The 266741-nt window shown below is 45.8% G+C and overlaps 2 protein-coding genes across 6 annotated transcripts; both read left to right on the plus strand.

Annotated features, from left to right (window-relative positions):
* The first annotated feature begins 1101 nt into the window (after positions 1–1101).
* Positions 1102–52701, plus strand: PRPSAP1 (phosphoribosyl pyrophosphate synthetase associated protein 1). 5 transcript variants are annotated; one of them, XM_030208203.1, is made up of 11 exons: positions 1102–1200; positions 2238–2349; positions 15143–15195; positions 18751–18817; positions 29365–29537; positions 31597–31712; positions 34771–34826; positions 37404–37549; positions 46629–46699; positions 48234–48380; positions 51513–52701. In XM_030208203.1, the coding sequence occupies exons 2-11, from the start codon at positions 2267–2269 to the stop codon at positions 51669–51671; spliced, it is 1071 nt and encodes a 356-aa protein (XP_030064063.1). In that variant the 5' UTR covers positions 1102–1200; positions 2238–2266; the 3' UTR covers positions 51672–52701. The 5 variants fall into 5 exon arrangements, with proteins under 5 accessions (XP_030064063.1, XP_030064060.1, XP_030064059.1 ...); XM_030208200.1 differs by having other exon boundaries at positions 1105–1200; positions 2155–2349; XM_030208199.1 differs by lacking the exon at positions 1102–1200 and adding an exon at positions 1223–1370 and having other exon boundaries at positions 2155–2349.
* An 11192-nt stretch (positions 52702–63893) lies between these two features.
* Positions 63894–211989, plus strand: QRICH2 (glutamine rich 2). The gene is given in 18 exon segments (XM_030208204.1): positions 63894–64597; positions 92315–92419; positions 102596–102676; positions 108376–108483; positions 116401–117967; positions 118236–118321; positions 157621–157743; positions 163654–163728; positions 172213–172377; positions 173460–173537; positions 173539–173582; positions 179247–179312; positions 184210–184311; positions 191938–192162; positions 195623–195785; positions 201442–201526; positions 206077–206202; positions 211562–211989. Coding segments are annotated over 18 exon segments (3771 nt in total). The 5' UTR covers positions 63894–64162; the 3' UTR covers positions 211699–211989.
* The last annotated feature ends 54752 nt before the right edge of the window (positions 211990–266741 follow it).

A 266741-nucleotide genomic window follows, 5' to 3' on the forward strand; every position in this document is an offset into this window, starting at 1 on the left:
TTATAGGGAGGGAGGGGAAGGGTTCTTGGGGTATGTTCTCTGTAAAAGTTTTGTTGTGCCATGTTGGATGGTTTGCTGTTTTTCCTTGTTCCTTATGAAGCTTTTCAACCAACATGTTTTGCTTTTAATAAATATTATTAAAACATAAAAAGTACGTTTTGGATGTTACTGAATTCTATTATTCTGTCTCACTGTATGTCCAGTTTTGACACAGTATAAGCCATCACAAGAACAAAATATAAGAAAACCAATGGACTGCATTAGGGGCTTATAACCCATTTAATTATGTTTCAACAAATGAGAGATCTGTTTTGACAGAAAATATTTTTATTATTTTGACTTATAAACCACTTGTCCCTGAAACATGCTCAAACAACAGAATAATCCATTTGTGTATCTAAAAGGTAAGCTTCTGCAAAACAGATGAAGATGTGATTCCATGTGCCCCAATGAAAGAGGTGAGTTTAATTCTACTTCCATTTAAATTCAGTATGGTCCATCATCTTTATAACACCATGCTTCCTGCTTCCCAAGGCAGATTACAACAACATTTAAGATGAAGCCATGGGGAAACAGGATATCCTCACTTAAATTTGGACACCTGTATTGTATACAGTGTATTTATTTGTGTAGAAAAATGAGCACAAAATATAGAATTTAAAATTGCTGTTTCTACCAGCTATAATAATTTGTTATTTCATGATATATCTACATATGGGAAGCTTTCAAATAAATTAAAAAGCTGTCCAATAAGTAAAACAAAATAAAAAATGATATGATATATATATATATATTTTTTCACCACCTTTTAAGGCACTGCCTATCCAATTGAAACAGTTTAGACTTGTTACAGATGGACCAACAATTAAAAAAAAAAAAAAAAAAAACGACAACGTGGATGCAGCAGCTCATAGGTTTGCTTGCTTTGTTTTGAGTGAATAGGGATGACGGCTGCGCTGGGAAAGGGAAACTTTGACAGTCCTAATTGGCTTCCTTGCTTACAGTGGACTAGATAGGCTCACTTCCACTCCTGATTACTAAACCTCCTTGCTCCCTGTTCATCCCTTCTCTAGCGTCCAGCCCCTCACTCTGTGACGCAACTTCCTCTTTCCTGCAGGGTGAGCGCGTCAGAGGGGGCGGGGCGTCGGAGAAGGGAAACTGTGAGAGCGGTGGCGAGTGACTACAGGCATGAGTTTGATGGTAGGATGGGCAGGGGGAGCTTCAGATTGTGGGAGAGTTGCCGGATTGCGGAGGGGGACGCGCTGGACTGGGGAGGAGGGTGAAGAGAGGAAAAGATAGCAGACTACGTGGGCGATCGCGTGTGATGAGAGCGAGGGCAAGCAGATGCATGTGACTTGGTACCTCTGCCTGTAAATTGAATTGTAACTTAATAGTGCTTGACTTAGCATTCTTTAGTTTTCTTCCTGATTATCGTTACTTTGCCTGGATTGTTCCCCTGTCTCTTGTATGTGTTTATGCTTTTTCTGAAGTTTGTAGTTTCTTTGCTGTAAATGAATGTTACCAATGATTGCCCCTCCCCCAGCAGATTAGTATTTTATTTGAAACATTTGTATTTTAGACAAATACTCCTACGTTTAGTTTGTCATAACTTTTTTTGTTGTTGCTGCTGTTGCATATTCTTCCCTCATTTGTTCCTCAGTTGCTGCCTTTTCTTCCTCACCTTCTTCCTTGTGTGTTAGTGCAGTGGACTTTGATCCTGGGGAACTGAGTTCAATTCCCACTGCAGCTTCTTGTGACTCTGGGCGAAGTCACTTAACCCTCCATTGCCCCTGGTACAAATAAGTACCTGAATACACAATGTAAACCACTTTGAATGTAGTTGTAAAAACCACAGAAAGGCGGTATATCAAGTCCCATTTCCCTTTCTGTAAAGAGGCAGCAACTACCCTTCTTCTCTAGGCTCTGCATCTCCAATTACGGGAGCCTGGAAGAGTTCTAGGAGGTCAGAAAGTGTCTGGCTCTCCTTTCCTCCAGGTGTAGCCTGACAGCAGTAAAACCTTGAAGCTTAGTTTGTGTATTAGTTAGCTTGGGAGGTGCTTGTGGCTGCTTTCTAGTAGCGAATCTCTTCTTTTAATAGTAGGCCCAGGTGATCTTACCTGAAAGGCTTTTATTCCTCATTTTGTATCCCAACAGAGGCGGGAGCACTATTTACACCTGTAAGAGGATGCCAAGAAAGCTGTTAGTGCCTCATAAATCTGTTTTTTCTCACTCTCGAGCTCCAAGGGGGTTGAATGCTTACTCAGCGATGAATGCAGCTAGAAGTGGCTACCGGGTCTTTTCAGCCAACTCCACATCAGCTTGCACAGAATTGGCCAAGAAGATCACAGAGTAAGGCTACCTCTCTATTCTACCTTAATTTACATTTCTGGATGTGTTTTATAGGCTTCATCTGAAAAGGTGGTGTTTCTATTTAAAGTTCCCTAAACTATGAGATCTACAAAATCCTTTTGAGGGTCACAGAGTTGCTGCTCCTCTCTCCGGAAGTCCAGTTTGACCAGCAGTGACAGACTGCATGGAACCTTTGAGCTAGCAAATGTTGGCAAGCCCTGCTACCCCACCCCCTTGTCTTCCTGTTAGACTTGAAACCTGTAGGAATTCCAGGGTCTGTGAATGTGTGCTGACAATGTTGACAGCTGCTGCCTTCATGCATTGGATATGTGGGGGAAGGAGTAAATGGATGAGAGAGGGGAGGGGAGTAGAGGCCTGCTCATTTCTTATCTGAGGTCATTTGAGTTTTCAATGTTAACATGAGGTTATAGTGGGTAAAAGTTTGAGAAACACTGACCCAAACTGTTTCCTTCTGTAATAATTGTTCTTTCATTCATAAGAAGTAGAGATGATACATTGTACTTTATTAACAACAGCCTGGTTTTCTGACTGGAAGATCACCTGCTCTAACCCCTCCTATCTTTTTTTGCAAGATAATGGACTCTCCTTTTTTTTTTTTTTTTTTGTCTTGCAGAGAGTATGTGATACTCTTTGTTATAGTGTAGCGTGTTCCTTTGTTCTAAAGGGAGTCGTGGTAACCAAAGTATTTCTAAAACTGACTGAAGTCTGAGACACACATTTTCAAGGGGGAGGGGAGACGTTGAGTTCCCCAAGGTTCCTCAAATTGCTACTTCATTTAATATAATAAAACAAAATAAAACATGGAAAAGAAAATAAGATAACTTTTTTATTGGACATAACTTAATACATTTCTTGATTAGCTTTCGAAGGTTGCCCTTCTTCGTCAGATCGGAAATAAGCAAATGTTGGTAGATGACAGTATATATAAGTGAAACATCAAAGCATTTCAGTGACAGTCTAACAGGATGGGGGTGGATAGGTGAGAGACAGGAAGAGTCAGGTGGATGAGGGACAGGGAGATATGCATGGAGATAGGAGGGTGACAAAGCAGTACATTTTTATGGTTTATAATGGGCGGGAAAACCCAGATCTTTAAGTCCTGTCTGGTGGGTGTCAAAATATTTAATCATTCTGACTTCAAAGGTCTTACGTTCCTGTATTGTTTTAAAGTTTCCTTTCAGGATTCTTACCATGAAATCACTGGTACAGTGTTCTGGTTTTGTAAAGTGCTGTCCCACAGAGGTGACATCCTGATTGGTACTAGCATTTTCATATGGTGTCTATGTAAATCTCTTCTTTAGCATCTGACTTGCTCCAGCCGTTCAGCTACTCCTCTGCTCCACTCAACACACCCAGTGCTCGAAACTGTTGGGATGCAGGATGCTGAACTACTGGAGCCTTTTGGTTTCATGCAGATTGGTAGTTTTTAATGTCCTGGGTTGCTTTAGGAATACAGCCATCAAAATATTAGTGATTTCCGTGAAGCAGTCCTCTGAGCGGCTTTCTTAACAAGCATGATGACTGAAAAGAAGGATTTGTTCCTACGTTATCATTTTTAAGCTTGCATTTGGAATTGGGTTTTAGTTTTTCCAAGTCCCAACTTCTTGTGTTACACTCTGGTACATGAGTTTACTTTCCTGCCCAGGGGGATTACAATCTAAACTGTACCTGAGGCAGCAGAGAATGAAACTGACCTACTAGAGGGCTAGAACAGGTGTCAGTGGCGGAAGCAGGATTTGAACCTGCTTCTCTAAGCACTAGGCTGCCACTGCTGCAATATTTTGTCTCTGTGCAAGACTAATGAATGAATGGGTTTTCCTGCAGGCACAGAATGATGGAAAGCCTGTGGCAGATCAGGTACTGTGTGTGAGAAAAAGCTCAACTTATTTAGGGAAGGTGATAGTGTAACTAGTGAGTTCTCCACTTAACGTAAGTCTTGACTTTCTCTTTCACAGAGCTTTGTTCAGCCTTGGAATGGTAGAGTAGAAATAATGTAAATATTTTAAGCTGTCAGGCGATACAAAGTTAGGGCGCCTTTTTATTAAGGTGCGCTAATGGATTTAGCGCATGCTAATGATTCCTTTTTTTTTTTTTTATATATCTTTATTTATACATTTCACATATACAGTACCAAGAACACCTCTTGTACAATCAAGGAGAACTGTAAGAACATCTTTACACAGGAAATCTCAACCCCCAACACACTCTCCCGCCTCCCCTGTTAGTCCACAATTGAGGTCAGTGACCAAGCCACTATTCTGGGAAAATTAAAACTAAAACAAACCCACTCACAAAAAGGCACTGCAGGGAGACGTGGAAGGCCATTATAACTGAGGTGGAGATGTAGTCACCGCCCCGGGTGCCAGAGAAGGAGCCCCCCTGTCCCCCCGGGAATCCAGGAACGCTTTCAATTGTACCGGTTCAAAAAACACATACTTTACAGCATTCAACTTCACCACACATTTACAGGGATAATTGAGCCAAAAAAGGCCCCCCAACTGAAACACAGTGGGGCGCAACTTAAGAAAAGCTTGTCGCCTCCTCTGCGTCACCTTGGTCACATCAGGATACATCCGTACTTGTACATTCAAAAATTTTTCTTTCCGATATTTAAAGAATAACTTCAAAATCCTATCTCTATCTATCTGTGAAACAAATGTCACTATAAGAGTAGCTCGCTCCCGTTGCTCCTCTTCACCCTCCAACTCCCGAATAAAGTCCAAGGTGTCAAACCGCCCAGCAGACTCCTCGCTAGCAGCCCGCTCACCTTGGGCCCCTCGCTTAAAAGGTTGCAAATAATAAATCTGCGAGATAGGCGGGCACGCCGGCTCAGACACCTTTAGCCCTTCAAAGAGATATTTTTTAAAAGTCATTATCGGTGCAATCAGCTGCTGTTTAGGAAAATTTATCACTCGCAGAGTAGTAGCCCTCTGCCGATTTTCAAGAGCCTCAATCTTCCTATGCAGCCATTTACTGTCAGTAATCATAGTGGTTTGTACCGCCTGAACCGATTTAATAGCCAACTCATGGGCCTCCGCTCTTTCTCCCACAGTCCTTATTTGCAGACCCAATTGAGTAACAGTCTCATTTGGAAGCTGAGAGGCCTGTGACAATAATAACATTTTCTTGGACAATGAAGTTTCCAAAGTAAGCAATGCATCCCAAATAGTTTCCAAGGTAAAGTTTGGAGGTTTAGGCAAAAGTGAAGACTTACTCAAAACTTCAGCACTCCTCTTGGATCCCAAAGAGAAACCGGCCTCCTCCTACATCTGATGCTCCCCTGGAGCGCCGCCGCCCTGCACGCTGGACATCCCCCCTTCCGGGGTATACTGTACACTCCTGCCCAGAGCAGGTCCTGACTCAGGGCCGCCCGCCCCCTCCTCGGAGGCCAGGAAGCCCCGTCCGCTCTCAGCTCTCACCGTCGCAGGCATGGGAGGCGGTTCCCTCACCTCCTGGCTGAGCTCCGTCTCAGGCAGCAGGGACGCCTCACCTCTCTCCGCCCCTCCCGGCAGCAAGACTCCAGAACTCAGCTGACTGCCTCCCACCACAACGAAGCGATCCATCGTGCCCGAAGCGGGTCCCGCGAGTGCCCCAGGACCAGGCACCCGCTTACCCTTTCGCTTCGGCATTCTACAGGTAAACGGGATTCAGGAAACCAAACACCACCGAGCGACCTCGCCGCACTCCCTTCAGGCCGCCATCTTGGAAGACCTCTTATTTATCCCCATGCTAATGATTCCAATGGGCTTCTTAACATTTACTCCTAATTCTATAAAAGTCCCCAAAAAAACTACATTATCCAATCTCTTGATGTAGTGAGCTGGATGATGGTCTTGAGAAAGACCTTTGATTGAAAAAGAATATCGTGATGGTGCAGGTAAGCTTACCTTCACCGTCACCATATTCTTTTTCAAGAGATTGGATGTTACTCTTTGTGTACTGATCATTCTGTATGTCACCACATCAGGGCACTGGATGCTCTTCTGTTTTTGCAGACTCCTGATGCAGGCCTAGAGACTGAAACACAACGTTTTCTTTTTGCTTTTAAGTCCATTGTTTCCAGTCTTTGGTATCCGTGGTCAACCTCCCACCCTTTTCTTTCTAAACCTTTGTGGTTTCCTGTGGGACGTTCGAGTTCTCTGTTTTTGGCGGATTCTCTTGAAACACTACTTGGAACATTATTTGTAATGTTAATATTTAAAGATAATTTTTGTTGGAATTTACATAAGTACATAAGTACATAAGTAGTGCCATACTGGGAAAGACCAAAGGTCCATCTAGCCCAGCATCCTGTCACCGACAGTGGCCAATCCAGGTCAAGGGCACCTGGCACGCTCCCCAAACGTAAAAACATTCCAGACAAGTTATACCTAAAAATGCGGAATTTTTCCAAGTCCATTTACTAGCGGTCTATGGACTTGTCCTTTAGGAATCTATCTAACCCCTTTTTAAACTCCGTCAAGCTAACCGCCCGTACCACGTTCTCCGGCAACGAATTCCAGAGTCTAATTACACGTTGGGTGAAGAAAAATTTTCTCCGATTCGTTTTAAATTTACCACACTGTAGCTTCAACTCATGCCCTCTAGTCCTATTATTTTTGGATAGCGTGAACAGTCGCTTCACATCCACCCGATCCATTCCACTCATTATTTTATACACTTCTATCATATCTCCCCTCAGCCGTCTCTTCTCCAAGCTGAAAAGCCCTAGCCTTCTCAGCCTCTCTTCATAGGAAAGTCGTCCCATCCCCACTATCATTTTCGTCGCCCTTCGCTGTACCTTTTCCAATTCTACTATATCTTTTTTGAGATACGGAGACCAGTACTGAACACAATACTCCAGGTGCGGTCGCACCATGGAGCGATACAACGGCATTATAACATCCGCACACCTGGACTCCATACCCTTCCTAATAACACCCAACATTCTATTTGCTTTCCTAGCCGCAGCAGCACACTGAGCAGAAGGTTTCAGCGTATCATCGACGACGACACCCAGATCCCTTTCTTGATCCGTAACTCCTAACGCGGAACCTTGCAAGACGTAGCTATAATTCGGGTTCCTCTTACCCACATGCATCACTTGCACTTGTCAACATTGAACTTCATCTGCCACTTGCACGCCCATTCTCCCAGTCTCGCAAGGTCCTCCTGTAATCGTTCACATTCCTCCTGCGACTTGACGACCCTGAATAATTTTGTGTCATCGGCGAATTTAATTACCTCACTAGTTATTCCCATCTCTAGGTCATTTATAAATACATTAAAAAGCAACGGACCCAGCACAGACCCCTGCGGGACCCCACTAACTACCCTCCTCCACTGAGAATACTGGCCACGCAATCCTACTCTCTGCTTCCTATCTTTCAACCAGTTCTTAATCCATAATAATACCCTACCTCCGATTCCATGACTCTGCAATTTCTTCAGGAGTCTTTCGTGCGGCACTTTGTCAAACGCCTTCTGAAAATCCAGATATACAATATCAACCGGCTCCCCATTGTCCACATGTTTGCTTACCCCCTCAAAAAAAATGCATTAGATTGGTGAGGCAAGACTTCCCTTCACTAAATCCGTGCTGACTTTGTCTCATCAGTCCATGTTTTTGTATATGCTCTGCAATTTTATTCTTAATAATAGCCTCCACCATCTTGCCCGGCACCGACGTCAGACTCACCGGTCTATAATTTCCCGGATCTCCTCTGGAACCCTTCTTAAAAATCGGAGTAACATTGGCTACCCTCCAGTCTTCCGGTACTACACTCGATTTTAGGGACAGATTGCATATTTCTAACAGTAGCTCCGCAAGTTCATTTTTTAGTTCTATTAATACTCTGGGATGAATACCATCAGGTCCCGGTGATTTACTACTCTTCAGCTTGCTGAACTGACCCATTACATCCTCCAAGGTATATACTGTATGTATACCTATTATTCTTTTTTTTTTTTTTTCTTCCTTCTATTATACTCAGTTTCGCAGACGTTTTGCCACGTTTTCTTGTCATTGTTGCTACTGTTTTGTTTTTATTTAATGTTTTAAAAAGATACTAGGACTAAAGTACAAAACTAGTTTGACAGTACATAGGAGTGGCCTAGTGGTTAGGGTGGTGGACTTTGGTCCTGGGGAACTGAGGAACTGAGTTCGATTCCCACTTCAGGCACAGGCAGCTCCTTGTGACTCTGGGCAAGTCACTTAACTCTCCATTGCCCCATGTAAGCCGCATTGAGCCTGCCATGAGTGGGAAAGCGCAGGGTACAAATGTAACAAAAATAAAATAGATACTATTGGAGATTCTACATGGAATGTTGCTACTATTGGAGATTCTACATGGAATGTTGCTATTCCACTAGCAACGTTCCATGTAGAAGGCTGCGCAGGCTTCTGTTTCTGTGAGTCTGACGTCCGGCACGTATGTGCAGGATGTCAGACTCACAGAAGCAGAAGCCTGCGCGGCCACATTGGTGATCTGCAAGGGCCAACTTCTACATGGAATGTTGCTATTGGAATAGCAGCATTCCATGTAGAATCTCAAATAGTAGCAACTGTGGAGGAGTGGCCTAGTGGTTAGGGTGGTGGACTTTGGTCCTGGGGAACTGAGGAACTGAGTTCAATTCCCACTTCAGGCACAGGCAGCTCCTTGTGACTCTGGGCAAGTCACTTAACCCTCCATTGCCCCATGTAAGCCGCATTGAGCCTGCCATGAGTGGGAAAGCGCAGGGTACAAATGTAACAAAAATAAAATAGATACTATTGGAGATTCTACATGGAATATTGCTACTATTGGAGATTCTACATGGAATGTTGCTATTCCACTAGCAACGTTCCATGTAGAAGGCTGCGCAGGCTTCTGTTTCTGTGAGTCTGACGTCCTGTACGTACGTGCAGGACGTCAGACTCACAGAAGCAGAAGCCTGCGCGGCCACATTGGTGATCTGCAAGGGCAGGCTTCTACATGGAATGTTGCTAGTGGAATAGCAACATTCCATGTAGAATCTCAAATAGTGGCAACAGTGGAGGAGTGGCCTAGTGGTTAGGGTGGTGGACTTTGGTCCTGAGGAACTGAGGAACTGAGTTCGATTCCCACTTCAGGCACAGGCAGCTCCTTGTGACTCTGGGCAAGTCACTTAACCCTCCATTGCCCCATCCCTGCCATGAGTGGGAAAGTGCGGGGTACAAATGTAATAAAAAATAAAATAGGGCAAGGGGGTTTTCAAGCCTGTGAATTGTAATATTTTTATGCAGTGTATTTCTCTTGTTTGGCCAGCAGGTGGTCTGTGTTTTACTGCTGTTGCAGAGAAGACCATTTCTTTTTAGCTTAAGCCCTGAGGAAAAAGTATCCTTCCCTTCTATTGGCCATATTATTTCAAAAGTTAATACTCCTGGGTTTTGATTGGCCCTGGAGTTCAAAATCCAGCTAGGAGATACTGGATTTTCCCCAGCCTCAGAGAGGCAGTGCAGAGGGTAAACATCTCTGCCTTGAGGCCCTGTTCAAGACCCATGAGCAGTTAATTTCATGAAACTCCCCAGGTGCTACCCATGTAGTAACAAAGTGTTTAGATAGCTTTAATATTGAGCCTTATTCGGTTACTTGTTATTGCTTGTTGTTGTTCCACCTGTTTTATATGGTTCTATTTTTCTGATAATAAACCCATTAGTTTATTAGCTCTGTTGTCCTAGGAACTGTAGTGAGAGTGTGGCCCCAGTGTCCTTAGAAATTACCGTGGAATAAGTTGAGTGGTAGGCTCGCCCAGAGGCAAGTGGGACCTAGTCGGTGGGATGAGAGTGTCAGTATAGTCACGTGCACAGGTGCAGGCTGGCCTGAGCAGTGCTGGGGACAGGCCCTCCTGGTGGCTGCAGGGTGAGTGCTAGACATTCTGTGACGATATGGATGTGCATAGGCAACAAAAACTTGGTTTTTCATATTTTTCCCAACTTTTGATACTTTTTCTGTTCATTTGACACATTGTTTTAGGAGGAAATTTTTAGCACAGGCTAAATTGATTTAACAGACTAGTTCATTTTCTTCAGGGCGTGATATATACCACCTTTTCACAAATAATTGTAGCAGTGCGGTTTACAATCCTGAATTAAGAGTAGAGTCATGGGGTTAATGTCAACAAACAGCTTTAAATATACAGGAGAGGGATGTACAAGGCGGGGGGGAAACAAAGTCAATCAGTACTCGGTCATCATGTGCTCTGGTGATATAAAAGGTCTCTTAAACGTTAAAGTAGTGAGGTTGTCGTGTTATAAACCATAAAATAATACTACTTTGAGGCATATTTTCAAAGCACTTAGCCTTCCAAAGTTCCATAGGCTTCTATGGAACTTTGGAAGGCGAAGTGCTTTGAAAATATGCCTCTTAGTCACCCTCTCATCATCCAGCCATCTTACCCTGTTTCTCACTCATCCACTCCTACCTTTCCCCATGAGACTCTCATTGAAATGCTTTTCACATTTCACATATATTTTCTGATATCGGAAGAAGGTATTGCCTTCAAAAGCTAATCAAAAAATGTATTGTTAGTCTAATAAAACATGTATCATCTTATGTTCTTTGTTTTATCTCTATTCCTAAACTTTAGATAGGAAGTCTGTGCAAGCGATAATCGATTTAATGCTCACTGAAGTTAGCATGTACTAATATATGTGCTAAGGCACAGCAACGAACCAAATGCATCCTGCCCATCTCTTGAGCTAAAGTAACCCGACTTGTGGTAAAATAACTCAACAGTAGCCCATGTTGATAACTTCCCCTCTTAGTGCTTGTGGGGATTTCAATGCTGTCAACTATATCCATTCATTTTTTTTTTTTTTAGTGCTATTATAATTGCCATGGAACAAGGAAAGGATAGGTAGTCTGGCCTGGCATTACACTTCCGCGGGATCTCCGCATGGCCTACATTCATCCCTGCGGGGGAGCAAACCTGTCCCTGCCTATCAAAAATGTGAATTTAACTTGCAATGCAGCCAGCAAACCTGCTCCCTCCCGCCCTAATTGTGTCTCCAGAGAGTGGAATGCCATGGGAATAACGTAGTGGGCTCCATTTTTGGCAATGTAACCTGACCTGGCACGGGCTGCTACACATTCCACTCTCCTAGCAGTGAAATGAAGATTCCCAAAGTGATGCCACACTGGTGAGGGAGACGGGGGATTTTCATCAGAGCTCCAAGAGATCTAAGATATTTGAAAGGGGGGGGGGGGGGGAGAGAACTAGGTGGTTTTGACAGATCATGCATGATGCCTAATGTACCTGAACGTAATCCCACTTTTTCACTTTGAGATTGAAAGACCAGAATTTACACCCTCAAATAAACTTACACATCCCTTTTTGCATAATTATTGAACCTACACCTAGTTTTCTCTTGCTCCTTGGATAAAGTAGTGATAAGTGTTCTCCTTTGCACTAACTACTTAATCAGAGCCAGACCTGGGTGTTCTCCTTTGCACTAACCAGTGGCGTTCCGTGCTTGGCTGACACCCACTGCGCGCACCCCCCTGGTGTCGGCACCCCCCCCGGTGTGGATCCTAACACCCCCCCCCGGCGCAGCGCCTCACTCCCCTTGATAGTCCCCACCTGCCTACCAGCTGAGCTGTGGCCGGCACCTCCAATCTGCAGCGCTGCTGACTTTAAATGAAGAAAACCGTCTCGTCGTTGGCCCTTCACTACTGAGTCCCGCCCTCTGATATAACTTCCTATTTCCTCGAGGGTGGGACTCAGTAGTGAAGGGCCAACGACGAGACGGTTTTCTTCATTTAAAGTCAGCAGCGCTGCAGATTGGAGGTGCCGGACGGAGCTCAGCTGTTAGGCAGGTGGGGACTGTCGGGGGGGGGGAGTGAGAGGCGCTGCGCCGGGGGGGGGGGGGTGGACGGAGCACCCCCCCACCCGTTGACACCCGGGGCGGACCGCCCCCACTGCCCCGCCCTTGCTACGCCACTGGCACTAACTACTTAATCAGAATCAGACCTGGGATCTGGAGCAGCTCCTGGGGATTTTCCACCTGCTTTATATGCCCTCTGCAGACCAAGCTAACCTGTGGATCAACCCCTGGACCTTCCAAATTGTGACTGTACAGCACTCCCCACTGGCGCTGCTTGGTTGGCGCCCCTCCCCTTTTAATTAGGAGGAGGGGAGCACAGGTAGTGGCCGATTAGCCTCTCCTTGAACACAGGAGCACAGAAAAGCAAAAAGGGATGAACAGAAATGAAGAAACAAAATAAAAAGATATCCAACAAGCAATAATACTTTTAATTGAAAAATAATCTGAACATCCCCCATTCTGACTCGGGTTTCCAGACTGATGTGTGTAGACAGAGCTGTGTTGCCACTTTGTCAGATTTAAGTCAATATGCTGTCCCCTAACCTGACACTACTGCTTCGTTTCAAACTGAAATATTCCAGCTTTGCAAATCTCACAAGGGTTTGGACATTCTCAGAGCAAGCACGAGTTCAGTCCGAGGTCCTGCTTGTGTAGATCCAAGATAATGGCTGCAATTGAGATTTTGGCTTATTTGTTTTTGTTAGTGCTCATGAGTCTCTCCACCTACTGGAAGAATGTAATCAAGACCTGAAACTCAGTACCGTTGGCCTAGAAACCTTGCAGTTGACGTACCAATCTAGTAAATGAGTTTTCACCACCCCTCAGAAAGGTGCAGCTTGCTTATTCATATGATAAGTACTATATTCTGGAAGTATTTGCAGCTCAGCTTTCCAGAGTGCTGAGCAGACTGAAGAGGGGGAAAAAGTAAACATAAGAATAGACATACTGGGACAGACCAAAAGTTCATCTAGCTCAGTATCCTGGACTTGCCACTATTAGAAGCAGGCACAAGTACTTTGCAGAATCTCAGATTCCATGCTACCTGTCCCAGGAATTGGTGGCTTTTCTCATGTCTATTTTAATAGCAGATTATGGATTTTTCCTCCAGGAACTTGTCCAAACCTTTTTTTAAACCACATCCTCTGGCAACAAGTTCCAGGTGGTTATTCCTTAATCATTTCTTCTGTTGCCCTGGTATAGCGAGAGGAGAGGGCGGAAAAGTGCATTAAATCCACAAAGCAAGGGAGTTAATCTCTTCCTCGGGCCTTCCATGGTTCAGAAGCCCTCCTTGTATCCCTTGAACTTGCTGCCAGCTGAATTCTTTTCATAGGGTCTGGAAATGTGCCGTTGCTTCCGCTAAGCCTGCAAAGTATGTGCTTCTGAGGGATTGCAGGCAGGTGGTGCATCAGGGGTGTGGAGATTGCTACTTGGAATGATTTTCAGAGGGGAAGGGGTGATGGGAAGTCAGTTTGCTGGCCTGCGGCTAGGTGGGGGGTGTCCCTCTATATCTAACACCACCACCCCTCTCTCCATTCCAGGTTAATAGGAGAATGAGAGTTTGGGGGAGGGGGCACATTGAAAACCAGCAGAATGCCTAACTGGTATTCTGTAGGTTTCTGGAACTTCTGCCATGTGGCATATAAAATCAGAGCTGCTGTTGGTTAGTTGGTTACTGTTTGAACTGATGGTAGTGTCAAATATTATAGTTGCTGATTTTATTCTACATACTTTACTAGCAATAAAAGCAAGTTGTAGGTGCTAACCAATAAAAAGGTCATCGTCTACAACTTGTTGACCCATATTTGGACTGGTAAGAAATTGTCAGCCCTCCAGAATACATGCATGGTTGAGCAAACTGTTACAGGGCTTTGAAGATGTCCTAAAAGTCTGACATGCTATGCTGGGGTCACAGCTGGTTTCTAAAAAGTCAAATCAGAGGAAATGATGGTTCAGACAACTTTTTTAATGACTCTTTAGAGAAAGTATTTTGACTCTTTTTATTTTTTATTTTTTTTTATTTTTTAACAGTTTTCTGACTTTTTATGCTTCTACGCTCCTGGGGGAATTCTGCAAGGGCTCCAGCCTTCATCACGCCCCCCCCCCCCCCACCCCCACACCCCCATTCCAACTGCATTTCTCTCTCCCTCTATTTCCAAGCAAGACCCTTGATTGTATCTGCCACCAAAGTCTTCTCCCAAAAGCCATACCCCCATTTCTTTCTCTCTCCTCCCCTCCCCATCTATCCAACGCTAAGGCCATTTTTACTGCTGGGGTAAAATAACCGAGTTTCTTAATAATGGCCGTGTGCCAATTTTCCCATTAGTACATGGGCACCTACTGCCACCCATTATGTATGCAGTAAGGACTCGCACGCTAAGCACAGGGCAATGTAGCTGTGGTAACCGATTAGCACAAAGCACGCCCCCCGCCAGACCCACCCCCAATGCCAATAAAAATATTTAATTTTTTTGCATGTTTGTAGATTGTGCCGATTCCAAAGTTACTGCAGGACATCTGAGTGCAACTCCGTGGTAAGGCATCTTTTGCTGCAGTAATTGCTGCAGCCTTGTGCCTTAAGTGTCTGTGGCCTGTGTCCAGCTTCTTGCTCTATACCACCGTGGGTGAATTTCTTCAAAAGGCAGAAAATAAGTCCAAATAAATGCGGGAAATGGCAGTTGTGGTGATTGGAGACTTGTGGCAGGCGTGAGATTAAAGTGCTCCAGTTGTGTTAGCTGAAGCCCCAGTACTCCGTTTCCATAATGGTATTCTTCTGACAGTTAGATACCATCGTAAGGACTATGAAAGAAAAGCTGTTATTGCAGAGGATATGCTACTTCCCCAGCCACATTAGTTTTACTAGACTGCAGGTCTGTTAGGCTGACTTAACATGCATCAATATTTTGTTTCCAGCTATTTTAACACTTCTTAAAATTCTTCTGCCTCCTCCAGACGTCTGGGTGCTGAACTGGGCAAGGCGGTGGTGTACCAGGAGACCAATGGAGGTAAAACATGACTATTGTACATAATGGCACAGGTTTACAAGTTAGTGTGCATAAATGTTGAGCAGATGGTATGTGTGTGTGTTTACTTTTGAACATAAAACGAATCTAAGCCTAGAGGCTGGTGTTTATTTGAGACTGCACAGTTTCTGGAGCAATCCAGACTCTTCTTATCCCTTGGTTGTAGTAGGGAATGTTCACAGTAAGAAGGTAGAGAGGCAGTGCGCTGATCCCCAGAGGAGGGGGAGAAGGGGATGTCAGCTCTGGTCCAGTTTTCAGGCAGTGCAGACCTCTGTGTAATTCCTGTCACCAGTTGTAGTATTCAATGTTTAAAGTATTGTTTCAGGATTGATGCATTAAAGGTAGTCTGAAGAAATAATAATTCTATTGAACAAACTGTTTACTTGACTGAAAGAATACAGAAGCACTGGCTGCCATATTGCTTGTTTCTGTGGTCTTTCTAGGATAGTGATATTAATGTGTAAGCAGTGTTGTACAAACCCACATAAGAGCCAGTCCCTACTACAAAGAGCTTACAACGTAGTTAAGACAAACATGCCTGATAAACGAGATTCTAGGCAAATGTTGAAAGCAAGAGGCTTAAAAGCTAAGCAGATTATAGCTCAAACTCTTAGTTATGGGAGACGATGGAAGAAGCGTTTGAGGGGCTTAATGACGGTGTTCAAATTATGTTGATACGTAGATGACATGTTAATTAAGACAGATGTTAATGCTGTGGGAGGCTAGGGAGGTCTATGGAAATTTAAAGAGAAGAAAGAAATTTATCAATATATGGAACCTATATTTGCAAAATATCTCTCATAAAGCAAGAAGTGCAGTACTCAATAAGTTAGGAATGCTCTAGATCAAGGAGAACCAAGAAGACATACGCTCCTTGTGGAAGCTGGGTTAAAGGTAGCTGATAAATCAAGGAAGTACTTGTTACCATGAAGTATGAAGCTCAAAGTTAAGAGGATATAAAGGGGGGGGGGGGGTTAGGTAGGGAGTAAATGTTAAAAAAGTGATACAGATGTGATGTAAGTCAATGTACCAGAAATGTCAGTATGATCACAGAATGTATGCGCATAATAATTCTGTTTAGAATGTCTGATCATCAATAAAAATCGTTTATAAATAATTAAGACAGATGTGTAAATGGTGGAGAGGCATGTCCAAGAAGGCATCGGACTAAAATGCTTAGGGTAACTCTCTTTTTCCTTAACATTGCTGTTTGATGACATGTCGAAGCGAAAAGGGAAGGTGAGGGGACTTCCAGGCCCAAAACAAACAACCCCAGTGCTTAGGCAGATTGTTATTACTGCCTAAGTGGGCATTTCTGAAGTCTGAGTCCAGCTCAGAGGGCAAAGTGTCGCTTGGTCTACAGGAACCTAGTTATTTTCTTGGAGACTGGGGTGTGTTGGGAACAGTGCTGGCTGAGGAAAGAGTTCAATCGAGCGTGGAATCCCCGCCTGGTCCGGATATATTGCTTTCACTTGCCTTCGCTAAGGATCTCTACTCCAGAAATGGGATCTCGCAAGCAATCTTTGTTTATATATTAAAATTTGTTATACTGACCTTTCTAAACATACAGGACAGTTTACAAAAAAAACACAGAGAAAATGGAATTCCATTATGATAGGAAAGAAACAAACGAACCAAGAGCAGTCATCACTTACAATTAAATAAAAACTGTTGAAACCTAATCATGGAAAAATCACCACTGAGATATTCCAAAAAACAGAAAAATAATGGGATTTCAGGGCCCTGTTGCCAAAGCCATCCTATAGGCGCTCTAACGATCTTAGTGCGGGCTAATGCTAGAGAAAATCCCATAGGAATATATGAGTGTCTCTAGCGTTAGCATGCGCTAATTTTTAGCGTGTGCTAAAATTCTATCACACCTTAGTAAACATGGTCCTAAATTTTTTAAAAGAAGGTTCAGAACAGATAGAGGGAAGTAGATCATTCCAGAGCTTTGGATCAAGATAATTAAAAAAAAAAAATGGCTGTTAATGCCCGAGTGATTGTGCAGCAGCTGCTGGAGTTGAGTACAGAAGTTGAAGCAGTGGAGATCATTCTTGAATGGATATGGATTGCCCTTGAAGTTCTATTTAAGGTCTGCTAATTTTGTCTCTGCCACTATGGAAAATTCTCTTCAGCTTTGAAGAGTTGGAAAAGCCATATTTCATCTCAAGAAGAGAAATCCTCTGAATTTCTTCAATCTATTTCCCTGTGAAAAGGAGTACGAGCAACTTAGTTGCAAGATAAATACTTTATAACTTGTAAGAGAGAAAACTTGGCGAGTAATACTAAGTCCTTGAATCTGCATTTATTAAATTTCCCAGCTTTAAAAATAGGATATTCTTGTGAAGCCTTTTTTTAAGGGTGATTTTCAAATATCCAGAATCAGGTCTTCCACCTATTCATCCATTTGAATCTAAGCCATCTCAGGATTAGGCTCAAGAAAACCTGATGGGGGTGGAATTATCCTCGGATAGCTTAAATGTAACTGCTCTTTTGGAAACATCTCAAGAAGAAGGTATCCTCCAGGGCAACTTTCTCCTTTGTATTTCTGCAAGATAGAGGCTTTATTGAGACATTATTTTATATGTGAAATCCTTAGGTGACGAGTAGAAATATTTCCTGATGTATATCATTGGGTGCAGGAGAAAAGGAAGACATTTTTACTTATGAAACAAGCCGCCATGTGTTTCTAGGAACTCTCCAGTTGCGATTTCCATGTAAATGTGTTCTTAAGTTAAATAAAATTACCTATCATTTACCCTTCTCAACTGTTTTTGTAGATCAAAGAGCTCCAGATAATGTCGTAGATTCATGCTAGGAATGGTATATAATTGGTGATGTTTACTCCTTTTCCTATGTATTATTTTCTTTTGCTGTAACAGCTTCTCCTGTTTATTGATGGCCTGTCCTACCCCCTTATTAGTGGGCTAAAATGTCTATAGTTATTTCTTTTGAACTTTTATATGTTACATTTATATATAGGCACATTGTTGTATGACGTTCTTTTGTGTACAGTTTTCGGATTCTAGAAGTAAAAAAAAAAAAGTTTTTTTTACAGGTGTAAATGGCATGTTAACTAAAATTGTACAAAATTCCGTTTTTTGTTTTGTTTTTAAATATACAATCTTGAACAGTAGAGTACTTTATAATCCTTAGGGACTGGCATTGTCTGTCTCTAACACAAAACATTTGACCTGGAAAACGCTTTGAGGTTAAGCAAAAAAGATTGCACTTTCCCCCCCCTTTCATTGCTCCTGGCTCTAGAACTGGAATCCACACATAACTTTAATGTGCTTGTTTCACAATAATTCTAATTGCCCAAGGTAATGTATTCTAACCTCCTCCCCCCCCCCCCCCCCCCCCCCCACACACACACATTTATAAATGCTCAGATGTGGATTTCCTATTCTTAACATTTATAGGGATGTTGTATGCAGCTTGTGTTTCTGTTGAGGATGTGTGATTAATGCATTTCTTCCTTTCTCCCACCCCCATTGGGGTTTTTTTTGTTTTGTTTTTTCCTTTTGCCTTTAGAAACCAGGGTTGAAATTAAAGAATCTGTCCGTGGACAAGATGTCTTCATCATACAGACCATTCCCAGGTAATCTCTGCTTTTGAATTTCTTGGCAACTGGAGTAACTTCTGCGCGTATTTGGGTTCTTCCTGTAAACTGTCCATAAAAGAGCTGCTCCAGGAATTGAACCCATGTCCCTTCACACTGTCAGTGAGCAGCTGGGTTAGCTGTAGTAACATCTAAGCTGGTGGGTCTCAACCCTAGTCCTCAGGAGCCTATTGACCACTCCACTCCGCAGTTTAGGCTGTCCATAGAAAATATGCAGGGATGTTGTAATTGCACGCATCAGCCTGGTTCTTAGATCCAGGATTTGCAAATGTTTCATGAGAGCTCTACAGCTCACCTTTTAGATGATGGTGATATGCAGGCTAGAATTGTTTTTTTTATTTTTTTTATTGAAAATGCACTCTTTACAGCATACAAGATTTAACAAACTGTAAATACATTATCACATCTAAATCCAGACAGCATTAATACCATGTAGTACAGCTCTTCAATATAACGTAGCATCTTTGTGCATCTGTTAGTAACTTCAATATTTATAAGAGTTTTCAAAGTTCTAGAATTGTTTTTTTAAAGAACACAAATGTCAGACTGACCTGGGGTGCATCACATTTGATATGGGGGGAATCTTTCAAATTCATGGTTATTGTCATGGGACAATGCCTTATTGTTTAAATGAGAAGTACTGTGACCCAGTGAATACAACACAAGGATTAAGGAGCTCCAGCTAATATGGGTTGTGCAACCCATCTAAAGCTCCTTTCCCTCTTTTTCCATTTCCTCTGCCCAAAACAAAGAAAATAGTGTCCTTTGTTATCGGGATACAATTTTAGTGATTTATCATACAAGCTTATGTTAAAAGCATTGTAAGGATCAGTTTTAAGACCTTATACTGGAGCCCTTCATCACTTAATGAAAACAGAAGATAAAAATGAAGTGTTTGGGGGGTGGGGGGAGGAGGAAATCAAATGCTGATCTTTGAAAGTGTATTCAAGTCCTGATCCTCGGTCTTCTCCCTTAGATGGGGGAGGTGGTGTGCTGCTCAGAAGGGAATGGGTTCTCTCTCTTCTTTTGCAGCTCGCATGAGTGATTCTGTTCAAAAACTACAAAAATTATGTTCACATCATACAGTGCCTTCCCCTCCCCCCTTTCCTGTTCAGAAATGTATATGATCTTCCTATGAACTTGGACAATTCGCTTTTTTGATCTGGATGCCTGCAGCAGTGTTTATCAACCTTTAGGCCCATTTCATAGATGTAAACAATCCTGCGACTGCAGCCCTGCCTCTTTTTAACCATACTTTGTACAGCATTGACTTCTTGCATCACTTGACAATGTCACTGCAGGAATCGCCTCCTAACTGAGCCCCGCAGGCTGAGTTATAACACCCTGTTGGGCTGCACAGGTTGATCACGCCACATTCCCGTTTTCTTTTTCTTGTTTTTTTTGCCACCGTGTGGTCACAACCCAAATGAAGATTTTGTATCCTCTATTTGGCAGCTGTCACCCTGAGGTGTTGTGGACAAGTAGTTTGTGTTTAAATAAAGTGCTACTGCCATATAGACATTGAAATCACTTTTACATCATAGAAACCTGCATGCAGGCTGCCTTGACTATTAGACAAACTGAGCAGTCACCTGGGGCGGCAGCTTCTAGGATGTGGTAAACAGCAAAACAGTAGGTCCTGACCAGAAGCGTAGCCAGCAGCGGCGTAGCCACGGGTGGGCCCAGGTGGGCCTAGGCCCACCCAAAACTCTTGTGCACTTGTTATTGGCTGGTGAGGATCCCCAAGCCTCACCAGCTGCAAGGGTCCTTCGACGGCAAGAACAGCTCCCTTTCCTACTTGCTCCAGCCAATGGCACTGTCTACATGCTGCCATTGCGCTGGCCTCCCCTGCCGCACACACTCATTTTTACACATGCGTGATGCGGAGCAGCAGCAGCGCAAGGACAGTGTTGCCAGTTGAAGCAAGAAGGAAAGGTAGCTGTTCTTGCCACTGGAGGATCCCCACCAGTACAGGTATTTACGGGGGGGGGGGGGGGAGGGGGCCTGTGGATACTATAGTACATGTGCCCACCCAGTTTGCCTAGTAGCCCGCCCAACATTTAAGGTTTGGCTACGCCTTTGGTAGCCAGATTTTGATGTCAGGAGGAGCAGACCTTTTGTAAAATAGGCGGTGTGAAGCTGTAGAGCTGATCCGCATAGGCGCTATTTTATTCAAAATCTGTTTGGGGGAGCAGCCGCTCCCTTGCACCCCATCTAACTACACCTCTGCTCCTGACTACCATTCATGATTGCTTTTAGCTGCAGGGATCCAGGAATACAAATGCTACAGTGGTTCTGAGCAAAGGTTTATCAAATCCAGCGTTGTCTTCAGATCACAAATCTCTGCAAATCCTGATTAGTGTAGAACGAGCAGAAGTGAATTATTATTATTTTTTTTTTTTACTCTTTCAAAAAGTACAAAAACTAGGGGAAAACTCGATGAAATTACATGGAAATACTTTTTTAATCTTGTTTATTCACACCATCTTTCAAGTAAAGGGAATATATACCTCGACAACATGTGAATCAAACGTACAAAAGATCTTACATGCCACAAAAACAAGTCACAACAATTTTTGTTTTAACTTTTCACCCCCCTCCCCCATCTTCTATCCCCCCCTCCCCTCTACCCACATTTCCCCCCCTTTCAGGAATTAAGTACTCGACTTCGAGCCACTGGAGTTAATGTGTCCCAGAACGGTGCCCAAATTTTACAGAACACTTCTCCTTTCTTAACTGCTAGGTCAGGGGTGCCTCTCCGCTCTAAGGAGCATGCCTGAATCATTGCTGAACGCCAATGCGCCATTGATGGGTGATCTGGACTTAGCCACAGTTGCAGAATCACCTTTTTCCCCATCAAAGTTGCTCTTTGGAGAAATGCTTTCAGTCCCGGCTTCACTTGTCCCTGTATAGTGAAATCGCCGAAAAGTTGCTTCGGAGACGTTAGCCACCTGACTCCCCACATGCTGGATACTCGTATCGACATTTCTTTCCAAAATGTTTGGACCTCCGGACATATCCAAAACATGTGGCCCAAATCATGGAAATACTTTTAAAAACAAATTGGAGGAAATATTTTTTTCACTTAACGAATTCTTAAGCTCTGGAACTCGTAGCCGGAGGATGTGGTAACAGCAGTTAATTTATCTGACAATATGGGGACATTTCTCAAGGAAGAGTTAGTTGGATGGGAACAGCTGAAGGAAGTAGAACAGCAGTGGGAAAAACTGAAAGGAGCTATTTTAAAGGCGACAAACCTTTGTTAACAGTACCTAAAAGTAAGAGGAAAAGAAGGCCACTCTGGTTCTCGAACATAGCTGAAAAGGTAAGGGGGAAAAAAGTTAGCCTTCATACGTTACAAGACATCACAGAAAGAGGAAGACAGGCAAAAATATCTGAAAAGCTAAGACAAGCTGAAAAACTGTCAGGGAAGTAGAGAGGCAAATGGAGGAAAAGATAGCCGATATGGTAAAATTGGGGGACGAGACATTATTTTTTAGATATGTAAGTGACAGGAGGAAGTGCAACAATATCATTGTGAGACTCAAGGCTGAGGGGGAAGGAATGTGTAGAAGCTGATAAGGATACAGCTGAACTGCTAAACAATTATTTCTGTTCTGTGTTCATGGATGAAAGGCCGGAGGCAGGACCTCAGCAAACAAATGCTAATAGGGATGGATGTATGGCAGACTAGGATCGATTCTCAGAAGACTGTGCTCATGAAGAGCTAGCTAAAATAAAAATAGACAAAGCGATGGGGCCTGATGGGATACATCAGAGGGTACTTGAACTTGAAGCGGTCTGGTGGCTCCACTTTCTGACCTCTTCAGTGCTTCCTTAAAGTCGGGAGTGGTCCTGGAGGACTGGATAAGGGCGGATGTGGTCCCTCTGCAGAAGAACGTAAGCAAGGAGGAGGTTGTGAATTACAGACGTTCAGTCTGACCTCAGTGTTGAGTAAACTAATAGAAACGCTTCTAAATCGAATGGACTGCAGGACTTGAGGCAGCATGGTTTTACTAGCCTTTTCAGAGAAAATCCGATTGGCTTCTTTGACTGGGTGACCAAGCAGTTGGATGTAGGAGGGTCGCTAGATGTTGTGTACTTAGATTTTAGTAAAGCCATTGACACGGTTCTGCATAGGTGACTGATAAATTAAGTGAATGCTCTCGGTATGGGACCTAAAGTGACTGACTGGGTTAAAAACTAGTTAAATGGAATGAGACAGAGGGTAGTGGTAAATGGAGTTTCTCCAAGGGAAAGGATGTTATCAAATGGTGGGCCGGCTCCTTTTAACATCTTTGTGAGTGATATTGTGGAAGGGCAGTCTGGTAAGGTTTGTCTCTTTGCTGATGATACCAAACTCTGTAATAGGGTCGACACCCCTGAGGATGTGGATGCTTGAAGAATGGTCCAAAAATTGGCAACTAAGTTTTAATGCTAAGAAATGCAGAGTCATGCACTTGGGTTACAAGATCCTAAGGGAACAGTACAGTTTAGGGGGTGAAGTGCTTCTGTATACAAACTCTACACTTGTCTTTTAGATTGTACACTTGTCTCTAGATTGTACACCTGTCTTTTAGATTGTACACTTGTCTTTAGATTGTACACCTGTCTTTTAGATTGTAAGCTCCTTGAGCAGGGACTGTCCTTCCATGTTAAATTGTACAGCGCTGCGTAACCCTAGTACCGCTTTAGAAATGTTAAGTAGTAGTACTTGGGGGTGATTGTGTCTGATGATCTTAATGGTGGCCAAACGGGTGGAAAAGTCAACGGCCAAAGCCGGAAGGATGTTTGGGTGCATAAGGAGAGGGATGACCAGCAGGAACAAAGAGGTGATAGTGCCCTTGTATAAGTCTCTGGTGAGGCCCCAGTTAGAGTACTACATGCAATTCTGGAGATCGCACCTACAGAAAGATATAAACAGGATGGGGAGTTAGTCCAGAGAGCGGCTACAAAATTGGTTAGCGGTCTCTGCCATTAAACGTATAGGGACAGGCTTATGAACCTCAACTTGTATACACTGGAAGAGAGGCGGGAGAGAGGGGATATGATAGAGACATTTAAATACCTCAGTGGCATTAATGTACAGGAGGTGAGCCTTTTTCAAATGAAGGAAACCTCTAGCATGAGAGGGCATAGGATGATGTGAAGTGAAATAGGTTTACGAGAAATCTAAGAAAATACTCTTTCACAGAAAGGGTGGTGGATGCATAGAATGACCTCCTGGTGGAAGTCTTGGAGACTAGGACTGTGTCAAAATTTAAGAAAGCATGGGACAGGCACGTGGGATCCCTTAGGAAAAGGAGGAGTTAGCTGTTACTGAGGATGGGCAGACTGGATGGGCCATCCATGTTTCTATATTTCTATCTGGGTTTTAAAAAGGTTTGGACAAGTTCCTGGAGGAAAAGTCCGTAGTCTGCTGTTGAAATGGTCATGGAGGAAGCCTTTGTCCCTGTGTTCAGTAGCATGAATTTTGTAACTATTTGCGTTTCTGCCAGGTACTTGTGACCTGGATTGGCCACTGTTGGAAACAGGATACTAGGGTACATGGACCATTGGTCTGACCCAGAATGGCTATTCTTATGTTCTTATCCCAAGGAGTAGCTTCATTCCTTTAATTATACATAGAGATAAGCATGACTAATATGGTGTGTTGAGTGGAAAGCTTTCAAATAGCCAGTTTACCTGGGTACATTTTTTTGAAAATAGTCTGCATATAGACAGAACCATTTTTTTGATATTTAAAAGTATGTTGTCCAGTTAAGAGCTTTTAAAGGATCATTATGGAAAGGTAATGCTTTAAATCTTGGGGAGAGAGGAGGCCGAGGTCCTGAATGATGGAGGGTTTTATTTTACGGGTGAGGGGTGAGGGTGTGATCATAATCCTTGCACCAGCCATTTAGACATCCCTGGGGTGGCATAATTGCTGAAAGCCTTTGCCAGAGCTTGTGTATTTCACAGCTGCCTGAAGTGGAAAGAGGTGGTCTGTTATAAGTAAGCAGTGTTACATAAATAAATGTGTGGCTTGGACCTCACATGTAATTTAAGGGGAAAAACTTTGGGTGTGGCAGTTTGCCTGCAAAACGAAGGTTAAACAGTTACATGAGATTGGGTGGTTGAAGTATTTTCTGATGTCTTCATACACTTCTGGCCCCTCACACACCCACCTTTCTCAGCCAGTCACAGAAACAGACTACGCTTTGAGAGTTTGCTTTTCTCCTGGTTGAAGGTTATGTTCCCTGTAACGTTTGGCAGAAAGCTTCTTAACAAACAAAGCCTGTCTGTGGGGTCATGCAGCCTGACCCAACCAGAGCAGTGCAGCAAAACAGTTTCAAACAGCTGTCTCTCATGAGGAAAAAGAGAGAAGTCCGTGAATGGCTGCTTTAATCCAGGTGCCCAAAAGAATAAGTCCTATCAAATCATTCAAGGTCATGGACACGAGAGAAGAAAAGTTTCATCTAATGAAACAGAGGGTTTTGGTGTGGGGGGGGGGGGGGGGGCAGATTTCAGTTGAGATTTCCCTGCAAATGTGTTGTGAATTTCAATAGTGTTATATATCATTTCTTTGAGCCTTCTCAGTTATGCCATTTTCTGGATGGGAAGATGACTAGGATAATAATTGTTAGGTGCCAGGTTTCTGCTTTATTTCTGTTTGTTCATGCAGCCTCTTCTGGTTTTGAGATGACCATGCTCCCCAGTTGTAGGCTATAGGCCTTATTTTCTATGTATGATTTACATTTTTCATTTTGGAATTCTTTCTTAAATGGCTTTATTTACTGTACAAAGCTATTCTTTGTGTTTAGACTAGAAATTGCATAAATTAAAAAAAAAAACCAGGTCATTCAAGGTCACAAATAGACAAGATTCCATATATATAAGGGCTGCAGGAAGACTGAAATTTTTAATTTCACGATTAATCACGATTAACATATAAGCTGTTTGTGGACAGTTAGCAATCCTTCCTTTCTCCTCCTCTCCCCTTCCCTCCATGGGCACCTTCTCCTCTTCCCCTCCGCTCTCTATGGGCACCATCTCCCTTCTTTGTTCGCCCCATATTTAAGCAAGGCGCAGTGCCCCGTAGGGTGCACGGAGCCAAAAATAACATGGCGCCGTGCCCCGACGGGCATGTGCGCCGAGGCCAGCCGGGAGTGAGCGTGGCAGGGGAAGGGGCAGGACCCCGCTGCTCAAGGCTCCCCGCTGGCAAATAGGAGGGGCTACCGAGGGGGTTAAAAGCCCCCAAAGAGGGCAGGGACGACCTCTTCGGTGGCCAGGGCAGCGGACGGCACCCAGCCCCCCCTCCCCATGATAAACTTAACGTACACATGTGTAAATTGTCGCAGCTTTGGCGGGGTACCCAAGCCGGAGGGGATTAAATAGGCAGCTGGCAGCTGTGATTACGGTACGGCCCCCTTGCTGTGCGGCGGGGAGCTCATGTTCAAGATTAGCCAGTCTTGCTAGGGCGGCGGACTTGGCTTGGGGGTTATTGAGCCAGAGGCTGAAGCGGCTTGGGTATGCCCAGGAGTAAGATATGTTTGTATTTAGAAATAAAGCTGCGGCCCAGTTGTGCCACTTCAAGAAATACTATGTGTGAAATCTTTATTGGGTTATGGGGGGGGGGGGTAAAGAAGTGATTGGTGGGCCCGAGGGGTCTCGGTTGCCTATGTTATGGGTCCAGGCATCTTATTCCCCCCCCTCCCGCCGCATACACTCGGTCTGCATCTTTCTTCATCCTCTTGTAGGTCCCGGGGGTCTGACTCTTCTCCCCTAGCCCTCTGAACTTCCCTGTACATTGAGCACTGTTAAACACACATTGCTTCTCTCTAGGGGGCTCTGGCAAACAATGTGTGTTTAGCAGTGCTCACTCTACATGCAAGTTTGGAGGGCCACCGAGGGGAGGGGAGTCCAGCAGGACAGAAAGATGCCCCCCCCCCTCCTATTCTTCTTATTGGATATAAATGTTGTTCCTTCTGTCTGAAGTGTAACAATCCAATTATTGTTCCGTCACATATTGAGGCATATTTTCAAAGCACTTAGCCTTCCAAAGTTCCATAGAAACCTATGGAACTTTGGAAGGCTAAGTGCTTTGAAAATGTGCCTCAATTGTATAGTAGGGAGAAAGGATTGTTGGGCAATCCTGAAGTTTTAACATGGTCACTGGTATCGCTTGTGTCATGGGTGGTATTTCACCCATCCTTTAGAGCAAGGACAAAGTGAAATCCAGTGATATGTTACACAAGAATTTGCCTAATCAGAGCATTGTGAACTGGGCACGATTAACCTTATGCAGGTACCTTTGTATTAGTCATCGTGCTGTCCTCGGTACAAAAGATTTCACTGTATCAGACAGGGTGACTGAAGCAAGAGAAAAACCTCTACCGTCGCATAGTAGTTAATTTTATTTATGTATTTATTACATTTGTATCCCACATTTTCCCGCATAGCAGTAGGCTCAATGTGGCTTACGGGTTCCGGAGAGGAGAGTGCCATCTCCGGGAATATATACAGAGTTGACTTTTATAGATGGTAGTATACAAAGAGGGGCGTTTTCGAAAGGGATGTCCAAGTTGCGATTTGGACGTCCTTGCAAAACGGCAAAATCCAGGGGCGGGGAAACCCGTATTTTCAAAACAAGATGGATGTCCATCTTTCGTTTCGAAAATACAATCAGGGATGTCCAAATCCTTAAATTTGGTCGTCCTTAGAGATGGGTGTCCCTAGACATGGATATTTCTGACTTTTGGCGATTTTTGAAACCAGAGACGTCCACGTAAAAAACTTCCAAATGCAAGCCATTTGGTCGTGGGAGGAGCCAGCATTTGTAGTGCACTGGTCCCCTGACATGCCAGGACACCAACCGGGCACGCTAGGGGGCACTGCAGTGGATTTCATAAAATGCTCCCAGGAACATGGGTCCCTTACCTTGTATGCTGAGCCCCCCAACCCCCCCTCCAAAACCCACTACCCACAACTGTACACCACTACCATAGCCCTTATGGGTGAAGGGGGGCACCTATATATGGGTACAGTGGGTTTGTGGTGTGTTTTGGAGAGCTCGCTGTTTTCTCCACAAATGTAACAGGAGGGGGGGAGGGTATGGGCTTGGGTCCGCCTGGCTGAAGTGCAGTGCAGTACTCAACTAAAACTGCTCCTGAGACCTTCATGCTCTGTCATGGACCTGAGTATGACATCTGAGGCTGGCACAACATATTTTTAAAGATATTTTTTGAGGGTGGAAGGGGGTTAGTGACCACTAGGGGAGTAACGGGAGGTCATCCCCGATTCTCTCCAGTGGGCATCTGGTCATTTCGGATACCTTTTTGTGCCTTAGTCATAATAAAAACACATCTGGGTGAAAACATCCAAGTATTCGTCAGGGATGTCCTTGTTTTTTTTTGATTATGGGTCAAGGACGTCCAAGTGTTAGGCACGCCCAAGTCCTGCCTTTGCTATGCCTCTGACACGCCCCTTTGAACTTTGGCCGTCCTTGTGGCGCAGTGCAGTTGGGGATGTCCTAAATCAGGTTTCGATTATACCGATTTGGATGTCACTGGGAGAAGGACATCCATCTTCCGATTTATGTCAAAAGATGGACGTCCTCTTTTGAAAATGAGCCCAAAAGTCATCAACCCAGCTGTTTTACCATTAATGGTAGTTTTGCCTCTCTTTAAGTTCAAAAACAACTTAAATTACTCTCCGACCAACTTCTTTAACTTTTCATTAGAAAATCTTCCTATTTATTGTATAATTTTCCACCAATATTTTTGTTCTTCTTTTATTGTATTCAACATATATAAAATTGTTTTAAAATCCTTCAATTTCATTACAATTCTTTCATATCTTTTTTTTATTTTTTATTTTTAATATCATCATTAGCAGTGCACGGACGCCTCTACCTACATGCGGCATGTTTCGCAAATTGCTGCCTCAGGGTGTTATCCGTTTAATTTAAACACAAGACAGCTTACTCGTACTGCATCAGTGCCTGCCATTTCGCATAATATACCATATTGTATAAAACTACCATTAACGGTAAAAGAGCTGGGTTGATGACTTTTTGTATATTTAAAGTTACCTTTGCTGATATTTCAGACCGGTTAATGAGACACCTTTTCAGCAAAGTAAATTATATCACATTTGTTTAATATTCAGTGTAACATTGAAACTTTTCCAATAACTTGTTCGCCACTTTCTGGTGAGTGAAGCAGTGCAAGAACAATCGGTGACGCACTGCAGCATAAAACGATGACGCAATGGAGTGGAGGAGTAACCCAGTGATGAGAGCAGTAGACTAAGAACCAGGGAAACCAGGGTTCATGTTCTGCTCTTGCTTCTTTCATCCTCCGTTGCCTCGGGTACAAAACTTCTGTTTTAAGCCTTCTGGAGACTGTGCGATACCTATTGTACTTGAATGTAACTCATGTTGAGCAACCAATGAAAACATGAACTAAATTAATGATCTTGCGTGTTATGAGGAGAAGCTGGATGATTGTTTTAAAAACCACTTACCTGCATCCTGTGTTGTGTAGGGACGTGAACACGGCAGTAATGGAACTTCTGATCATGGCGTATGCGCTGAAAACATCCTGCGCAAAGAATATTATTGGGGTGATCCCTTACTTTCCCTACAGCAAGCAAAGCAAGATGAGGAAGAGAGGCTCCATCGTATGCAAATTACTGGCTTCCATGCTGGCGAAAGCAGGTGAATGGGCGTGCATGATCTTCGCACCACCCCTGTCAGTCTGGGAGGTGTTCAGCCTGTAGGATCTTGGCCTTTGATATACTTAATAAATGAGTTATTGTCTGCTAGTCCAGAAGGATTACTTACAGCAAAATACACCATAAAATGAGAAATTAAATAATCAAAAGGGCGATTATACAAGATGATGATGATTGTGGTCTGAGTATGGACGTTGGTTTTCTGTACATTTGGCATGTTGAGGTAAATGACGCTGGGCTGAGCTACATGTCCTCTCTGGCATGAGGGAGGGAGGTGGGATGCGAAGATTCCAAAGAAGTAAAGAATAGATGTAGGCCTGCTACCCAAAAGTAGGGACGATGAGGAGGATGGCAACTATAATTCAATTAGTCTAACTTCAGTAGTGGGCAAAACTATGAGCATTCTACCTTTAGAAAAAAGTGTGGCATCTTGAAATAAGTATATTACAAGATGATTTTCAATCGGACAAACTTGGTTGCGTTCTTTAAGGTGGTAAGTGGTTGATTGAGGTGTCTATTTGGATTTCAGTAAGAGCTTTGGATGCTTTTTTAATTAGAAAGCTGGGAACTGAACAAGGGAATGACTGAACAGCTGGATACAAAGAATTGTAGTAAATGTAGTCCACTTGATTAAAGACAGTGACCATTGAGGTATCCTTTTGCTTGATACTGGGTCCAGTTCTGTTTTTATTAGCAGCATTTCAGAGTAGGAGGGAGGAAAATCATACTTGATAACAAAGCCCTAAGACAGTGGAAAGTGTGTAATGGAAAGGAGACTTAGAAAAACTGGAAGAATGTATAAGTTTTACAAATCATTAACCATACAGTTTGAGATTTTGCTTAATCTGGTTCATTTGAAAATTTTAGGGCCTCTTTTATTAAGCCACTTTAACGGCTCCCACGTGACAATGCCTAGTCATGTGGAGTGGCCTAGTGGTTAGAGCACCAGTCTTGAAATCCAGAGGTGGCCGGTTCAAATCCCACTGCTGCGCCTTGTGATCCTGGGCAAGTCACTTAACCCTCCATTGCTTCAGGTACAAACTTAAATTGTGAGCCCTCCTGGGACAGAGAAACATCCAGAGTACCTGAATGTAACTCACCTTGAGCTACTGCTGAAAAAGGTGTGAGCAAAATCCAAATAAATAAATATGTGAGAATCTACATGGAATGTTGTTAGTGGAGGAGTAGCCTAGTGGTTAGTGCAGTGGAACATGGAATGTTGCTACTATTTGAGATTCTACATGGAATGTTAATGTTGCTATTCCACTAGCAACATTCCATGTAGAAGCCTGCCCTTTTGCAGCCGCGCAGGCTTCTGTTTCTGTGAGTCTGACGTCAGACTCACAGAAACAGAAGCCTGCGCGGCCGCATTGCTGATCTGCAAGGGCAGGCTTCTACATGGAATGTTGCTAGTGGAGGAGTGGCCTAGTGGTTAGAGCACCAGTCTTGCAATACAGAGGTGGCCAGTTCAAATCCCACTGCTGCTCCTTGTGATCTTGGGCAAGTCACTTAACCCTCCATTGCTTCATGTACAAACTTAAATTGTGAGCCCTCCTGGGACAGAGAAATATCCAGAGTACCTGAATGTAACTCACCTTGAGCTACTACTGAAAAAGATGTGAGCAAAACCCAAATAAATAAAATAAGTAAATAAAATGCCGACAAAGTGCTTTGTCGGGCATTACCGCATCAGGTGCCACTAGCGTGGCTTGATAAGAGGCCCTTAAATTTTTAAAATTTGGAATATAAAGGAAATGAAACTGGTAAGAGAAGTCCACACCCCCTTTCTCTAAAGACAAAACAGTAGAGGCAGTTGCAGTGTGTTCCCTCACATTGGAAGATACTTGGCTAGATTTCTGAAGTGATTGCTGGTGATCTTCCCTAGGGAGTGCAGTGAGGTCTTCAGATGCATCACTTTTTGATGGTTTCAGGAGAGAGATTCAGGATGAAAATTCCTTTTACTGGGATTTTTCTCACTGTTGGATGTATGTTCCAATATTAAAAATATTTATATATACATCAATGTGTTTTTGCTTTTTAAGGTTTGACTCACATTATCACTATGGATCTGCACCAGAAAGAAATCCAGGGGTTCTTCAGTTTCCCTGTTGATAACCTGAGGGCTTCACCTTTCCTGCTGCAATACATTCAGGAAGAAGTAAGCATACTGAAGTGTTTTGTGTGTGTTTGTTTGACTTTTTGGTTTTCTTTATAGAACCAGAGCTTTCTCTGGCTCGCATAGCTCCTCACTTCATACAACAGCTTTGGGGAAAAATTCCTGTATTTGATCCAACAATACGATCTTAGGGCCGTGGTGGTCTCTAGTTCCCCCTTCTGTGCTGGGGAGCTAGAATAGCCCCTTTAAAAGGGGCAGCATCACCTGCTATTTCTGCCCAAGTGTTCCCCAAGCCCTATCATACCAGTTCTAAATTTGAAAGGTTTTGATGTGTATTTTTCTGCTGTTGTAAAAATACTGCAGTGCCTGAGTCACGATGGAGCTGCAAGAAATGGTGGCAAGATGCATAGTTTAAAATTTGGCTCTTGAAATGTGTATATTTGGAATACCTGGGTCAAGAGGGTATGTTGAGTCTTTAGGAACCAGGGGCGTAGCTAGGTGGGGCCACAGGGGCATGGGCCCCCACAGATTTAGTCCTGGCCCCCTCCACTAATGACCCCCCACCGCCGCAAGGTACCTTTGCTGGCGGGGGGGTGTCCCCCCTCCCGCCACCGCCAGTCTTAGTTGTCTTCAGTGCCAGTGTCCGGCGCGTTTGCTGATCTTTGCTGTGAGTCCTGATGTCCAGCACGTTCCTTTACGTGAAACTGAGCATGCTCAGTTTCTCTTAAAGGAACATGCAGGACGCTAGGACTCACAGCACAGATCAGCGCCGGTGTTCAGCGCGTTCGCTGAAGAAGACTAGGGGGGGGGGTCCAAAAGTGGCGGGGGAGGGGTGGCAGCAGTGGCTGTGGAAGGCGGGCTAAAATGTGCCCCTCCCCCACACCTTGGGCTCTGGACCCCCCTCCCGCAGACGTCTGGCTATGTCCCTGTTAGGAACAAGACATTATTTGAGGTACTTCTCTCTTTAAAGAGCTTAATGGCATCGGAGCAGTGGTGCACAGACTTACAAACCCAGCGCCAGAGATGGTATCCGTTGTGCTGAATCAGTATATACACGCTTGTTAATTTTTGTACTGGTCAAATTTCAGTAGTGGATATATCTGACAGCCTTTAAAAAAAAAATTTTTTTTGAAGGTTTTAACAATTTTATATTGATGACGAAGCAAAAATATACATCCAAAAAAAAAAAAAGGGCACAGACATCAACCTTAATAAGCAAAGAAAAAAAACAGCATGGCAAAAAGGGTCTTGAGGGAGCAGAACCAGTCATCAAGAAAAAATTTTCCCCCTCCCTTTCTAGCAAATCTAACCCAAGCCCCCCCCCCCAATAATTTACACAAAACCCAAGAGAAAGAATTAAAAAAAAAATCAACTCCAGTGCCCAAGGTCTTTGCTCTTAGAACCGCCAACACTTGTAATTAAGACTATAGAACCCCCTCCCCCTAATGCAATATCCTAGACCACACAGTTCCCCCTACATTGTGCACATAGTTGCAAAGAATTCAACAAGAAGCTATGTCCCCTAGAATTCAAGGTATGAAAATAAACATTCCACACCAAAAAAATATTTTTTTCTTCAATCCCTTTTTTTTGTGTATGTGTAATTGATTTTCAAACACAAATTATCCTTACCAGAGTTAAAATACCAAAGATGCTGTGCAGTTAAATGTCCACATATAACTTTACACCGTTTTAGAAGGGGTAAAAATAAAGTTGGATACATCATCAGCTGATCAGTTACATGAAATCAGTTTTTGAAAATGAAATTCTCTATGGAAGGTGATCACACAGACACCCCCCACCCCCCCCCCTCCCTTTTCAGATTGCACTTGGAGGAGCAGTTTAGTGCTTAGGCTGAGAATCCCAGAAACCAGAGTTAAATTCTACTTGTGCTCTTTGTGATCTTGAGCAAATTCCTTCACTTCCATTGCCTCAGGTACAAACTTAGACCTTACCCCTCTGGAGACGTGGGAATATCTACTGTACCTGAATGTAAATCACTACGAATTAAATCCAAAATAAATTTTTTTTTTGTTACATTTGTACCCCGCGCTTTCCCACTCATGGCAGGCTCAATGTGTGGTGGGCAATGGAGGGTTAAGTGACTTGCCCAGAGTCAGAAGGAGCTGCCTGTGCCGGGAATCGAACTCAGTTCCCCAGGACCAAAGTCCACCACCCTAACCACTAGGCCACTCCTCCCCCTGACGTGATGTGGAAGGTACCATTAGCTAAATATGTTTCAAAGGGATAAGAAAGACCTGCCCAATCTAGTCTGTTAAATTTGAAGTATGATAGAACTTCTGCACTGGTGTTCTACAGGCTCCTTTCCTGTCTCATGGTTCTTAGCTCCGGCACAATCCCGGTGAATGTCGATTTCTTGGCATCTCCTCTTCCAGATATTGAACCACGGATTAATAATGTCCCTATTCCTTTTTTTTTTTCAGTTGTATGAAAATTCTGGGTTGTAAATTTGACTCTCTTGTCCTTTGACTTCCAAATTTCTTCAGTAATCAGATTTTATCTGGGTATATGCATTCAGTGAAACCTTTTGTCTCCTTAGAGCATCTGAAAATGGTTGGGTTTTTTTTGTTTGTTTTTTAAATCATTTGACTACTTTTAGCTCCTTTATACTACAACTTGTGTAGCACCCCCTGCATTAAAGAAGCTTTGCGGGCTCCCGATTTCATCAAGGATACCCTCAAGCCTTTTTCACACGTGCTCCTGCCTATTTGGCAGATCTTTTCATTCCCGCGTCCTCGCTCATGATCGATTTATCTTCTACTTGCTTCCTTATACCTTCTCGATTCAGGAAGATACTTCCATTTGTTGGCTTAGTCACCTGGAGTTTACACTTTAAGGCTGCCTTGAAATCCTACTTATCATCTGAAGGTTTGGGGAAAAGGTGCACAGATTAATTAGGACATTTTTCCCGCTCCTCTTTCATTTCTTCTGCTTCTTGGGAAATTGTAACTTATTTTTTTTTATAATTGATTGTAAACCACTTTGTGTTTCCTCTAACAAAGATTATACTAAGAACTCAAACTAAACTAAGCTGTGTTTTAATAGTCTTCTGTTGTGTTTTTCCCCTATTTGGATTCAGGTTCCTGATTATAGAAATGCAATTATTGTTGCTAAGTCCCCTGATGCTGCTAAAAGGTAAATTGAAACTATACCGATTCTGATTTTATATAATCTTTTCAAAGTAATGCTCTCTAAGTGAAGATATATATATAATTATTTTCATTAGCTATATAGTGCCACTTTCAAAAAGACATAGAATGATTCACAAAGATAATACATACATGGTACCATTTCACAGGATGTATATCAGAGCTGGTTTGTGCAAGTTGGTCATAATGTCCATTTTTTAATTTACGATCTATTACTAAATATTTAAATATATCATATGCCCACCTAAAATATAACATCATTCCCCTCCATCACAAACGGTATTCATAATTCCTTGCATAATAACACTGATATGCAATAAACTCCCCCCCCCCCCAACACACACATCTCCACCCCATCCAGCCAAACCTCCCCATCCACAACTCACACATTTCCGCCTCATCCAGCCAAACCTATTGCAAAAGCTTGAACTCTCACAAACATTAGAGAAGGCCTGTGTTCTTATAGCCAGCCCCCTCTGAATAAAACCAGATTCCATCCTCCCCCTCTCCAGAACCCTCCCCTTCTCCATTCCCCCAACCCCTCCCTTTCGTCCATATATAGATGATTTTTTTTTTTTTTTTTAAGTTGGTACAAGATGGAAGAAGAATTTAATCTTTGCCATGTCTGCCTAGTGTATGGAATCTTCACCTTGTCTATCATGGCATAGTTCCAGTTTCTTAGCATATTATGGGGCCCTTTTACTAAGCCACGTAGGCGCCTACGCACACCCAGTGCACGTCAATTTGCAGTTACCACCCAGCTACCGCGTGGCCCTTGCAGTAATTTCATTTTTGACGTGCGTCCACTACGCGCGCCGGAAAATCATTTTTATTTTCCGGCGCACAGCAGAAACCAGGCAGTAATAGTCATTCTACGCGCATAGACAGTTACCACACGGTTAATGTGTGAGACCTTATCGCTAAGTCAATGGCTGACGGTAAGGTCTCGGACCCAAAATGGACGCGCGCCAATTTTTATTTTGCCGCAGGTCCATTTTCAGCAAAAATTTTAAAAAGACCTTTTTTTTTACAGGCGCGCTGAAAAATGGATCTGCGTGCGCCTACACTAGCGTAGCCCAGTAAAAGGGCCCCTATGTTGTGTAATAGTCTTATATCATGCCCTCCAAGTCCCTCACAATTTTGCCAAAATCTTTGGCACCTGAAAGTCTTTCTAATATAGCAGAATCTGTGGAAGATCCCTGGGGTATTTGTAAGATGACTCTGGAAGGTTTTGGAAGGATGTCTGTTACTTTCTCCCTCTGTTTTAGGAGCCTGGGTGCCTATCCCAGCACTTGCTCCTAGGATATAAGCCCTCATGGCATTTTCCTCCAGGAAAAGGGATTGTTGGAGGAAGGTAAGGAGAAGGATCCTCCTGTGTCTGTCCCAGGGTTTCTTGAATTTTGGGGATATCTGGCCCAGTTCTGGAGGGCTGTGGATAGGTTGCTCTGTTCCCTTTAAGCTGAGTGTGAGTCCTACAGCTGCATTGCTGCTAGGGACAGACGGGTTTCCTGGAGTCCTGCAAAGCTTGCCTGTCCCTCACTATTGAAAATGTGATAGTGAAACAGCACCTCCCACTGGCAGGACTCCCACTCAGCTTAGAGGGAACAGTGTGTGGTCAGAGTTTCAGGAAGCCTTCTAATGATGAATAAAGTATATATTTGCATGCATTGTCTCTGTTGTATGATATGGAGGAGTGGTTAGAGCAGCAGGCCAGGAATCATGGAGGCCAGTACTCGAATACTGCTTCTCTCACTGATGCTGCTTTTGACCCACAGGCTAGTCACTTTGCCCTTCCTTGCCCCAGGTACCAAATTTTAGATTGTAAACCCTCTCTGGTAACAGGGACCCACCTGCTGACCTACCTGAATTATAACTTGCTTTGAGCACAGGTTTGTAAGGGTGAGTAAACCATGGCAAGTCTCATTTTTTTGATGCTACCATTAACCATTGGAAAGCTGAATCTTTTACTCTTTGCTCTTGATCGAAAGGCTTCTTTTATGTTAAACCTAAATCTATCTATTTCCAGTCTTATAATGAAGAGAAGCAGCTAGTTAGATGCAGTGTGTCGCGGCTAAGCTAGTAAAAGGGTTGTAGAGCTAAGTACATAAATATTGCCATACTGGGAAAGACCAAAGGTCCATCGAGCTCAGTATCCTGTTTTCAACAGTGGCCAATCCAGGTCACAGATACCTGGTGAGATCCCAAAAATGTACAAAACATTTTATACTGCTTATCCCAGAAATAGTGGATTTTCCCCTAGTCCATTTAATAACGGTCTATGGACTTTTACTTTAGGAAGCCGTCCAAACCTTTTTAAAACTCCGCTAAGCTAACCATAGTCATTTCTTTAATGAGCGCTTCACTCCAAGATGAAAGGCAAAACAGTTGTTCTTTAAAAACCTGCCATATTTTGAGGTGTTTGTAATTTAATCTTTAGGGAAACCGATCGTGCTGCTTTTTCATGCAGAGGGTAGCAGTCTGGTTTCATTCTTCCACATTATTGCCGACACGATTATGCCAATGTACCTCACTAACATTCTGCCTCATGCTGGTTTTCACGCAGGGCGCAGTCCTATGCAGAGAGGCTGCGGTTGGGTTTAGCAGTAATCCATGGAGAGGCCCAGTGTGCGGAAGTGGACATGGCCGATGGACGTCAGTCTCCACCAACATTAAAGAACGCCACCCTGCATCCTGGCTTGGAGCTGCCCTGTAAGATCAGCCCTTTTCAGTCTTTCACCTGTGGTTTGCACTGTTTGGAGAATATTGTGGAGACCTTGCAGGTTGTGGTCTTTAGTAGGTTGAAGGACCTCCATAAGGGCGTAAGCGTTGCCATAGTGGGACAGACCAAAGGTCCATCAAGCCCAGTATCCTGTTTCCAACAGTGGCCAATCCAGGTTACAAGTACTTCAAGATCCCAAAACAGTACAATACATTTTATGCTGCTTATCCTAGAAATAAGCAGTGGATTTTCCCCAAGTCCATCTTAATAATGGCTTATGGACTTTTCTTTTAGGAAACTATCCAAACCTTTTTTAAACTGTCTAAGCTAACTGCTTTTACCACATTCTCTGGCAATGAATTTGAGTTTAATTACACGTTGAGTGAAGAAATATTTTCTCCGATTTGTTTTAAATTTATTACTTTATAGCTTCATTGCTTGCCCCCTAGTCCTAGTATTTTTGGAAAGAGTAAACAAAACAATTCACGTCTACCCATTCCACTCCACCTCCTTTCTTCCATTTCCCTTGGAAAGTAAAAATTCTTGGATTGTAGGGAGGCATCCTAGCTAACGATTTTGAGTGCATTTGCCCTAGAATTTTTTTTCTTTTTTTGTAAAAACCATTAATGATGCTTTTATGGAGGGTTATTTGGTGTCAACCTGTAAAAGATGAAAGATAATGTGAGCCCAGGTTGATTGCACAGTGATTAGAAGCTTGTTTTACCATGCCAGCGAGTTGGGGTGAGGACGGTATGGACTGCTGGGCGGGGGAGGTTTCAAAAGTATGCCTACCCGTTAGGGGAGTAGGAGAAACTTTAAATAGTTTTCCTGTGACACCTAGAAAGAGTCTATAAATGGGTGTCTATTTCTAGGTGCCAGGGAGCACATTTATTTGGAGTTTATTCTGTAAAGAAAAGTAGGTACCAGCCATAGAGCTAGTGTAAAATGCTTGTGCCAGACCTCCATTTTTGGGTGGGCAGGCATGACCCATGCATTTCCTCTCTGCCCCCCTCCCCCGAAGCAGTAAAGATGAATACCTTGTCTGGCGGGAATCCCTGGGTTTTGCCAGCTGGAGGCCCCCAAGATTTGAGCAGTTTCATCCCTGCGGCCGTCAGCAGCGCGTTCGACACCTTCACTGCCCTGGCATGTGCTTAGTTCAACCAGCATCCCCTGTGCACGCATGCGTGGGGATGCCGATTGGTGGTGGTGGTGGTGAGTGCCTGCATCAGCAGCTGGAAATGCGTTGCTGACTGCCGCAGGGATGAGACTGCTCAGGGGATTCCAGAAAAGACTGTTCAGCTGATGGGGCTCCAACGATGTGCGTCATCCATGGCTATGCCACTGGCGCCAAGATTATTACTTTCCTATCTGGCTCGTGAAGTTCTTTCCTTTTAGATGAACCAGCTTCACCTTCTCTGATGCTCAGCTTGTCTAGAAATACTGCTATTAATAGTAATATACATTTTCCACACATAATTTGTGTGCCCTGTCCACATGTTCTGTTGAAGAACTGAATGCCAGGAAGTATTTTTTCACAGAGAGAGTAGTGGATGCTTGGAATGCCCTCCCGTGGGAGGTGGTGGAAATGAAAACAGTAACGGAATTCAAACACGCGTGGGACAAACATAAAGGAATCCTGTTCAGAAGGAATGGATCCTAAGGAGCTTAGCCGAGATTGGGTGGCAGAGCCGGTGGCAGGAGGCGGGGATAGTGCTGGGCAGACTTATACGGTCTGTGCCAGAGCCGGTGGTGGGAGGAGGGGCTGGTGGTTGGGAGGCGGGGATAGTGCTGGGCAGACTTATACGGTCTGTACCAGAGCCGGTGGTGGGAGGAGGGGCTGGTGGTTGGGAAGCGGGGATAGTCCTGGGCAGACTTATACGGTCTGTGCCAGAGGCGGGGATAATGCTGGGCAGACTTATACGGTCTGTGCCAGAGCCGGTGGTGGGAGGCGGGGCTGGTGGTTGGGAGGCGGGGATAGTGCTGGACAGACTTATACGGTCTGTGCCCTGAAGAGGACAGGTACAAATCAAGGTAGGGTATACACAAAAAGTAGCACATATGAGTTTATCTTGTTGGGCAGACTGGATGGACCATGCAGGTCTTTTTTTGCCGTCATTTACTATGTTACCTGTACTTAGAAAATAGCCTGTATCTGAAAAACGTTATTTGCAAATATGTGGCACCAGACACATGCACATAACTTGAATACCGGCATTTAATTGTGTTCTTGCCCCCTGAATCTAGACAGCTTATTGAATTCATCCCCTCGCTCTGGGACTAGCTAGGGTTTGGCATTATGGGTAGCTGAAGGGCGCTTGTTAACTTGCCTGTTGGCGGTTGCAACATTGTTTGGGACTGTACTGGAGGAAACCGGGAGTGATCATGGAGGATCTGCATATTAGTTCCATGAGAGCAGACCGGGAAGATTTTCTACTTGCAGTTTTTTTCCAACAGCTCAGATGGGATCTGGTGCCGTGTGCCTTAGTTTGTAACTGCCTTTTATAGGCCCTGAATCCAGAAACTTAAGTGTCACTTTGTATGACTTTTTCCCTTGCCCTATCAACCATATGCCAGTTGGGGAACTGAATGCAGGTACCACATGACACTGCCACAGAGTCTAACCTAATCCATTTCTTTCTGGTGTGAATAAACAGTGCATAAAAATGTATTTATATTTTGCATATTCTACCAAAATGTTTTTTTGTTTTTTGTTTGTTTTGCTTTGCTTATGTGCTTCTTATGCTTTTGCTGTTAGGCAAGTGGCGAGCTCCATTCCCTGGTTTAGCATTACCAAGTACGAGAAGTGTAAACTTTTTTTTTTTCCTTTTCCTTTTTTGTTTTGCTTTATTCCTTCTGTTTTGCACACCGTAGGATGTTTGCTGTGAAACTTCTTTTAATATTTGTTTGCTTCTGAGTGTTGTGCTTTGCATGTGACTAACCCATGTGCCCAACCAGATCCTGTGTGCTCATTTTCATACGAAAATAAGATAACAGCAAGATATAACAGTTCATCATACCAACAAAGTGATAGATAGCTGTTCTAAGGAGGTTGATTAGTTACTGTGTGGGTGTGACAACGTGAACAGGTGCAAGGGCGAGGCACACAGTGGGTTAAGGTAAACAGAAAATAATATTTTATTAAAAGATGCCAAGTAGGGGAGGTCCTGTTCAGTTCACAGGTAGGGGAGAAAATAACTTAAGCTGGTCCTTATATGTATGAACGTCGTTTCGTGGCCTGCTCTTGCAAGGCCACGGTGTGAAGTACGGTCTCTCAGCAAAGCAGCACACTCTGCTTGACTCTGGTCTGGGGTCCCAGAGTTACCAGTACGTAATGTTGGACAGCAGCTAGCTGGGTCAAAGATGTAGTTCTCCAAAGTCTCAAGTTGAACGTGGCCTACCTGACTGTCGCAGTTGCAGTTCACATATACATGGTGGAAGAAAGTCCCTCTGAGTCTCCTCAACCTAGCTGTTCCCTGCATTTTTATACGCCCTGAACCATGGCCACTTGTTCCGCCCAGGTTCACGTCCCCTCTGAGTGTGAATATGAGGTTTAAGGTGGTTCTGCCATTAGGGAATGTCATTAAGTGGGAGTGGTAGCTTCCTATAGACTCCCTCACATGGTACCACCTACTCACACACATTTGGTCAAGTTTGAGTGGGGCAGCTGACCATGAGCAAGCCATTTCCTTTTTTCTATGAATTAGTAGAGAAGTAGGTTTAAACTGGTTCAAAAAAAAATTCCATTGTAAACAATATCCAGTGCTTATGTTAATGCTTTGCCAGGCCTCATTGTCATGCTGTTTCGTTTTCTGATGCAAAGGGGTCTGGGGATATTGGAGACCCACTGGGATTAGCATCTTTCAACCTTGACTGGGCTGACCAGGAGAAAACAAACCCTCAAATTTTAAATAAAATTAAAAAAACTGAAGTATAATTTAATCATGTTTCGGGTGGAAGAAGTAAAAATGACAGTTTGGAACTTTGCGGTAGGGAGGGGGTGGATGTCTCTTGCTTTATGATAAGTTAATGGGTGAAAGACTGTGCTTGTGGGAGTTTTGTTAGAGGGAAAGGGAAATGGGACTTGATATACCACCTTTCTGTGGTATTTTGCAACTACAGTCAAAGCGGTTTACATATATACAGGTACTTATTTTGTACCTGGGGCAATGGAGGGTTAAGTGACTTGCCCAGTGTCACAAGGAGCTGCAGTGGGAATCAAACTCAGTTCCCCAGGATCAAAGTCCACTGCACTAACCACTAGGCTACTCCTCCACTAGCAACATTCCATGTAGAATCTCAAACAGTAGCCAACATTCCATGTAGAATCTCAATTAGTAGCAACAGAATCTCAATAGTAGCAACATTCCATGTAGAATCTCAAATGGGGAAAGGGAAATGGGGACTTGATATACCGCCTTTCTGAGGTTTTTGCAACTACATTCAAAGCGGTTTACATATATTCAGGTACTTACTTTTTTGTACCAGGGGCAATGGAGGGTTAAGTGACTTGCCCAGAGTCACAAGGAGCTGCAGTGGGAATCGAACCCAGTTCCCCAGGGTCAAAGTCCACTGCACTAACCACTAGGCTACTCCTCCAGCTATAAAGTCGTTGACTTCTTTAGGCTTCTGCTTTCCGAGTGTCTCGGAGTTGGCAGTTATGCAAAGGCCATGCTTATAGCCTCTGGCGAGAATAGCAGAGGGAACAGCTGCTTGGCCAGAGATGTTTACCTGTCTGACTTAACAGCTAAACAGTATGGAACAGAAAAAAAATCCTAAAGTGGAATAATGAACCCTTGATTCTTTCCCACAACCATCCTCTTCTATGTGCCCTGTATGTGATGAGCGTTACCAGACCGACACGGTTCTTCTGTGTTTGTGGGCTTGGTGCTGGCTTGGGTGCCAAATAGGTCTGGTAGATGACGGGAACAAATATGTTGTACGTAGGAATTAGAGATGGAGGTATGAAGCTGAATTGTTCTGTTAATGTATTTTTTATTGAACACAAAAAGGTTCTAGGTGTGGTCTTGGCAGCCTTAACAGTTTTATATCTGCATTTAAGGTTTTCTTTGCTATAATGCTTTACACAGATCTATACAGTTGGATTTATTCAAGTCCTTTCCCATGGTTATAGCATGTATGTGTATATATTTATATATGTCTGTTTTACGGGTACCTATAAATTGGTCGAGAGGGTTAGTCATTTTCAGAGCAGGAAGTTAGTTTACAATAAATAATTAAGCAGCTATTTGGGTTGTGATGCCAGCTGGAGATTGTGATGTATCTAGCTCCTTCTAAGGCCCCTCAGCAGATTGCTAGTGGGGCAACCTACCCACTTAGTATGTTGCCGCATTGACAGCACATGATGGGTTTCTACAAGTCATCTTTCACTCAGTAGCAGAAATCTCGACTTCACCCAAGTGTTTCCTGTTTGCCTGTGGAGTGGGGAGGGATCAGGATATTCGCAGAGAACTGTGTCACATTCTGTGCCTTAGACGTAAGAAAAGCCATGTTGAGTCAGACCAAGGTCCATTGAGCCTGGCAACCTGTCCCCTGACACTGGCTAGTGGATTAATTCTTTCATAGCTCATCTGAAGGGGTAAACAGTGGCCTTAGTCAACCTGGCTAAAAAAAAAACGTTTTATGGAAATTTTCTCTGAACTTGTCTAAACCTCTGGCATAGTGGGATTTGGAAATCACCTTGAACATGTCATCATCCAGCAACAGATGCCTCAGTTTACTTAAGCTCTGCACTAAAAATACATTAGAAACAAGCAGATTAAAAACTTGAGTTTAGGAAGCGTTATCTCCTACCAAAGAGCAAAATACACAAAAAGCTTTCTCATTTCTGTCTCGGGGTGGTGGGAAGGCTTCGGTAATTGCCAGAATCTGTTGAATGCAGGATACATTTTTTTTTTTTTAAAGTAATCACCGGGACCTGATGGTATTCATCCCAGAGTATTAATAGAACTAAAAAATGAACTTGCGGAGCTACTGTTAGAAATATGCAATCTGTCCCTAAAATCGAGTGTAGTACCGGAAGACTGGAGGGTAGCCAATGTTACTCCGATTTTTAAGAAGGGTTCCAGAGGAGATCCGGGAAATTATAGACCGGTGAGTCTGACGTCGGTGCCGGGCAAGATGGTGGAGGCTATTATTAAGAATAAAATTGCAGAGCATATACAAAAACATGGACTGATGAGACAAAGTCAGCACGGATTTAGTGAAGGGAAGTCTTGCCTCACCAATCTAATGCATTTTTTTGAGGGGGTAAGCAAACATGTGGACAATGGGGAGCCGGTTGATATTGTATATCTGGATTTTCAGAAGGCGTTTGACAAAGTGCCGCACGAAAGACTCCTGAAGAAATTGCAGAGTCATGGAATCGGAGGTAGGGTATTATTATGGATTAAGAACTGGTTGAAAGATAGGAAGCAGAGAGTAGGATTGCGTGGCCAGTATTCTCAGTGGAGGAGGGTAGTTAGTGGGGTCCCGCAGGGGTCTGTGCTGGGTCCGTTGCTTTTTAATGTATTTATAAATGACCTAGAGATGGGAATAACTAGTGAGGTAATTAAATTCGCCGATGACACAAAATTATTCAGGGTCGTCAAGTCGCAGGAGGAATGTGAACGATTACAGGAGGACCTTGCGAGACTGGGAGAATGGGCGTGCAAGTGGCAGATGAAGTTCAATGTTGACAAGTGCAAAGTGATGCATGTGGGTAAGAGGAACCCGAATTATAGCTACGTCTTGCAAGGTTCCGCGTTAGGAGTTACGGATCAAGAAAGGGATCTGGGTGTCGTCGTCGATGATACGCTGAAACCTTCTGCTCAGTGTGCTGCTGCGGCTAGGAAAGCGAATAGAATGTTGGGTGTTATTAGGAAGGGTATGGAGTCCAGGTGTGCGGATGTTATAATGCCGTTGTATCGCTCCATGGTGCGACCGCACCTGGAGTATTGTGTTCAGTACTGGTCTCCGTATCTCAAAAAAGATATAGTAGAATTGGAAAAGGTACAGCGAAGGGCGACGAAAATGATAGTGGGGATGGGACGACTTTCCTATGAAGAGAGGCTGAGAAGGCTAGGGCTTTTTAGATTGGAGAAGAGACGGCTGAGGGGAGATATGATAGAAGTGTATAAAATAATGAGTGGAATGGATCGGGTGGATGTGAAGCGACTGTTCACGCTATCCAAAAATACTAGGACTAGAGGGCATGAGTTGAAGCTACAGTGTGGTAAATTTAAAACGAATCGGAGAAAATTTTTCTTCACCCAACGTGTAATTAGACTCTGGAATTCGTTGCCGGAGAACGTGGTACGGGCAGTTAGCTTGACGGAGTTTAAAAAGGGGTTAGATAGATTCCTAAAGGACAAGTCCATAGACCGCTATTAAATGGACTTGGAAAAATTCCGCATTTTTAGGTATAACTTGTCTGGAATGTTTTTACGTTTGGGGAGCGTGCCAGGTGCCCTTGACCTGGATTGGCCACTGTCGGTGACAGGATGCTGGGCTAGATGGACCTTTGGTCTTTCCCAGTATGGCACTACTTATGTACTTATGTACTTATGAACTGGTGATGTGGGTTGGATTACAAACACTACACGCATTTAAAATGGAGAATTTTTATATAATCACCAGTTGAATCGATGATCACAAAACTCACACTGACATTATAAACCAGCAAAGAAGTGAGTCCAAAACCTTTGTTGCTATCCGCAATATCTAATCTGCAATACACTTTTGAAGGAGGAAAAAGACTTCAGTGGCTAGTAAAATTCCAGGTACTAAATTAAGTTGCCCATTGCCCAAACCCTCAAAATTCACTCATCTGAAGATCCATTTTTGTATAAAATATGGAAGTGGGTTCTTGGATTGTGGTTGATATTGTTTAATTTATAACTAAACAAAGAATGCTATCTTCACTTAAATACATTTTTGGTTAGAGCACCTTACAGTGCCTGTAGTAACTGCGTAAAAATGGCACTGTCACGCTTCGCACAAAACACTGGATAGTGAGCCCTTGGGCCACTGCCGAGGGACGGCAGCGGTAGAAGGAACACTCACCCCACACTAGCACAGGCAGAGCTGACGTACCTGGATTTGGCAAGGTCTCTTAGGCAGGCAGCAAGATGAAGCAGAAGTCAGGTCCAGGCAAAAGTTCAAAAGGCAGGTGGCAAGCAAAGTCTAAGTCAGGTCCAGGCAGAAGTCTCTTTGCAGGCGGCAAGCAAAAGCAGTAGTCAGGTCCAGACAAAAGTTCAAAAGGCAGGCAGCGAGCAAAAGCAAAGTCAGATCCAGGCAAAAGTTCCAAAGGCAGGCGGCAAGCAAAGTCTAAGTCCAAGTCCAGGCAAAGTTTCAAAAGCAGAATACTGAGGGTAGCAAAGGGAGCGCAGCAACAAACACTCGCAGAAGAAACACCTCTGAAGACCTCTGTTGCAAGGCAAACTAGGGAAGCTTCCAGGAGGTTAATAAAGGCCAACAGCCAGGGAGTACACCAGGTATGGAAACAGCTCAGTTCCAAAAAGTCTCAAGACCAACTGGCAGGCTAGAAAATCCAGACCGGATCGGCATGACTTCTGAAACCGGGAAAGCCACAAACAGACAGTCCATTGCACCCACCAGGTCTGACCACTAGAGGTTGCGCTGAATGAGAGCATGCCACCGAGGCAGAGACATAACAGGCACAGCGGTGTTTGAATAGTAGGGCTGGGGTGAGAGGCTGAGGGATTTAGGGGTTGGAATAGAAATTTTGCTTTTAATGTGGGATGGATGATAGTTTCCATCTTGAGAGGGCGAGATGGTGAGGCTCTTTCTGTAGAGAAGGAACAAAGCATTGTCTGTCGTTTTATAAATTTTGTTTTGTTTTGCATCAGCTGCACTTTGTGAAAATCCCTTTTTCCTAAAAACAAATATGCACACCCCCACCCCCAATATTCCCATGAACTAGTAGGTAAATGAAAATGAGTCTTTACCCTCTGCTGTTTTCTGAATTTGTCTTGCTTTAACCAGCATGTGTGTGCTTACCGAGGAAGGGCTCCGTTTTGATTCTGACCAGGTTTCTCTTGTTTTTTCAAGTGATGATAGCCAAAGAAAAGCCTCCCATCAGTGTTGTCGGCGATGTTGGGGGAAGAATTGCCATTATCGTGGTAAGAGTCTGACAGTGGAATTTTTTTTTTTTTTTTTTTCTGATGAGGAGGGGCTCTTGATTGTCACAGTAGGGTAGGTACCCACAAAATGTGCCTGCCAATGCCTTAAGAATAACAGCATCTTAGAATACGTACTGGTGATCACTGGAGAAAATGATCACACATAGATTAACTTGCATGCCTCATGGCACCTTTCAGTGGACATGGGAACATTGTATGTGCTACCCATTGGGTACATTTTGGTGTGTGGAGAATAGTGGGTTATCTAGCACAGTGTTTCCCAAGTCCAGTCCTGGAGTACCCCTTTGTCAGTCAGGTTTTCAGGATATCCACAATGAATATGCATAAACTTGATTTGCATATACTGCTTCCATTATATGCAAATCTCTTTCTTGTATATTCATTGTGGATATCCTGAAAACCTAACTTCCCCAGTTGTAAAGGACTAAAATGCAAGCTGATGCATGCCACCACCTTCCCTTACATAAGCACGCAATTATGGAATGCATTGCCCACAGACCTAAGAGCAATCGATGAAACAACTATCTTCCGCAAATCTCTGAAGACATATCTCTTCAACAAGGCCTACAATGAGAACCTTTAGCCACACTAATCCACCTCACCAACCCAATCAGATAAGAAAGCCCACTTCGATAAACTCCCTAATCACTCTCTCCCTTCGTCTTTCTTCCCTTACTTAATCTGCACAAAACTAAATGTATCGGTTATCATGTAATGACAATGTTACAAAACTATGTAAGCCACATTGAGCCTGCAAATAGGTGGGGGAATGTGGGATACAACTGCAATACATAAATAAATAACTGGCAAGGGGTACTCCAGTGTTGATTTACACCTTATATGTGTGTAAACAAAGAAACTGACACCTATTATAAAGAAGAATAATCAAAAATTTTTATTTTTTTCAACTGTCCTCCCTTGGACAGAGGCAGCATGAGAACATCATACAGGAAGCAAAATATATATTTACCATAACAGCATACACAGAAGGAAAGCTAGCTCATTTTGCTTAAGTTACATTCTCAGTCATACCTCTTATATAGTCAACTTTTGCTACCTGCACCTAGTTTCTGCATGTCAGCAACCCATATCCTTGAAGCCTGCCTGTTCTTTCTTTTCTTCCTTATCTACAAATGCCAGCAACATTCTTTCTGCCCTAGCACAGACTGTCTCTGTTTCACACAAGGTTACCCAGCTCCAGGCTGATTCTATGACTCCCTTATTATTTTCACAGGTTTATGACTCGTAGCTCTTTTGCCTTAATGCTTGCATTCCACTGACCATAGGAACTTTTCTATTTTCTCATCATATTTAACACACCAGAAATGGACTTGGGAAGCACTGATATGCAGCACAGCATGCAAGATACTTTCATTAACACTGTCCAAATACCTCAGTGTTCTGCAGTCCATAGCACTGGGATCCCACCCCTATAACCTTCTGAAATTTACTAAAGTTGATGGATACATTTGTATTTTCCCTTTGCTTATTTTGCCTACTGGTTAAATCTCAGGATGACATCATAGATGACGTGGAAAGCTTTGTAGCTGCCGCAGATACACTGAAAGAACGCGGTGCTTATAAGATCCTTGTGATGGCCACCCATGGCATCCTGTCAGCAGAAGCGCCCCGTTTGATTGAGGAGTCTTCCATTGATGAGGTATTGGCTCCTTTGCTGAGCAACCAAGAGGAATGAAGATAAAGGGTTTTTTTTTGGTTTGTTTTTTTAATCTGAAGGTGTAAAATATATAAAACTAGTAAAAATGGCCCGTTTCTGTAGGTAAGGAAACGGGCGCTAGCAAAGTTTTCCTCCCTCCCCCTCGCTCTCTGCCTGTGTCCCACGGCCCCGTTTCCTCCCCTCCGACGCCCCCCTGCAAAATCGCCAACCCCCCTCTCCCCCTCTCTTACCGGTGTCCCGGCGCCAGCATTGAAGAGCGAGCAGGCTCAGCAAGTCTGCTGCCTTCCGTTCTCTTCGCTCTGACTCTGGTCCCGCCCTCATTTCCTGTTTCCGCAAGGGCGGGACCAGAGTCAGAGCGAAGAGAAGGGAAGGCAGCAGACTCGCTGAGCCTGCTCACTCTTCAGTGCTTCCAGGCCAGTGATGTCAGTGCTATCTACTGCACGACGCAGACCACCTCCGGCGGAAGACACAGTTCCAGGCAGCTTCAGAACGTTGGAGGTGAGAATTATTATATAGGATATATTTATTTTTTAACTTTCAATGGCTATCTCATAGTTGCTGAATTATTTGATTTCTGGTGGGGATGTGAATAGATTGACAATATTGAGTAAGGGGGAACGTAATAAAGAGAAAAAATTATTAATTGCCACATAGCCCATAAACAGTGAGAATTCAAATATACAGAGTAAGATGCCTATAACTTCTAAGGTATTTGCACTTATCTGTACCAGTATGACAAATCACTTTGTTTAAATATATATATTATGTGTTTACATTTTTTTTTTTTTTGTTACATTTGTATTCCGCACTTTCCCACTCATGGCAGGCTCAATGCGGCTTACATGGGGCAATGGAGGGTTAAGTGATTTGCCCAGAGTCACAAGGAGCTGCCTGTGCCTGAAGTGGGAATCGAACTCAGTTCCTCAGGACCAAAGTCCACCACCCTAACCACTAGGCCACTCCTCCACTCCATTTGTTTTATTCATGCATTTTAAGAATGCATGTCGAGTACATCCATCTTATTTTATTTTTTTTTTTTTTGAGGGGGGGGGGGGGAATTTAAAACTTTTATTATAGTTTGTACGATGTACAGTTGTGGAACATCACATGTACTACAAAACCAGCTCCGAGGTCAAAATACATCCTTCTTTTTTGTTCAGGAAATATGAACAAACAAAAATACAAAAAAAAAAAAGAGAGAGGGGGGAAATATAGGGAAAAGACCTCAGCAATAGGGTAAGATCTTCCAAACAAATAAAGGTATTTTAAAAAGAAAAGAAAAAAAATCTTCAAGCCAAGCATATGGCAAAAATATAAAGATAAATCCTTATCCTTTTAACCTACCTCCCTTTCCAAAGTCATAGGAATAACAGTAACAGGAAACTTATGATCAAGGAAATCCTTCAACTGAGGAGGGTCATAAATATGCAGGGCCCGATTATTCAAAGGATTTATACTTCTAACTTTGAAAATTATACTCATAAATTGACCTGTTTGAAAATTGGCTACGGCTGAGTACATAAATATTTGCTCAAAATTTCATGAAACTCTTAAATGTAGGAGCATAAAAGTGGGTGGTAACAGGGGCGGATTTAGGGCGGGGAAAAGAAGTTAGAAGCTTAGCATTGATTTTCAGCACTAGGCTCATAAATCCAGGCGAATGAACAGCAGACCTAAATTTCTGAGCATAAGTTTTAACCTCCTAAATTAAGATACATTTTCAGCTGAAAACTTACGCTCTTAGGTTTGGCTGGAGAAAATTCACTTGTCACCAAGTGTATCAACTCTGTCAGATTCTTATGATTATATTTAAGGAGGAAAAGCCTCAGTTATCACTGAAGATGCTCATTTACTGATTCTGGAAGTAACTATTTCCAGTCATAGAGGCATCCAGGTCTCCTGAAGAACCATAGGGCGAAATGGATCCCTGTTGGGACTGTCAACGTTAAGTGTGTCTTTTCTTCCTGTAGTGGTAATAATCCACAGTTCGATGAAGTTCAACATGTGCATAATTTAAGAAGTGTTTGGTAAAATTAAGAAGCGTTTGAGAAGGCATGTCATGGAATCCAAATGTGTATAAGCAATATTTTAGAAAAATCTTAAATTTATAAAAAAAGAAAAGAAAGATATAAGGAGATTGACTAGAATAAATAGTTTAAATAAAAAGGAGGTTTTTGCTGATGATAGAAAGACTTGGATTCTTCTATGACTGGAAATAGTTATTAGGGATAGGAGATCCACCTGGGTGGATGAACAACAAAATCCCACGGAAGGAATACACAAAGAGGAAGTGGACCAATGACTCCAGAGACTGGAGCAACTGCGTTGGACAAAACAAACTTTATTGCAGACTTGACACAGATCTGTGTTTCGGCCACAGGCCTACCTCAGGAGTCTTTGATAGTCTGAGCTCGGATGTGGAGTGCTGGTGTAAGAGGGGGAGGTCTTTAAAAAGACCTCTGTGTTTTGAGATGAAAAACAGCGCTTAACGTCGCTTGTATCCACTTTCAACTTGTAGATACAAGTGACGCCAGTTGTCCCAGTCCCTGGAGTCATTGGTCCACTTCCCACTTCTTCTTTGTGGAAATAAGTTATTTCCAGATTCAGTAAATAAGCATCTTCAGTGATAACAGAGGCTTTTCCTCCTTTAAATATAATCATAAGAATCTGTGAGTTGATAACACTTGGTGAAAGTGAATGTTCTACAGTTGAGAATTAAGTATTGGTACATTTTATATTAGAAAAGTATCTCCAGTTTTGTGGTTATACTTAGCTTTGACTGAAAATAAGGCACTCATTTTGGAGGCTAGCCAAGAAGCATACATTTAGGCTTGGCATTTTCTGATTATCGGGCCTATATATTTTAAATGCATTTGGAGCAGTGAAGTAGGAAGACAAAACCACTGCAGCATTAGGGATGTACATTTCTTTCATTTTATTCACGCAAGTAAACGTCTGTGTATAAAAAGGAATTTACACACAAAAACTGAATTTACTTGCATAAAAAATGAAAATTATTAGCAAAAATGAAATGAACAAAATTTTGCCTATGTGCATCTTTGTTTTCCATTCTTCCATGCAAGATTTTTTTTTTCTCCCTGTGGTCCTTTACAGGTGGTGGTGACAAACACAGTTCCTCATGAGGTGCAGAAGCTTCAGTGCCCCAAGATAAAAACTGTGGATGTGAGTCTGATACTGTCTGAGGCCATCCGGCGGATCCACAATGGCGAGTCTATGGCCTACCTCTTCCGCAACATTGCCGTGGATGACTAGTTAGTTTCCTCCTAGTGCCTCCAGAGTCCTAAGGCCCTCTAGTGGGGAAAAGGAGGAAGTGTGCATGATGAAGCGATGCCGTATGTTCTGTACAGATCACACACTATTTTCATGTTTTTGAGAGATGTTGAGAAGAAAGAAGGAATGCAGAGGGGAAAGGCCATTTTCGCAGTTTCCAAGCACAGGGAAAACAGTAGCACGAGCTATGTCTGAGCTGCTTAGAGCAACGCAAGATGTTGGGAGGTGCCTTTCATTGATTAGGTGTTTCTTGGATATGAAGGATGGCATGTGAGAGGTTACAGGCATCGGTAATAGAGGGGGAGAAGGAACATGTTAACTTGAAAAATGAGTCTCCTTGCTGTGGCCATATGGTAGAGGAGGCTGGAAGCTGCAGTGCACAATGCTGACTGGTATTAGGACAATAGTTCTCAACCCAGTCCTCAGAACACACCCAGCCAATCGGGTTTTCAGGATCTGCATGATGAATAGACAGGAGACAGATCTGCGTATAATGGAGATATATTCAGATCTCTCTCCTGCCTATTCATCATGCAGATCTTGAAAACCCGATTGGCTGGATGTGTCCCAAGGCCCAAGTTGAGAACCTACATTAGAGTCGTCAAGCATAGGTTTTACCCAATATCTCATGTTGGCACAGAAGGGCAGTGGAATGTCTGATGCATGGAGTTATATGCATTGCATAACCTGCAGATCTTCAGGCCCATGAAGTTGATTTTCTTTTTTGCCCTGTTAGACATCTGCTTGTTTTTTGTTTTGTTGTTTTGTTAGAACAGTGCACCCGTTAACCATCAATCAAATGATTAAATCCAACTGGACACTGTTCCTGTTGGACTTTTAGAAGCAGACACAGGCCCTTATGTGCTTAGGAAAGCTTTGCATAGTGTTCTTCAGACTACTGTACTCTTTGAGACAGTAGCTGCATGTTTCTGGTGTGGAAGAATAATGTAAATATCTATGTTATGCTGTCTTTGTTTAAATACAATCCAATTAAAGAAGTAATTGAATTTGCTACCTGAAATTTAGAATGTGGTCCTCCTGCCCACAAGGTAGTGCTGTGGCACTGAAACGGTAAATTTGGTAAAAAGGACAAACTTGCATACAAGCGTCTATATGTGACATCCCGAGATTTCATCAAGCTGTGCGAGAGGTGTGGTAGCCGTGTTAGTCTTCAGGTTATCAATAGAAATCAAACAAAATAAAACATGGAAAAGAAAATAAGGTGATACCTTTTTTATTGGACATAACTTAATACATTTCTTGATTAGCTTTCGAAGGTTGCCCTTCTTTGCTGTGCAAAATCCAGCCCACAGTCTTTTGCAGTGTTGGTCAAAGTACTTAAGTAAAAATAAATATATATTTTAATACTTAAGTTAAAAGTGCAGTGAAAAGCACATTAAAAAATGTACTTAAGCAAAAGTAAAAAAGTTACTGCCTAATATACTTTTTGAGTAAAAAGTAGAAGTACCGTAACTACAGTGAATGAAAGTATTAACATTTTTATCCCAACAATTTTATTGCTCTAGAATTCAATCTACTTAGTAAAACTAAATTTTGAAAATGACTTGTCACCCATGTGAGTGCACTTTTGAGTCTTTAATCCATGATAGTACAGTTGTTGAACGCCTTTTTAGCTATCAGGAAGTTGATTGTTTGGGCTGATTAAAAAGTTCCTTCAAATCAGGCCAACTGCAATATTAACTTTTGCTGCAGATATTGATCAAAGGAATCTGTCTAAAACACTTGACTTCCTTATAACAAAGAATGCTTTATTATCTGCATTAGTAGTAGTGCTAATTCATCACTTGCATCTTCTTCATCTTTATCATTGTCATGCTATCCAATTACAGAGAAGACTTTCACAAAGTTGAAATCATTGTCTGTTGCAGTGGCGTAGCTACGTGGGGCTACGGGGGCCTGGGCCCCCGTAGATTTGGCCCTGGACCCCCTGCCAGTGACCCTCTCGACCCCCCCCCCCTCCTGCCGCCAACCACCGTCACCTAGCTTTGCTGGTGGGGGGACCCCCAACCCCCGCTAGCTGAGGTCGTCTTCCTCCGTTCTGTTTCTGAGTCTGATGTCCTGCACATTGTACGTGCAGGATGTCAGACTCACAGAAACAGAACGAAGCCTTGCAGGTGACCGCGGAGGAGGGCTGGCGGTGGGAGGGGGGGGGGTCGAGAGGGTCGTTGGCAGGGGGAGGGGTTAAAGTTGGTGGTGGTAGTGGCGATGGGGTGGGGGGGGGGATAAAATGTGCCCCCTCACCTCAGGGTCTGGACCCCCCTCCCGCCAAAGTCTGGCATGTCATCTGTGTGGTAACTCTTCAGTCGTAAGGCCAGACAAGCAGACTATCAATCCAGTGGACTGTCACGCCAATGTAAAGATTTTCCATGGGATGTCCAGCAGTCTGTTGTGATAGAGATATATCTGTTCACCAAGAATTGCAACCAGCTTCTGCGTCATCTCCTCTTCAAAGTGACTGAAGTCATCATTGTTCTGTTTGGCTGGAGACTAGTAACCAGTTCAACAAGCACAGGCAACTCTGTTCTCATAGGCTGTATTCCCTGAACACCAAAATTTAAGATGAGATGATTCATTGTTTTGTGATGAGGTTTCCAATTGCAAAATCCTGTTCCAGGTTTTGCTGTTTCGTTTGATTTACTGAGGAATCATCAGGTCTGTCTGCCATTTTTGCTTTTAACTGCAAGCATCAGAAGTAACAAGGTAAAAATAGTAAAAATTGGTAAAATTATTACCTTGGTAAAAGTAACAAATTTTTCTTGTACTTCTTTACAAGTAAAAGTAACAAAACGTTTACTTAAGTACAGTAACTAATTACATTTACTTAGTTACTGTACAACACTGGTCTTTCATGACATTTACAGATGGAGAATTCTGCATAGCTTGTGTCATGAAATGCCTAGCCACCTGCCTGGGGTTATCCCGCGGCCACTTAGAGGGTGTATCCCCAGCACAGCTCAGGTCTGCCTGCACCGACTGCTTGTGCTCTACATTAGCTTCCTCCTCCCACCGACTGGTTAACAACCGCCTCTGGGCAAGACTCCCGCTTTATTATCCTCAGTGATTTCTAGGTTACTGGGGCCACACTCCCAGTGGTCCCACAGTTCCCAGAAAGCACTCACAGACCCAACACACAAACCACCAGGATTCTTTATTAGTCCAGACAGGCAGGGTCAACAAACTGAAAATGTTTATTGTCAGAACTTGAACAGTGGACAAATATGTTCAGTCAGAAAATAATAACAGGTAACTGAACTATGCATCAATTATAAAACTATCTAAACATTTGTTTACTTCCTAAAACGGTCTGGGAAGATCAGGACATATAACTTCACTGAGCCTCAGCCAAGAGATCCGTCTCTCTTTTCTTCCTGGCTAAGACTGGAGGCAAAACCAATACACTGTAAAGGAAATGAGCTCCTGGGCCAATCAGATCCCAGAACAACAAAATTCAAAACTATACTGCTTCTTACTTCCTATCTGTGTGCTAAAACTAAAGAAATAACATTCATGTCTCTGTAACAGCTCTACAGCAAAGCAACACCACCTGCTGGCCAAATAGGAGAAATAACCTTCAGGACATGATTAAGGCAGAAAAATGGCCTGCAGTAGTATAGATTTGTGTTTTGAGCGCACACACAATTATTTTCTAGCGCACCTACAAAAAGTGTCTCTAAAATTTTTGCTGAAAATGGATGGGCAGTAAAATGAAAATTTCCGTGCGTCCATTTTGGGTCTGAGAACTTACCGCAAGCCATTGACCTGTATATACTGTATTAGATTTTCCCTTGCACGTAATGTCTTGTCTGTCTGTTTTACCTAGATTGTAAGCTCTTTGAGCAGGGACTTTCTCTCTATGTCAATTTTTCAGCGCTGCGTGCGTCTGGTAGCTCTATATAAATGCTAATAGTAGTAGTAGTAGTAATGGTCTACGCGCGTCAAATTCCACTTGATGCCCGTAGCTGCCGCACATCGGAAAATAAAAAAATAATTTTCAGAGATGCCAAAATTGAAATTACCGCAAGGGCCACACGGTAACCAGGTGGTAACTCCAATTTGGCGTGCCTATGCGGCTTAGTAAAAGGTCCCCCAAGTGACTTGCCTGAGGAGCAGCAGTGGGATTTGAACTGGCCACCTCTGGATGTCAAGACACAGTGCTCTAACCATCTTGACATCCAGAGGTGGCTGGTTCAAATCCCACTGCTGCTCCTTGAACTCTCAGGCAAGTCAGTTAGGGAGTCTCTTAAGAAAGCTTAGCTCGAGTTATCTGAAGCAGGGCCCATAGGAATAAAATGGGCCCCGCTGCCGATAACTCGAGCTAAGCTTTCATAAGAGACCCCTTTAATCCCTTATTATGGAGTGGAGGAGTAACCTAGTGGTTAGAGCACATGTCTAAATATCCAGAGGTGTCTGGTTCAAATGCCACTGCTGCTTGTTTTCTAAGGAAAATATCCAATACATTTTACAAGCTTAAAACACACTGTTTCTTCACAGACTCGAGGGGAGGTAGAGGTGAGAAAGTGCTGTAAGCCAAGCTGTAAAATGTATTGGATGTTTTCCTTAGAAAACAAGCAGCAGCATTGGGATTTGAAGATTTAATGGTTTGCTCGGCCTGTCACATGATTTTGTATGTGGAGGGATGTTAATGGAGCTTGTGTGTGTTGATATTCAAAATCTAAACCATGATTATAAAGTATGCATCGTTCATAGGGTTCTTTAACTTAGGTGCTATATGAAAGAGCCTTTTCCAGAATTAGTGTTCGGCTTTTAGAAGCTGTGTTTCCCCATCTGACTGCACAGGGGTTTCTTTGTTATACTTAGTGTAAGAACGTGTTCTGGGCAAAGGACTTGCCTCCTTTGACTTCGATAATATTTGCTTTCTTTGGCAAAATATAGCTTCCCCACTGCATAAAACATACCTGCATATAGCACTTGTATATTGGTACAAGTCACCTGAAAGATTTTTTTCCCCAAAGATTTTATGTGAGGAACAAAACGACACATTTTTTAAAATGTTTCCTGCTTCTGTGTCAGAGTACAGAATTCAACATGAGCTGCAGCGTTGGGAGGTGTCCAACGAAGGATCCACTGTTGGAATCATTCCTGTGGTGGATCCCTTTGGCCACTCCCTACGCTGCAGTTCGTGTTGCATTCTGTACTCTGTCTATTTTGGATTCCTATGGAGGTGTTTTTCCTGTTTGTTTCTTCACCTGCTTCTATGTTAATCAGACTTATTTTCCCCTGAGCTAACAGAATGAGGGGATTGTGTACATCTAATGCAGAGAGGTGTGGTATCCGTGTTAGTCCACTTCTAAAGGTAATCAATAGAAATAAAACATGGAAAAGAAAATAAGATTCCTTTTTTTATTGGACATAACTTAATACATTTCTTGATTAGCTTTCAAAGGTTGCCTTTCTTTGTCAGATCAGAAGTAAGCAAATGTTGGTAGATGACAGTATATATAAGTGAAACATCATTTCAGTGACAGTCTAGCAGGATGAGGGACGGAGATATGCATGGAGATAGGAGGGTGACAAAGCAGTACAATTTTATGGTTTATAATGGGCTAGAAAATCCAGATCTTTGTTAAGTCCTGTCTGGTGGGTGTAAAAATATTTAATCATTCTGACTTCAAGGGTCTTACGTTCTTGTATTGTTTTAAAGTTCCCTTTCAGAGTTCTTACCATGAAATCACTGGTACAGTGTTCTGGTTTTGTAACGTGCTGCCCCACAGAGGTGACATCCTGATTGGTACTAGCATTTTTCATATGGTGTCTATGTAAATTAAATCTCTTCTTTAGCATCTGACTTGTTTCTCCAATGTAGCAGCCTTTGTTGCATTTTTTTACACTGAATGATATATACCACATTGGAAGATGAGCATGTGAAAGATTCCTTAATGTTGAATATTTTTCCTTTGTGAGTGACCGTGGGGTCCTGTGAAATGTTTTGGCATAGTTTGTAGCTGGATATATTACAAGGATGTGTGCCATTCTCTTTTTGAGTCTGTGTTGGGAGCTTAGTTCTAATTAGCTTGTGTTTTAAGTTGGGTGGCAGTCGGAAGGCCAGCACTGGTGGGGATGGGAATATCTCTTTCAGTAATTCATCCTCCTGGAGTAGAGGCTGTAGATCTTTTATGATTTTTCTTAATTTTTCCTGCTCTGGGTTGTATGTCACTATAAGGGGGATTCTGTCGATGGATTTTTGTTTTTGTTTATACTGTAGCAGATTTTCCCTGGGTGTTTTGAGGGAGGAGGCATTATTCTTGGAGATTATTTTGGGGTTGTAGCCTTTCTGTTTGAAGGATGCAGTCAGGATTTCAAGGTGTCTGTCTGTCCCCTGGGTCAGAGCAGATACGGTGGTATCTTGTGGCTTGGCTGTAAATAATGGCTCTTTTTGTATGTGAAGGGTGGATGCTGGAGTTGTGGAGGTAGCTGCATTTGTCTGTGGGTTTCTTGTATATGGATGTTTATATATAGCCATCACTGATTGAGACTGTGGTGTCCAAAAAATTGACTTTTTCTGGGGAGTAGTCAATTTTGAATTTGATTGTAGGATGGTATGTATTGAAGAAATTGTAAAATTGTTTCAGAGTTTTGTCCCTCTCAGTCCAAATCATAAAAATGTCATCGATGTACCAGTAGTATTTTATGGGTTTGGTCTGATATGTATTCAGAAATGTCTCTTCCAGCTCCGCCATAAAAAGGTTGGCATATTGGGGTGCTGTCCTGGTGCCCATCGCAGTGCCCATTATTTGTAGATAGATATCATTGTTAAAGTGGAAATAGTTGTGAGTTAAAATAAATTTGATTAATTTTGTAATAGTTTCTGGTGACTATTGATGGTCCAGTGTGGATGTTTTTAGGAGCTTCTCACATGCAGTTATGCCATCCGCATGGGGAATGTTGCTGTATAGTGATTCTACATCCATCGTGACCAGAAGGGTTCTCGGTGGTAATTGCTTGATATTTTTCAATTTATTCAGAAAGTCTGTGGTGTCTTGTATGAAGCTGTTTGTTTTGTGCATGAGAGGTTTCAGAATCCCCTCTATGAGTCCAGATATTTCCTCCGTGAGTGTGCCGATACCTGATATGATTGGTCTGCCAGGGTTTCCAGGTTTGTGGATTTCTTGTACATCTAATGACACTATGGCTATAGAGTCAAGTAACAAAAAAAAAAATATATATATATATATAATATATATCATTGTTCAGTGTTGTTTACTGATTTAAATTAAATGGGAAGGAAAAAGCCTCAGAACCCAGTCTAAAGTATGTTTTTAACAATTTGATATCCTTGGGTGGTGATCTCATTGGTTTGGCAAAAACAAAAAAAACCCAACTTCTTGTTATTTGTATATGACCAAAACGTATCAAAACTTGTGCAAAACAAATTTTCATACTGAATTTCAAAAATGTATCTGTTTCCAGAAAACAATGAACAATAAGGCCCCAGTGTCAGTAGCCAGTGTTTAGCTGAAAAAGCTGCATTATCGTAAACCAGACCAAGCTTTGAAATTGACAGTAGTAAGCATGCTTACAAGCACAAGCTTTGATAGATTTTGGTTGTTGCAAGTCATGGGAAGAGTTGTTTTTTTGTTTTTTAACTGCTGGGATTATCATCCAAGGATGTCTAATTTTTAAAAACATCTTAGGTGGGTCCCCATTAATTTGTTTATTGTATACTTCCCTTTGTGACTGAACAATTTAACACTAATTGTGTATGGTGGAAGTTGGGGATTTAAGTTACAGTTGGCTGTTCCACTTTCCTCTGGTTTCAGGTACTTGATTGGTAATATTTGTGAGTGACTCTTGGATTTGGGTTCCCATATAATCTCCAAAGAAGAAAGTTGTGGACAAGGCAAAAAGAAACCAGGATCAGGAATAAGCAATTGTAAAGTTGAAGGTGACACAAGTGTTCCACTGGGAATCAAAGAAACATAGTAGCATAGTAGATGACGGCAGAAAAAGACCTGCACGGTCCATCCAGTCTGCCCAGCAAGATAAACTCACATGTGCTACTTTTTGTGTATACCTTACCTTGATTTGTACCTGTCCTGTTCAGGGCACAGACCGTATAAGTCTGCCCAGCACTATCCCCGCCTCCCAACCACCAGTCCCGCCTCCCACCACCAGCTCTGGCACAGACCGTATAAGTCTGCCCAGCACCATCCCCTCCTCCCGCCAACGGCTCTGCCACCCAATCTCGGCTAAGCTCCTTAGGATCCATTCCTTCTGAACAGGATTCCTTTATGTTTATCCCACGCATGTTTGAATTCCGTTACTGTTTTCGTTTCCACCACCTCCCGCGGGAGGGCATTCCGAGCATCCACTACTCTCTCCGTGAAAAAATACTTCCTGACATTTTTCTTGAGTCTGCCCCCCTTCAATCTCATTTCATGTCCTCTCGTTCTATTGCTACTTATCATTTCTATAGCGCTACTAGACGTACGCAATGCTGTACACTTGAACATGAAGAGATAGTCCCTGCTCGACAGAGCTAACAATCTAATTAGGACAGACAAACAGGACAAATAAGAGATAAGGGAGTTACTAAGGTGGGGATGATAAAATAAGGGTACTGAACAAGTGAGTAAGAGTTAGGAGTTAAAAGCAGTATCAAAAAGGTGAGCTTTTAGCCTAGATTTGACGATGGCCAGGGATGGAGCTTGACGAACTGGCTCAGGAAGTCTATTCCAGGCATATGGTGCAGCAAGATAAAAGGAACAGAGTCTGGAGTTAGCGGTGGAGGAGAAGGGTGTGGATAAGAGAGATTTACCCAGTGAACAGAGATCCCGGGGAGGAGTGTAGGGAGAGATGAGATTGGAGAGGTACGGAGGAGCTGCAGAATGAATGCACTTATAGGTCAATAAGAGGAGTTTGAACTGTATACGGAAACAGATAGGAAGCCAGTGAAGTGACTTGAGAGGGCTAATTATGAGCGTAGCGACGTTGGTGGAATATAAGTCTTGCAGCAGAATTGATTGAAGAGGAGAGATATGGCTAAGTGGGAGACCTGTGAGAAGCAAGTTGCAATATAAGTGAGAGGTTATAAGAGTGTGGATAAGGGTCCTGGTGGTGTGCTCAGAAAGGAAAGGGTGAATTTTGGTGATATTGTAGAGAAAGAAATGACAGGTTTCAGCAGTCTGCTGATTATGTCCAGAGAAGGAGAGAGAGGAAGAGGAAGATGACCCCAAGGTTACGAGCTGATGAGACAGGGAGGATGAGTGTTATCCACAGAAATAGAGAATGGGGGAAGAGGAGAGGTGGTTTAGGAGGAAAGATAAGAAGCTCAGTCTTTGTCATGTTTAGTTTCAGATGGTGGTGAGACATCCAGGCAGCAATATCGGACATTGGCCTGGATTCCTGATTTTTGGTGTGGAGAGGTAGATGTGGGAATCATCAACATAAAGGTGATACTGAAAACCATAGGATGAGATCAGAGTACCAAGGGAAGAAGTATAGATGGAGAAAAGAAGAGGTCCCTGGATAGATCCCTGAGGTACACCAACTGCCAGTGGGATAGAAGTAGAGGAGGATCCACCAGAATATACACTAAAAGTACAATGAGAGAGATAAGAAGAAAACCAGGAACGAACAGAGCCCTGAAATCCAAGTGAGGACAGTATCAAGGGAGTAGGCTGTGATCAACAGTGTCAAAAGCAGCAGATAGATCAAGAAGGATGAGAAAAGAATAGAGACCTTTGGATCTAGCCAGGAACTGGTCATTGGAGACTTTAGCAAGTACTGTTTCAGTTGAATGAAGAGGGCGAAAGCCAGATTGAAGTGGATCAAGAATAGCTTGAGATGAAAGAAAGTCAAGACAACGGCAGTGAGCAGCATGTTTAAGTATCTTGGATAGGAAAGGGAGGAGGGAGATGGTGGGATAGTTGGAAGGACAGGTAGGATCCACTGTCTCTGCAGCCATTGCTTCTTGATCCATCTCATGGCCCTGCCCCTAGGAGACTGTGCTGCTAACTTAGCCATGGTGCCAAACAGGGTGGAGCAACAACACAAAGAGGCATATGCAAATCCACACAGCCTTTATTATACAGACACGGACACCAACATATGGAGCACAAGTACTCAGAAGCTACCTACTACCCCTGTTAATTCTGGATTCACCACTGCTCTATCCCAGGGAGGTTGAATACTGGGTCTTTTACCCCATTTCAAATAGGAGCTAGTGCAACTAGAAAAAGTTCAAAGCAGGGCTGTAGCTAGAACTCTCATTTGAGGGGGTGGGTCCCAAAGGTGGACTGAGAAACCTAGTATTCTCCCACCCCCCACTAGTGCCACCACACTAAAATATTACCTTTGCTAGCAAGGGGTGTCAAGCCCCACCATCTGAAGATGTCTCATGTGCTGAATGAGCAGTAAGCATGCCATTCAGCAGGCACATTTCACCCACTACTGCGCAGGAGATGAAGTGTGCCTGCGTGAATAAGTGCTTGCTGCTCGTTCAGCACAGCTGCACCTGTGCAGGAGATGTCTTCCACTGGTGGGGCCGAGGCCTCCCCTCATGCCTATGCCCCTGCTTCAGTGATGGACAACTTTGCAAAAGAGGAGGCAGTGTATGCAAATCTCTCTTACGAATATTCATTGCAGATATCCTGAAAATCTGACGCTGGGGTACCTCCAGGACCAGGTTTAGGAACCACTGGGTTAGGGTCAATACAGCCTTTAGGTAAGACTTTAAAATTGCCTTTATTCTTTGTTGGCTGTACTCACACATGATGTTTAAAATTTAAAGCATGATGGTTCGAGGGGGCATGCTTAGGGGCCTGAAAGTTTAATGGGGGGGGGGGGTGAAGACTGAAGGTTTGACAATTTATTTATTTGTTATATTTGTATCCCACATTTCCCCACCTATTTGTAGGCTCAATGTGGCTTACATAGTACCAGAGAGGCGTTTGCAGACTCTGGTGTAAACAAATGTAAAGTGATGATGTGGTAAGATAAAGTTCATGCAGCTCCTTGTGACTCTGGGCAAGTCACTTAACCCTCCATTGCCCCTGGTACAAAATAAGTACCTGACTATATGTAAACCGCTTTGAATGTAGTTGCAAAAACCTCAGAAAGGCGGTATATCAAGTCCCATATCCCTTTCATTCACAGCCACATTTGGGAATCGTACAACGGAAGAGTTGTGTTATGTCCATTAGAGATCAGGCATTTATGATGGATTGGTAGGGTATGCCTTTTTAAACAGGTTAGCTTTTAGTTTTTTTTTTTTTTCCCAGAAGTTTAGGTGGTCGTACCTGGTTTTCAAGGCTTTTGGAATTTGAACTAATTTTTATGACTCTGATCTTAAGACTGCTCTTCTCCCCCTTTGACAGCTAAGAGAGCTCAATACAGCTTTGCACACTGGGTAGAAGACTTGCACCATCTTCAACTTTGTCAAATATGGAAAGGGTAGGATACAAGTTTATAAAATAATGAGTGGAGGAGTGGGATGGTTAAAAGAAATGTTATACTATTATCCTAGCCTGTATGAAATCAATGAGATCAAAGGCATTATTAGGAAAGGTGGTTTTAATTCCGGAAACTATCATCATGCTGCACAAGATCTGGAAAACAAAATCATAAGAAGGTGGCATGCAACAAGTTCAAGTCTGGCTGGGTGATGGGGAACGCACAGTATCTTGCCAGTCCCTAGCGATAAGGACGCTTGCCTCAGCCCGGCAGTGCATTGTCAACCCACGTGTTCCCTGGAGAGCGGTGCGTCGCCCAGTGGCCTATTGTAAGCACACTAGCACAGCCTGCCCGTTGAAACTCTAGATCGACAGCCATTGACCACAACTTCTAAAGTTATAGTGAAACGTTTAGTTATCCTAAGCTCCTGCACGGCAGCCTAATTTTCGAATTTTTTTTTTCAAGCTGCGCCAAGATCTTCAAAGAACTACTTTCCAAAGCGCTGCGCTACCATAGAACGGGAATTGGCACTGTGTCTGTTGCTTAGCAACCACAAACGCTTGAGATCTTGTAATACCTGGTGGGGAGGGGAGATAGGGAAAACAATGGAAGCGTGACAAATTCCGCAGCCAATCAGAAAGAAAGGCGCTCACGTTCAGTCAATTGTATAAAGAATAGAAGGCGGGGCTAAGGAGGAACAAAGCCCTGTAGAATCTAAGGAGCGGCTTAGCGGGCAGCAGCATTTGCGCGCTAGGCATGGGTGATGCAAGGATGGATTAGGAATTTGAGAACTTAATTGTTATTAATCACTGGAAAAAGGGAAATAAGGAAAGATAAAAATATATTTTTTTAAAGAAGCGTGGTGTAAAATGTGAGAATGGAGTTGATAAGATTTGGGAAAGGAGGCTAGAACTTTGAATAAGAATAATTTCAGAATTAAAGAGCTATATTGGTATAAGGTAGGTTGATAAAAGTCTTTATCCTAGACCAATAATTGGAATTTAGATGCAAAGCTGACGTTGTGAGGAAAAAGGGGGGCAATGCCTTGTATGGTTACTCTGAATGAGTTGGCAAACCTTTCCATCGGCACCCCAGAACTCGGGGTTGTGAATTTTAACGCCCTCCATGCCTTGATCCATGCCATCATCCGGCACCTCAAAATACAAGATGTCAAGACGGAGATCTCTGAGGATGAGAAAGACTTCATTAAACCTCTCATATCCGTGCCATCCCAGGTAAAGGAGGAGGACAAAGTGGAGGCTGGAGAGCTTATCAGGGTGCCAATTGGCTATGAGCAGCTGGATAGGAAGATCAGTGACATTGCCAAACAGATTGATGCTTTGAATAAGTGGCCGACCGCGGCAGACTTGTTGGAGAGAAGCAAGGAAGTCCCATCTGGGTCTCCAGTGGGTGAACTGTGGCATATGATGCAGATGAAGAGGAAGATAGAGTTGAATGCAGATGGTATTTCCAAGGTAAGGTTCCCATTTCTTGACGTTTGCAAAGGTCAAATATTTATATATGAATATAATTATTATTTTGATCAGTTGCTCTGGGGCTGGTCCAGTGGTTGGCAGGGTTGTCATTAAAGGGAGACATTTCAGCACCCAAAGCAAGATACCAATTTGATGCCACTCGACTCCCCCCCCCCCCCCCCCCTTGGGACAAAGAAGTTAACTTGAAATTTGAGTATAATCTGTACTAATGTGCACATTTTAAACAGTTTTTATTAGAAATTTGTATATAGTATTTCAACTGTAATTTTAATAAACAAATATAGTGAATAGCGATTGACTCCCCCCCGCAAGTTCCCATCTTTCACTACATCTTATTGCAGACCTGGGTTAAAGCATAAAGTTGTATTCCTACTTATTGTGTGACACTGATTCTTCTTTGTTTATAATACATTTTAAACCAAGGTACAAAAAAGGGCCAGAGATGACATAATGTATGTACGTTTGAGACCACTTAGGTCCCTTCAGCACCTGGGATACTAGATCTTTGTTTTAGATCGTTAATACCTAAATGTTGAGGTGTATTAATGATGCAGATTTCCTGTTCAGACTTTTTTTGGCTGATGATGGTTTTTCATAGATACAGTAACACAGGTCAATGACAGCAGATAAAGACCAGCACAATCCATTCTGCCCAACAGGGTGGCCAGAACTGTACCTGCCACTGTGTGGGCCCTACCCAGTCACCCATGCTTAAATGCTGGCTGTCAAGTCACCACCAGGCCAACCATATAGGCAGCCAAGCATGATGGGGATGATATGTGGTTATAACCAAGACTCCAACTATGGCTGACAGAGCATCCAACTTACTAGTCACGATGTACCTCCCTCCCCTGAGCTGCAAAGCACGTGGCAATAAAGTGAACTTCAACATTGGAGCTGCCGAAGCTTCACCTGTCTTTTGCCATATGCGGGACACAGACCGTAGAAGTCTGTCTGGCATTGGCCTCAGTTCCCACTAATCCTGCCCAAGATAACACCTCAATGACCATGTTGTGTGTCCATCCTCTTTGTATTTAGGTATCTCCTGTGTCTATCTCGTGCATTTTTAAATTCAGTCACCATTTTTAACTCTATCTTATTACTTTATATTATGTATGTTTTTATTTTTATTTTATTAACCATTTATCATTCGAAAACCATGCTACATTCATCACACAAAAAAATGTTTAATATGATGTGGATTTTGAAACGAGTGAAATCATACCTTCCCCTGGACACCTTTCGGGACCTAGTACAATCCACAGTACTCACGCACGCAGATTACTGCAATAGTGTTTTCTTAGGATGTAAGACCCTAATCCTGAAGAAACTTCAGACTACCCAAAATACGGCAGCCGGATTTATCCTTGGCAAGTCAAGATTCAATAGCGCAACACCTCTTCGAGAGAAGCTTCATTGGCTCCCCATCAGAGAAAGAATAAATTTAAAGTCCACACTCTGATTCATAAGATCATATATGGAGAATCCCCTAACTACATGAATAACCTCATTTACCTCCCAACCAGAAATAGATCATCGTCTTCTCGTACTTACCTCAATTTACACCTTCCCAACTGCAAAGGTATTAAATACAAGACCTCTTATGCATCCAGTTTCTCCTTTTTGGGCAGCCAGCTTTGGAACACTCTGCCAAGATCCATCTAAACAATCAACGACCATCTACCATTCAGAAAAATGTTGAAGACCCATCTCTTCAAGAAAGCTTACCCTAATGACCCAACTTAACTTTTTAAGCCCATCCACATGATTCCTGCCCTGATGATTATTATACCTTTAACCATGTCTCACAATCTCCTTATGCTCATTCTTCAATCTCTTCCTCTCCATCCTTCCTACTCCTTACCCCTCTCAATCTCTTCTCCTTTTGCTCATCCTATCTTTGTTTACCTCTCCATGCTCAATTTACATATCCTCAAAACCCCACTACTACTATGTTTACTACAACTTGTGACATTCTCCTTCAAGACTTTGTAATTCTATTTACTATGTAAGCTGCATTGAACCTGCTATGTGTGGGAAAGCGCGGGGTACAAATGTAATTAATAATAATAATCATTGTAAACTGCTCAGTGTTAGGCAGGATATATATTAGAAAAATATAAACAGATTCTAGTTTTCTTCAGAGGTGGTATTGCTGTAAGAGTTTTGTGCTAATTTATAATTTTCAGCAACGTACCTACTGATGTATGTTAGTGATATTGATTTTGAAACAAGCCAAAATTGGTTGAACCCATATCTGCTCATCGCACAATGATGATATGGGATCTGTGAAACAAGTAGAACCTGGCAAGTCAGAAAACCTGCTCTAGTGAGTCCTCCAAGGTGGTCATCCGGCTCCAGATCAGAAGGAACAAAAGAGTCAGCCCTGGTTTTTCAACAGCTGTTTCAAAGTATTCTAGGATTTTATCAATAAAAAATTGGCATTAGCAATTCAAGAGTAGATGCACATGTGAACCAGGGCTTCATCTCCTGTGCTGTCTGAAACTGTGAAAGAAGACTTGAGGTCAGCCCTCCATGATAATATCATATATGTAAACAACTGTTCTGCCTCTTTTGTGATCTGTGGCAATGACCATGAGGCAATTCTAAATTCCAAATTCCATTTTTAGTTAGATTGGAAGCCAAAAGGTTTCATCCAGAAACTAATAAAGCCTGCTTTCAGTGATGTGTACACACGTGTTTGTGCATATAGAAACATGACACTAGAAAATTATATATAGTCTTTTCACAGTGTATTCATTATTAACTTCTTCATATTGTGGTACGCGGGGATCTTCAGAATTCATAACAGCAGAGAGCCATCTAAAGAAACTTTTCAGTTATACTGATGGAGCTGTTCACCTCGTCATTGATCAACCCGTTTTCTCCTAATTTCTTACTTATTTAAACTTAATTTTTAAATCTTTTTCCAGAAAAAATAATAAAGTAATATAACTTAGCTTTTGACGAAACTTAAAGCAGCATTATATCTCCAAAATAAACCTCTACCGACTTGGCCAGGTTTCGGAGGTCTTCTTCAGGGAAGAGGTTTACTGAAAAAAGAAAACGTACATCAGCAAAATGTAAAGAGTCCCGTTCACCACAGATAACTATTTCCAAAGATAAATTCACTGTGATATACCATTTAAAGCTTCATTGAGTCATATAAACAAAATGGCTGCGGCGTCTTCATTAGCCCCAGCGATTTAAATAGACCACAGCTGATTGAAAAACGCCACTTTTTGATAGGCTCACGTCATATTTGTGAGCACCAATCAAACTTCGTGCTTTACACCCCTATGGACTGAATTCCGAAATAGACTGGTGGTCACTTATTTGATTGGTGCTCACAAATATGTATAGAAACATGACGGCAGATAAAGGCCATATGACCCATCCAGTCTGCCCATCCTCTGTAACCCCTAATTCTTCCTGTTCCTAAGCGATCCCACATGCTTATCCCATGCCTTTTTAAACTCTGGAACAGTCCTCGACTCCACCACCTCCACCGGGAGGCCATTCCACGCCTCCACCACCCTTTCTGTGAAATAATACTTCCTTAGGTTATTCCTAAGCCTATTCCCATTATGACATCACAATATGAGCTCTGGTTACCAGAGAGAGAAACTCTTCACACTAAGGGGGGAAAGTAAGCCAAGAATAGGACAATTGAGCCATTGTGACATCACTGATGAGGTTGGCTCTTAGGCATTGGTGGAATAGAAACATAGAAACATGACGGCAGATAAAGGCCATATGACCCATCCAGTCTGCCCATCCTCTGTAACCCCTAATTCTTCCTGTTCCTAAGCGATCCCACATGCTTATCCCATGCCTTTTAAAATTCTGGAACAGTCCTCGACTCCACCACCTCCACCGGGAGGCCATTCCACGCCTCCACCACTTTTTCTGTGAAATAATACTTCCTCAGGTTACTCCTAAGCCTATTCCCTCTTATCTTTGTCATATGTTCCCTCATTCCAGAGCTCTCCTTCATTTGAAAAAGGCTCTCTTCCTGTACATAAATGCCCTTAAGATATTTAAACATCTCTATCATGTCTCCTCTCTTCCAACGTATACATGTTGAGGTTCATAAGCCTGTCACTATAAATTTTGTATTCAAGACCGCTTACTAATTTCGTAGCCGCCCTCTGGACCGACTCCATCCTGTTTATATCTTTCCGTAGGTGCAGTCTCCAGAACTGCATGCAGTACTCCAAACGAAGCCTCACCAGAGACTTATACAACGGCACTATCACCTCCTTTTTCCTGCTGGTCATGCCTCTCTTTATGCGCCCAAGCATCCTTCTGGCTTTGGCCATCGCTTTTTCTACCTGTTTGAAAGCTTTAAGGTCGTCAGACACAATCACCCCTAAGTCCCGCTCTTCCTTCACACACTGAAGCACTACACCCCCTATACTGTACCGTTACCTCGGATTTTTGCGACCCAAGTGCATGACCCTGCATTTTTTGGGATTAAACCTTAGTTGCCAAATATCGGTCCATTCCTCTAGCTTCGCTAGGTTCTTCCTCATGTCATTCACACCCTCCAGGGTGTCCACCCTGTTGCAGAGTTTAGTATCATCCGCAAAGAGACAAACCTTACCAGGCAGCCCTTCCGCAATATCGCTCACAAAGATGATAAAAAAGCCGGCCGAGGACCAATCCCTGCGGTACTCCAGTGACGACCTCCTTTTCTTCAGAGCAAGCTCCATTTACCACCACCCTCTCTCTGTCTCCTACCATTCAACCAATTTTTTACCCAATCAGTTACTCTAGGTCCCGCACCGAGGGCACTCAATTTATTTATCAGTCGCCTGTGCTGAACCGTGTCAAAGGCTTTGCTGAAATCCAAGTATATCACATCAGGCGCCCCTCCCACATCCAACTGTTTGGTCACCCAGTCGAAGAAGACAGATTCATCTGACACAACCTGCCACTAGTGAAGCCATGCTGCCTCAGGTCCCGCATTCCATGTAGTTCAAGAGGGGGAAAACACCTGTGTTGAAATGGTCTTGTCTTCTAACATGTCCTGAAAATTTGGTGTGTGTGTCTCTCTCTCTCTCTCTCACACACACACACACAATTATTATTATTATGTGCGCTAGAAGTGAAAATACCAAATATATATTCTGCACATAAATCCTATTGGTATGATGGTATGATATATAAATGGCTTCAGTTAAATGCATTGCCCATCATTGTACAGCTTTGGCACCTCCCCCTGAACTGCACATTTGGTGATGTGATCACTTCGACAACTCCTACTTCTGCTGAGCTTGGTAAAAGGGGCCCATTCTTTTGAGGGAGTGTCTCCCTTGGTTTTCTTTGGAAGTGCCAATCTACCCTACTCTTTGGGCTTCTTTCTTGTGAATTTTAGGGAGCAGGGGGAGATGCTGTTGTTAGCCATTTAATTAAAACCACAAATAGGTAATGCCTATGCGTTCCGTCTCCTGCATCTTCCTGCTATATCTCAGCTATTTGACTTGGAAGTTGGTTATACTGTGGCATCTCCATCCACATAGATCTATAGGAATGCCTCAACTTATTTAGGGCCCCTTTTACCAAGCTGTGGCAAAAGGGGGCCGGTGCTGGCGTCGGTGCATGTTATATCCACGCACCGAGGCCCCCTTTTACCGCAGCTGATAAAAGGGAAGTCTCGCTTTCCTACAGGAAATAAAGTACTTGCCGTGCGGCCATTTTGGGGGGGGGGGGGAGCCCTTACCACCACCCACTGAGGTCCACAAAGCAGGCACATTATATGGTGATGTCTTCCAATGGATTCAGTGAGCAGAAGCTCTCCTGTAGCCCTTTTGGTTTGCCTTGAGCACGCGTGGGTATTCCTGTGCTCAGTAAGGTTCTACCCCCTCATGTGTCCCTTTTCTATGTATCCAGAACATAGTCACAGCTTCCCCTTCTCTGCAGTTAACAAAAAAGAAATAAAGAAAAAATATTAAGACAAAAATTAGAGGGAGAGAGAAGGCTAAAAAAAAGAAAAGTCAAAGAAACCCAAGACAAATCAGGACCATCACAGGACCACCACATTGAAGTGGGATGATTTCATGCACAGGTCCAGAACTCAAATCTCTGCAGCAGCTGCTTTGGCTGTGTCGTCGTTTCAGGAATTACTCCCGCAACGGACATAGTCCCAGCCTAGAACCCATGCGTGAACTCAGTCAAAGTTTGAATACTTCCAGCCAGTGGCGTAGCAAGGGGGGGGGGCAGGAGGGGCAGTCCGCCCCAGGTGTCAGCTTGGGGGGGTGCTCCCTGCCAGCTCCCCCCCTTGGCGCATCGACACCCCCCCCAGTGCCCACCCTCCTCCGTCCAACCAGCTCCCCCTACCTTTAAAAAAATATCAGAGGACTTCCGGTGACGTCATGACCGCGAGAGGTTGAAAGGGAAATCTCTCCGGCTCCTATCTCCCCCCAAGAGCCGTGAAAAACATATAAATTTGACTACAACTCTCCGGGGTTCGCGGAAGAAAGAGCTACAGTTCGGGCGATTTCCTCTTTGTCTTGCCTGACATTGAAATGGCGGCGAAATCCGCCCCGAAAGACAGACTCCGTGGCAGGGTAGGAGAGGACAAAATGGCGCCGCCCGCAAGCCCGCCCGGATCGTCGGTCTCATCGGCATGGATAGCCGAAATTACAGCAGAAATGAGAACAGTGATGGAGGACCTACTGGATCGCCGGTTAGCCCCGATTGACGCTAAATTAGAGCGCGTACAGACGCAGCTTATGGAGCTGTCAAAAGACTGTGTGGCCTTTCAATCGCGAGTCTCGGAAGTGGAAGACCGCGTTGCAGTGGTCGAAGGGTCACAAAGCCAGATACAAGATCAGTTGCGGGCGCTGGAAAATAAAGTGGAGGACCTGGAAAACAGGTCGAGAAGGAACAATGTACGTCTGGTAGGGCTCCCGGAGAGTATCCCGGAACGGGGCCTGGAGACTTTCTTAGCTACCTGGATATGTAAAGAACTACAACTCCCAGAAACGTTAGGACCGATTCGCATTGAGAGAGCCCATCGGCTGGGTCAGAAGAGTGCAGGAGCTGGCAGGCCAAGAGTAATCATCCTGAGATTTTTGGACTATGCCCAAAAGCAAGAGATCTTACAGCGGTTCAGAACCGGGAACCCTCTGATCTATGAAGGAGTGACAATTAGATGTTTTCAGGACTACTCCGCCGGCGTAGCAGCAAAACGGCGCCAATTTTCGGAATTATGTTCTAAGCTGTTTCAGAGGAAAATAAGATTTGCGCTGCAATACCCTGCAAAGCTGCGGGTCACCTATAAAGGTACCACTAAGATATATGAGACTGCAGCAGCCGCCCAAGAACTTTTAAAGCAGCTAGAAATGGATAGACCAGAGGACGGCTGAAAAAGGAGTGGAGCTGCCAGCAGAGGAAGGCAGACCAGAGCATGAATAGAGGATGATCTGGAGAGTTGGTATATCAACGGGCGCCCACGGGCGTAAGAACTGATCTAATGAGGAATGTTATGGGATATGTTTAAAGGTTAAAGTTATATGAGTTTGTAAGTTAATAGGTTCAGACTTACACAGGAATGTTTAATAGAAGAAATAACAAGTGGGTGGTATTAAGCCTTGGTTTGGAGAATAGTTGGAGCCTGCCCGGAGGTTCTGGGGGGAGGAGGGAGAGACGTAGGAAGTTATGGTCCCAGCAAGTGGGTCCGGTTCTAAGGGTTCGGGGAGTGGGAGGGGGGGAACGGGGATGGGGAGGGGGGGGAGGGAAGGAGCGGGAAGGGAAGGGGTGAGATTGAAGCTAGGCCTTTGGGAGTCGGGAGTAATCGCGGTTAGGCAGGTCCCTTTGTATGCTTGGCTGGATGGGAGTCAGATAGGTAAGCGGGCACTGACGATGGAAAAAGTCTGGCTGGGGATGCATGTTACGGAGGCTGGCCAACGAGTAGCTGGTGGAGAGCGAACGGGGGGGAGACAGAGGCTGGGATGTCCCCTCCCACAATTATCGCAGTTTTCTGCAATATATGCCATTTTGGTTAATTTTGAGGTATGGTGAACATTGTAACTTGGAATGTAGGGGGGATAAATTCACCTATTAAAAGATCCAAGATCTTGCAGCAATTAAATAGACATCACATAGACATAGCATTGATACAAGAGACGCATTTGTCGCAGGCAGAGCATGTCAAACTTAATACGTGGTGGGTAGATAAGTGTGTAGCGGCGCATGCACAGGGGAAAAAAGGTGGAGTGGCCATTCTGATCCGTAAAGGTGTAGCACTGGAGATACGCCCTCTCTTAGTAGATGCCTTGGGAAGATATGTTTTATTAGAGGCCACGGTAGGTATGCAAAAAGTACTTATTGGTAATATCTATGCCCCTAACAACTACGACAAAAAATTTTTCCAAACGATAACTAACTTCCTCCTTAAGCAGCCGCACACTGAACTCATAATAGGGGGCGATTTTAATGCAGTTTGGGATCCCTCACTAGACAAATCAGTCCCAAGCAACTCCGCGACATATCATAATAATAGAGGTCTACTGAAGATGAGCCAGTTATTAGACCTGACGGATGTCTGGAGGGTACTTCATCCGGGTATGAGGGATTACACGCATATGTCACGGGCTCATTCAACACAGTCGCGTATTGACTATATTTTGGTTTCCAGTCAGATGTTTGGGGAAATTGTAAAGGCAGAGATAGGGCCATATGTGATATCTGATCATGCATGGGTTTATATGGAGTGGAAGCCACGTGGCCAGGCTCGAAGAGACAGAAGATGGCAATTCCCCATAGAGTTCTATACGGAACCCCATACTAAAAGGGCGCTTGCAGGCTAGCTGGGTGGAATACACGACACAGAATCATGAACATCAGACAGACCCGGTCTTATTCTGGGAAGCCGCAAAGGCTGTGCTCCGGGGGGAAATTATTAGCCACGTGCACTATGTTCGGGTTACCAGGGATAGGCAGATACTGCGATTAAGTGCACAGCTTTGTCGTGCGAGGATGAGGTTTGGAGACACACATACGGCAGAGGCCAAACAGCAGGTGCTGGATCTACAATCAGCACTGAACGAACTCTTGCATAGGCGAGCACGCAAGTCGCACATATATTATAGATACATGCTTTATAAGCACGGTAACAAAGCAGGCAAACTACTGGCCAAGCTTCTCAAACAAAAAGGGGGTGCCAAACATATTCTAGCCCTTCGAGGGACGGGAGGAGGTCTTAAAACCGCAGACAGGGATATCTGTAATATTTTTCAGACCTTCTATAAAGATCTTTACGCCCCCCCAGAGGACGAGGGTCTGGGGAGCCAGATGTACCTAAATAACCTCAATTTCCCTAAGCTTACCCAACGAGAGCGAGAACAATTGAATCAACCATTTACGGAAGATGAGGTGCATATGGTCATAACGCAGAGCCCCTTGTTAAAGGCCCCAGGCCCGGACGGGTTAAGGGCTGAATTTTACAAAATGATGGGGGAGGTTATTGTTCCGGATCTATCTAAATTTTTAAATCAGATGATAGATCAGAAAGCTATGCCGCTTGACCTGAATAGAGCACAAATTATAGTATTACCCAAACCGGGGAGGGATACATTGGAGCCAACATCATATCGGCCCATATCTCTGTTAAACTATGACACTAAGTTGATGGCAAAAATATTGGCAAATAGATTGGCAAGAATTCTGCCCCGGCTGGTACACGAGAGCCAAGTGGGCTTTGTGGGGGGACGAGCGGTAAGCAAAAATTTGAGGGCGATCTTAGCATCATTAGAGTATGGGGAACGCAAGGGTCTGGCGTCTCTGCTAGTCAGCTTTGATGCTGAAAAGGCCTTTGATAAGGTGCATTGGACATTTCTTTTTGACACGTTGGAAAGCTATGGCTTTTCCGGCAGGTTTATCGAGGCAATTCAAACCTTATATGCCAACCCAAGCGCCTCGATATGGGTCAATGGAATAGCTTCGGCGAGCTTTCCTATTAGAAGAGGAACTAGGCAGGGCTGTCCCCTGTCTCCCCCTCCTTTTTGTGCTGGTGCTGGACCCTCTTATCCGTGACATTATGGAAAATCCCTTGATTAAAGGAGTGAGCATGGGCCGACAGACATTTAAAATTGCAGCTTTCGCGGACGACCTTCTCGTTCACTTGACCTCCCCGAAGGTGTCTTTAGAGACGCTACTGGAAACGTTTAGGGAGTATGGAGATTACTCAGGCTTCAAGATCAACTTGGATAAGTCTGAGGCACTGGCATCCCCAACGATAGGCGCAGAGGAGTGGGGGGAAGAGTTTCCTTTACGTTGGGCAATTCATTCTTTAAATATCTTGGTATTCGTCTTACGATGCAAACAACAGAACTACATCGGTTAAACATTAAGGCCCTCTTGGATTACACTAGAGATAAATTGGACTCTTGGAGGGGTTTACCCTTGTCTTTAATGGGCAGGATTCATTTGATACAGATGGTGGTTTTCCCACGCTGGCTATATGCCTTACAGACCTTGCCCATACGTCTAACAAAGAAAGATCTAAAGCATATAAATCGCTTGTGTGGCCAATTTTGTTGGGCCGGCAAGAAAGCAAAGCTGCAGCAGGGCTTGCTGGTGGGAGGCTGGAAACAAGGGGGCATAGGGTTCCCAGATCTATTCCTATATAATCAAGCATGCCTGCTGCGACACGTGCGAGATTGGCTTGATTTAACACAGTACTATACGCCGGTACACTTAGAACGGGCATGCCTAGCGCCACATGACATGATTGCACTGCTCCACCTACCCCGAAATACTATACCCCCACATCTTAGGAACAGTGTACTGTTCAATCCTCTCCGTTAACATGGCAGTGGTGGGTTGAACAGTTGGGGGGACATCCAAATATTTCAGACCAACTTCCGATTGTGGGAACGTAGCGTTTGAAGCGGGAATGGGTAACCCAATATTCAGAGTTGGGGACAGCGTGGTATTACAAAGATGAAACATCTGCTTTCGGAACGGGGGGGTCTAGTGTCGTTCGCTGTCTTACAACAGAAGATAGGGTCTGATTGGGGAAGTCATTTTGCTTATTTACAAATTCAGCACTATATACAGGCAATGCCCCAAGAAGCTTTGAAAGGGCAATTGGGGGACAAGATACAGGAGTTTTTCAGGGATCTGGCGACGGAAAGACATGCGATATCTGATTTATATGGGGCCCTGGCTCGTAGGAGGCCGATACAACAGTATGAGAAAATTAAAGTTAAATGGGAGCAGGACCTTGGGACTTCATTGGCATCCTGGGATATAGTGGCTTCTTTGAAAGGGATTAGACAATTAGTTACAGACGAAAGATTGAGAGAGTGTGGGTATAGAGTTATATTACGGGGATATATGACCAAAGTGCAGCTGGCCCACATGCAAAGGTCAGGGAGTGATACCTGTTCTAAATGTGAAGTAGCTCCGGGCACGTTTTACCATGCTCTTTGGAAATGTCCTAAGGTTCGGACATTTTGGCAGCGTGTCCGAGGCCTCTTGGCGCGGCTGGGTGTCAAGGTCCAGGGTAATGAGAGGCAATTTTTGATCGACCAGTCCGGGTCTTTTGCTCCCAATAGAGCACCGGTGACCCTTCTAGGGAGGAAGCTGTGTTTGGTGGCTCGTAAATGTATTATGCAATACTGGACTTCCCCGGAGGCCCCTGCCTATTGGCATTGGAGGAACCAGGTTCATCTCCTGGCTTCTTGGGAAGCCCGAGAGTCTAAATCCTCAGTTAAACGCCGACAGCGCTTTCTTCAAAGCTGGTCTCCTTACTTACAGATGTTAAGCCCCCGTGGGAGAAGTCTGCTCGTTAACTCTGGCTAGCTTCCACAAGGTGTGTTGGAACCGAAGGCGGTTACTCCCGATAGAAATATAAATATGCTTATCTGGGAAGGGGAGGGGTGGGAAGGGCGGGAGGTGGGTGAGGGAGGGGAAGGGGGATCTGAGGTATGTTAAGTTTACATTATATAACCTTAGGAGTGCAGTACTACGATGTAAGAGGGGTGCGTGACAATACTTTCTTTACTCTGGAAAGCGCTGTAAACTTGTTTTGGTCAAATCTTAGCAGTATGGACCGGTGAGCCGGGGGTGCTAATAGACACCTAATTTGGTATGACAGTTTTTCTTCAGCAAAGCCTCTGGCGGTTACACAGGTCCGCTTGAGAATGGCAGTAGGGATCAGCAGCAAGAACTGCTCATTGAGTAGCCTTTCTGGCTGCCGGAGGTATAGGTATGGGGCCATCAGAGATAAGGCCCTTTGCCTTTGCACTGTACTGTTTTATTCGCACAGAAGAGTTTGTTATAAAGCATGTTTATTTGTGTTTCTTTTCCCCTGATGTACTGCAAAATATTTTCTACTATGAATATGTTGTAAATTAATAAACAAATTTAAACATAAAAAAATATCAGAATCCGAAGCGAGGCGCAGCGCCTCGCGCCTGCACATAAAAGAAATGCGCAGTGTCTCATCGGGCCTTCTCTCGCTCTGTCTGTCCCGCCCTTGCAGAAATAGGAAGTTGCGTCAGTGGAGGGCGGGACAGACAGAGCGAGGGAAGGCCCGATGAGACAGTGCACATTTCTTTTACGTGCAGGCGCGGGGCGCTGCGCCTCGCTTTGGATTCCGATATTTTTTTTAAAGGTACGGAGCTGGTTGGATGGAAGAGGGTGGGCACTGGGTCGGATGGGCGGGTGTCGATGCGCCGAGGGTATGTCATCGTGCTGCATCCGGGGGGGGGGGGGCAATGGCGAACCGCCCCGCCCCGGGTGGCAGCCCCCCTCGCTACGCCACTGCTTCCAGCAGTCCTCTCACCCAACTGGATGCAGTTCTCATACCAACAGCGGCATCCTCTAAGGTCGATGGACCATTGCTCCACCCCGATGCTGCCTAAGCATGAGGCAGCCCAAGTAGAGCATTTTTAGAAGAAACTGCTATTAGCCTGCAATGATCGGGGCTTTTTCTGTGTCAGGCCTTCATTTGTGGAATTCGCTTCCTGACATATCGATAACACAAACTGATTTGTTAATTTTGCAGGAAGCAGCTGAAGGTGTTGCTGTTTGTTTAAGTTTTTGGCTGAAAGAGATTATTATTTAGATTTTAATTTCTGCTTAGTTAGGAGGAGGTTGTACTCCTGCCTTGTGTGCGATTTGATAAGTCATTTTTTAATGAGGTATGTTTTATTTGTGATCAGTCTAGGACATTATTTTTTATAGAGATGGAATATAAATGAAATGAAATTTTTATTTATTTATTTTTACATCTAACCACGGTTCTTCTCCAGCAGAGGTCAAAGTATATTTTGATTATCCTGTAAACCAGATGAATCTTGGGCCCTAGTGCACTGGGCTTATAATACTCCCATACATGTGGCCATTTTGCTGGCCACTAGGTTCTAACTGGATATTTTTGTGGGTTCTGTTGTGAATGGGACAGTTTTCTGTTGGTTCTAATTTCTGCCACAGTGAAAGGTCTCTCCGAAATAGTGCAAGAAGTATAGCTAAGGATGAAAACCGAGAAGCAAGGGATATAACTAAGGCGTAATTTTGTCTCTGCTTGATTGATTGCAAATGATTAACACAAGAACAGTCAGAGAAGAGATCGGACATATCGATTGTCTCCATGGTGCAAAACATTATGATGACAGATGAACATAACCTCCCCCCCCCCCCCCCTCCTTTGTGTGCTTATTTATTTATTGCATTTGTATCCCACATTTTCCCACCTCTTTGCAGGCTCATATGTGTCTTTGAATTTGTGTGATTTACACATGCCAGAAACTCCCAGATTGAGGGAGGGTAGTTAGCTGATTAACCAGCACAGAAAATTAATGACTTGAGATCTGTAGGATGGTGAAGGGATGTGGGGGGACTTGACCGGAACGCTGGGTCACTGTAAGACCTGATCCATTTAAATGCGGCTGTGTGATGTGTAGCACAAACATTGATCAGTATTCCCTGATCTGTAGGCCTCAACTATATATTCGTTAGACATGGGCACGGGGCAAAAAGTTTCAATTAATTTGGCTTTTTTTTTTTCCCTGATTTTCAGATTTTTTAAAATTTCTGTTCGTTTTACCTTCCTTTTATTAAAAATTGTTTAACATGTTTTAAATTATGCACTAGTTTAACTTCTAGGTTAATGTATTAAATTGATTTAGCATGCACTAAGGGGCCCTTTTACTAAGCTGGGTTAGGTGCTTACACCTGCCTAATACAGTTTAAAATGGCAAACCATGGGACGCGCTCAGGTAAGTACCAAATTTGCACATGCTAAGCACATGCTAAATTTTTTTTTTTGAGGGGGCAGAGAGTGGGCATTCCTGTGCTAATCGGTTAACGCAGCTATATCACCAAACGCTAACTGGTTAACACAGGAATAGCACATGAGCCCTTCCACCTACAAAATGGGTGATGGTAAGTGCCCACCTGCTAATTTTTTAATGGGTGCACACTAATGGCTGATACAGCTTACACCAAGCCCCCTCCCTGCCCATCTTCAAGTCTTTGCTTAAAGCCCACCTCTTCAATGCTGCTTTCAGCACCTAACTCTTACCTTCAGGATATCCAGACTGCCCCAATTTGACTGCCCCTATCGAACTGACTATTCACTTGTCCTTTAGATTGTAAGCTCTTTGAGCAGGGACTGTTCTTTTATGTTAAATTGTACAGCGCTGCATAACCCTAGTAGCGCTTTAGAAATGTTAAGTAGCAGTAGCGTAGCCAGCGATTAATTTTTGGGTGGGCCTGGAGGTGGACTGGGTGGGCACAGACCTCTTTCCTCTCCACCGTCCACCCCCCGCCCGCCGCCGCCAACACCACATTTTGTGTCCACCCGCGACAGCCCCCTGCACTGACCTGAAGCACGTTCTCCCTCCAATCCAGCACCGGCGATCATAGCCAGCCTTCTACTATGTCCAGCGTGCGTCGTCGGAGCTTCTTCTCAGGCGCGTCCCGCCTACTCTGCAACTTCCTGTTGGACATGGTAGAAGGCTGGCTATGATCGCCGGTGCTGGATTGGAGGGAGAATGCACTTCAGGTCAGTGCAGGGGGCTGTCACGGGCAGGGCGGGCCTGTAGCAAAAGTGGGTGGGCCTGGGCCCATCCAGGCCCACCCTTGGCTACGCTCCTGTTAAGTAGTAGTAGTAGTACAGCGACAAGTCAGCGTTTTGGCTGGGCTCGATGGACCCTTGGTCTTTTCCCAGTGTGGCATTACTTATGTACTTATGTGTCCAAGCTTTTTAGAGATCATTGAGTGGAGACTTCTGTTTGATGATCTTTCTGGGAATACATATGACATAACAAATTCCTAGACCCCTGATGCAGACCAGTAGGGCCGAAACACGAGTCGTGACGGGTCTCTTTTATTGTTTTTGAAGACTCTTGGAATAAAAAGTTTCTTGGGCACCATCGGCGAGAGGTTCTTTTTTTCCTCTACTGTTTTATACCTGGTATATTCTCTCCCTGGAGGTTTTTCCCTTCTGTTTGTGACTGACTGCACCAGGGCTTTTTTTGAGGGGGTACTTGGGTGTACCGAGTACTGGCACCTTTTCCACTGTCTCCTAAAATTGACCCACGGTCCCCAAATTTTAATGAAAGAGCTCAGGCTCTCCACACCAATTCTGCCTTGTCATAGATTCTGTGACTGGTTGTAGGGGGCCTGGCTATAGTGGGGTGTGTAACAGGTGGGTCCCTCAGTGGTCACCCCACCCCTGAAGGGTGGCCGGGCATTTGAGTACCGGTACCTCTTTTACTAGAAAAAACGCACTGTACTGCACACTAATGGAAACATTAGCACATGAAGAAAGCCAAAGCAGGAGTAGAGGATGACACAATGACCAATCCACCGGGGAGATGTAGTTCAAAGCCGTGTTTTGGCGGATGCAGCCGCTTGCCTCAGGGGTCAATGTACACAACTGTATAAGAAAAGAAAATACTAAATCAAAATAAATCCACGTTTTGTTTTCACATAATAGATGCATTAAAATAAGCCACTTTGGGTGGGCTCTTCAGCTGTAATGAATCTGTACATCATGTGGTTTTCCACTGTTAATGTTTGCTACTGTATGTCCTGTATTCATTCATTAAAGCTTCCTGTTAAAAATTAAAAAAATATATCAAGAAACATACAAAAAATATAAAATACAAAAGGGAATACAAGAAGAAGTGGACTACAACATAAGAGGATACAGCAGGCAGATGATAAGATATATTACTGAAGACATCATACCAGGAGAAGAGTATTTGTTGTAGTCCACTTTTTCTTCCTTTTATTATTTTTGTATTTTATATTTTATGTATGTTTCTTGATATTTTAATGCGTCTATTATGTGAAAACAAAACATTTTATGCTGCTTATCCCAGAAATAAGCAATGGATTTTCCACAAGTCCACTTTAATAATGGTCTATAGACTTTTCCTTTAGGAAGCTGTCTAAACCTTTTTTAAACCCCGCTAAGCTAATTGCCTTTACCACATTCTCTGGCAACGAATTCCAGAGTTTAATTTCACGTTGAGTGAAGAAAAAGTTTCTCCGGTTCATTTTCAATTTACTCTGTTGAAGATTGGCATGGGTGGGGGGGAGGAGGATGTTACTAGGGAGCTGACCAACACATGCCTGGAATGATTTTTGCAAGTTAATATTTGCTTGAAGATTATCCATTAGAATTCTCCCTCTCCACTGAGCCTATCTGGACCATTTCCATGTAGCCGAGCCTAGTGGAGCCAGCTGCGTTTTCACGGATGGAAAGTCACATCTAGGATTAAGAACTGAGGCCAAAAACAATGAGCACGGAGCATATGAACCGGTCTGAAATGGAGATAATCACAGTAGCTGTGGCCACCACTTCATTAAAAGAAAAATGGAGAAGGACCAAGATGTGTTTTCCCCATTGATTAAATTGTTCATCCCTCACAAAGGCATCTTTACAGATAACTGCTGTGAATTACAGAGAGATGCTTCTTTGTAAAAGAACTACCAGCAGTGCAGGGTCATGAATCAGAATTATTGCAACCCAAGTTGCTCGGGACTTTAAATCGTTAATTACCTTATCACTCCTCGTTATTAAAAATTTTTTTTTCGGATCAGTGCTCACATGTACAAAGCATACGGAACATGTTTCACAAATTTCAGCTACAAAACGGATCCATATTTTTCCATTAACAGTTAACCCCCTTCCCAGGGCCGTGCCTAGGGTTTCTGGCGCCCCCCTGCAGACTATCAGTTGGCGCCCCCCCCCCCCCCCCCCCCCCCCCCCCGGTGAAAATGATCGCTCACCACTTGCCACACTGACAGGAACTGTCAGCAATATTCTTAGAAACAAATTGCTATACATTGCAAAATAAGATAGCAGATGTAAATTCTCAAAGTGGACATATTCCAAACGCTAAAATGAAAATAAAATGATTTTTTTTTACCTTTGTTGTCTTGTGACTTTCTTTTTCCGATCATGCTGGCCCAGTATCTGAGTCTGCTGCTATCTGTCCTCTTAACTCCATTTCCAGGGCTTCCTTTCCATTTATTTCTTTACTTTCCTCCTTTCTTCTTCATTTCTTGCTCTATATCCATTTCCAGCAATTTCTTCTCTCTCCCTGGGTCCTGCCCTCCCATCCATGTCCATTCTTGTCCCTCTCTGCCCTTCCCTCCTCCATCCATAGCCAGCAATCCTCCTCTCTCCCCTCCCTCCATTTCCAGCAAATTGTCCTCTCCCTGGGCCCCCATGTCCATCCTTGTCCCTCTCTGCCCTTCCCTCCTCCATCCATAGCCAGCAATCCTCCTCTCTCCCCTCCCCTCCATTTCCAGCAAATTGTACTCTCCCTGGGCCCCCATGTCCATCCTTGTCCCTCTCTGCCCTTCCCTCCTCCATCCATAGCTAGCAATCCTCCTCTCTCCCCTCCCCTTCCAGCAATTTGTCCTCTCCCTGGGCCCTGCTGCTGCCCTCCCATCCATGCCTCTCTGCACTCTCATCCATGCCCTCCCATCCATGCCTGTCAGCAATTCTCTCCCCTGCTCTGCCCTCTCCCCTCCTGTCCAGTGATTTCTTCTCTCTCCCTGCCCTGCATCCATACATGGCCAACAATTCTCCTCTCCCCTGCCCTCCCCCCTACATGTGGCAGGCTGCAGCGTTTTTGCGAGGCAGCTCTGGCTCTCCCTCCTTCCTTCCTTGGTTCCCGCTCTGGCTCCCCGATCAGCAGCCCCCCCCCCCCCCGTGTGTTTTAACCTTTACTCTCCGACGTGGCAGCGATGTCAATCAATGAAGAACGCACAACAGACTAGTTTCCAGCTTCACACAGTGTCCCGCCCTCGCGGGAACAGGAAATGCATCATCGCTGACGCTGAAGGCGGGACACTGTGTGAAGAGAGAAGCTGGAAACGAGTCTGTTGTGCGTTCTTCATTGATTGACATCGCGTAAAGGTTAAAACACGCGGGGGGGGGGGGGGCTGCTGATCGGGGAGCCAGAGCGGGAACTAAGGAAGGAAGGAGGGAGAGCCCAAGCTGCCTCGCAAAAGCGCTACGCTTGTGAGGGCAGCAGGGACGTCCGACGTCCACGATTGGGCTGGGGCGCCGGGGCGAGGGTAAGCACCGCGGCGGCGCCCTCCAGAGGTGGGCGCCCCCCTGCGGCGCTTACCTCGCTTACCGCATCGGCACGGCCCTGCCCCTTCCCCCAAACTGAAACCTCCTTCTTGGCCCGATACATAGAATCATGATGGCAGATAAGGGTCAAATGGCCCATCCAGTCTGGCCTTCCTCAGTAACCACTAGCTCCTCCTTTCCCTAAGGGATCCTACGTGCCTGTCCAACGCTTTCTTAAATTCCAACACAGTCCTCGTCTCCACGACCTCCACCGGGAGGCCATTCCACGCATCCACCACCCTTTCCGTGAAGAAGTATTTTCTTAGATTCCTCCTAAGCCTATTTCCTGTTAACTTGTTCCTACCCCTTCTCGTTCCAGAGTTTTCCTTCATTTGGAAAAGGCTCACCTCCTGTACATTTAAGCCACTGAGGTATTTAAGGGGTCCTTTTACCAAGCTGTGGGAAAAAGGGCCCTGCGCTGGTGGCGGGGGCTGTTTTCCTCACACACCAGGGCCCTTTTTACCGCAGCAGGTAAAACCACCCCAGGCACAAGTGGTCATGCGGTAGGAGAACTCTTACCACATGGCCAGGCGACGGGGAGCCCTTACCGCCACCCATTCAAGTGGCAGTAAGGGCTCCCACACTAATCTGGTGGTAACCGGGCAGCACGCGGCAATGCCCGATTACTGCCAGCTTATCGCCGTACAAGCCATTTCCGAGGGTTTTCTTTTTCTCCTGGAAACGGCGCGCTTGGAGCAGGACTACCACCCGTGGCCGCGTTGGGCCGGCAGTAGTCCCGAAAGAGTGAGTGGTAAGCCCACGTTGGGCTTACTGCCGCTCTGTAAAAGGGCCCCTCAACATCTCTATCATATCCCCTCTGTCCTGCCTCTCTTCCCACGTATACGTGTTGAGATACAGCACTGTTCTAGAAATGACATGACATGTTAAAGATAGCATTCCTCGGAGGCTTATAATTTTCGTTATCATCCTTTCATCTGCTCAGAATGGGATGAGCATGTTAACCACAAACTACAATCAGGGCCGCAGAGAGACTAGGCCAGGCCCGGGGCAAGGCTGCCCCGCCGCTGCTGCCCCCCCCCCCCCCCGTCACTCCCCCTGCCGCTGCAGTCCGCTGTCTCACCTGCCTGCCTCCACGGCTCTGGGCCCCCTTCATTCAAAGCGGCAGTCACAGATCACGTCGCTTCTGGCCTTCCCGCCCTGTGTTCCGCCCTCGTCTGATGTAACTTCCGGTTTCCGCGAGGGCGGGACACAGGGAGGGAAGGCCAGAAGAGAGGTGATCTGTGACTGCCGCTTTGAATGAAGGGGGCCCGGAGCCTTGGAGGCAGGCAGGTGAGACTGGAGACTGCAGCACCTGCGGCCTGACCCCGGTGCCGGGCCCCCCTTGGAGGCCCAGGCCTGGGGAATTTTGCCCCCCCTGCCCCCCCTCTCGGCGGCCCTGGCCACAATAACAGAAAGATAATGAAAGCTAACTTCTAGCCACATTGCAGCTGTTTGTCGGGCAGCATCCTGCAGGCTACGGGATGTGCTATGAGTTCTAGAGCACAGGATTGCCTTATACTCTTCTCCTGGTATGACGTCTTCAGTAATTTATCTTCTGCCTGCTGTATCCTCTTATGTTCTATACTCACATCCTCATGCCCTTCCCCCTTCCTCCTCCCCACCCCCCCCTCCCCCACACACATACACTTTGCAAGATTGGAATTTACCTGTCATCCAGCATTCTCCGCTCCATGGATAAATCCTTCTTATCTGTTCCCTTCTCCACTACTGCCAACTCCAGACTTCACGCCTTCTGTCTCGCTGCACCCTACGCTTGGAATAAACTTCCTGAGCCCCTAGGTCTTGCCCCATCCTTGGCCACCTTTAAATCTAGACTGAAAGCCCACCTCTTTAACATTGCTTTTGACTCGTAACCACTTGTAACCACTCGCCTCCACCTACCCCCCTCTCTTCCTTCCCGTTCACATTAACTGATTTGATTTGCTTACTTTATTTATTTTTTTGTCTATTAGATTGTAAGCTCTTTGAGCAGGGACTGTCTTTCTTCTATGTTTGTGCAGCGCTGCGTACGCCTTGTAGCGCTATAGAAATGCTAAATAGTAGTAGTAGTAGTAATTCTTCATTTTGGCCCCAGCACTATGAAACTCCCTTACCAATCTGCCTGCACAAGGAATCCTCCTACAATAAATGTAAAACAGCTTTGAAAACCTTGTCCTTCTGAAGGCCTGTGAGGACTGTCTGGCCCAGTAATCATTTGCTGTCTGATGAGTTGGTATTATTTGTAATCCATTGTTGGCTCATGCGAGTTACTGTTGTCTTCCATTGACTTTGTCTTGCCTCTTTGTTACTGTGCCCATTATGCTTCAGTCAGGGCCGCCGAGGGGGGGGGGGGGGGGGGCAGGGGGGCAAAATCCCCCAGGCCTGTCCTCCAAGGTTTCCCGGCGCCGGGGTCTCTCTCTCTCTCTCTGTTGCTCCTGACGGGACCCGGGTGATCGTGTCCCATCAGGAGCAGGAGAGAGAGACCCTGGCGCCGTGCTGTGCTGAGCGGGTGCTTTTCCCATCAGGCGCATGCTCGGTTTTGAAACCGAGCAAGTGCAATGTGAGAAAAAAGCAGCCGCAGTGGCAGGGCAGGCATGGAGTGAAGAGCAGCGCTGGATTCTTCCGCTGGCGGGGCCTCGGGATCCCCACCAGCCCCAAGGTACTTGAGTTGCGGCAGCGATCCTAGGGGGGCGGCAGCGGTGACGATCCGGGGGGGGGGGGGGGGGCGGCGGTGACGGCCCTGCCCTGGGCCCGGCTCGGTCTCTCGGCGGCCCTGGCTTCAGTTTATTGTAAACTGCCTTGCAATGGTTTATTCTTGGAAAGACGATGTAGTAAGTTAACATATAAACTAAATTAAAAACTGCATTAAATCTGTTAAGCAATGAACGTATCATCCACAGATAAAGACTGATCGATAGGAATAGATCAGACATATGAGAGGTGCGTTCTGAAAGGAAGGTGTTACTCAAGCATAGGCAGTAGCGGGTTTAACACTGCAGCTGCCCCTCTTCAGCTGGAGGAGAGGAAAATCAGAAGCTGAGATGAGCCTAGAGGGGTCCCACTCAATGTTATGCCAGATAGACAACCAGCCTCGAATAAGGATGAGGCTGTGAGTGCAGAATCATTGGGGGTCTTTTACAAAGGAGGGGGTAGCGTTTTTAGGGTGCGCTAAATGCTAGAGATGCCTATAGTAAATAAAGACCTGCACAGTCCGTCCAGGTGGCTAGAGTTGAATCGGGAACTCTGCACAGGGTCCACGTCATCATGTGTTGATATGATTATGCACATTGGGGCTGAGTACACATCAGTTCAGCGAGACAGGGAGCCACCACTCTGCATTCTTAAAACAATTACATATATTGTAAAGGGGTCCCGCTTCCTCCGCTCAGGTTCACAGGTTTCCAGCAAAGAACCAGACTGCCATACGGACTGAAGACCAAAGTGCTTTATTCTCAATTCAGTTCCACTCTCAAAACTGAAATGCAGTTCACAAACAGGGTTCAGGCCGGGTTCCAAACTCCAGCCCACATTCAGTTCAGGCCCACTTCCTTTGCACTACCTTCCCCTCTCCCTCAGAAGGGCTCAGTCAAAGTTCAGCCTGCTGTTCTAATACATCCCAATAATTCAACCCTTTCACAAACAGGCTCTTCAAAGGAAACCACTACTTAATGCCCCTGTCCTCTTCACAGTACCCCGGAGGACCCTGTACCAAACAGGGATGGCAGCTTTCCTCCCACCTCACAGCACCACACCCCTGTGGCAGGGGTGTAGCCAGATACCCAATTTTGGGTGGGCCTGGGCCCAAGATGGGTGGGCAGAAGAACCTCGCCCTATCCCACACATGATTTGGTCTCTCCTTGTCTCACCTGCTTGCCATATGGTCTCTCAAACATCCCCCCCTCCCATATACCTTTTAAATTGCAGATTTTCACCAGCAGCGAGCAGCAACTAATACACACTGCTCATGTTGGCCCCACAACCTTCCCTCTGATCCAACTTCCTGTTTCCGCCTAGGCAGAAATACATCAGAGGGAAGGCTGTGGGGCCAGTGCGAGCAGTATGTATGTCACTGTTCACTGCAGGCGAAGATCTGCTACTTACAAGGTATGGAGGAGGGACACTTGTTGGGAGTTTTCGGCTGGTGGGGCTTGGGGATCCCTGCCAGCCACATCATACGTATGCTGCTACTGGGTGGGCCTGAACACAAAGTGGGTGGGCATGGGCCCACCTAAGCCCACCCTTGGCTACGCCACTGCCCTGTGGCCTCTCACACTGCCTTCATGTGCTGGACAGGGCTACATTTACATTCTCACACTCCATGGCAGCTTACTCTTCCCTCCCCAGGGAAGCTCCAGTGGCAGGCCCTTTCCATCCTCCATGGCAGCTTCTCTCTCAATCAGTTTCCTCTCCCTCCTGGTGGCTGGGAGCCACCCGGAAATCTCCCCCTCCTCTCACAGCTGGAGGGAATTATATACTGGCCATGCAGCTAAGGGACTGAGCTTCACCTCCCTTTCTCCCTCTAGTGGGGAAGGGAGTAACTGGCTCCCCTAGCACTGAGCCACTGCTCCCCCTGCTGGGGATGGAAATCCATTCCACCCTCCTCTCTCCTTCCTGCAAGGGCTTCTGGGAACCGTAGTTCAGGGATTAGCTGCTTCTCTGTGGGGCCCCGAATGCTAGCTTTGTCACAATATAGGTATTAATGTCTTTTAATAATGGGAAGTAAAATAAAAGTTAACATTCTCCATGTTTTTTGCACACTTTACTAGTTCTTATCCCTCATCTTTTCAATATGGTATTGACACTCTGTGACACCCTTTTATGCTGGTAATCGGCTGGGAATCAGAGAAGCCAGGGTTCAAACCCCACCTCTTCCACTGACGATCCTTGAGGTTTGTCACACTGGGGTCCTTTTACTAAGCTGCGGTAAAAATGGTCCTGCGGTTGTGGCGGGGGGGGGGGGGGGACCTTTTTGCCATGCACCAGGGGCCCTTGTTACTTCAGCGGGTAAAAAGCCCTAAACAAGACATGGCCATATGGTAAGATTATTCTTACTGTGTGGCCATGTGGGGGGGGGGGACTTACTACCACCCATTGAGGTGGCAGTAAGAATTCCTACGGTAACCCAGCGGTTGCTGGGTAGCATGTGGCGCTGCCTGATTACCGCCAGGTTAGCGCAATGGTAAAAATTACAGAATTATTTTCTATAGTGGCGTTAACCGATACGCTCGAGTCAGAACTACTGCCAGCGGCCATGTTGGGCCTCCTGTAGTTCTGGGTTGCCATGCGGCAACCCTTTAATTAAAAGGATTCTTTTATTTCCTGTGGCCTCAGGTACCCCCCTGTACAGTGTTATCTCAATAGCTCTATAAAAGTGACAAACAGTGTTAAATGCAATACATCAAAGAAGGCACTTTATTTATTTTTTTTTAACAGGAGGTTTCATTAAACTTTAAAATGCATTTACAGTACATAAACAAGCAAAATCAAGCCAATATTATATGAAAAAGAAAAAGATGTCCAACCTTATTAAACATCTATATTTTAACAATGGGGCCCTTTTACAAAGGTGTGCCAAAAACTGGCCTGCGACAGTGTGGGCACGTGATTTTGGCATGCACCAGATCCAGTGTGGAGGAGTAGCTTAGTGGTTAGTGCAGTGGACTTTGATCCTGGGGAACTGAGTTTGATTCCCACTGCAGCTCCTTGTGACTCTGGGCAAGTCACTTAACTCTCCATTGCCCCTGGTACAAAATAAGTAGCTGAATATATGTAAACCACTTTGAATGTGGTTGCAAAAACCTCAGAAAGGCAGTATATCAAGTCCCATTTCCCTTTCCCTATTTGAGATTCTACATGGTTTATAATGGGCTAGAAAACCCAGATAAAAACCATAAAGTTGTATTTCTCTGTTTATCACTCTCCTCTCACTTACCCACACCCATCCTGTTAGACTATCAATGAAATGAAATGCTTTGATGTACCCAGTGCATACCTCCTACCCACCCCCACCTTGCTAAACTGTCATTGAAATGCTTTGATGCTTCACTTATATATACTATCAACTACCACATTTGCTTATTTCCGATCTGAGGAAGAAGGGCAACCTTCGAAAGCTAATCAAGAAATGTATTAAGTTATGTCCAATAAAAAAGGTATCATCTTATTTTCTTTCCATGTTATATTTTGTTTGATTTCTATTGATAACCTTTAAGAGTGGACTAACACGGCTACCACACCTCTCTACTTAAGATTCCTAGCAGAAACCACTTCAGAATGAAAGATGCAGGTCAGGTCCATAAAAAATTCAGAGTCCCAGAAGGAGAGGGGAAGGTGGTGGGATCTCAGTGAAAATGGATCCGGCTGAGTTATGCAGAATAAAGTTCACCAGAATCAAAGATGTGATTGAAAAAAAAAAATGTTAGCAAGCTGCTACTGGATGCCTTACATTTTTATGAGCAGTTAATGAGCAAGAACACCAGGACATAAGGGGTCTGGGTGTAGGTTTTCTATTGGACTGTCCTTCACCGTTTAACTTTAAGGCAGCAGTACTGATTAATTGGCGGATGGTCAACCCTTCACATTTTCAAGATCTTGTATTTGCATATGAGAGATTTTGGAGGGGGGGGGGGTAGTTTTTATTTTAGGATGGTCAAGAAGTTCCAGTGCCTCCTACATTACAATAATGAACACGAAAGGGCTTTTTAATCAACATAATCATGAATTTCTTAAATGCTTCTCATTAAGCATTAGTAACATCTTTCCTCTGAACACACCATCCCTTGTTTCAAAGGATATTTGTAGTAAACAGTATTCCATCTTTCACGCGCAGAACATTCCTTTGACACAACTCAAAGGTTTGAAGGCTCTTGCTTGATCTTTTCTTTTCTTTTTTTAATGTCTGGAGTGTAAACTCTAAGGATCGTCGGTTATGTCTCTGTACAGTGCTGCATCCGTCTGGTATGTGCTGAACAAGACATAGAAATAATAACTACCTTCTCTTTAATACACCACCTGCTCCACAGCGCACTGTCCCTTACTCAAAGAATATAATTTCATTCATTGTAACTCTACTTTCTTACCGTCTACTCAGCATATTGTCTCTATCTAGAACGACAACCTTTGTACAGGAACATTGGAACCATAGGCGCCTGGTATAAGAGGCTTGGGGAGGCTAAGCCTCTCCGGCCGCCCGCAGCAGTCTCACTCTCTGACGCGACGCCGGCTCGACACTCCGTCTTTATCTTTTCCGTTCTTCTAGACCCGTCCTCTCTGCAGTGCTCTGAGTACTGCCGGCCGGCTCACCATCACCTGAGCGCCATGCCCAGTTCCAGCGCACTCCTCTTCTTGCCTAGAGATTAATGACACGGGGATCCCGGATGGGGACAGTCAGAGCTCACGCAAGGAAGGGGCGAGATGGATCGGCGGAGCCTCGGAGGGTTGATTGATGCTGACGATGGGTGGGATATTCATGATGTTCAGGCTCTCAGCCAGTCAGCCTTCCCTATGCGAGAGCGATGCAACTTCCTGTTCTGCTCGGGAGGGGCCGTCACTGAGTAGGGAAGGGAAGGCTCAACGCTCAAGGCTGGTTAACAGTGGTTGTCTGAGGTGTTCAAGAGGAAGTTGTGGCACACAGCACACGTTGGATTTCAGGAGAGGTAGGTGCTGACTCTGAAGGTTTAAGTCAAAATAAAATAATATTTTGTTTCATGCAGATCTCTTTTGTTTAAACATAACTAAATGGGCTATAAGCCCCTAATGCTTTTGGTTTTCCTATATTTTGTTTGTGATGACTTATACTTTGCCAAAATTGAAATTTGAAAACTGTTATCTCTATCTGGTCGTTAATAAAAGGAGCTCATTGTGAATTTCCACCCTGAAAGGGTGTTTTGTGGCTCTACATGAGGATTGTGATATGATCCCTTGTTTCATATTGTTGACGGTCTGTGATGTTGTCCGTATGGGTGGTATATGGTGTATTAGGGTCTGCCTGGTGTAATATTTATGGCACAGTATGGTTCTGAGTGTGTTTTTGCACAAAGTTGTGCATAGTGTTTTGCAGTTGAGCGATTGTGGTTAGTATATGCCTTGAGCAACCACTTTATTCGACATATGATATATATCTAATACCTAAATTTAATAAAAGGTATTAATTGTGACTTATATTTTACTTATTTTTTTTCTGTGTGTTGTCAGACAATTATGGATGTAAGCTCCACCCCTTGCCCCACCCCTAACCCACCCAACCCCGCCCCCTTTAGCCTCCCCAAACAGTTGGGCCACCGACCGCCTATGATTGGAACAATTTTAAAAGTGCTATAAGATGGTTTTGGATCCATGTAAAATGGAAGCCTATGCCTTCACTTTGAATGGGCTGTGTCGGCACCAGTGGCGTACCAAGGTGGGGGCGGTCTGCCCCGGGTGCACGCCGCTGTGGGGTGCCGCCGCACGCGCCTGCTCCGAGTTCGCTAAACTTCTTTGCTCGTTCGCTGCAGCTCCCTCTGCCCCAGAACAGGTTACTTCCTGTTCCGGGGTAGAGGGAGCTGCAGCGAACGAGCAAAGAAGTTTAGCGAACTCGGAGCAGGCGCGCGCCGCGGCACCCCCCCCCCAGCGGTGTGCACCCGGGGGGGGGTGTCATTTCGCCGGAGGGGGGGGCGCAACGGCGCTCCGCCCCGGGTGCCATCCAGGCAAGGAACGCCACTGGTCGGCACTGCCACGCGGCTTAGTAAACAGGGGGGTTAGTTTTAAGACCTGTGCTCCAAAGATAGCCACCCTGCCACTGGAAATCTGCCTCAGACATCCTCCACAGTTCCATCCTTATTTGAGGCTGATTGTCCAGTTGACTTAACATTGAGCGGGATTCCTCTAGGCTCATCTCCTTTTCTTGATCCATTACTAGGTGTCATGACTTTACAGGTGTTGCAGTAACTCCTGAGGTAGAAATTCTGGGTAAACATTTGTAATCTGGTATTTCTTTTACGGATGCTTTTCTGTTTGCACAATGCTATGAGGCCCTTGTCAAAGGCCATATTTAAGTACCTGCACCTGATCAGACAATTAACTGCTTTTTTCCCCCATTTTAGGCTATGACCTTGTTGCAGGATTTAGTTAACGAGATCAATACGTTGAAACAATTTCAAGATAGAAAGGAAAACGACATCCAAATGATGATGAAAGAATTTTTACCGGTGAGTAGGTCAGCCATACCCTTCCTCACTGGGCAATGACAGTGTAACAGTGTTGTAACCAAAACTGCTTTTTTGAGGGACCCAAGGTTAATTTGAGGAAGTGTGGGAGGGGGGGGGGGGGGGGGAGGGGAGGGGGCTGTAGGCTGCAGATCTGAACTGTGCAGGTTTATGCTCTGGTGCACCTGACACTGGATTTCTAAGTAGTCTTCAACAGCAGTGCTTGAAATAATTGATACCTTTTTTGCTGCACCATGTAAATAGTAACATAGTAGATGACGGCAGAAAAAGACCTGCACGGTCCATCCAGTCTGCCCAACAAGACAACTCATGTGTGCTACTTTTGTGTATACCCTACTTTGGTTTGTACCTGTGCTCTTCAGGGCACAGACCGTATAAGTCTGCCCAGCACTATCCCCGCCTCCTACCACCGGTTCTGGCACAGACCGTATAAGTCTGCCCAGCGCTATCCCTGCCTCCCAACCTCCAGTCCCGCCTCCCACCACTGGCTCTGGCACAGACCGTATAAGTCTGCCCCGCACTATCCCCGCCTCCCAACCTCCAGCCCCGCCTCCCACTACCGGCTCTGCTATCCAAATGAGTGTGCTACCCCTCCCCTCCCCCCCATCCCACAATATCTTCATGACAGTCTGAACATATCCCCTATTGGAAAAGAAGAAGCACAACTGCTACAGCATTGACATGGCCAGAGCTAATTTTTGGGTGGACCAACATGCACTAGGCACCCCATTTTCTCTGCCCCCCCCCCCCCCCCCCCCACCACACATAGTTTCCTCTCCCCTCCCTCTCCTTCTCGGAAGAAAATAATTACAATTAAAATTACCTTAGCTTGTGGGGATCCCCAAGACACCCACCAGGTTAAGAAATCTGGAGCCACCCGGAATCTGATAAATTGCAACACACAGCGACAGCGTATTGATCTGCCCTGCTGCTACTGTCCCTGTGAGCATGCTTAGATCTTGAGCATGAACTGAGCGCACATGAGAATGAGCAACCTGATGCCTCTGACTGCTGCAATTTGCAGACTCTGGGTGGCTCCAAGCAGGGGCTTAGCCGGACCTCGAGGTGAGAGAGGGGCAGAGCCCAAGGTGGGGGGGGGGGCACATTTTGGTCACCGCCCCACCGCTGCCCCCCTCCGCTGCCGCCCACCACCTCTCCCTCTGCCGCCCACCACTTCTCCTTCTGCCACCCACTGCCACCGCTCTGCATCTTAGCTGGTGGGGGTCCCAAACCCCCGCCAGCTGAAGACTTCGTCCAGCATTGGTCTCTGGAGCCGCTGCATTGCCTGCCCTGCTCTCTCTTCCCCTCACGTCCGGCACGCTCCTTTTAGTGAAACTGAGCATGCTCAGTTTTTTTTTATTACATTTGTACCCCGCGCTTTCCCACTCATGGCAGGCTCAATGCGGCTTACATGGGGCAATGGAGGGTTAAGTGACTTGCCCAGAGTCACAAGGAGCTGCCTGTGCCTGAAGTGGGAATCGAACTCAGTTCCTCAGGACCAAAGTCCACCACCCTAACCACTAGGCCACTCCTCCACTGTTGCTACTATTTGAGATTCTACATGGAATGTTGCTATTCCACTAGCAACATTCCATGTAGAAGTCGGCCCTTGCAGATCACCAATGTGGCCGCGCAGGCTTCTGCTTCTGTGAGTCTGACGTCCTGCACGTATGTGCAGGACGTCAGATTCACAGAAACAGAAGCCTGCGCAGCCTTCTACATGGAATGTTGCTAGTGGAATAGCAACATTCCATGTAGAATCTCCAATAGTATCTATTTTATTTTTGTTACATTTGTACCCCGCGCTTTCCCACTCATGGCAGGCTCAATGCAGCTTACATGGGGCAATGGAGGGTTAAGTGACTTGCCCAGAGTCACAAGGAGCTGCCTGTGCCTGAAGTGGGAATCGAACTCAGTTCCGCAGCTCCCCAGGACCAAAGTCCACCACCCTAACCACTAGGCCACTCCTCCTACAAGAAGCTTGCCTGATGTGAGGGGAAGAGAGAGCAGGGCAGGAAATGCAACGCCGCTGCTGCAGACCAGAACTGGATGAAGTCTTCAGCTGGTGGGGGTTGGGGACCCCAACCCCCACCCAGCCAACCAGGGGCCCAGAGCAAATTTGGGGAGCCCAGGCACCCATGGCCCCACCTAGCTATGCCACTGGCTCCAAGTTTCTTCAGCTGGTGGGGCTTGGAGAATCCCACTAGCCTACATGGTTGCTGCACCTGGCTGCTGGGTGGGCCTGAGGCAAAACTGGATGGGTTCAGACCAGCCCGTGGTTACACCCCTGTGCTACATATCCCTACTTAGCAAGACAAACTAGCAGAATATCGCACCTCAGTCACACATTAGAAATGGAAACATGCAGACAAAAATATAACTGAAAATCCCAAAATGTCCAACTCTGCATGAAGTGAGACATTCATTATGGCATAGTTTGCCTGCTTTCTTTGGAGAGGAGTGGCAGCAAGGAGTAGGGAACTCACAGATTGGTGGCAAAGGTGGGGGAAACTTCCCTGGTTCCCCCTTCCATTGGGTTACCCTATGGCTCCAAAAAAAAAAAAGGACAGATTGAGCCTGTCAGGATTTTACTTCAATGGAAGTTAAACCTGGACTGGCTCAATCTGTTCCCCCTCTCCATTCAGATTGGCACTACTAGCTTTCTGTCCCTCCTCCACCCCTCACCTCCACACTTCTCCTACTCCCACTTGAGCTCTCTCTCTCTCTCATCCCAACCCCTCCTCCAAGGCCTGCTGTCATGAAACTCCCTTCCCACTTGTTCAGTTGTACCTACAGCAGAGCGATACAAAGTTTTTCTTGTAATTAATTTTATTCTCTCAACGTTTCCTCTACTTTTGTCCGTCTTGTCTTTTTTTGTGCTTACATTATAGGTTAAATTTGTTTTGTTTTCCCTTTTCCTTCTCTTTTCCTTTATCCTACCTATACGAACTTAAGAATAGTCATACTGGGTCAGACCAATGGTCCATCTAGCCCAGTATCCTGTTTCCAACAGTGGCTAATCCAGGTCACAAGTACCTGGCAGAAACCCATGTTCCTCTCTCTCCTTTCATGCCGCTACTACTACTACTGCTATTTATCATTTCTGTAGCACTACAAGACATACACAGCACTGTACACAAACCTGTAAAAAACAGTCCCTGCTCGACAGAACTTCCAATCTATTCAAGACAGACAAACAGGAAAAATAAGGGATGAAGAGTTTCATTTAATATGGGAGTGGTTTAAAGAAACATGGAGTGGAGGAGTAGCCTAGTGGTTAGAGTCAGTGGCGTAGGAAGGGGGGTGGCGGGGGGGGGGGCGGTCCGCCCCGGGTGCACGCCACTGGGGGGTGTCGGCTCCGTGCTGGTGCACTGCCCTCTCTGCCCCGGAACAGGTTACTTCCTGTTCCGGGACAGAGAGAGCACTGAACCAGCGTGGAGCCGACACACCCCAGCAACGTGCAGTCGGGGCGGATCGGCCCTCCCGCCCGTCCCTCGCCGCAGGTGTGCGCTCCGGGGGGGGGGGTGTGCGCTCCGGGGGGGTGCGCTCCAGCGGGAGGAGGGTGCACCGTGCTGCACCCGGGGGTGGGGGGGTGCACAGCGGCGACCTGCCCTGGGTGTCAGCTCCCCTCGCTACGGCTCTGGTTAGAGTGCCAGGTTTGAATCCCACTTCTGCTGCTTGTGATCTTGGGCAAGTCACCTAACTCTCCAGTGCCCCATGTACAAAATTAGATTGGGATGGGAGCCTTCCAGGGGCAGGAAAATACGTACTATACCTGACTGTAATTCACCTTGAACTATTACTGAGAAAGGTGTGAGCTACACAGGGCTTTTTTTTGAGGGGGTACTCGGAGGTACTGAGTACCGGCACCTTTTCCATTGTCTGCTAAAATTGACCCATGGACCCCAAGTTTTAATGAAAGAGCTCAGGCTCTACACACCAATTCTGCCTTGCCATAGATTCTGTGACTGGTTGCAGGGGGCCTGGCTGTTGTAGGGTGGGTCCCTCAGCGATCACCCCACCCCTGAAGGTTGGCCTAGCATTTGAGTACCGGCACCTTTTTGTTTTTGCTAGAATAAATGCACTGGAGCTACATCCTGTTAATAATAACAGGGTTGAGTTAAAAGGTGGACTTTTAGCCTGGATTTGAATAGGGCCAGAGAAGGAGCATGATGTACAAACTCTCAGGAAGTCTATTCCAGGTATACAGCACAGCTTGATGGAAGGAAATGGTCTGAAGCTGGTGGTGGTGGAGGAGAAGGGTACAGATAGGAGTGACTTACCCAATGAATGGAGTTTCTGGGGAGGGGTGTGAGGAGAGATAATGAGGAGCTGCAGAATGAGTGCACTTGTAAGTTAGTCAAGATCGGGAGGCGGGGCTGGTGGTTGGGAGGCGGGGATAGTGCTGGGCAGACTTATACGGTCTGTGCCAGAGCCGGTGGTGGGAGGCAGGGATAGTTCTGGGCAGACTTATATGGTCTGTGCCAGAGCCAGTGGGGGGGAGGCGGGGCTGGTGGTTGGGAGGCAGGGATAGTGCTGGGCAGACTTATACTGTCTGTGCCAGAGCCGGTGGTTAGGAGGCGGGGCTGGTGGTTGGGAGGCGGGGATAGTGCTGGGCAGACTTATACGGTATGTGCCAGAGCCGGTGGTGGGAGGCAGGGATAGTGCTGGGCAGACTTATATGGTCTGTGCCAGAGCCAGTGGTGGGAGGCGGGGCTGGTGGTTGGGAGGCAGGGATAGTGCTGGGCAGACATACTGTCTGTGCCAGAGCCGGTGGTTAGGAGGCGGGGCTGGTGGTTGGGAGGTGGGGATAGTGCTGGGCAGACTTATACGGTCTGTGCCAGAGCCGGTGGTGGGAGGCGGGGCTGGTGGTTGGGAGGCAGGGATAGTGCTGGGCAGACTTATACTGTCTGTGCCAGAGCCGGTGGTTAGGAGGCGGGGCTGGTGGTTGGGAGGCGGGGATAGTGCTGGGCAGACTTATACGGTCTGTGCCAGAGCCGGTGGTTAGGAGGCGGGGCTGGTAGTTGGGAGGCGGGGATAATGCTGGGCAGACTTATACGGTCTGTGCCCTGAAGAACACAGGTACAAATCAAAGTAGGGTATACACAAAATTAGCACATATGAGTTATCTTGTTGGGCAGACTGGATGGACCGTGCAGGTCTTTTTCTGCCGTCATCTACTATGTTACTATATATGTCTCACACACTCACCTTTCACCTCTTTCTTGCACCCCCCTCCTCCACCCCACCCTCCTTGCTTATTTACTTCCACATCACCCGCCTCTCCCTCCATTCTTCGCTCTCCACTTTTGCCTCTTCCTACTCACTTCTCCCGCTCACCTTTCTTTCACCTCTCCTTCCTAACAATAATAGAACCAGGGGACACAAGATGAAATTAGAATGTGGTAGGTTTAAAACAAATCGGAGAAAGTTTCTCTTTACTCAGTGCGTAGTTAGACTCTGGAACTCATTGCCGGAGAAGGTAGTGACGGCAGCTGGCCTTTCTGAGTTTAAAGGGGGTCTGGACAGATTTCTGAAGGAAAAGTCCATTGATCGTTATTAAATTTTGGGGGTTTTGCCAGGTTCTTGGGGCTTGGATTGGCCACTGTCGGAGACGGAGTGCTGGGCTTGATGGACCTTTGGTCTTTTCCCAGTGTGGCAGTGCTTATGTACATCTCTCCTTTCCCCCTTCCTCACACTCCCTTTTGTCTTGCCTTTACCATCTCTCGTCACTCCTTTATCCCTCCCTCCCTTTTTATCTCTATCCTTTCTCCCATCTTTTAATTTTTGCATTTTTCTGCTTCTGATTTTCCTATGGAGTTTTAATGAGGGAGCAGCTCTTGAAGCACAGGCTCGCTGCCATGGCCTTCAAAGCTATTCTTCATTCTGTTTTCCTTTGTTTTCTCATTGACATTGCTATCTTGCTTCCAACTGAATACAACACGTTATCAAGAGCAGAGGAAACTTTTTTTTTTCTTGGGAAACACCCTCCCCCATCTCCCTGGTTTCTGACGTTGAACCCTTTTCGGTGTTTTGTCCAGAATTCTTATCAACAGATTTTTTTTTTAGCAGATTGCCAGTTTGGAGTTTATCATTGATCTCTATCTCGGACTTGACGTTTTGAAAAGATTTATTTCGTCCTTGTATGACCTGATATCATTGACCCCTGAGGAAGGCTTTTTTGCTGAAACACGGCCCGTGTTGGGTCAGGACTATTTGGGTCAGTATTACCTACACCTGTGGCGGGCCAATATTGTACATCTATTTGAACTACTATTGAAGAATAAAGAGGGTTTTTCTTTTAGACATTTGAACTTTATTGTCCATTTTTTGCCTGAGTTTATCCTGGAATATTTTACTTCCACCATTTTTGTTTCTTTCCGTTTAATGTGGAAGATTTGTGTCCCTCTTTTTTTTTTATTTTTTATGAATCCTTTTCTACTGCTTATCCAGTATTACAGAGTAACATGGTAAATGACTGCTGATAAAGACCAGCACGGTCCAACCAGTCTGCCCAGTAATGTGTTTAGGGTTGTAATAATTTTTCCTTACAGGTTAACGTCCCCTCCCCCCACCCCCACCAGTGCTTTTTTAGTTTGTATTTAAGCTACTATCACCACAAAAGTTGAGCTTGACTCAGTTCTGCTCAGCCTTCCAGCATTCTGAGTCAGCCTCAAAGCATTCTCAGTACTAACCCGCTTAAACTGGGGGATTCCCTCTGGCTAGAATAGAGACCTTTGCCCTTTTCTAGGCTTTGCCATGTCCTTCTTGTAATGCCTACTCTTACTTTAATGGGGTCGATATGTGACTGTACAAACAGTGGAATATTTTGGTCTGTCCTTGTCTTTTTTTTTTTTTTTTTTTTTCATGCCAAGCCAAAAATATTTTGGAATCTGTATTCTTCTGCAGGAGAGAAAGAAATGTGACTCAAGAGTATGCCTGGCATCATTCAGTTTCCTATTTCACAGGAGAGTGGAAAAGAGTTAATATAGCAGCGGATGCCAGAGGTCAAGGTTAAAGAGGAGATAAGAGAAGGGGGTAGGACTACAGCAGCAGGAAGTACAGTAGATTAAGATTGAGGTGAATGTGTTGAAAGCGTGACCAGGATCAGTTCTGTAAATCAGTCCCTGAGGAGTATGCTGTGTATAGTATCCCCTAAAAGAGGTAATTATTAGCAATGTGAGCACAATTAAAGCAGACCTCGCTCTGTGATAAAACGGTGACTCCCATGTGTCCACTTTCATACATTCTCTTCACTTGGGAAGCTAATGTGATGGGTTTTTTTTTTTTTTTTTTTTGCAGTTAGTGACTTTAAAATCTGTTCATTAGTGCCTCTGCCCTGTGTCCTCCTCCCTCCCCCCCTTTCCCAACACTCTAAGATACAATTATACTCAATGTTTCTTTCAACCTTGACGATCTGCAAGAAGAATGACATCATTCCCAAAGGACTGAGGATCAAAAATCCTTTGGCTACCTCCTACCCACCCCCACCTTGCCAGACTGTCATTGAAATGCTTTGAAGCTTCATTTATATATACTATCAACTACCACATTTGCTTATTTCCGATCTGAGGAAGAAGGGCAACCTTCAAAAGCTAATCAAGAAATGTATTAAGTTATGTCCAATAAAAAAGGTATCATCTTATTTTCTTTTCCATGTTTTATTTTGTTTGATTTCTATAGATTCTACATGGAATGTTGCTAGTCCACTAGCAACATTCCATGTAGAAGTCGGCCCTTGTAGATCACCAATGTGGCCGCGCAGGCTTCTGCTTCTGTGAGTCTGACGTCCTGCACGTACGTGCAGGACGTCAGACTCACAGAAACAGAAGCCTGCGCAGCCTTCTACATGGAATGTTGCTAGTGGAATAGCAACATTCCATGTAGAATCTCCAATACTAGCAACATTCCATGTAGAATCTCCAATAGTATCTATTTTACTGTCATAGTAATGCTTGAATGTTTTCACTTATATACACTGTCAGCTAGCACATTTGCTTATTTCCGATCTGAGGAAGAAGGGCAACCTTCAAAAGCTAATCAAGAAATGTATTAAGTTATGTCCAATAAAAAAGGTATCATCTTATTTTCTTTTCCATGTTTTATTTTGTTTGATTTCTATTGATAAACTTTCAACCTTGACCAACCGAGGGCAAAGGACCCACATCTTGTTAATTAGATGAAAGGGAATTGAAAGTGGAAACAGAGTGAAAGTTGAGTCTGCAGTGTCAACCTATGGGTGACTCAGGTCACGGAAGGGAAGGGGGTTACTCCTATTTATTAAATTCCCACTTCACAGCATTGAGATAATAAAGTGCCATTCTTCCCATTCCCATTTCAGTTTTTCCAGAAACTATTACATATGCTTTGGAACAAGTAGAGAATGTTTCTTAAAACTGGGAGTTTTGCATCTAGGATCAGCCCTTATGTATTGCCTAAGCTGTGCCTAGAGAGGGTAATTTAGCACCTAGCTTAGGCCTGTTTTTAGGTGCCTTTTGACGTCAATATGTGCCTATTTGTCTTTGTAAAATGCTACTGTAAGTGGCATAAATCATGTACTTTTTACGTCTGCACATACAATTAGCCTAATATATAATCTATGCGCATACATGTGCGTTCTGCCCAAACTCCACCCTGGACACGCCTACCAGCAAAGTACACCACATCATTTCAAAACAAGTACTTTTACACTGTCGTACTTTTATAAAAGGACTTTTATGTGCGTGTTGTGACACTGACTTTATACAATTACCCCCCAAAAAAGCTGAAGAATGTTCCGATACAGCTGTTTGGCTGGAGACCTCTGAAGACAGAGGAAGGAGATGATGCAATGCAACTTTGGTATCCTGCAACAGTTTTTAGAACTGAGTGCTCTGTAAGATGTATTATGCCACTCGTGGTACCGGAGAGAAATGTAAGCATACAGGCAGGTCCTTGTGACTCTGGGCAAGACACTTAACCCTCCATTGCCCCATGTAAGCCGCATTGAGCCTGCCATGAGTGGGAAAGCGCAGGGTACAAATGTAACAAAAATCAAATAGATACTATTGGAGATTCTACATGGAATGTTGCTACTATTTGAGATTCTACATGGAATGTTGCTATTCCACTAGCAACATTCCATGTAGAAGGCTGCGCAGGCTTCTGTTTCTGTGAGTCTGACGTCCTGCACGTACGTGCAGGACGTCAGACTCACAGAAGCAGAAGCCTGCGCGGCCACATTGGCGATCTGCAAGGGCCGACTTCTACATGGAATGTTGCTAGTGGAATAGCAACATTCCATGTAGAATCTCAAATAGTAGCAACAGTGAAGGAGTGGCCTAGTGGTTAGGGTGGTGGACTTTGGTCATGAGGAACTGAGTTCGATTCCCACTTCAGGCACAGGCAGCTCCTTGTGACTCTGGGCAGGTCACTTAACCTTCCATTGCCCCATGTAAGCCGCATTGATCCTGCCATGAGTGGGAAAGCGCAGGGTACAAATGTAACAAAAATAAAATAGATACTATTGGAGATTCTACATGGAATGTTGCTATTCCACTAGCAACGTTCCATGTAGAAGGCTACGTGCAGGACGTCAGACTCACAGAAGCAGAAGCCTGCGCGGCCACATTGGTGATCTGCAAGGGCCGACGTCTACATGGAATGTTGCTAGTGGGTTCGACTCCCACTTCAGGCACAGGCAGCTCCTTGTGACTCTGGGCAAGTCACTTAACTCTCCATTGCCCCATGTAAGCCGCATTGAGCCTGCCATGAGTGGGAAAGCGCGGGGTACAAATGTAACAAAAAAAAAAATACAATGATATTCCACTGCAGGAAGGAGTCAAGTGCATAAGCAGCATGTGATATAACATCATTGAAATCCTACTGCAACGCAGTGTGAGCAGTCAGTAATGCAAAGGCATGGTTAGATGTTGAATTGTTTTTTCACTATGTACAGTCCATTGGCCATTATTAAGCTGGATTTGGGAAAATCCACTGTTTATTTCTTGGATAAGCAGCATAAAATCTGTTTTACTCTTTTGGGATCTTGCCGGGTACTTGTGATCTGGATTGGCCACTGTTGGGAAATTGGATACTGGGCTTGATGGACCTTTGGTCTGTCCTAGTATGGCAATGTTTATGTTCTTATGCTGAACATTATCATCTGTTTGTGTCCAGGAACATCCCGGTGAACTGCAAAGACAACGTGATGAGCTGGAGAATCAACGCATGGAACTGGACAACATGCAATTGTTCCTAGTACGTGTATTAGCTAGGAGACAGCAGCGGTGTATGAATGAGAGCTGTTCTTATAGCCCTAACTGTACTACCCCTACATGGCAGAAGGCGAGCTCCAGTCAATGCTTCACATTAATGCAGTGGCTTACTGGTGGGGGTGGTCTGCCCCAGGTGCAAGCGGCAGGAGGGTGCAGGGAGCAGCTGTGTGGCTGTCAGCTCCGCTGGTTCCTGCTCCCTCTGCTGTTACTTCCTGTTCCGGGGCAGAGGGAGCAGGAAACCAGTGGAGCCGACAGCTATGCAGCTGCTCCCATCAGGTAGGAAAAATGCACCGGGGAGGGGGCTTGAAGATGATGCGCCGAGGGGAACGCTGTGCCAGGGGGGTATCGTGCTGCACCCGGTGGGGGGGGGGGGGGGGGGGGACGCCGCTGCAGCCGTGGGGGTGGGGGTGTGTGTGCACAGCGGCTATCCGCCCCGGGTGGCAGCTGACCAAGGAACACCACTGCATTAGTGATTCCCAAACCTGTCCTGGAGGAATAATCTTAGAGGATCAAACATATAAACGGCGAGTGACCGTACTCACTCGCAAATGCGCAGTAGAGACTTCCCTCTCTGCCCCGCCCCTGCGTCAGTATGTGATGATGGGGGCGGGACAGAGAGGGAAGTCTCTACTGGCATGCTGCAGACGTCGGAACCGCTCCCCCTCCCCCCCTCCCCCGGAGTCGCTGCCACCGCCCCTCCATCTGGCCGAGCACTGTGAACTTACATCACCACGCAGCAGCAGGCACATCAGCAAAGCTGCCGTCGGGCTTCCTTCTCTGCCTTTGTCCCGCCCTCGCCGACGTTACATCACACGAGGGCGGGACACAGGCAGAGAAGGAAGCCCGCCCTGAAGGCAGCTTTGCTGATGTGCCTGCTGCTGCGTGCTGATGTAAGTTTACAGTGCTGCTCGGGCCGGGTGGAGGGGCGGCGGTGGCGACTCCGGGGGAGGTGGGGCGGCACCGACCTCGGGGGGGGGGCTCGGAAACCCCCCCCATTCCAAAAGTAGCCCGTTTTCAAGGGCTCAACGGCTAGTGTGTATATAAATCAATCTCATGAATACTCATTGAGGATATTCTGAAAACCTGACCGGCTGGGGTTCCCCCAGGACAGGTTTGGGAATCACTAATGTGACGCATAGACTGAAGCTCTCCTGCTATTTTGGGTGAGCCAGAACCCAAAGTGGGTGGGCACATAATTCACCCCCAATCCCCTCCCCAGCCTCAGAGACTCCATCAAATAATAAATACCTGAGCTGGAGGGAATCTCCAAGGACCGCCAATTAGTCACTCCTCTACTTGCTACAGCCGGCAGTGCTGACCACGTGCTGCTGTCGTGCCAACCTTCCACCCCCTCCCATGCATAGTTTTCATGCATGCATGGGGGGATGGGCAAAGAAGCAGCATATGGACAGTGCCGCTGGCTGCAGCGAGTAGGGGAGCGGCTTGTTCTGGACTCTGGAGGACTTCTTAAGCTAGCAGAGTTTGGGGATTCCCTCCAGCCCTAACAAGGGTGCTAGAATTTTTGGTGGGCCTGAGCCCTAAGAGGGTGAGCCCAGGCCCACCTGTGGCTATGCTACTGGTTAAGAGTGCACACTTTTTCTTAAAGAGGGTGCATTATTTGCACATAATGTGCACCCTCTTGAGGTGTCAGTTAAGTGCTCGACTTTTCTTGTTTCATATATGTCACTAATATAAATACAGTGCAATCCGCTTAAGTACAAGGGTCTGGGACCAAAGAAATGCATGCAGTTAACCGGAGCGTGCACTTAGCCGTTGTGACCCAAAGAAGCTTGACATCTGATAAACATATGTACAGTACTGTTTATTATACGTACAGTATACAGTCTCCGTTAACAGACATTAGGCTTACTTGAAGTAATCAGTCATAGTCCTCTGTACACTATTGTGTCTGTGAGTTCCATAGACTACGTCTGCCAGTAAAAACTGTCATAGCACTGACATCCAGTGACCTCCAGATAGGCCCGCACGGTGTTGAGACTCTCTAGTGCTCTTTCAAAAGTGACAGGAGGTTGTTGAATTTTGTCAGCATGTGCCTCGCTGCTCATTTCATCATCTGTTTCTTCATCAGCCGTTGCCTGCGTGTAGGGGCATATCTTGACATCAGTACTGTCGTCAGCTGTTTGTAGATCGTAATCAACAGCTGTGTAGTGATATAACTCCTCTTCAGTTATACCGGCTGCGATGTCAATAGCCTGTTCATTTGACGCGTTTGCAACAGCTGCATCTGTTTCGTCCCTCTCCACATCCTTAACAAAGCTTGCCTGCTTGTAGCAGTTCACAATGGTTGCCTGTGTAACATGATTCCATTCTTCTTTCTGCATATGTAGGGAATCCAGCAGTGATAGATTATGAGCCACTTCAACATCACGTTTATCCATGCCAGTCTGGTCATCCATAACACTCATCAGACAACGTAGCACAAGAGCCCAATAATGTCTTTTGACATTGGTTATTATGCCCTGATCCATAGGTTGGATCAGAGAGGTAGTGTTTGGTGGCAGGAAGACCACCTTGACGTTAGACAGCCTGACATCATCACTGTGTGCAGCACAATTATCACAAAGCAGCAAAATCTGACGCTTTTGTGTCTGCATTCTAGTGTCTAACTTCTTTAGCCACTGCTTCCAAATTTCCCCAGTCATCCATGAATTTGCATTAGCCTTGTATGACACAGGAAGTCGCTTAACATTCTTGAAGCAACGGGGCTGTTTGCTTTTTCCAACGATGAATGGTTCCAACTTCTCGCTCCCATCCATATTGCAGCAAAGGAGGATCGTCAGTCGGTCCTTTGACGTTTTACTTCCTGTAGTTTCGGCTTGTTTGAATGCAAGTGTTCTATCAGGAATCACTCACCAGTAGAGACCGTTTTCGTCAGCATTGAAAATGTCACGAGGTGCAAACTCGTTCAAGATGGTAGGAAGAACTGAAACAACCCAATTTTCAGCACCAAAGTCATCAGCGTCTTGTTTTTCACCATGCTGTTTCTTGAATTTTATGTTGTTCCTCTCCTTCCATCTTTCCAACCATCCAACAATGGCTTTGAATTCAGTTAGTCGAAGACTTTCAGCTAGCTGATTAGCTTTCTCCATAAGCAGTGGACCACTGACAGGAAACTGTGTGCTCCTGACTTGAGAAAACCACCGAAGAAGAGCATCTTCTACATCCTCAGCTTTTCCCGCCCGTTTACGTTTCCTGTGTGGATTTGTATTGTTTTTCCAGTCTTCCAGAAGCTGATCTTTCTGCTTCAAGAAATGTGAAATTTGGGATTGACACCATATTCTTTAGCAATAGATGCTTGACTTTGTTTGTTTGTTTTCTAATTTTTTTAAGAACTTCTATTCGTTCAGCCAGTGTTAAAGTCTTACAGTTGCACGACGACGACGACTCCAGTGTACACTCTAACAACTTTCTTTCGCTTATTCTGCCTGTGGCAGTTAACCAATGAGATTTCAAATTTATCGCCCCTTTGTCACATGCGAATCAGCTTCCATATTCTGTGCGTGTGTTTATGCGGAGTCTTTCCTGCAGAGGAACGGTCTTGAACCATGCATATAAGCGAATCTTGCATTTATCAGTGGTGCGCTAAACCGAAGTTTGTCCCCATAGAAATTGATGGTGCCAAAAACGGGACCGAAGTATGGCATGTAGTTAAACAGCGCATGCGCTTATCCGACGTGTACTTAAATGGAGTGCACTGTACAAGGAACAAGAATGTAGCTGTATGATTGTTCACCTTTGAACAGAAATTTAAAATTTACAAAACATTTTTTAAAAAAAGCTAACAAAGGAATAAATGGAACTAAAATATCACGAGTTTTTTTAAGACAAACACCAGCGAAAGACACCAAAATTATAGTAAGCATTTGCAGTGGCGTACCAAGGGGGGGGCGGTCCGCCCCGGGTGCATGCCGCTGGGGGGGTGCCGGGCACCTGTTGGCCGAGTCCGCTCGTTCCCTCCCTGCTGCTCCCTCTGAGCGGTCGTCATGCGTTGTCATGCTTCCCACTCTAACGGACCATTAAGCCTTCTAGGGGCCATAGTTTGAAGTTTAAAGATCCATTTCTGTTCTTTTTGATGAAAGTGGGAAATATCCCCCCCCCCCACTCCGACATCCATTATCTAACAATTGTTCAATAACAAAACAACGTAGTTGGTCAAAAGAATGTTGCAAAGAGAATCGATTGATAGCCAGTGCAATGACCAAAGTACTGGTGACACGTGTTCAAACTGCACACACCAGCTAATAACCTGGTTGCTGCATTCTGGATAGTCTGCAATTCCTGAATTCTGGATTTACATATTCCCAGATACAGTGCATTGCAGAAATCAATCCGAGAAATCACCAGACTTTGGAGCACTGATCAGGGCCGTGCCAACACGGTAAGCGAGGTAAGCATGGCAGGAGGGCGCCATCCTCTGGGGGGCGCCCCGCCGCACCATGCTTACCTCGCCCTCTTCTCCCCAGATCCTTTTCCTTTTTTTGTTTAAATTTACCTCTGTCCGGCGGCGTAGCATCAGTGAGAAGGAGGCAGCGCTCCCCCGCCCCGATGCGTCTACTAGTCTTCCCTTCGCTGTGTTCCGCCTTCTTCTGACATCAGAAATGATGTCAGAAGAAGGCGGGACACTTAGCGAAGGGAAGAAGACTAGTAGACACATCAGGGCGGGGGAGCGCCGCCTCCTTCTCACTGACGCTACGCCGCCGGACAGAGGTAAATTTAAACAAAAAAAAAAAGAAAAGGATCTGGGGAGAAGAGGGTGGGCAGTGTAGTGATCGTTTTCGGGGGGGGGGGGCGGCGGCGCGGTGCCAACAGGGGGGTGCCGGAGGCGCCAACTGCAGGGGGGCGCCGGAGACCCTAGGCACAGCCCTGGCACTGATCTAAAATCAGTCCTCGGTAACACTGGTTTAAGCCTGGTTCATAGATGTATCTGAAAAAATGTACACTTCATTCAAAATCTGACCCTGCATCAATAACTGTGAGTCAAAAATCACCCCCAACACACACATTTTACTCCTCACCGGTACCTCAAGATCTCACCAGCTTTCACAGATTGACATTGGAGCAACTCTTCATCCTGCCCTACAAACGTCGATTCAGATTTTCTTAAATTTTAAAGCTAACCTATTCTTCCACATCCACTCTCCCACAGTAGCCATACGCACCTTCAATCTCTCGCTCAACTAAGTCAGCCCCCCTTGTACAGGGAAAAAAAGAAATTGAACGTCATCTTCATCGGCATTTACACCAGGTTTTCATTGGCGTGAATGGCGTGAATGGCCGCCACTAAATATAGTCGCAGAAAATGGGTGGCGTATTCTATAAACTGTGCCTAACACTTAGGCATATTCTATAGACAGTGCCTAAATTTAGGTGAGATTTATAGAATACGCCTAAGTGTATTTTTTTTTCGGTGCTGATTTATTAGGTGTGATGTATAGAATCTAGCCCTTAATGCTTTCAGATTATTAATATGATTAAATGGGCAAGCATTCATGCTTTCAGACTATTGAAAAATCAGCTGATGCAAATTCAGCAAACCTACCATGTTAATCCCTCCTTGAAAATTTACCCCACGTGTCTTATATTCCATTAGATGCATGTGTGCACCTGGGAGTAAAATGGCGGGCTGAATTAGTGGTGAAATCTATTTGCTTCTGTTTTTAGCAAGAACTTGATGAGAAGCTGAAGCTCTACCCTGCTCCAAATGAGGTGAACAACATGGTGCGCTGGGAAATCCTGCAAGAAACATTGCTGCCAGGCTCCACAAAGAAGGTAAGTCCAGTCTCGATCAAGGAGTGCAGGGCTCTGAAACCAGGAAGAGAAATGGGGAGAGTGAAGAAGAAAGTTCAAATGTATACAATTAGGGACCCTTTTACTAAGCCGTGTAGGCGCCTATGCGCGCCCAAAGCGCATCAATCCAGAGTTACCGTCCGGCTACCACGTGGCCCGGGCAGTCGTTTCATTTTTTACTCACGTCTGCTACGTCTGTGCGTGCCCAAAACCTGCACCTACACTACTGCACCTTAGTAAAAGGACCTCTTAGTATAATACCAATGAAACACCTAATAAGCATGCATAGGAACTTTCAAATCAAACATAAATGACAAGAGACCGACTCACCCGCAAATTCGCAGTAGAGACTTCCCTCTCTGTCCCGCCCCCGCTTGAAGACGTGATGACGTCAGAGGACGGAACAGAGAGGGAAAGAAACGCTGCGCTGAGGAGTGGACCTGGAACACAGAAGGGGAGGGAGGGAACTGCTGAGGTTGCTACCACTCCCCCCCCCCCCCCCCGAGGTCGCCGCCGGCCCCCCCCTCCACCCAGGCCGGCCCCTCTCCTCTACATTGAACTTACAGCACCGAAACCGCAGCAGGCAGATCGCCTCCTGTCGGCCTTCCTTCCCTGCCTGTGTCCCGCCCTCGCCAACGTTATGTCACACGAGGGCGGGACACAGGCAGGGAAGGAAGGCCGGCGGGAGGCGATCTGCCTGCTGCAATTTTGGAGGTGAGGCAATGTAAGCTCAGTGGAGAGGAGAGCCCCGGCCCGGGTGGAGGGGGAACGGTAGCGGCGACATTGGGGGGAGCGGGGGGGAAGGGTGGCGGCGACCTCGGGGGGGGGGGAGGGAGGGGAGGGCAGGAGAAATGCTGGACATGGACATGGATGCAGGTGAGGGAAGGAGAAATGCTGGGCATGGATGGAGGTGAGGGAAGACAGGAAGATGCACATGGATGGATGGATGGAGGGGAGGGTACAGAGGAGAGGGAAGGGGATATAGGAAAATAACTGGATGTGAATGACAGGGGAGGACAGGGGGTAAGAATGAGAGGGAAGGACATGGGGTAAAAGAGAATCGCTGGCCATGGGTGGGGACGGCAGGGGAGAGAGGAGAGCTAATGGATATAGATGGATGGAGGGGAGGGCAGGAGAAATGCTGGACATGGATGGAGGAGAGGGAAGACAGGAAGGAGATGCACATGGATGGAGGGGAGGGGAGAGGGCAGGGGACAGAGGAATTTTGCCAAACAAAAATCTCGCCCGTTTAAACGGGCTTAACGGCTAGTAAGATAGATAAAATGCTAATGCACTTCCTAAAATACAATAAAACATCTTACTATGTAGCCAAGGGGCCAAGTGCAGAGATATATAGACAGGACAAGATGGGTAGAACAAAGTTAACTGGGATAAATGGATGGGTGGCTCAACTGAAGGCAAATTATACATTCAGTTGAATAAGATATGAGGGGCTGCTCTAAGTTACAGGGTGTGGGGCAAGCTAGCCCAGGTGCGGAGTGAGTGGATGGTCAGTCACCACATGTATTAAAGGCTATTCCATTGTAATGCATCATTTATCAAGGGTGTTCAGCCCCAAAATTGTCGTCTTATTTAGTTTGTCGTGTCATTTATGGGAATTTTTGTTTTGTTCGGGGGTTCTTTAACATTTTTATTTTTCAGGAGCAACATCATTAATAGAGCGCACTGTTCCCAAAGAGTGTTCACTATTCACAAGGACCGTGCACAATTTCTCAATAGTGGACACACTAGTGGAAGAGTGTCCACTATTTCCAACACAGGAAAGAAAAACAAAATGTCTGTTTTTTCCCTGTCATTTCAGGCAAAAAAAACCAAGCAAACCACAAAATCGCATGCAGGTCCCCTACCACTTATAAAATGTTACCACACGGTTTCCTCTCTTGAACGCTTTGTTTACATGTTATAGCACTGAGTGGAATCCCTAAACCATGTGCTGCCTACTTATTAATGGCAGAATTGCATCTCCTATTCACAAAGACCAACAAAATCCAGATATGGGGAATTCAGTAAATGGTTTCCAAAGTTAGGCGCAAAAAAGATTCGCAGTAAGCTAGTATTCTGGAAAGGGCGCTCTGTGCGGATCTTAGCACACGTCTCGCACAAGCACTTATGCCTGCTAAAACCTGATATAAATGCTGTCACCCAACTAATGGGATTTAGACGGGGTTCTGCCTAAATTCTGGGAACGCCCCTGATCTGCCCGTGCCTCTCTCATGGCCTCGTCCTCTTTGGAGTTGCACACTATAAAATTTAGGTAGTTATAAAATAATGCTCAGGGCAGATCCGTGCCTTAATTCCGTATGACTGCCAATGAAATGCTGTTTAACACCAAGTATTGATTTTTAACATCAGTTAAGCCAATTAGGGCACAGATCTGGAAGCCACGCCTGAAATTACACACCCAACTGGGCAACCTATATAGATCCGGGGAACAGTTTTCATATTAATCAGCTTGCTAGGTAATTTTTCTAAGTTTCACTCATTTTAAATGGGAGAAAGAAAGTGGCAAGGAAGGAGAGGATGCTTCTAGACTACCCCAAGGTTATCAATAGAAATCAAACAAAATAAAACATAGAAAAGAAAATAAGATGATACCTTTTTTATTGGACATAACTTAATACATTTCTTGATTAGCTTTCGAAGGTTGCCCTTCTTCGTCAGATCGGAAATAAGCAAATGTGCTAGCTGACAGTGTATATAAGTGAAAACATTCAAGCATTACTATGACAGTCTGACAGGGTGGGAGGATGGGGGTGGGTAGGAGGTATGCATGGGGACATCAAAGCATATCATTGATATTCTAACAGGATGGGTGTGGATAGGTGAGGGATGGGGTGATCAACAGAGAAATACAGCTTTTTTGGTTTATAATGGGCTAGGAACCCCAGATCCTTGTTAAGTCCTTTCTGTTGGGTATTAAAATATTCAATCATTCTGACTTCAAAGGTCTTACGTTCTTGTATGGTTTTAAAGTTACCTTTCAGGATTCTCACTGTGAAGTCACTGGTACAGTGTCCTGGTCCTGTAAAATGCTGACTAACAGGGGTGGGAACCCTACTGGCACCAGTATTGTTCATGTGATGTCTATGTAAATTGAATCTTGTCTTAAGCATCTGGCCTGTTTCTCCAATATAGCATCCTTCGTTACATTTTTTACACTGAATGATATATACCACAATTGAAGATGAGCAAGTGAAAGATTCCTTTATGTTGAATATTTTTCCTTTGTGGATGACTGTGGGGTCCTGTGAAATATTTTGGCATAGTTTGCAACTGGAGTACCCCAAGAAACCGGAATGAGTTCTACTGATTCAGTTTGGCTCTTAGATTTGTTGAATTGGAGTACCTCCATGTGTGCTGATGTTGAACCAGCATCAGCTAACAGAGCTCTCTCAAACCAATATTTTTTTATTTTTTGTGGACCATCAGATGGTGGATGCATACATATTCTGGACTCTCTTGTCAACACCTTCAATCGTCATCGGTCCTGTTTTATACATGTCTTCATTTCAGTCATTAAAACATCATGGAAAATCTCATATAAACTTTCTTGCCTTTTATTCCTTACTAGTGGAACGAAGCCTGTTTCCTCAACAATGAAATGGGCCCTAGGAAGCCTATCTTGTAAGCGATTTTTTTCTCTCTCCCTTGCCCTCCCCTCCATGTCCAGCGATTCTTCCCTGCCCTCCTCTCCATGTCCAGCGATTCTTCCCTGCCCTCCCCTCCATGTCCAGTGATTCTCCTGTTCCCTGCCCTCCCATCCGTGTGCCGCGATTCTCACAGGACTCACAGAAACAGAATCCAGATCAGCGAACGCGCCGGACTCGGACACCGGCGCTGAAGGGGACTTCGGCTGGTGGGGGTTGGGGACCCCTGCCAGCAAAGCTACATGGGTGGTGGGGGAGGGTTGGCGGTGGCGGGAGGTTGGGGGTTGGCAGCACCAGGGGGGCTAATATGTGTCCCCTCATCTCGGGCTCTGGACCTACCTCCCGCCGAAGTCTGGCTTTGCCCCTGATACAAATAGTGGTTTGAGAGAACTCTGTTAACTGATGGTATTGGTTGACCAGCTCCTCTATGGTTGTTTGATTTGACCACAGCAAATAGTTGCAGATGTTGAAACAGCAGAATAAGGATGATAAAGAAAAGAAAAAAAATGATGCCATGCTCACCACTGGCAAGGGATTACATGGTCAAATACTAAAACTAGACTACAAAACAACATCACTGTCATCATGAGACCAGACCATGCCAGAAGCGCTCCCTAATAAGCCAGATGGTGCCTAAGCTGGCTAGTCTACACTAGGAACAAACACAGAGAACTAGCAGAGCTATGCACAGGCTACAAGCCAGACGGTGCCTAAGCTGGCTAGTCTACACTAGGAACAAACACAGAGAACTAGCAGAGCTATGCACAGGCTACAAGCCAGACGGTGCCTAAACTAGCTAGTCTAAACAAACATAGAAACTCACACAGAGCAAACACTGAAACTGTGTACAGAGCACTCTATACACCAGGACCTTTAGATGAGATGCAAAGGCCAGGACTGTAGTCTCCAAGTGATTAATAAAGCCCTTCAACACCAGAGCCACAGCTGCAGCAATCACCTTGCAACCAAACAGAGGCTTGACACACAGAGCAGTCAGCCCATAGGAAGGAACAGCGGGAGCCATCTTGGATACTGGCAAAGAGGAGGAGGCGGCAGCCATCTTGGAAGAGGCATAGCCCACACAGGTGAGGTTCAGTAGGGCAATCAGCACACAGAGCCAGAGAGAACCTAAGACAGACACAGACACAGAGACAAGCAGAAGCCAGCACAGACACTGACTCCCAGAAACAGGGTAAGTCTGAGGGTTGTCACGGCCACGGACGTGACATTCCAGGTCTCTCTCAGCCAATCACAGCACGTTTAGCTGTTACCAGTATCAGCTAAACACGCTGTGATTGGCTGAGAGAGAGACCTGGAGGGGGAGGGACGTCCAAAAGTTTTGATTTGCGTCCTCGCACATCCCGATCCTGGGGGGGGGGGGGGGGGCGCAAGCTGAAAACTGCTGAGGAAAAGAGTCTTTATCCCCCCCTTTCCAAACGCCTTGTCTTGCTCTTTCCCTAGTGCACAGCAAAGCTTATCAGCAGCAGCCCGAGGGCTGGATTTCAAAAAGGTTCCGGTTAGGGGGAGATAACATTTGCGAGGGGCCGCTGAGCTGAGCGCAGGCTAACTGCCCCCCTCCCCTAACCCCGAGAAACAGGCAAATCAAAGGAAAAAAATCTGGGGGGAAAAACATCCAAGAGCTCGTCAGGAACGTCCTTCTAAAGTGCCTATCATGGACGTCCTTCCCTCAAACAAAAGAGGACGTCCCTGACGAGCACTTGGACGTTTTTCCCCCCAGATTTTTCCCCCCCTTCCGATTCCCTCACAGCAGCCCCAACGAGAGGTGCAGACCTCCCGATCGGAAAACGGTAGTGCATCTCATTATAATAGCCTTTGGTTCATTTGCATTCCGTTTTCGTTAGCTGCTACCATGGTCGGAAAATACCCTTTTGTGCATGTCCCTGTTTACTACTTGCACGTTAAACTGGCTAATTTTTATATGGTGGGCCTAGATGTCACCGCTCTCTATACAAACATACCTCAGAATGAGGCTATACAATTGGCAAAAGACCACTTTGCGAAGATTCACATATCCGAGTCTAAGATCACGGTGTTAGTACAGCTTATATCATTGGTTATAAACCAGAATTATTTTGAATTTGACAACAAATTTTATAGACAGATTAAAGGGGTAGCGATGGGGGCGTCTGTAGCGCCCTCATTAGCTTGCCTCTACATGACTCGGTTTGAGGAGAGGTATGTTTATACCTCTCCATGGATCAGCAAAGTGGTAATGTGGAAGAGATTCATTGACGATGTCATATTATTCTGGCGGGGCCCTTTGCGTGAATTGCGGATCTTCATTGAGTACCTGAATTCGGTGGATAGTAATATTCAGTTCACCTCTAGAATCAATGCTGTTGAGTTAGAATTTTTGGACATCAAAATTATGAGATCTCATTCTTCTTGATCTTTCCGCTGCTTTTGACACTGTCGATCACAGCATACTTCTCGATACCCTGTCCTCACTTGGATTCCAGGGCTCTGTCCTTTCCTGGTTCTCTTCCTACCTCTCCCTCCGCACCTTTAGTGTTCACTCTGGTGGATCCTCTTCTACTTCTATCCCTCTGCCTGTCGGCATACCTCAGGGTTCTGTTCTTGGTCCCCTCCTCTTTTCTATCTACACTTCTTCCCTTGGTTCATTAATCTCATCCCATGGCTTTTCCTACCATCTCTATGCTGATGACTCCCAAATCTACCTTTCTACCCCTGATATCTCACCTTGCATCCAAACCAAAGTTTCAGCGTGCTTGTCTGACATTGCTGTCTGGATGTCTCAACGCCACCTGAAATTAAATATGACCAAAACCGAGCTTCTCATTTTCCCCCCCAAACCCACCTCCCCGCTCCCCCCGTTTTCTATTTCTGTTGATGGCTCTCTCATTCTCCCTGTCTCCTCAGCTCGAAACCTTGGGGTCATCTTTGACTCTTCTCTCTCCTTCTCTGCTCATATCCAGCAGATTGCCAAGACCTGTCATTTCTTTCTTTACAACATCCGTAAAATCCGCCCCTTTCTTTCCGAGCACTCTACCAAAACCCTCATCCACACCCTTGTCACCTCTCGTTTAGACTACTGGAATCTGCTTTTTGCTGGCCTCCCACTTAGTCACCTCTCCCCTCTCCAGTCGGTTCAAAACTCTGCTGCCCGTCTCATCTTCCGCCAGGGTCGCTTTACTCATACTACCCCTCTCCTCAAGACCCTTCACTGGCTCCCTATCCGTTTTCGCATCCTGTTCAAACTTCTTCTACTAACCTATAAATGTACTCACTCTGCTGCTCCCCAGTATCTCTCCACACTCGTCCTTCCCTACACCCCTTCCCGTGTACTCCGCTCCATGGATAAATCCTTATCTGTTCCCTTCTCCACTACTGCCAACTCCAGACTTCGCGCCTTCTGTCTCGCTGCACCCTATGCCTGGAATAAACTTCCTGAGCCCCTATGTCTTGCCCCATCCTTGGCCACCTTTAAATCAACTGAAAGCCCACCTCTTTAACATTGCTTTTGACTTGTAACCACTCGCCTCCACCTACCCTCCTCTCTTCCTTCCCGTTCACATTAATTGATTTGATTTGCTTACTTTATTTATTTTTGTCTATTAGATTGTAAGCTCTTTGAGCAGGGACTGTCTTTCTTCTATGTTTGTGTAGCACTGCGTATGCCTTGTAGCGCTATAGAAATGCTAAATAGTAGTAGTAGTAATGAGACATAGATGTATGCACTGCCTCCATTGTATGCATATATCTTAAGCACATTCATTGTGAATCTCTTAAAAACCCAAAGGGTAGGGTTATTGAATGATACAAAGGTCAGAATAGGGGATTTGCAAAGTAGGCACAAATGAAGCCCAGGGGGGCTTCTGCTATGGCTTACTCCTTTGGCACAGTGATGTGTGTAGTTGAAGTAAGTTCCAACTTGGTTGGCAGTTCAGAAGAGAAGAAAGAAGGTATCCCGACATACAAAGGAGGGTTAATATCAGATTATGTTTGCAATTAAACCTCTGTCTTCCTATGTTATGTAAGTGTTTAATATTATGATACAAAATGTGTCTGGATAGGTGTTACTATGTATTTATGATGCAAGTGCCCCATGTCATAATATATATCTGTGTAGTAAGAGATATCCAAACAGATCATAGATACTGGTTATAATTGACCGATATTATTATATTTTAATATCCCATGTTGCCCATTCCCTAAAGTTAGTAATTGAGTTTTTTTTCTTTATCTCTAGGACATGCAGACCACTGATGACTTAAGTGCAGAAGCTGAAGATGCATCATACCCATCAAAACCTACCCTACACTCAGCCCGCAAAACCCAATCCTCCTCTTCCTCCCAAGCACTTCAATCAAAACCTTCCAGAGCTCATCTAACTGCTTCTGTAACCTCAGCTAAAACTGTAGGTCAGCCATCAGCTAAAGGAAGCCCAGCTGGACTAGGACCCCAGCAGCCTTCTAAAGGTGCACCAGCCAGACAAGGAGCCCAGCAGACAACTGAAACAGGAGCCCAGCAGTCATCCACAGCAGCTCCGACTGGACCAGGAGCCCAGTTGCTTCCCACAGGAACCCCAGGCGGACCAGGAGCCCAGTCAATGGCCACAGGACCCCAGTTTGGACCAGCAGCTCAACAGACAGTCACAGGAATCCCAGATGGATCAGGAGCCCAACAGTTGCCCATGGGAACTCTAGACACAGCAGAAGCTCATCAGTTGGCCATGGGAACCCCAGCTGGACCAGGAGCTCAGCAGCTAGCCATGGGAGCTCCAGCTGGACCAGGAGCCCCACAGTTGGCCATGGGAGCTCCAGCCGGACCAGAAGCCCCACATTTGGCCATGGGAACCCCTGCCGGACCAGGGGCCCCACAGTTGGCTACAGCAACCCCAGCTGGACCAGGAACCCAGCAATTAGTCATGGGAGCCCCAGCTGGGCCAGGAACTGCAGCCGGACCAGGAGCCCAGCAGTTGGTCATGGGAACCCCAGCTGGACAAGGAGCCCAGCAATTAGCTATGGGTACTCCAACTGGATCTGGAGGCCAGCAGCTGGCCACAGGAACCCCAATGACACCAGTAGATGAGCAGTTTGATACAGGAAGTGTAACTGAACCAGAAGCCCAGCTGTCTGCCGGATTAAGCCCAACTGGACCAGGAGCCCAGCCATCTTCCAGATTAAGCCCTACTGGACCGGGATTCCAGCCGTCTGTCAGAATAAGTCCAACTGGACCAGGAGCTCAGCCGCCTGCCAGAGGAGGCCCAGTCGGACCTGGAGCCCAGCTATCTGATGTAGGAAGCCCAGGTGGACCTGGTGCCCCACAGTTTGCACCAGTATACCCAGCTGAATCAGCAGCTCCATCATCAACTATGGGAATGCATGAGGCTATGCCATCAGTTCCAGGCCCCCATGAAGTACAGCCTCAAATCCAAGAGGGTTCACAAACTGTGGAACACAGCACTAAACCAGCCCCAGGATCACCTGCTCCTTCCACTTTTCACTCAAAGAGTAGGAGCCCAGGGAGTAGAGCAGCTTCCAGTGCATCTTCTAGGTTGAGTAGTGCTGCTGTACGCTATGTGGAGACCGTAGAAACCCTTCGTCAGATTGGACAAGTGGCCAAGCTATATGGAGGTCTGAAAGAACAAGTGGAAGAATTATACATTATCAAAGCTGACCGCACAGAGCTTTTCCAGTTACCTATGCTGCAAGGGCTTCAAGGATTGCAAGGGATACAGAGTCTGCAGGGATTTCAGAGTCTACAGGGGCTTCAGGGACTGCAGAATCTTCAAGGGCTGCCAATCCCAGAGACTGGTATAGTAGAAATTTCCTTTAGTAAATGATTCTGTGTTTGGAAAAGAGTAACAGTATCTGCACATGTATCTTTATGTGACTGTGGGTGGGTATTTGCGTGTGTCTTTGTGGTTGTGTGTGCATGTGTTATTTGTCTTTGTGCTTGTGCGTGTGTGCAGGTGTGTGTACGTTTTTGCATGTGATTTAACCATCACAAGTAAAACAGTTTATTTGCTTTCCTTGGTGATGGGGCTGGTAGAAGTTTGTGATGTTTCCAACATCCTTTTAGATATTCCCAGACTCACTACAGATGTGCTGGAACAGCTGGCATCCCTGAAGGACCTGAAGGAAGATATGCAAGAAAATAAGCAAATGGTAAGAGAAGGGAGGCAGAACAAAAGTTCTATCTTGCTCAAACCTATGTTAATATAGAAGAGCAGAAGATACACCAAACACAGCGGAGGTGACTCAAAGAATGATCAGAAATGTCTAAAAATTTATTAAGCAACATCCAAGACTCGACACTTTATACATGAATGCAGCACCAGCTGTGTTGAAGATGTTTTGAGGAGTTTTTTCAGTTGAGTTTTGTTCGTTAACTTATTCCATGGCGAGTTGCAGCTTCTGCCGCGAGCGGTTCAAGAGATTAGTACGATCTCCATTTTTTTTTGTCTCTAAAGCTGCGAGTCACTCTACCATGCATACATCCTTTTGAAGACTCTTGAGTCAGGCCAGATAGGCCAAAACATGTCCTGTGTCATCTTGGATGTTAATTAGTAAATTAATAGACTTTTGGAACATCGTCTGATCATTTTTGAGTCACTTTCTCTGTGTTTGGTCTGTCTCGCTCAAAGTCATTTGACCTGTTGGAAGCAGATAGTTATTTTGTTGCAAATCTATTAAATATCCCAGGCTAAGTTAGAGAGCTCTGATGTGGATGAAGCCACCAAGACTCTCTTCCTCCATTCGTGGGATTCAAGGATAAACTCACAGTGCAAGAGAGATTTTCTTGTGGATTAAAGTACCACATGCTCGTATCTTTTACATAGCAGATATGCGCAGGGCTGGCTTAATCATTAGGCAAAATATATAGTTGCCTAGGACAGCAGTTTCTGAGGGGACAGCAAAGAACAGCTGCAGCCAGAGCAAAACAATAGAGAGATAAGGGTCATTTTTGAATAGTATTCAAAATCTTTCTCTAGTGTCAGAAACCAATTTTCCTTCTTTATTTCAGTCATATAAATCACTATTTAGTGGAGAAAAAGGACCTCAGTACATGCTATCAGGTCACTAATGGGAAAGGGGGGATGGGATTTGATATACTGCCTTTCTATGGTAACAATCAAAGCGGTTTATGTATTATATGCAGGTACTTATTTTGTACCTGGGACAATGGAGGGTTAAGTGACTTGCCCAGAGCCACAAGGACCTGCAGTGGGAATCAAACCCGGTTCCCCTGGTTCTCAGGCTACTCCTCCACTAAAAGACCATACAAAAACACCATCACTGATCTGAAAGAAAAAAATCCACCAATTTTTACTCTGTATTTAGCACCTCATTCTGACGCCCTTCTTCCCTGTCTCTGCTCAACTGACAGTAACCTCCTGGTACTATCCCCCTGCCTCCCAACTCCGCCCTCCGCCTCCCATCACTCTGCATCCCATTATGTTGGTCCCAAGCTCTGCAATGATCTACCATTTCCACATTAGCAATCAACCCTCTCTCCCTGCCTTTAAGTAAGCATTCCGTTTCCTGTGCCACAAAAATATTTTGTATTTTTGTAGTACCGGGGCTTACCTGGCGGTAATCGGGCAGTGCCATGTACTGCCTGGATACCGCCAGGTTAGCGCAGGAGCCTTTACCATCGCCTAAACAGGGGGTGGTAAAGCCTCCCCCCCCCCCCCCAGAAATGGCCACACGCCAATTCCTGTGATTAGCGCATGGCCATTTCCTTTTTAACAAAATACAGACTTTTACCCACAGCTTGGTGAAAGAGGCCCTTCGTTACTTGTTCTTATTATGAGATTAGCCTTTTAGCGGTATAACAAGTGTATGGAAATAAATAAAAGTCCAAATGCACAAATCGCTTTTAGTAATATAAAAAAAAAACAACTTTGCACTTATCTTGAAAGGAAGGGAAGAATTTAACACCCTGGTTTCTTCCCCGGTTATTTCAATAGAAGGACCACTCTGTTCAAGGATACTGCATTACTACTGCTGCATTGGAAGTAAAGAAGCCAGAGTGCAGTGGCGTTCCTGGCCTGGATGGCACCCAGGGCGGAGCGCCGATGCGCCCCCCCGCTAGATGACACCTCCCCCCTCTCCGGTGAAATGACACCCCCCCGGGTGCATGCCGCTGGGGGGGGGGGCCGCGGCACGCGTCTGCTCCTCTGAGTTCGCTAAACTTCGTTCGTTCGCTGCAGCTCCCTCTGCCCCGGAACAGGTTACTTCCTGTTCCAGGGCAGAGGGAGCTGCAGCGAACGAACGAAGTTTAGCAAACTCGGAGGAGCAGGCGCGCACCGCGGCACCCCCCAGCGGCGTGCACCCGGGGCGGACCGCCCCCCCCCTTGGTACGCCACTGCCAGAGTGTTAAAGTTTTTTGATATTACTAACATGATTTCTGCATTTGGACATTTACTTATTTACCAGCCAACATCCAAAGTGATTTAAGCAGGCAGGAGAGACTCCTGCCGCTTAAATCACCTTTGGTCACCTACCCCTCCCCAATATTCAGCGGCACTAAACTAGTCAGTGCCACTGAATATCGCCTCTGACCGTCCATAAGAAAAATGGGCAGGTCAGGAGCGGTGCAGGGGGCGGCGGTAGGGAGGAACCCGGTGTTGTACCTGCATAGCTAAGTGGGCGATTTAAGTTCAGCTCTAAAGCTGTCCTAATTCTGCCCATTTAGCTAAGCGGGTGCCAGCAGTGAATATTAGCCAGCACCCACATAACTTTGTTTTCCCTTTTAATGCCCCCTGATATCCCCTCTTGGCCCCCTGAAAAAGCCACCTCTCCCTAGCCCGCCAACATGAAGATGTACCCCCACCCCTCCAAATGCTCCCCTCACTGTAGCTGCTGCGAGAGGTCGCAGCAGCTATTTTCTTAGGGAAGCCACAAGGGGCAGGAGTGAGGGGCTTCGCTCCTGCCCCCAACGATCCCCATGGACCACCAGGGATATCAGGTAAGCTTGGGGGGGCCTACCTAGACGGCAGGGGGAGTGTTCCGAGAGTGAACTTCTATATAGCAGTGGGCTGTGGGAGGGAAAAGGGAAGGAGGGCTTTGTTGGGGGGGGGGGGCAAGAGGGGGATCAGGAGGTTTTAAAAGGGGAAAAAAGTCATGCAGGTGTCAGGCAGCCAATATTTAGCCAGCAGCTGCATAACTTTCTTATTCGGGCCCCGGCTGAATATTGTCCAGGACCTTCAAAAGCCCAGGCAGCCAGCATCAGCCAAATTAGCCCTTGATATTTTATTTTATTTATTTATTTGTTACATTTGTATCCCACATTTTCCCACCTCTTTGCGGGCTCAATGTGGCTTACATATTACCGTTAACGGTGTTAGCCGATTTTGGTCTGAACAAATACATGGCATGAGTGAATGGATACAGTGATAGTGTGGTGGAATGAAGTATATGTAGGTAGAATTGGGGGGATCTTAGAGAGGGAGAGGGGAGGAAGGGTCAGGTAATGTTCATAACAATCTTTGGTTACATTGTGTCGCAAGTGTCCAGGTATATTATGTTGGGTCGGTGGGGTATGCTCTTCTGAACAGGTCTGTCTTTAGTGCTTTCCGGAAGTTTAGATGGTCGAGCGTAGTTTTTACTGCTTTTGGCAGTGCATTCCATAGTTGTGTGCTTAAGTAGGAGAAGCTGGATGCATAGGTGGATTTGTATTTGAGACCTTTATTGTTTGGGTAGTGGAGGTTTAGGTATGATCGTGTAGATTTTGTGGTGTTTCTGGTTGGCAGGTTGATGAGGTCTGTCATGTATCCCGGTGCTTCGCCGTAAATTATTTTATGAACAGTTGCAGATTTTGAAAGTGATACGTTCTTTGATTGGTTTGGTGCTGTCAAAGCGCGTTTTTCCAAATATTAGCCTGGCTGCTGTGTTTTGGGCGGTCTGAAGTTTCTTTATGATTTGATCTTTGCATCCCGCATAGATTCCATTACAGTAGTCTGCATGGCTTAGTACCATTGACTGTATCAGGTTGCGGAATATTTCCCTCGGAAAGAATGGTTTCACGCGTTTGAATTTCCACATTGAGAAAAACATGTAGTGGATTTCGCTCGGGTCTCTAGTGATAGGTTACGATCAATTGTTACTCCAAGAATTTTCAGGCTGTCTGAGATAGGGAGGGTTGTATCCTGGGGTGTTGATGTTTGTGGGTTTGTATGTATTATGTTGGGATGATATGATGAGACAGTGTGTTTTTTCTGTTTTGAGTTTAAGTTGGAATGCATTTGCCCATGAGTTCAAGATGTTTAAGCTGAGCTTGATTTCGCTGGTGATTTCTGCCAGATCATGTTTGTAGGGGATGTATAATGTAACATCATCAGCGTAGATAAATGGGTTAAGTCCTTGGGTGGATAAGGTCTTGGCGAAAGGAGTCATCATGAGGTTGAAAAGGATCAGTGATAATGGTGAACCTTGCGGCACTCCGCAGCTTGGTTTCCACGGTGACGATATATTTGCTTTTGATTTCACTTGATATGTTCTCTGGTTAGAAAACCCTTGATCCAGTTGAGAGTGTCACCACTAATTCCAAAGTAATCTAGGATTCTTAGCAGTATGTTATGGTTAACCATGTCGAACGCACTTGACATGTCAAATTGGAGGAGGAGAATGCTCTTGCCTAATGCTATTTCCTGCTTGAATTTGGTTAGGAGAGTGAGTAGTACTGTTTCGGTGCTTTGTAGGAGACGAAATCCTGATTGTGACTCATGTAGTATACCGAATTTGTTTATGTAGTCATTGAGTTGTTTGGTCACCAGTCCTTCCATTAGTTTGACTACTAATGGGATAGATGCTACTGGGTGGAAGTTGGTAATGTTGTTTGTTTTTTTCTTGGTGTCTTTTGGAATTGGGGTGAGCAGAATATTGCCTTTCTCTTTAGGGTAGCTACCCTGTTGAAGCATGAAGTTTAAGTGGAATGTGAGATCTGTTATGAAGCGGCAAGGGGCAGATTGTATTAGGTAACTGGGGCAGGTGTCCAGTTGACAGTGGCTGTTGGAGTATTTTTTAATCGTCTGAGTAACTGTGTCGGTGCTGAGGAGAGCGAAGTTTGACCATATTTGGTCAGCAGGGTATTCACCAGGGGTTGGGTCTAGACCATTTATGAAAGTTTTCTATGTTTGTGTTGTTCTGAGGTAGTGTTTTGCGTAGGTTTACGATTTTTTCATTAAAATATTTAGCAAGGTTGTCAGCAGATGGGATGTCGGTGTTGGTTGAGGTGACTGGCATTGTGTCTAGTAGTTTGTTCATGAGGTTGTATAGTTTCTTCGTGTTTTTGTAGTCCGGCCCAATTTTAATTTTGTAGTATGACCTTTTGGTCTGTCTTATTGCGTATTTGTATTTCCTTTGTAGTTGTTTCCATGGGTTGAGTGTGTGTTTGTCTTTTATTCCAGTTTCCTAGATTGTGTTTTTAGTTTTTTCAGTTCTTCATTGAACCATGGTATTGAGTTTTGTCTACGTGAAGTTCTTGATTGTAAGGGTGCTATTTCGTTTAGTATTTGTCTGCATCTTTTGTCCCATTCTGAGAGGTAATATATGGATTCCGTTGGTACTGTCCAATCGTTGTAGTATATCTGTTGCCAGAAGGTAACTGGGTCTATTTGGCCTCTCGTGGTGTGAGTTGTGAGTTCTCATGTGTGGAGAGAGCCCCTTTTCCGCCATATTAGGGATAGGTTTAGTTTGTAATGGTCGTTCCATGGTGTTTCTGTCCATCTAGTTTGTGTTATGGTTAGGTTCTGATCAGTGGACAGTTTGTATGAGATGAGGTCTAGTGTATGACCCTTCGCGTGGGTTGTTTGCATGTGTGGCCATGTAAGATCACATAGATGAAGGACGTCCTTGCATTCTCGTGCGTTGGTAGAGTTTGGGTCATCAAGGTGAAGGTTAATGTCTCCTAGTACTAGTGTATTGGAGTTGGATATACATATATTTATTTAACACATTTATATCCCACATTTTCCCACTTAGTTGCAGGTTCAATGTGGCTTACACAATACCGTAGAGGTAGGCTCCGGTTCAATAATACAAATGCATAGTACAGTAGTAAGCATGAAAGAAACATAAGTATAAACAACAAAGAAATAAATATTTGAGACGAAGTCCATGAAGTCCGTCTGACTTTCGTTCCAGTTACATGGTGGTCTGTAGAATAGGATGCAATTTAGGTGGTCAATCAGGGTTTTATGGTGAATTCTGATTGAGGCTATTTCGAGGTGGGTTGTTATAGATTCCGCGATGGTTTCAATCGTGAGATGAGATCGGTATATAAGCGTTATGCCCCCCCTCTTTTTTCTAGTCCAGTGGGTGATTTTATATCCTGGGGGACAGAGGTTTAAGATGATAGGGTCCTTCTGATCATGGATCCAGGTTTCAGTGATGAAAAGTAGATCAAGTTTCTCTGACGTGATCCAATCTGTTATTGTTGTTTTGTTTACTATGGATCTGGCGTTGATGTAGCCTATTTGAATTTTCTGGTATGGGTCTTCTACTTTCGGTGTTATGTGGACTTTTGTTAGATGTCATTTTTTGGTTTGTGTAGTTTTTTTTAATGACCTTTCCTTTCTTGTTGTTGTGATTGTAAGCTTGTTGGTTCTCTTCCTTTGTTTTGGTTGTTGTCGGTTTGGTGTGATGTGGTGTGGTGTGTCTAGTTATTATTCGGTTATTGCATAGCATGGGTATGTTGTTGATTTCTGTGAATGGGGTGGTCATTGTTAGGTGGGTCAAGGATAAGAAGTAGTTAGCTAGGAGCAGTTTGGCGATATTCATTATGGTATTAGTTCAATAGTTTTTAATAGAAGAATGTTGTATTCAACGTTGAATATGATTCTCCCGGACCCTTGTATTTGTGTAGCAATCTTGTCCACCTTGGAAGTTGTGAGGTCCCTGTCGTGCAACGGTAACGTTATGTCACAGGGGCGTGATTTAGTGGGATCTGGCGTTCTCGAGAAGATAAAAGTTTAGTGATAGAATGTGCGCTTCTTTGTTTTGATGGCCGGCACTACTTACAGTATTCAGCGATCGTTAGTCGTAACCCATCGCTGCGGTTCTCTATTTCCTCCCTCCTGGTTAACTTTGAGGGAGGTTTAATAGACTGGAGTGGAAGAGAGCTTGTCTAGCCCGTTGTAAGCAAGGAAGCCATTTGGTTAATCTCTGTTTCCAGTGTCCCCGCATTGCCGTCACTGGTGTTCACTCAAAGCACATCGAGTAAACCTGTGGGCTGGCATATCTTGAGGAGGTTTAATAGACTGGAGTGGAAGTGAGCCTATCTAGTTCATTGTAGGCAGGGAAGCCGTTTGATTGATCTTTGTTTCCACTGCCCCACGTAGCCGTCATTGGCATTCACTCAGAGTGCAGTAAGTAATCCTTTGAGCTGCTTTCTCCACGCCTTCGTTCTCCACTGTCCTTCCACCTGTAGCAAGTCTAGCACTGTTCCTGTTGGGTAGGCATTGCCCGGTGCACAACATGCGCCTGGTGTCTTCTCGCGCCTTCTGTCTGGTTGACCAGCGCTCACCTGGAGTGAAGTCAGGGCAGTGGGCATCGGCCGGACGCATCCCACACATCGCCCCTGGAGTGTAGTGCGCGTTCAGCACCTCCTCTCTCCCTTAGTTTGCTGCTTGGTGCTCCCAACTGTACAGATGGACTCCGGAGTGAGGTGATTGGTGTCGCTCTTCCGAGTCGGAGGGGCTGTGGTTGGCTCCCGGAGGTGCTCGGCGGTCCATTTATGGAGAAGATTAGCGGGCTCTCTTGGCTGACCTCCGACCCTCCATCATGGTAAGCTCAAGTACTCTCGGAATTATTAGGGGTAGTTAGACGCTCGGCGTCCTGTTCATGGGGATGGTCGGCGGGGAATCTCGGTCGACCCTCCGGCGCTCTGATGCGGCTCGTATAGTCCTAGGGCGCCGGGTCCGGTGGTTTGTTTTAGTTATTTAGTTATTCTTTTTCTCCTTTTTCAAAAGAATTGATTCTTTGTGGTTACTCTTATATCTTCCAGGTAATTAACTTCCAAGATCTTTAACCAGTTCAGGTAAGTACATACTTACTCTTTCAATACTATCAGAGTTCTGGTCATAGGTATAGTTTTTTTCAGGTGTGCAGATGATGTTATAGTCACTTATCTGTGTCCATTTCTTCAACGCTTGCTTGCGTGGGGGCCCGAAGTTTATCTTCTGGACTCAATCCTCTGGACTCGGTTCAAAGTGTGTCTTTCCGGCTTGTTTCCTGTCTTTAATAAAACTGAATAGGAAAAATACCCTATCTCCCTTGACTATTTTACCAAATATTCCTTACTCTGGGTCAAGGATTTCACTGTGGCCAATTAACTATAGACAAAAAAATAATTAATCATTCCCTGGCAGTCCCCTATTCTTTAACTGCATCCCTATTCTAAAGAAACCAGGCCTCAGCCTTTACACACACACACACACAACACACACAACACACACAACACACACAACACACACACACACACACACAACACACACAACACACACACACACAAACACACACCCTGCGTCAGCTCTTGCTCACAAGCTTAACTTTCACAGCATTCCAGTACAGGCTCTCTGCTGTGAGTGAACTAAATTTATTTCATTTACAATCCCACATCAGTCTTCACACTCTCACAATCCACTCAGTATCCTTTCATGACAATTAAAACAAATTAAATTAAATTAAAGCAGATGCTTTCACAGGTGTTTACTTTTTACTCTCAACTCACTACTGGTCCTTATTCTCCCAAATTCAGTGCCAGTGGCCAGACATGACTCGGCCATGAATATCCAGGGCAAATCTAGCCGGCTATATTCAGCGTTTAAAAAAACACTAACTGTTGCCAGCTGAGTATCGGCTGGTTAATTGCTAAATACAGAGTGATACTTGATAGAGTTTTTTTTAGAACGAGTGATGATGTTTTTGTTCAGCCTTTTTGTTAGTGACCTGATAGCATGCACTGAGGTCCTTTTTCTCTACTAAACAGTGTCATTTATATGACTGAAGTAAAGAAGAGAAATTGAATTAATGGTTTCTAACACTAGAGAAGGATTTTGTATAACATTTTGATTTTTCCTCTCTTATTCTGAATTATTTTCGAATAGCCATTTACCTGGATAAATGACTTTTGGAAGTTGCTTTCGTTATATAACCAAAAGAAAGTTTAATATTTAGGGCTATGTTATTCAGTTTTCTAGGACTGTTAAGGGAGAGATGATTTGAGGATCAAGATAAATGTTGAATTTAATTACCAAAATTTCATGGGGGCTCTAGCGGTCTGAAATATAATTTAGTGGGGGGAAGGGGGCAGCACAAAGCATCGAAGGTTTGTCTAGAGCAGGGGCGTATCTGAGGTTCAGCGGTAGGGGGGACAGGGGCTAGAGTGAAGGGGCACATTATAGCCCCCCCAGGCCGCCGCCGCCAACCCTCCCCCGCCGCCATCAACCCTCCTCCGCTGTCTGATGTCGCAGCACGTTGTACGTGCAGGACGTCAACGTGCTGCGACGTCAGACTCTGTCCGAAACTGGAAGGGAAGGGATGCAGCTTTTAACAGCACAGCACGAGGAAGAAAACTTAAACAAGACCTCGGCTGGGCTGGCGGGGGTTGGGGTCCCCCGCCAGCTGAAGTAAAAGGCACTGGCAGGCAGGAGGAAGCGGACCTCGGCGGGGGTAGGTGATGGCGGGGGAGGGTTGACGGCGGTAGGGGGGTCCAGGGCGAAATCTGCAGGGGCCCAGGCCCCTGTGGCCCCACGCAGATACGCCCCTGGTCTAGGGGCCTAATACCCTTGCATTGGCCTTGGCTATAGCAGATGTTTAGTCACTGCAAAAGGCTTTAATTAGCCCACCGGATTGCCTAATTAACTTTTTTGTTGATATGTAAACCCCCTATTATATATAGGGACCCTTTTACTAAGCTGCAGTAGGCTCTACGCATGTGCAGCGCGCACCAAAATGAAACTACCACCAGGCCAACGCGCCCTCCTGGTAGTAATTTCAGATTTGGCATGTGCCCATAATGCCTGGATGAATTGTTTATATATTTCTTCCTACGTGCGCCGGTTCCGGCAGTAATCGGCCCTTGGCGCGCACCAACCAGTCACCGCGTGCGTGGCTCCTGAGCCTTTACTGCTAGATCAGTGGGTGGCGTTAACGGCTCAGGCCGGTTTCGGGCACATGCTGGTTTCATTTTTACCACAGGCCCTTTTCCCATCCCATTAAGAAAAAAAAAAACATTTTTTTGTCGATGCGGTAAAAACTGTTCCGGCGCGCGCCCAATACACACGCACCTACACTACCGCAGGCCACTTTTTACCATGGCTTAGTAAAAGGACCCCATAATGTTTAGAAATATTGGGATTGATATTCAAAGTGATTTAAGTGGCCAAGTGAGGCTTCTTGTCACTTAAATCGCCTGTGTGCGGTTGTCCATCGATGTTCAGAGGCACTTAACCGCAGTGAAAGCCAATGATTTTGTGGGCAGTCTGGGGGCTGAGTAAGCACTTATGTGGTTAAGTGTTGATATTCAGCACTTAACACATAAGTTAAGTGGCCAAATCGGACCACATAAAACACAGTCCTATCTTTATACGTGGTTAAGTGTTAAATATCGTACTTAAGTGCATAAGAGATAGCCGGCTGCATAAACCTGGATATTCAATGCCGATGCTCAGACACAGCCCAGCATTGGATATCCAGGAATAACACTGGCAGTGGCTAAAAAACATGCTCACTATCTACCCTGTTGCTTTTAGTGAAGTATAAATGCATTTCATATTCTTGTGGACCAGTAGTTTACAAAGGGTAAAATAACAGCTTTCTGTGTTCTTTATCTTGGGGAATAAGTGTTGAGAAACATAGAATATGTCGGCAGATAAGGCCCATCTAGTCTGTGCAGTTTGCATACTGGTGCAGTGTTCTGGACCCCAGTGGATATCTGTTTCCCCCCCCCCCCCCCCCCCACTTCTTCATAATATGGGCTTCTCTGTAATCACAGGCTTTCTTGAATTCTGCCACATCCAATGTTTCCACCACCTCTACCGGGAGGCCGATCCATGCATCTACCAATCTTTCTGTGAGAAAGTATCTTCTGATGCCCTCCTGATCATCCTCTTTGGACAAACTGGTCTGGGAGAACATTAGGCCTCACTCTACCTCTGTCCCCACTTAAACATATTCCTTCAATGTCAAAATATTCAGTGAATGCTTCAGTGACCAAAGATAGTGGAACAAGTCATCAGTCAAGTACCTGGATGATAGCAAGATAGTAAGAAAAGCCCAGCATGGATTTGTGAGGAACAAATTACTTGAAGTAAATCTAGTTTCTTCTCTGTCAGAATAACAGGCCTCGTAGACAGGGAGGAAAAAGAAAACGTGATATATCAGTAGGTCTTTTGACACTGACTCACATGATATAAACACATCAAGAAAGCATAGTTGAGACCCTATTGCTGTTTGGTAGATAGGGAGTTGGGAGGGGCACAATGAGAATAGATATGAACCTGGGGGGACATTTCTAATGGGGTGCCATAGAAGTTGGTCCTGGGTCTAGCTGTATTCAATATTTTATTTAACAGCCTGGATAATGGAAGAGAGAATGAACTTAATAATGTATATGAGTGGGAGGAATTGTAAACGCCACAGAAGATGAGATTAAGAATGATCTTGACATTTTGGAGAATGGTCTACAAATAAATGGAATGATATGCAGCAATTATGAATAGAAAAATTAAATTCATAAATATGAAATTGGAAATGACTGTGGCTCTGCAGAAATATTGTAGGAAAGGATCTGGGGGCTGTGGTAACAAAAAGGGAAATATAATATTGGAGTGTATTAACAGGAATATTACGTGTGAGTTATACAAAGTAAGCAATATTAGTAACCCACTCCCAGAGGGCTGTGCCAGGTATTAGGACCACACCTTACAGTTCATAAGAAGTTGGACCTTTTTCAGTCATGGCCCCTTATTTCTGGAATCAATTGTCTCAGCAGATTCAGGAGGAATCCTACTGTTTGTGATTCCTTAAGGGGTTAAAATCCTGGTGATGGGCTATGGTATATGGTGAGGCATGACATAACTGAATAGTGGTGTTTATTTTATTGTGTATACAGTTTTATTGGTTATATATGATCTGAAATTGGTTCAAGGTTTTTTTTTTTAAAGAAGTGATTAAATTGATATAAATGCAGTATAATTAAATAACAAAAAGTGGCATATATATGATCTTTGAGGATAGGCTGAAGGAGCTGGGCTTATTTCAGCCTGGAGAAGAGTGAGAGAAGACTGGATAAGAAGTCTTAAACACATCAAAGGACAGTGTTCAGTGGTTTTCCATGTCCAGTGGGGAAATGATAAGAAATAATCAACGTAAATTGTAGCTGGAGAAAATCAGGTTAGACATTAAACATAAGTTTTAATCTATAACATCATACAGAAAGGTCTCACTTATTTGTGCAAAAAAAAAGCAAGCAGAAGAGTGATTCAGTATGAGTGCCTTTGGGGAGTGAGGATCATGAGTTAATATTGGAACTGGATGTGGGCTGTAGGGAAGATGATGTTGGTGAACAGGTAGCCAGGTTGTCTCCTGTGATCATTTGTCATGTGGAAGGTTGTTTTGATCTGGAGCAATGCCCAGGAAGGAGGAGGAAGCACATGGATGTTTTCAGAAGATAAGATGCAGTTTATTTGTAACTAGCCCCAAGCTTTAAAGGCAAATGCAATATATATGAATATATTAAAGCTAATGCAACATATATATTTACAGTAAATAATAATCATAGCAATATTTTACCATAATATATCATAACATCCTGGTCGTCACTTTATTCAATCAAGCTGGGAAAGCCCCTCTGTCCAGCAGGTAGAGGTCAGGATTGATATTGCAGGAAGGGCCCAGAAACTCGTCAGCCCCAGGGCATGAGACTTCAGCTTTTGGAATTTTACAGCCCACCTAAATAATAGTGTCTCTTCCTCATTCATCCTGTCTGTCTGGGTCAGCCGGTAGAGATTCAGACAGGCATGCCTTGCTTAATTCCTTTTATTGATCTTCCTCTCAGTGAACATGCAGTGATCACACATGTACTGCATAATCTAAACAAAACAACTTATATAACATATAGCTATAGAGCATGCGCAAGATACTAAGGTCAATTAAAGGACAGAAGATGTTCTAAGAGTCAGCAGACCTGCTTACTTAGTGTAGGCCAGAAGGCAATGGACAATAGTGTAGACTATTACCACTACAAAGGTAGAGTAACTTTGTGCTCGTTGTGATACAAGTGTAATGTGTTGCTGGAACATAAATGGAGTACGCTATGAAACATAATTTGTAACAAGAAAACCCATGAAAGAGAATTATTACCAGAAGAAACAAAATTAGTTTAAAGTAAGCCATTCAATGTCTTCTCAGTTCTGTATGCAATATTACAATTGGATATAAGATTCAATATATCCATCAAGAATAACTCAAGGCCGTACGTATGTAGTCAGTTTTCAAATATATTCTGAAATATAAAACAGTAGAGTTGACTATTTTGGAAAACAAAATAACCCCTTCATACTTATGTTCATTTACATACAGTCAAATTGCACCAAACGCCCACTACACATAGTCTATACCAATCAGGCTCACACTAGCAATAATTATAAACTGAGGAGCAGGGAAAGATAAGGAGAATCAAACATATAAACGGCAAGTGACCGACTCACCTGCAAATGCTCAGTAGAGTCGGAACGTTGAGAGTGTAGAAGTCCAAGCCCCACCTCCACCAGCATTACAGCCCAATAGGGAGGAGGGCTTGGACATGGGCGTGGAAATCGGAGGAGGAGGAGGAGGGAGCAGGGCGGGAAGGAGGGGGCGGAACTGAGGGAAACAGACGCTGGGGGGAGGGCAGGGGAGCGAGCAGGGTTGGTGGAGGGGGGGGGGAGGCCATAGGAAAAGAAAAAACTAGCCCGTTATTACAGGCTTAACGGCTAGTAAGTTTATAAACAGATAATATGTGACAGAAATTAAATCAGTTGAAGTCACTGCATTGTCATGTAAACAGTCGGTAACTAAGGAACCATCATTATTCCACTTATCTCAGTTACAGGCCATCGTACCTAATGCCCAAATACAAACTTTTGTGAGAATCAGACCAGTGATTTTCAAGATATGATATAATAACTTGTCTCCCATCAATTCTTATGATAACAGACTAACTTTGCCGTCTTCTGCATGCCCTGCCACCTCCCCCATACTAATTTCATCCAACTTTAGAAAAGTAGAAAAATCAAATATCCAACCTGGGAACTGTATTTATGCGAAATTTTGTTGAGCAAAATCAAATTGTTTTGAAAACATATGTGAGAGAAAATATCATGTTGCCTTATAAACAGTGTGCTAACCAAGGACTGGCCTTGGTTTAAATCCATCCTACTAAAGCTCTATATGCCCTCTGGCTAGGTTTGTTCAGATCAGCCCAACTCTAGATATGAGTTGAATTTGATCTCTCCTTACAATTCTTATGGACTAATTGTCAACTTTGCTCTTCTGTATCCCATAAAATCTCTCTTGAAAATTGAAAAGTACAAAAGTCAGATGTCCCCCAGTTGAAGGGTGGGGGTGGGGACACAGCCACATGCATACACAGACATACTCAACAGTCTGATAAGACCTTGTTCTGTATGGCACTGAGGCTAACGAGAACTAAGAACTGCACGGGTAGACAAGCCCAGCAGTGGCATCTCCATCACTGGATATTTTTAATTGCAGGTTAGGCAAGCATATCTGTCTGGGATGATTTAGATCAGGTTTTCAGGATATGCACAATGAATATGCATGGGAAAACAAATAGAGTACTTGCATGTACAAAGAGAGGTATCACTGGGGATATCCTTCAGAGGGGGTATGTGAATAAAGTGACTGGTCTTTTGGAGGGGAGGGGCCATGCTGCTGCAGTAGCCATTTCCCTGGCACAATAATTTCCTGATGGCAGGGCTGGATATCACATATTTGCCTTTCCTGGCCCACAGCAGCAGTTAGGGCATAAGATCGCTGATGGACAGGAGCTACTATATGCTGCACAGTGACAACAGGACAGTCAGTGGACAATGCTCTTTTCCACCCCCTCATGCAGCCATTCATTCTGAGGGGAGCTCTTCTTTTCCCTGCCCCTCCTCCCTCCAGGCTGTTCAGTCTCAGCAGGGGGATTTGTGCCTATTAAGTTAGCCCTAGACTCAGGGAAGAACTATTACCTTTCTACAGTTCTCTGGTAAGAAGACAGCAACTTGAGAACTGTGTTTAAATCTGGAGATCATATCTACTAAATGATATTGACACGAGAGAATTCAAGGAAGGACATCAAAATGGTGTGTGGCCTACATTTATAAGCCATATAGAGGGAGACCAAGGGAGGTGTATGTTCTAGAAGATAAAGGGGAAATATAGTACAAACATTTATGACTCAATATTTATCTTCATGGTTGGAGTGGCATTTAAACATATACCAGGGTATTCGATGCCAGCTGCTACCTGGATATTGGCACTGAATAACTGGGCATTTCAAGAATGACTGCCATTAACCGGATAACAGCTGTCCTTAAGTATACAGATAGTTATCTAGATCCTGGAGCTGAGTATAGCCACTATCCAGATATTTTTCAGCTCTGCCCCTCGACTACTCAGTGCTAGAGTAGTCGAGGGGCAGAGCTGAAAAATATCTGGATAGTGGCTATATTCAGCTCCAGGATCTAGATAACTATCTTTGTACTTAAGGACAGCTGTTATCCGGTTAATGGCAGTCATACTTGAAATGCCCAGTTATTCAGTGCCAATATCCAGTTAGCAGCTGGCACCGAATACCCTGGTATATGTTTAAATGCCACTCCAACCATGAAGATTATTATTATTATTAGCATTTGTATAGCGCTACCAGACGCACGCAGCGCTGAACCCCTGATACAAAGAGACAGTCCCTGCCCAAAAGAGCTTACAATCTAAATAATACAGACAGACAAAACAGTTACAGGTGAGAGAAGTAATGGGTGAGAAGGGAGGAAGGGACAAGGGGAGGGCAATTGTGGCTAGGAGTCAAAAGCAGTAGTGAAAAGGTGGGTTTTCAGCATAGATTTGAAAACAGGTAGAGATGGAGCTAGACATATAGGTCCAGGAAGTCTATTCCAGGCATAAGGTGCCACGAGAGAAAAGGAGCGAAGCCTGGAGTTAGCAGAGAAGGAGGACGACAAGAGAGATTTTTGTCCAGTGAGCGGAGTTCACGGGAGGAATTTAGGGAGAGATGAGAGCGGAGAGGTAATGGGGGGCTGCAGAGTGGATGCATTTAAAGGTCAGTATGAGAAGTTTAAACTGAATGTGGAAGCGGACAGGGAGCCAGTGAAGTGACTTGAGGAGCGGGCTAGTGTGGGTATAACGATTCTGGCGGAAAACAAGTCGTGCCGCAGAATTTTGGACAGATTGGAGAGGAGAGAGATGGCTGAGGAGAAGACCAGTGAGAAGTAAATTGCAATAGTCCAAGCGAGAGGTGACAAGGGTGTGGATAAGGGTTCTAGCAGCGTATTCAGAAAGGAAGGGGCGAATTTTGCTAATATTGTAGATAAAGAAGCGACAGGTTTTGGCGATCTGTTGAATATGGGCAGAGAAGGAGAGAGAGGAATCAAAGATGACTCCAAGGTTACGAGCCGAGGAGACAGGGAGGATGTGAGAGCCATTAACAGAGATAGAGAAAGGGGGAAGAGGGGAGTTGGGTTTAGGGGGAAAAATGAGACGTTCCGTTTTGGTCATGTTGAGCTTTAGATGGCGTTGAGACATCCAAGCAGCAATGTCAGACAAGCAGGCTGAGATTTTGCCTGGATCGAGGTTGAGAATTCAGGGGTGGAGATGTAGATCTGAGAGTCATCAGCATAAAGATGGTACTGGAAGCCATGGGATGAAATCAGGGTACCAAGGGAAGAGGTATAGATGGAGAAGAGGAGGGGTCCAAGGACAGAGCCCTGAGGCACACCAACAGAAAGCGGGATGGAAGTTGAAGAGGATCCACCAGAGTGAACACTGAAAGAACGAAGCGAGAGGTAAGAGGAGAACCAGGAAAGAACAGGGCCCTGGAATCCAAGTGAGGACAGTGTATCCAAAAGTATAGTGTGGTCAACAGTGTTGAAAGCAGCAGATAGGTCAAGAAGGATAAGGATAGAATAGAGACCTTTGGATTTAGCCAGTAGTAGGTCATTAGAGACTTTGGTAAGTGCAGTTTCAGTAGCGTGAAGAGGGCAAAAACCAGATTGGAGTGGGTCAAGAATAGGTTGCGAAGAAAGAAAGTCAAGAAAACGGCGGTGAATGACACGTTCCAGCAATTTGGAGAGGAAAGGGAGAAGGGATATGGGGCGATAGTTGGAGGGATAGGTAGGGTCAAGTGAGGGTTTTTTAAGGTGTGGAGTGACCACAGCATGTTTGAAGGCCATAGGAACAGTTGCAGTGGAGAGTGAAAAATTAAGGATGTGACAGATGGCTGGGATGATAGTAGGAGAGATAGTGTTAAGTAGATAAGTGGGGATGGGATCAGAGGAACAGGTAGTAGATTTAGAGGAGGAAAGAAGGAGGGCAGTTTCCTCAATAGACACTTCAGAGAAGGAGGAAAAAGAAGGAGAGGAAGGAGAGTTGGGGGTGAGGACTAAGGGAGAGAGAGGTGGGGAGGGTTTGGATGAAAATTCAAGGTTAATCTTACGGATTTTATCGTGGAAGTGCTCAGCTAGGGTCTGAGGAGAAAGAGATGGGGGAATTGGGGTTGGAGGTACCTTGAGAAGAGAGTTCAGTGTGGCGAAGAGGAGTCGAGGGTTGGAGCCAAGGGAATTTGTCAGTTGGGTGAAGTAATCCTGTTTGGCAAGTGAAAGGGCAGACTGGAAGGAGTTAAGCATGAATTTGAAATGAATGATGTCGGCAAGGGTGTGGGATTTAAGCCAAGAGCTTTCAGCAGAGCGGGCACAGGAACAAAAGTAGGGATTTTAGAGGTCAGCCAAGGCTGGGGTTTGGTACACCTAGTAGGACGGGGCATGGGACGGGCAAAAGTGTCCAGTGCAGAGGAGAGAATAGTATCATAGGAGGAAACAGCTTCATTGACAGACTTAGATAGAGTGGTAGTAGAGAAAAGGTTAGAGACATATGAGGATAGAGTAAGAGGGTCAATAGCCTGAAGATTTCTAGATGTGGGGATTGAGATTGGGTGGGATCGGATAAATATTGAGTCATAAATGTTTGTACTATATTTCCCCTTTATCTTCTAGAACATACACCTCCCTTGATCCCTCTGTATATGGCTTATAAATGTAGATTTTTGATGCATTATCCAGACAGTGTTTCTGAAAATCAGTGACTGACCTCAGTCAGCAGCATTTATCTGAGTAGCAGGTACTGCTACCTGGATAAGGCTTTTAAATTGCGGGCCCTAAATTATCTAGCAGGCTTCAATACAAAGCCAGAAGGAAGCATTTTCCACAGAATGTCAAATTTATAGACAAGGGGTCAGATGAAGTTGAAGAGGCAAGCTCCAGAAACCTATAAGAAAATGCTTTTATGCTGAGAGGGTGGTGGACATCTGGAACGGACTTCCAGCAAAGGTTATAGAAGCTGAAACAGTGGCAGAATTCATGTGTGCATGGGACAGACACTAAGGCCCTCATGATCAAAAGCCCTGCGCTGTTCCAAACAGCGCCCTAAAAATAGCGCCGGGACAGCACAGGGCTTTTCTGCATTGATGATCAAAGATAATGCATGCAAATCTAAGCAGCGCTATTATCTTTGATTATCGTGTTGAAGTGGGGGAGAATTGCACCTGAGCATACGCTCAGCACAATCCTCCCGCACTTGTTTGAGAGGTCTGGGCTGTCAAAAGTCCAAACCTGTCAAACAGTTGTCTCCAGCCCCCCCTCAAACCCCCAGAAAACGTTGAGGCCGCCGCCGCTGGCAAAACCCTCTCCCACCCTCCCATCCAGCGACGGGGGGAGGGGGGGGGGCTGTAGGTCCCCCGAAGATCTGACCCCCTCCATGCCCAGGGAGGGTTGGAGATCCGGTGGGTCTCCAGCCCCCTCCCCGAACCCCCATAAATTGTGGTGGCCGCCTCCGGCCAAACGCTAACATCGACGGGGGGGCTGGAGGTCCAGTGGACCCCAACTCCTCCCCCCCCCCAACGTTCTACAGTGCCAATCCCTGGTGGTCCGTGGTCGCCCTCCGTCCCTCCTGGCTGCCCCCTACCTTTTGTTGGAGGAGGGACTCAGCCTGTCTGCCTCCCTCCTCTTCCTGTCTTCCCTTACATGGTCTGTAGCCCCGCCCAGTGCATCCCAGGATGCAATGGGCGGGGCGGGGCGCCGCCATTTTTCTGCGGCGTCGACAGGAAGAGGAGAGAGGCAGACAGGCTGCGTCCCTCCTCCAACAAAAGGTAGGGGGGCAGCCGGGAGGGACGGAGGGCGACCACGGACCACCAGGGATTGGCACTGCAGAACGCTGGGGGGGGAGGAGTTGGGGTCCACCGGACCTCCAGCCCCCCCCCGTCGATGTTAGCTTTTGGCCGGAGGCGGCCACCATAATTTATGGGGGTTCAGGGAGGGGGCTGGAGACCCACCGGATCTCCAGCCCCCCGTCGATGTTAGCGTTTGGCCGTAGGCGGCCACCACAATTTATGGGGGGTTCGGGGAGGGGGCTGGAGACCCACCGGATCTCCAGCCCCCCGTCGATGTTAGCGTTTGGCCGGAGGGGGTCGGATCATTGGGGGGACCGGAGGTCCACTGGACCTCCACTCCCCCGTTTGCGTTTGCCTTGGGGGGAACGGTGGCCTGCCAGCATGCAACTGAATGCTGGACAGGGCTCACCATTCCTCCCCAATGATCCGCAAAGTCTAACGCCAGCTCAGAGCTGGTGTTGATTTTGCCGCGGCCAGCGACCCAATCTTTGGCGCGCTGGCCGCTGATCATTGGGGATGAATGCGTTAAGCGCTGATTAGCATGCATTTGCAAGCTAATTGCGCTAGAAGCCCTGTTTAGCATGCATTTGCATGCTACTTGCGCTAAGAGCCCTCAAGTGCGTTTTTTCAGGCGCTCGAGGGCTCTGATCATGGGTCGGCAGCAAACTCCGGCGCTAGTATGGCGTTAACAGCCTCTAGTGCCGGAGTTTGCTTTTGATCATGAGGGCCTAAAGAACGGAGGGGAAGAGCAGAGATCAAGTCCTGAGACTGCGGAGGAAGCAGACCAGGTGGACCAAATGGTCCTTTTTGCTGACATTTTCTGTGTTTCTATATTTGCATACATTGGAAGTCCATCATATGTAAATTTATCCCATGCATATTCATTGTGGATATCCTGAAAATCCGACTGGCTGCAAGGTCCCAAGAATAGGTTTCGGAACCATGAATACAGGTACAGTGGATCCTGACTGGAGGCAATGGTTCTCAGCTCAGTTTTCAAAGCAAACTCAGGCCCAGAAGCACTAAACTTTAACGACCCTTTAACGAAGAAATTTTCAACCGTAGCATGCATTAAAGGCCATTTTCCGACGACGCTAGCAGCTAACGAAAACGGAATGCAAACGAGTCACTTCCAATTGTAATGTGGACAATTCGGAATGCACTAACCATACCGACGATTGCACCGAATCAGTTACCGCGATACTTTTAATGTGAAGTCAGACCTGTCGTTAAGGCCTGAGCTGTCAGACAGACACTGCTCCCCGCTTCTCCCTGGAGCATAAAAATCCAGGCTGGCATGTTTGAAAATATAAATAACCCACACAAACACGTGGCTCCCTGCTTCCCCCTGCTTAAAATATAAAATCAAACCAAAAATAAAAAAAGGATTGGGAGGGGGCAAAGGCGCTCATCAGGAGAGTCGGAGAGTCCTGTATGGGCGGCCTTGCCCCCCCCCCCCCCCCTCCTGAGGTCGCTGCTGCTCCCCGCTTCTCCCTGTATTAAATAAAAAATCCAAACAAAAATCAAACTTTAGCACCCCCGGCCCCCCTCTCTTCCTGTCTCTCTCTTTCTCCTTCTCCCACAGTAGGTTACTTACGTCAGACGGGGGGCGGGCCCAGGTCAGGGAAGAAGGAGAGATGTCCTGAAGACTCACAGGGATCAGATGATCTTCTTGTCCGTGCAGCGCCTTCACACAGAGGTGAGAGGCGCTGCGCGGGCCCGGTAAGGCGGAGGGGGGATCCGGTGGAGGGGGAGAGCGGCAGCGACGACCTCAGGGGGGCGGGGCATGGGGGTGGAGGATGGCTGGAGGCGGAGCTGTGGGAGAAGGAGAAAGAGAGAGACAGGAAGGGAGGGGGGCCGGGGGTGTTAAACTTTTGATTTTGTTTTGATTTTTTATTTAATACAGGGGGAAGCGGGGAGCAGCGGCGACCTCGGGGGGGGGGGGGGGGGGCAAGGCCGTCCATACAGGACGCTTCTGACGAGCGCCTTTGCCCCCTCCCGATCCTTTTTTTATTTTTGATTTGATTTTATATTTTAAGCAGGGGGAAGCGGGGAGCCACATGTTTGTGTTTTTTTTTTTTTGGTGGTTGTTGTTTTGACGTTTGTGGCATGCGCAGAGCAGCCAGCATAACATTTGGCTGCTCTGCGCGTGCTTTAGGGGCTGATTACCGACGGGGATTACAACAGTTTAACGAATCTGTAATGCATTGTACTTTACAATACCGCACCGAACATGTGCGACTTGTTTTTTTGGTGCATTCTTCGTTTTTTCAAATTCGGTAAGCACTTTTACGTTTTAGATTTTTTTTTACATATGGTTGATACATCTGGGCCTCAGTCAATTTGGTTTTTAGGACCTCCACAACGAATATGCATGAGAGAGATACCAATATACAATAGAGCCAGTGCTTGCTAATGTATCTCTTACATATACGTTGTGGATATCTGAAAAGGCTGGGATGAGAACGAGTGGAGCCGATGACCTCAGGAGTTACCCCCACCCCCACCCCTCACCCCCGCCGTGTTCCCTATTGCGCTACGATTACAGTCTATGAAAAAGTAGTTCCAGTTCCAGTATTATGAGTTAATTATCAAACACAACTCATATAAAAATGGAGCAAAACCCCAAAGCAGCCAAGAAGATTTGGAAGTGATGATGGTATTCTCGTAGAATACTGTTTTTGGATGTATCATCACTCTTTGATTTTCATGGTTACAGTTGCAGATGCTGCAGAGCACCATAGACCCATTGCTCAGACAGCTTTCAACAGGAACAGATCAAAAACTGGAGGGAGCCAATCAGATTAGCCTGCAGTTAGCCTCCCTCAGGTAACCAGCCAGTATGGGTAGTCCAGACTGTGTATGTCTATGTAGGAGTGTGTGCACATCTGTTAGAATCTGCATTGTGCAGTGTACAAAGACACAAGTACATGTGCATCACAACATCTGCCCATTCACTGCTGTAATTCCCTGCATTGGGGCAGTCTGGATATTCATGTGATCCATGATGTAATCCATGATTTCTTTCACGTAAACAACACTAAACATTAGGGCATTACATCACAATTTTCTTTAGCTTACTGTGTATGTTTTGGTGACTGAGATTTAGGACCGAAGGGAGAGGTGTCTGCCTTTTATGCCAGATTCTCTTCTACACAGCTTATTTCTACTCTGGGAGGGGGGGGGGGGGCTTTTACTAAGCTGCGTAAGCGTCTACGTGCGCCCAATGCATGCCAAGCTGGAGTTACTGCTCAGCTACCTCATGGCTCTTACAGTAATTTCATTTTTGGCACGCTTCCGAAAAATAATTTTTATTTTCAGACGCATATATTGGATGCGCGCATAGGTCATTACCGCCCTGCTACTGCGTGAGACTTTACCGTTAGGCCAATGGCTGGCGGTAAGGTCTCAGACCCAAAAATGGACGCGTGGCAGTTTTCATTTTGCTGCATGTCCATTTTTGGCAAAAAATTTTAAAAAGGCATTTTTACAGGTGCGCTGGAAAATGATTCTGCGTGTGCCCAAAACACGCATCTACACTACCGCAGGCCATTTTTCAGCGCATCTTTGTAAAAGGGCCCCTGGGTTTGTTAGAAGCCCACATCTTACATGTTGGGGGTACTTCATTATAATAACTTCTTTGCACTGATTCTATTTTTCCATTCTTAAGAGATATCTTGATATCACTGTTACTGGGCAAATCACATTAGTAGCTTTGGTGGTAGAAGATTAAGCTAATAAAGATAATTTTTATATATCATTAAGTGCCACGTTCTTTACATATTTTCTAATATATTTGTAAGAACCTTAATGTAGATGTCTTGAGACCAAATTCATAACACCTACATTGTAAGAAATCTTCATAGGAAAATAAGCAATGGGCTGGCCCTATGGCTAAGTGGTGGTGCTTAATACTGCCGTGTGAATGGTCCCCACTTTGATCCTTGAGTTGAGGCTTCTGCTTCCCCAATTAGCTGAGGCTGGAGATGCTGAAGAGATAGCATTCACAGGCCTCAGGGAGGGGGGGAGGGGGAATGGAATCATGATCATGATGTGACGAAGCAGTGGATTTTTGTACCTTGAACTGTATTGTTTTGCTGATGATATATGTGCTTCTCCTGGTTGGCCAGCAGATGACAATTCTTTTCTTTAAAGCTGTACCAGAAGTGACAGTTTGTTTGTTTTCTTTTTCCCACCTAACTGTGAGAAAATTTGTCAGTTTCAGTTTGGAAGTAGAGGGAGAAAGACCCCTCTTCTGAGACCCTGTGATCAGTTATATTCTGTAACTGATGAGCAGCTATATTTCCTGTACTTTCCAGGCACTATTCAGGTAGTAATAAAATGTTTAGATAGTTTATAATTAATTCTATTTCAGTTACCTGTTATTGTGTGCTGTTTTTTCCATCTGTTTTATAGTTCACTGTTCAATATTTTATGAGAATAAACGTAATTGTTTGTTCGCTCTGCTTGTCTGGACTGACTAAGGATCCTGGTGGTTTGTGGTTTGGGTCTATGGGTGTTTTCTGGGAACTGTGGGACCCCTGGGAGTGTGGCCTCCAGTAACCTAGACATCACTAGGGATAATTTTAATGCAGGAGACTCGCCCAAAGGCGGTTGTGACCCATTCCGTGAGAGGAGGGTGCTAGTGTAGAGCACAAGTGGCAGGTACAGGCGGACCTGAGCTGTGCTGGGGACCAACCCTCCAAGTGGCCACAGGGTTAGCCCCAGGTGGGTGACTAGGAGTTCTATGACAGACCTTTGTCCTTTTTTGGCGGCAGCTTGGTGGGATTTTCAGGCTCAGAGTGTGGAGTGAGGGTCACCATCCACTGAGTGGTTCAGAGTTTTTTAAAAATCTGTAACCTCCAGACACAGAGCACAGTGAACAAGTGCAGCAATAACAGGGTCCCTTCCCCATTCAGTTTTTTTTGGTACTGTTAGGAGATTAGCAGCGTACTGATGGTGATTCATAGCAACTGTCAGACACCGGATATGCCTGTCCTAACACCAGAACGACTGGATGACCTCAGTGAGAAGCTGCAGGACCAGCCTGCACAGAGTTCTCCTGGGGGAGACTAGACTCCTTGTGAGCAGAGGCCCATGAGCTTGCAGGTCCGCTGAAATTCAGGAGATCTAGTGGTTAGACAAGCTGCGGCGTGAAGAGCGTGAGCATGAATGAAGTTGGAGATGGAAATGGCTCGTATTCAAATCCAAGGCCAGAAGTAGAATCCACAACCCGGATTGGGCCTAACCTGTTTCCGCAGTTTGATGATATCCGAGGTGACACTGATGGATATTTAACTGCTTTTGAAAAAATTGGCCACCTCAATGAGTTTCATCAGGAAGACTGGGTGCACTATTGGGAGGAAAGCTCATTGGTAGAGCATTTGAGACATTCCAAGGACTGTCTGTGGAGACGTGCTCCCAGTCTTAGAAGGTGCGCAAAGCTTTGTTGAACCGTTATGCCATTACCCCTGAAACCTACAGACTAAAGTTCCGGACTCTCAAAAAAGGGGGCGGATGATACTCACAGTGAGTTTATGATCCAGTTAAGATACCAGCACCAGCGGTGGCTCAGTGGAGCTGAAGTTAAAACCCTGGAGGACTGCCAAAACTTGATGGTCCTGGAGAAGTTTCTTCAGCGTTGTCATCCAGAGGTGAGGGAACATGTTCAAGATCACCAGCCCTGTACTTCAGAGAAAGCGGCTGACATTTTTGTGGCTAACTGTCTCTGGTTGGCAAAGAAAAGCCGTCCTTTTCTACAGCAGCCGGGATCTAAGGGCAGCCGGGATCCTAAGTCAAATATTCCTGCAACCTCAGAGACTGTCAGCAAATCCTCCAGTGTTCCCCAAAAACCTAAAGACTTTAGGCTTGAACATCCTTGTTATCGGTATGGGCATACTGGACATTTCAAAGCAGATTGCCCAGATAATCCCAAGCCTGCACTAAAAATCTTTTCAGTTCCTGCACCAAAGCTGGTGGCTTTCGTGTGTGGCTCCAGTCCTACAAAGGAGGCCCATGCAGTTGCCACAGCACAAAACATTACTGGTAATTTATCAAGCAAGAAAGCAGATGGGTTTCTACAACACTACAGCATCCCAGTAACTGTGAATCAGACCCAGGTGGCTGGGCTTGTGGACACCGGCTCTAGCATGACTTTATTACAACCAGAGTTAGTGCCGGAAGATGCTATTCTTCCAGGGCGCACTGCAGAGGTGGTGTTAGCCAATGGATCCAGAGAGACTGCACCGAGTATTCTTGGATTGGAGTACCAAGCCTGGATACAGAGAAGTAGGCATAATGAAAAACATGCCGGTACTAGTACTGTGTGGGACCGACATGGGTCCAATGACCATTACCCTTGATAGCGGAGTCAACATTTCCGCTATGATGATCCGTAGTCAGGCCCGGGCATCCCAACAAGCAGAAGCAGCAGAGATCACCTCTCCAGTTCCTGATCCTGAGCCAGTCCAGGTGGAACCAGCTAGCAAAGCAGCAGGAGGAAGGCACTCCAGTTCCTGAGGTGACCAGGGCCATGAGTATGGGATAGCCTGATTTATTTTAACACCTATTGATCAGATCGTTGATACTGATTTGTCAGAGTCAGCAGCAGAGACCCTTCTTGTTAGAGATACTGATAGGACAAAGACATGCTTTTCATGAAGCACAACACTCTGACCCTGACCTGGAAGACCTGAGGCAGAGGGCTGGTCAGCCAACCCATGAGACTTGTAAAGATCGTATCCTATGGAAAGGGGGCTTGCTGTACAGAGAGACTGATCCCATTGATCCTAAAAGGTCCTGGAAAGCAGGCAAGCATCTTATAGTGCCCAAGGCATACGGAGAACAGCTCCCAAAGATTGCACATGATATTCCACTAGCAGGATATCAGGGGGTGACCCGCACATGCACAAGATTGACATAGAACTTCTATTGGCCGGGAGTATCTCGAGCCATAGCTGATTATTGTCGAACCTGTGATGCATGCCAAAGAGTGAGCAAGACCCAAGATCATCACTGAGCACCCCTGAGACTTGTACCCATTATCAATGCGCCATTTGAGAGGATAGCTGTGGATATAGTGGGGCCTAGGTGGACTGGGAAAAGATATATATTGACAGTGGTGGACTTTGCTACCAGATATCCTGAAGTGGTAGCCTTATCCTCAATAGAATCAGAGAAAATTGCCACTGCCCTGCTAGAAATATTTTCCCGGGTAGGATATCCACGAGAAATACTCCCAGACCAAGGCACAGAGTTTATGTCTGAGCTGATCCATAATCTGTGGGGTGGGCACACTGTGGAGTAAAATCTGTACGTACTACCCCATATCACCCTGAAATTAATGGGTTGATGGAGAGATTTAATGGGACATTAAAGCATATGTTAAAGACTTTCGTAGAGACAGGGGACAGGGACTGGGAAAAATACTTACCCTACTGTTATAAACCGTAACGGCAAATGCCTTTACGGTACTTGTAAGCCACATTGAGCCTGCAAACAGGTGGGAAAATGTGGGGTATAAATGTAACAAATAAATAAATATCTTAATTTCCTGGTTATGACAGTAGTTTCAACCAGAAAGAAAGCTCCACAAGAAATGCAAAATTTCACCCAAGAGAGAGAGACCAGTTTCAAGTACGGAGTGTAAGAAAAGTTTCAGTTGCAGGAAATTATTCACAGAACATTTAAAAAATCACATACGAGTCTAGAATCCAATCTCTTTTAAATCTGAAAAATTCTTGTCTGGGAAGGGAAAACTATCAAAATATCAAAAAATTCAGAAAGATGAGAGACTATATCCATGTTCTGTCTTTGAGAGCAGCGTCCATCGAAAAGGAAAATTGTCAGTGCAGCATAGAATCCCTTCAGGGATGAAATCATTTACATGCATTGAATGTAGAAAAGGCTTTGCTCATAAATCACAGCTAACAAAACACCAGAGAATCCACATAGAAGTGAAACCATTCACATATGCTGAGTGTGGTAAACACTTCTGTCAGAAGATATTCCTCACTATTCACAAGATGAAACATACAAGATTAAAACTATTAGCATGTACTAAGTGTGCTAAAAGGTTTTATCATAAAGTATATCTTGTAGCACACCAGAAAACTCATTCCAGAGTGAAAGCTTTTACATGCAGCGAGTGTGGAAAAAGCTTTATTCATAAATCATTTTTCACCATACAGCACCGAAAGGGCAGTGAACATGAAAATGCTGATGGACTCTCCAGGAAGAAAGAGCCGGAACCACCCTAACACTGGACTGTTGAGACCCGGCCAGCGGACTGAAAAGGCCGCAGTCCAGGGTCTGTCTTAGAAGAGGGAGGTGTGGCGAAACATTGGGTTTCTGTACCTATGAAGAACTGTATTGTTTTGCTGATGATATATGTTTCTCCTGGTTGGCCAGCAGATGGCGATTATTTTCTTTAAAGCTGTACCAGAAATGACAAGTTTGTTTTCTTTTTCCCGCCTAACTGTGAGGTAATTTGTCAATCTTAGTTTGGAAGTAGAGGGAGAAAGATCCCTCTGGTGAGACCCTGTGAGCAGTTATATTCCATAACTGGTGAGCAGCTATATTTCCTGTGCTTTCCAGGCACTATTCAGGTAGTGATAAAATGTTTAGATAGTTTATAATTAATTCTATGTCAGTTACTTGTTGTTGTGTGCTGTTTTTCCCAACTGTTTTACAGTTCACTGTTCAATATTTTTCTCTCTGCTTGTCTGAACTGACTAAGAATCCTGGTGGTTTTGTGGTTTGGGTCTGTGGGTGCTTTCTGGGAACTGTGGGACCCCTGGGAGTGTGGCATCCAGTAACCTAGACATCACTGAGGATCATTTGAAAGCAGGAGACTCACCCAAAGGCGGTTGTGACCCATTCAGTGACAGGAGGGTGCTAGTGTAGAGCACAAACGGCAGGTGCAGGCAGACCTGAGCTGTGCTGGGGACAGACCCTCTAGGTGGATGCAGGTTTAACCCCAGGCGGGCGACTAGGAGTTTAGTGACAGACCTTTGACATATAGTGGCCAGATTCAGGGCCCATGATCCCAGAGCCATGATGCATGGCTCTTAGATTAATACCATCACTGTAATGGTACATTGGGAGCAATATAAAATATGTGGAAAAAATCCTTGGCTAGATACAAACAAAGGCTCCAGATTCTGACTGAGTTGGAGGCCCAAAAGAGCAAAAGGAAACTGGTAAGTCAAAAAATGTAGCTATTTTTCTTTAACTGTAGTTGGATAAACCAACGAACATGGACATCAAGGGTCTTTACCAGATTTCTACAGAGAATCACCAGTGGACTTCTCTTGACTCAATACTCAACTTACTAGACAGCAACAACTTATCTAATAATGTTCCTCAAGATCTGGGTCTACTGTTAAAAGTAGAACAATTTTAACCAGGTGTTGACTACGTACATTGCTGTACACATACACATTTGCACACACCTTGCCTGCATCTCATGTTCCCGGCTCAGAGTGCAACAGTCACAGAATTCTCACCAGTAAGTATCATTGATCCTTCTTGTTGCTTTTGTACACCAGCCTTACGGTACAGAGCATAGAGAGAGAACTGAAGGAGCTGAGAGAGAAACAGGAACAGGGCAAACTCAAGATGGAGAAATCAGTAAACGAGACCGCATTGAACCTGCAGGACCAGGTCAGAGTTTATGATTCTATCCTCCCCCCCCCCCCCCCAGCCCTTACTCTTAGTCTTTCCTTTCTTAATACCAGCGTTTGGATCTGGAACAGGAGGTAGTAAATGCAGTTCACATGTGTTAGGCATCCCAGAAGGCATCTCTCAAGGACCCCATAGTGAGAAGGTGTATTTTTCATTCTCACCTACAGTAGTTAACTCAGATTGCCAAAGTCAAAGCTTGGGTACTTTTACTGCCTTATAATTCGGGGGAATTGCCTGTAAGCCGATGCCTAGGACGAAGAGTTGACTCTGATAACTGTTTACAGAAAGATGCATAATAAAATCTATACACTGATTGATGGTGATGTGCTAATAATACTGAAAGCAAAAACCATGGCACAAGGAGCTGTCTTATGGAAGGCTTTGTGTCAAATAAATCCCCATGAAAACTGGAGAATGCACACTGTAAAGCCCTACCAGCACATTAAGCTTGATGCTCTGTTCAGCCATAGCTTCATCAAAGACTTTGGTGTTTTTAAATTAGGGAATAGGGGGCCCAACTACACCATTCCAAACCTGACAAGAGAGCATTCTGTTGTCTCTGGGACATCTTTGAATCTCTTTAAACATGCAGTTCCCATAGGCAATGCAACCTCTTAGCCCTGACAGATAAGAAGAATGTCAATTGTTTTGTTGTTCTCATCTTAGTTATGTTAGGCATATTTGCCTGGAAACAAGCTTTTGAGAGGCAGAAAGTTACACTTAGTCTCAGAATGACAGGATGGTGCTCTAGTAGCCATGTTGGTCCTGACATCATTGTAGACTCTGATGTCTTGCCATTGAACCAACAAAAAGACTAGTAGAGTAGAAATGATTTTGATACCATATAGGTCCCTCCTTCAGGCAGAAAAGGGCAGGGACATAAGCTTTAAGAGACGCATCTTGTGAAAGTGGAATACATTTACAGGACAAAATCATTGTTTTCTTTTTCTTCTACATAGTTAGACAAACTGAGGTCGATTCTGCAGAGCATGATGTCTTCCTCATCCACTCTGTTAGCTATGAGTATCCAAGATGGGAAACCCATCCAGCTTGATTCCTTACAAAAGCAGCCCCAACCCCAGGATTCAGACACCACTTGCCCAGCCTGTTGCATAGATCTGAGTGAGCAGGTTAGCCACTTGGTCACCAGGTATGAGCAGCTTCAGGAACTAGTGAACAAATTCATGGGCAGAAAGACAGATGGAAAACCAGCAAAGAAGATGCAACCAAAGATTCAGGTAACCTACTTCCCCACATCTAAAAGCCATAATATGTTATAGAAAAAGGTGGCACTGCTTAACTTGAGTCACACTGGGACTTTAACATGTCAAAATTTTAGGACGACCAAATTCTAGGTCTGTCTCAGACCAGTCACCACTAGCAAGCCTCTCTTTACAGCTTCTGAGATTTCCACTTCTTTCTCACCAACTTTATGTGTGCTCCTTCCAGACTCATTTCTTTACATAGTTAGTATCTCTTCAGACATAGCTAACCCAGTCAACAGACTGTAGGGTAAATCTCAAGTACGATGCAGCCTCAAAAGGTCAACCAACTTGAATGCATGTTAACTCTGGTAATGTCTACAGGAAAGAACACACACAAAAAAGCAACACTGGGCCTTCAAGAGAGAGATAACAGCCATCCTTTATTATTACAAAGACCCGACACGGGCCGTGTTTCGGCGCACACGCGCCTGCCTCAGGGGTCTGACATAAAAACACAAAGATAAAATTACAGATAAAATTTAAAAAAAACTTTATAAAATACATATATACAGCAAAATATTGAATATTAAATCATAAAAACATACTATAATAAGTCAATAAAGAATAAAAATATGAACATGGAGTTACTATGGAATATAATGGAATCAGAACAAACAAATGTGTCAGAGATAATCCAGAAATAAATAAATAAAATGTACAAACGTGCATGTATATATAAGTCAAAGAACATTGACAATAATGAAGATGAAAGCAGCATTACAAATATCTGCATGGTAGGGAGGTAAGTTTAATTCACTGACAAAAACATGGTATCGTGTATTGGAATGTTAAAAGTGATTGAAATAATGAAAATAGTTAATGTATCTACTTGGTGAAGGGGTAGGAATAGCTTACCAGCTAAGGTCTTCGTATTATATAAGCAGCAGTAATCAGACAAATGTATGAAGTCGTCTGGTTCCAAGTAGAGTAGTCTGTTAAGTTAACATTAAATGGTGAAAAATAGAACTAAGTATTCGTTCGATTCAACCAACCCTGCGACGTCAAAGACGTTCACATTAATTACTAAATCAACCAGCAAACCGCCGACGAGTAAATAAACAGTAATAAAAGCTTGAATAAAAGAAACAGGTGGCATAAAATCACGTGTGTGAACGCCATCCAATTATATATGCTTACCGCATTAGTAAATATTACCAGTAAAACTACTCATCCTCATAAAATGAAGGCGTGTGAACTTCCCTAAATGAAAAAGCACCCGGCATAAAAGTCTGCAACACTGATTTGTATGCTGCAAAACCCTCTCTTCTGTGCCTGTGTAAACAGGAAAGAATAGAAATCAATCCCATTTAGTGTTCCAGGGAAGACAGTGCTCAAGGCGTTTTATGAAACACCACTGAAGGGAAGCATTAACATGCTAGCTAAAACAAAATAATAAGCATACTTCCTTTCAAAAAAAGAGGAATTACATTGCAAGATTGCATTGTTCCCCAACTGTATCCATGCCTGGTAATATGGCATGCTTCCATCTGCAGATAGAGGTTGTAGAGTAAGGAAGTGGATAGCAATGAGCAACCATTTCAGTCAGCAAATTGGAATATGAAAAATCTATGGGGCAATTCTATAATTTGGCACCAAGAAGCAGGTGCCACAATGGGGCACACAGCACCAATTGTATAACGGCACTTAGGCATGCTTAAGTCATTATAGAAACCCACATTGGCACACTAAAAGTTAGGTAGCAAAAAGAGGGTCCAAACCTACACTACCAAGACAGCAAAAAGAAGTACAAATGGGCCTTCAAGAGTGGAACAATCTAAAATCCTTTCTTTCAAAAGACCCCCGACATGGGCCGTGTTTTGGCACAAACTGTCAGGTCAGGGTCAGGTACATACTTTCAGCACAAGCAAATGAAATCCAAAACAGAACACTCAAAACAGCTCGTAATAGTTGACTGCAAAGCAAAACAAGTGTGTCCTTTTGCGTGCTAGACTTCCAACAAACTGTGGGACGATAAGCGTTAGGCATGATCCATTACACCAGGTCAATGGCTGAGGTGCACCAATCAATGTGGGAAATGGGACTTGATATACCGCCTTTCTGAGGTTTTTGCAACTACATTCAAAGCGGTTTACGTATATTCAGGTACTTATTTTGTACCAGGCGCAATGGAGGGATAAGTGACTTGCCCAGAGTCACAAGGAGCTGCAGTGGGAATTGAACTCAGTTCCCCAGGATGAAAGTCCACTGCACTAACCACTAGGCTGCTCCTCCACTAGCAACAATCCATGTAGAAGCCTGCCCTTGCAGATCAGCAATGTGGCCACGCAGGCTTCTGTTTCTGTGAGTCTGATCAGAACATCAGACTCACAGAAACAGAAGCCTGCGTGGCTGCATTGCTGATCTGCAAGGGCAGGCTTCTACATGGAATGTTGCTAGTGGAATAGCAACATTCCATGTAGAATCTCAAATAGGGAAAGGGAAATGGGACTTGATATACCACCTTTCTGAGGTTTTTGCAACTACATTCAAAGCGGTTTACATATATTCAGGTACTTATTTTGTACCGGGGCAATGGAGGGTTAAGTGACTTGCCCAGAGTCACAAGGAGCTGCAGTGGGAATCAAACTCAGTTCCCCAGGATCAAAGTCCACTGCACTAACCACTAGGCTACTCCTCCACAATGTGCACAACTGATAGTAGTATGTAAGTAGTGCAGATTGGTTAGTGACATGCACATGGCCTGCCCATGCTCCACCCATGTATCTGCCCCCTTGCACTTACATGCTATAGCACTCAGATGTTACATGATAGAATGCGTTGCACATATATGTACATCACTGCCAATTATTGGTGCGCCAATGAGACACATAAGTGGCACGTACTTTTAGGCGCCCATTTATAGAATTGCCCCGTATATGTTCAACTTTATTGTACACATGTATAGATGACTAAAGGGCATAATCATGAATTATAAAAGGAACTGTTTAATTAGAAACAATTGGTACTGGCAGTGTTTAGATAATTGGATTTTATGCCTACTAAGGTTACATGTGGAGCATCACTAAACTTTTCCCACTTTGTAACACCGTTCCTGCCCTACTTGCACAGTTACTCTTCTAAGACCATCCCTCAGTACTGCTCTGCAGCTGGCAGGGGGATCATGGGATGGTTTTTTTGAAAGAAATCAAGATAATTTCTTGAGCATACAATAACGTATTAATAGATACACGACGACCAACTGCAGTAGACATCTGGACAAATACTGAACTTAATAGGTACACATCCATCTTAGTCTAAAAATGATATGACCATGTATACTTGGTGAGACCACAGTAAGTGTCCAGTGAGTTTACTTTAACAAACACAACACTTGGAACAAAACGCCAAAGCAGCCAAGAAGATTTGGAAGTGGTGATGGTATTCTTGTTGAATACTGCTTTTGGATCTATCGTTTTTCTTTGATTTTCATGTAAATTAATATAATTATATTGTGAAGAGATTTATTCCTGGTATACTGGTGACATCTTATGGTTACTGTGGGGCTGATATTCAGCCAGTGGTGGGCAGCGCAGTTAAAGCCCGCTGCCAGCGCTGAACCCAGAAATTCAATGCCACGCCATATCCGTCGATCGGCATTGAATTTCTGGGTTCATTTTTGGCCACCGGAACTTAGCTTGTCAAGCCGATATCCAGAGCTGTTAAGTTCCTAGCAGTTAAAGATAGGACTGCTATTGATTTGGACCTATTTAACTGGTAAACCCAGTGTTGAATATTTAAGCTAACCAGCTATATTGTGCGATATAGCTGGTTAGCTGCTATGTGTTATCTCTGCTGAATATTCACAGTTAGCTGGTTAAATACTATTTAAGCGGTCTACGACCATTGCTGACCGGTTAAATAGTGTTTTATATCGGGGGGGGGGGGGGGGGGGGGTTAATTCCCTATAGTTTCTGGGTAAAGTTTCTGCCCATGCACCTGGTTTTAGAATGTTGCATGTGCTTTTAAAGCCCAGATTTGTTTATTTATAATTTGTTCATTTATATGTCTACTTTTAAGCAGACCTGAAACAATTTGATATTCCAAAGCAGGGCACTACCAGATACTATATTGTAAGAACATAAGAGTAGCCATATTGGGTCAGACCAATGGTCCATCTAGCCCAGTATCCTGTTTCCAACAGTGGCCAAGCCAGGTCGCAAATACTTGGCAGAAACCCAAATCGTGATAACATTCCATGCTACAAATCCCAGGGCAAGCAGTGGCTTCTCCACGTCTGACTCAATAGCAGACTATGGACTTTTCCTCCAGGAACTTGTCCAAACCTTTTTTAAATCCAGATACACTAACCGCTGTTACAACATCTTCTGGCAAAGAGTTCCAGAGCTTAACTATTCGTTGAGTGAAAAAATATTCCCTCCTATTTGGTTTTAAAAGTGTTTCCTTGTAACTTCCTTGAATGTCCCCGAATCTTTGTACTTTTGGAGTGAGTGAAAAAAAATCGATTTACTTCTACTCGTTCTATACCACGCAGGATTTGTAGACCTATCTCCCCTTATCCGGCTCTTGTCCAAGCTGAAGAGCCCTACCCTGGTTAGCCTTTCCTCATATGAGAGGAGTTCTGTCCCCTTTATCATTTTGGTCGCTCTTCTTTGACCTTACAGTATTCACCGTTTGTCTATGGCCCTTTGATTTTCCCATCCTTCAATGTGCCAGGTCCAATATTGCTCCCTCCTATGAAGTGCACAATGCTGAGCTTGCACAGAATCCTTCCCCCACCCCCCCGTGCAGGGACAAGGAGGCAGCAGAGGCAGCCGGTATGACCTGAAAGAAGCTGCAGCACAGTAATGGTGGCCAGCTAATAATGCTGGTTCCCCCCAAGACTGATGACAGAAAAGCAGAATGGCTGCAGGTTGAACTGTCTCCTTCTCCTCTGCCTCCCTAGTCATCTTGCATATTGGGCAGTTTGCGGCTAAGTATACATGCATTAATCTACCCATTTCAAAACAGTGGTATAAGTATCGTTGAGATGCCATTTCCGTATATAGATTCCTGAAATGCCTGTCCCAGAACACCTCTTCTTTAGATGGTCAAATTTATGTCCATTGAGTTAGGAAGCTGAAAATCCACTTCAGCGCATTCAAGCATTCTATCTAGGTAGCCCCTCACTTTATGCACAAAGATCCCAATTAAGCTTTTGAAACCGTGTTCCTCTGTAGTGTGTTGATGATATCCTTAGATCACTAAAGGTGCCATTTTTGAGGAGATACCCTCCTACTGACACTGGAGTATAATGCTCTCAAGAGTATCCCAGTTCAGTTCCCAAGCCTAGCTTCTTCTCAGCCTGGGCAGGGCAATGCTAACGGTCAGTGGGAAGAAGGAGCTCTCATCATCCATCAATGGGGACACCTTTATGTCAGGTTTAGGGTACATACAACATACCAAAGGGAGCTGTGGACCTTGGCCCTGATAATTGTTAATATAGTAATTAGACTGGATGGGAAAAAAAGTTGTAGATGGGGAACAAGCCATGTTTAGTTGGGAGTTAAGGTCCCTAGGGCTGAAGCTCTAAATACATTTAGACTTAGATTTATCTATTTATTTACATTCCACCCTTATCCAGGGCAAAGCACAAGAAAACATACGTAAAAATATACATATACATCACATCTTCAACTACAATCCAGCAGCATAACAAATCACAAAATCAGCCAGCATAGTTCCACCAGGCAAGTACAGGACAGTCTTCTTCAAGCAGATGCGTAATAAGCCAGGCATAGCAAGTATTCCCGTAACTTAAGCAGCCGAGGCTCATTTTTTATCCTAAGAGGCAGTTTGTTCCGTTCAATTGGACCAATAACAGAAAACGCACCCTTTCTTGTCTGATCCAAGTGCAGGTGTGGCAATGGAGGCACAATAAGGTCACATCCCATTGATGACCGCAGTGGTCATGCCGGTACATACTACATACTACAAGATTCTTGATAAAGCGCACAGTGAATCATCAATAACAACGTATACTTTTTACGGTAGCTTATAGGTAGCCATCGCAAATGCTTCGAATACACCGTAACATGCTCAGATCTCGGCAGGTCAAATAATAACCTCACCGTCGAGTTCTGAACAATTTGAAGTGATTGTATATAAGAGGTTGGTAATTCCAAGTAGATGACGTTACAAAAATCCCGCCCACAATACCATTGCCTGTAAAACTCTCGTAAAATCTGTTTGAGGCAACAAAGATCTCAGATAGGATGCTGTACTTAACCCAGATTTCCAAAATGAAAACTTGGGTGTCCTAACATCATATAATTTGGGGACATTTCCTGTAAGCAGATGCCCAAACATGAAGAGTTGGGTCTGATAATTGTTTCCAGAAAGATGCATAATAAAATTGATTGTATCTGATGAACTTAAAGTTTCCAAAAAGCAACGGTCATAGCCAGATCAGTGGCGTAGCTACAGGTGGCCCACCCACTTAGGGTTCAGGCCCACCCAACAGTAGCACATGTTTAGCTGTAGCTAGTGGGGATCCTAAGCTCCGCCAGCTGAAAACGTCCCCCTGATGGTAACAAAAACGTTGCTCTCCACGATTCTGGCACCTGCGCATGCTCAGTATTCAGCACATGCCTGCTGCAGGCTGCCAAAGTGGAGAGAAGCATTTTCCCACCAGCTGAGATATTTTTTTGGCGGGAGGGGGAGAACTCTTGGTGCCCACCCACTTCTTGCCTAGGCCCACCCAAAATCTGCTGTCTGGCTATGCCCCTGAGCCAGAAGGATGCTTAGGTGCATAAGGAGAGGGATGACCAGCAGGACCAAAGTGGTGGTAATGCCTTTGTATAAGCCTTTGGTGAGGCCCCATTTAGAGCACTGTGTGGAATTCTGGAGACCACACCTACAGAAGGATGTAAACAGGATGGAGTCGGTCCAGAGGGTGGCTACAAAAGTGGTAAGCGGTCTTGGACATAAAACATATAGGGACAGGCTTAGGAACCTCAACATGTATACGCTGGAAGAGAGGAGGGAGAGAGGAGGTATGATAGAGACATTTAAATATCTCAGGGGCATTAATGTACAGGAAGTGAGCCTTTTTCAAATGAAGGAAAAATCTGGTATGAGGGGGCGTACGATGAAGTAAAGAGGAAATAGGCTTAGGAGGAATCTAAGAATGTATTCATTCATGGAAAAGGTGGTGGAAGCATGAAATAGTCTCCCGGTGGAGGTCGTGGAGACGAGGACTGTGTCAGAATTTAAGAAAGCATGGGACAAGCAAGTGGGATCCCTTAGTGGTTATTGAGGATGGGCAGACTGGATGGGTCATTTGGCCTTTATCTGCCATCGTGTTTCTATGTTTCTATATAGCGGTTGATGGCAATGTGCTAATAACACTCAAAAGCACAGAAAGCAAAAATCATGGCACAAGGAGATGTCTTAAAGAAGGCTTTGTGTCAAATAAATCCCCATGAAAACTGGGCAATGCACACCCTTAAAGACCTACCATCACATTATGGGAAGGAGTTATCAATATGGGCTGTCATTAAGATGTGTTATTTTACTGTTAACCCTAGTTATTAGTAACTAGTTCTCATTACATAAAATAGGACCTGTTCTAAAATAGCATAAGTTAGTAGGGAAGTTATCCAACATGGTCTACCATTAAGGCAGGTTATTTTACCACAAATCATGCTATTTTAACACGTCCCATTTTATGCAATGAGACCCAGTGCTAAAATAGCACAACTTGTGGCAAAATAAGCCATTGATAACTTTCCCCCTAGTAGTAAAATAACAATAGTAGCCCATGTTGATAATGTTGATAAATACACCTCTAAGCTTGATGCCCAGTCCAGATGCAGCTTCATCAGAGACTTTGGTGTTTTTGTACTGAGAGAAGGAAGGCTGCAATGTGTATGCATAGAACCCAAAGGAAAAGGAAACTGTCAGGCTTTTTCCTTTTCTGTATTGAACTAGCCGTTAAGCCTGTTAAAACGGGCGAGATTTCCAGCTACCCTCCTCGCCGCCGCCGCCGCCGCTCCCTCCCCCCTCCATGTCGGGCCCCCTGCACTGACCTGACAGCGCCTCTCACCTCCATGTGAAAGCGCTGCAGCACTTCCACACGGAGGTGAGAGGCGCTGTCAGATCAGTGCAGGGGGCCCGATACGGAGGGGGGTGGGGATGGGTGGGGAGGGTGGAGGTTGGTGCGCGCGATGTTCGTTTCCAGGCGGCAGCGTCCAACAGTGACTACGACTCCGTTTCCCCCTCTGTTCCGCCCTCTGATGTCATCACGTCTTGACGCGAGGGTGGGACAGAGAGGGAAGTCTCTACTGCGCATTTGCAGGTGAGTCGGTCACTTGCCGTTTATATGTTTGATATGCCTATCCAAATTGGAAGGGGAATTCTTTAAGAACAAGTAGCATGATATGTTCAGGGGTGCCATAAGGAAGTTTGTTTTTTTTTACAGAAAGTTGATATATGCATGGAACAGTCTTCCAGCAGAGTTGGTGGAAACAAACATCGAAACAGTAAATAGTACAAGCTAAAGCATTTTCAATGTTTAAATATAAAAATACATAAATAAGGAAAACTTAGATAACCAGAAAGGATCTTGCTGACAGTCAAGATGGCCCATGGTCTTCATCTGCCATCATATTCTATTGTTTCTAATGGAGACAAATCATTCAGCCCATGTTGTCAATTTCAGATCTTCAGGGAGTGATGTCCTGTTGGTATTAATTATGCTTTCGTGGCTCTGCAAAGTCACAAAACATGTCACCCCATGGCTTCTAAGCCCTTTAGAATAAAATTTGTAATGTTTCTAGAAGTGCTGGTGACAAACTGTCCTTTATTTTGACCTAACACGTAAATGGTATTTGTATGTAAAGAATAGAACTCTCCGTATATTTGGGGGACCAGGATTTTGCCAAAGCAAATTGCAGGACAGGTTTAGGGAAGCACGGCATCGTGTGGATTTGCCCAAGGCATTCTCATGGGAATCCTGGGGTGGATCATCAAAGCAGATGAGGAAGTAAGTGTGAGGTTGTCCCGCCCTTTCATGAACACAAGAAGAGAAGGAGTTTGGTCCCTCATTTTTACTTTCTTTGGATTAGGATGGGGAGCTGCAGAAACATGTCCAGGAGGTCATCCTCCAGCTCCAAGATGAATGCGAGAAACTCAACTCCACCACCAGACACCTGATCGATGACCACAATGAAAAACAGAAGCAGATAGATGTAAGTGGCAGTTCTGGGGCTGGGGGGGAGGGGGGGAAGGGGGAGGAAATTCTGACTTTGAGACCCAGAGGCATCTCTCCGTCTACGAATTCTGGCATATATAATTCTCCTTATTGTTGAGGGCCATTATCACACCACCCACTTTGTTGTAAAAGACCTGGAGATTTTCCTTCCATTTTCAAAACAAAAGTACATGAGTCAGAAAAGGTAGCGACAGGTTTTTGGAGGGTGATTTTATAACAGGGTGCCTCTGAGGGGCATAATCGAACGGGGTTCCCAAGTTTTCCTGAGGACGTCCTCGCAGGACGTCCCAGCGAAGGGGCGGGGAAACCTGTATTATCGAAACAAGATGGGCGTCCATCTTTCATTTCGATAATACGGTCGGGGCCACCCAAATCTCAACATTTAGGTTTTTTTCGATAATGGAAACCAAGGACGCCCATCTCAGAAACGACCAAATGGTCGTGGGAGGAGCCAGCATTCGCAGTGCACTAGTCTCCCTGACATGCCAGGACACCAACCGGGCACCATAGGGGGCACTGCAGAGGACTTCATAAATTGTTCCTAGGTGCATAGCTCCCTTGCCTTAGGTGCTGAGCCACCCAAACCCCCTCCCCAACCCCCCCAAAACCCACTCCCCACAACTGTACAACACTACCATAGCCCTAAGGGGTGAAGGGGGCACCTACATGTGGGTACAGTGGGTTTCTGGTGGGTTTTGAAGGGCTCACATTTACCACCATAAGTGTAACAAGTAGGGGGGGGGGGAGATGGGCCTGGGTCCGTCTGCCTGAAGTGCATTGCACCCACTAAAACTGCTCCAGGGACCTGCATACTGCTGCCAGGGAGCTGGGTATGACATTTGAGGCTGGCAAAAAATATTTTAAAGTATTTTTTTAGCATGGGATGGGGTTAGTGACCACTGGGGGAGTAAGGGAGGTCATCCCCGATTCCCTCCGGTGGTCATCTGGTTAGTTCGGGCATCTTTTTGAGGCTTGGTCGCAAGAAAAAATGGACCAAGAAAAGTCGGCCAAGTGCTCGTCAGGGACGCCCTTCTTTTTTCCATTATCGGCCGAGGACGCCCATGTGTTAAGCACGCCCCAGTCCCGCCTTTGCTAATCTTCCAACAAACCCCCGGAACTTTGGTCATCCCCGTGACGGAAAGCAGTTGGGGACACGCATAATCAGCTTTCGATTATGCCGATTTGGGCGACCCTGGGAGAAGGACGCCCATCTCCCGATTTGTGTCGAAAGATGGGTGCCCTTCTCTTTCGAAAATAAGCCTGTCTGTGTCTTGATAAAATACTAGCAGAAATCCTGCAGAAATCACGCCTGTATTGAAGGCACTGACATAACACTTGCTGGAGAATGGATGTAACTGTTAGCATGCACTTTATGTAATACTGTGTATTTTATAAAATAACTAGCCTTTGAGCCCGTAAAAACGGGCTATTATAGGAAGGGGGGGTTGAAAGGCCCGCCCCCGCCGCCGAGTTCGCCGCTGCCCCTCCCCCTCCGAATTCGCCCCCCCCACCCCACCCCCCCCCACCGATCCGTCACCACCCACCTTCCACCCGGCCGGGCCCTCGCTCCGCTATTGAAACAGCGAGGGTCCGGGAACGCAGCACTGAGCTCTGCTGAGCTGCCGACGTCGGCCTTCGTTCTTCTTCTCTGCCTGTCCCGCCCTCGTGTGATGTAACGTCGTCGAGGGCGGGACAGAGGCAGAGAAGAAGAAGGAAGGGCGATGTCGGCAGCTCAGCAGAGCTCAGTGCTGCGTTCCCGGACCCTCGCCGTTTCAATAGTGGAGCGAGGGCCCGACCGGGTAGAAGGTGGGTGGCTGCGGCGACTCGGGTGGGGGGAGCGTTAGACGGCGGTGTCCTTCCCTCAGAAATGCGCAGTACAGACCCTCTGTGTTCCGCCCCCCGTCATCACGTATTGACGCAGGGGCGGGGCAGAGGTCTCTACTGCGCATTTGCAAGTGAGTACGGTCACTCGCCGTTTATATGTTTGATAACCACACCCTGAATCCTAATTAGGCACCCCAGTATATCAGTGCAGTGTTGTATTTTACAGCATATTCATGCTTAAATAAATAGAAAACTTATTTTATAAACAAAAAAAAAATGGGAGGAAAAACCTCTTACAACTGTGGCTGCAGACGGTTCCTCAGAACCAAAGTGTACACATAGCACATCAGGAGCGCACTGTTTGGAGACTAATTGCCAGCAAGAGCTCCCCAATTAGGTGTGTCTATAAGGGAGGTTTTTTAACCCACGGAGATCCTAAGATAAGTGATCTGTCAACATGGCCTCCGTAATGTTTTTAATGAATGAAAAAATATTTTAAAATATGAGATTTTTTTTAAATTACATTTGTACCCCGCGCTTTCCCACTCATGGCAGGCTCAATGTGGCAATGGAGGGTTAAGTGACTTGCCCAGAGTCACAAGGAGCTGCCTGTGCCTGAAGTGGGAATCAAACTCAGTTCCTCAGGACCAAGTCCACCACCCTAACCACTAGGCCACTCCTCCACTGTTGCTACTATTTGAGATTCTACATGGAATGTTGCTATTCCACTAGCAACATTCCATGTTGAAGTCGGTCCTTGCAGATCACCAATGTGGCCGCGCAGGCTTCTGCTTCTGTGAGTCTGACGTCCTGCACATACGTGCAGGACGTCAGACTCACAGAAACAGAAGCCTGCGCAGCCTTCTACATGGAACGTTGCTAGTGGAATAAGCAACATTCCATGTAGAATCTCCAATAGTATCTATTTTATTTTTGTTACATTTGTACCCTGCGCTTTCCCACTCATGGAAGACTCAATGCGGCTTACATGGGGCAATGGAAGGTTAAGTGACTTGCCCAGAGTCACAAGGAGCTGCCTGTGCCTGAAGTGGGAATCGAACTCAGTTCCTCAGTTCCCCAGGACCAAAGTCCACCACCCTAACCACTAGGCCACTGATATCTGAAAAGGAAACAATAAAGTGAATTAGTGTTAAAAGTGTTTTGGACCAGTGATTGAAGTTTCGCTCAGAATGATGTTAATAACAACTAAGCCACACAAAAAAAGTGCCCTAAATGACCACTTGAGGAATAAAGGAATGATCCCCCTTACTCCCCCAATGGTCACTGACCCCCTCCCACTCCTCCCAAATGTGAAAGAAACAGTATACACCAGCCTCTATGACAGCTTCAGATGTTATCGCCAGTCCTAACAGAGTAGCAAGCAGGTCCCCTGAGTAGCCTAGTGGTCGGTACAGTGCACTGTGGAGAAGGGAACCCAGGCCCATAATCCTCTCTGTTACATTTGCGGTGGTAAATCTCAGCCCCCCCCCCCCAAAACCCGCCAAAAACTTACTGTACCCAAATATAGGTGACACCTGCAGCCATAAGTGCTATTCTAGTGGTGTATACATAGGCGCCCGGTATAAGAGGCTTGGGAAGGCTAAGCCTCCCCAGCCGGGCAAGTGGCGCCGTGAGTGTCCCCTTCCCTCCCTTTCCATTTATTACTATATCTGCCCCGCGCCATCTTTAATTTACCTCCGCTCCGTCCCCAGCGTTGGCCGCATCATTTCAAAGCCCGCCCTGCTGCCCGTCTCTATTCTCCCCTCGCTCCCTTCGCGACGTGATTTGTTCTGCAGACAGAGTCTCGCCCTTGAGGAAATGAAGTCAGAAGGCGGGACTCTGTCTGCGGCACGAATCACGTCGCGAGGGGAGAATAGAGACGGGCAGCAGGGTGGGCTTTGAAATGATGCGGCCGAGTCGATGCTTGGGACGGAGCGGAGGTAAATTAAAGATGGCGCGGGGCAGATAGTAAGCAAGGGGAGGGAAAGGGGAGACCCATGGCGCCACTGGTCCAGATGGATGGAGGCAGGGGAGAGGAGAATCGGGTTCGGTATGGATGGAGGGGGGCAGGGGACAGAAGGGAATTGCTGGATGTGCATGGAGGGCAGGGGAGAGGAGGGTTGCTGGAATGGGTGGGTGGATAGAGGGGATGGCAGGGGAGAGAGGAAGGTTGCTGGACATGGGTGGGTGGCTAGAGGGGATGGCAGGGGAGAGAGGAGGGTTGCTGGAATGGGTGGGTGGATAGAGGGGATGGCAGGGGAGAGAGGAGGGTTGCTGGACATGGGTGGGTGGCTAGAGGGGATGGCAGGGGAGAGGAGGGTTGCTGGAATGGGTGGGTGGATAGAGGGGATGGCAGGGGAGAGAGGAGGGTTGCTGGACATGGGTGGGTGGCTAGAGGGGAGAGCAGGGTTGCTGGACATGGGTGGATGGAGGGCAGGGGAGAGAACAGGGTTGCTGGACATGGATGGAGGGAAGGGCATGGGAGAGAGGAGGGTTGCTGGACATGGGTGGCTAGAGGGGAGAAGAGGGTTGGTGGACTTGGATGGATGGAGGACAGGGGAGAGAGGAGGGTTGCTGGACATGGATAAGGGAAGACAGGAAGGAGATGCACATGAATGAAGGGGAGAAATTCTGGACATGCATGGAGAGGAGGGAAGACAGAGGAAGGAGATGCACATGGATGGAGGGGAAGGGAGAGAGAAAAAATGCTGGGCATGGATAAAGGGGGGAGGGAAGAGAGAAGAAGGAGATAAGATGAGGGAAAAGGGAGAAAACCTGCACATCGATGGAGAAAATAGGCAGAAGCTGGATCCACTGGACAGTCAAGTCTGCAGAGGACCCAGCTTTTACTTACGGATGTAAGGCAAGAAATGAAGAAGAAAGGCGGAAAGTAAAGAAATAAATGGAAAGGAAGCCCTGGAAACGGAGTTAAGAGGACAGATAGCAGCAGAATCGGATACTTGGCCAGCATGATCAGAAAAACAGTCACCAGACAACAAAGGTAGAAAAGATCATTTTATTTTCATTATAGTATTTGGAATATGTCCACTTTGAGAATCAGGTGCTCAACATTAAAGTGTATATTATTTTACTTATTTATGGCATTTTATCCCACATTAAACATGAATTAGGGTGTTTTGTGGCTGTACATGAGAATTGTGATATTATGATCCCTTGTTTTATATTGTTGATGGTCTGCATTTTCCGTATGGGTGGTATATTGGTGTATTAGGTTCTGCCCAGTGTAATATTTATGGTACAGTAAGGTTCTGAGTGTGTTTTTGCACAAAGTTGTGCATAGTGTTTTGCAGTTGAGCGATTGTGGTTAGTATATGCTTTGAGCAACCACTTTATTCTTTGACATATGATACATAGCTAATATCTAAATTTAATAAAAGGTATTAATTGTGACTTTTATTTTTATTTATTTATTTTTTCTGTGTGTTAAAAGACAATTATGGATTTAAGCTCCACCCATGGCCCCATCCCTAACCCCACCCCCTTTAGCCTCCCCAAACAGTTGGGCCACCGACCGCCTATGGGTGTATTGTTGGGTACAGGTTTTTGGTGGGTTTTGGAGGGCTCTCCATACAATGTAAGGGAGTAACAGTGAGATGTGTACCTGGGAGCTTTTATGCGAAGTCAGTCACCAGAATGCTACACAGTTGCGTTTTTCTAATGTGATCTTTTGGTTGTTTATGAATGCTGTTCCTGTCCGTTGATGTATAGAGAAACATTCTGTTGACCGACTACTTACTTGACTTGGACCTTTGAGTCATCTTGGTGCCTGATTGGCATCAGTTTGAACAGACTCCTGATGCAGGCCTTACAGTCAAAACATGGCCTGTGTTGAGTTGTATTTTGAAGATGTCTAATAAAAGCCATTGACTCCTTTGGTCATCTCTACTGTTGCTTGTGCTCTTCGCTGTGTGGACATTGGTTCTTCTTTCTGTTCATGTACATTGGAGAATGCAACAGCATTTTTGCCAACAAGTGCTGATGGTCGTATTTGCTAACTTGTCTTATTTATAAACCCTTTTTTTAATGTGTTTTCCCCTTCTAGCTTCTGTACCAGTCACTTGAGAAGTTAGATATGAAGAAGGCAGACAAGGAGCAGATGGACATAGAATTTGATTCGGTAAAGTTAGAGTCACACAAATAGTTCCAAATCCATCCACAGAGGTGCTTTTCAAAAGTGGTGGTGCAGAGACACATGCACATTCTTCTACCAATCACATTTTATATATTCATGCATGGATACGCCTCAGTATGTTCAGCTATCATGTGTGACCCTGAGTTTGCCCTTTGCACACTTACCCCCTCATTCTGTAACAGGTTCACCTAAACTGAAGCACATTTTGCACACTTAAATTTATGCTGGACGATATTCAGCCAGCATTTTTTTTAAACTCTGAATGTTGCTGGCTAAATTAGCCCCTGATATTCAATACCGAGCCTTATCCGGCACAAAATATTCAGGGCTAATTCACAGGGTCCTAGCTGTCACAGCTTATGCAGGTCCCGGCCCATATTCAGCCCCGATCCACATCAGACATGCGGGTCCTGGCTAAATATCAGCTGGGATCCACATAAAACATTCTTGCCTGAATCCTGATCCCCCTCCCACCCCCCCTGGAATGGAAACAGTCCTCCCAGCTTGATCCCCATCTCATCCCCCTCTGAAGATACGGGACGTTAGGCCCTGGCCCCCCACCCCTGCCATACCCCTCCTCCCCAGACCTGCCTTACAGACTCTCTGGTGGCTAGAGGTAAATGGCAAAAGCAACCCTTAAGTCAGTAGTTCCCAAACCTGGTTCTGGAGGCCCTCCCAGCCAGTCAGGTTTTCAGGATATCCACAATGAATATTCATGAGAGAGATTTGCATGGAGTGGAGGCAGTGTATGCAAATCTCTCTCATTAATAGTCATTGCGGGTATCCTGAAAACCTGACTGGCTGGGGGGGCCTCCAGGGCCAGGTTTGGGAACCACTGCTGTTCTATAATTGCACACTAAAATGACAGGGGTGGCCCGACCAGTGGCGTAGGAAGGGGGGGGTGGTCCGCCCCATGTGCACGCCGCTGGGGGGTGTTGGCGCCTCGCTGGTTCCTTGCTCTCTCTGCTCCGGAACAGGTTACTTCCTGTTCCGGGGCACAGAGAGCAAGGAACCAGCGAGGCGCCGCCACCCCCCAGCGGCGTGCACTCGGTGGATTGGCTCTCCCGCCCGCCCCTCACCGCCTTCCAGGTATGTTCTCGCGGGGGGGGGGGGGGGGGGTTGCGCTAAGGAGGGGGGAGGGTGTGTCGCGCTGCACCCGGGGGGTGCGCGCAGCAGTGACCCGCCCCAGGTGTCAGCTGCCCTCGCGATGCCACTGGGCCCCATCATTAGGCCACCTGAGGCGGGGGCCTCAGGCGGCACTCTTCAGGAGTGATGTTACCCAGCAGCGGCAGCGATTCCCATGCATGCGCTGCCCTGCTTCCAGCACCCGGCATCTCCCCTTCGTGGTATTCGGCAGCAATTCCTATACACTGCCCTGCTGTCAGCACCCACCTCTTCCCTTTACTGCGGCCGCCTCTCTGATGTAACTTACTGTGTCGTCAGAGGTTCAGGCAGCCGCAGTAAAGGAAAGAGGCAACTGCCTGCAGCAGGGTAACACCGCAAACGGGCTGGAGGTAGGAAAGGGGGCGGCATCTCAGCCGGGGGGGGGGGGGGGGGTTGGCATCCTAGCTCCGCCTCGGGCGGCATCTTGCCTTAGACCGGCCCTGATTGTTGGAGGGCAGGACATAGGCGGGGCTGACAGTTATATGCGCAACTTATAGAAGTCTATAGTTTATTAGAATTTACTATACCGCGCAACCTAACTTGCCGACCTGAGCAGTTGACAAAACTAAAGGTACATAAACAGGTAGAAGGGGAACTACAATATGAGATAGGAAAAATTATATCATACACACACACACATGGCAAGCTAAGACTAAACAGCAGCGAATAGGGAGGGGCATACCCTGTTTCCCCGAAAGTAAGACATCCCCCGAAAATAAGACCTAGTAGAGGTTTTCCTGAATTGGTAGATATAAGGCCTCCCCCGAAAGTAAGACCTAGCAAATTTTTGTTTGAAAGCAGGGCCGCCGAGAGCCGGACAAGGCCGCCCCCCCACCCAAGGTCACCGCCCCCCCCCCCTCCACCCACCCTCCATCACTCCGGAACTAACCTTAAACGCCTCCTTTCACCTTCGCAGCAAGTAGCAGCAGGGCAGACCTCTCCTTCCTTCCGTGCCCCGCCCTCGCGAATGTTAAGTCAGGCGAGGGCGGGACACGGAAGGAAGGAGTGGCCTGCCCTGCTGCTGCTTGCTGCGAAGGTGAAAGGAGGCATTTAAGGTTAGTTCCGGGAGCGACGGAGGGCGGGCGGGCCAACCCCGATGTTTCCCCCAAAATAAGACAGCCCCTGAAAATAAGACCTAGCACATTTTTGGGGGCAAAAATTAATATAAGACAGTGTCTTATTTTCGGGGAAACACGGTAGATGACAAAAAGGGAGAAGGTGAAATAGGAAGGGAGGGAAGAGGAAGAAAAGCCGCAAGTCAGGGAACGTTAAAGGCTTGGTTAGAAATCTGGATTTTTATAGCAGTCTTAAAATTTTTGAAAGAAGATTTGGCACAAATGATGAGAGGAAAAGAATTCGAATGAAATGGAGCGGCACATGGCGGGTAAATGGCGCATTTAGGCGTTAACATTATTTGAGCCGTACAACTGTCATAAATGTGTGTACCATTATTTAAGTGCGCTGATGCCAGCTTACGCTTGCGTTCTATAAGGACAAGAAAGAGCACAAGTGTCCTTATAGAATAAACTCTCTACCCACGTGATTCGGGTGCCTAAATGGAAATGCCCTGGTGTAGAACTGCCTCAAACCCTACATGTCAGTGGTGTAGCCAAGGGCGGGCCAAGGCCCACCCACTTTGGGCTCAGGCCCACCCAGTAGCAGCAGGCCTATGATGTGGCTGGCAGGGATCCCTAAGCTCCATCAGCTAAAAACTCCCAACCACTGTCCCTCTTGCATACCTTGGAAATAGCAGATCTTCGCCTGCAACGAGCAGCCACTGATACATACTGTTCACACTGCCCTCACAGCCTTCATCTCTGATGTATTCCTGCCTATGTGGAAACAGCAAGTTTCATCAGAGGGAAGGCTGTAGGGCCAATATGAGCAGTGTGTATTAGTTGCTTCTTGCTGCCGGTAAAAATCTGCTATTTAAAAGTTATGCGGGTGGAGGGGGGATGTTTGAGAGACTATATGGTATGCAGACGAGAGAGGGAGAGACCCAATCACTTGTGGGACAGGCAGTGGCGTACCAAGGGGGGGGGCGGTGGGGCGGTCTGCCCCGGGTGTACGTCACTGGGGGGGTGCCACGCGCCTGTCGGCTCCGCTCGTTCTGTGCTCCCTCTGCCCCGGAACAGGTTACTTCCTGTTCCGGGGCAGAGGGAGCATGGAACGAGCGAAGCCGACAGGCGCACAGCACCCCCCCAGCACGTAAAAATGCACCGGGGGGGTCACGCTGCACCCGGGGGGGGGGGGCGCATCGGCGATCCGCCCCGGGTGTCAGGCAGCCTAGGAGCGCCACTGGTCCTTTGAGATGTATGAACTAGAGGCTGACCGAATTTCGGTTTCAGATTCGGCACCAAAACCGACCTGAAACCCGGGTTTGGGTTTCGGCCAAAATTACCAGTTCATTTTCAGGTTGAAACTGAAACTTCCCCCTCCCAATCTGTCTCTGCCCCTCCCCCAGCCCACCTGACGGTCTCCTGGGCCAGCCACTGCCACCCCTCCCCCACCACAGCCTCTTTGCCCTCCCACCACCCGAAAACCCTCCCTGGGCCTGCTTTTAAATGACCTTTTACATATGTGCCTTTTGCTTTGAAACTTACTGGGTAATTTGCACCTGCTGGCATTGGGCTGGAAACGTCTGTGCAAAGATCTGGCAAGATGGGACAAGGAAAGCAAATTATTGTCTCATCTTGTGGTCAACTTCCCTTCTTTGTTTTATTGTTTGATGCTGTATCATTTATTCCCTCTTATTTGGTGTGCAAACATTTGGATAGGCCATCTACAGGTGTACTTCCCCACTCCACCCCCCCCCCCCCCACCCCCCAGGAACATCTTTTCAATGTACCTAGAAGTCCGTGCTCTGTTGAACAACACATGGGCTTCTGGCCACGTTGAAGGAGGCAGTTCTCAGTCGCATAACAGAGGTGAGACACTTTTACCCTAAGAAAACACTTTAACCTGTTTTGGAATGTTGTCCTTTGCAGTGGCGTACCAAGGGGGGGGGGTGGTGGGGGCGGTCCGCCCCGGGTGCACGCCTCTGGGGGGGGGGTGCCGCGCGCCTGTTGGTCGAGTCCGCTCGTTCCCTCCCTGCTGCTCCCTCTGCGCGGAACAGGTTACTTCCTGTTCCGGGGCAGGGGGAGCAGCAGGGAGGGAACGAGCGGACTTGGCCAACAGGCGCACGGCACCCCCCCCCCCCCCCCCAGCAGGTAAAAATGCACCCGGGGGGGAGGGTGTAATTTCACCGGTGGGGGGGGGGGGGAATTTCACCAGGGGAGGAGGGTGTAATTTTGCCAGGGGGGGTAATTTCGCCGGGGGGGGTGGGCGCATCGGTGATCCGCCCCGGGTGTCAGGCAGCCTAGGAACGCCACTGGTCCTTTGTGATGTATGAACTACAGGCTGACCAAATTTTGGTTTCAGATTCAGCACCAAAACCGACCTGAAATCTGGGTTTGGGTTTCGGCCAAAATTACCAGTTCATTTTCAGGTTGAAACTGAAACTTCCCCCTCCCAATCTGTCTCTGCCCCTCCCCCAGCCCACCTGACCATCTCCTGGGCCAGCCACTGCCACCCCTCCCCCACCACAGCCTCTTTGCCCTCCCACCACCCGAAAACCCTCCCTGGGCCTGCTTTTAAATGACCCGGCGGTCTAGTGGCAGCACCATACTCTCTCTGGCCACCTGAGCCTACATTTTAAATCTCCTGGTGGTCTATTGGCTTCTTCCGGCATAAGTGATTCCCAGTCGCTCTTGCCTCCACCGGTTCCTCGGCTAATATGGCTGCCAAGACTGTTGCGGGAGGTTCCGACAGCCATTTTGGGATTGGAACCAGAATGAGCAGGAACAATTTTTCCTCATTTCTCTCTGATCGTTCTTTCTGAAAGTAGCAGCCATTCTGAAGCCTGATATTCAAAGCAAGCTAGCAAGTGGAAAATACTTAATTTTCAGCCCTCTTATATGGTTAAAATCTGACTATTTAAATTTATAGCCCACTGGTTCCCAATGATCAGTTCAGGTTTCAACTGGAATATACACAAATATATATATATATATATATATATATATATATATTTATTTATTTTATTTTTGTTACATTTGTACCCTGCGCTTTCCCACTCATGGCAGGCTCAATGCGGCAGGCAATGGAGGGTTAAGTGACTTGCCCAGAGTCACAAGGAGCTGCCTGTGCTGGGAATCAAACTCAGTTCCTATATATATATATATATAAATAAAAGACATAAGTCAAACTAAAATACAATAAAACTAAAGTAAAATACTCAAAATGTAAACTATGTAAAATGCAAATGACAAAGAATAAAAAATTAAAATGCAATGCTCAGCATATAGAGTAATAAAATGTGGAAATACTAGGCCTCATGTGGGAAGCCATTTTGTGGAAATTATTTGAGGACACACAATGCTCCCCCAAGGATCAGGGACAATTGGCTTTCAAGAAATAATTATAAGGAAAACAAAAAACACGTGTAGTTCCATTTTAGACAGGTTGTAGAAGAAGGACTTGAGTCGTGCATCTTAGTGTGTCTCAAGTTTCACCAGTGTTTTAGAACAGCAGCTTGCAGTACTACACTAAGTACCGTGAGAGGTCAAAGCAGACATTTTGAAAGGCAGCCATAAGGAGGCAGGAGTGGGAGGTTGTGTTCCTGTCCCCAAAGCCCCCCCCCCCTGGACCAACAGGGAGACAGGTAGGCCCAGAGGAGCCTACCTTGACATCAGGAGGGAGTGGGGAGGGGAGGGACTTAGGAAATCACAGCAATGGGTAGGGGAGTATTAGGCCAGGTGGGGGATATTTTTAAAAAATTAGTTGTGGGGGTCTCGGCTGATATTCAGCCGGGGCCTACATAACTCTCTTATGCAAGCCCAGCTAAATATCGGCTGGGCCCTCATAAGCTCCGGCAGCCTGTTCACCCACACTTAGCTCCCAATATTCAGTTCCAGTGTCCAGACATAGCCCGGCACTGAATATTGTGAACTAATTCAGTCAGCAACGGTAAGCGTTTACAAAAATGCTGACTGCCTCTGGCTGAATATCGGGGGTATATTTTTGTACGTTTAGTAATCTAGCAAACTCATGTGTTTCATTCTGCCCAATTTTATTTTTCTCTTTCTCTATGCCATATGTGGGCTGTACAGCTCATACAAATGAGAATTAAACTGAAAAAAATAGCATGCAGAGTAATTTCAAACCTTTGACCTGTACGAATAGCCGGAACTTCATCATTAACTCCATGGTCGGTTGGACAACCAAGTCCTTGACCTTGATTTTGTTCTTCCCCTGGATTTACTCTGTGATCTGTTTAGACTCCTGGATCCGTTTTCATCATCTCAATTGGATGAACTTAGTTCACTTGAGATCTCTTGGTTCCTTGTCCTCTGATTTAACTCAATAAACAGCCAGATTTTAACCACCTAATAAGGGTAAGTGTTGGAGAGGGTAATGGGCTCAGCTGGCATGGATACATTTATATATACTACTACGCATACTCCTATTACACTTTTTCACAAACTTTATTATAAATAACAATTTTTCCACAAAATATATCGCTCCTCGAATGAGGAATCAGAACGAATTTAAAGGCTGAATGATATATGCAGACATCAGGAAGCCCTTGCTAAGCTGCGCTGGGTCATTAAAATCCAAATTTGTGAGGATATCACACTGACTACGGAGTGGTAGTAGTTGAAGGAATTCCGTTTATTGGATTCTATTGGAGCTTTATATTACTCACTGCTGGGGGAGAAAAAACTTTTTGAACTGATGTATGGGACAGGAGAATGGCATATCTACTATAATAAAACTCACCCTCAACGTTCTGAAGACAACATTCTGAAGTCACTCAGTCACTCCCTGAAGGGTTCATGGATTCATGGTGGTGAAGCCACAACACTGACCATGTCTCTCTGCCCCGCCCTCGCATGACGGACCAATCAGAAAAAACACCCTCAACATTCTGAAACACAAAGGACCATCACAACACCGTTCCCAGGCAACACTAGGCAACGTAAGACGGACCAATCAGAGGAAACTACGTGACAATAAGGGAGGAGCATTCCCCAGCAGAATGGTTCATTATCTGTGCAGCACAGAGAGCACAGAACCACCGCTGGAAAAATCAAAACAAAAAAAGACACACATCAACAACCTGCACACACACCGCACCCTCACACACACACACACACACAAAAAATAACTCTGTGACACATACATATACACACAAAAAAAGCCACATGCCTTTAGATGTTATGTAGTTGGGTTGAATGATGAAGTGAAAGGCTGGTACGAGTGAGTTCCAGAGTCTGCATAGAGGATTGAATCTATTTCATGGAAAAATTGTTATTTATAATAAAGTTCGTGAAAAAGTGTAATGGGAGTATACGTAGTAGTATATGTAAGCAAGACTTTACTTCTAGATAATTTACATGGTCCCCGTATGGTAATATGGATACATTTAACCAAAATATTTAGCTGTTAAACTGTATAGTCGCCATCACGGACACTGTTGATAACATGTATTCTGCAACACTAGTTAAATGGAGGGTGCAGCTAAATATATGTATAAAATCACACATTGGCATCAGGGCTGTCCTTAGCAATTGCGGGGGGTCCTCTTTCCCTGCCCCCCCCCCCCACATACCTTTCCTTACTTAGTCCCACCTCACATGGTTTGTTAAATTTATAAAAAAAATAAATAAAAGCCACTCACTCCATACCGTAACATTCATCCACTACGTTTCAGTAGAGAGCGGCAGCAATTTTCATATCTCATCGGTCACTGAACCCAGAGAGCCTCCTCGCTGCTGTGTCTGACTCCTGCCCCCTTTTGATGTAACTTCCTGCTTCCTCAAGGGCGGGACACAGCAGCGAGGAGGCTGTGGGTTCAGTGGCCGATGGAATATGAAAATTGTTGCTGCCGCCTGCCACACTCTTACTGAAACGCAGATGCACATTAAGGCATGGAGCAGGGAGGTGTTCCGAGACGTGTCAGGGATGCAGAGCCCCTAGAAGCGCGAGGCCCTGTGCGACCGCTCCTGTTGCCCCTGCCTAAGACCGACCCTGACTGGCACTTTATTGTAAACGTTGACTATTCCAACTTAATATCAAGCCCAAAAACAGCAAGAAGAGTGAGTGCAGGTGCTCCTAATGGAGGCTCTTGAATGTTCTGTAGCTGATGAGTGCAGAATGTGTGGTCTTCTTCACATGAACTATGATATAAATATAAACTCTTGGTCTGTTTGCCCTTCTTTCTCCTCTTTCCCTCCCTACCCCATCCCCAATGCCGATGTTCAGAAAGCAACTAAAAATGCCTTGGAAAGCAAAGTGAGCCGCACACAGTTTGATACCACCGCAGAGCAGCTGAACTTGATGATCCAGGAACTGCTGAACAAAGTGACTGGACAGGAGCAGGACTGGCAAAAGGTGGTCGACAAAATCTCCAATGAAATGGAGACTAAGGTATATGTTGCACTGTTGATAATCTCCCTTGCCAACCTGAAGTTTATGTTATGAACAGAAGCACCACAAGGCACGGAACATACTACCAAATGTCCAGCCTTGACCAGAATGAGGCTCTTATAAAATGCCATGGAACATCCTACCTACTGCCCAACCTTCAGCAGGAAGTGACTGTTATAACGTGCCATAGAACATACTACCTACTGCCCAACCATGAGCAAGACATGCCTCTTATAAGCTGCCTGTATAAATATTTAAGATAAATGCCATAACGCTTCTTTATCACCAAGAGAGACTGACCTTGAATTTAGGTTATTGGCATCCAAGGATGTCTTATATATCACTGGTTTTCAAAACAGTGAATTATGAAGCTTGTCTAATAGATTCCTACTGCTGGGTCACGTGACCAGATGCACGCCTAGCTCGCAGAAATGTCTCCAAGAGAAACAGCAAGGCAATAGGTTGCATGAGATAAGTTCACAAGCATTGGGTCTCCAGTGTATGTCAATCTTATGTATATTCTTTGTAAATGTCCTGAAACTATACCTTTAGGTGTGCCTCAAGACAAGTTTGAGAAACACTTTTGTAGCACTTTCTCCAAACTTTGGCAACACCAGAGAGAAGAGACTTGGTAATACTACTGAATGGTACAAGTCCTGGAAAGTAGCTTTGTGTGACTGGGTACATCAATGTGACTCAACATTCTAGCTTCAGAGAACAACAATTAGCCTTCATTGTGGCAGTGACTCCTATCCTCCACGCCATAGCTGTGAGAGTCCTCTAGTCTCTTATTCATAGGGTAGGACACCAGTTTTCTCCACAATATTTTTCTTGTATCTAATTATCATTTTTATGGCAATGGCTGGGGACAAATGAGAGGCATCTTCAGAGATCAGTCAGCTGCACCACATGACTATCATGGACACAGGTGGAGGAAAGGAGGGGACAGGAGGTGAGGTTACATTCTGATAGGTTTCCTGGTTTCACCACTGCTATTCATCCACCAGGTCATTCCCAGCCTCCTTGTTGCTGCCTCAGTAGACATATGACCTCGCTCCTATTCTCTCCCTTGTGTCTTCCAGTTGGACCGCATGGAACTGGACCCATTCAGGAAGCAGCTGGAGGATCGCTGGAAGTCTATTCGTAAGCAGCTGAAGGATGCGATCGCCTACCTACGAGTTAGACGATGCTGCTGGCATTAGAAAGTAAGCTCACCAAGGCCAGGAAGGAGCAGGGATAGGCCAAGGAGCAGCACGTCAGGAAGCACAGTTGGGGAACCAGAGAGGGCAAATAATTTCTGATTTTATACACTGTTGCCATCCTCTCATATTGTTTTGTTGGCTACTTGCCCCTCCTCATCACTCTCATTCAAATAGCAAAGTCTTCAGAGAAAGAAAAAATTAGGACATATAATAAGTCTTGTCTGAAGGCGGGAGGCACAGCAGCATCTCACAACTCACCCCATCCCCCCTCACCTTTGGAAATTATTCTTATTCTGTGGATATTGCCATCTTTGGACTTGAGTATTATTAGTTTAAATTGGTGTTAATTAGCCCCATTTATTTATTTAGATTTTGCTCACACCTTCTTTCAGTAGTAGCTCAAGGTGAGTTACATTCAGGTACTCTGGATATTTCTCTGTCCCAGGAGGGCTCACAATCTAAGTTTGTACCTGAGGCAATGGAGGGTTAAGTGACTTGCCCAAGATCACAAGGAGCAGCAGTGGGATTTGAACCAGCCACCTCTAGATTGCAAGACCAGTGCTCTAACCACTAGGCCACTCCTCCACTAGCAACATTCCATGTAGAATCTCAAATAGTAGCAACGGAATCTCAAATAGCAGCAACATTCCATGTTCCAGTGCTCTAACCACTAGGCCACTCCTCCACTCCATTTGGCAGTTGTATGTGCAACTGACCTTACTATTCTAGAAGCTTCACGTGCAATTTATTTTGCATGCAACTACTAAAGGGCATGGCACAGGTTATAGAATACTAGGGGTTACATGCCTAACTGCTAAACATTAGATGTGACCATTTACACCAGAACTTTGGTATGGTGTAAGAGGCACGCCTAAAGTTAGGTGCAAAACTGCAGACTTAAGCTAATATTCTATAATGGCGGTTCCACATGGAACCGCCATTACAGAATTCACACCCCCAGATTCTATATCTCACGCCTAGTGTTCTGCGCCAAAATCTAAGCGCATTCCACAACAACGCACATAAGTCAATTGGCTTAACAAGCTAATGAGCGCTGATAACAGCACTTAGCAAGCAATAATGAGCACTAATTAGCATTTATGTGCAGAACTCGCTATGCGCATTCCGTAATGCGCCTAACTTCTAATTCGTGCAGTTCAAAAGGGGCATGGTCATAGGCAGGGAAATGGGCATTTCTTGGGTGTTCCTAAATTTACGTGTGTAGTTATAGAACATGGGCCCAGTGCACGTAAATCTACGCACAGGGATTTAGGCCACGTTTTCTTTGGTGTAAATGAAGACACGTAGTTTTAGGCGCTGGGATATCAACTACGCATATTCTATATATCGCGCCTAAATCTAGGTGCTGCTTATAGAATACGCTTAGGCGGAAATGTTTACAGCACGGATTTTTTAGGGGCCTTCTATAGAATCTGGCCCTAAGCGTGCATCACCCTGGCACCTAAATTTTGGGTTAAATCTAAATATTGTACTGAAGCTTGTAGAATATCACTTCTGTTCTAATAACCAACCAAATATAAGATATCTACATATGTCAATGTGATATGTACTCTTATCGGACGAAAAACCTCAAGTAACCGCTGGGACACTGCAAGAGTACGGATCCAGCTAAGACAACACCAGTTGGAGACCGCGGTACCCTGAAGCAGGAATCGAAACCTTGGCCAAAGTCGGGCCATGGGTAGTTGATAGAGTTTCAACAAACGACTGGATGGCTGGAAAGCTAAGTCTCTTTTCAAATTTACTTTAAAGAGCTATACAAAAAAGATATAATAATAAAGATAGGAGGTTTTTGTGCCACTGATGAGTGCGTGGGCCTCCCTAAAGTTGATTAACATATTAACAAAGGAGTGTCCCAGCGGTTACTTGAGGCTTTTCCTCCGATAAGAGTACATATCACATTGACATATGTAGATATCTTATATTTGATTGGTTACCTAAATTTGGGGGCCATTTAGTAAATTTACCCAATAGCCCTCAAGTCCTCAGTACAGTAGAGTACCAGTAGTACGTGGTAGACGGGGAACAAAGACCTTGAAACCTCTTACTATCGGTGCACATGTAAGTGAATCTACCTCTGGAATTGTCTTACAAAGTTGCCAAAGAAGCATTCACACAACTCCGGAGGCAGGTGGGAGGCCGCTGCTGATGATATAAAAAGCAAAACAAAAAACCTAGGCATCACGGACTACAGTATGTGTTGTACCATGTACAAACGAGTCCCACTTTCAAACCTGTCGTCATCAGGAGATATTTAAGAACATAAGTATTGCTATACTGGGACAGACCGAAGGTCCATCAAGCCCAGCATCTTGTTTCCAACAGTGGTCAATCCTGGTCACAAGTGCCTGACAAGATCCCAAAAAAGTACAATACATTTTATGCTGCTTATCCTAGAAATAAGCAGTGGATTTTTCCCCAAGTTCATTTTAGTAATGGTCTATGAACTTTTCCTTTAAGAAGCTAGCCAAACCTTTTTAAAACCCCGCTAAGCTAACTGTTTTTACCACATTCTCTGGCAACAAATTCCAGAGTTTAATTACACGTTGAGTGAAGAAACATTTTCTCTGATTCGTTTTAAATTTACTACTTTGTAGCTTCATTACATGCCCTCTAGTCCTAGTATTTTGGGAAAGAGTAAACAAGCGACTCACCCGTTCCACTCCACTCATTATTTTATAGACCACTATCATATTTCCCCTCAGCCGTCTTTTCTTCAAGCTGAAGAGCCCTAGCCGCTTTGGCCTTTCCTCATAGAGAAGTCATGCCATCCCTTTTATCATTTCCATTGCCCTTTTCCAGTATATCTTTTTTGTGACGCGATGACCAGAATTGCACACATTATTCAAGATGCGAGGGGTTTTTTTTTTGTTTGTGTTTTCTGATAAAAACTGTAATTTTTTTTTAATATGAATTCTAACTCTCTAGAACAGGGGTAGGCAACCGCAATCCTCAAGGGCCACAACCCTTGTATCCCACATTTTCCCACCAATTTGCAGGCTCAATGTGGCTTACATTTGCCGTAATGGCGATTGCCATTTACGGGTAGCAGAGTTACAAATGGTATTGCGTTAAGGTGCTTACATACATGGTAGCAAACATGGAGCATAACATATATGGAATAGATCATGGTGTATATATATATATATATATATATATATATATATATATATATCAGTGGCGTAGCTACGTGGGGCCAGATTCACCCCCGGACCCCCCTCCTGGCGAACCCGCCCCCACCTACCTTTACTTTTGCTGGCGGGGGATCCCACTCCCCGCCAGCCGACGTCTTCTCAGTCCTTCCTGCTCTTCCGGGGGAGAGAGAGCAAGGAACCAGTGAGGCGCCGACACCCCCCAGCGGCGTGCACCCGGGGCGGACCGCCCCACCGCCCCCCCCTTCCTACGCCACTGTGCTTAAGGTATGCCCTCTTGAAAAGATCTGTTTTCAGTAGTCTTCGGAAGATGGTTAGATCTTGCGTTGTTTTTATGGCCTTCATTGTAAGCAAATAGATCTCGTGCATATTCATTGTGGAAATCGTGAAAACCAGACTGGGTTGTGGCCCTCAAGGATCGTGGTTTCCCTTTCCCACCCCTGCTCTAGATATTGGCTAGATTTGTTTTCTTCATTTATTGTAATCCTCAGTAAAGGTAAGAAGCAGAAAATAAGCATCTGTATTGTATTATATTGTTTATTGTCTTTCTTACTGATGTTAACACACACAATATAATCCATTAATAGCACTTTTGCTGCACAACTTTGTCAATGGTTTATGAGGAAGCGGTGAATGGGTAGCAATGCAAAAGTTACATTTGGCAGCCAACAGAGGGCAGTAGCGCTCAGGGTACACAGAACCTTGATAACAGGGCTGGAGATAAATCAAATAATGGAAGAAATGCACTTCCATCAGACACACAGAAACCCTGGCACATGTGTGCAGTGGTAATTATCTGTTTTAAAAAAAAGGTACTAGGTTGGGGCCACCTTCTTCTCAAGCTACAATGGGGAAAAGGAAGCAAATGTTAAAAGCTGGCACAAAAATCACTACTGCATTCATATCTTCGTTTTCCGACAGTATACAATATGCAAATATTGTCACAGGCACACTGAAACCTCCAGTGCACTTACACTTTCACATACCCAGCCGTGTAACACACAGGGACACAGACACCCCTGATGCATGTAGACCTTCACATACCTGGGATATAATATGGCTGCACTGTCACAGGCACACAGAAACTCCCAATGCATGTGCAACGTCACGTACTCGGAGTCTAACACACCTTTACTCTCACAGACACACAGGCACCCCCGATTCATGTAGACCTTCACGTACTTGGGGGTATAACACACACCCCAGTGCGTGTACAATTTCACATACCTGGGGTATAACACACAGGGACACAGACATCCCCAGTGCCAGTGGTGTTCCTAGGCTGGCTGACGCCCGGGGCGGATCGCCGATGCGCCCCCCCCCCCCCCCCGGGTGCAGCGCGACCCCCCCCCCCCCGGCGAAATTACACCCCCCCGGGTGCAGCGTGACCCCCCCCCCCCGGTGCCTTTTTACCTGCTGGGGGGGGGGGGGGTGCTGCGCGCCTGTCGGCTCCGAGTCCGCTCGTTCCCTGCTGCTCCCTCTGCCCCGGAACAGGAAGTAACCTGTTCCGCACAGAGGGAGCAGCAGGGAGGGAACAAGCGGACTCGGAGCCAACAGGCGCGTGGCACCCCCCCCCCCCCCAGCGGCGTGCACCCGGGGCGGACCGCCCCCACCGCCCCCCCTTGGTACACCACTGCCCAGTGCATGTACAGCTTCACATATCCGGGGTGTAACACACACCCGTGTACAATTTCACATACCTGGGGTATAACACACAGGGACACAGACATCCCCAGTACCAGTGGTGTTCCTAGGCTGGCTGACACCCGGGGCAGATCGCCGATGCGCCCCCCCCCCCCCCCCTGGCGAAATTACACCCCCCCGGGTGCAGCGTGACCCCCCCCCCCGGGTGCATTTTTACCTGCTGGGGGGGGGTGCTGCGTGCCTGTTGGCTCCGAGTCCGCTCGTTCCCTGCTGCTCCCTCTGCCCCGGAACAGGAAGTAACCTGTTCTGCACAGAGGGAGCAGCAGGGAGGGAACGAGCGGACTCGGAGCCAACAGGCGCGTGGCACCCCCCCCCCCCCCAGCGGCGTGCACCCGGGGCGGACCGCCCCCCCTTGGTACGCCACTGCCCAGTGCATGTACAGCTTCACATATCCAGGGGTGTAACACAGGTGCACTGCCATTCACCACACAAGAAGAAGGGTGAAAGGCCAGTGTGCCACACCATGGGCATAGGGCCCCCTCCCTATGCCCATGTAGAGATGGGATGTGGTGGTTTCGGATACTTTTAAAATATTTGATATACCACTCTATTTGTCAGACAAGTCAGCGTGGTTTACATAAAATAATAAAGATTGAACAGAATGCCATTAACAATAGAAAAGCAAAACACATCACTCACCGCACAGCAGATCCAAATACGGACATTTCAAATAAAACTTCATCCATCACACTTCTTCCCAAATTCCATCCAGTAGGTCCATATTTTCTTCTCTCTATAAGTGCCCCCCTCGCTGGTTTCCATACCAATTGCACTGTTTGTTCCCTGCCAGGCAGCTGATTGCTCGCTTCCACTGCATCTCCTGCGACCGACCTGTGGATATGGCAGTACCTGGCCCGTAAGTACCCAGTGGCTGCTTCCTTTTTTTAGAAATGCTTGGTCCCATGATTTGGTGGGTGGGACGAGTCTGACTCTGGATGCCTGCTAAGTTGGCAGCATGCACAGGGTTCCAGGATGAGGACCATTTCTGAAGTATCGCTCTGCTTGCAGGGTAAGAGAAATTCCTTCCACAGGGGAGTGTATCATTGCCTGTCTCTGTAGGCAGTTTGAAAGCTGGAGATTTCCTACAGGAGGCCTTTGATACAGGCTACGTAAATACCACCTGGCTGCCAGCCCACCGAGCTTTGCCACATGATCACTGCATTTGCTTAGGAATAAAGTAAAGAAGTGTTCCGTTAAATTCCTGAGGACATTTTTCAAACGTAAAATCTAAGGTTTGGTGCTTGTGTCTTCTTTATCGTGAGATTTTCTGTGGCGATCTTACAGCCTCATGGAGAGTTGGCAACCTCACCAGAGTCAAAACCTGTGAGCAGATACTGAAAGGGAGTTATGAGATTGTTGGCAGGTGGCAAACCTATAACTCCCCTTTCTTTAAATTAGTCACCTTGTTCTCTTACTCTCTTACCTATCTATATGTTAACCGTCTCTCTGACCTCATGTGCAACTTTCTTTAAAGGCTCCTTTTACTAAGCGGTGGTAAGCCCAACAAGGGCTTACCGTTTGCTATAACAAAAGTACCGCCAGGCTACCACAGCAGCCCGGTGGTACTTCCCACCCCTACCGTGATGTCATTTCCGGCGCTACAAACATTTATTTATTTTTGAAGCGCCGGTCTGTACCCAGCGGTTATTGGGTAGTGCAGTGCATTGCCCGGTTACCCCTGGGTTAGCGGGGTACTTGCTGCCCGGACACTTCCTACAGGAAAGCGAGACCAGCTGCGGTAAAAGGGAGCCTCGGTGCGTGTGTAAAACACGCGCTGATGCCACCGCCGGCCCATTTTTGCCGCAGCTTGCTACAAGGGGCCCTAAATTACTCACCTTATTTTCTAACTCCTCTTACTCTCTTACCTATCTACCGTATTTTTCGGACCATAAGACGCACCTAGGTTTTAGAGGAGGGAAATAGGAAAAAAAATTTTTTCCTTTTTCCCAACTCTAAAACCTAGGTGCTCCGGTGCGTCTTGTCCGAATCCCGCCCTCCCCCCGGCCCTGTCACCACTTCTCCCTACTCACGCGATCTTCCCTGGTGGTCTAGTGACGTCGGGGCAGGAAAGAGCCCCCTCTTTCCTGCCCAGCGCGCTGCTCTCCATCCTCCTGTATGCATTGCTGCCTGACGGTCTCGGCGAGATTCAAAATGGCCACCGAGAATTGAAGTCTCGGCGGCCATTTTGAATCTCGCCGAGACCGTCAGGCTGCATACAGGAGGATGGAGAGCAGCGCGCTGGGCAGGAAAGAGGAGGCTCTTTCCTGCCCCGACGTCACTAGACCACCAGGGAAGATCGCGTGAGTAGGGAGAAGTCTACCTTCGGACTATAAGACGCACCCCCCATTTTCCTCCCAAATTTGGGGGGAAAAAGTGCGTCTTATAGTCCGAAAAATACGGTATATGTTCCATCTTAGCTCATACCCTTCACTATCAATTAAAATGCTCTATTACATATTGTCTTGACATTGTAAGTAGTATAAAATGCCATACTTTGTACTGTTATTTGAATATTTTTGCTCATGTTTGCTTTATTCTTACTGTACTCCGCCTTGAGCGAATTTCTTCAAAAAGGCGGTAAATAAATCCTAATAAATAAATAAAATAATATGTGTATGTTTTTGTTTTTTTTTTAGAAATTATATAGACACTATCAGGCAATTTATATTGCTAAATGGCCAGAAATTGTCCATATAATTCGGTCAGGGAAGAAAGGAGGTGGCGTTGCAAATTCTTCCTGCTGAAGGTTACAGTATCTGCTTTGCTTAGTCCTGTGCACGTGTCCAGTGCTGTTACTTTCACAGATAACGGTGCTAAATATATACATTTATTTAAGTGCCGGTGCTGTGCTGACACTGAAATGAGTGTGATGACTGAACCGGCTCAAAATCAGACCAATAGGTTTCACTCGACCCACTCCAGAGATCCTAAAATGTCCTCACATAGCAGCAGGCCATGTAACTTTACCTGCACTGCTTGGATAGTGTGAATCAGGGAGCAGTGGATGCACAGGTTACAGTCGCAGCACTGTAGCCAAAGTAAAACCTGGGGTACGGGCAGCAATCACACATGGTCCATTGTGATTTTTAGCACTCTGTAGTGTGCAGGGCAAGGGCGTAGCTAGACAGCAGATTTTGGGTGGGCCTAGACAAGAAGTGGGTGGGCACCAAGTGTTCTACCCCCTCCCCCACCAACTCAAAAATATATCTCAGCTGGCGGCAGATTTTGGGTAGGCCTAGTCAAAAAGTGGGTGGGCACCAAGTGTTCTCCCCCCCCCCCCCCCCCCCCCCAATGCAATGAGGCCAGTATCAGCTTCTTAGGAAGTGGAGAGCAGTGTTTTCAGCACCATCAGGGGGAGGTCTTCAGCTGGTGAAGCTTGGGGTCCCCACTAGCTAGCACTAAATATGTGCTGCTGTTGGGTGGGCCTGAGCCCTAAGTGGATGGGCCCCGGCCCACCCAGGCCCACCTGTGACTACGCCACTGGTGCAGGGCCAGTGTTAGAGGGGGTGCAAGCAAGGTGCTTGCCCTGGGTCCTCATGCCAGAAGGGATTCCAAGCCTGCCCAGAACTGAAGGCAGGAAAAAAGCTAACTAAATTAGAGAATTTATCAATACTACTATTCTTCAAATCTAAACTATACCAACTAATAAGAATAGATTATTACCAAACTCTATTTTATTACAAAAATAATAATAGTCAGTTACATAAAACCACCTTTTACATCATCCTCCACATAGATCACACAATACCACACCTTAATGTTGATCCAGTCTTCCCAACTGATTGTTCATCCTATATAATAAAACGCACCTCCAACGTTCTGAAGCTGACTGCATGGCTGAGGCATTTCTGCTCTCTGTATCCATCTCCTGAATTGACATCACGTACTTCCGGGTTCGTCACAAGCAGAAGTGACCAACCACACGAGGTTTCTCGGCTTCAGAATGTTGGAGGTGCATTCTATTAAATAGGATTGGTCAGTTCCTTGAAGCACAGCCAGAGCTCAGTGTCCTGCACAGTAATGCTCAGACACCAGAGAGAGGGGGGGGGGGGGGGAGGCTGACACCAGAGAGAGGGAGGGAGGGGGGGCCTGACACCAGAGAGGGGGGGGGAGGTATCTCTGTCACACACACACTCTCTCTCTCTCTCTCTCTCTCTCACAGTCAATGTCTTTCTCTCTCTCACTCTCACACCCTGTCTCTCACACACTCTATGTCTCACACTGTATCACATTCACTCTCTATGTGTCACACAGTCACTCACACACTTGGTCTCATAAACTCAGTCTCACAGAGAGTCTGTGTCTCACACACTCTCTTTCTCTTGCACACACTGTATCTGTGTGAAACACACTCTCACACTGTGTCTCACATACGCACTTGCACACACTCTCATTCTCACACACACACACACACACACACACTCTCTCTCTCTCACAGACACACTCGCACCCAGACTCACTCTCTCACAGTCACTCTCACATACACTCTCTCAAACTTACACACTCCGAGGAAAACCTTGCTAGCGCCCGTTTCATTTGTGTCAGAAATGGGCCTTTTTTACTAGTAATCCAATAATATCATTGTTATTTTGGTCCACAAACCGTAATCTTGGGAAGACTATACGACCACTTATAAAGTAAGTAATCTCTTCAGAGTGATGAATAAATCCTCAATGTCCTGTATTATATGAATTCATAAACCAACCACGAATCAACTCGTGGATATTTAAAGGGTCCTTTAACCAAACAAATACTTAGCAGTTGCAGTCCACATAATCCCGATGTAGCCCATAAATATCGTCAAACTGAAGATTCTTTTCTTTATTTTTTCTTCTTTCCTAATTAACAGCTCTACACAAGACTGTGTTTCGCCAAAAGACATCTTCAGGAGCCGTTCAAATGCCAACTTTTGCAAGTAGCTTTTTTGGCAGTTAAACCCGAGTTAGTTCCCCATCCATGAGAATGCGCTGAAAATGTGATGATGTTGGTGAATCAAAGCTACTTGTAAAAGGTGTCTTTTGGCAAAACACAGTCTTGTGTAGAGCTGTTAATTAGGAAAGAAGAAAAAATAAAGAAAAGAATCTTCAGTTTGACGATATTTATGGGCTACATCGGGATTATGTGGACTGCAACTGCTAAGTATTTGTTTGGTTAAAGGACCCTTTAAATATCCACAAGTTGATTTGTGGTTGGTTTATGAATTCATATAATACAGGACATTGAGGATTTATTCATCACTCTGAAGAGATTACTTACTTTATAAGTGGTCGTATAGTCTTCCCAAGATTACGGTTTGTGGACCAAAATAACAATGATATTATTGGATTATGAACAATCAGTTGGGAAGACTGGGTTAACATTAAGGTGTGGTATTGTGTGATCCATGTGGAGGATGATGTAAAAGGTGGTTTTATGTAACTGACTATTATTATTTTTGTAATAAAATAGAATTTGGTAATAATCTATTCTTATTAGTTGGTACAGAAGTGAAGGCAGCACAACCTGCTGACAGGTTTTGAACCCCCATTGCACATTTCTGCCCTGGGTCCCAGCACGTCTAACACTGGCCCTGGTAGCATTGGGCAGCATCACCGCCAGGATTCTTATAAGCCAAAGGAGTCAGGGCCAGCTGGAAACCCCCATCTGGCACTGATTCCTGGCTAGAAAGAAGCCTCAGAGCCGGGGTGTGAAGGGATGGATATATTTGAAAGATGTCATCGTCAACCTTTTTCTCCTTTGTATTTTTTTAAAAGGCAAATCTTGACAATACCCAATGTACCAGGATTACCGGGTCATCGCTCCAGCCGGCCATATACAGTCTATGAACTGGAACAAGTTCGACAGCACTCCAGAAAGTAAGAATGAAAACTGGAGAGAAGGATGAGATGAGAAAAAATAAAGTGGCAACATGGCTTTTACCACCTCCCCCTAGCCTTGATCTCATGAACCCCAGATTACACAAGGTTTAGCATCTACTAAGCAGTGTCCACCCTGAACGTTGACCAGCAGCTCCCAATCAGTTCTCAACCTAGTCCTAGGGGAACACCAAACCAATCAGGTTTTCAGGATACCCACAATTGGTATGCATGAGATAGGGTTGCGTATTGTATGCAAATGTATGTCATGACTATTCATTGTGGATATCAGTGGCGTAGCCAGACTGCCAATTTTGGGTGGGCCTGAACCCAAAGTGGGTGGGCACAAAATTTTCTCTCTACCCCCCTCCCCCAGGAAATATTTAGTCACACTTTTCAGTGAGCTTTCAGAGGCCACAACCTCCTGCCTCAGGTCAACGGTATCCTCTCCTGACCTAAGGAAGGAAGTATTGGTCTCTGAAACTTTATTAACACAGGTACCATATTACTTTATCCTAAATTAAAAATAAAATTATTTTCTTTACCTTTGTTGTATGGCCATTTACTTTTTCTCATTGTGTTGCTCCCAGTCTCTAGATTCTGCTTTCCTTCGTCTTTCTCTTGCCAGGGTTTCCTGTCCATTCATCACCTATGGCTTTTCATCTTTTCCTCACCCTTGTTCGCCACATGCCCCTTCCTCTTATTCTCCAGTCTTTCCCTACTCTGTCCTCTCCCTCTTTCCATCCAGCAGCTCCCCTCTTTCTCTCCCCATCCTTCCAGTGTCTCCCCTCTTTCTTTTGCATCCAGCGTCTCCTTTTTCTCCCTACCCTTCCATCCAGTGTCTTCCCTCTTTCTCTTCTTATCCTTCCACTCATCTACCCTCTCTCCTGATCCTTCCATCTAGTGTCTCTATCTCCCCTCTCCTTCTATCCAGTGTCTATCTCTCTACCCTTTTCTGTTCAGTCTCCTCCCTCTCTCCACATCCTTCTAGTTTCTCCCCTTTCTCTCTGCATCCTTTCATCCATCTCCCCTCTTTCTTTCTCTCCCTATCCTCCCATGTCCAGCAGCTCTCTTCCCTCTAGTCCCTTCTTCCTCTTCCTTCCTTGTCCAGCAGCTCTCCAGCCCCTTCCTCCTCTCCCTCCCATGTCCAGCAGCTCTCTCCCTTCCATCCAATCCCCTCCTCCTCTCCATCCCATGTCCAGCAGCTCTCTCCCTTCCCTCTAGTCCCTTCTTCCTCTTCCTCCCTTGTCCAGCAGCTCTCCAGTCCCTTCCTCCTCTCCCTCCCATGTCCAGTAGCTCTCTCCCTTCCCGCCAGTCCCTCCCATGTCCCAGCAGCTCTCCCTTCCCGTCAGTCCCTTCTTCCTCTCCCTCCCATGTCCCAGACGCTCTCTCCCTTTCCTCCAGTCCCTTCTTCCTCTCCCTCCCATGTCCCAGCAGCTCTCTCCCTTCCCTGCAGTCCCTTCTTCCTCTCCCTCCCACGTCCCAGACGCTCTCTCCCTTCCCTCCAGTCCCTTCTTCCTCTCCCTCCCATGTCCCAGCAGCTTCTCCCTTCCCTCCAGTCCCTTCTTCCTCTCCCTCCCATGTCCCAGTAGCTCTCTCTTCCTTCTCTCAAGTCCCTTCCTCCTCTCCCTCCTATGTCCCAGCAGCTCAGCAACTTTCCCCCCAGGCCCCCGAATCCACATCCTTCCCGCGCTGTCGCAGCCCTTTTGTCCCGCGGAGGCAGCGTTTCCTTCCTACCCTGTCTTCTCCCCAGGCTCCACTGCATCGTCCCTGCAAGAGGAATCGTTTTCGTTTTCGGCCGTCGCGCTGCACTGCCATACACACAGGCAGCTTCGCTCCTCCCCCGCCGCGTTCATCCGGCCCTAACAGGAAGTGCATCAGAGTGGGCCAGAATGGACGCGGCGGGGGAGGAGCGAAGCTGCCTGTGTGTATGGCAGTGCAGCGCGACGGCCGAAAAGGAAAACGATTCCACTTGCAGGCCGGGACGATGCAGGGGAGCCTGGGGAGAAGACAGGGCAGGAAGGAAACGCTGAACGCTGCCTCCGCGGGACAAAAGGGCAGCGACAGCGTGCAAAGGATGGGCGGGCCTGGAGGGAAAATGGGTGGGCCTGGGCCCGTCCAGGCCCACCCGTGGCTACGTCCCTGGTGGATATCCTGAGAACCTGACTGACTGACTGACTGTGTCCTGAGGCCTGGGTTAAGAACCCCTGTGCTACAGAGCACTTGACATTAACAGTGATGGTTAGTGAAATATTAAATGGGGAAGCGCAGAGTCAGCCTTTTTTGTGTGTGTGTGGGGGGGGGAGGGGTTCATGTCAGGGGTGTAACCAGAACTCATTTTGGGGGGGGGGGGGGGCAAGCATTTGCTCTCAGTTCCCTCCTCCCCCACCACCGCAGAATTGTGCCTTTGCTGGCAGGGGTGCTGATCCCCGCCAGCCGGAGATTCTCTGCCGGAACCCCCGCCCATGGTGCATAATCAGTGAGAAGGCAGGCAGAATGCGCCAAAGCTTCGACCACAGCATGTCTGCACATGCTCAGTTCAAATGCATTGTCTGAGCATGCACTGAAGTGCCAGCATCGGTGGCTGGAGCACCCTGCCGGCTTTCTGTTGCTCAGGCATTATGGGTGGGGGCTTGGGCCCAAGCCACAGATCTTCTCTGGCTGGCGGGGATGGAGCATCCTCGCCAGCCATAAATCTGGTGCTGCAATTTTTGAAGGAAGCCTGAGCTCAAACTGGGGAGGGGGGGGGAGGGGACCAGGCCCCCCAAGGCCCCTGGTTCAAGTACTAGGGAACATGTCCCCTCTGTAGCTTTGACTCCCTAGAAGGGATCCTCATTTCCACCCATCCCTTACGTGCTCCAATTCTCTGAGCAGACGTTAGGGAAGCCCTGACTTTTGCTCATGGCAGAACCAGCCTACAGAGAAAGAGGCAGGATGCATGATCAAGGTTAGGGTCTCAAACTCTCCCTGTAAGACAGAACACTATACTGTCCCCTAGTGGACATGTGGTAGAGCAGCAGGGAGTTCATGCATGTGTAAGTGACAGGGCCAGTGATTCTCAAACCTGTCCTGGGGAAACCCCAGCTACTCAAGTTTTCAGGATATCCACAATGAATATTCATGAGATTGATTTGCATACACTACCTCCTTGGTGTGCAAATCTATCTCATGCATATTGTGTGCATTGTGGATTTCCTGAAAATCTGACTGGCCAGGACAGGTTTGAGAACCCTGTGCACTCCTCACAAGACAGCTCAGGCCCTTCCCCCTTATATCCACCATCTCCAAATCCAGCCTTTCCCCTTCCATACACCCCTCCAAGGGGATAATTCTGTAAGGAGCTGCCTAATAGTAGGTACAAGAGTGTGTTTAAATGCTGGTTTTCTAGTCATTTACACATGTATGTGAACATATAAGTACATAAGTATTGCCATACTGGGAAAGACCAAAGGTCCATCGAGCCCAGCATCCTGTTTCCAACAGTGGCCAATGCAGGTCACAAATACCCGGCAAGATCCCAAAAATGTACAAAATATTTTATTTTATACTGCTTATCCCAGAAATAATGGATTTTCCCCAAGTCCATTTAATAACGGTCTATGGACTTTTCCTTTAGGAAGCCGTCCAAACCTTTTTTAAACTCCGCTAAGTTAACCATCTTTACCACATTCTCTGGCAACGAATTCCAGAGTTTAATTACACGTTGAGTGAAGAAAAATTTTCTCTGATTCGTTTTAAATTTACTACATTGTAGCTTCATCGCATGCCCCCTAGTCCTAGTATTTTTGGAAGCGTGAACAGACGCGTCACATCTACTCGTTCAACTCCACTCATTATTTTATAGACCTCCTGCACATGAATGCAGTTTCTGGCTAAGCGGTATTCTTTAAGTATGTACCTAGATGTGATGACACATAATTTGCAGGTGGGCATTCACATGGGCAGAGGTTGGGCAGGGCACATACTTGCATCCATGCTCAAGCTTTGCTCTGTACCATCGCTTCTGAACTTCCTGTTTTGGAGGAGGTCAGAGGCAGGAAGCAGAAAGCTTTGAGCCACGCAAGTGATCAAAGCTCCATGTTGGCTACACTGAGTCCTGTTTAGAGACACTGACTGCCCTGCTGGTGCCAGTCTCAAATTGGATGCCGTGGTAACTAGGAGGCAGGCTCTGGCCTACTATGGCTGTCCCAAAGGAGTGTTTGGAATAAAGTGGACCCCACCGAAGATTAAAGAGCAGAAGGGGTTCACTTTCCCTCTCCCCAGAAGATTAAAGAGCTGGCAGGCCCTCTTCAGATAATCTGCCTTTCCTGGGGTCTCTGCTACTGCCATGGCTCACCTGCAATCCAGAACAGAAAGTGATGCTGGTCTGCCCTAGGGTTACCATATTTTGTCCCCCAAAAGGAGGACACATGCCCTGCCCCTTTCATGCCCTGCCCTGTCCCCTTTCACGCCCTTGCTCTGCCCCTTTCATGCCCCGCCCCTTTCACGCCCTGTCCTGCCCTGCCCCCTTTCACACCCTCGCTCCATCCCCTGTCACATTTTCCCCTCCCCCTGTGACGCACCCCATTACTCCCCCTCCCCGTCACCCCTCCCCTTTCCTTACTATTGCCCTGGTGGTCTGGCCTGCCCTCCCTCCCTCTGAGTTCCAGGCCCCCCCCTCCCTCCCTCCCAGTTCCAGGGTCCCTCTGAGTTCCAGGGTTCCCCCTCCTTCCCTCCGAATTTTAAAAGTCATCTCTTTCTTTTTTTTTTTTTTCAATTTGTAAAGTTTATTTAATATACCACAAACATCAGTACAAATCCGAGCCTGGTGCAGCAGTGACATTCTAACATTCTCTAGTCACATCCTTAGGAACTGTACATAGAAACAAGAAGTTATAACATACTCTTCCCCCCCCCCCTTTTTCCCCCCTTGTCATCTCTTTCTTACCCCGTCGAGGTTACGGCGGCGGCAGGCCGGCAACAGCAGTGAAAAGCGCTGCGTGCACGCTTCAGCCCTCCTTCCCTTCTCTGTCAGCTCTGGTCCCGCCCTTGCGGAAACAGGAAATGAAGACGGGACCAGAGCTGAGAGGCAGAGAAGAGAAGAAAGGCTGAAGTGTGCATGCAGCGCTTTTTACTGCTGTTGCCGGTCTGCCGCCGTCGTAACCCCGACGAGGTAAGAAGAGAGATGACTTTTTAAATTCGGAGGGGAAGGACGAAGGAGGGGGGAGGAGGGGGGGACTCGGAGGGAGCCTGCATGCCTTCACTGCTGCTGCTGTCTGCCCCTCCCCCAATGACTTTTAGATCAGCTGGTTTCTGACAGGCTGCAGGCCTACCGGCGTCGGCCCGTGCCCCATGCATAGTAATGATAGGTCAGGACAGGTCATGTGATGACCCGAACTGAGAAACCCGGACATATCGAGGAAACTTGGAAACCCGCCCGGACTCCCCACGGTGCCCTCAAAAAGAGGACATGTCCGGGGAAATCCGGACATATGATAACCCTAGTCTCCCCAATACGACACCCTCCCTCTCTCCCAGGCAAGGTCTGACTCTAGGTGTTTAAATAGATGTTCCACAGACAATGTAACTCTGTCAACAGAGACAGAGAAATGGGAATCAGTTAAAAATTAAATGCACTTACTTACCCTGATGCATGCCCAGGAAGTTCACTTATCTAAATGGAAAGCTTTTAAAGATTCCTGCCAAAGTTTCTTCAGTACTGAAGTTAATGCCAATTAATGCCTGGTGGTTCAGGTGACAGGTGCTGGTCCTAGCCATGCTGAAGGTCCCGGGTTTGATCTTTCACATTGGGTCTTAGGTTGAATGACGCTGGGGAAACATTCGTAGCCTGCAGAGGGAGAGAGCCATGGTCATTGCTTAAGAGTGGCACCTAGTGGCAAGATTCAGAACTCATGATTGCATGTTTCCTGGCCCAGGATCAACACTACATAGTAACATAGTAGATGACGGCAGAAAAAGACCTGCATGGTCCATCTAGTCTGCCCAAGATAAACTCATATCTTGAATTTGTACCTGTCTTTTTCAGGGCACAGACCGTATAAGTCTGCCCAGCAGTATTTCCTGCCTCCCAACCACCAGTCCCGTCTCCCATCACCGGCTCTGGTACAGACCGTATAAGTCTGCCCTCCCCTATCCTAGCCTCCCAACCACCAACCCCTCTTCCCCCCACCTGCTCTGCCACCCAATTTCAGCTAAGCTTCTGAGGATTCATTGCAATAACCAGATGCTGGGGCAGGAGGATATAAAGCAGGGTGAAAATCCATGAGTGGTTGGGAATAAAGCTCATGGTGCCAGTCAGATCCCAGCCCTGGTTCTGTTGAACTGGAAGTACAACGGAGCAAGAGCTTATGCCCGTGTTTGTCTTCCCTGAGCAGCTGTCCCTGCTCACCAAAGTCTCAGTTTCATACAGAGCAGTTGTGTGGAGTTTGACATTTTCTAAGCAGGAGTATTATAGCCACTCGACATTGACTATCTCACAGCAGCTGAAGAAAATGTTCCCTTAGAAGGCTGTGGAGTGCGGACAAGGGTATGTGGGAACCAATAGACAGTCTCAAAACCTCATTTCCCACGTGCCCTCTCAGGAGGATTGACAGGGTTAAGTAAATCTTTCTGCCGTTTATGATCATTTCTAGCAGTGGAGCACCATGGTTCAAACTGTCCCGTTTTGGGAAGTGTTTACAAATACTCTAGACCAGGGGTTGGCAATCTTTTTTTGGCAAGATGCTAAAAAAATAAAAAAAAACCCAAACCCTGCAACATCCCCACAATATTTTTCCTGGGTGGAAGGGTTACATTTTACCCCCACCAATTGAAATCCTGCATTACAACATCTCTAATACTAATTTGGTTTGATTGCATAGATCAGAGACGCTGCTCTGATTGTCTCCGCTCAACAATTTCGTTTCCAGTACAATTGAGCGCTATAGCTTCAATTTATTGGTAAGACACACATATTCTTTTTATATTTGGATAGAATTAATAATCAACAGACGGCAGAGAAGACTCCTGACGCAGGCCAGTATGGCCGAAACACAGCTATGTCGAGTCCCTTTCTCCCTGCTACAGTTTGGCTAATAAAGTTGATTCTTCATTTTTACATCCAAAGTGTCGTCTTTTTTATGTAATTTTTTGATTTTGATGGATTCATCTTTTAAATACATATTTTATGATTAATTTTAAATTTTGACATTTTTAATATATATTTTTTATTTTTATATTTTTTGTTTTTTTTGTTTTTTGCTTTTGTTAGTCATCTTCGCTGTTTTGTTTCTTGTTGATTTCCTTGCGAAGACTGGTTTCTTCTGTTCTGTCCATCTGCCTTGCACCTGCCTGTTCTGCAGTACTGGTACCATCAGCAATTTACAAAACTTGTGGGCTGGCTGTGCTGATTTTACACCACCTGGTTACTGATTCCTACTCTAGATACAGCCTCGGCTAGATTCATAAACTCTATATTGATCTTTTTTTTTTTGTCACAAGTCCAGAATTTTGTTGCACCTGTGCTTCTTTCAACTTAACTGTTACCTCCCATCTTCACATCTATCAGTCAGTTCTGATTTTTCCCTGTCCTCCTCTCTTGGCTTTGGCTATGTGTCTTCTCGCTTCTCCCCTTTTTCCTCCTTTCAGCATGAAGTCGGGTATAACATATGCTCGCTATGAGGCAGTCCAGATGGAGAAGAGCATAAACCAGTTGCGTCGCCTGCACACCTGCTTGCGAAAGGAGATTGAGAAGGTTCAGGCCCACTTCGGGGGCTCCATGAGGGCCAGCACTCAGACCATCAGGGAGATGCTGCAGTCACGCTGCCTGGGTCTAGGGCAACATCGCAAGCGCCTCGATTCCAAACCCATGTCGTGAGTATTCAGGGATTCAGAGAGAGCCATGCGGCCAGAGAATGGCTGGTTTTTTGTTTGAATTATGTATTTTTTTTGTAATTTGAATTTTGAAAAGATGTTGCCGTAAACTCAAACAAAGAAATCAAAATAATTTAAGGTACAATAAATACATTCAAAGCCTTCTAATTAGAGCCCATTAAAAAAAAAACAGAACTCAGAAACAGAAGCCATGAGGGAATAGAGCAAGGAAAAATATTAGTATGCCTGAGCTCTTATAATAAAGTGCCATCTAACTAAGTCTTGCTCAATAAATGAGAGGCATATGGGATCTCGGACAAAAATGTGCACTTATTACTACTACTACTATTTGACATTTATAGAGCGCTACTAGGGTTACGCAGCGCTGTACAATAAACAAAGAATGACGGTCCCTGCTCGAAGGAGCTTACAATCTAGAGGACAAGACAGACAAGGAGAGCAGACAAGCAATAATTTTTTTTTTTTAATTACATTTGTACCCCGCACTTTCCCACTCATGGCAGGCTCAATGCAGCTTACATGGGGCAATGGAGGGTTAAGTGACTTGCCCAGAGTCACAAGGAGCTGCCTGTGCCTGAAGTGGGAATCAAACTCAGTTCCTCAGGACCAAAGTCCACCACCCTAACCACTAGGCCACTCCTCCACTGTTGCTACTATTTGAGATTCTATATGGAATGTTGCTATTCCAACATTCCATGTAGAAGTCAGCCCTTGAAGATCACCAATGTGGCCACGCAGGCTTCTGCATGGAATGTTGCTAGTGGAATAGCAACATTCCATGTTGAATCTCCATTAGTACCTATTTTATTTTTGTTACATTTGTACCCTGCGCTTTCCCACTCATGGCAGGCTCAATGCGGCTTACATGGGGCAATGGAGGGTTAAGTGACTTGCCCAGAGTCACAAGGAGCTGCCTGTGCCGGGAATCGAACTCAGTTCCTCAGGACCAAAGTCCACCACCCTAACCACTAGGCCACTCTTCCACTAGACAATCAATAGTTGGAGCAGTCTAGGTTACTAGGTACAATGTTAGGTTCCGAAAGCAACATTGAAGAGGTGGGTTTTGAGTAGAGATTTGAAGATGGACAGTGAGGGTGCTTGGCGTATGGGCACAGGGAGTCTATTCCAGGCATGGGGTGTAAAGCTTATGCATTGGATGCAGGAGGAGCCTCCTTCTTTTTGGTACTGGAGAAATAGATTGCATGCCCATAGGGAATAGGCTTAGGAGTAACCTAAGGAAGTATTATTTCACAGAAAGGGTGGTGGAGGCGTGGAATGGCCTCCCGGTGGAGGTGGTGGAGTCGAGGACTGTTCCAGAATTTTAAAAGGCATGGGATAAGCATGTGGGATCGCGTAGGAAGAATTAGGGGTTACAGAGGATGGGCAGACTGGATGGGTCATATGGCCTTTATCTGCCGTCATGTTTCTATGTTACGGGAGGCAAGGGCTGTTAGGAATTACCCATAGGGAAGAAGGGCTTTCATGTCTATCTAGAATTCTTACCTGCAAACTATCTCCCATAAAGCAAGAAGTGCAGTATTGAACAGGTTTCAGAGTGTTTCTTAAGTTGGTACTGTTATATTAGGGGTTGTTTTGGGGTTCTCTGCTTGGGTAGAGGAGGGTGGATTGGGAATTCTGGATGTTATCCTTTCAAAGTTGGCCTGGGGTCATAAGAGTCCAGACGCCAGGTCATCTCAGGGTATGTTGAAGTTATGGGTAAAGTAGGGTTGGGGGGGTGATCTTGTATAGAACCGTTATATTTGACAGGAAACCGGGGGGGGGGTCTTTTACTAAGGCGCGCTCATGTTTTTGGCGCACATTAAAATTGGGCACACGCTAAACGTTAGAGACGCCCATAGGAATGCACTGGCGTCTCTAACGTTTAGCGCGTGCCCAATTTTAGCGCACACCAAAATACCCCCTAGGGTAATGAGGGGGAAGGTTGCGGGAGTCTTCTCACAAAACAAAAATGGGATCATGTGTTATCCGGCTTTTTGCTGTATGATGTTTTTGCTTATTATTCTGTTACACTTGATTGCTGTCATGTAAACGCTCGATGTTTTTGTCTGGACTTGTTGTTTAACTGTTAGGTGTTGGCTATGTTTGATCCTGAATAAAAATCGTTAAACCTTAAAGTGCCATCTAGCTATGCATAAATATTGTTAAACACAAAAACCACCCAAACCACCTATTTTCTTGTTATCTCAAAATAAAAGAAGCAGCCACAGAACTTTCACCTTATTGAAATATTTACTAAAATTTGATTAGCCTTTTTTCCTTGAAATGTGAAAGCAGGATGCAGTTTTTAAAAAAAAAAGCATGAGTGTTTTACATGCCTATCCTATATAATAATTTGCACCTCCAACGTTCCATCGTTGTCTGGCTGCCTGGATTCATAACATCTCATGACATCAGCCAGCTTCCAGCGTTCCATTCCCCCTCACTGCCCTGCCCTCGCGTCAAAACTTAATGACGTCAGAGGGCGGAACAGTGAGAGGGAAGGGAACACTGGAGGCGAGCTGACGTCAGGATGTTACCAATGGAAGGGAAGCCAGCCAGGCCAGCCAGAAAATGATGAGGTACAAAGGAAGAGAGAATCACAGCACATCGAGGGGAGGGCAGAGCAGAATCGATGGACATGGATGAGATGGGAGGAGAGAAGAGAATCGCTGGACATGGAGGGGAGGGGAGAATCGCAGGACATGGAGGGGAGGGGAGGGCAGGGGAGAGACAAAAAATCGCTTACAAGAGAGCTTTTCTAGGGCCCATTTCATTGTTGAGGAAATGGGCTGGGTTCCACTAGTAATCCATAATACAGTAATACTAATTCAGGCATCTTGGACAAATGAACATTACAATCTACAGGCCTGGTTTAGTAAGGCATGATAGCATTTTTAATATGCCTACAATTAGCATGTTCCCTAACCATGTAGGTGCCTATAGGGATAGTGTAGGCACGTACATGGTTAACGCGCGTTAAAAATGCTAACGTGCCTATAACGCGGCTTAGTAGACAGGGTCCTACATAATGGTAACAGACATTGCTTCACAAATCAGCCCCTACCAATTAAAGCTATCTAAAAAAAAAAAAAAAAAAAGAGGGAAATGCTTGACCAAAATGCCAAGATGTGCCTTCCAACTTGTACCCTATGGAAGAGATTCAGTGGGGCGAAGCGAATATTCTTTATTCAGTTTGTAGTAATGAAGCACAGGTAGAACAAGTCTTAGCAACAAAGGGCCCTGGCTCTTGGACAGTTTAGGGCAATAGGTAAACTGATTCTGTAGCCTGATGCCTAATTTCTGTGCATTCTGCTGCTTAAAATAATTTTGTTATAGTCAGTCACCAGAGACAAAGATCAGGACTCTATTCCCTGAAGCCTGATGGTCTTCCAGCTGTTTCCTGGAACTTTAAAAAAAATAAATTTCTCTTTCTGTTTAGTGATCGTATTGTACCAGAGGTGATGGATCACACCTACCTATCTAATCGGAGCTGTGGTGGGAGCCACACCCTCACCTTTCCTCACCGGCGGTACTCACGACTACAAAACATTAACCAGTACAACTCGCCTGGAGAGGAAGAGAACGTTACATCAGTTGTAAAGGTAATCAGGAAGAAAGTGTGAGTGAGGGAGGGAGGGAATAGAAATGATAAGAAGGAATCTCCGAACGTTAGAAGAACAGTTGAGGGTCTGGCAGTTAAAATTTAATCTTCTGCTAAATGGAGGGAAATAGCTTATTATAAGAGTACCCTTAAGCTGATTCTACAATATATAGCCACAAAAAGAGAGCTCACTCTCAACGCTCAACCATCAATCCACTTAAATTCCTCTGGCTCCCCAATGCATGACCGCATTTCAAGATGTGTTGGATAATAGTTCCTCCTGATGAAGAACATCTCGAAATGCGGTCACGCATTGGGGAACCAGAGGAATTTAAGTGGATTGATGGTTGAGCGTTGAGAGTGATCTCTCTTTTTGTGGCTATACATGCAAGCCTTTCTCATGTCACGCAGCGGATCCGCAGACACAGCCGAAGCATTGGATTGTGTGGTGATACAAGAAATTCAGCAGTGAATACATACTGCGGTTCATTCGCTTGTCTTCAGTCAATAGTGTGGACACCTTTTGAACAATCCTCACATTGATGTGTGGTTGGTTGGTGACTGATTGGGGTCATCTTATACAACGTGATGAGACTTAATACAACGGTTTTTCCATGTGAACAGATGACAAGACTATAGTCTCAAGCACAAGCAGCGATGAGCCTGTATTTAACTTTAAGAGTTAACATTTATACTGTTATATAATACACTACGATGCTTTGACTGAGTGGTTGAAGGTGTGTTGTTGGATTAAGTAATTAATGGGCAATAATAAAAGTACACATGCAATTTAATTTTGTAGTGGAGTATTGTTTGTATTTTAGAATCAGTTAAAATTTAATGCCAAGAAGTGTAAAGTGATGTACTTGGTGTTCAGAAACCCAAAAGAGAGATACTGAATAGGAGGGGAGAGATTAGTAAGCTCGACTCAGGAGAGAGACCTTGAGTTGTTGGTGTCGGAGGATATGAAGGTGAAGAACCAATGCGACAAGGTGACGGCCGTGGCCAGAAGGATGCTAGGCTGCATAGAGAGGGGTATAACCAGCAGAAGAAAGGAGGTGTTGATGCCCCTCTACAACTCGTTGGTGAGGCCCCACTTGGAGTACTGTGTTCAGTTTTGGAGGTCATATCTTGCTAAAGATGTAAAAAGACTGGAAGCGATGCAAAGAAAAGCTACAACAATGGTATGAGATTTGCATTGCAAACCATACGAGGAGAGACTTGTTGACCTGAACATGTATACCTTGGAGGAAAGGAGAAACAGGGGTGACATGATACAGACGTTCAAATATTTGAAAGGTGTTAATCCACAAGCAAACCTTTTTCGGAGACGGGATGGCGGTAGAACTAGAGGACATGAATTGAGATTGAAGGGGGGCAGACTGAAGAGTAATGTCAGGAAGTATTTTTTCACAGAGAAGGGTGGTGGATACGTGGAATGCCCTCCCGCGGGAGGTGGTGGAGATGAAAACAGTAATGGAATTCAAACATGCATGGGAAAAACCCAAAGGAATCCTGTTTAGAAGGAATGGATCCACGGAATCAGGGACGCAAACAAACTGGGCAACACAATAATAATGGGGGATTTCAATTACCCGCATATAGACTGGGTTAATGTAACATCTGTACACGCAAGGGACATAGGATTTCTTGATGAAATCAAGGACAGCTTCATGGAACAGCTAGTTCAGGAGCCGACAAGAGAAGGAAAAATACTAGACTTAGTCCTTAGTGGTGCTCATGATCTAGTGCAGGGGGTAACGATACGAGGGCCGCCTGATAACAGTGATCATAATATGATCGGTTTTGATATTGGCATTGAAGGAAGTGAAACTAGGAAATCAAGTACGCTAGCGTTTAACTATAGAAAAGGTGATTACGACAAAATGAGAAAATGGTGAAAAAAAGACTGAAAGGAGCAGCTCGCAGAGTAACAAACTTGCATCAGGCGTGGATGCTGTTTAAAAACACCATCCTGGAGGTTCAGGACAAATATATTCCACGTATTAGAAAAAGGGAAAAAAGACCTAAACGTCAGCCGGCGTGGCTAAACAGTAAGATAAAGGAACTCATTAGAGCCAAAAAACAATCCTTCAGAAAGTGGAGAAGAGAACCAACTGAAAGTAACAGGATAGATCATAAGGAATGCCAAGCCAAATGCAAAGCGGAGATAAGGAGGGCAAAAAAGGACTTTGAGAAGAAATTAGCGTTGGAAGCAAAAATACATAGTAAAAATTTTTTTAGATACATTAAAAGCAGGAAACCGGCCAAAGAGTCGGTTGGGCCGCTGGACGAAAATGGTGTTAAAGGGGCGATCAAGGAGGACAAAGCCGTAGCGGAGAAATTAAATGAATTCTTTGCTTCGGTCTTCACCGAGGAGGATTTGGGGGGGACACCGGTGCCGGAAAGAATATTTGAAGCGGGGGAGTCGGAGAAACTAAACAAATTCTCTGTAACCTTGGAGGATGTAATGGGTCAGTTCAGCAAGCTGAAGAGTAGTAAATCACCGGGACCTGATGGTATTCATCCCAGAGTATTAATAGAACTAAAAAATGAACTTGCGGAGCTACTGTTAGAAATATGCAATCTGTCCCTAAAATCGAGTGTAGTACCGGAAGACTGGAGGGTAGCCAATGTTACTCCGATTTTTAAGAAGGGTTCCAGAGGAGATCCGGGAAATTATAGACCGGTGAGTCTGACGTCGGTGCCGGGCAAGATGGTGGAGGCTATTATTAAGAATAAAATTGCAGAGCATATACAAAAACATGGACTGATGAGACAAAGTCAGCACGGATTTAGTGAAGGGAAGTCTTGCCTCACCAATCTAATGCATTTTTTTGAGGGGGTAAGCAAACATGTGGACAATGGGGAGCCGGTTGATATTGTATATCTGGATTTTCAGAAGGCGTTTGACAAAGTGCCGCACGAAAGACTCCTGAAGAAATTGCAGAGTCATGGAATCGGAGGTAGGGTATTATTATGGATTAAGAACTGGTTGAAAGATAGGAAGCAGAGAGTAGGATTGCGTGGCCAGTATTCTCAGTGGAGGAGGGTAGTTAGTGGGGTCCCGCAGGGGTCTGTGCTGGGTCCGTTGCTTTTTAATGTATTTATAAATGACCTAGAGATGGGAATAACTAGTGAGGTAATTAAATTCGCCGACGACACAAAATTATTCAGGGTCGTCAAGTCGCAGGAGGAATGTGAACGATTACAGGAGGACCTTGCGAGACTGGGAGAATGGGCGTGCAAGTGGCAGATGAAGTTCAATGTTGACAAGTGCAAAGTGATGCATGTGGGTAAGAGGAACCCGAATTATAGCTACGTCTTGCAAGGTTCCGCGTTAGGAGTTACGGATCAAGAAAGGGATCTGGGGTGTCGTCGTCGATGATACGCTGAAACCTTCTGCTCAGTGTGCTGCTGCGGCTAGGAAAGCGAATAGAATGTTGGGTGTTATTAGGAAGGGTATGGAGTCCAGGTGTGCGGATGTTATAATGCCGTTGTATCGCTCCATGGTGCGACCGCACCTGGAGTATTGTGTTCAGTACTGGTCTCCGTATCTCAAAAAAGATATAGTAGAATTGGAAAAGGTACAGCGAAGGGCGACGAAAATGATAGTGGGGATGGGACGACTTTCCTATGAAGAGAGGCTGAGAAGGCTAGGGCTTTTCAGCTTGGAGAAGAGACGGCTGAGGGGAGATATGATAGAAGTGTATAAAATAATGAGTGGAATGGATCGGGTGGATGTGAAGCGACTGTTCACGCTATCCAAAAATACTAGGACTAGAGGGCATGAGTTGAAGCTACAGTGTGGTAAATTTAAAACGAATCGGAGAAAATTTTTCTTCACCCAACGTGTAATTAGACTCTGGAATTCGTTGCCGGAGAACGTGGTACGGGCGGTTAGCTTGACGGAGTTTAAAAAGGGGTTAGATAGATTCCTAAAGGACAAGTCCATAGACCGCTATTAAATGGACTTGGAAAAATTCCGCATTTTTAGGTATAACTTGTCTGGAATGTTTTTACGTTTGGGGAGCGTGCCAGGTGCCCTTGACCTGGATTGGCCACTGTCGGTGACAGGATGCTGGGCTAGATGGACCTTTGGTCTTTCCCAGTATGGCACTACTTATGTACTTATGTACTTATGTAATCTTAGCGGAGATTAGGTGGCGACGTCGGTAATTGGGAAGCGAAACCGGTGCTGGGCAGACTTCTACGGTCTACGCCCTGATCATGACTGAATAGATATGGATGGGCTGGAGTGTAAATTTTAAGGGGTGTCGACATTAGCTTCAGAACTTAGCACAAGAACAGTGCTGGGCAGACTTCTACCGTCTGTGCCCTGAGAATGGCAAGGACAAATCAAACTCGGGTATAAAGTATCACATACCATGTAAAATGAGTTTATCTTGTTGGGCAGACTGGATGGACCATACAGGATTTTATCTGCCGTCATTTACTATGTGAGAAGAAGCGGTTCAGACACACAGACAATAAAGAAAACACCAGAAGTCTAATAACAGAGTGCAAAAAAAGCAATGGAGAAAGAAGGAGAGATGCTGAGGCAGAGCCAGTGTTAGGTATTCTGACAGGGCTGAAATTTGGGAGAGGAGGACTCCAGAGCCTTCCAGAAGGCTGCATCCCCTCCTGCATCAGGAAAGGCTTGTAGGCCTCAGTGGTGTGGGGCAGTGGCGTAGCCAGACCTGAGATTTTGGGTGGGCCCAGAGCTAATATGTGTGGGCACTATACATATATATATATATATATATATATATGCCCCAGCAGCTAGCCTTAATTAAAAAAAAAAATTACATGATAATGATTATGATGAAAAAAAAAGCATTTACAATTTTATTACTTGCTGGCAGCTGCTGCTTACCTTGGCAGAGTTGGAGACACTGGAACTTGATTCTGGAATGATCTGAAACTTCCCAAGCCAATTCCTACCCCAGGGCCAGACTGAGGCTCGCCTCGCACCTACGTGCGTGCACATGCAAATATTTTTTTTAAGCCTGCCCTCTGAATGATGCCACGAGCGAGGCTGAGCATGTCGCTGCGCACAGCAGCGCAGTCACGTCCATTCAGCGCTGCTACCACGTAGGATGGATGATGGAAGGGAAACTACGATGCGCTGCCCTGCAAGTGCACTGCAAGCAGCAATCATTCCGGGAAGGTAGGCGCCGGCAGGCAGGCTGGTGTTGTCTGAGCCTGCCCTGGAGACCTGAGCGGGTGCCCGGCTGGCGGCTGCGTGACTTGTACGCTAGGGCCTAGGCTGCTGCTGCTGCACTGCAGACTACAGTGTGTGCGCTTGGGTGGTGGTGGGCGGGCGGGCCTGAGATCGAAATCGGGCTGGATTCTGTCGAGCCTGATCAGCTGAGCGCTACAGCGGGTGCGCTGTGTGGGTGGCGTCCCTGCCGTCGTGCTGCTGCTGCAATGTGTGTGCGCTTGGGTGGGTGGGCCTGGGCCCACCCAGGCCCACCCGTAGCTACGCCCCTGGTGTGGGGGCTCATGGCAATTGCCCTGGTTGCCTCCCCCTAATGCCAGCCTCCTGAGGGATGATAGCAGTATAGAAGCAGGGCGATAAAGCAAATGGAGGGAAAGAATGGAAAGAGAATAATGGGAATCTTTTCTGCATCTGACTGTCTTTTTCCTCGTGTCAGGGAGAGGTTGGCATACTTGGATTGGATGGACAGATCTACAAGGGAAGACTGGACCATAGATTTCCTACCATCGGAGTAAAAGAGAGTAAGTTTCTTAACACTCTTCTCCATGGATCTCTGCTCTCAGGTATACCTCCAGCTGCATCCCTCACTATTAGGCTCAAGGCTCCAGACACAGTTGTATGATCTTTAACAGGATCGTGAACACTTCTGAGAATTTAGCACAGGAGAAAAAAGAGAATTACTGCTGTACCATAATGTTTATGAAAATGTAATTTAACTGCCCTTCAAACAAACACAGCAAAATGGTATACAATACATAAGCCCAATCCAATAAATCGAGCGAGAAAGGTGTTCTCTGTATCTTCCACTTTTTTTACAATGTAAAAAGGTTGGAGGAAAAGACCTCAAACACCTGTGACACTTCCTGCCCTGTTGTATTATTCAATTACAGCCAGTGGCGTTCCTAGGGGGGCTGACACCCGGGGCGGATCGCCGATGCACCCCGCCCCCCGGTTGCAGCGCGGAAACCCCCCCCGGCGAAAGGACCCCCCACCGCGAAGGAACCCCCCCTGGGTGCATGCCGCTGGGGGGGGGGGGTGCCGCGCGCGCGTCTGTCCTCCGTTGTGCCATGCTTCTTCTCTGCCCTGAAGCATAGAACAACGGAGGACAGGCGCGCACGGCACCCCCCCAGCGGCGTGCACCCGGGGCGGACCGCACCTACCGCCCCCCCCCCCTAGGAACGCCACTGATTACAGCGTCTCAGTCACACTGCTGGCTTCAATCATAGGTCATAAAACCCCCCAACAATTTATTTTCATAAGTGCAAGAACATTTTCAAAATGTGACAGTGATACAACAATCGAACTTAGCTTATATGTGGCAGTGTGAAGCAGTAGAACAAACGGGGACCCGTTTCACCATGTGGCTTCCTCAGGGGACTAGATGCTGCCTTGCTTCCGTGGTACCTCCAGTTCAACTCAATATCGGCAGCTGTGCATAGAGCCTCACACTGCCACATATAAGCTAAGATCGATTGTTGTATCACTGTCACATTTTGAAAATGTTCTTGCACTTATGGAAATAAATTGTTGGGGGTTTTTAAGACCTATGATTGAAGCCAGCATTGTGACTGAGACGTTATAATTTTATTTATTTATTAGGATTTATTTACCACCTTTTTGAAGGAATTCACTCAAGGCGGTGTACAGTTATAATAGATCAAACATGAACAGGAGGCAATTAGAGCAGTAAAAATATTCGAACAACAATACTACTACTATTTAACATTTCTAAAGCGCTACCAGGGTTACGCAGCGCTGTACAATCTAACAAAGAAGGACAGTCCCTGCTCAAAGGAGCTTACAATCTAAAGGACAAAAAAGTGCAGCCAATCAAATTGGGGGCAGTCTAGATTTCCTGGATAAAGGTACAATGGTTAGGTGCCGAAAGCGACATTGAAGAGGTGGGCATGGCATGGTATACTACTTGCAATGACAACACAATCTATGTACTAGAACATTATAATTGGTAGTGAGGGGCAGGGGCGTATCTGAGGTTCGGCGGTAGGGGGGGCAGGGGCTAGAGTGAGGGGGCACATTATACCCCCCCCCCCCCCCACCGCCGTTAACCCTCCCCCGCCTACCGTCAACCCTTTCCCCGCCTACCGCGGTCACCTACCCCCCAAGTTCCGCTCCTGCCGGTTTTTTAAAATATTACTTCAGCTGGCGGGGGACCCCAACCCCCGCCAGCCCAGCCGAGGTCTTTAACTTCTTCATCCTCGTGCTGTTAAACCTGCAATGCATCCTTCCAGTTGGACAGAGTTTGACGTCGCAGCACGTTGACGTCCTGCACATACAACGTGCTGCGACGTCAAACTCCGTCCAACTGTAAGGATGCATTGCAGGTTTAACAGCACAAGGATGAAGAAGTTAAAGACCTCGGCTAGGCTGGCGGGGGTTGGGGTCCCCCGCCAGCTGAAGTAATATTTTAAAAAAACGGCAGGAGCGGACCTCGGGGGTAGGTGACCGTGGTAGGCGGGGAAAGGGTTGGCGGTAGGCGGGGGAGGCTTAACAGCGGTAGGGGGGTCCAGGGTGAAATCTGCGGGGGCCCAGGCCCCTGTGGCCCCATGCAGATACGCTCCTGGTGAGGGGTAAGGCAAATTGAATAATTAAATAATACAACAGCGCAGGAAGTGTTACAGGCATCTGAGGTCTTTCCCCCCAACTTTTTTACATTGTAAAAAAAAGTGGTAGCTACAGAGAACACCTTTCTCGCTCGATTTATTGGATTGTGGTTATTGTTTGTGAGTTTCCAGTATATTTTGAATACAATACATAAGAAAATACATACACATGTAATGAACAAAGATAAATATACAGCGTCATACATAAAAGAGAAACAGAGCAAACACCTCTTCCTGTTCCTATAACTAATATTAATATTCCTTTACTGTATGTGACGAGCATCGGAGTCTTAGCAAGCTATATGCAGTGGAATGGGGTGGTCCATTAGGGCCCTGCCTGATCAATTCTTGCCCTTGGCCCCACTAACCACAAAACTGCCCTGCTGCCCCTTTAAGAAACCACAATAAACGTTATTTTAGTAGGCTTAATATACTGCTGATTGCATATAAGTGATCAGAAGAAAACTAAAGGGAATAAAAAAGAAATTACAGTCTTAAGAATAGAGAAGTGGGAGAAGAGAAGAGAAGAACCAAAAAGGGTAAAACGAGGTGGGAACAATAGGGAGGACCGTTGGATGGGGGAGGAAGAGTTGCCACTGATCAGCAAGGAGAAAGGAGTTCAACTGTAAGCTAACCTGTAATATATTTTCTTAATATACGCTTTTCTTTTATTATAATTGATGGAATTTCTGTGAATTTTTTGGCATGTGCTCTGGGAATCCCTAAAAATGGGGTCCTTTTACTAAGCTAATTAATAGATGTGACTTAGATCAGAACTGCAAGGCATACCCCATATTCAACCCTGATCATGTATCCATCCTCTCCTACCTACTGCCTAATGGGCTTCGCACCACTAGCAGTATACCCCGCACTTTATACCCTTCCCTTTCTTGTAACCGCAAGTCTGTATCTCTCTGCCTTATGTATTGTTGACTTGTATTTGTATATATGCTCTATTTTATGTAAGCCACATAGACGGAGTACTCGGATAACTGTGGAGTACAAATCCAATAAATTGAAATTGAAGCTGCGGTAAAAGGTGGACTTAGTGTGCCCTAAGGCCATTTTTACTGCAGCCGGGAAAATGGCCGCTTTTCCATTTTCGGAATTAATGACCACATGTTAATGTTGCCATTAGGTCACGGCCACTGCCAAAAATTAGCGCGTGAGCCCTTACCATCACCCATTTTGTAGGCAGCACACGTTAATGTGGCTACACTAACTGATTTGCACTGTCATGCATACACTCTGCCCCCCAGACATGCCTCTCTGAGAAAAATAAATTATTATTTATTGCACTTGTATCCCACATTTTCCCACCTATTTGCAGGCTCAATGTGGCTTACAAAGACCTGTTATAGCATAACTATACCAGGTTAAAGAAAACAATTGGTATTACATAAAGGTAGAGGAATACAGGTAGGTTTGAACAAGTCATTATTGGAAAATTCATTCTGTGTCATTTTGGTTAGGTATTGTGTTGTATTAGTTAAGGGTTTTCGTGGTAGGCTTTGCTAAAGAGGTATGTCTTCAGGGATTTGCGGAAATCGATCAGTTCTTTGATCGTTCTTAGGTTTATTGGAAGAGAGTTCTACATCTGCGTGCTTACATAAGAAAAGCTAGACGCGTGTGTTAGTTTGTATTTTATTCCTTTGTAGTTGGGGAAGTGTAGGTTGAGAAAGGTGCGGATGGATCTCTTAGCATTTCTGGGTGGCAGGTCTACGAGGCCTAGCATGTAGGTCGGGGCATCTCCGTAAATGATTTTATGAACAATTGTGCAGATTTTGAATGTGGTTCGTTCTTTCAATGGTAGCCAGTGTAGTTTCTTTCTTAGGGGTTTAGCGCTTTCATATTTTGTTTTCCCAAATATGAGTCTGGCTACGGTGTTTTGGGCTGTTTGAAGTTTTTTTGATGGTCTGTTCTTTGCAGCCAGCGAAGAGTGCATTGCAATAATCTAGGTGGCTTAGCACCAATGACTGCACCAGTTTCGTGAAGATAGCCCTTGGGAAGAAAGGTTTTACTCTTTTGAGTTTCCACATGGCATGGAACACTTTCTTAGTTGTATTCTTCACATGGTTTTCAAGTGTGAAAAGATACATTTTTTTCACATGTGGTTTGAATTGGGCTTTTCTTTTTTTACTCCAGGATGCCTCGGTGCAACCCACAGTAAGTCCTTCTAAGCTGCAGTGAGTATGTGCTAGTGTTTATTGTAGCTTAGTAAAAGTGGCCCCGAGGGAGCTAGTGCTTCTCACTAGAGGTCACGGTATAGTTAGAGGCCATGTTGGGGGGATGGGCATTCTGTGCAACTCATCACTGATGCTATTGCCCTGCTCACTTCACCATCACCAATGAGAGGAGACAATGGGCTGGGAGAAATGTTTACGCCCCTCTATATTTGCGCCCTGGACCTGAATGGCATCAGTCATCTCTTTTCCTATCTCATTTTACAGCGATGCAGTCCAAGATTAAATTAAAGCATCAAACACCGCCAAAAGTCTTGACTCCGATTGACCCTAACAGTCTTCCATCACGCTCTCAGAGCGCCAAAATGTCCTGCCGCAGCCAGTCCAGCTCAGGTATCAATGGGTTCTAGTATTTGGGGGTGGGGCAAGGGGAGAAAGCGTGGAAATAGGGGATGGGAAAAGGAAGAGATGAAACCATGTAGGGTAGAAGATTTTGTCCCAGGACTTGTACTAGTCAGCTAGCTGTTCATTGCATTCTGATGAAGAGTTCCTTACAGAGGGAGATTGGAAAGGCTCACATTCTGCAAACCAATTAAATTCATGTTTTGAAATATTTTAAAAAAAAGTTTGTAATTTAAACCAGTGGCGTAGCCAGAAAGCAATTTTTGGGTGGGCCAGCAGGTTGGATGGGTGGGCACCCATGCTCTGTCCTTACCCCATTCCATGCTGGACCTCTACCTTACTCCCCACATGGTCCACATCTCTCTCCTTTCCCTTCAGCCATCCCCAATCCCCTGCATATCCAACACCTATCCCAACCCCCCTTCTACATGTCCAGCACCTCACCTCCCCTTTCCCGCCAACCCCCCTCCCGCATATGCAGCTCCACTCCCCTTCCCCCCTGCAAATCCAGCACCTCTCCGTCTCCCCTTCCCTGCAACCTCCCCCCTGTAAGTCCAGTGCCTCCTCACCTCACAGTCTCCGTGTCCTACCCCCGCTGCAGCGCTTGCAATTTGCTATCGTCAGTGCTGCCTGACACAGCTGAGAGATGCGGCACAACGTCCTGCTCCGGGGCCTTCCCTCTGCCGCGCTAATTGAAGTTGAATTAGCACGGCAGAGGGAAGGGTGGAATGCACGCGGTAGAGGGAAGGTCCCGGAGTAGGACGTCACGCTGCGTCTGTCAGCTGTGGCAGCGTGCCGACGATAGCAAATTGCAAGCGCTGCCGCAGGGGTGGAAAACGGAGACTGTGAGGTGAGGAGGCAGCGCCGATAGCGTTAAAGGGAAGCGCTACGGTGGGGGTGGGAGAGGGTGTGAGGAGACACGTCCATGACGGAGGTGTTGGGAGTCTTCTCTGGATGGGCCTGAGCCCAAACTGGGCGGGCCTGGGCCCATCCAGGCCCACCCGTAGCTACGCCCCTGTTTAAACACAGCTAAATACGCTTTCACTACATCAGGAATCTCCCAAAAAGATAAAAGCTGAAGCATCCCATTATAAAAACAGGACAAGCAGTCATCCAGTCAATATCCCGCCCCCGATAGTCAGCATTTTTTTAAATGCTAACTGCAAGGAGAACTATCCCCAGATATTCAGTGCTGGGTCTTATCCAGGCCCCAGCATTGAATATCTAGGGCTGACAAAGTTTATGCAGGTCCCAGCCATTATTCAGCTGAGACCCTATGAGTAGTTATATTTTATAACTGGGGAGCAGCTACATTTCCTGAACTCCCCATATACTACCCAGGTAGTAAACAAATGTTTAGATAGTTTTATAATTGATTCATATTCAGTTACCTGTTATTGCTTGCTGATTTCACCTTTTTCTGTTCACTGTTCAAGTTCTGTTACAATAAACCTTATTTAGTTTACTGACTCTGCTGTCCTGGACTGACCAAGAATCCTGGTTCATGTTTTTGGGTCTGTGGGTGCTTTCTGGGTACTGTGGGACCCCTAGAGTGTGACCCCCAGTGTCTTAGAAATCACTGGGAAATAACCTGAGAGTGGGAGACTAGCCCAGAGTCAAGCAGAACCCAGTCGGTGGGTGGAGGGTACTAGTATAGAACACGAGTCCAAGTGCAGGCGAAGCTGGGCAGTGTTGGGCAGACCCTTCAGTTTGCTGCAGGGCAACCCCAGGCAGGTGCTAGGTGTTTCATGACAGACCTATCACCCACCTGGGGTAACCCTGCAGCCACCTGAAGGGTCTGCCCAGCATTGTCCAGCCTTGCCTGCACTTGGGCTCAGGCTCTATACTAGCATCCCCACCCACCGACTGGGTCCTGCTTGCATCTGAGCTAGTCTCCCACTCTCAGGTTATTCCCTGGTGATTTCGTGAGACTACCACAGGAAATCTTGGCAGCCATTTGGAAGAAGCGGTGGCAGTGGGCAGGAAAGAGTGGGGTTATTTTCTGCCCTTAAGAGGTGCTCACGAAGTAGCTCTTCCTCTTCCTACCTCAATGGTGAGTGCGGGGGGTGGCTGAAACAAAATATGGATTGTGTGTGGGTGCAGGGATGGGCTGTAAAAAAAGGTGGGTGCAGTGGCATTCCTAGGGGGGCTGCAACCGGGGCAGAGGGAGCACAGAACGAACGTAGCGGACAGGCGCGCGACCCCCCCCCCCCCCCAGCGGCATGCACCCGGGGTGGACCGCACCCACCGCCCCCCCCCTTGGTACGCTACTGGGTGGGTTCTATGTGGAGGGAGGGAGGGGACTGTAAAAAAGGTGGATGTTATTTGTGGGTGCAGGACAGGCTATAAAAAAGGTGGATGCTATGGGTGCTGGGAAAAATATGGATGGTATCTGTGTACAGGGAGGGGGTGACTCTAATATTCCTGCTAATGATCCTTCCAACTCTTATATTTCCAAGTTACTCGCTTTAACATCCTCCTCTAATCTCCAACTATGCTCCACCTCCCCCACTCATCAAAATGGTCACTGTCTTGATCTAATCTTCTCCTCCAACTGTTCACCCTCTAGTTTCCTTGCCTCTGATCTTCCCCTCTCTGATCACCATCTTATAACTTTCACACTTAAATCTCCTCCCTCCCAGTCCCATCCTATCTTACCTAATTTATCTAGAAATCTTCACGATATTGACCCTTCATCTCTATCCTCCCATGTTTCAAACCTCCTCTCTACTGTGGCACCATCCACATCTGTCAACGAGGCTGTTTCTTCTTACAACAATACTCTATCCTCTGCCTTAGACACTCTTGCACCTTTGATGACCCGCCCTAAAAGAAGTACAAAACCCCAACCTTGGCTGACTTCTAATATCCGCTACCTACGTTCCTGTACCCGCTCCGCCAAACGCCTCTGGCGGAAATCTCGGGCCCTTGCTGATTTCTTACACTTTAATTTCATGCTGACCTCCTTCCAATCTGCTCTTTTACGCGCCAAACAGGATTATTATATCCAACTGACCAACTCTCTTGGCTCTAACCCTCGACTTCTCTTCACCACATTGAACTCTCTCCTCAAGGTGCCCCCTCCCCCAACTCCCCCTTCATTATCTCCTCAGACCCTTGCTAAATTCTTTCACGACAAGGTTCAAAAGATAAACCTTTAAACCTTGAATTCTCTACCTCGCCACCTCTCCCTCCACTAGTCCGTTCCCCTCTCTCTCCTTCCCCTCATTCCTTTCCCTCCTTTCCTGAAGTTACTATAGAGGAAACTACACTTCTCCTTTCTTCCTCAAAATGTACCACCTGTTCCTCTGATCCCACTCCCACCCACCTTCTTAATGCCATCTCACCTGCTCTTATTCCTTTTATCTGTCACATTCTCAACCTCTCACTTTCCACTGCAACTGTCCCTACTGCCTTTAAACATGCTGTGGTCACACCTCTCCTTAAGAAGCCTTCACTCGACCCTACTTGTCCCTCTATTTACCGACCCATCTCCCTCCTCCCTTTTCTCTCCAAATTACTTGAGCGTGCTGTTCACCACCGCTGCCTTGATTTTCTCTCCTCACATGCTATTCTTGACCCACTACAATCTGGTTTTCGCCCTCTCCACTCAACCGAAACTGCGCTTACTAAAGTCTCCAATGACCTATTACTGGCTAAATCCAGAGGTCTCTATTCCATCCTCATTCTTCTTGATCTTTCCGCTGCTTTTGACACTGTCGATCACAGCATACTCCTCGATACCCTGTCCTCACTTGGATTCCAGGGCTCTGTCCTTTCCTGGTTCTCTTCCTACCTCTCCCTCCGCACCTTTAGTGTTCACTCTGGTGGATCCTCTTCTACTTCTATCCCTCTGCCTGTCGGCGTACCTCAGGGTTCTGTTCTTGGTCCCCTCCTCTTTTCTATCTACACTTCTTCCCTTGGTTTATTAATCTCATCCCATGGCTTTTCCTACCATCTCTATGCTGATGACTCCCAAATCTACCTTTCTACCCCTGATATCTCACCTTGCATCCAAACCAAAGTTTCAGCGTGCTTGTCTGACATTGCAGTCTGGATGTCTCAATGCCACCTGAAATTAAACATGACCAAAACCGAGCTTCTCATTTTTCCCCCCAAACCCACCTCCCCACTCCCCCCCGTTTTCTATTTCTGTTGATGGCTCTCTCATTCTCCCTGTCTCCTCAGCTCGAAACCTTGGGGTCATCTTTGACTCTCCTCTCTCCTTCTCTGCTCATATCCAGCAGATCGCCAAGACCTGTCGTTTCTTTCTTTACAACATCCGTAAAATCCGCCCCTTTCTTTCCGAGCACTCTACCAAAACCCTCATCCACACCCTTGTCACCTCTCGTTTAGACTACTGCAATCTGCTTCTTGCTGGCCTCCCACTTAGTCACCTCTCCCCTCTCCAATCGGTTCAAAACTCTGCTGCCCGACTCGTCTTCCGCCAGGGTCGCTTTACTCATACTACCCCTCTCCTCAAGTCACTTCACTGGCTTCCTATCCGTTTTTGCATCCTGTTCAAACTTCTTCTACTAACTTATAAATGTACTCACTCTGCTGCTCCCCAGTATCTCTCCACACTCGTCCTTCCCTACACCCCTTCCCGTGCTCTCCGCTCCATGGATAAATCCTTCTTATCTGTTCCCTTCTCCATTACTGCCAACTCCAAACTTCGCGCCTTCTGTCTCGCTGCACCCTACGCCTGGAATAAACTTCCTGAGCCCCTACGTCTTGCCCCATCCTTGGCCACCTTTAAATCTAGACTGAAAGCCCACCTCTTTAACATTGCTTTTGACTCGTAACCACTTGTAACCACTCGCCTCCACCTACCCTCCTCTCCTCCTTCCTGTACACATTAATTGATTTGATTTGCTTGCTTTATTTTTTGTCTATTAGATTGTAAGCTCTTTGAGCAGGGACTGTCTTTCTTCTATGTTTGTGCAGTGCTGTGTACACCTTGTAGTGCTATAGAAATGCTAAATAGTAGTAGTAGGGTTGTAATATTGGTTACATTATGACAAATAAACTTGTAGAATTTACAAATTTGTGCATAGAATTTTGCAGATTTGCAAATTTTGTGCGCAGAATTTTGATTTTTTTTTTTTTATGCAAAATTCCGGCAGGAGTATTAGGTGGCCACAAGTGTTTTAACTGAGCAGGAGGCTCTCTTGCTGGGTTAAATCACTTTGAATATCAAACAGCATAGAGTTTTACTACACTGGTTGTCCACCAGTAAAATGACAATACGTGTTTCTTTAGAAGGGAACTGAGATGCTGGGGTTTTATTATGAGTTTTAACATGATTGGAGAATGTACATCTGACTGTTATTTTTAATGGTTTATTCAGGTCTAGGCAAGTCCGGGAAGGATCGACCTCTGACCTCACAGACAAATAACCTTCCAGGCTCACAGCTCGTAGACAACTTAGAAGTTCGAATTGACGTACCCATGAATCGAATGTCGAGTGAAGAAACTGCAATGTAATAGTGACATCACTGCAAGTTTTATAATGTCACAAGCACAAAAGTTCTGTTTGATAATAGCTAATGTAATAAAGATATAAACACTGTAAGAGTGGAGAAGAATTGCTACCGCTGTGGTTACCCAATGGTTAATGCTTTCATATATTGGGCAGAATCTTCTGAACATCCATTTCTTGCATTGTTTTTAGATGCTGTTCTTTGGTGAGAGCTCTTAACTGTACGAGCTGCTTGTGAACTTTTAAAGAAGTATCTGAAGAAAATGTATTTTAGAGCTGGTTTGGGAAAAATACACGTAGGGGTGTGTTGTCATGTTAAAATAAACTGAAAACATCAACAGAATGTGTCTGTCACTTGCACTGAAATGACCCTCCCCCCCCCCCCCCCCCCCCCCCCAGCTAAATGTCTGTATGTCAATGCCATTTTATTTAAAAGCTGCTAGTTATCAAGGGCAATTTCCTTTTCTGCGGTCTGGGTGAGCCTCATATGGGGCATCTCTCTTCCCTCCCTCCACGTAGAGCAGGGTTCTTAATCCAGTCCGCAGGACACACCTAACCAGTCAGGTTTTCAAGATACCCACAATGAATATGCATGAGACAGATCTGTATAGAATAGAGATAGAGCATGCAAATTTATCTCATGCAAGTTCTGACTGGCGAGGTGTATCCCGAGGACTGGTCTGAGAACCCGTGATGTAGAGAAACCCCTTCTGGAGCATCCTTCCCTCTCACCTCCCAAACTTAATGCCTCTGTAAGACATGCCCGTCCTTCCACCTTTCTTCCCTCCCCCTCCCTGCTATAGATCCCCCATGAGGGGCATCCCAATCCCTTTGTTTCCCCCACACCACAAAAAGAATCAAACCTGCATCCTCTAGTGTATTCCTATAGTCTAGAAGCCACACCCACCCAAGGGCTACTGACAAACCCAATTCTCTACTCACTGGAATATCGGATGTTTATCATTTTCACTGGCTGAAGGGACCATGGAGCTGTCCTGCCAATCCAGCAGGCAGGGCCACCCAACTGTAAAGGGCACTGCTTCATTCAGTCAAGCAGCAATCCTCAGACCTTCCTTCCTGTCAGTGAAGAAGGGTGGGTATCCTTTCTGCTGAAGTGGAGTGGTGGGGGTGGGGGAGAGTTGTTAAGAGCCCTTGAGGGGAATGGAGATGGTCTGGAGCAGACAGGTTTGACTCAACATTTGAGGGGTTGAAGGAAGGGCGCATGGGGGCCCTGGAGGGGGTGGGTTTGCTCGTTGTTTGCCCCAGGCCTGGCTCTTGGTAGCCCTGGGGATAGTACAGTCTCCCCACTCTGGCTCCTGCCAATGTCCCAGTGTCCTGCCAATGCCCAGTGGTCGGGGGCTCTCCTGGCCACTGCCCGCCACCCCACCGCTGCACTGCTGCCCCTCACCCACACACTACAGCCCCCCCCCCCCCCCCCACTGCCATAGTTGCCACCCCCTCCTACACACTACAGAGCCTTGAGTCAAGTTGGGCCCTCCCCAGTCCCACCTTGAAGGGCCCCTGGTGATCTAGTGGCTTCTTCAGGGGAAAGAAAAGAACTCATTTTTTCCTGCCCGCTATTGCTACTGTGCCTGGTGCTGCCATGTTTTCAAAATGGCTGGCAAGACTTCCTGCTGTAGTCTTGCGGGTCTTGGCAGTCTCACGAGACTGCTGCAGGAAGTCTCGGCAGCCATTTTTATAATATGGCAGTGCCGCCAGGCAGAGTAGCGGCATCAGGCAGGAAAGAGTGGGATTCTTTCCTGCCCCCACAGAGGCCACTAGACCACCAGGGCTCTTCAAGGTAGGACTGGGGAGGGCCCACTGAGGCTGGGAGGGAGCTGTAATGTGCGGTGACAGTGGTGGGCAACCGGGCAGAGCCTCTGGGTTTCCTACAGCTTCTGGGCCCTCAGGCAGACATGTACAGAATAGTTGGCTTGCCAAATAGTCTGGGAGACCTGTGTAAATTGCTTTGTAAGCCAGAGTAAGAATTATAAATTGAATTCTTGAATATATAGGAAGCCAATGAAGCTTTTCCAAAACGGGTGTAACATGATCTCCCTGCCCAACAAAAATAATGTGATTAGGGCTTCTGATTTTAAGTTCTAAACCCTGACACCCCCCCCCCCCCCACCCCCCAGGCAAGAAAGATAAGTCGGTGTGTACAGGCTAAGCACTAGAAAAACAGCCCTTTACCATGTTCTTTTTCACTTCTTCTCTCGTCTGCTTTGGAACCACTGAATTTGCTTTTCAGGATTTTCAATACTGAAGATTCCACCGCTGTAGAAATCTCTCTATTCTACTCAGCTGGAAAAAGTATCAGTGCCACACAAATACTGAGAGACACAGATTTCTGGTACCTTCAGGTGGAGAAAAAAAAAATCTAAATTTAGAAATGATAAAGCATAACATTTTATGTCATATACTCCACTTATAAGCTGCCAAATGTAACACTGCTTGAATTGCAACAGATAGAGTTTGAGGGAAAGGCTGCAGTCCCTGCCAGTTCTGCTGTTCATACCGCACTGCTCCAGCCTCTAACCAGAGTTAATGTACTTGCTGCCTCCCTGACTCCATATGTAAGTCACCTTGAGCTACAAATGAGAAAAGGCCTGAAGTAAATCCAAAATTCTTTCCTTTCCATGAGACAGACCAGGTCTTTTATTTTCCGCTTCTGTGCAGGATGGCAATGACCAGTATGCCATGTGGTGTTGGTGAGAAAAGGAGCAGTTGACCTGGCTGCCTTGCTGATGGAGTGCCTGGCTATTTATTTATTTATTTTATTTATTTAGATTTTGCTCAGACCTTTTTCAGTAGCAGCTCAAGGTGAGTTATATTCAGGTACTCTGGATATTTCTATGTCCCCGGAGGGCTCACAATCTAAGTTTGTACCTGAAGCAATGGAGGGTTAAGTGACTTGCCCAAGATCACAAGGAGCAGCAGTGGGATTTGAACTGGCCACAGGGCCGTGCCAACACAGTAAACAGGGTAAGCACCGCAGGGGGGTGCCGACCTCTGGAGGGCGCCGCCGCACCATGCTTACCCTCGCCGCTTACCGCAGCTCCCGGACCCCGACAGCAACCCTTTTATTTAAATTTACCTCCGATGTTGTAGCAGCTGCGTAGCGTCAGTGAAAGCGCTGCTGACGTCTCCAGCCTTCCCTTCGTACTCGTTTGTTCCCTCAGTGTCCTGCCCTCGCAGGAAATGACGTCAGAAGAAGGTGGGACACTGAGGGAACGAACAAGCGGGAAGGGAAGGCTGGAGATGTCGGCAGCGCTTTCACTGACGCTGCACAGCTGCTGCCACGATGGAGGTAAATTTAAATTAAATACAAGAAACCAGACTCAGGGCAGGTGGATATGGGAGGGCAGAGGAGAATTGCTGGATAAGGAGGGATGGAGGAGGGAAGGGCAGAGAGGGACAAGGATGGACATGGATGGGAGGGCAGGGCCCAGGGAGAGAGGAGAAATTGCTGGAAATGGAGGGGAGGGAAGAGAGGAGAATTGCTGGATATGGATGGAGGAGGGAAGGGCAGAGGGGGACATGGATGGGAGGGCAGGGCCCAGGGAGAGAGGAGAAATTGCTGGAAATGGAGGGGAGGGGAGAGAGGAGAATTGCTGGATATGGATGGAGGAGGGAAGGGCAGAGGGGGACAAGGATGGACATGGATGGGAGGGCAGGGCCCAGGGAGAGAGGAGAAATTGCTGGAAATGGAGGGGAGGGGAGAGAGGAGAATTGCTGGATATGGATGGAGGAGGGAAGGGCAGAGAGGGACAAGGATGGACATGGATGGGAGGACAGGGCCCAGGAAGAGAGGAGAAATTGCTGGAAATGGAGGGCAGGGGAGAGAGGAGAATTGCTGGATATGGATGGAGGAGGGAAGGGCAGAGAGGGACATGGATGGGAGGACAGAGCCCAGGGAGAGAGGAGAAATTGCTGATTGCTGGATATGGATGGAGGAGGGAAGGGCAGAGAGGGACAAGGGTGGACATAGATGGAGGGGAAGGGAGAGAGAAGAAATGCTGGGCATTGATAGAGGGGAGGGAAGAGAGAGGAAGGAGATGAGATGAGGGAAAAGGGAGAAAACCTGCACATGGATGGAGAAAATAGGCAGAAGCTGGATCCACTGGACAGTCTGCAGAGGACCCAGCTTTTACTTACGGATGTAAGGCAAGAAATGAATAAGAAAGGAGAAAAGTAAATAAATGGAAAGGAAGCCCTGGAAACGGAGTTAAGAGGACAGATAGCAGCAGAATCAGGTACTGGGCCAGTATGATCAAGTCACCAGACAACAAAGGTAGAAAAAAAACATTTTATTTTCATTTTAGTGTTTGGAATATGTCCACTTTGAGAATTTACATCTGCTATCTTATTTTGCAATGTATAGCAATTTGTTTCTAAGAATATTGCTGACAATTCCTGTCAGTGTAGCAAGTGGGGAGCGATCATTTTCACGGTTAAAAATCATAAAAAATTATTTGCGATCAAGTATTTTGCAAGAAAGGCTTGTAAGCCTTGCCATGATTGCTATTGAGAATGATATATGTGCCCAGTTAGATATCAAAGATTTAATTACTAATTTCGTGAACATGAAAGCACGAAAAGCTAAGTGGTTGTAAACCCTCTATTTGTTCAGCAATCCCACAAAGATGCACTCCATCTTTCAGCTCCTATTTCCTTTGCATCTTGTGTAACACGGGGTGGGGGGGGGGGGGGGCGCCAACTGATAGTCTGCAGGGGGCACCAGAGACCCTAGGTACGGCCCTGACTGGCCACTTCTGGATTCCAAGACCTGTGCTCTAACCACTAGGCCACTCCTCCACTCCACAATAAATAAACATAACAGAAAGGAAGAAAATAAGGTGATGCCTTTTTAATGGACTAGCAATACTTTTTATTTTGTGACTAGGACAGTGTGAGCAAAAGTTAATCCAATAAAAAGGGATCACCTTTTTTTGTTTTAGGTCTATTTATTAACCTTTAAAGTTGGCAAACACACAGCTTTATCCAACATGTCTTTAGAACTGGAAATCCCCACCTGGGGAGGCATCTGCCTCAGGGGCGTAGCCACGGGTGGGCCTGGGCCCACCCAATTTGGGGTCAGGCCCGCCCAGCAGCACAGCGATTCCGGAGGCTCCGGTCCCCATCATCATCCATTCCCCCGTGGCGTGCCGCAACTTTCATCCCCATCTTCCCTCACCCTCGCAGGCCCGCCCAGCAGCGATTTCGATCGCAGGCAGCTCCTTCGGCTCGCACACGCTGCCTGCCGGCTGCCGCTCAAATCTCCTTGCAGATACTAGCAGCACTAACCCGGAAGCCTCTCCTCTGAGCTTCCGGGTTAGCGCTGCTAGTAGCTGCAAGGAGATTTGAGCGACAGCCAGCAGGCAGCGTGTACGAGCCGAAGAAGCTGCCTGCGATCGGAATCGCTGCTGGGCGGGCCTGCGAGGGTGAGGGAAGATGGGGGTGAAAGTTGTGGCATGCAACGGGGCAAGGGATGATGGGGAAAAGATGTTGGAATGAGGGAGGGAAGACGGGGACAGCAGCTGCACAGGGGGGAGGGAGGGAAGAAGATGGAAGGAAAGATGCTGCACAGGGAGGAGGGAAGATGGAATGATGAGGCATGGTGGGTGGGGGAGAAGCTGCATGGGGAAGAAGGGAGAGATCCAGTAAAGGGGTGGAGGGGTCAGGAAGGGAGAAGTCTTGGCTGCATATGAGGTGGAGGAGAGGTAGACATGCTGCATAGAGAGGGGATAGGTGGTGAGAGGGGGAGAAATGTTAAACATAGGGGTGGAGAGGAGGGCAAAATGGTGGGCATAGGGGTGGAGGGAAGGGAGAAATGTTAGACATGCTGGTAGAGGGGAGGAAGGTAGATATGCTGTATGGGAAGGGGAGAGAGACGGACAGTGGGAATGAGAGGGGGAGATAGACATGGGGTGGATGAGAGGTACACAGTAGGTGATGAGGGGGGAAATGCTGGGCCATGGGGGAGAGGGCTACTACTATTACTATTTAACAGGAATGAAGAGAGAAGGGGCAGGAAAATATAAGGCTACCATGGTGGGGTGGGGAGGGGATGGCAAGGAAATGAGTGAGAGATAGTGATTACAGAGGGTAGAAATATGGTAATGGGGAGTAGATTAAAGATAAAAGAGAAAGTAGGGATGGGGAGGAATAAGATGGGGAATGGGAGAGCTAGTGGGTGAAAGAAGAAGATGGAAATTTGATAGGTAGTTGAAAAGTAAAAAGGAGACAAAGAATGGTGAGAGAGAGGCAGAAAAGAGCTACAAAGGAATGACCAACATGTCAGAGGCAGGAATATTGAGGGAACAGACAGGAGAGAGGAGAAAAGACAAATGGACTACAGCCGCTTGAAGAAGAATTAGCAGACGGCAGAGAGGAAAGCAGAAAAGAGAAATTGGAACCAGCAAGATGGAAAAATAAAATGTCCAGACAACAAAGGTAGAAACAAAGCATTTTATTTCAAATGTTTTAAATGGAATATGTTAGCTTTTGGAAATGTGCATAGGAAATGTCTTTGGAGACACAAAACATGCATTTCCTTTTCTACAGAACACAATACAGTGTTGCAGTAATGCTATGTTTAACTTCTTGGGGTTCCTTTTCAATTTTTGTCTAAATATTTTTATTTCTAATTTGTGATCCCTTGTTCTGTGTTTGGTGAGGTTCTGTTGGTGTGATAGTAATGGCAGGTGGAAAATTGGAAGGGAGGCAAAGAGGAGAGGGAATCGGGGAGGGGAGCCCTCCTTTATTTTCTGACCTGGGCCAAGTAGGTCTTACAACAGTCCTAACCCTTGCTGTATAGCTGGTGAGGATTCCCAGGCATCCCCAGCTAAGAACCTCCTCCAAAGGCGGCCAGAACTCCCTTCTACCAAGCTCTGGCAACAGCATCCTTGAGCCATCGACAGCTAAGCATATGTGGGGTGCTGGCATCAGTGGCTTAGGGTCATTGCTGCTGCCTGCCAAGCTTGGTAAAAGAGAGTTCTGGCCACCTTCAGAGAAAGTCTTCAGCTGACTGAGCTTCAGGATCCTCATTAGCTAAAGTATTTATATTTTGAGGTGGAGGTAGGGCGGAGCAGTGAAACTTTTGTGCCCACCCACTTTGGGCTCAGGCCCACCCAAAACTGGCTGTCTGGCTACGCCACTGATCTGCCTACTACAGAGTCCATCTACACCAGGGCTACTTAATTCTGGTCCTCAGGTAGGCTAGTCCTTTAGGATATCCGCAATGAATATACATGAGAGAGATTTGCATACCAAGGAGACCGTGCATGCAAATCTCTCTCATGTATATTAATTGTGGATATCCTGCAAGATAATTGAGATAAAATGTAAGGTTCACCTAAGGTGCCCAATACCCTTGTACCAATCCTGATTTCAGCATGTTTAATTGCTCCAAAGCTTTCTGTGGCTTGGTACCGTAATGGCTCATTTCAACATTTTTCTAAGCGATATTGCAGAAGGGCTATTGGGAGAAGTTTCCTTCTTTATGAAACAGGTAGATACTCTGGAAAGTGTGGATAATGTGAGGAAGGAGTTAGTGAAATTTTAAGAATAGTCTAGGCCAGTGGTTCCCAAACCTGGTTCTGGAGGCATCCCAGCCAGTCAGGAGAGAGATTTGTATGCACTACCTCCACTGCAAGCAAATCTGTCCTTGTCCATTGTTTGCAAATCTATCTCATGCATATTCATTGCGGATATCCTGAAAACCCGTCTTACCTGTGGCTCTCGAGGACCGGCATTGTCTGTCCCTGGTATAGAGTATGGCAGCTAAGATTTAATGCTAAAAAAATGCATGGATGTCATTTGGATTGCCAAATCACAAGGGATCAGTACATGAAAGAAGACCAGAATCTGTGAGCAATTGTATCTGATGATCTAAAAGTGGCCAAACAGGAAGAGGAAAGGAAGACCATGGCAAAAACCAGAAGAAGGCCTGGGTACATAGGAAGTGGTATGGCCAGCAGTAAAAAAAAAAAAAAACCAAAGAGGTGATAGTGCCTCTTATGAGATCTGTACCTGTTTTGAGTATTTTGTTTCTAGAGATCACATCTTCACAAGATACAGACTGGATCAGAGGACAGCTACTGAAATGGTCAGTAATCTTCATTATACAGCATACGGGGACAGATTTAAATATCTAATTATATATACTTTGGAAGAAAGGTACGATAGGGAAGCTAAAGGATATTTAAATACATCCAATAAATCAATGCACAAGAGGCGGTGCCTCTTTTGATTGAAGGAAGCTCTGGAAAAAGAGGATTAAGGTGAACGGGGATGGATAGGCGTAATCTAAGGAAATATTTCTTTACAGAAATGGTGATAGATGCGTAAAATAGCTTTCCAATGGAGGTGGTAGACACAAGTACAATATCTGAATTCAATAGCGTGTGGGACAGGCACACAGGGTCTCTGAGGAAGGGGCTGTAGAGCTGAGCAGTTTATTTAGATGGGCAGACTGGATAGGCCTATGGTCTTTATCTCTCCCACTCGAAAAACTCTTCTACAGAATCTCAAAAACTTCTTTGAACAAAACACTGTAGATTATAACATGTATTGCTAATGAGTCCACTTGCAATGTAGAATACAAAAAAAGGAGGAAAAGACCTCAACGTACCCGGGTGCTCAAGTGAACATTGCCAGGTTACATGGTACAGGACATCTACCAGCAATCACAAACTGTTGGTCAAGTAATATCCAGTCTGCTTTGACTTACCTTGTCTTCTTCTTCAGCATATATTTGCAGCACAACGTTCCAAAGATGGCGCCTCCAAATAAACAGGACGCCCAGAGAGAAAGCACCAATCAGCCAGAGCCGGTGGCGGGAGGTGGGACTGGTGGTTGGGAGGCGGGGATAGTGCTGGGCAGACTTATACGGTCTGTGCCCTGAAAATGACAGATACAAATCAAGGTAAGGTATACTCAAAAAGTAGCACATATGAGTTTATCTTGTTGGGCAGACTGGATGGACCGTGCAGGTCTTTTTCTGCCGTCATCTACTATGTTACTATGTAATAAGGAAAGCGTATCTGAACAATATTCCCTTACAAAAATGCTGCCCATTAAACTCTTGAATTTAATCCCTTTTATTCAAGGGACTGGAGACAGTGAATCCATAGTTGCTCACACTGTTTAAGCAGGCGATCGTGGTCTCCTCCACGCTTTGGTACTGGAACTTGTTGTACTACAAAGCATCAAAACTCTTGAAACGAGTGATGCAAATGCTTGCTGTGGGAAACCAACTGAGCCTCCTCATAGTCTTGACCTACATAAAATTTATTGCAGGGGCATCTCATGATGTGAACCACACAAGCTGATTGGCAGTTAGTGTTGGATCTTAACTGATATCGCTTCTGATCAGCTGGATTCGTAAACTCTGCACCAGGGGCGTAGCTACGTGGGGCCATGGGGGCGTGGGCCCCCGTGGATTTGGCCCTGACCCCCCTCCACCGCCGACCTTCTCGACCCCCCTTCCCGCCGCCAACCCGTCACCGTCGGGTACCTTTGCTGGCGGAGGTCCCCAACCCCCGCCATCCGAAGTCCTCTTCTCCAGCGCAGCCGTGTTGCTGATCTAAAAGCAAGGCTTCTGTTTCTGTGAGTCTGACGTCCTGCACGTTGTACGCTCTATGTGCAGGACGTCAGACTCACACAAACAGAAGCCTTGCTTGCAGATCAGCAGCGTGGCCGCACTGGAGAAGAGGACTTTGGATGGTGGGGGTTGGGGACCCCCGCCAGCAAAGGTACCCGACGGCGGCGGGGGGGAAGGGGGGTTGAAAGGGTTGACGCTGGGGGAGGTCAAAGGTGGTGGTGGCGGTGGCAAGGGGGGGTCAAAAATGGCAGGGGGGGCAAAATGTGCCCCCTCACCTCGGGCTCTGGACCCCCCTCCTGCTGAATTCTGGCTACGCCCCTGCTCTGCGCACTCCACAATCATGTCACAAATGGCCACACTTAGCACATTTAGAATGGGTCTTTAGCTGCCATCATTTCCTCTCTGTCTGTGCACTGAGATGCAGTGGCGTACCAAGGGGAGGGCGGTGGGGGCGGTCCGCCCCGGATGCACGCCGCTGGGGGGGGTGCCGCGTGCCTGTCAGCTCTTCATTTTCATGCTCCCTTTGCCCCGGAACAGGTTACTTCCTGTTCCGGGGCAGAGGGAGCATGAAAACGAAGAGCCGGCAGTTGCGCGGCACCCCCCCCCCCCCAGCGGCGTGCACCCGGGGGGGGGGTTTCTTTCACCGGGGGGGGCGTCGCGCTGTTCCGGGGGGTGCTGCACCCGGGGGGCGGGGTGCATCGGCGTTCCGCCCCGGGTGTCAGCCCCCCCTAGGAACGCCACTGCTGAGATGGCCACTGTAAAAGAAAGAGAGGCCTAATGCATCCATCCGCTACGATATTGCATAGGATGGCACTCCTAATGTAAAAGGGAACATATCAAAACACGAAATGCTGTAGAATTAGACGTCCACAGAAAAGCAACAAAAAAGGAAGTCCAGTACAGCCTCTGAATCTGACACCAAAGATACCTCATGTGTCTATCGTGTTCTAGAGCCTGATTTGTAATTCAGCACAGTGACCGTTTTAGGGTTTTAGCATCCCTAGGCACTGTTAATTCTTTCCCCCACCCTCACTCTTTCTCTTTCCTAGGAAGCTCACGCAAGGCCTGGGGCAGGCCAGGGCTGGTGTTTGACATTCAGAGGCCCAGGGCAGAAACTGGGGAGGGGACCCCAAAGCTGGTCTTCAACCTATGCTGTCTTCAGCTTGACACAGGTTTGGGGTCCCCCCTGTAGCATGGGTCCCAGGACAATTGCCCTGTTTGCCACCCCCCTAATGCCAGCCCTGGGGCAGGCACATCTCAACAGCAGACAGGCTAATGCTGCCAAAATCTCCCTGAGCCAGTGAAACTCCACTTCCTTCAGCAGGATGCATAATGGTAAGAGGACAGGTGAGGGACTTCCAGACCCACAGAACTTTACTGTTTTGGGCAGAGGCCAAGTAGGCCTGATTCTGTGAATTCAGGCTCATCTCATTAAATCAAATCAAATTAGGGCTTATATACTGTTAAAATCCCATAAACAGGGTTCTTTGCAGTTTACAATAGTTAGATTATATGGATGTTACATTACACATTTCATTGAAACTAATATGTGTATTTAGGATACTTAAAATTTTAAAAGATTGTTTTAATTTGTATTTTCTCATATTTACATTAATTTTATTTAATGGATTTAACAATTTTCTGAAAAAGGTTGAGTACAAATTTTAGATCAATCCGTGAAGACTGGCAAAACAATTTTAAAAAGTCATTTCTCATTGAAATCTTCAGTGAGAAAGTTTGTATCTGATCACCGAGTGAATGTGTCTTTCGCTGCTCCAAAAAGTTAAAGCTTTAATCACAGAGTTATTGTCGGGTGGAAGGGGTTAACCTTATATGGTTAAACTTGACATCTAGCTTGTCATCTTAGAAAACACAAATGCGAAATTATGAAATGAATGTGTGTGAGCATAGTAGGGACAGAGAATATGTAAATTACTTTGGTTGTACCCCAGAAAGGAGGTATATCAAGTGCCTGACCACCCCCCCCCCCCCCATCAAGTCAATTCTATCACCCACGCATAGTTACTAGCTCTTAAAGTACAAACATTTGCATCAATCCTGCCACAGCTGTACCCCCAGGAACATCTCCGCATATATTGTATGAAAGTGGGTGTTATTATGCTATTGGATAACAAGTGTATACACTGGGGCAATGTTAAAAAGTCTACTGAGCATTACCCAGTGTCCTCTGCTTCCTCATTTTGTTTGGATCTCATGAACAGAGTATTAGCACAGGAAAGCAAATTAAGAAATATAGTAAGTCAGAACAGTAAAAATGTATCACCTGTGCAGCCTCATTTTAGGTAGAACGTAGAAATCAGAAGTGACACATCCAGGTCAGGACATGTACAATTCTACTATTGTTTTGGATCTGATGATGTAGAGCCTTTCTAAATACATGCAGGAGTTCACATGTATTTGCCTGCATGTGTCGTAGGAGAGGTCATTTTACAAAAATACATGTTGAAAACCTAAAGGAGAAATCACAGCAATTTACAATCTAGACTTGTGTCAGCACCTTTTTCATGTTGTAGTCAAGTACAATAGGATTTTTCCTGTCCCCAGAAGGCTTACAAAGTTTGGACCTGAAATAATGGCGAGTTAAGTGACTTATTCAAGGTCACAAGGAGCCACAGGCTCCCCCTAGACTATGAATCGCTCCTGCCTGGCCGGCTCCAGTTTCAAAATGGCTGCTGCTGAAGGTGTCGGCAGCCATTTTGATGGTGGACGTGGCAGGGGTAGGAGCAACTAGACCAATAGGATAGGCCACTAGATCACTAGGGCTACTACGATAGGCCCGGGGAGGGCATCAGTGGTTTTGGACAGGGGGGAATAGAGAGTGGGCAGAAGTTTTGGTTGGGGGGCGGGGTGGAAGTTTCAGTTGCAGCCAAGAACAGACTCGTATTTTGAACCAAAACATGGCTGAATTGGAATTTTGGTCTTGTTTTGGCAATGAAGCCAAAACCAAAACCGAAATTTGGTCGGCCTCTATCCCAGAATGCTACCAGTAGAAGGCGACTATATCTATCTATCTATCTTTTTTAACCTTTAGTTTTTCACATTCAATTTATTTTTTATGGCAACCACACAAAGTGGTAATTCTAACCAAAGAGGCTTAGTTTTGCTACAAGGAGACATGATTGGGATAACTATAAATCTACAAGTGAGAAGAAAGAACCAGGTTGATATTTAAACTCTATGGTCAGTGTTTCTTTTAAATACTAGCCACAGCGTTTAAAATATTCCTGGATATTTAGCACTGGTGCTGAACACTTGGTAGGACAGAAAAATCGCTGTCAGTGTCCTAAGTTTTCCAGATAGCACCACTGAATATTGCTGCTATCCAGAAAATGCCCTACACTTCCCACACTTCCCTCACTCCACTCCCCCCCCTCCCCCCCCCCCCCCCATATCACTCAGTACTATCTAGATAGCACTGGAACACTCTGCTACCCGAATTAAGTGTTTTTGAATATCAGGCTGAACATTTTCAGCAAAGGTTGGATGTTTTGACTTATTTGTCCTTCCACTTCCATGGCAACCAGGTGCAGAAGAGTCTTCGAACACCATTCCTGTGATGCTCGTTCTGCATTTATATTTAACTAGCTGTTAAGCCCGTAAAAACGGGCGAGTATTGCAGCCCTCCTCTCTCCCCTGGCCTCACCCCGTCCACCGATCCTCCCCACCATATCCTGCAACCCTCCTCTCTGCCCTGCTGTCACCCCATGTCCAGCAACAACCATGTGCTCTGGCCCCTGCCCTCCCCCCCCCCCCCATGTCCAGCTACCCTCCCCCCTCCGTGCCGGGCTCCCTGCACTGACCTGACATCGCCTCTCACCTCCGTGTGAAAGCGCTGCAGGCAGCAGCAGATCACTTTGCTGCTGCCTGCAGCGCTTCCACACAGGAGGTGAGAGGCGCTGTCAGGTCAGTGCAGGGGGCCCGGCACGGAGGGGGGCAGGAGCAGCGGTGGCGACGACGACGTCCGGGATGGGTGGGTTGGAGGTTGGTGCACCGGCGATGTTGGTTCTTTTTAACTTTCCAGGCTCCAGCGGCAATGGCAGCGTCTGACTCCGTTTCCCTCTCTGTTCCGCCCTCTGACATCATCACGATGACGCGAGGGCGTGACAGAGAGGGAAGTCTCTACTGCGCATTTGCAGGTGAGTCGGTCTCTTGCAGTTTATATGTTTGATGGCACCAGTAGTCCAAAGCTCTAAGCACAAGTTTGCAACTAAAATGGGAAATGTACACCCTGGATTTTTTTCATTGCTGTCTCAGAGCATACTGTAGAGATTCTCAACTCAGCCCTCAAGTACCACCTGCAGCCAGTCCAGTTTACAGGATATGCATCATGAATACGCACGAGACGTATTTGCGTACAGTGGGGACAATGCATGCAGATCTCTCAAGTGCATATTTATCTTGAATATTTCGAAAATCAGATTGGGTTAAGAACTATCAGTTTAGACCCCCCCCAGACCGTGGACCAATCAAAAAAACAGCTTAAATTCCATGACCGCCTTCTGAATGGATGGTGTTGAGTAGAATTAAGTGTAATTAGAAGGGGGAAAAAAAAATAAAACATGAAAGATGGTTTGTAGACCACTTTATACAGTTGTGGAAGTGGCTTAAGACCTTTTTATTTTTGGATGCGTTCTGAACCTCCATTTATTCATACCTCCCTCAACTTAGCAACTGAGGAGTATGAGCCTGAATGACTGGAGTTTTTTTTAATACTCTTCCCTTTTTTACTTCCCCCTTTTTCCTATTTGAATATTGTAGTTCTGCCCTCCCCCCCCCCCCCCCCCCCCCCCCCCGTGTCCTGTTTTGTCTATGCATATGCGTTTAAATTGTCTCGATGTAACTCTTACTGTGTAAGCCACCTAGACATTTGCTCCAATAGGCGGGATAATAAGCCTTTAATAAAACTTGAAACCAAGGTCATGTTAATCTTAACATAAAAATGATGTGTCGACATCTAGTGTAGTTAATATGAACCAGTGACCCTTCCATCTGTAAATCTGATGCTACTCCATAAGGACTAGTCTCATTACAGACAGAAGGGCATGTACTTTTCTTTATGAGAATACTAGTATAAAAGGCCCGTTTCGGTAGGCAATGAAACGGGCGCTAGCAAGGTAATCCCCCCCCTGCAGCGTCCTTCCTGTCTCCCCTGCCCCCCCTGCAGTCATCCATCTGGTCTCAGGACCCCCTCCCCACCAACCATGTCCAGTGACTCTCCTCTCCCCCTGCCCCCCCTGCAGCCACCCATGTCCAGCAACCCTCCTCTCCCCCTGCAGCTACCCATGTCCAGCGACCCTCCTCTCCCCTGCCCCCCTGCAGCCACCCATCTGGTCTCAGGACCCCCTCCCCACCTCCCTCTTCCCTGCCCCCCCTGCAGCCATCCATGTCCAGCGGCCCTCCTCTCCCCCTGCAGCCACCCATGTCCAGCGACCCTCCCCTCCCCCCTCGGCGCATCACCCAAACCTCTACCCCCCCCCCCCCCCAGCGCATCATCCAAGCCCCTACCCACCCCTCGGGCACATCAACCCCCTCGCCACCTGCAGCCACCAATACTAACGCTGTCCGGCCGCTGCTGCATCTCCTGTTGAGCAGCAGCGGCCGGTACAAAAAGAAAAAAGCCAAAAAAAGATTTTAAACCTGAAACACGGCTCCGTAGACAGCTATCTGGCATTGGCTGTCATCTCTGCAGCCGCTCCTCCTTTCCCCTCTGATGTCACTGCGCTCCTCCGGGGTCTTCCTGCAGGGGCAGTGATGTGGAGGGGAGAGGAGGAGCCGCTGCAGTGACGACAGCCAATGCCAGATGGCTGTCTATGGAGCCGTGTTTCAGGTTAAAAATCTTTTTTTGGCTTTTTTCTTTTTGTACCGGCCGCTGCTGCTCCACAGGAGAAGCAGCAGCGGCGGCCGGACAGCGTTAGTATTGGCGGCTGCGGGTGGCGAGGGAGTTGATGTGCCCGAGAGGGGGGTAGGGGCTTTGGTGATGCGCCGGGGGGAGGGTCTTGGGTGATGCGTCGAGGGGGGGGTAGGGGCTTGGGTGATGCGCCGGGGCGGAGGGGCTTGGGTGTTGCGCCGAGGGGGGGGCACTGAGAGCTGATTGGTAGGCAGGGGGAGGAGTAGGGAAACATGCTCCGTGTGTTTCCCTACTCCTCCCCATGCCTGGCTCGTGGTTTTGCAAGGCAGGGGCTTGGGTGTTGCGCCGAATGGGGGGCACTGACAGCCGTTTCCCAGGCAGGGGGAGGAGTAGGGAAACACGCTCCGCGTGTTTCCCTACTCCTCCCCTTGCCTTGGAATCAGCTGTCAGTGACATCACTGACATCAGTGCATTCTAAACTGCCTAGCAGACCACCTCCGAGGGAGCCTCGGTACCAGGCACATTAGAACGTTGGAGGTGAGAATTATTATATAGGATGCATGCTTCACCGTGAAATCTACCTAAGCCAATTTAAAATATTTTTGTCTTGGCTCTTTTCCTTTGTTCCCCACCTCCCCATCAGGCGGTTCTGACCTCACTAGGACTTCCCAGCACACCCCCATCCCCGCCTCTACAGCTGCTGAAAACGAAAGAGCTGCTGATTTTAAAACTTGACAGGCTTATTTCACTCAGAAATCCAGAGAGAGGGTGGGCAGAAATGCCTCCAACGTTTTCTCTTTCGACATATTTCCTCCGAAAAATGGAAATGCCTGTAGTAGAGAAATATTTTATGAATGAGTTGCTGGCCTGCTGCTTTCATAGGGGAAATACATTTCCTCTTTCTACCACTAAGACATTAAGAATTTGCAGAGTGGTTGATTGCATCAGGGCATGACAGCTTCAGCGTGTACATTCCTTTCTCAGCAGCAGCACAAACCTCAGGCCTACTCAGTTTATAGTCAAGCACTGACTGTCCATGCTGCAGGACTGAATGTCCTCTCTCATCTTTCTACGTTCTGTATTTCTCCCTTCCACCACAGATCCCTGCCTCCTACCTGTCATGGATAACCTTGTTGATATAGACAGTGACCTTTGGCATGACAGAAATGACATATAGGGGGACAGATTCTGTAAATGGTGTCTTAAGTAGAGAGGTGTGGTAGCCGTGTTAGTCCACTCTTAAAGGTTATCAATAGAAATCAAACAAAATAAAACATGGAAAAGAAAATAAGATGATATCTTTTTTATTGGACATAACTTAATACATTTCTTGATTAGCTTTCGAAGGTTGCCCTTCTTCCTCAGATCGGAAATAAGCAAATGTGCTAGCTGACAGTGTATATAAGTGAAAACATTCAAGCATTACTATGACAGTAAAATAGATACCATTGGAGATTCTACATGGAATGTTGCTACTATTGGAGATTCTACGTGGAATGTTGCTATTCCACTATCAACATTCCATGTACAAGGCTGCGCAGGCTTCTGTTTCTGTGAGTCTGACTCACAGAAGCAGAAGCCTGCGCGGCCACATTGGTGATCTACAAGGGCCGACTTCTACATGGAATGTTGCTAGTGGAATAGCAACATTCCATGTAGAATCTATAGAAATCAAACAAAATAAAACATGGAAAAGAAAATAAGATGATACCTTTTTTATTGGACATAACTTAATACATTTCTTGATTAGCTTTCGAAGGTTGCCCTTCTTCCTCAGATCGGAAATAAGCAAATGTGCTAGCTGACAGTGTATATAAGTGAAAACATTCAAGCATTACTATGACAGTAAAATAGATACCATTGGAGATTCTACATGGAATGTTGCTACTATTGGAGATTCTACATGGAATGTTGCTATTCCACTAGCAACATTCCATGTACAAGGCTGCGCAGGCTTCTGTTTCTGTGAGTCTGACGTCCTGCACGTACGTGCAGGACGTCAGACTCACAGAAGCAGAAGCCTGCGCGGCCACATTGGTGATCTACAAGGGCCGACTTCTACATGGAATGTTGCTAGTGGAATAGCAACATTCCATGTAGAATCTATAGAAATCAAACAAAATAAAACATGGAAAAGAAAATAAGATGATATCTTTTTTATTGGACATAATACATTTCTTGATTAGCTTTCGAAGGTTGCCCTTCAGATTTCCGATCTGATGAAGAAGGGCAACCTTCAAAAGCTAATCAAGAAACGTATTAAGTTATGTCCAATAAAAAAGGTATCATCTTATTTTCTTTTCCATTTTTTATTTTGTTTGATTTCTATTGATAACCGTTAATGGTGTCTGAAATCTAGATGCGTCTGATTAACATGCCTAGCGCTATTCTATATAACGCACCTAAAGTTAGGTGTGGTGAACAGAATAGCGCATAGGACTGTTTCCAACACTGAAAATCTGGTGTAAATAGCCGTGCATAAATGTGGGCGCATTCCCCCGAATACTATAACAACATGCATAAATTTGAGTAATGCCCCCGACACGCCAACACTCCTCCCTGGGCCGCAACCCCTTTTCAGTTAGAATTTACGCACTTCTCCTTTTAGAATATGGCTGCACGCTATTTTATGACTCTGGGCACCTACTTCCTTTAGCATGTATCTCAGAAGGGGCGGGGCCATGGGAGGGGCATGGGCGTGTCAGGAGCATTCCAAAACGTTGCATGTGGAGTTATAGAATATTTGCTCAGCGTGCCTAACATTTACACCAGCTTTCAGCAGGCTTAAGTCTGCACCAAAAGTTAGGAATTCATTCTTTACAGAATAGCACTTAGGGGAAAATTCTATAAATTATGCCAAAAAAATTGGCGTTGAAAAAAAATGCACTGAGCGCAATGTTATAGAATAAAGCTTAGCATATAACTGCTCCTAAATATAAGCTCTGAGCAGATGCCTACATTTTGGTGTGATTCTATATTTATGACTGCAAATTTTGGGAACACCCCGGAACACCCCTAACCATGCTCCCATATAGTTAGACGCGAAAGAAGTTAGGCACAGATCTAATGTGCGCCTAACTCCTAATTAAGCTAAATTAGTGCTGATAATTGGTTACCACCCAATTATTAGTGCTGAGTGGCTTGTTATTCAAATTAAGTTACACACGTAAATTGAGCACGTGACCAATTTAACACATGTAACTCTGGGCGCCATATATAGAATTTGGGGGTTAGTGCTGATTTTTTGGGGGGGCACACATTTTTGGATGCCACTTATAGAATTTCCTCCTATGCGTGACTTTCCAGAGGTTATGTGCATTTAGGTGGAGACATTCCCGGGAGTATGGTTAGGTTGAGGATGAAACGATCAGAGAGAGATTCTGTTTTCAAATCTATATGCATCATGTCCTTTTTGAGCTACCAACTAAAAAGGAGATACAAACATCAGTACGTTGGTACCCTTGACAATTTTTAAAATGAAATTACACGCACCCTCTCCTTTTGGAAAGTGATGCAATAACTTGTCTTGGGGGAGGGGTTCAAGTTGCTGTAGACTTTGCAACAATGCTAGCTAGTTAAAAATGGCCCAGCGCTAGTTGATCATCGGCACATTTCTGTTGCAAAGTACGCTCTCCCTCACAGCTGCTCTCCCTTTTCATAGTGCTGTAACATTTTCCATGCTGCCAGCTCTGTCCTGCCAACAGCCACACAGGCGTGCCAAAAATCAACAGCCCAACCAACCTTAGTCATAACGTTAGGCCTGCCAACTACGGCTTTATAGAAGATGAACTTAAGGCTGATTTTTAGAACGTAAGAATAGCCATACTGGGTCAGTCCAATGGTCCATCTAGCCCAGTATCCTGCTTCCAACAGTGGCCAACCCAGGTCACAAGTACCTGGCTGAAACCCAATTAGTAGCAACATCCCATGCTACCAGGGCAAGTAGTGGCTTCCCCATGTCTGTCTCAATAGCAGACTATGGACTTTCCCTCCAGGAACTTGTTCAAACTTTTTAAAACCCAGATACGCTAACTGCTGTTACTACAGCCTCCAGCAATGAGTTCCAGAGCTTAACTATTCGTCGAGTGAAAAAAATATTTCCTCCTGAGGGGCCCTTTTACAGAGCGGTTGTAAACCCAGTGCCAGCTTACCACTTGCTCTTCCAGGACTACTACTGGCCCAACGTGGCTGGCAGCGGTAGTTCTGCCCTGGGCACGTGACCCCCCCCCCCCCCCCCCCCCCCCCCCCCCCAGAAATTGCTTGTACGGCGAGAACCCGGTGGTAATCGGGCATCGGTGTGCACTACCCAGTTACAGGTGGGTTAGCTTGAGAGCCCTTATTGTCACCTCAATGGGTGGCGGTAAGGGCTCCCTGCTCGATGGCCACCTGCAGACATAAGATTTGGATGAGCTGGAATGGAGTTTATCAAGGGTTTTGATAACAACTTCAAAAGTATTTGAACGAGGACAGTGCCAGGCAGACTTCTATGGTCTTTGCCCTGAAAATAGCATGGACAAATGAAGTTCAGGTATACACACCTTGTATCACCTCATATCTTATGGTAATGAGTTTATCTCTTCAGGCAGATTGGATGGACCGTACAGGTCTTTATCTTCCGACATCTACTATGCTATACTATAAGGTCTATTGTAGTGGTGTACAGTAGGTTTTTGGTGGGTTTTGGAGGGCTCATTATATAATATAAGGGGGTAAAGGTGAGATGTGTACCTGGGACCTTTTACAGTGAAACCTCGGTTTTCGTCGTTTTCAGTTATCGTTGATTTGTTTTACGAAATTTTTGTCTTGGTTTTTGTCGGTCGCCTCGGATTTTGTCGGCGTGCCCACGCTGCTAATTTTGCGTTCTCACGTGTCATTCTTCTGGGGCGTTGTTTCCGGTTGTGGGATCGCACTGCTGCTTCTGGTTCAGTGCCTGTACAAAATCGCCAGCTCTTTAATGAGAAAAATTTTGTCGTTTAGCCCACACTGCTGCTTCTGGTTCAATGTCTGTACAAAATTGCCTCTGCATAACTGTCTGCTCTCATCATACAGTGAAACCTCGGTTTTCGTCGGTTTCGGTTTTCGTCGATATTTTTCGGACGAATTATTGACGAAAACCAAGATTTCACTGTATGTGAAATCCACTGCAGTGTCCTCTAGGGTCCCCACTGCTCTGCTGAGATATCGGTGTGGCCATCTTCTAAGAATACTGGATCCCTATACATCCCAATGGCTTGATTTTGTGCGTTTTTCCCTTGGATGTTTTTTTTTCCTTTTTTTTTCTAAAATGATCTAAAAAGGTAGACACACTGAGCACAAAAACATCTAGCATTTTTGAAAAAAATTGGAGTTTTTTCTGGTTTGAAAATGGGCATGTTCACTACTGGAATTTTGCATGTTTTTCACAAAAATACAAAATTGAATTTAGACGTCATATTGAAAATGCCCCACCAAATAAACTGAAAAGTTTGTTCTGTGTAATACAGTGTTTCCCAAACTGTGCACCATGGCAACTTCACAGGGGTGCCGCTAGGGGGGGGGGGGGGATTGGGAGTTGATACTTAAGGGTGTCACGCCATGTGCCACATGCAGCCAGCCCACAGTTAATCTCGGGGACCGACACAGCCGGAGATTGAAACAGCACAAAGGTAATGTGCTGCTTAGTCATGGGTTGGCCAGGGATGTTCTTTTACTTTTCTTTTGGTGACTGCCTTAGGAGCCAACTTTTCAAAATGATTGGGGGTGCCTGTAGTCTCGCAGAAAGTCTCGGCAGCCATTTTTAAAACATGGCAGTGCCGCCAGGTAGAGTAGCAGCAGCGGGCAGGAAAGAGTGGGATTCTTTTCTGCCCCCACAGAGGCCACTAGACCACCAGGGCCCTTTCAAGGTAGGACGGGGAGGGCCCACTGAGGCTGTGAGGCAGATGTAATGTGGGATGACGGCAGGAAACTGAGCAGAGCCTCTGAGCCCTCGGGCACTGCCTGGTTGCCCGAATGGTCAGTCCGCCCCTGCAGTGAGCCACACACCTACATTCTGTGTTAGCAGCCATGCTATTAACACACACAGTACTGATCGTTGGTCAACATTAATGGTTCTGTGGCCTCCCCTAAAGTATTGGGAACAACACAGAGGTCTTGTACCACATGTGCTTTAGCTTTGGCTGTTAATGCACATGTTAGTAAATAGGGTCTCAGAAAAGATACCAATCACATCCACGCCTTAGGTTACTAAAACAGAAAAGTGCTGTGAAACAGGGGCGTAGCTACTATGGGGCCACAGGGGACTGGGCCCTCGTAGATTTGGCCCTGGACCCCCCTGCCGACGACCCTCTCAACCCCCCCTCCCGCCACCAACCCGCCGTCAACCCACCATTGCCTACCTTTGCTGGCGGGGGACCCCAACCCCCACCAGCCAAAGTCATCTTCCTTCGTTAGGTTTCCGAGTCTGACATTCTGCACATACAACATGCAGGATGTCAGACTCACAGAAACAAAACAAAGCCCTGCAAAGCTTCGTTTTGTTTCTGTGAGTCTGATGTCCTGCACGTTGTATGTGCAGGACGTCAGACTCGTAAACCAAATGAAGGAAGAAGACTTCGGCTGGCAGGGGTTGGAGGTCCCCCGCCAGCAAAGGTAGGTGACGGCGGGGACGATGAGGGCGGGCAGGAGTCGAGAGGGTCGTCAGCAGGGGGGGGTCAAAGTTGTTTGTGGTGGTGCTGATGGTGGGGGGTGTCAGCAATGGTGGCGTGGGGGGTTGGCAGCACCGGGGGGGGGGGGGGGGGGCTAAAATGTGCCCCCTTACCTCGGGCTCTGGACCCCCCTCCTGCCGAAGTCTGGCTACGCCCCTACTGTGAAATAGTGTGAATCAGGAGATAACTGGACATCCTAAGACTCATTTTTTCTGTGTATGCCCATACGTGCTATGTTTCTTCTCAAGCCGGGAAACAGACTTCCCAAAAAGGCTGCAGTGATTAATCAACATTTCCAACAGATGATTAATCCACATATTCAGACTAGGGGGCAAAAAACTTATGATCCCACTAGCCGAAAAGACAATGATTAAAAAGCAAAAATGTAATACCAGTGAGAGCAGTTATTTTCTCTACAGAGGACTAGAAATGCTATACATATCTTGTAATATTGCCACTGCATATGAGGACGGAATTGAGTTATCATATTTTGTCCAAAGGGGCCTTTTCTTCACTGTTCTAGTTATTGAAACACCAAGTTATCCCTGTGCTGACGAGTATGTCAAATCCAGAGGTTCTCAACCCTGTCCTCAGGACACACATAGCCAGTCAGGTTTTCATGATATTCACAATGAATATGCAGGAGACAAATTTGCAGACAATGGAGGCAGTGCGTGGAAATTCATCTCACGCATATTCATTGTGGAGATCATGAAAACCTGATAGGCTAGGTGCAGGGCTGTTCCCGAAGACTGGGTTGAGAAACCCTGTTCCAGTCTAAGACATCTCTCTATTGCAGGAGTTCCCAACCAGTCCTCAGGATACACCCAGCCGATCAGGTTTCAGGATATTCACAATGAATATGCATGAGCTAAATTTGCATGCACTACCTCCACTGTATGTAAAATCTATCTCATGCATTTTCATTGTAGGCTGGCTAGGTGTTTCCTGAGGACTGGGTTCTTAGTATGGTTAATGCATGAAGCTCCTTTACTCCCTGATTTAGAGACTGAGCATGGATTTAGAGCAGTCCATTTTGGGGTAATTCTACATAGTGCGCCATAAGTTAGATGTGATAATGGCAGATAACAGTAGTTAAGCATCAAAATGGGAGCGAAATGGCAGTTTGGTGCTATTGTGTAACTGGGCACCTAAGGACCTGCAAAGGGGGTGTTCACCTGGGAGGGGCATGAGCATTCCCACTATGCTTGTGTGGGCTTTATAGAATTACGTGGGCAACTGCCACATTTAGACACAACCATTGACATGGCTTTATTTATTTATTTATATGTTACATTTGTATCCTACATTTTCCCACCTATTTGCAGGCTCAATGTGGCTTACATAGTGCCAGAGATGCAATTGCAGACTCCGGTGTAGACAAATACAGAGTGATGTAGAGATAAGACAAGGTTCGTGTGGTATTGCCACTTGAGATAAGGTAAAGTTCATGTGGTATAGCCACATAGGGGCATCATACACGGAAGAGTTGTGTTGTGTCCATACCGTATTTTGGTTTTGTTGTGTTGCAGCGGTCAAGCATTTATGTTGGGTTGGTACGGTATGCCTTTTTGAACAAATAAGTTTTTAGTGTTCTCCGGAAGTGTAGGTGGTCATATGTGGTTTTCACTGCTTTTGGGAGTGCGTTCCCCAGTTGTGTGCTTATGTAGGAAAAACTGGATGTGTAAGTTGATTTGCATTTGAGTCCTTTGCAGCTTTGGTAGTGCAGGTTTAGGTACGTTCGTGATAATTTGTAGGTCAATCATGTCTATCATGTATCCCGGGGACTTCACCATAGATAATTTTGTGAACCATTGTGCAGACTTTGAAAGTAATATGTTCTTTGATTGGGTGCCAATGTAGTTTTTTGCGGATGGGTTTTGCGCTATCAAATCGGGGTTTTCTGAAGATGTCTGGCTGCCATGTTCTGGGCGGTGTGAAGTTTCTTTAATGTTTGTTCTTTACATCCTGCATAGATTCCATAAGGGGTACTTATGCTAGTGTTCTGGAACAGAATTGGTGTGCAAACGTGCCCTGATAGAATACCAGCTGACTGACCACATTTATAATGCCTAAAGAGATGGAATTTGATATACTGCTTTTCTGTGCTAACAATCAAAGCAGTGTATGCAGGTACTTATTTTGTACCTAGGGCAATGGAGGGTTAAATGACTTGCCCAGAGTCACAAGGAGCTGCAGTGGGAATTGAACTCAGTTCCCCAGGATCAAAGTCCACTGCACTAACCACTAGGCTACTCCTCCACTAGCAAGGTTCCCTGTAGAAACCTGCCCTTGCAGATCAGCAATGCGGCCCGCACAGGCTTCTATTTATGTGAGTCTGACATCCTGCACGGCTGCATTGCTGATCTGCAAGGGCAGGTTTCTACAGGGAATGTTGCTAGTGGAATAGCAACATTCCATGTAGAATCTCCAATAGTAGCAACATTCCAGAATCTCAAATAGCAGCAACAGCAACATTCCATGTAGAATCTCAAATAGGGAAAGGGAAATGGGACTTGATATACTGCCTTTCTGAGGTTTCAAAGCGGTTTACATATATACAGGTACTTATTTTGTACCTAGGGCAATGGAGGGTTAAATGACTTGCCCAGAGTCACAAGGAGCTGCAGCGGGAATCAAACCTGGTTCCCCAGGTTTTCAGGCCACTGCACTGACCATTAGGCTTCTCCTCCACTCTTAAGTTTTAGTGCCTTTTACTGAATTGACCCCTACGAGGGTAATTTTAGGCATCTATGTTAAAAAAAAAAAAAGAAAATACTGACATAATGGAAGGAATTCTATATATGTTGCTGAAAAAATGGCCCAGAAAAAAATGTGCTTAGCCTTTTTCTATAAACCTCACCTAATCTCCTTATGCTCATTCCTCAATCTCTTCCTCTCCATCCTTCCTACTCCTTACCCCTCCCAATCTCTTCTCCTTTTACTCATCCTATCTTTGTTTACCTCTCCATGCTCAATTTACATATCCTCAAAACCCACTACTACTATGTTTACTATTATGTTTACTACAACTTGTAACATTCTCCTTCAAGACTTTGTAATTCTATTTACTATGTAAGCCGCATTGAACCTGCTATGTGTGGGAAAGCGCGGGGTACAAATGTTATTAATAATAATAATAAAGTTAGGTGTGGTTTATAGAACATTTATATCACTGTCCCTGTGATTAAAATTTAGGCGTAAAACCTGGTGTAAATGGCCATGTCTAACTTAGGCGCAGATCTGGCATATTCTAGAACAGTGCGCAAAAGTTTTAGAAATGCCCATGACCCATTCCTGCCCCTCCCATGGCCACACCCCCTTTTGAGGTCTGTACATTAGAATTTATGCGCACCACTTTACAGAATACACTTAGAAAGTTGTGCACGTAAATTCTAATTAGTGCCAACAATTGCTTTTTATTGGCCAATTATTGGCACTGATTGGCTTGTTAATCAGTTTATTTGCTTGCACCAGTGGCATAGCTACACGGGTCCACAGGAACCTGACCCCCCCCCCCCCAACAAAAGAATTTGCTCTGGGCCCCTGGTTGGCTGGTGGGGGTCCCCAACCCCCGCCAGCTGAAGACTTCATCCAGTGCTGGTCTGCGGTGGTGTTGCTGCCACATTGCCTGCCCTGCTCTCTCTTCCCCTCACGTCAGGCATGCTCCTTTTAGTGAAATTGAGCGTGTTCAGTTTTACTAAAAGTAGCGTGCCGGACATAAGGGGAAGCGAGAACAGGGCAGGCAATGCGGCGATGAAGTCTTCAGCTGGTGGGGATTGGGGACCCTGCCAGCCAAGGTAGTTGCGGCAGCGGTGCTTCAGCTGGCAGGGGTTGGGGATCCCCCCAGCCAAGATGTACAGAGGCAGCAGTGAGTGGGGAGCAGCAGGGCAGTGAGGCAGCGGAGGGGGGGACGGCGACGGCAGGGCGGCCACCAAAATGTGCCTCCCCACCTTGGACTCTGGCCCCCTCCCACTTCGAGGTCTGGCTTCACCTCTGGCTTGCGCAATTTGGCCGGACTGCCAAATGTGCTCATGTAACTTTAGTTGCCGTGTGTCGAATACCTCCCCAATTTGCCTAATGCGTGCCTACATTGCAGGCACAGACATTTAGTCCAGTCCTAGAGCTGGTGTAAAAGTCTCAAACCCATATTTTGTAAATTATAGTACTTTTCATGTACACATGCATACTTGTGTTCTGCACCCAAGCTCCTCCCATGCACGCGTTCATCATCAAAGTACACAGCATCACGTGAATGCCTGTACTTTTATGCTGGTTGGCATAATTGCTAAAATACCACCATATGGGTTTGTACTTTATTGCTTAAAGTATGCACTCCCTTTAGGTCGCTCATAAAGTGGCATTGGAAATAGCATTGCTGCTTAAGACTGTTCTCCAGTTTCCTAGCTTACACCGGGAGGAGGGAGGCAGTAAAATTTACCATAGTAGTTTCAAGAAGCACTCAAAACTCATACTTACCTAGTATGAATCGATTCATCCTCCAGGGACCTCTGTGGGTGGTAGCAAAGTGGGGGTGTAAGTTTAGGAAAGTAGCATGATGATCTGAAATGTGACAGCAGAAAATACTGCTAGAGATTTCCAGGAAGCAAAAGAAATGATTGATCCTGCTGTAGAAACTATGCCCGAGTGAGTAATGTACAGTCCCTCATCATAGAAAGTGGTATTTGCAGACCCCAAGTTTCTGACCTGCTGCTGCTGCTTTATACCAACCATAAGAAAGGATGGCAGAGTGATAGCTGTGTTCCGGAAACAAACCACAGAGATCTGCTTTATCAGCAGAGCGGAAACATTTCAATAAGGAGCTAGTACTGGGTTGCATTTGAATACAAAGGAGGGGTTTTTTCTGAAGTTCCCCAAAAGTCCCCATGCAGGTGCTACCTTGTGTGACCCAGCTTGGGGTGGAGCTTCAAGGCCTGCTGTTTAATTTGGTCTTCCAGGGTTTGCACATAAAATTATCTACAGCAAGACAGCTCTAGCTCAAAATCCATCACTGCCACGTGGCGGATAATTCTACAATGGTGCACCTGTATTTAGGCACCTGCTTTCCTTTACAGAGCACTAGCGTAACCAGGTTAAGAACTTAAATCAGCCTTCGAGTCATTAGAAATGCTTGCACCTAAATGCAGGAGATATACAGGTGATTTATGTATTCCATCAGTTACCCACCTGCTCCGCCCAGCAGGGCCAGGTTAAGGCAGGGAAAAGTAGACACATGCTTAGGGCCCAAAAGTTTAGGAGTGCCTTGTTAGATGTACTCAGAAATCAGGAGTCTAAGATTAGCAGCTGTCTGGATTTGTTCAGGATTCTACAGATTCGTAAATTAACTGTGTGGAAGCCAAAAGGATGGCTAAAGTGTCTGGATATTTTTCGGAATATATATATATATATACACACACACATTGTTGTATCCCACTATTTTCCAAAAACACATTTCGGTTCAAAGTGGCTTACAATTGCATAGTTTGGTTAGGTTACATTAGAGCTTTTTAGTTCATAATTGGCTTAGAGCATTCATGGTTTTTGTATTTAAGTAAGGGAATTCTTAGGTAAGGAATTCTAGCTCTCCAACCCTCCCCTCTCCCAATGCAGAGACTGTGGTAGGACCCAGACAATGGGAAGACAGCTTAGTCACAGGGAAGGAAGTGTGCACACTATATGCAAAGAGGGCACACGCTTAACAGCATTGAGCCCTTAATAACAAAATGGCCAAGAAAAAAAACGAAAGAAAATGAAAATTCCCGTAAACAGCATGAGAAACAACAGGGATCAAACATTTTCTCGCTGCCCATCCCTAACCATTATTCTAATCATTCAGTACCAACTTTGTACAATCACCCCCCCTTATTGGCTATATTACTTTCAGTCTTCCTTAATACTGAACATTCCCCACTGCTCCTTGTAATTAGCTATTGTAAGCATCTTCTGTGCACTGCACCAAAGGAAGATAACAGGCACTTACTGGTGGTCAAAGCATATATTTGCAGAGTCTATGGACAGATGCCACCTCATAAACAGCAGAAAGTAATAATGCCCCTTTGGTGAGACCCCACAGTCACACGGTATACTGTGTTCCGCTTTGTTGGTTATCTCTCAAGGGGCTAGAAGCAGGCCAGAGGAAATTGACCAAAATGGGGTGGAATTTGTACCAAGAGGCATGCTATATGAGACTTCAGGACCTAACTATAGGTGAAGGACAGAGAATCTATGATACAGATATATGAATAATTGAAAGGTTTCGATCAAGGGTGATTTTCCGACAAACGTTTTGAGTCAGGAGGTAGGAAGCAGGGCCAGGTCAAAACGCTTCTGGATTGGTGACTCAATGGAAAATCACCGCTGGTTTTAATGCACAAGAAACAAACCCTTTCCTAAACAGAGGAAGCTGCAAAACCAGGGGATATGATATGAAGCTGCAGGAGAACTATCAGGAACTATTTCTTCATGGAAAGGATGGTGGATAACTGGAATTTCCTCCAAAAGGAGATGGTGGAGGAACAAAATGGTGATGGAATTAAAAACCGGTGTGGCATAAACTCTGAAGATCTCTCAGTGGTACCAGATGGAAACCAGCTCTGAGCACTTAAAATGACAGTGAAGTGCCTTCGACATTTGTAAGAAGTATGAGGAAGGGAGTAACCTGCACTGAGTGGAGGTTACAACCCTATCACCATACTGATGTCATTTTGATCTTTATCTGCCATCTTCTACTATGCAAAACCCTATTATCTCCAATTACAATACTGATACAATACAGCAATCCTTCTTGGGCACATATTGCACTCACGGGCCTTTGGCATCTGTGCAATTTCTAAACATGTTTCCGCATCAACCACCTCAAAACACTTCCAGCTATCACACCATAACAATAACAAATCACAATAAATAAATAAACATTCATGGATTCATACACATAAAGATCTCCATAGATTCTAGAGAACTGTACACAAAACATCTGAGCTAGTAATGCACAACACATTTTTCTAATTAGTACTATTCTGATGAGTCCGCAGGGAGAAGGTAAGAGCGCTCCATCATGTCACCTGTTCACCTATTCCCTGGTGGCACAGAGAGATTTTGCTTCCTCTTTACTGAAACAAAAGATGTGATTCTCTTTGTGAAAGAGGAAAAATGCTACACTCATGAAAACGTTAGCTTACATTAAGGACACTAGTTGTATCTATCAATCTGTATTGTAAACAAGTAATTGTATGTGATGCATTGTAACATCAGAAGAATCTGAAATGGGTTGAACTGGGATTGTTAGATATAGTTATTTCACTTTCCAAATCTGGGCACAAGGCGAGTTACAGTAGGTCATTTCCTGCAATCTATAGGCTAGAGTTGGTAGTGTGTGTTAATACGAGCCCCGTTACTAAGAGGCCAATGCTCAAAGGCTCGCAATAGAGCCGCGCACGGACGTCTGAGCATGTGGCTTCTACCGGAAGCATAATACTGTGCAAGGCACAAAGCAAACTATATGCAGACTTGTAAATTAACTGTGTGGAAGCCAAAAGAATGGCTAAAGTGTCTGGATATTTTTCAGAGTTTAGCCCTCTATAGCTCTCCAACCGTGGTAGGATCCAGCCAATGGGGAGACTGCTTAGTTACGGGAAGGAAGGGTGCACATTATCCGCAAAGAGGGCACGCTCTTAACAACATTGCTCCCATAATGACAAAATGGCCTTTATATTATTATATACCCTCCCACCCCTCCCTTTTTCCACCTACGGTCCTCCCCCCTCCCCTACTATTTATTTTTCATTTTAGAAACTTTCTCCCTCTATGTGGTTATGCTGCTGAAATGTTTTTATTGTTCTTTTCCTACTTTTAAACATTTACCCCACCCCACCCCCATTTACAAAGTCAAACGGCATTGCCAACACAGCCCATTCCAAGTGAATGGACTGTGTCAGCAGTGCCGCGCCGCCAGCCACTAGCGCATTTTTGTAAACAGGGGCCTTGGATTGTACAACAACTCTGCTCTGTCAGTTTCAGAGGTACAGCAAATGCTAATAAACTATAAATATTCATGAGAGATTTGTATGCAGTAGAGGCAGTGCATGCAAATATTTCTCATGAATATTCATTGTGGATACCCCAAAAACCTGACTGGCTTTGGTGCCTCCGGGGCCAGGTTTGGGAACCACTGCTTTAAGCTATTATAATATCAGACTTGTGAGTTCTTGTACCAAGTAGAGTGCTGCTGAGCCCTTTACTCGGACCACGTTCTGCTTGGTGGCCAGACAACCCCGGGTTTCAGCTGCGCTGACTGCCGTTCCCCAGAGGTTGAGCCCCTAGGTGCGGGTGGCCTGCAGACCTTACGAGATGAAGCTGGAGGTGGGGTGGTGAACGTATCGGCCAGGCAGGCAAAGTCAGTAGGCAGGCAGCAGGTCAAGAGAGTAATCCAGGTACAGGCAAAGTCAGCAACGAGGGACAAAGCAGAGAAGAAGCAAACTACTGAGCAAGTAACACCTACCAAAATAGAAGCTGAAGCATGGAGTCCAGGAAGAGCTCAGCTGATAAAGTGCTGGCAACTGACTTCAGCAGGAACCAGCAGGAAGAAGGAGCACAGCCATAGGACAAGAGCAGAGGGAGGAGGAACCAGAAGACCAATAGGAGAGAAGCAAGGGAAGCCAGGCAGAGAGAGAGCAGACCCAGATGGGTGGAAGCAAAGCAATCAAGGAGCCTGGAAGCCAGGCAGAGAGAGAGAGAGCAGACACAGGTGCATGGAAGCAAAACAATCAAGGAACCTGCAGCCAGAGAAGAACTACACACACATGGCTCAGTGTGCGTGTCGACGGGACCCCGCGCAGCCCGAGGACACCGCTTGCGTTGAGGTAGGGGACATGACATATATGCACAGAAAACTTGCAGCTAATGGGGGGAGGAACATGCCTGATACGTGCACACAAAGGTTTTGCAGTAAGCACAGCTCTTGTGTGCGTGAGCAGACAAAAACTGAAGGGTCAGCACACACCAGAGCTTGTTCTTCGGCACCTATATTATCAGTCTCACGAACATTTCTTGCATATGGAATGTTTGCAAGGTTAGACGCAGATATGTGCCTTTACTTTCGCTTTTGTTTGGATATGTGCACATTGGGTACTTCCTGTCTACCTTCAAAACTTGTAGACGCTTCCTTCCACTTGTAAAAGAAGACAACCCCGGCAGTTAAATGTGAATAATTGACGATAAATCCTCTCCTGAAAACATTCCATGCTGCCCCAGACCTGGTGGGAAACATTCTCTTGTTGTGTACATGTCAAAAGATCTGAACATGGAGCGGAATACTTTCTGCCTTGCATTGAAACAGACAAATGTTGGCACATAATTTCCATATGGCCTAATCAGTCTGCCCATCCATGATTATTGCCATGCATTTTAATATAGCATGTGGCCATGTCTTCCACGTGAGTTAACTCATGCATTCAAGCCCTTTGTGCATTCTGAACCCAATAACGTGTGTGCAGTAACTGCACACTTATGCTCACAATAGCTTTGAGCATCAGCCCCTAAGTGGAGAATGGTCACTAATGCACCTTAGTAGATCAGGCACCAAATTTGTACCTGAGCTAACGGAGGATTAAGAGCATGAGTGAGAGAAGAAAAGATTCCAAGCCTGGCTTCTCTGGCTGTTTCCTTCTCTGGTTTGAAATTTGCTGCTCTAACTACCAGACTACTCCCCCACCAGCTAAGCTACTCCAGATATCACTGGAAGAGAACCAAGATATGAAATATCATGGCCACAAAAAAACTACAACTTAATGAATGCAGTACAGACAAGGCACAATCACAGTTCTCATCACAAAAGCAGCACAGAAACTGATTACAGCCCTCAGCTCGACTATTTAAATAAACAACAAAAAGGCTTATTATATAAAAACAGTCTGGCATCCAGACAAACATATGGCCACCCAAGCAGTAAAGACAAGATTTAAGAAAAGGATACAGCACCTGCACCACAGTGTCCCCATCACTCCTGAAGTCATGAACGAACCCTGCAGTGCTGCAGTTGGCAACTCCTTAAGTAGAGAAGAAGGGATTTTGCATTAATTCTCCAAGCCAACTGGTGGGTGCAGACTTAAACTATGTCAGAAAAATATGGCAAAGAGGGAAGACATTTTGCATATCATACACCCCTTTCCAAGATAATTTGCAGATAATGCTAATTAGCCAGATTGACGGCATAGAATTTTATACACATTTAAAAATGATAGAAAAAAATGCTATTTACCAGTGTGGATCTTTATTCTGTGTTATGGTTCTGCCCTGGAATGGATAAGCTGGAAGAAGCAGAGAAGGGCCTACAGTGAAGATGCTGCGGCATCTACCGTGGTCAGTCAGGCAATGAGGAAGCCTATGGGTTGATCAAATTTACAGCCAAGTAGCTGACAACAGGTACAGAAGAAATGAACCAGTCTGTGGCCTTGCAAAATACGCACTTACTCAGACAAGCCATTGCTTAGCAGATCATAGCAATTGGAAGGAAGGCACATCTATCGAAGAGTACATGTGCTCAGCACCCCCAATATTGAACGAACTCCTCGAGTGTGTCCAGGGAGAGGGTTTAGCACCCCAATAATTTTAAACAGTTGGCTCCTATGTACATGTGGTGGTATTTCACATGTTCACGGGTCCCCTGTCCCCGCTCTATGCAAGATTGCTCAATGTAGCACTGTGTATATGAGCGCATGCTACCTAGGATGGGTTGCAGTGAAGACTGTGGCTTGATATGCATGGAATACCGAGCTGGGTTGTGAAAGAAACGGTCCTCTTTGCTGTCCAGTGGTGCTTGAGGACATTCCATTTAACTTTCTTCTGTTTCTTTCGGAATCTTTGCCCCCACCCTCACCCCATGGAGTCCTATTCAACAGGGCTGTACAAGCGATTCTGAGTATATTTCAATGAAGCCATGTGTGATGGCATCACATTCAGAGCATGATCAGCCTGTTCCTATCTAATTTCAGGTATTAGCGACATCAAGACAGGGGTAATATGAGGTGAAGCTGGGGTGAGGTGATCCAAACTGGCGCATTAACCAAGGGTATGGGCTATGTCTCACATGCAGGAGCTCTTTCTTGCTACATCTATTTTTCAGCAGAGGTTGCCATTATTTTCACGTGCCAAAGTCCACAAGTAACCTCTGGCTGGAAAACGTTTCTAACTTCAGGTGAATCAGTGAAGCCCAGGAAAGAGCAATAGTGATAGTCACACATCCATCTGGTCACCTTTCACCAGGAAACAGTTAGGACCCCTTAAAAGCGTGGAGGAGTGGCCTAGTGGTTAGGGTGTAGACTTTGGTCCTGGGGAACTGAGGAACTGAGTTCGATTCCCATTTCAGGCACAGGCAGCTCCTTGTGACTCTGGGCAAGTCACTTAACCCTCCATTGCACCATGTAAGCCGCATTGAGCCTGCCATGAGTGGGAAAGTGCAGGGTACAAATGTAACAAAAATAAAATAGATATTATTGGAGATTCTACATGGAATGTTGCTATTCCACTAGCAACATTCCATGTAGAAAGCTGCGCAGGCTTCTGTTTCTGAGAGTCTGACGTCCTGCACGTACATGCAGGACGTCAGACTCACAGAAGCAGAAGCCTACGCGGCCACATTGGTGATCTGCAAGGGCCAGCTTCTACATGGAATGTTGCTAGTGGAATAGCAACATTCCATGTAGAATCTCAAATAGTAGCAACAGTGGAGGAGTGGCCTAGTGGTAGACTTAGGTCCTGAGGAACTGAGTTTGATTCCCACTTCAGGCACAGGCAGCTCCTTGTGACTCTGGGCAAGTCACTTAACCCTCCATTGCCCCATGTAAGCCGCATTGAGCCTGCCATGAGTGGGAAAGTGCGGGGTATAAATGTAATAAAAGATAAATAAAATATACTGCATGCACTGGAGTATAAATGCTGCACTCCATAATTAGAAAGGGACAAACACAGAGAAGAAGACTGAAATAATGATGACATGACGATGCTCTAAAAGTTCAAATGTTTATGTACACCCAAGACTCGACATGGACCATGTTTCGGCCACTAGGCCTGCTTCAGGAGTCTTCAGCAGATGTGTGTAAATCAATAAAGTTCTATGTGGCTGCACAACATCAAAAGATGCTGCTCCTGCCTGGAAATGTACTGATATAAACACAGTGGCTTTGAACACTGCAAAGATCTCTAGCAAAAATCTCCCTCAACACTTTCAATGCAGCTGGATGCTTTTCTTTTTCGCCAACTTTGGATTGCAGCATCCAACTGCGTTGAAAGTGTTGAGGGAGATTTTTGCACTACATTTATACCAGTGCATTTCATTCATTCATTTTAGTATTTATATATTGCTTAGACCTAAATGGCTTACAGTTTCATTTTACAGGTACTGGGCTCACAATTTAAGTAGTACATTGTACTACTGTTGTACCTGGGGCAACGGAGAATTAAGTGACTTGTCTAGGGTCATGCGGAGCTGCAGAACGAATTGATCCTGGTTCCCCAGGATCTCAACCCACTGCCGACCATCAGGCAGCAGTGGGAATTGAACCCAGTTCTGCAGGTCTGCAACCCACTGCAGTAACCATTAGGCCACTCCTTGCAGGAGCCAACTGGTGCTGGAGCTTTTGATGTTGTGCGGTAATATAGAACTTTCTTGATGTACACACATCCGTTGAAGACTCCTATAGCAGGTCTAGTGGCCGAAATACAGCCCTTGTCAAGTCTTAGGTATAAATAAACACTTGAACTTTTAGAGCATCATCTTGTCATTATTATTTCAGTCTCCTTCACTGTGTTTGTGTCTGTCTTTGGACTGCGGGGGTTTGTTCTTCTGTGTCTTCGTTGGTACTCTCTAACTACATAAGTACATAAGTACATAAGTACATAAGTAGTGCCATACTGGGAAAGACCAAAGGTCCATCTAGCCCAGCATCCTGTCACCGACAGTGGCCAATCCAGGTCAAGGGCACCTGGCACGCTCCCCAAACGTAAAAACATTCCAGACAAGTTATACCTAAAAATGAGGAATTTTTTCAGTCCATTTAATAGCGGTCTATGGACTTGTCCTTTAGGAATCTATCCAACCCCTTTTTAAACTCCGTCAAGCTAACCGCCCGTACCACGTTCTCCGGCAATGAATTCCAGAGTCTAATTACACGTTGGGTGAAGAAAAATTTTCTCCGATTCGTTTTAAATTTACCACACTGTAGCTTCAACTCATGCCCTCTAGTCCTAGTATTTTGGATAGCGTGAACAGTCGCTTCACATCCACCCGATCCATTCCACTCATTATTTTATACACTTCTATCATATCTCCCCTCAGCCGTCTCTTCTCCAAGCTGAAAAGCCCTAGCCTTCTCAGCCTCTCTTCATAGGAAAGTCGTCCCATCCCCACTATCATTTTCGTCGCCCTTCGCTGTACCTTTTCCAATTCTACTATATCTTTTTTGAGATACGGAGACCAGTACTGAACACAATACTCCAGGTGCGGTCGCACCATGGAGCGATACAACGGCATTATAACATCCGCACACCTGGACTCCATACCCTTCCTAATAACACCCAACATTCTATTCGCTTTCCTAGCCGCAGCAGCACACTGAGCAGAAGGTTTCAGCGTATCATCGACGACGACACCCAGATCCCTTTCTTGATCCGTAACTCCTAACGCGGAACCTTGCAAGACGTAGCTATAATTCGGGTTCCTCTTACCCACATGCATCACTTTGCACTTGTCAACATTGAACTTCATCTGCCACTTGCACGCCCATTCTCCCAGTCTCGCAAGGTCCTCCTGTAATCGTTCACATTCCTCCTGCGACTTGACGACCCTGAATAATTTTGTGTCATCGGCGAATTTAATTACCTCACTAGTTATTCCCATCTCTAGGTCATTTATAAATACATTAAAAAGCAACGGACCCAGCACAGACCCCTGCGGGACCCCACTAACTACCCTCCTCCACTGAGAATACTGGCCACGCAATCCTACTCTCTGCTTCCTATCTTTCAACCAGTTCTTAATCCATAATAATACCCTACCTCCGATTCCATGACTCTGCAATTTCTTCAGGAGTCTTTCGTGCGGCACTTTGTCAAACGCCTTCTGAAAATCCAGATATACAATATATACGAGAAAAGAAAAATGGCATTTTACTTCCACAGGTGCCAGAAAATAATCTATTGGAAAGAATAACTCTTCAATGTACCTTGTGCGTATAGTTCATAATACAGTGGAGGTTTTCCAAACTACTGCTTAATAGAACACTTCAACAATGAAGGAATAAACACTGGTGTGACAGCCCTTTGTAAGTTCTTAATGGAGTCGGACATCCAAGTGTTAACCAATATTAAAATGTAAGGCACCAGTTAAAAGTGAGCTTTGAATAAGCCAACGTATGTCAGCTAAAATAGCTACAGAGGGGCATTTTCCATATGACGTCTAAATCCAAATTGAGACATTTTCCCCGAAAACGTCTCAATCCAACGTCTAGCACACAGCCATAATCGAACCAAAAAAAATGTCTACATTTCTGGTTCGATTATGGCTTTGAGCTAGACGGCTTCAGGCTCAACACATCAATCTGTAAGTACCATTTTGAAAAAAAAACCCCAAAACTTCCTAGAGAAAAACAAGCCATAGAGATGTCTGTCTGGCAACATTCCTAGTAAACTGGTCACATAGACATCCCAGCAGTGCAGAAGGGTAGCCTAGTGGTCAGTGCAGTGAACTTCACATAAACAGACCCAGATACAAATCCCACCTACACATTTTCATATTGTATGGTGAGCCACAGAGAAAATATATTATATCTAAAAGTTCACCACTACAGTAGCCCTCAGGCTTGTAAGTCAGGAGGTATGTCTGTGTTCCAGGAGGGCTCAAGTATTTGTATTGAAATGAAAGAGATAAAAGTTGGAATTCAACCTGGGTCCTGTTATTCACTGTCCATTGTACTGACCACTAGTCTACTCCATCCACTTGCTGCTTTCTTAGGAATGGCCATAATATCTGGAGCTGTCATAGAGCCTGGTATCTACTCTCATTGTTACATCTTTGGGGATGGGGTGGGAGGGTGGGGGGGGGGGTCAGTGACCACTGGGGAATTAAGGGGGGATCATACCTTCATCTCTCCAGTGCTCAGCTAGTTAGGGCACCTATTTCTGACTTAATCATGACTGAAACACTTCTAGATAAAAACATACTTCTTTTCTGCCTTGGACCTTTTTATTTTTCTGTTCCATTATCACAGAAAAATGTCCAGATTGTAAGCCCACTCAAGTCCTACCCAAAACACACCTCCAACGTGCCCCCTTGCTATCTGGATTAACTCTGTGAAAAATGTCCCAATTCTGCCTTTTCGAAAATCATGATTTAGATGTTTTGGTGAGAAAAATACCCACCTGGCACTTTGTGCCACTTTTGAAACTTGTTTCCTTTTGAAAATGATTGCCTTAATGGCTGACCTCACACAGAGAGAACAGGGTGGAAGGGAAAGATTGTTTACTCTTTCAAAAAGTACAGACTAGGGGACACTCCATGATGTTATACAGTGGCACATTTAAAACAAACAGGAGAAAATATCTTTTCACTTGGTGTAGAATTCAACTCTGGAGCAAGCAGGTGCGTAGCCAGACTTCGAGGGGAGGCGGGGCCAGAGCCCAAGGTGGAGGGGCACATTTTGGCCCGCCTCCCCGCTACCACTTCTGCCCCCCACTACTGCTTCCACTCCCCCCCCCCCCCCCACCACCGCTGGAAGGTTACCTTGCCTGGCAGGGGTTCCCAATCCCCGCCAGCTGAAGTGTTTGTCCAGCTCTGGTCTCACATTGCCTGGTGCCCTGTCCTGTTGATGCTCAGTTTCATTAAAACGAGCATGCACGGCGCTGAAAACAGGACAGGGTGCCAGACAATGTAAGACCTGCACAGGACAAACGCCTTAGGTGGCGGGGGTTGGGGACACCCGCCAGCCAAACCGGGGGCCCTGGAACCAATTTGGGGGGGCCCAGGCAGGGCCGCCGAGAGACTGGGCCAGGCCCGGGACAGGGCTGCCCCCGGGCCCCCCCCACCACCTGAGGTCACCGAGCCCCCCCTCCACCCGCCACTGGGCCGGGCCCTCTCTCTACCCCCGGGCCCTCTGCACGCCACTGACCTTAAGCGCCTCATCGTCTCCTTCGAAAGCGCAGCAAGCAGTGGCAGACCTCTCCTTCCTTCCGTGTCCCGCCCTCGGGGAAGTTATGTCAGGCGAGGGCGGGACACGGAAGGAAGGAGTGGTCTGCCGCTGCTTGCTGCACTTTCGAGTGCTTAAGGCCAGTATCAGGGAGCGACGGAGGGCGGGCTGGACTGCAGCGGCGGTGCCGGGCCCCCCCCCCCGGAGGTCCGGGCCCGGGGAATTTTGTCCCCCCCTGTCCCCCCCCTCTCGGCGGCCCTGGGCCCAGGCCCCCATAAAGCTACACCACTGGGAGCAAGTGGTAAAAGCAGTTAACATAGCTGGGTTTAAAGAAGGCTTGGACACATTCCCAGAACAAAAGTCCATAAACCATGATTAAGGTAGAGCTGGGGAAAGCCACTGCTTATCCTTGGAATTAAGTAACATGGAAGCTTGCTACTCTGAGATTCTGCCAAGTACTTGTGCCTGGACTGACCACTGTTGGAAACAGGATACTGGGCTAAATGGATCCTTGGTCTGGCGCAATACAGCAAATGTTATGGTCTTATCTTATGTAAAGAGAGAAGCCACCTGTGACACTGGAAGCTTACATTGGCATTTATATCTTATTTTACAGGTTACTACTGGGTAGTATGTTACTGCCCCCCTGACTACTTATTACAGTTTTATTAGACTTAATATAACACATTACATAATTCAATATCAAAGCTGTTTACAATAAAATAAGGATTATCAAATTATTTGTAAACATTCCTGTCAGAGAGCCATCTATTTTTGTACACCTAATGTGTTTAAAAAGGTTATTCCCAGAAATGTGTTGCAAATTCTTATGAAATGGAGTTTAGCAGCTGTGCACCATTCAGTATGCAACTCAGTTTTCATAAAATAATTTAAGAGGGGACTCCCAGGAGTCTCCTCTAAAACATCACTGGTTAGTCTAGAAACTGTGCCAAAAAGCAATCAAAGCTTTTACAATCGCTCCCTTTCTGCCCCATGTCAAAAGTTCAGGTTTATTTCAGCTTCCTCTTTCTCGGAAAATCCAGATGAGCTGAGACAAGCGCAGAACAGCAGCTGTATCATGGATGTAGTAGGAGTCTTTTGAGAACAAGGGCGATGCCCACACAGGCAGGGCTACAGACAGCCAGCAGAAACAGACACACATCCCTGCAAAAGCTGCAGCCTACCCTGCACAGTGCAACCTATGATTTGGTCTTGGTTCATCTTTCACTAAGTTCCCCATGTGGCATCATGACTCAGGGTGACTTCTGCTTTCTAATTTCAGCTTTAGATGTCAAACCACATTTGATACTGGATCCATGAAACACAGCATAGCCCTCACACAATCGCACTGGAAAAAATAACACCACCTTTCTGTTGTGTATATTTAAGAGCAAATTGCCAGGCTCAATGCAAACTCTTCCGACTGCAGAAGAAAGAAGTGAGATGCTGAAAAGCTAGTGTGATGCTGCTGAGACCAGTCTTCAGGTCTTTTCACTTCCTCCTCTGACTGATCCACATCTTTTAACCGTCAACACAACATAGCACACGACACAACAGAATGTAGCACAAAGCCTGCAACCAGCTGTACACCTCACAAGGGAAATGTAGTGCTTTCTAAACCTCTCCTGACGTGTAAGGTCAGCAGGTTTTCAGGATATCCACAATGCATATGCATAGAAGGAGGTAGTGCATGCAGATTTCTCTCATGCATATGCATTGTAGATATCCTGAAAACCTGACTGGTTAGGTGAGAGACAGAGGGGAAAATCCCTGATAGATCAGTGCTTCTCTACCTCCTCCTTGAGGCACACCTAGCCAGGTGTGTTTTCAGGATTATCACAATGAGTATGCATGAGAGAATTTTTTTAATATATTGGAGACCCATTGTATTTTAATTTCTCTCAGGCATATTCCTTGTGGTAATCCTGAAAACACAGCAGGCTCCAGGAGGGGGATGACAAGCACTGACATACAGATAGTCAAATAACAAAACGCTATAAATAGAAGGTCTGAGTTGGTGTAAGAATAACAGGTGTTTAAGGGGAAGACACTGGAAAACTACCACTTGCCCTAGTATTCTCACACCACCCCCTGCCTACAGGGCCGGTCTTAGGCAGAGGCGACCAAGGTGACTGCATAGGGCCCCGCACCTAAGGGGGCCCCACACGGCACGCCTAAGGGGGCCCCGCGCAGCGCCTCAACTCTGCCTCACTCGTGCCTCCGCTCCGACCTCCGACGCTGCTCACCTTAGTCGCCTGAGATGATCCCCATTCCCGCGGCTCGGCCACTCCGCTCCCGCCACCATCAGCGCGGCATCCACCCCCGGCTTGGGCCCGCTACTAATTGTAGTGGGCTTGAACTGAATAATTTCTGGGGAGGGGAGGTTTCATGATAGCACTGTGCTTATTATTTCAATCAGTTTTTTTTGTACAAGTTTAGCTTTATTTGTCTTTATTTGAAATTTCATAAATAAAAAAATGTTCTAAAATGGAATAATCTTATCAATGGGGTGGAGCTAGGGTGGGGGTGGGGCTAGGATGGGGCCCCACCAAATTGGTCTGCATAGGGCCCCGCACTTGTTAAGACCGGCCCTGCCTGCCTATCTTGCTTCCTCCATGCTGTTTTTATACCTTTTCCTCTAGAGGCATAGCCAGATCTCAAGTTTGGGTGAGCCACTGGGCAAACTGGGTGGGCACATGCAGGCTCTGCCTGCTGCTGCTCCAACTCAAAACATTAAAGACCTGAGTTGGTGGGGATCCCTAAGCCCAGCCAGCTGAAAACCACCTTGAACACAACCACGACTTTCTTCAATGCAGCTCTGCAGTCAGTGTCAGCTCTTTTTAGGCAACCAACACCTGCATCTGCTCAGTTTTCCTGCACATGTGCGGTAACAGAGTTTGCACAGGCCTGGGTCATTTTGGCTAAGGAGAGCTGCTATTGACTGTGAAGCTGCATTGAATGGAAAGGGAATGGGACTTAATATTCTGCCTTCCTGTGGTTTTTCCAACTACATTCAAAGTGGTTTACATTATATATAGGTACTTATTTGTACCTGGGACAATGGAGGGTTAGGTGACTTGCCCAGAATCACAAGGAGCTGCAGTGGGAATTGAACCCAGTTCCCCAGGACCAAAGTCCGCAGCACTAACCACTAGGCTACTCCTCCACTCCAGGTTGCATTCAAGGACGTTTTCATCTAGCGGGGCTTGGGGGTCCCAACCAGCTGCAGCAAGAATCCACTACTGCTGTTTGGGCCTGAGATCAAAATGAGTGTGCCCCTGCCCACTGATGGTTACACCACTCTTTTCCATACCAGCAACTCTTCAGGTGCCCTTTGCTAAAGAAAAACAACTTTGACCAGGACAAACTTGAATGTTACAGGCCAGTATCCAACATCCCGTTTCTAAGGAAACTCATAGAACAAACAGTCTGTTTTCAACTTAATGACCGGGTAGAAGAGAGAAACCAGCTAGATCCATGTCAATCTGGATTCAGACCCAGTTATGGAACAGAAACAGTCCTTGTATCCCTACTAGATGATCTTCACGGAAACTGAGACAAGGGATTTGCTCTATATTAGTACTGCTAGATTTCTCAGAAGCTTTTGACACTGTGGATCATGATATCATGCTAGCACGACTGACAAAAACAGGTATCAATGGAACAGTACTTACCTGGTTCAGATCCTATCTATCAGACAGGCAACAATCTATAATGTTTGGCAACAACTCATCACCACTATGGACACTGACCGGCGGGGTACCACAAGGAACGATAATGTCACTGTCACCTATTCTGTTCAATATCTACCTCAAGCCACTAGCTGAAGTGATCCGGTCAATGGACACTCAGTTTTACATCTATGCAGATGATGTGTAGCTACTCATACCCATTGAACCTACTTACCTACAGCCTTGAATAAACTGATTACCTAACATCAATTCAAGAATGGGCTAAACACAACAAACTTTGCCTGAACCCAAGTAAAACCAAGCTTCTGTGGGTACCTAACACAAAATCCCTTTTGGGAAGTATGAACTCCTCCTCAAATCACAAGTCAGGAATCTTGGAATACAGTTAGACTTAACACTCACTCTGACTCTTCAAATCCAAGCAACCTTCAAGAGCTGCTTCTTCTACTTGCGACAGCTACGCTGCCTCTCTCCTTACATCGAGAAGGTAAATCTTATCCCAGTTGTGCATGCCATAACATCAAGACTGGATTACTGCAATGCACTATACGATGGTCTGACTACAAAGAGTCTGCACTAGCTCCAGTTGATTCAGAATGCAGCAGCAAGACTCATAGAAGGTTGCAAGTGACGTGAGCACATCACACCATTTTTGCAAAACTTCATTGGCTACCAGTACAATACAGGGCTAAATTTAAAACTCTATGTCTGATCTTCAAGGCCCTCAAACGAACGGCCCTGAGTACCTGAAGAATAGGATGATCCTCCACACACCGCCAAGGACACTAAGGTCCTCTCAAGGACTATCACTAACCACACCCTCCAAAAGACATTACACGATGTGATACCCACAAGAGAGTCTTCTCCGGAGTAGCCTCCACACTCTGGAAAGCACTGCCTGAAAGGCTCCGCTTAACACAAGACTATCTCTACTTCAGGAAGCAGGTGAAAGCTTGGCTATTCAACCAGGCTTTTAATGGAAGAAGTAACTAACGTGTTAGTCTCACTCAAACACACAAGGAGTGACTCAGGCTGCACACACTGCAGCAAGACATATTTACCCAATCCTACCCTAGCTGAGATAATATTTAACCACCTCTCTGACCTCATGTGTTTTCTTTAACTCAGTCACCTTACTGTCTAACTCTTCTCACTCTCTTACCTATCTATTTTATTTATTATTTATATATTGCTCACACCTTTTTCAGTAGTAGCTCAAGGTGAGATACTTCTCTGTCCCAGGATGCTCCATCTTTGCTTTACCCTTCACCATCAATTATAATGTTCTATTACATATTGTGTTGACATTTTAATAAGTAGTATACTATGCCATACTTTGTATTGTTACTGAATATTTTTACTGCTCATGTTTGACTCATTCTTACTGTATACCGCCTTGAGTGAATTCCTTCAAAAAGGCGGTAAATAAATCTTAATAAAGAAAGAAATGTAGGTACTTAATGGCCCCAGAAAATGAACCCAGCCATGGCACCTGTACCACAAAAACAATGGACATTTGGGTCCACAGCTGGTGTTGAAACATATTCCTGGACATTCTAGCACTGGCTGCTATCCAGAGAGCCATGCTGAAGACCCAGGTATGCCACATATAGAGAATGATACAGGGACATCCCTGTGGGTTGTCTCCATCCCCACCACACTGCCGCAGGTTCTATCTCCATTCCAGTCCTATTCCCGCAGGCCCTGTCTCCGTCCCATCCCCGCAGGCCCTGTCTCCTTCCCTGCCCTCGTAGGTTCTGTCCCCATCCCTGTGGGCTCTGTCCTCATCTGCAGAAGCCTTGAACACTTATGATTTTATATTTAAATCTTTTTTATTCAAGTATAAAAAGGAACAACGTGCTGTGCAACTGTTGTTTATAAATCACAAATAGAAAACAATAATAACGAGCAACTATAACCCCCCCCCCCCCGCCCCAACCACCACCACCACCTTCTACCTCTCCAACCCAAACAATAGCTGACTTCTACTACCCTAAGGAATCCTAATCCACACTGTTAAAATGTCCAGGGGTACAAAATTACAACCCATTCTTTTTCCCCTAACGGGGAAGAAATATCCTTTATGAAGCACTGTTATGATTTTTTCATCAGTGGATGAATAAGTAATCAACAATCTCGGGATTCAGCCTATTTCACTGTCTTCCTGCAATAGAAGAGGTCTTCTTAGATGATGTGCTGGTAGCAGGAACGTACAGGACCCCCCGTGCAAATTTTGCTAGTTGTGACCAGCATGTTTGCTTGTTTTTCCAAAAAATCTAAATATCGTCATCTGCATCACTCAAACATAAATAATAGTCCCGTTCATTAACAGGCTTCAAAGTAGAAAATGACATGGGGACAAAGTTTGTCCCTGTCCCCATCCCTGCCCCTTTCTTATGGGATCTGAACCTGTCCCTGCAGGATCTGTCCCCATACTGTCCCTACGGGCTCTGTTCCTGTCCCTGTGTCATTTTCTAGGCGCAGATACACGGACAAAGGTAATATTCAGCACCTCTCTTTGAATAACTTAGATCAGGATTTCTCTGTCTTAAGTTAGTGGCACTGAATATCACTGCTAGAAGAATAATTTTCCAGTCCAACCCCTGCCACCCTGGTGCGGTGCAGCCTGTAATGATTTTCTGTGGCATGATCCCAATCAAGCCACTAAAACTTAATGAATGGCCAGTCAGCAGCAGCTGGGTGGCAGATACTGCAACCCCACTAAGTGCTTTTAAATATTGAGGGTGGAGATTGACTTTTTTTTCTACTCTGAAAAAATCCTTAAATATTTAGGAAATAACAAACACTTAAATTTACAAGCGCTGGAGAATGGAAGCCCTAGCTATAAGCAACGTCCAAAAAGCCAGTATATTTTAGATAGAAAGGAAGCTCTAGCACAAAAGAGTGAGATGGAGATGAAGTCAAAGAGACGACAACTTTAGAAAATATTTTTTTCATAGGAAGGGGAGGGATTGGTAATGAATATGTGAACAGCATCAGTTCTGATAGCTGTGCCATGCTGTACTGTCTTATCTGAAGCTTGGGCATGGAGAGGGCAGCTGGTGGTCCATATGTCTAAGTCCTATCAAGGTTATAAATGTGTCCTGTTAAGTTTTCCCCTTTAACTTGAGGAGTATGCCATTCAGTAAAGTGTTTACCTTTGACCAGAAGCTGTACTCGATGTTTTACTCACACACATTGTCCCCAGATCACACAAAACCCTTCCCCTGAGAAACAGGCTCGTGTTGAACGCTAGATTTTAACCCATTAGTGCCCAATGTTCCCATAATAACGGCTTATTATGGGAACATTGGGCACTAATGGGTTAATATCGGGCTGTGCAGAGATGAGGGCCCTATGATCAGTGTGCAGGTAGGATCTTGGACACAGAATGTCACTCCAGAACATTCCTGGGACCCTTTCAGTGCGCTTCCCAGTCCCTGTTTCATGTTCTTAATGCTTAGCTTCAGAATGGTCACTGCACCCCATCACAGATTGGTTTGTCACTCCAAAGTCATTACTGCATCTGGGGCAGCAAGTTTAATATTTAATAAAAGTATGATATCCAATTATGCAGTGCTATAGAATTGCTGTGGGATGATCATGATTATTGAGTTTAATTATTATACTCTTGGAAAATGGAGAAATAGGCTGGATATTTACTTGATGGACTGCGCTGCTGATGGTTCACCTAGGGTGTCCAATATGCTTGCCCAATGGTTGAGGGAGCCTGGCATACAAGAAACAGAACTGGTAGGGCAAAGATAAAGAGGAGAATGCTATATGCCAAAGTAAAGGACAGAAAGGGATGGATGCAATGCAGGATTTTTGGCCAATGAATTCAGAAAGTACCTTTCATCTAAATGAGATCCCATGTGTTACGGTTCTACTTCAGCCACTTGCAAATATCCCACCTCCGCTGTCACAGGTACACTGCACCAGCCAGTGTATAGCTTGGACTAAACTATGGGTGGAACTCCTGCTCCCAGTTACAACTGGATACTCTACAAAAGTGTGAGATAAATTGACCTCCCTCAAGGTTAAGCAGTTAATACCAGAGGACAAGGAGGAGTCAGAACTTACGTATCTATAGGGCTTCTGGCTTGTAGCTTTCTGAACCAGGCAGAGGCCCATGCTTCATCACTGAAAGATGGCAGGGAAAGAACTGAACCTGGCTCCTTTGGCATGGATTTGATATGCTGTCTTTTTGTGGTACAACCAAAGCATCATTATATGCAGGTACTTTCTCTGTCCCCACTGGGCTTACAATCTAAGGGGCTCTTTTACTAAGACACAGAGGTGCCTACGCACGAACAACACACGTCAAATTAGAACTATCGACCGGCTATCGCATGCCCCGGGCAGTAATTTTAATTTAGCCACATGTCCAAAACATGCAGCATAAAATAATGTCCATTTTCTGCAGCGTGGTGCTAACCGGGCGGTAATCGGCAGTGTGCGCCGATTACCGTCCAGTTAATGTGCAAGACCTGCTAAGTCAATGGGTGGCAGTAAGGTCTCAGTCCCAAAATGGACACACGCTGGTTTTTATTTTACCGCACATCCATTTTCGGCAAAAAAAAAAAAAAAAGGCCTTTTTTGCAGCCACGCTGATAAATGAATCTGCATGCGTCCAATACACGCACCTACACCATCACAGGCCATTTTTCAGGACACCTTAGTAAAAGGGCTCCCTAAGTTTTGTACCTGGAGCAATGAAGGGTTGAGTGACTTGCCCAGAGTCACACGGTTCTTAGGCCACTTCCATATGGAAACACGTTCCAATGGACGCAAGATGCCAAAATGGGACTGAAATGGCAGATTAGCACACAAATACACTTACAAGCTCAGTAATAGGATAGCACCTAAATGTTTTCGTGTGTAACTGCAAAGGAGTGTGGCCATGGGAGGGGAATTCTTGAAAATTGCACAGCTGTATAGGATAGCATAGATAGGTGGGCCTAGCAGAATTTACACCAGGTTTCAGCTAGTGCGAGTCATTGCGTCCAAAGTTGGGTACAGAACTCAGGACCCAATATTCTATAAAGAATAGAGCTGGGTGCCAATTTTTTTTTTTTCTGGAGCTATTTACTGAATCCAGCTCTAGGCTACTCCTCCACTGCATTTGATAGGGAAATAATGATAAATATTCTGGTTTACAAGATTGCACACATACTTCAAATTCATCCCATCTACAGGGAGCAAGTTTTAGGGAGGCATGTAAGCTCCTTGAGCAGGGACCATCCTTCTATGTTAAACTGTACAGCGCTGCGTAACCCTAGTAGCGCTTTAGAAATGTTAAGTAGTAGTAGTCAATGGGAAAAATGAGCTTTATGTCAAATGAATTCCTTTAATGTTTTCCACAGATGGCATTCACTAGAGTTTGCTGTAGGATTTAAAAACATTATCCAAGGTGTTATTTCAGAAACAAGATGCACTCCTGCATCCTGGGAAGCAGCCATGTTTAGAAATGTGCCATTAAGGTTGAAATTAGAGAGTAAAATATTAAGAACTGAGTTCGATTCCCGGCACAGGCAGCTCCTTGTGACTCTGAGCAAGTCACTTAACCCTCCATTGCCCCATGTAAGCAGCATTGAGCCTGCCATGAGTGGGAAAGCGCAGGGTACAAATGTAACAAAAATAAAATAGATACTATTGGAGATTCTACATGGAATGTTGCTACTATTGGAGATTCTACGTGGAATGTTGCTATTTCACTAGCAACATTCCATGTTGGAGGCTGCGCAGGCTTCTGTTTCTGTGAGTCTGACGTATGTGCAGGACGTCAGACTCACAGAAGCAGAAGCCTGCGCGGCCACATTGGTGATCTGCAAGGGCTGACTTCTACATGGAATGTTGCTAGTGGAATAGCAACATTCCATGTAGAATCTCAAATAGTAGCAACAGTGGAGGAGTGGCCTAGTGGTTAGGGTGGTGGACTTTGGTCCTGAGGAACTGAGTTCAATTCCCACTTCAGGCACAGGCAGCTCCTTGTGACTCTGGGCAAGTCACTTAACCCTCCATTGCCCCATGTAAGCTGCATTGAGCCTGCCATGAGTGAGAAAGCGCGGGGTACAAATGTAACAAAAAAAAAAATTAGCAAAATGGTTGGCCTGTTGGTTTAATCATTATTGATGATGTGACTATGCTGATGCCATGATAATAAAACCACTCATCAGACTATTACATGGTGTAATATTGTGGTATCACACATAACTGCCTCTGTTTGATAGGTACGGCAATAAATAGCCCAACTGCTTTGGTTGTGATGCCAAAGTTCAATCATGAAGGGAGTGTAACCTGCACAGATTAGTGGGTGAAGTTCTAGCCACCTCGTTTGGCAGGCTGGATGGACCATTATAATCTTCATGTGCCATTAATTACTGTGTCACTGTGAAACATTGCCCTATAAGGGTAAGGGGTACAAGTTTTCATTTGATGGAATTCCTAAGTGATATGAAAGCTCTTGGCCTTCCCATAATTCATTTCTATGGGTAAGAAATAGTTAAGCTAATACCCCAATAACAACGGCTGTACCTCAAAAAGAGATAGAGTGGAATTATAAAAGGTTCAAAGAAGGGCAGACCAAAATGATTAAAGGGATGGAACGCCTCTCACATGAGGAAAGGATTAAGAGGTTAGGGCTCTTCCATTTGGAAAAGAGATGGTTCAGGTCTACAAAATCCTGAGTGAACAGGTAAAAGTGAAGCAATTTACTACTACTACTATTTAGCATTTCTATAGCGCTACAAGGCATACGCAGCGCTGCACAAACATAGAAGAAAGACAGTCCCTGCTCAAAGAGCTTACAATCTAATAGACAAAAAATAAAGTAAGCAAATCAAATCAATTATTGTGTACAGGAAGGAGGAGAGGAGGGTAGGTGGAGGCGAGTGGTTACGAGTCAAAAGCAATGTTAAAGAGGTGGGCTTTCAGTCTAGATTTAAAGGTGGCCAAGGATGGGGCAAGACGTAGGGGCTCAGGAAGTTTATTCCAGGCGTAGGGTGCAGCGAGACAGAAGGCGCGAAGTCTGGAGTTGGCAGTAGTGGAGAAGGGAACAGATAAGAAGGATTTCTCCATGGAGCGGAGTGCACGGGAAGGGGTGTAGGGAAGGACGAGTGTGGAGAGATATTGGGGAGCAGCAGAGTGAGTACATTTATAGGTTAGTAGAAGAAGTTTGAACAGGATGCGAAAAGTACAAACACTAGGGGACACTCAGTGAAGTTACATGGTACCACCTTTAAAATGAATAGAAGGATATGTTAGGATTCTGGAAACAGGGAGACCTAGGCCTACCAGACCTAAAAACATATAATCAAGCATGACTACCGAGACATTTGAGCGATTGGTTGGGTAATACACAACAGTACACACCGGTAGGTTTGGAAAAAGCACTATATGAACCCTATAACTTTTATTACCTGCTACATTGCAAAAAGAAGCAAATGCCAACCCCTTTGAAGAGAAGTGTTTTGTTGGGCTCGCTGTGGGAAGCATGGCAGGGGTTAGCGAGCAAAGTGGGAGGAAATGCAAGGGTCTCAGACCAGATACCAATTAGGAGTAATGGGGACTTTGAGCCGGGCATAGAGAATCCTGTATATAAGACTTGGGAACAGAAGGGAATAGTCTTGCTGGAATATCTGTTAACAGAAGGAGGAAAGCTGAGGTCATTTGAATCAATACAAGGGAGAGTAGGTCCCACATGGGGTAATCGATATGCATATGTACAAATTAAGCATTACCTGTCAAGTTGAATGGAACCGCAGTGGGGAATCGTTTGGGAATAAAACTACGAGAATTTTTTCAGCAGATGTGGGAAAGGGGGGTATCAGTGTCAGGGCTTTAGCCAGCCTCTTATTAAGAGGTCCCCGGGTAAAGCATACACAGAAGTCAAGTAAAATGAATAGAAAGAAATATTTTTTTCAAAGAATAAAGCTTTGGAACGTGTTGCCGGAAGATGTGGTAACAGTGGTTAGTGTACCTGCTTTAAAAAATAAATATATAAAGATTTGAACAAGTTCCTGAAGGAAAGTCCACAGTCTGCAATTGAGACTGCAATTGAGATACATGGTAACATAGTAGATGACGGCAGAAAAAGACCTGCACGATCCATCCAGTCTGCCCAACAAGACAACTCATATGTGCTACTTTTTGTGTATACCCTACTTTGATTTCTACCTGTGTTCTTCAGGGCACAGACCGTATAAGTCTGCCCAGCACTATCCCCGCCTCCCAACCACCAGCCCCGCCTCCCACCACCGGCTCTGGCACAGACCGTATAAGTCTGCCCAGCACTATCCCCGCCTCCCAACCACCAGCCCCGCCTCCCAATCTCAACTAAGCTCCTGAGGATCCATTCCTTCTGCACAGATAGACAAGAAGGAAGCCACTGATTGGCCCTGGGATCAGTAGCATAAACCTTGCTACTAATTTGGGATCCTGCCAAATATGTGTGACCTGTATTGGCCATTGTTGGAGGCCGCATACCTGGACCATCGATCTGATCCAGCATGGCTATTCTTAGGTTAATCCAGTGGTTCCCAAACCTTGTCCTGGAGGCACCCCAGTCAAGCAGGTTTTCAGGATACCCAATGAATATTCATGAGAGAGATTTGCATGTAGTGAAGGCAGTGCATGCAAATCTCTCTCAGCAATATTCATTGTGGGTACCCTGAAAATCTGACTGGCTGGGGTGCTTCCAGGGACCAGGTTTAGGAACCACTGGGTTAACCCACAAGGCTCCAATACTGTTCTCGTTCCACCTTCCTATGGCCGTACAGCAGATCCGGAGTGAGTTCAGGCCTTACACCTGTTTCGACCACCAAGGAGTCCTCCGCATAGGGACTTGAACAGCCCCAGTATTGAGCAAACTCTTTACTGTGAGCAGAGAGCATCTACTTATGTTCAGTTTAGCATTCCCAACCATTCTGGCTCCTATGATCCTCTATGCTGTTCCCGCTTTACTGAATTTTGATATGATTTTGCTTTCACTAGAAAACAGCAGTGGATGGACTAAATCATGCTCGGAGCAAAAGTTGCTTTTGACATCCTCTCTTTCCCTTTTAAGTTGTGTTTGGCTGTATTTGAAAAGACAACATGGGACCTCTGCAACTTGGCAGTCTAGAAAGTTACTCTCAGGGCCGCTGAGAGGGGGGACAGAGGGGACAAAATTCCCAGGGCCAGGGCCGCCGGGGGGGGGGGGGGGGCTGTCGCCGCCGCTGCAGTCCGGCCCGCCCGCCGTCACTCCCTGGCATTGAATTTAAGTGCCTCACCTTCGAAAGCGTAGCAGCAAGCAGCGGCAGACCACGCCTTCCTTCCATGTCCTGCCCTCGCCTGACATAACCCGCGAGGGCGGGACTCAAAAGGAAGGAGTGGTCTGCCGCTGCTTGCTGTGCTTTCAAAGGTGAGGTGCTTAAGGTCTGTGCAGAGGGCCCGGGGGTGGAGAGAGGGCCCGGGGGGCAGCCTTGTCCCGGGCCTGGCCCAGTCTCTCGGTGGCCCTGGTTACTTTTCTTACTTAGCTGTAGCAATGACCTTGCAGAAGGAGGCAGATGCATTCAGCACTGTAACACATATGAAAAGGGAAGAAATATAGAAACGTAGCTCTACACATGTTGTACCATCCAAAAAAGAGGAAGTACAGAATACTCTACAATTGACGCAGGCTAAAGGAGACTCATATCTTCCTTCCTGGTCACAAACCACAGGATTACCAATACCTTAACTGCATTTCCACAAACAGTTTTTTGCAACCATAGACAGAACTACATTACACAGGCAGCGGCTGGACTTGGATCCATCCGACAGAAACACCCCCTCCCCACCAGTACCTCTGACCCATCAGTGGGAGACCCCATGCTGGTGGGTGTGCATGTGATTCACAGCCAGCTACTGGTCCGAGCTGAGAGACAGGTAGTAAGGAAGTAGTTTCACCAGACTTCTCTCGTACAGGAGAAGTTACATAGCTCCGGGACAAATGTGAGCCCACAGAAGTAGCATCAGGATTGCTCAACCTACTAAACAACTGATACCATCACCCAAGGAACCAAAACCAGCCCGTGCAACTATCCACATGCACCCAAAGTAAAGGCCCAACCGCTAGGACTTTGGTTTTCACTCTCCGTTTGGAGGGCGGTCAAAGGGTTAGGTTTTCAGGACATCCCACATGAATATGAATGAGAGATTTGCACACCTACCACCTCCACTGTATGTAAATCTCTCTTATGCTTATTCATGAGGGTTATCTTGCAAACCGGACTCCTTGGCAGCTCTTGAGGGCTGTATTAAATTGTTGCCAACAGGTTCTACCTCCTAAGGCATGATGATCTATCCCTGGTTTAACCCATTGGAACCTTAATCTTCTTTTCTATCCCATCATGACCCTAACTTCACTACCCCCCCCCCCCCCCCAATGCTACCTCTACCACTTCCCAGGACCTGTAGTAGCAGCTAACGGAAAAGAGGTGTGGGGTCACTATGTAGTGCTGCTGACTCTGCTGGTTCCAACCCCTCTAACAGACGTCCTTTTTAGAGGGGGTAGGTTCAGAATAGGCACACATAGGCATTAGCCCTGTACCTCATCTGTTTGCCAGTGCTGGCGGTAGCAGGGCAAACCAAAACGATAGTGGATCAGAGGAGAGAGGGGAAAAGTGTGTGGGGGGGGGGGGGGTGAATACTGGAAGAGGAGCCTATTCATTGTGGGTATCCTGGTTAACTGGCTAGGTGTATCCTAACTGGGTTGATAACCACTGGTTATCAACCAAGTATCAGCCTGCCTGTCTGACATTGCTGCCTGGATGTCTCAGCGCCATCTGAAACTAAACATGACCAAGACTGAGCTTCTTATCTTTCCCCCTAAACCAACCTCTCCTCCTCCCCCATTCTCTATTTCTGTAGATAACACTCTCATCCTTCCTTTCTCATCAGCTCGTAACCTTGGGGTCATCTTCGACTCCTCCCTCTCCTTCTCTGCACATATTCAACAGACTGCTAAAACCTGTCGTTTGTTTCTCTATAATATCAGCAAAATTTGCTCTTTCTTTTCTGAGCACACTACCAGAACCCTCATCCACACTCTTATCACCTCTCACTTAGACTATTGCAACTTGCTTCTCACAGGTCTCCCACTTAGCCATCTCTCTCCTCTTCAATCTGTTCAAAATTCTGCTGCACGACTAATATTCCACCAGTGTCGTTACGCTCATATTAGCCCTCTCCTCAAGTCACTTCACTGGCTTCCTATCTTTTTCCGCATACAGTTCAAACTCCTCTTATTGACCTATAAGTGCATTCACTCTGCAGCTCCTCAGTACCTCTCCACTCTCATCTCTCCCTACATTCCTCCCCGGGAACTCCGTTCACTGGGTAAATCTCTCTTATCTGCACCCTTCTCCTCCACTGCTAACTCCAGACTCCATTCCTTTTATCTTGCTGCACTTTATGCCTGGAATAGACTTCCTGAGCTGGTACGTCAAGCTCCATCTCTGGCCGTCTTCAAATCTAAGCTAAAAGCCCACCTTTTTGATGCTGCTTTTAACTCCTAACCCTTATTCACTTGTTCAGAACCCTTATTTTATCCTCCTCACTTTAATATTCCCTTATCTCTTGTTTGTCCTGTTTGTCTGTCCTAATTAGATTGTAAGCTCTGTTGAGCAGGGACTCTCTCTTCATGTTCAAGTGTACAGCGCTGCGTACGTCTAGTAGCACTATAGAAATAAGTAGTAGTAGTAGTGGTTTATACTAATTCAGCTTGTTTTATTTTCTCCATAAGTATATTGATGTTCTAATGCCCAATGAAATATTTATGATGCTGCCTGGACCTAGGTAGGCCTTTGTTGTACAACTCCTAGACACCTGTACTGTTATGGTGAGGTAGAATTGTCTTATACTGGTCAATATTCAGTTGGAAGTAGTCAGCATTTTATTTTTTGAGTGCTGACCCAGCTATTCAATGCTGGCTGCTAGCACACATTCATTATCTCCCTCCCCCCCACAAATCAGCAGCCCCCGGCACACACTAGGGCAATCCCTGGCTTCTAGTAAAAGGCGGAAGTCCTTTTCCACGCCCACATAATATGGCTCCAGGTGCAAAATAGCATCTACTGACCTCTAGCAGGAGTCACATGGTACTGCTGCTACGGATCACCCTTTCAGTATAAGGGACCTAAGTTGGGAGGAGGATTAAATTGGTAACCCAGTGGCCATGACCTGGACGTTAGAGAGTGCTGGCTGATATTCACTGCCAGCACCTATATAGCTAAGTGACCAAAGATACAACTGCACGAAGACTGGTCCTATGCAGCTACTTGGGTATATAGGCAACAGACTTGACTATGGCCCATGTCTACATCAGTGCTGGCTTCTCCCCAACTCTGCTCCCAAGACTATCCTTCCACTGCCATTTTTAAATGGGTGGTTACAACCAATATTCAATGGCACATTCCAGCCTCTCTGGCCTTTTGAATATTGGGCCCATCAGTACTAAGTGACTTTTGTAAGGTTTTTAATTACTTCACAATATGCTTTGGTATGAGACTTGGATTTAGCTCGCACCTTTTTCAGTAGCTCAAGGTGAGTTACTTTCATATAAAGTGGGTGCTTCCTGTCCCTGTAGCTCACAGTCTACCCCCCCCCCCTTTTGTTCAAAGCCACATGGTAATGTCAACACAGCCCCTTCAAAATGAATGACCTGTGTCGTCGTTATTAGCGTGCGGCTTTGTAAAAGGGGAGGTAAGACAATGGAAGTTTAAGTGGCATCCAAAATCTCAAGGACTGGCAGTGGGATTGCTACCCTTGTTTCCCTGATTCTCAGCCTGCTGTTCTAACCAGTAGGTATAACTACATACTCCAAACATGTTTGGTAACTCAAAAGTAAACTAAAGGCCAGCAGATCTGAAGCCTGGAGGCCACTGGGCAACCTACAAAAAAAAACAATAAAGACAAATTAAGTTTATGGTTGGCAGTAGCCATGGCACTTGTTACAATGCTGCTAAACACCACTGTTTACATGGTTAATAGGAAAATGC

The sequence above is a fragment of the Microcaecilia unicolor genome, chromosome 6, assembly GCF_901765095.1.
Source record: "Microcaecilia unicolor chromosome 6, aMicUni1.1, whole genome shotgun sequence".
NCBI classification, from domain to species: domain Eukaryota; kingdom Metazoa; phylum Chordata; class Amphibia; order Gymnophiona; family Siphonopidae; genus Microcaecilia; species Microcaecilia unicolor.

Coding starts and splice junctions, on each gene's coding strand:
- PRPSAP1 (XM_030208199.1), top strand. CDS start 1,345: ATGCATGTGACTTGGTACCTCTGCCT. Junction 15,196..18,750: donor GTACCAGGAGACCAATGGAG/GTAAAACATGAC, acceptor TTTTGCCTTTAG/AAACCAGGGTTGAAATTAAA. Junction 34,827..37,403: donor TCCCCTGATGCTGCTAAAAG/GTAAATTGAAAC, acceptor GTTTTCACGCAG/GGCGCAGTCCTATGCAGAGA.